Source organism: Salarias fasciatus, chromosome 9, assembly GCF_902148845.1.
Source record: "Salarias fasciatus chromosome 9, fSalaFa1.1, whole genome shotgun sequence".
Classification (NCBI taxonomy): Eukaryota; Metazoa; Chordata; class Actinopteri; order Blenniiformes; family Blenniidae; genus Salarias; species Salarias fasciatus.
Window position 1 is genome coordinate 10,408,246 of NC_043753.1, and position 279,977 is coordinate 10,688,222.

Here is a 279,977-nt window from a genome sequence, read left to right on the forward strand (position 1 = left end):
AGAGTCCTGGAATTGATGGATTAACCACAGAATTGTTGAAATTCTTTTGGGATGATATCAAGACAATTATTTTCAAAGCATTTCAGGAATGTATAATACAAGGTAGCTTATCCCCAACAATGAAAACTGGGTTAATAACCCTATTACCCAAACCCAGCAAAGATCTGTTATCTATAAACAATTGGAGGCCAATAACCTTATTATGTACTGATTATAAGCTGTTGGCCTCGTGTTATGCTAACCGTCTGAAATCAATCCTTACAAAAATAATAGCTGAATATCAATCTGCTTTTATTAAAGGGAGATACATCTCTAACCATGTTCGGCTCATTCTGGACATGGTAGACTATAAGAACTTAATTGATTCTCAGAGCTTTGTCTTATTTCTTGACTTTTTTAAAGCATTTGATACTCTAGAGCACAACTTCTTATTTAGAACCCTCATAGAACTAGGATTTGGAGAAAAATGCTGTAAGACAATTAAAATGTTCTATAACAATATTTATAGTTATGTTATACTTTCCACAGGGATTTCAGAAAGGATTGAAATTGGCCGAGGTATTAGACAAGGCTGTCCAATATCTCCAAAACTGTTTATTCTGTGTACTCAAATTTTAGCTTATTCAGTCATTAATCATTCAGAACTCAAAGGTATTAACATATTTAATTATGAATATAAAATTACCCAATTTGCTGATGACACAGTTATCTTCATAAAAAATAAGGACATTATCAGAAAAGCCCTTCAGGTAATTTCTTCATTCTCACTAGCCTCTGGACTGTCATTAAATTTGAAAAAATGCGAACTCCTGCCACTTTATTCCTGTCCAGATCTCATTATTGAAAATATTCCTGTTAAATCTCAAGTCACTTATCTGGGTATCACAATACATGCTGATGGAACCACATCAAACCAGTGTAATATTGAAGCTAAAATTATTCACATGGCAAAATCGCTTAATCACTGGTTAACTAGAGACCTTTCTATATTTGGTCGAAATCTGCTAGTTAAAGCTGAAGGCTTATCCAAATTAATTTACCCTTGTCAATCACTTTATGTCAATCAGGCTCTTATAAAAAAGGTTAATTCTATCATTTTTAAATTTATCTGGAAAAATAGAACACATTATATTAGTAAAGCACAGATTATCAAAGATTACCAAATTGGAGGTTTAAGAGCACCAGAATTTGAGTCTATAGTTGGCATGTTGAGAATAAATTGGATAAAGCAGTTTATATCTCAGCCGGAATCAATGTGGTTCCACATACCAAAATGTCTGTTTGAGAAGGTTGGTGGCCTCAACTTTTTGCTCAAATGTGATTTCTTGGTTCCAAAACTCCCCTTAACATTATCAGACTTCCATAAGCAGATGCTGCTCTTTTGGAAAATGGCATTTTCTCATAATTTTACACCACACAGCTCCACCTTGTGGAACAACAGAGTTATTACTATAAAAAATAAATCTATTTTTAAATTAGAATGGGCAAACAACGGTATTTTTTTCATTTCAGATTTGTTGGATAAGAATGGGGAATTACTAGAGTTTAATCATTTTGTTGGCAAGTTTCACCTGAAGTGCTCATATAGAGAATTTAAAACTGTTTGTAAAGCAATTCCACCCCCCCTAATGCAGCTCGTCAAAAACACTTTGGTCTATTCCAAAGTCACTATTAAACTACCTGAATTAAGAATTGAAGAAATAGAATTAAAGAAAAAACAGTGTAATAATAAAGTTATCAGGAATGCCTTCAAACGGAAACTATTTACAAACTATCACAATCCAAGAAGGGTGGGGTTGCTAAACTTTACTATCCCAAAAAACTCTCTCTACAAATACTTGAAGTGGCCAGTCTCACCCAAAGTTAAAGAGACTCAATTCAAAATAATTAATAATTATTACCCTGTTGCTGAAATTTTGAAGAAGCGGTTTAAGTTTGAAGTGGAATTGTGTGTCTTTTGTGGAAAAGGAAGCGAAACAGTAGAACACCTCTTTTTTTCTTGTCCTTTTTCTTTGAAGTTTTGGGAGGAAGTTATCACCTGGTTTAATTTTGGTCATAACTTTGTTTTGGATCTCCAGGAAACACTGCTGTATGTCGAAGCTATCCCTCAAAAATGCCATACTTTAGTGAATATTGTTTTCATTTTAGGTAAATATCATATTCATTGTAAAAAATGGAAGAACTGCTTGCCCTCTGCAGCTGGGTTCAAAAACAAACTGATGAAGTATTTCCAGTGTCTGGAATTACTGTCAGAGAGAAACTCCAAAATATCCAACCTGCTTATACTTGCTAAAGACTTTCTTATGCTCTAAATTGTTATTGTCACATCTGCCTTACAATATGGTGCTGTTGCAGTCCCCCTTTTTTTTTTTTTTTTTTTTTTTCTCTCTGTTGTTTCTCTTGTCATTGTTGCCTCGACTCTGTTGTAGTTCTATTTTGTCATTGTAAGAAAATTAATCCCCGATTGGATGTTGTATCATTGTTGTTACCAATAAAGTATTAAAAAAAAAAAAAAAAAAAAAAAAGAGAATGTTGACTGTAGTCTGTGCTACAGCGCCAGTCCTCCTGGTGGCGACTGTGTGTATTACACGCGTCCAGTAAAAATGGCGGAGGGACAGAAAAAATGAAACTGGATGTTGCGATTCAGTACTTTTCCACATCGATTGAAAATATAAAATCGAATTAATTCGATATATCGCCCAGCCCTAGGGTGAAATCAACAATAGACTTCCTTCAAGCAGCAGAAATATCTCAGTCTCTGGAATCTGCTCCTCTCCCCTTCGCCCTGAGAACATACAGGATATTAAAGAGTAAGCTGGGGGTTTAAAGTTGATTTTGGCCTTTAAAGTACTGTGAGGTTAGTTTTTTTCAGTAACGGTTATAGTTGTGGGAACAGTAACAGCAAACACAGCAGTGGCAGTAGTGTTACTCAGGCCCGCCGACAGCAGGGCACAAACGGGCCTGTTGTTGCACAGCGCTAGTAGAAGATTAACCATTGGACACCTTCACACACACTGACTCCAGCATTCCGGAGCAGAAGGGCACGCACACTCGACAGACTATAAATAACTAGCCAGACCTGACGGACAAGGCTCCGTCGCTCTACGTCTGTCAGTCTGTGTAACTATTAAACAGTGATACAAGGGAACATTACCGAGAGGATGTTTTGGGGCATCTCTCCACTGGTTTTCTTGTTGGTGAGTTTTGCAGGTGCCCCAACAAGAGGAGGTGAGTGAAGATTTTTAAACTTTGTACTTAACACTGATTACACTTCTCATTCCACCAGAGAGCTTTAAGATGGAGTGTTTGAATGTTTAGAGACACACTGTAGCCGTCATCTAAAAACAAATACACTTTTAACACACTACAGGATTTGCGATCGGAAATATTAAACGGGTTCATTATCTACGATCTCCCCTTCCGACGCCTCCCAAGAGGCTCCGACCAGAAAAAATCTCTCGGAACACACCGCACACTACACGAAAATCGGACCCGAACTCATTTGCATACTCCCGACAATCGGACCCTGTCGGCTTCGATCGGGAGGAGAAGATCGGGGCAAAATTCGGCCCGATTATCCTGTAGTGTGTGGAGGCCTTAAACAGATGACACACAGCATTTTAGCACTGCTCATGCTGCAGCTGTCAACAGTGTGTTTAAAGCGGACCTAATATGCTATTTTTAGTCACGTCATAAAGGTCACAGAAGCCCAAAAACATAGTACGAGGGGGTACCCAAAAGAAACCGGAATTTTGTCTCTTTGCTCTCTCCACAGATACTGATTGTGATTTAAGGGAGGATTGCACTCTACCGTGCAGTTTCCAGGCTGGTGACGAAGTGGTCATCCACTGGATCCAGGAGGAGCCGACAAAGGCCCCGGCTCACTCCTACTATTACAAAAAGGACCAGCTGGAGCTGCAGCACCAGCGCTTTCGGGGTCGGACTGCGCTGTTCCTGGACCAGCTCTCCAGAGGGAGCGCCTCACTCAAGCTGACCAAGGTGGTGTTTGAGGATGCGGGCAGATACAAGTGCTACACCAGCACCACGAATGGACATAACCAGCAGTTCATCCAGCTGCATGTGAACGGTATGAGAATCTCTGCTCTGCTGTGAAGTCATGTGGTTCACAACATGCACACTGTGGTCAAAAAACCCTTTTCACTACACTCAGGGGGAAAAAGGAGGGATGGCCTCTCATCATAGGATGACCAATGGAGACTCTAAACATTCTTTAAAATCTGCTCTAAAGCTGAGAACTCCAGTGTGAACAAGAGGAATGAAGGAATGAAGCTTTTCCCGTTCCAAGTTTCACACACAGAGGTGCGGCTGAACAGCTGAAAGATCGTTGTCTGTTCTAAATGTAGCGATGTATTCAACTATTAACTGCTGCAGTTCTTGTATTCACTACATTCTATAGAACTAAATCACACTTTCTTTAATCAATTTATTCTCCAGACAGATCTCTACTATCTTAACTTAAAGGGTATGTACGCTAACGGTTCATTGGTTTGTGAATTACCGTACACAATGCTTTCCTTTGCTTCCTTAGTTCACAATGTTTTACCAAAAACAAGCATTACGTGCCAAAAAGCTAAAACTGAAAGAGATCCTGGATGTGACAAAGAAGATTGTGTCCTTTATTCAAACTGGAGCTCTTGAACAACAGTTGTTTAAATGACGATCAGATGACTCATTTTGACCTGGTCATTTCTCAGAAACCACAAGGAACGGGAACCCTTGGTTGTAATAAAAACTAATCTCTGGTATCGCTGACATCGATACTTTAGTCAGACGGTGAATCATTCACTTAAGCAGCATGCACACATTCACATTTCAAAAAAGTAGATATAAATGTTTTAGAGGGTAAATTAACAATCTCCCAAATTCCATTGTGTGTTTTGCTCATTGATAAGATTTCATTCTCAGGAAGAAGTGAGTGTTTGAGCTCTCAGGCCTGATACGGAGTTATGGGAACAAGGTCACCAAACACCTGCGCAGACAAACTAATCTCAAATCCTGTGAAAAACCTGCAGCGAGGACTAAAGACACGCTGTCGGCCTTGAAGCACACAGACTGGACGCTTTGTTTCTTTAAATCACAGAAAGGCACCTTCATATAGTTTTATAAATAAAATTTTCATCAAGTCAAAGGCTGAAGTCCAAGCGTTACCACACACCTTTAGTTATACATTTTCAACTGTAATCTCTTTCATCCAACCTTTGATCAATCATACTGGCTTCCAGGAAGACAATCCTCTTCAGGTAAAGACGGCTCGATTGCACCGTATGATTCAATATGTGTAGCTGTACAGTGATAATAAAAAAGTGTGGATCAAACAAAGCGGAAGATGAGAGGTGGCTCACCGACTTGGTCCACTTTTTTTTTTTTTTTTTTGCAGCTCCTATTCTTACAGTCAGTGTTGACAGGACGGAAAACAGGTTCACCTGCAGCTCGGAGGGGATCTACCCCGAACCTCAGCTCACCTGGTCCACCGAGCCGCCGTCCGCCGTCCCCCTCCAGCCGAACACCACAGTCTGGCAGAGTCCACAGAAGCTCTATACCATCAGCAGCTCTCTAACGCTTTCCGGCGAAGACCTGAACGTCAGCTGCACCGTGCAGACGAGAAGAAACAAGAAGAAAACCACTCTGATGAAATGTGAGTGTTCTAAGAAGCTCTGGAGTCGTAATGAGGGTTCAACAAAATGTCAGAGCAACACTGAAGTCCACGTATTTCTATATTGTCAGTAGAAACAGCATCAATAATAGCCGTTCTGGACGAATCTGAGACACCAGAACTAAACTGAACTCCATTTTTATAAAATAAATGAGCAAAAGTTCCTTTGTGGTCATATTTAGAATTCTTAACATCAATTAAAGTATCTAAAAAAAAAAAAATGTCCTGTGATAGGGATCAGTTGTTTTCCTACAGTCATTTCAAGGTGTTTCAATAGAATAAATACATTTTTTTGCTGACAAAACATTGAAATTTAATTCAAGGATAATGTATTCAGACGTATTCAACCATAAATCTTTATTGAATAGACGTTCATAATTTAGCGAGTTAAATTTAGCATCAGAACAATTGCTGATGTTTTTTCTCTCTGTCCTCTGATTTCAGACTCTAATCAGGATACAGACAATGAAACAAAGCTGTCCTGCGCACTGCCAGCGACACCCCGAACAAATCTCATCTGGAGGTTCAACCAAAGTGAGATCATACTGAGCCAGGATTCAGATGGGGATCCGGTCGTCTCAGACAAGTGGAAACAGCATGTTGAGCTATCAGAGTCGGGAAGCCTCATCCTAAAGAAGTTAACAAAAGCGGAGGAAGGAATCTACACCTGTGAAGCAAGCAACTCTGAGGAGACCCTGAGATCTGACACACTTCTGAGTATAAAGCACAAATCCGCTAAGACAAATGAGGACACTTTGTGTGTGTCACAGAAAATAAAACGAGCAAAACTTTAAGATGAAGTGTGAAATGAATCAATGTTGGAGAATAATCTGTCTGATTTTGTTTCAGAAACGCCGCCACCTGGCAATCCAGGAGCAATAATTGGTGCAGTGTTTGGAGTTTTAGCAGTACTTCTGGTTGGTTCATTTGTGGGCTTTCGTGTGTGGCAAAGGTAAATGATTTCCTGAAATAATTCCTTTTCATTCACAAGACGACTGAAATAAAATTAACTCGCTTAAATCAGACATCAGTGGCACTGCAAGGGATTTTACTTTTTAGTCAACCTTAAAGTATGAATTCTGTGCCTGTTAGTGATTTATGGTGATTTAAGTGGATCACATGGTGGAAATTGAGCTGAAATACAATTACAATGCAGGATTTTCTCTGTTAAAAGACTCAGATTAAGGAAGATGAGATAGTTTGTAGACGTTTTCAGTCATGACATAAGTTCTGATTAAGAATGAGTACATTACAATAAATTAAACTACTCAGGAATCAGGGTATTCCAAAATACTAATTAATAACAGTAATAGGACTACCTATGATTTACTTCATCTAAATAAATATGCACAATTCAAATGAAGAAAGAACATCGTTACCGTTACAATATTTACCAAATAACAAATCACAACACTGTAAAAATTCAACAGGTAAAATATTTTTTTGTATTAATAACTTTTTGAGGGTGTTTAATTACATTTCAAACCAACTTAATGGCTACAAAAGGTTTGAAAATTCATTCACAGTCTGGACATAGTCTGTAGTTACTCACAGTTGTAAAACTAGGCTTCATTAGTCTAAAGTACAAAAATACAACTGGAAAAATTTACAATTCACGAAAACAGCTGAGTAAATATCTGTAATTTCTTGCTTTTGTTAATGTTTGATGTCTTAAAAAAAAATAATTTTACATGTTTCATTCTTTTTTTCCCCTAGTCAGAAGAAAAACAAAGATGTCATGGAACCAGTTGCAACTGAGGAGGCGCATTCAACAACATCAAGAGGGGTCCCGCTGCAGACCTCGACCCTCTTGACAACATCTGCTGAACCAGACCCAGAAGAAAATGCAGTGTGACACTGCAGCTCGCATGATGAGCAGAAGGAGACAGAGGAGCTGAGTGTCGGTGCTCATGACACTGCAATCCAAGAACATTGAAGGATTTATGCATTGCACTTTTGAAGAAGTATGTAAATCTGAAGCACATAAAAACAGTTGAAAACTGAAGATGGCAGCTACAGAGACAGACTCACCTTTGGTAATAGAAGCCGTTAGCTACATCTTTGTCTTACTCACTGTTGGCATTAGCAGGGGAGGCTTCTCTCTGTGCATCTTATCATGAGAGACGAGGCTGAGACTCGTGGGAGTCCAGAGGAAACTGTGCAGCCTCGAGATCAAGAAGCTGATCAAACCTGCAAGACAATGAGAGGAGGACACGGTGGATGAACTACCAAAGAGTGGACAAACCGAAATAATGGTCTTTCAAAGTGGAGAGAGATCGAATTCTGCTTTTAAAAAGTATGATCCTCTCATGCCTATATTGAAATGATCTTAAAGTACTGAAAAAAAAACACACTGAACTCAGGACTTCTGCTTGGACTGTGTAAGCCTTTTTTTTTTAAGCATGACTGTAATTGATAAGCTTGTTTTTTTTATGTAAAATTTAGAGAAGGAGACAAATTGAGCAATACCTTGATGCATGTTTTCCTGCATAAAGGCCACTCCACATGCTGTCCTTACACGAGACGCGCCACTGCAAACTAGTGTTTGTGTGTGTAGTGACTGTGGGGGTGGGGGGGCAGTGTGACTGTTTACAAGACGGGGGCGAGTAGACACAGTGGAGTGCTGCAGCGAGTGCCGTACAGGGGGAATGCACTGAACACGGAAGCGCCGCGCACGGAGTTTCTCGCCTCCCATATTAACCCATCTGACTGCCCGCACACAACGCGCAGTGGGGCGCCGCATGCGACGCTAGCCGAACCTGTCCTGGGCCCCGAGTAGGGGAGCCTCACTGCGCTCCAGCTGAGCGTCAAAAAAAAAACCAAAAAACAAACACATATGTGCTTTTAGCGGTGAAACACGGTTCATTCCTCATTATTTGCCATATTTGTCTCGGCCGAATTATCAGAAAAATCACGAGGAAAAGGCTGGTATGAGCAGGGCCCGCTCTAGGCATAGGCGAACTAGGCGGCCGCCTCGGGCGCCACGTCCGGAGGGGGGCGCCGCGGTCGTGGGGCGCCACGACGCTCTGTGTTCCGTGTGCCCCGCTGTGCAGTGGTCCGACGCACCGCGCTCCTCGGCGCTGCTTGGCACTGATCGGTATCGTTCCGGATCACTCCTCAGCCCCCCCCCCCCCCCCCCCCCCCCCCCCCCCGTGACTGAATTTAGGCTGTCTAGATAGGATGGAGTTTGAGGAAGTGAGCGCTCTTTTTTCAAACCATTTTACATCTGCTCTGCTACTGGGGTGTGTGTGTTGGGGGGCAATCTTGGTAAAGACTTGGTATTTTAAGCCATTATAAATCATATTTGATCAATTGTAAAATTATATATGTAACACACACACACATTTTGAATGGAATCGGCAGACTTCAAATGAGCCATTTTAATCGCGATTAACTACAGGATTGGGGTGCAATTAATCGTTGCCCAGCTCTAATTAGAAATGAAAAAAGAAGAACATATTATGACTGAAATTCCTTATTTGGAGTTTTTGTACGACAGCGACAACAACCGACGCGGATGTGAAACCCCCCCCCCCCCCCCCCCCCCCCCCCCCCCCCGCCCGCCCGCAAGGGGCCAATCCTAGGGGAAACACTGGAATTCATAACACTAAGAATGAAGAAGAACGAAGAATGATTTTTTTACATTTAGATATTAAATTATATTATTTATTTAATCCAATCGGGGCTTTCTTTTCTGTTAAACTTTTCACACTGTTAATTAAAGCTGAAAAACAAAACATACATGTTGTGCATGTCTTTCAGTTTTCATACATTTTATGTCATAAACTTTGTTACACTGGATACTAAAGGTAAGGTCCATTCACTGCCTTTCTGTGAGGTTGTGAGGGACTCCCCTTTTTTATTTACATCAAGTCAATTTTTTTAAGTTAAACTACAATTTTTTAAAGCTTTTCTCAGAATTTGAGAAAAAACAGCTCTGTTGCTGACACTGACGCTGTTTGTGATTAAACACTATTGTCCCACCTGAGTGCTGGATTCGAACTCACAACTCGACCGTCGAAAGTCTTCTGCGGCTAAGGAGATGAAAGAGGATGTAAATCAGGTCCACCAGGTTTCTGCTTTATATAAATATAAGATTCAATTCCTTTGCTTTTGGGGTATAAAAGTGATATTTACCAGTAACGCGCCTCCTCCCACGGTGCACGCAGGCCACGCTCAGTGAGGATCACGTGTTTGCTTTCTGAGCGGAAATGCAGACCAATCAGAAACAGCTGCTGTCAAATCAGGTGAGTTTTTAATGACAGCTTTTTTCGCCTCAACTTTATTGGCAGCCTGGCAATATGGAAACATGCAGGAGCATGTATTTTATTCATCAGTGAAAACAGATTTAAATACAAAATATATTTTAAAAAAAAAGTTTGACACTAAACATCTGACCAATCAGCAATCAGAACTGATTCAGAATTAATTAACTCCATCAAGCCAAACGAATTTATTTTGTCGATTTCTTACTTATTTTGATTTCATTAACTGGAATTATTTGTAATATGTCCCTTTTTACCAGTAAATTAATCAAACTTCATTTTTTTTCTCCTTTTGGTCAACAAATCATCTGTGTATTTTTCTTATTATTCTATGTTTGTAATGGTTTTTTGTGGTAAATTGTGTTTTCAAAGTTTCATGCACTCAATATTTATTGTGTATTTTTAATATTTGAGCATTAGTGAGCAATGTATAGCTCTGAAGTAACAATAAAGTTAGTTTTGTTGCTTTTTCTTAATTTTGGTATTTTATTCATTCGTATTTATTTGACATTTCAGAGCAGGAACCCTGCAACAGAAGGGCAAACTGAATGAGCTGTTAGCTTTGGTTTTTTTTTGTTTTGTTTTGTTTTTTCACCAAAAGCCCTTTCATAGTGGAAGGCTGTGGACTCCTGCTCCAATGTCTCATTTACCAAATCATGACAGTGACGACTAACACTGAGGGCCACACTCTCCCCCAAGAGCACCCAGCTGCAGACAAGACGGTGGCCGCCAATGACGTAATTCTATACGTCATTGGTGGCCGCCATTTGCAATCCATACCGGAAGTCCATACCGGAACCGGAACTGCAACATAGCCATGTAGATTTTAACCCGAACAAAACAAAGGCCAACACCGTGACTTTTCTTCTACATTTAAAGCGGCAGTCAAGACGCACACCGTGCGTGTCTTCATCGTGTTTTGGGGAAAAAAATAGCGTGCGTTGTCTTAATGAAATAAATACCAAAATAATCAAAAACCAATTACTGGCAAAATTATAATTCAATATTGGTCTTGCTTGCATAGTTCACAGAACATTGGTTAGACAACAGTTTTAACGTGAAATAAATGGAAATTATACTTCAGAACCGCAATTAGGTGTCAATCAGAAACTAACTTCAGCCTGCAACGTGTCTCAATTAAATAACAAAGTAATCAAAACCCAATGGCTGTCGGAATTATAATTCAATACTGGTCTGGCTTGCATGGTTCACAGAACATTACCTAGAAAACAGTTTTCAAAGAGAAATAAATGGAAATTAAATACTTCCGAACCGCAAACAGGCATCAATGACAAACCAACTTCAGCTTGCAATAAGAATAAAGAAAATAGAACTCACCAGCCTCTAAAGATAAAGGGTAAAAAAATAATCCTTATTTTTATAATATCCTTATATCACAATCAGTTTAGTAATCCTGCTGACTTGTGCTGCATGTTTTCCTGGAGAAAGATGAGCGCATCCACATTTGCTGGATGGAGACTTGCGCGCTGTCTGGTGATCAGGTGAGAGAAAAAATAACCAACGACTTTTTCACTGCGGTAAAGACATCCCTCCGTGAAAAAAACGAAGTGCCGCGGTGCGCACTTACACTAGGCATTACGGTAAGAGCGCAGGCAGGCACATGTCACTGTATAACTGGATTTGTAAATATAAAAAATCCCTCTGATATCCACAAACCCTTTCACCTCAGGCTGGCAGTAGACCTTCCCACGATGTAACTCACCAAACTTCAGAGCAATCTGATGTGGCTTTTTAAAACTAAAAGCCCTCCAAAAACACCACTTCTAGGATAATACTTACCCTCATTTCAAAAAATCACATAAAAAAATCCCTCTGATATCCACAAACCATTTCACCTCAGGATCACAGTAGACCATCCCACGATGTCACTCCACAAATTTCAGAGCAATCTGATGTTGCATTTCAAAGTAAGAGTCCTCCAAAAACATCACTTCTGGGATTATACCTACCCTCATTTCAAAAAATCATATAAAAAAATCCCTCTGATATCCACGAACCATTTCACCTCAGGCTGACAGTAGACCATCCCACGATGTCACTCACCAAACTTCAGAGCAATCTCATGTTGCATTTCAAAGTAAGAGCCCTCCAAAAACATCACTTCTGCGATTTTTTCTCACTAACTTCAAAAAATCATATAAAAAAATCCCTATGATATCCACAAACCATTTCACCTCAGGATCACAGTAGACCATCCCACGATGTCACTCCACAAATTTCAGAGCAATCTGATGTTGCATTTCAAAGTAAGAGTCCTCCAAAAACATCACTTCTGGGATAATACCTACCCTCATTTCAAAAAATCATATAAAAAAATCCCTCTGATATCCACGAACCATTTCACCTCAGGCTGACAGTAGACCATCCCACAATGTCACTCACCAAACTTCAGAGCAATCTGATGTTGCATTTCAAAGTAAGAGCCCTCCAAAAACATCACTTCTGGGATAATACTTACCCTCATTTCAAAAAATCACATAAAAAAAATCCCTCTGATATCCACAAACCATTTCACCTCAGGATGACAGTAGAACATCCCATGATGTCACTCACCAAACTTCAGAGCAATCTGATGTTGCATTTCAAAGTAAGAGCCCTCCAAAAACATCACTTCTGGGATAATACTTACCCTCATTTCAAAAAATCACATAAAAAAAATCCCTCTGATATCCACAAACCATTTCACCTCAGGATGACAGTAGAACATCCCACGATGTCACTTACCAAACTTCAGAGCAATCTCATGTTGCATTTCAAAGTAAGAGCCCTCCAAAAACATCCATTCTGAGATTCTTTTCTGACTAACTTCAAAAAATCATATAAAAAAAATCCCTCTGATATCCACAAACCATTTCACCTCAGGCTGACAGCAGACCATCCCTGGAGGTCACTCACCTATTTTCAAAACAATCTGATGTGGCATTTCAAAATAAGAGCCCCCCAAAAATGTCATACCTGGGATGAAATTTACCCTAAGTTAAAAAAATCATATAAAAAAATCCTTCTGATATCCACAAACCATTTCACCTCAGGCTGACAGTAGACCATCCCAGGATGTCACTCAACAAATTTCAGAGCAATCTGATGTGGTATTTCAAAATAAGAGCCCTCCAAAAATGTCATACCTGGGATTAAATTTACCCTAAGTTAAAAAATTCATATAAAAAAATCCTTCTGCTATCCACAAACCATTTCACCTCAGGCTGACAGTAGGCCACCCCAGGATGTCACTCAGCTAATCTCAGAGCAATCCCATGTAATATTTCAAAATAAGAGCCCTCCGAAAGTGTCATATCTGGGATTAAATTTACCCTAAATTAAAAAATTCATATAAAAAAATCCTTTTGATATCCACAAACAATTTCACCTCAAGCTGACAGTAGACCATCCCAGGAGGTCACTCACCTATTTTCAAAACAATCTGATGTGGCATTTCAAAATAAGAGCCCCCCAAAAATGTCATACCTGGGATTAAATTTACCCTAAATTAAAAAAAATTATATAAAAAAATTCTTCTGATATCCACAAACCATTTCACCTCAGGATCACAGTAGACCATCCCACGATGTCACTCAGCTAATCTCAGAGCAAACCGATGTAGTATTACAAAATAAGGGCTCTCCAAAAATAAAATTCCTTGAATTATATTTACCCTAAATTAAAAAAAATACAAAAAAATTCCTCAGATATCCACAAACCATTTCACTTCAGGCTGAGAGTAGACCTTCCCAGCATGTCACCCACCTAATATCAGAGTAATCTGATGTGGCATTTCAAAATAAGAGGCCTTCTAAAATAGCTATTCCGGGATTATACTTACCCTCATTTGAAAAATTATGAAAAAAATCCCTGTGATATCCACAAACCATTTCACTTTCAGTTGATGGTAGGCCAGCCCAGGATGTCACTCACAAATTTTCAGAACAGTCTGATGTGGCACTTCAAAATAAGAGCCCCATAAATAACACAACTTTTCATGTGTTGTCAACACAACTTCAATTTTTCAACATGTGTCAAACACAAAACCGATTACAAAAGTAATCATAAAAATTGTAGCGGAACCATCTGTCACAGGTGTCCCATTAGATCTGTATGGCAAAAGAAAGAAAATACACTCAGCGTTAGCTGCAGTACAAAAGATTTTGTGGTGGTACTCCATCCATCCATTCTATCTCTCCAGTTTATGTGTAATTGCTGCTTGACGTGCCTGAAGGACCTCCAAAGGATGTGGTCCTGTACTGTAAAATCAGTTTTGTGTTTGACACATGTTAAAAATAAAAGCTGTGTTGACAACACATTTAATTTAAATGTCACATCAGACTGTTCTGAAAATTTGTGAGTGACATCCTGGGCTGGCCTACCATCAACTGAAAGTGAAATGGTTTGTGGATATCACAGGGATTTTTTTTCATAATTTTTCAAATGAGGGTAAGTATAATCCCGGAATAGCTATTTTAGAAGGCCTCTTATTTTGAAATGCCACATCAGATTACTCTGATATTAGGTGGGTGACATGCTGGGAAGGTCTACTGTCATCCTGAGGTGAAATGGTTTGTAGATATCAAAAGGATTTTTTTTATATGAATTTTTTAATTTAGGGTAAATTTAATCCAAGATGTTCTATTTTTGGAGGGCTCTTATTTTGAAATACCACATCAGATTGCTCTAAAGTGTAGGAACTGATATCATGGGATTGTCTACTGTCATCCTGAGGTGAAATGGTTTGTGGATATCAGAGGGATTTTTTTTATGTGATTTTTTGAAATGAGGGTAAGTATTATCCCAGAAGTGATGTTTTTGGAGGGCTCTTACTTTGAAATGCAACATCAGATTGCTCTGAAGTTTGGTGAGTGACATCGTGGGATGTTCTACTGTGATCCTGAGGTGAAATGGTTTGTGGATATCAGAGGGATTTTTTTATATGATTTTTTGAAGTTAGTGAGAAAAAATCGCAGAAGTGATGTTTTTGGAGGGCTCTTACTTTGAAATGCAACATGAGATTGCTCTGAAGTTTGGTGAGTGACATCGTGGGATGGTCTACTGTCAGCCTGAGGTGAAATGGTTCGTGGATATCAGAGGGATTTTTTTATATGATTTTTTGAAATGAGGGTAGGTATAATCCCAGAAGTGATGTTTTTGGAGGACTCTTACTTTGAAATGCAACATCAGATTGCTCTGAAATTTGTGGAGTGACATCGTGGGATGGTCTACTGTGATCCTGAGGTGAAATGGTTTGTGGATATCAGAGGGATTTTTTTATGTGATTTTTTGAAATGAGGGTAAGTATTATCCTAGAAGTGGTGTTTTTGGAGGGCTTTTAGTTTTAAAAAGCCACATCAGATTGCTCTGAAGTTTGGTGAGTTACATCGTGGGAAGGTCTACTGCCAGCCTGAGGTGAAAGGGTTTGTGGATATCAGAGGGATTTTTTATATTTACAAATCCAGTTATACAGTGACATGTGCCTGCCTGCGCTCTTACCGTAATGCCTAGTGTAAGCGCGCACCGCGGCACTTCGTTTTTTTCACGGAGGGATGGCTTTACCGCAGTGACTTTTCGACTAGTCCAAATTTACGTCGACTTGTGCAGTGGAAGTCGACTAGTCGACGTTTCTGTTAATGCCCTACTACACACACAACTAAATATGAAAACAGCAGCAGACCATTTCACAGATCTGACCCAGATTCTATAAAGTCCTGTATAATTGTGTTTTCCTTTTACACATGCGGATCTTGTTCTGATAATCACAACCTAAGTGGAGATTCGTGAGTCAATGCCTCTAAATGTCAGACAGACTAAGAGACTAAAATAAAACCGCCCACACACTTACTTGAACCTTCTCCTTGGAATAGAAACTACAATGGATGATTTACAGGCTTTGTTGTTTCTGTCACACCCAGCTATGTCAAACACTTCTCTGATGACAGATTCATCATTTGATTGCAGCTGAAGTTGTTTGAGACAACAAACCAGTCCGATGAGCTTTAATATGCGACTCTCCCTCATCTGCCCAGTGTTTGGAAAAGCAGAGCCGAGACGAGTTCGAGTGCAGGCGGACGATGACTCGGATCAGACGCCTGGTGTTTCTGGAGGTCCTGACTCTCCTGTGGACCCTGGCGAGTGGAGGTGAGTGGGGTGTTTCCCGTCTGGATGATTTAACTTTGTCTTCGGGTGTTGTTTAAAGCTCTGTGACTCTGAGACACACCTCACCGACGTGCACACAGAAACTTCTTTTCTTTTCCTTTAGGCCCGCACCTGTCTGTGTAATGTTGATGTTCTGGATGTATCGTGTATTATTTTCAGTTCAATTCACTTTAATCCTCAAGAAATCACACTGAATGACACACTTAAAAGTTAAAAAAGTCCATACGTTGAACTTGGGTGCTATAAAATATTTGCTTTCTGGAAGACATCATGCTGAGAAGAGATTTGGGCATATTTTAAGTTGGATTTTACTGAATGTGTTTACAGATTTGACCACATAAAATCAAAAACAATGAATAGAAGTGCCTGTAAAATCAGAGACGACTGATGAAAATGTGTCATTATTCGTGAAGCTGTTCCAGATTGGACGAGTATAGCTGATTGACGTCTCAGTTCAGGTCAGACTAATCTATTGTTATTTTTCATAAGTTTTAAGAAAAACAAATTAGCTCGACATATTCATCATCAACATTTTCTTTAAACTTCCCAAAGTCTTTAAGCATTAAAAAAAAAAAAAAAGTGAAATGGGAGCAGATCACCATCGTTCTGAACTGTATTATCTTCAAAACTGTGATCAGTGTCTCTGGGTAAATGTTGGTTTTCTTCTTCCAGATACGGACGTCGTCTGTGTTGTCATGGAAACCTGCATGTTACCGTGCCGCTTCCGGGGCGGCTCTGACGCCATCATTCACTGGACTCAGATGAAGACGAGGCAGAGCTTCGTCCACGCTTATTACATCAACCAGACGGTGCTGGTGCACCAAGACCGGCGCTTCACAGGCCGGACGTCCATGTTCGAGGAGCAGCTCGCCGCGGGAAACGCCTCGCTCCTGCTCAGGGAGGTGCAGATCCAAGACCAGGGCAGGTACAAGTGCTTCACTGACACCTTCCACCAGAACCAGGACTCATTCGTCAACGTCAAAGTGGACGGTGAGTCCATCACAGCCACCTAGACGCAGCAGTATATCTCACTATATCCAGATTCCTGCTCAGGGTCCAATTTAGTTAAAAAAAAACACAAGAAAATCACATTCTCTCTCTTTCCAAATGAAAATCTTGATGCAGCTCCAGTCCGTGAAGTCCACATGCAGCAGGAGGGAGACCGGATCACCTGCAGCTCGGGAGGGATCTACCCGGAGCCCAACCTCACCTGGACCGCCAGCCCGCCGTCCGGCGCGATCCTGAAGAGCACCACCATCGTCCAGCTGAGCCAGCAGCAGCTCTACAACATCAGCAGCTCCCTGACGCTCTCACACAGCGACGCCGACCTGGCGTACAACTGCACCGTCAGCACAGCCAGCGGCGAGAAGACGGCCACTCTCACAAGTCCAGTAAAAGCGAGACAGCAGCAGTACCGAAGCGGTGAATGGAATTTATACAAACAGCATATTATACTGCTTTAGCAATCTGGAATCCATTCACCGGGACATCTCCAGGCCCCAGGATCAGTTTCAGGGACCAAATTTTACCATAAATAGACATTAAAAATACACTGAAATAGAATAAAAATATGCAGTTTTCCTAATGTGTGCACAGAAATGTCAATGAAACCTGATGAACCACAGCTTTGGACTGGCATGCATCACTAAGATTACAACAAATTCAAAATAAAGGCGTTGCATGAAACCATGTTTTCTCTGTGTGTGTTGCAGGTGTCGCGATAGGACAAGTGGTTGGAGTTGTTTTGGTAACAGTGTCGATGGGCCTGGTGCCATGTTTCTACCACAAATGTAAAAAGGTAAATAAGCACATGCAATGGAAACAGTTAACCTTTAAGTCATGCTCAGGAAGGCCAACTGTTTAATCAACAAAAGTGCTACTACCCTGCTTTGTTGTAGCCCTGAGAAACTCTGTGTGCAGGCTCGGTGTTCCAGGGAAACCAAAGTCGTGTGAACAACACCCCAATCTGTACATCTGGAGATCCACCCACATCTGCTCAGGAAGAGGACTCAGTCGCACCACGATACACTGATGTGATGTGCTGCTTCAGGAACACACACTTCTTTACACACTGAGGCGTCTGCAGGGCAGAGCACCGAGAAGAATATTCAAGCGTGGCAGCAAATTCCTTTTTTTTTAGGAAGGATAATACAAATGATATATATAATATACATATAGAAATGACAAAGATGGGAATAAAAAATTGTGATAAAATAATAATCTAAAGTCAGAAAAACACCAAAAATGTCAACAAAAGAAGTATATACCAGAATTCGGGAACTAAAATCAATATAAAAGAATGACTCAAACATTACATTGTGTTTTGTAATAATGTTAACACTAATAATTAGAATCATCATAATCATTATAATCCTAATAATTATAGAAGACTATATACAACTTAATTAAGAATAAATTAGAAAAACACTTTAATGAGAAACATGATATGGTGTTAAACACAATAAACATAATACTTACATTACAGTTTGAAGAAAAATAACAGGTATAAGAATACTGACATAAATGTAACCATAATATTTCCTGAAGAGGACAGTAAGCATTCAAATACACTAAATATTATATGCATGAATTAAATATAATGTGAACTGGGAATTATATGAAAATATTCAACTCTATAAATGCAAATGCAAAAAATGTACAGACTTTTTTATTTCTGAAATATTAAAACAAAGTACAGTAATTTGCCAAACGGCAATACTGTGCTGATAGATATATTTCAAAAATCAAATAATACATTTATGGAATTTTGGAGTCATTTCTTAGACAACTGTTGAGAGAAATACACTTTGCACTTTAACTTGAATCTCATCCTGAGATTCTTCCTCTACCTCATCTCTCAGAAAAAAATGTAAATAAGAATAAATTTGTGTATAAATCCAGACAGACAATTTATATCACCAGTGAAGAGAGCATGTTAATATATACTTTTACATAACCAGCTCATAGCTCAAACATGTTTTTCTGCCATCCAGATAATTTGCGAAACAAGAAGGCCTTTCTTATGACCTGGAAATCAAAATCAACTGCAATTGTCTTTTAAATGAAACAAAACTGAAAATTTAAGGCAGAAAACATAAAATGCTGGCTTTTCTAATTCAATGAGCTTAATTTACAGATAATTTCCATTCTTATTCTGTTATCATTTGGTCCTCTGGTAAAGACGGTTCCATGTCTGTTGGCCTCACTGTGATAAAAATGGAAGAACCTAGAAGCTGTGTTTCATAGAGATCTTTTGAAACATCCAGCATCCCAACATCATCTGTACGGGTTAAACACTGGAGATCCCTGCAGGATTCACAGGATCAGCACATTAATACCAATAACAAATTCCATCCATGTATCCATTAGATATGACTTGAAAGTGTATAATGATGAAGTGCATTACATTCATGTTAGACTTCAATCACTCTGAATTTGTCAACAGGCTCATCTTAGAGGCTTTCACAGGTCAGAAAATGAAGAAAAACTTGTTTAACATTGTACTAATAGTGTTCAATATCATGCAAATTCTGTTATTGACTTTTTTTATTGTATTATTTTCAATAAAATATATTTATTTTTACATATAAAAGTTGTCCTGTTTGCATTCTATGATGGGAAAAAAACTCTTATATTTTTATACCAACTGTCAACATGTATGTGATGGAGAGAAAGAGACTGAAGGGCTGGACAAATTAACAGATTGAATGACTGAACCGCGGATTTATTGACTGAGAAATGACAAAGTCAACAAATGAACGATCAAGGAGGATGACAATTTCACACTAACGTGCATGCAGTAATATCACCCAACAACTCCTTCTCCTCCCTGTGTCATCTTCATCTCACAAACTTTCTTCTCTGTCATATTAATTTATTCTTCCTCATTGTCAATCAGTAGATGTGTGGCAACAGTAAAAGTTCTCTGATGGTGTGACAGAACCTCTTCCAGGTGAATATCCATTGTACAGTCCAGGTACCTTCCTCCTCAAAACCCCAGGAAGAAATGAAGCTTCACCTGCTTTTTACATGGTTTTACACTGTTTCACACTGTTTTACACTGTCTATAAGGGATATCAGTTATTGATTGATGATTGACTGAATGAATGAGGACCTACTGATTGACTGATGGGCATTTCAACAAATGATTGATTGATGGATTGATTATGACCAAATAATCAAATGACTGGATGACAAGCATTAAAAAAGAGACTTAAGGGACTCAATGAAAATGTATGATGCATGCTTGTAAATAAGTGTCTCAGTTCCACCCTTCAAATACTTATGAGTTGAGGAGTTGGACTGCCTTAGGTATAAAGGTAGGCCGTTCTAATCTGTCCCGCATGCGGGATGAATGTCACCCAGAAGGGAGCCACTCAAATGCAGAGAAGAGAGCATGTGAGAGGTCACTGATGATCCGGTTAGTCAGTCTGCATGTTTAATATTCATACACTGCAGAGAGAGTTCTGAGAGGCAGTCCTATGATTTTAGAGCAGGCCTCATACCTGTGATGTTTGCTTTTTGCACGGTAACCTCATACCACCACACACACCAGATTGTCTCTGACGATGACTGCAGCCAAACGCACAGCGCTGCTCCTGACTTTACTGTGGATTACTGCCAGAGGAGGTGAGTGAGATGTTTATACAACTTGTCTTAAAGTTGAAAACATTAGTTCTGAAATTGTTGAGGACCTGTCATGGTAACTTTCTACTAGGCCTGCACAATATATCGTTTGAACATCGCCATCGCAATGTGCGCATGTGCAATAGTCACATTGCAGGATGTGCAATATTTTTATTATTATTATTTTTAACTTTTGTTTTGCTTCGGAAAAGCAGCAAGCTGCTCCATGCTCCGCACAGCCGCTCTCTCCCTCCCTCCTGCTCAGTACTCACCACCCCCCTCCCTCCACCACAGCAGGGGGGGGGGGAGGAGGTCGGGCTACACTCTGAACACAGGCGACATGCAGGAGGAAGCGACGGAGGATTTAGTCCCCAAAAGAAGGCCAACATGTGAAATTTGGATATATTTCGGCTATAAAAAAAAGACGATACGGAACAAAAAAACGTTCTCTGCCGACAGTGCCTCATCGAGGTTGCCTCAACACGATTTAATACGTCAAACCTGTTGGACCATTTGAAACACCATCACAAGCTCCTGTATTTCCAGTGCAAAAGCAAAGACCCCAGGTGAAACTTCATCTTCTCAAAAAACAATTACAGAAGCCTTTGCCGGTATAACACCGTATGATAGGAACTCAAAACAGCATCGACAAATCATGGATGCAATAACTTTTTACCTAGCGAAAGACATGGTGCCATTGAACACCGTGGATCGTTAAAGAGGGGTTTTAAAAAATGATCCGCATGCTCGACAAGCGGTATGAAACTCCACGTATTTCTCTCAAGTGGCCATCTCCCCAAATAGAGCTATTCAGGTCATCTGGGAAAAATTCTTCTATTTTTAATATCGCAATATATATCGCAATATATCGCAAGCCCCCAAAAAATCGCAATGTCAGTTTTTTCCAATATCGTGCAGCCCTACTTTCTACCAGTAAAGAACAACAACAACCAGGAAGTAAATGATTCTTTTCAGACTTCATTGCATCACATGAAAATATGTGCTTTCTGTTTCCATAAATACAGGCACTGATTTATACATGACACAGACCAAAGCAAGAAGTCGAGGTCATGTAATATTGTACACCTTAGATACAAAGCAGAGCCAAAAAAAACAACAACACAGAAACAGGATATGAAGTCTGTCCGAACGCCTTGACCAGCTGGGTGTGTCTACAAAACCTGTTTCGACACTAATAAGAGTTCTTCTATACCCTGTTTCCCGGTCCCTCCTGGTGTGGGGTGGGGTGAGGAACTGACTGTGGGCTGGGGGACTGCTGACTCCAGGAGGCACATGGGTGGGAGGGTAGAGAAGAGGTTGGAAGGAGGGAGAGTGGAGGTTCACTACGGGGAGGGTGGAGGGAGGGGAGGAGGGTTGGGTAGCTGCTCGTGAGGGCCAGTTCTGGGTACAGTTATGGAGATGCCCTGGTTTGGAATGGGATACCTGGATCCTCACTCATACATTCTGGTTTGTTGTCTGATGGTCTCCTGGATCTGGGTTGCAGCAACAAGGAGCACGAGGAATTGTCTTCGAACTGACATTCTGTTAAAGTAAACAAATACTTGCTGTTGGAACAATGCAGGAAACAACAACAAAGAGCAAAACAAGTGTAACTGGCTGTGGATTTCTAGCCGGTTCTCCAGTTCTCCTTCTCTTATTCCAATCAGCTCTCAGCATATGTTGACCTTAAAGTAGTTTTGATGAAGAGCTGCAGAGCTGCTGTCTCTCTCAAACCTGCACAATCAGCTTTTCTCAACAGTGACTTAAATAAAATACTGGAGCAGGAGCTCCAGTATCATTGATCTTGAACTCTGTTCTCCGGAGAAGAACAATGAAAATTAACACTGAAAGGAGCGTGAATGTGGCTGACTGTGCAGTCATGGACATTCATAAACATGATATTTGCAAACAGTAGTTATATGGAATCAGCTGGGATTTTCCTTAAACTGACCTATGTTGGCACTTGACTTCCAGATAAGGAGAAGACCTGCACTTTCAACAACAGCTGCATCTTACCATGCCATGAGGTGAACAACGCTGAAGTAATTCACTGGAAACAGGGGGAGAAAACTGTTCACTCCTACTACGATGGACAAGAACAGCTGGCAGAACAGAACCTACGTTTCAAAAGCAGGACGTCCCTGGTTGAGGATCAACGCACCAAAAGAAGAACTTCGCTCCAGCTGATGAGGGTGCAGATTCAGGACGAGGGTGAATACCTGTGTTACACTAGTAACGTCAACAGTGGACCCAGCAAGTCGTTTATGAATCTGCAGGTAATAGGTAAGAGAAATACTCGAAGATATCATACTGACAACAGCACTGGAATAATAAACAATAATTCAATTTGTGAAAAGCATGAAACGTCGTTGTGACGTTATAATCGATGCTTCACCGCTGATGTTGGCTTTTGTTTCAATAAATAATTTGAGATCAGGCTTTTGAAAATGGAGCTGAACTGTCTCTTTTTACATATATTTGTAATAAGATCGTTCCCAAACCATCTGAACATATGCTGACTACCTAACTCAACTTTTTTTTCAGCACCAGTGGTCGATGTCAAAATGAGGAAGGAAGAAAACAGGATCATCTGCAGCTCTGAGGGGATTTATCCTGATCCTGGACTCACCTGGTCCACCGATCCTCCGTCAAACCTCACCCTCCAGGGTGACGCCAGTGTGGCGAACACCACAGAAACTGAAGATCGGCGTTACAACATCCGCAGCTTTATGACGCTTTCAGACAGCGATGAAGATCGGAGCTACAGCTGTAACATCAGCACTCGCAGTAACTGGAGGAAAGTCACTCTGAAGCAGCTGCGTAAGAACAATGAAACAAACGGAACAGATTTGTGTCTTGACTTGGTATCTCTGGGAAAGCAGTTAGTCTTTTGACCAAACTCTTTTGTGCGTGTTTTTTTCCTCAATCATTCCAGATTTGAGGAACCAGACGCACGTTGAAATCCCCTGCAGCACCTCTGATGTGTCTTTGGGAGACTTCAGCTTCATCTGGAGCTTCAATCACAGTCGGATCATTGTGAACCGGAGTCTCAGCAACGTCCCCCAAGTCTCAGATGAATGGAAGCAACGTGTGAACGTATCAGAGTCAGGACACCTCTTCCTACAAGACCTCACGCCAGATCAGGGGGGGATATACACCTGTGAGATCAATCAGGCTGGAAATGGACTGAAAACTGAAAATGAGATATGGATCGCTCTGCGTGTTGTGAAAGACAGTCCAGGTGAGAGAAATTTGATGAGAGTTTCGCAATTAACCGACTTGATGCTCAGAAAAAAGTATTTAAACCATTTATTCAGCTATTTGCCAGAGCAACTCAATCAATCAATCAATCAATCAATTTATTTTTGTATAGCCCAGTATCACAACAACAGTTGCCTCAGAGGGCTTCAAGATGTTACATTTGTCGGTAAAAGTAAAAACAGTGAATAAGCATAATGGTAATATGTCAATATTTACAGTAACGAGACAGAACGAAGCAACCACCGCCTTCGACCCTCACATCCGGCAAGAAAAAACTCCAAAAACCCAGTGGGAAAAGAAGAAATCTTGGGGAGAACCACAGTATGGAGGGATCCCTCTCCCAGGGACGGACAGCTTTGGCAACAGCTAGCATGAGACAATAAGAAGTAAAGCCTAGGACTATGTTGAGGACAGTTCGTTGGACGGTCCAGCACAAGAACCACGGATCCCAGCAGTAGAACCGAAGCCAGTCCACGGGCAGGACCGACAGGGGTGTCCTCCCGGTCCGGACGGAGCTTGTTCATAGGCCTTCGTAATAGTGGAGTCAGCAACTGAAACTGGAGAAGACTCCCCCTCGAAGGGGGGGACAGCAGGTGAAAAGCAATGAACGGACTAAAGGGAATAACATTCAGACATTAGAGGACAGGGCTCAGTGCACCGTACTTCCCACAGCATTCTAGCTCCTGGGGCAGCTTTGTGGATACTTAACTGTTTAAACTAGTATTTAGTTAGTATAGTTTAGTTTAGTTTAATTTAGTTTGGTTTAGTTTAATTTTGTTTAGTGTAATTTGGTTTGGTTTAGTTTAATTTAATTTAGTTTAGTTTAGTTTAGTTTAGTTTGGTTTAGTTTGGTTTAGTTTGGTTTACTGTAGTTTGGTTTGGTTTACTTTAGTTTGGTTTGTTTTAGTTTAGTTTAGTTTAGTTTAGTTTAGTTTACTGTAGTTTGGTTTGGTTTGTTTTAGTTTAGTTTAGTTTAGTTTAGTTTGGTTTACTTTAGTTTGGTTTGGTTTGTTTTAGTTTAGTTTAGTTTAGTTTAGTTTGGTTTACTGTAGTTTGGTTTGTTTTAGTTTGGTTTAGTTTAGTTTAGTTTAGTTTGGTTTAGAGTCCCTAGCTGACCTGATCATAGGCTGCATCGAAGAGAAACGTCTTGAGCCTAACCTTAAATGTGGAGACTGTGTCTGCCTCTTTGACACCACTTGGAAGCTGGTTCCATAAAAATGGTGCCTGATAGCTAAAGGCTCTTCCACCTAGTGTCCATTTAGAGACTCTAGGAGTCACCAGTAACCCTGCATTTTGAGAGCGAAGTGCTCTGATTGGTTGATAAGGCGTTAAAGCATCTTGGAGATAGGTTGGAGCCATCCCATTTAGGATTTTGTAAGTGAGGAGAAGGATTTTAAATCTAACTCTAAACTCGACTGGAAGCCAGTGAAGAGATTTTAGAACGGGAGTAATGTGTTCACGTCTTCTAGTTCCAGTTAATAATCTGGCGGCTGCATTTTGAACCAACTGAAAGTTTTTTAATACACTTTTTTAATACACTCGCATTTAATCCCACTAGTAGTAACATATGCAAAATTCAAAACATCAGATTTTCACTTTGCGGTTCTTGGGATTGAATAATAATTGAATATTTAACCAACAACAACAAAACATTTCCCTCCCAGTTTTACTAATTAAAGACACATTACAATGAAATTAGAGAAAACACAATTTTTGTTAGAGTCTCTGTAAATGTATTAATGATGAGTGTGACATATACAATGCCACATTGATCACTAATGGCCACTTCTCTCTTCTTCTCTTTTCTGTTTTTCAGGGAGTGTTGGACTCATCGTTGTAGTAGCGTTGTTGTTGGTGTTGTTGGTGTTGTCTGTATTGATCGGCTTGATATTCTTCAGAGAAAGAAGAAGATCAAGGACCTCAGAGTAAGTACATCTTCTGTATTGAATAAAACTACTGCTGCATTTTAATTACCTCAATGGTTTATGGTGGGATTGAATCAGCATAACATCAGATTTCCCCATTTTTTCCAGACATAGCAGAGTTGAATAAATTCATTGAATTTATAGACAGTGACTGAGGTTTGGCCCTTCCTACAGCATCGCATAATTCTCTCCATTCATGTACAGTCTAAAACGTGTAACTCTCAAAACAAGCACATATTGGTTTACAAATCAGTGAATTTTGTTTTTCTCACCTTTTTCACAGCCTGGAGAAGACAGACCAACATTGTTTGAAAACATTGACAGCTTTGTTTTAGTTGGGCTGAGTTATTTAGCTTGTTACTATTAATTTTTATATATTATACATTATCTAGCCATCTTAGCTGACAACAGGACAGCACTTGAGGTAAACGTCCCTAAAAGTCACTTTTATGTCTTTGAATAAAAGCAGAGATGCAGACCATTTTCCAGTTATCAGTGTCATGTCGGACGTTTAACTGAAACATGAGATGAATTTTAAAAAGAGAAAATCTAATCTGGATGTTTGCTGAAGTTACATCAGTTAGTGGGAGGAGGATGCTCTGTATTCTGAATCCTAGCTGATCTGGAAATTTATACTTGAGGTCAGATTTGCTTGACAAGTTTTCATTAAAAACAGCACTTTTTTGCTGATGCTAAAGCTCAGAGTAGAGAGAACAGGAGGCTGACACTGTTTTAAAAACGAATGAAACATGTTGACACCATTTAAACTTGAGTCATTTTTACCAAGCAATTATTTTATTGTAGTAATCAGTTACTTCCATTTACCTGACAAAAGTAGCAGGTTCATACAAACATTTTACTTCTCATCAGTGACTTTTACAGTGAAGAAATATATTTTAGTTTCCTGTTTTATTTCAGATTTACACTTTAAAGAGATCTAAATATCAGTCTAAAAGAAGAGTCACATCTATCAACACAGCTGTACTGTTGTTTCATGATGAAGCTCCACAAAAACAGAGGATCACACTTTATTAATCAACTTGTGGAAACTCCTTTTTTCTCACAGGGCCAGCCACGAAATGTCCAGAAGGTAAGTTTCTCACTCAGTTCCACACAGCCGTGACATTCAAACCCGTGACCTCCCGATCTCAAGTCTGCTTCTCTTCCTCTCTAGGTCACAACAGCCTGAAAACGCAGTGATTTGACTGATCCAGTGAAACAACGGACATTCAACATGGTGAACTGGGATATTACTGTAACGTACAAAAAAAGAAGCTGCGGCTATGTGACACCATGAAACCTTGCATTTTTATGACTCTTTGCATTTCTTGTTCCGTCTCCGGGTTACAGTGTTCTCTGTGGGACACCACAGGATGATCTCATTCAAACAGCAGAGACAGGCAGCTTCAGGGTGCAGCTGTGTTTGTGTCATGGTGCTAATAAAATGCCACACAAGAAGCCATGAAAATGACATTTCTTCAGCCTGTCTCTCGTAAACATACCACACAAAGTTTACTAAATTCACCTATTTTATATTAATTTAGAATTATGGGTTGCTATCTTTTACTCGTTGTAACTCAACCATCAACCAGTCTTCATTTCTTTATTGTTGTTATATTTAATGTGTGTACAAACCAGAAGAAGGTATTTCAATGTAAATCGTAAGACAATCAAACAACAAACTGAATTACTAAGAACAGACAGAAGCAGTATTTGAAATTGGAAATCAAAACGCAGCATTTTCACTGAGTCATCCATGTGAATTTCAAACTTATTTTTGAAAATGAACAATGCTCCTTCATCTTTCAAATTTCTTGAACAAACATCTTTTATTCCTCCTTATATTTTGTTGCATACAATCAACAGTGAAACTGGATTTGTTTGAAACTTGACTGTTTTTGCTTGAATATGTTTACATCAACAAGTTTAACTGAGGAAGTTACAGGCATTTAAAAGGTTCTATTAGTACATTTATTTATTCACCCAAATTATCTGTAATTCTTAACCTAAATCCAACAGAATATAAACCATTTTCTGACCATTTATAGTCTGAACAGCAGGATCAGATTTATCGTCAGTATAAACTGTCGAAAATATCTGACTCTGCTAAATACACCCAAACATGATATTTAAGTTATGTCCTCGAAAGACATTGAGGATTGACTTCCTTGTTTGTTTTTTCATTAATAAAATGCAAGACGAGTTACATGAAGTCACTATTTACAATGTTTTATTTATAAAATGGTAAATTAATGTTTATAACAAAGATTTTACAATTTTTTGATTAGACGTTGAAAAAGTGTGTATTTATGTGAGGAAACCATCTAATGAGCACAAAGGAATTGGATTTACTTAACGAACACGTTGGTTTTTGAATGTTTTGTGTCTTTCTTTCCTTTTCTTGAGCAGTGATCTGCCTGCAGCCTTGATATTTTTTTTTAACTGAAAATGGACGTATTGGACAGATGACGTGCACGTCACCTGCAGGTGGACAAATTTACAAACAGCCAAGTCAGAAAAGGAGCTCATGCATGCACATATATTTATTACCAATCTTTATCTACGTGTAGCCCAGTCTAAAATTCATATTGTAGACTATCCCCATAAAACTAATGGCTCAGTGAATTAAAATGTATTTCATGAATGTGTGAACAGAGGAAAAGTGTTATAAAAATCAGAATAAATAATTTGGTTAATTCATGTAAATTCAATTGTTAAGATGTTTTGAGTCACCAAAAGGTTTTGTCTTAATATGATAAGAGTTTATTTTAAAACAAGTTTATTTGAAAAGTTTCTGTTTTGTTAACTACCAAACTTGTTATGTCAATCTTTTGATTTCTATTCTTTCATTGGATGAAGCACCTGTAGTAGCCAATTGGAAGTGAGGGCTGTAGTCTGACGTGCGTGTGTGAGCGTTCAGCACCGCAGCTCCCTGCAGGAGGGAAGCAGACGCTAACCAGGAAGTCTGATGTTAAAAATAGTCATTAAAACGGGTGGATGCCGAGTCTCCTGGGTCGTTTTGGACTGTTTTACCTGGATATCATGTGAGTATCCATGTGTTAATGTGTGCAGACGGAATGTTTTGTGCAGAAATGTGAAATGCTAATCGCGATTAGCGACGTAGCATGCTAATGCTAAGCTAGGTCTCGTGGTTCATTTCATATGCAAAGTGTGGAGATGTAACTGAGATTTTAGCACTAAAGAGAGACTCTCAAATGTACAGTGGACCAAGGATGCTCTCTTTGGACCCTGCTGTGGATGAGAAGTCGCCTCTGGTCATCTGGATTGTCTTCAGTGCTGCTGAAGTTGGTGTCTAGCTGGTCGCCACTACTTGCCAGTTGAGCTACGTATTTGTGAGTACTACTTCTGAACAGGTGCACGTGCAATTTTATTTTCTAGCTTGCGTAGCAAGTGAAGAGGCCATTTTTATGTTTGTAAGGCCACAACGCACCCAAGCAACATCAGGCCTGCAACGATCATAGAAGGTACTGAGAAATTCCAAGGAAATTGAACTGAGGACAACAAAACTGAGAAAAGGGATTCTTACAATTGAATGTAACTGTGAAAAGAAACATTTTTGGTTTTGGATATATGTTTTTGTAAATAGTTCATCTAACTAAAATCTGTTTTGCTTTCAGTTACACCGTATTGTGTCTTATTGTGTTTTATGGTGGGAAAGAGACAGGTTTAAATGGAAAAGCTTAATTACTGAATTTATATTTTTCTTAGTGGGATTAAAAAGTACAATAATCAATTTTCCTGCTAAGTGGAGGCACCGTCAACAAAACTTAATATTATTTAAGAGTCTAGGATCCATTTATTTTGTATCTCCTGTTTACCCAGATTTATTTTAGAAAGTAACAGTACCCAGGGCCCCACTCATAGTACTACCACCGGGTTAACAACGGGGTTAACTCCTGAGCTACATGGGATGGGTGTTACATACGTAAATTCCATCGATGTATCCATTAGATATGACTTGAAAGTGTATAATAATGAAGTGCATTATATTCATGTTAGACTGCTGTCACTTTGAATTTGTGAACAGGCTCATCTTAGAGGCTTTCACAGGTCAGAAAATGAAGAAAAACTCGTTTAATGTTGTTCTAATACTGTTCACTGTCATGTACATTCTATTATTGACATTTTTATTGTGTTATTTTCAATAAAACATGTTTATTTTTACATATAAAAGTTGTCCTGTTTGCATTCCATGATGGAAAAAAAAACTTTAACATTTTTATACCAACTGTCAACATGTATGTGATGGAGAGAAAGAGGCTGAAGGGCTGGACAAATTAACAGATTGAACGACCAAACAGCGGATTTATTAACTGAGAAATGAGAAAGGCAACAAATGAACGATCAAGCATGATAACAATTTCACAATGACTTGCTTGTAGTAAAATGACCCAACCATTTCTTCTCCTTCTGTCATCTCCACCTTACAAACTTTCTTGTCTGCTATATTCATTTATTCTTCCTCATTGTCGATCACTAGATGTGTGCCAACAGTAAAGGTTCTCTGATTCTTCCAGGTTAATATCCATGAAGTCCAGGTACCTTCCTCCTCAAAACTACAGGTAGAATTGAGGATTCACCTGCTTCTTATGCTGTTTCACACTGTTTTACACTGTGTGAAAAGGGTATCAGTTATTAATTGATGATTGAATGAATGAGAGCCTACTGATTGACTGAATCAACAAATGATTGATTGATTGATCGATTGATTGAGGACTGAACAAATGACCAAACAATGAAATGACTGAATGACAAGCAAAGGAACTTAATGAAAATGCTTGGTGCATGTTTGTAAATAAGTGTCTCAGTTCCACCCTTCAAATATTTCTCCACTGAGTTATTCATGGCTGCAGCTCTGCTCATCATACCTGGGATGTTTTATGCACAGTAGGCACAAACATCACACACAGCAGATTCGACCTGACCATGGCTGCGATCGAACACACAGTGCTGCTCCTGGCTTTACTGTGGACTACTGCCAGAGGAGGTGAGTGAGAGGTTTATATAACTCGTCTTTAAAGTAGAAAAAAAATCTTTTTTGAAATGGTTGAGGTGCTGTCATGGTTTCTCTCCACCATTAAAGAACAACAACAACCAGGAAGTAAATCGTTTGAGCTCTTTTCGGACTTCTCCATCGCAGTACATGAAAATATGTGATTTCTGTTTCCATAAATACAGGCACTGTTTTATACATGACACAGAGCAAAGCAGGAAGTCGAGGTCATGTAATATTGTACACCTTAGGTACAAAGCAGAGCCAAAAAAATAAAACAAAAAAATTGAAGGTCATGTGTGAACGCCTTGCCCAGTCGGTTTTGTCTGCAAAACCTGTTTCCAAAGAGTTCTTTCTACACCCCTGTTTCCCGGTCCCTCCTGGTTTTGGAGGGGTGGGGGTCGGTTGTCCAGACTGACTGTGGGTTGGAGGAGTACTGGCTCTCGGAGGCGTATGGGCGGGAGGGTAGGCAGGATGCTGTAAGGAGGGAGAGTGGAGGTTTGCCATGGGGAGGGTGGAGGGAGGGGGCGCTAACCCAGGCTGGGCAGCCAGTTCTCCTGGGTGATAAAACAAGGCCAACTAGTTGCTAACGACACTACTGAGCTGCTAACAAGTCTAACTGGCTGCTAACTTCCAGCCGGTTCTCCAGCTCTTCTTCTCTTATTCCACTCAGCTCTCAGCATATGTTGACCTTAAAGTAGTTTTGATGAAGAGCTGCAGAGCTGCTGTCTCTCTCAAACCTGCACAATCAGATTTTCTCAACAGTCACTTAAATAAAATACTGGACCAGGAGCTCATGTCATGGACATTCATAAACATGGTATTTGCAAACAGTAATTGAATGGATTCAGCTGGGATTTTCCTTAAACTGACCTATGTTGGCACTTGACTTCCAGATAATGAGAAAACCTGCATTTTCAACAACAGCTGCATCTTACCATGCCATGAGGTGAACAACGCTGAAGTAATTCACTGGAAACAGGGGGAGAAAACTGTCCACTCCTACTACGATGGACAAGACCAGCTGGCAGAACAGAACCTACGTTTCAAAAGCAGGACGTCCCTGGTTGAGGATCAACGCACCAAAAGAAGAACTTCGCTCCAGCTGATGAGGGTGCAGATTCAGGACAAGGGTGAATACCTGTGTTACACTAGTAATGTCAACAGTGGACCCAGCAAGTCCTTCATGAATCTCCAGGTAATAGGTAAGAGAAATACTCGAAGATGTCATACTGACAACAGCACTGGAATAATAAACAATAATCCAACTTGTGAACAGCATGAAACATCATGACGTTGTAATCGATGCTTCACTGCTGATGTTGGCTTTTGTTTCAATAAATAATTTGAGATCGGGCTTTTGGAAATGGAGCTGAACTGTCTCTTTTTACATATATTTATAATAAGATCGTTCCCAAACCATCTGAACATATGCTGACTACCTAACTCAACTTTTTTTTCAGCACCAGTGGTCGATGTCAAAATGAGGAAGGAAGAAAACAGGATCATCTGCAGCTCTGAGGGGATTTATCCTGAGCCTGGACTCACCTGGTCCACTGATCCTCCGTCAAACCTCACCCTCCAGGGTAACGCCATTGTGGCGAACACCACAGAAACTGAAGATCGGCGTTACAACATCCGCAGCTTTATGACGCTTTCAGACAGCTATGAAGATCGGAGCTACAGCTGTAACATCAGCACTCGCAGTAACTGGAGTAAAGTCACTCTGAAGCAGCTGCGTAAGAACAATGAAACAAACTGAACAGATTTGTGTCTTGACTCGGTATCTCTGGGAAAGCAGTTAGTCTTTTGACCAAACTCTTTTGTGTGTGTTTTTTTCCTCAATCATTCAGATTTGAGGAATCAGACACACGTTGAAATCCCCTGCAGCACCTCCGATGTGTCTTTGGGAGACTTCAGCTTCATCTGGAGCTTCAATCACAGTCGGATCATTGTGAACCGGAGTCTCAGCAACGTCTCCCAAGTCTCAGATGAATGGAAGCAACGTGTGAACGTATCGGAGTCAGGACACCTCTTCCTACAAGACCTCACGCCAGATCAGGGGGGGATATACACCTGTGAGATCAATCAGGCTGGAAATGGACTGAAAACTGAAAATGAGATATGGATCGCTCCAAGTGTCCTGTACGAACCTTCGAAAGAGACTCACAGTGAGAGAAATTTGATGAGACTTTAACAATTAACCAACTTGATGTGTTCTTACCGTGCCCAGAAAAAAAAGTATCCAAACCCCTTTATTCAGCTATTTGCCAGAGCAACTCTCATTTAATCCCACTAGTAGTAACATATGCTGGACTTTAAAATTCAAAATATCAGATTTTCACTTTGCGGTTCTTGGGATTGAATAATGATTGAATAATTAACCAACAACAATCAAACATTTCCCTCCCAGTTTTACTATTTAAAGACACATTACAATGAAATTAGCGAAAAAAAAAAAAGTTTTGTTCACGTCTCTGTGAATGTATTAATGTGGCATATACAATGCCACATTGATCATTAATGGCCACTTCTGTGTTCTTCTCTTTTTTGTTTTTCAGGGAGAGTTGGACTCATCGTTGCAGTAGCGTTGTTCATTTCTTCATTGCTATTATATTTAATCCGTGTACGAACCAGAAGAAGGTATTTAAATGTAAATCGTAAGACAATCAAACAACAAACTGAATTACTAAGAACAGACAGCGGCAGTATTTAAATTGGAAACCAAAAGGCAGTATTTTCACTGATTCATCGATATGAATTTCAAACTGTTTTTTGAAAATGAACAACACTCCTTCATCTTTCAAATTTCTTGAACAAACATCTTATACTCCTCATACAATCGATAATAAAACTTGATTTATTTTGACTGTTTTTGCGAGAATTTGTTCAGTTTGCTTGCTCGGATGAGGAAGTTACAGGCATTTATAAGGTTCTGTTAGTGTCTTTAATAAAGACTCTTTATCTTTTCACTCAAATTATTTGTAATTCTTTACCCAACTCCAGCAGAATATTGTGTCCATTTACAGTTTAGATCAGTACAAACTTTCAAAAACAGATGACTCTGCAAAATACACTCAAGCATTAAGTTATATCCTCAAAAGACATTGAGGATTAACTTCCTTGTTTGTTTTTGCATTATTAAAATGCAAGAGGAGTTACATAGTCATTATTTAAAATTTTTCATTACGAAAATAGTAAATTAATTTGTATAACAATTTTTCTTTTACTTTGGAAAAGTTGTCTTTTTTAACTAATGTAAGGAAACCATATATTGAGCACAAATGAATTGGATTTATTTAATAAATATGTTCTTGTTGAATGGCCTGTGTCTTGATATTTTGCAGCCTTGATATTTTTTAAACTGGAAATGGATGTATTGGACAGATGACGTGCACATCACTTGCACCGGTTGACGAATTTACAAATAGCCAAGTGAGAAAAGGAGCTCATGCATACACATATATTTATTACCAATCTTTATCTATGGTCGGAACTTCACGGGGTATTTGTTGGATCAAATTTTCAACAACTGAACAATGTACATATTTATATCAGTGGCAGACCGTGCATTTCACACTAAGGCCTTCAGAACAGATCCGCCTGAACCAATCCACCTCTCAATAACTATTTTATGTCTATAAAAAACGTATTATACAGATATGCATATAAAGAGTTGTTGCACAGCAGATAGATACTTGTACAGCCAAAATAAATGCCTTTGCTGAAGTGCACAAGTCTCCTACCACATCTGTATACATACAATAAGCATCAACAACTTTGTAAAACAGCAATATTGCTGAGGAAAAGAGGAACATTTTACTCAACAAAATCCTGATTATTTGTCAACAAAATCCATCCTCCTTTCCTTCCTCAAAAAGAGTTCAATTGCTCTGTCATATAGATTATTCAAGCTTGCCCTGTGGTATTTCTGGCATAAGTCTTCTCCTTCTCCTTCTTAATAGTTGCGGGTGGCGACCAACAACTGAGGTGCATACCGCCCCCTACTGTATCTCTTGGTGAATGTAGATCAGAAGGCCTGGATCCGCTGTTGTTCGGGTGCTTTCACACCTACTAGTCTGCTAGAGTGGTTTGGTTCGGACATAAATTATTCATAAATGTTGCAGCTGTCAACTAGTTCGGTTCGCATTCACACCACTTGTTTTTGCAGATGAACTATCCATTACGACCCTCCTGCCCCTTGGTGGCGCTGTTCACATAATAGTGTGTTTTGGGTGGCGGAAGTGAACCCTGATTGGCCAACATGTGTGACGTGATGCGCCGCGCTGCTTGCTACGGAAGCCTCCGCCGACCAAAAAGCCTTCTCCACAACAGAGCGGACAGGACCGAGGCTGGTCAACGTTCACACCAGCAGCGGACCGCGCCGAGACCGCACCGAGACCGCCTCCTCCAGGAGGTCTCGGTGCGGTTCTTTGTCCCGGACCAAAACTAACTGGTCTGCTTTCACACCAGCACAAACGAACCGAACCTGCAGGAGTTGGGGACGCTAGTCCGCTTCAAGCGGACCAAATGCTGTAGGTGTGAAAGCACCCTTAGTGTACGCTAGCTAGAAGGCGCTGAGTCGCCAACTCGAAATCTCATTGGTTGAAGCAACTGTCTGTTTGTCACTTCTCTTGACTTTACTCCGCCTTCAGGAATGGACAGTGAAGGCCTCAGGCAGATTTCTTTGACCCTAGCAACAGATGATGCCTGAAATCTGATTGGTTAAATGATTTAATGTGAAAAAAAAAAAACATGTCTGGAAGCAGCGCAACCACGTGTTACGGCTGCTGCCGTTGTGTGTCATGGTTTGATCCTGTTTGTCTCCCCCAGGTGTCCAGTTGTGGTGTTTTTCTTTCCTTTCCCAGCCTTCAGCCAAAACCTCACCTTTCCAGCCAGCAGCCATCCTGGACACCTGTCGCCAATCATCCCATCAGCCGATCAACCAATCAACCTCCAGTCCTGCCCCTATATATTGTTTTGCACCCTGTGTTTCTGCCCGTCTGTCTGTCTGTGAGAGAGAGATCACTGCATCTCTTGGAGAGCTTTTTGTCGCTTTGACTAAAGTTTGAGACTTCTTGTTTTTGCCCTCCTCAGCCAAAGCTACTATTTGAGGACTTATTTTTGTTAAACCCTGCCTGTCCCCACCTAGTGTGTTTTGTAGTCAACCCCATTCTCTGTATTGTCTTCTTCCCTGGAGAAGGGCTCCAGGTAAGACACCCCGGGGTCTACATTTCTGCACGTAGGTGACTTTCTGTATATACGCACTAGGTAAGTGTGGGCGGCTGCCACGATCTTCTGTAGCAGGTAGGTAAGGTTCAGGCATAGTTGGTGAGTTAGGGCTTGTCACTGTTTAAGATAATAAGGGTCATAGGGGTGAGGTGTAGGAGAAGATTAGGGTTTTTGTGTTTAGTGGCACCGCCCACAGGGCCCTTCTCCTAACGTCGTCCTGCCCTCCATTAGCTCTCCCCATTTTTGTTTCTGCCAGTGTTTTGTTTAACGCCTGCTGGCGGTGTTCTGGCATTTTTGTTGTATCTTGTGAGATTGTGTCGTTGCTTCTGTTTATATCTTTTGTTACATAAACTCCCCTTTTCCTTTGGGGAAAAGGCCACCCAAACCCTTTTGTGCTGCACCTTGTTTCGTCCGCACACCACCTGAAGCATTTACATCAGCCAGTAGGCCTGCGCGTAAGCGTTGCGTTTCCCCCCCTCGCTCCGAGCTTGGCCATCTATAACATCTAAAGGGGGGGGACGTAACACCACGGGAAATCTATGAAATGTGCTGGAACATACCGTTTGGAATGATTTAATAAGCATTCATGGACAAAATATAATTTACATCAGTCTGTAATTCAGATACTTTTTAGGCCAGCAGAGAAGGCCTTGCAGGCTCTGACGGCCCACCAATGATTTATATGAGATGCACGCAAATGAAGTGAAATATAATTAGTAGTCCACGAAACTACACAAGAATCCACCCTATCTATTCATAACCAATAAAGGCTCATGGAAACCTAATCCTGATTTGAGAAGCTTAACTCATTTATATGTTTTCCTGTCAGCTTATTACCAATTATAAGAACTTCTGTTTTCTGCTCATTAAATCTTTACAAAATAATCTGTTCCACAATGTCAGCCGGACACACTGAGATGTCCGTCAAATGAAACTGCACCACTCAGTTCTAAATAAATACAGCGACCATCTGTGTGACTGAGAGTTCGTGTCATGCTTTTCAGTCGGCTTTCCAAGTTGAAGAATGTACAATGAAAACATGCTTCCCCAAAATGTTTTACCATGAGAAACATCCGAAGTGGGCTGCAGAACAAACTGCTTAACGGATCAGCACAAACTAAAAGAACCCAACAGGACAGGAGGGTAGAAATCAGCATGATATATGAGGAAACAAATGAAGAATCAGCTGATTGAGTTACCAGAAACTGCAGCACCTATTATAAACAAATGAATGACATTTACTATAACTTGTCATGCTGAAAAACAGGTCCCTCAGCCATACCCACATTATTAAAATAATTTAAGATGTACCTGCACTTTACACTTTCACTTTCACAGTCTTTCACAATGATAAACCATGGCTGCCATCGACAGAGCAGTGCTGCTGCTGACTTTACTGTGGACTCCAGCCAGAGGAGGTGAGTGGGGCAAGTACCGCTGGTGTTATAAGGTTCAAAAATGAGTTTAGAAACACTAAAATTGTGCTGTTATGGTGGCTCTTTTGAAGTAAAAAAAGAAAAAAAACAACAACCAGGAAGTAAAACCAGAGATGAGTGACAAGAGAGGTTTCTGGTTGTGTTCTTTGCGTACATGAAAATATGTGATTCACCTGCTTCTTAAGCTGTTTCACACTGTTTTACACTGTGTGAAAGGGGTATCAGTGATTGATTGATGATTGACTGAATGAATGGGGACTTACTGATTGATTGATGGGCAATTCAGCAAATAATTGATTGATTGATTGATTGGGGACTGAACAAATGACCAAATATTCAAATGATTGGATGACAAGCATTACAAAACTGACTTACCGTTAATCAAAATGCATAATGCATGTTTTATAAATAAGTGTCTCAGTTCCACCCTTCAAATATTTCTCCACTGAGTTATTCATGGCGGCAGCTTTGCTCATCATACCTGGGATGTTTGTTTGATGCACAGTAGGCACAAACATCACATCACCAAACACGGTAGATTCGACCTGACCATGGCTGTGATCGAACACACAGCGCTGCTCCTGACTTTACTGTGGACTACTGCCAGAGGAGGTGAGTGAGATGTTTTTGTAAATCGTGTTTATGGTTGAAAAAAGAAATCAGTTTTGAAATTGCTGAGGATCTGTCATGGTAGCCCTCTACCAATGAAGAACAACAACAACCAGGAAGTAAATCTTTTGAGCTCAGACTGTGATTTCTGTTTCCATAAATACAGTGGACTGATTTAAACATGACACAGACCAAAGCAAGAAGTCGAGGTCATGTAATATTGTACACCTTAGACACAAAGCAGAGCCAAAAAAAAAAAAGAAAACAAAATCAGTAAATGAAGGTCATGTGTGAACGCCATGCCCAGCTGGGTGTGTCAACAAAACCTGTTTCGACACTAAAAAGAGTTCTTTACACCCCTGTTTCCTGGTCCCTCCTGATGTGGGGTGGGGTGAGGGACTGACTGTGGGCTGGGGGACTGCTGACTCCAGGGGGCGCATGGGTGGGAGGGTAGAGAAGAGGTTGGAAGGAGGGTGAGTGGAGGTTCATCATGGGGAGGGGAGGAGGGTTGGGTAGCCTCTCATGAGGGCCAGTTCTCCTGGGTACAGTTATGGAGATGCCCTGGTTTGGAATGTGATTCCTGGATCCTCACTCGTACATTCTGGTTTGTTCTCTGATGGTCTCCTGGATCTGGGTTGCAGCAACAAGGAGCACGAGGAATTGTCTTCAAACGGACGTTTTTATTAGAAACACTAAAATGGTGCTGTCATGGTGGGATTTCTGTTTCCATAAATGTAGAATGTTGATTTAAACATGACAAAGACGTAGACCAAATTACATTAGACATCAATGTCAGAAAGTTGATACTTTTATATCTATTTTACCAGACGAGTTTGACACATGAGATAAAGATAGTAAAAACATCATAAGGACAATACCAACAGAGGCAAACATTAAACCAGGACCGTGACGCACAAGTGGCTCTTGATGATTTACATAGTTTTTCAAATTTGATCTTATTTTCTTTTTACCTTCTTCATTTTCTTGGGAGTAATAGCCAATGATAGCTTCACTCCAAGATTGCCGTCAAATTTTTTAAAAGTTATTTAAGTATTTTAATATTATTGATGATTGGTCAGTTGTATCACTAACTCATCAAGCCATCACTGTTGTTTTATTATTTTTATTAGATTTAGATTTTTCTATTTTTTCATATTGTGACAAAGTAATCTCCTCACTCACTTGTGATTCAGCTGACAAACAGGTTTAAAAGTCACCGTCATTTTCATTTTGACGTCTTTATTGGTAACGCAAATAACAAGCTTTGTGTTAATGGTTGTTTGTCTGTTTGCTGTTCCTACAGATACTGTCATCTCTTGTGATTTAAAAAAATCTTGCATGTTACCGTGCCGTTTCCAGGCAGGTGACGAAAAAGTGATCCACTGGATCCAGGAGAAGCCAGTAAAGGCCCAGACCCATTCCTATTATTACAAAAAGAACCAGCTGGCACTTCAGAGCCAGCGCTTTAAGAGCCGGACATCACTGTTTCTGGACCAGCTGTCCACAGGAAATGCCTCACTCCAGCTGAGGGGGGTGGAGGCTCAGGATGAAGGCAGTTACAGGTGCTACACCAGCACCAGCAACGGACATGACCAATCCATTGTATCTCTGCATGTGGACGGTATGAGAAACTTTTAAGAAGTATCTTGTTTTTGTTCGTATTTCCTGTCTTATACATTTTGAAGCTTCACAAAAAAGAGGGAGTCAGAAAACACATCGGCCCTCCTTTATCAAACGGTCGTACGGCGGCATACGGGCTTACGGCCACTGCACAACCATATGAAAGACGGGATCGGCATTTATCAATATGATCGTATGGAAAGATGAAATCTCACATCAGGTCTGACATCGTGTACACAAATTTGAATCGGTGTGGATTTGCAGTGTGGCACAGAAAAACGTGGCAGAGCGTGAAAATAATTATAAAGCGAACCTCAAACATGTCATAAAGGACAAGCAGCACATATTCAGGGCAGATTAAAAAGTAAAAGGATAAAAAAATTAAATAATGTTCTTACAGAATATCTAATAAAATTCCCCCTTGTGTGATTATTAAAGGATTTTAAACTTTCAATAACTCCACTGGTCCATCCTGCCACGGAGATGAGCGCTGTTTTAACAGTGCGAAAAAATGCACATGCTGCTACAGAGCGCAGCTTCAGACACTTGGACCCAGCGGGGGAAATGTTGCTGTTTAGCTTCAAAAAGGTGTGTGACTTTGTTTTGGCCCGTGCAATATTACACAATAATGCACTGGCCGATGGAGTGATAGGCGCCACGAGTAGACTCGATGTGGGAACTAGCAGAGGCTCCACTGGAGGCTGGATGGAGGAGACAGGACGTGAAGAACCACGACTAAAATGTGAATAGACTCTAAAGTTTAGCAAATGATTTATTTCATCAGTGATGGGATGCCAGTGGCCTAGAAATAACATATTAGCTAAAGGGAGATTAAATACAGTGGACGTTTAGTCACGTTTGTTAATGCCACGTGAGCTCCGTCGTACAATGAGCTCATGTATTTACACCTGTTTGAAAGATTGTTTGATAAATGAGGGCCATTGCGTTGTTTGCGTACATTTGAGAAAGATGAAGCTATAGATATTTCATTGACTTCCTATCATGTTTCAAAGTTCCTAAATAATATTTTGACATTGTGATAACTAAAGAGCAGATTTTTCTTTTTTGGATATCTAATTTGTATCCAAAATTGTCCAAAGGTCTTGAGAAAATCTGTTAGAGTTGGAACTTGTATTAGTTATTGAATCAAGAAGATCAGTACATCATCTGCATATGGTGACAACTTTTCCATTATACTGCTCCAGTGCTACTCGACTCTGCACAGTTCAGTCGTTTTCTGTCACAATAGGGTACAATCTCTGACTATGATAATTTTTTTGTAATTTTGTTTTAAAAATGGCGGGGTTCATTGGCTTCAATAACTGTTTTGACTGTTGCTTCTTGGGGTTCCCATGGCCTGGGTAGCAATTTGTTTGACCTCATTGCATCTGGACTGTGACTGTGACTCAGAAATGTTACTGTTCCCACTTGTCTGCTGGGATGAAAATGGAAAAGAGTTTGTTTGTTTATTTGTTTGTTTGTTTGTTTTATTGAGATCCCCGGTAGCTACTGTTAAAACAGTTGCTATTCTTCCTGGGGTCTAAACTTCATCAGAAATATTTCTGCACCAACACTTAGCATCACGTCAACAACAGGATGTACAGACAACATTCATACAGACAATACAATAGCATAACTTTCAACAAAGACGACATTAACAAAAACAAAACAATATCAAAACAGACGAAACAGCTCACCATTATACAATAATAAACAACCAGTTCCATATGTTATTCCTGAGTGAATAAAAATAGTCAAATTTGTTTACAAAAATAAGTTGTGTGCATCTGTGAAATCAAAAACTGCGGCAGACGGTTCCAGGCCACCATTGCTCTACAGTGCACCGATCTTTGAATGTGACTGGATCAACAGACAGGTAACACAAAACGTCCCTCAACTGTTTGACAGGTAGAATGCTGATGCACATCACTGAAAAAGGTCAGTTTATGATAGAGTATTTCTGGTGTTCTTGTCATTATAATATTTCTAATAAATTTTGTGAGAGAATAATTTATTCTACTTTTTACTTTCAGCCACGCCAGCTGGTTATGCATGTCTTCAATGCTTGTCCTAAAAGAACAGTTTAGGACAAGCCGAGCTACTTTATTTTGTGCAACTTGAAGTTTATTGATATTAGTTTCTGTAGTGGCCGACCAAATAACGGAACAATAATCTAAATGACACAAAACTATTGAGTAACAGTGGGTGAAGCCACCAATGATGTACAAGAGATAAAGACGAAAACTGTTCACTCACATAATTCACTTTTTGTTTTTGCAGCTCAAGTCCGTGAAGTCAGTGTCAACTGGACAGGAAACAGGATGACTTGCAGCTCTGACTGGATCTATCCTGAACCTGTCCTCACCTGGTCCACTGATCCTTCATCAACCATCGCCCGTCAGTATAACACCACCGTGAAGATAACTGAGGAGCATCTTTACAACATCACTAGTTCTCTGATGCTGCCAGACAGCGATGAAGGTCTGAACTACAGCTGTAACATCAGCACTCGAAGTAGTTGGAGGAAAATCACTCTGAGACAGCAGTGTAAGTTCAATGATCCAATCTTATAACTAAACCAGAAACTAGAAACTGACCCTATAAAGAAAGCACATTTATAAAGATCTCAAGGGCTTCTTAAGCAACCCTCTTTGAATCTTGTCTTGGATAACAGAGTTCCTCCAGAACCAAAAGTACCCCTTGAGCCAGAGAGCGAGTTACTGAACTCGCTCTCTGGCTCAAGTGTTCTATCTCCCAATGAAAAGAAGTAATCAGTCTGATGAAACTGTCGTTGCCTTTTTTCATCATTTCAGCTCTTCTTAACATGGACCATGCTAAAATTCCCTGCCATGCCTCCAGTGTATCTTTTCGGGACTTCAGCCTCATCTGGAGTTTCAATCACAGTCAGATCATTGTGAACCGGAGTCGGACCAACGTCACCAAAGTCTCAGATCAATGGAAACAACGTGTGAAGGAAGTATCAGAGTCAGGCGACCTCTTTCTACAAGGCCTCAAACCAGATCAGGGGGGAATATTTACATGTGAGCTCAGACAGGCTGGGAAGGCACATTTAACGGAAACTGTTCTCAGGATAACAAAAGGTAAGATTGAGACACAATGAGAAAAATCTGCATAGAAAAGTTGTCTGACATTTCTTTATGCATTTTTAAAGGCCAAACAAATGCTCGTTAAAATAGAACTGGGTTATTTAAAAAGTAGGCATGGATTCTTCAAACTAAGCTATACCAGCGATCTGACGTACTTTATGTTTGAACTCTCTACAAACTATATCAGTGCTTTAAAGACTCCTTTAAATCAAACCCTTTATATTAAATTTTGACCCTTGCAACTAGAATTAAAATGGACAAAGTGCTAGAGTAGTCATGGACTCTTTCAATCAGGGTCACTGCTAATGCTGTCGTCTGATCTGAGTTTCTCAATCAAATGAAAGGGCTTAAAGAACACAAATTAAAATAATAAATAAATAAATAAAAGATACAGAAATGATGAAAAGATTTTGTTTATTTCCAGGCTGGTAATTATCATTAGTTGTAACCTAATCTGAGCAAACATTAGTGGGTAGATTCCAGTAGACAATCTAATTTATTGGAAAAAAAAATGTTTTATGGTGGGCAGTTCAGAATATAAGAAAAGACATTAAGATCATGGCAATTTGGATTTAAATGTTGTTTTCTTTGATTATTAAAGTCATTGACAAGCACATGCTCATCTTAGAAATGCTTCTTAATGGATTCTTACATTTGGATTTTCTAATTCACTCAAAGTGTTCTCTGAACACAGCAGGGGGGCAAAAATGTTCAACGGAAATATAACTTTGTTTAAATTGATCAAGACGTGAACATTAATGAAGTATGTTCTCCGTTTCAGATCGTCCAACTCCCAATATTGGAGGAATTATTACTGGTGTTTTGCTTGTGTGTTTGCCCTTGATTTTCATCTGGGGATACTATAAAAACCAAATATGTGCAACGGGGCAAGTAAAGAATGCCTGCCACAGGTCAAGTAAGTAAATCCTCTGAACTGAATGAGACAACACTGCTGCACTTTCAGCCTCTTAACAATGTTTGATAGGATCCACTCTTAATGTCAAATTAGCTTTAATTTAAAATTACCTAAAGTAATTCAAGTGATTGCTTTCGAGAATGTCGCTGTAGTGTTGTTGTATATAGTACATATTCATGTTTACTATTTATTTGATTTTTTTTTCTCTGCCCTATTTGAAAATTAGAAACATTATATTCTATTTATTCTATTCGGTGTAGAGCGGAATAATAAAATATTGTCTCTATTCTATTTTTGACTCTTTGTATGAGTGTTGCTACAGCCGTGATGTTGTTTCATGGTAAAATCAGACAGAAATAAACTGAACTTTATTCTATTTCTATATCTAGAAAAGGTGTGTATGGACTGCCTGACATGACGGACAGTCAACATGGAGTCAGCCATCGGACAGATCTGCTGAAAAATGGGACCTTTTTGAAGTTTGACATGAAAAATGTCACAGTTCTCCTGGGCGGTGGAGAAACTACCGACCCAGCTTGGAGTGACATCATACACTTACAACAACTGTTCCTCTGAGGGTGCTGTTGTCCAAAACAAACACTAAGCAGACAGGAAGTAAAGCCTTGTGAAGAAGAAACGCGCCTCATTGACTGGTCTGCTCTGAATAGGTTCTTGTGTGCAGCCACAAGCAACCACGATATGAAGCCGTCTGACCAGATCAGCACCTGCACTTTCTCACCACTTGTTTGATCCGGATCAGAGTTCCGGAGAGCGCTCACACTAGCCCAAATGAAGCAGACTTTTCCAGAAAGTCCCTGAAGTGAACTTGTGTGAATCAAACAGGGCTTGTGTGAAGACATGCACCCTTTGTCGTTAATCTAAATTAATTTCTGTTAATTCCATTCTCTATTCTTTTACCAGCCACTCTTTATCTCTTTATACCTGCACAGATTAACATTTATTATTATTTATCTCATGTCTATCTGGTGTTGTTGATATTTTAACTGTATTTATAATGTGTTCTTTGTGTGTGGACAAATGGTAGAGAATCCAGGGATAAATGAAGTCTTTTGATTATATCCAGTTCTATTTATATCACAGGTTTATTTTTATCGCTGACGTGAAGTAAAACAATGAAGCGGCTCCTCCTGGTGCTGGAAAACATCTCTCATCATTATCATCTCATATTTGAATTATGAAATGAATAACCCAATAAAAAATCCAGAATTCCATAAATCCAGGTATTTTTTCTGATCTGAATCCTATTCTTGACATATACTCGTATGACGTGAAGATTCTTCTGTGCACATGATAATGTGAGTATCTGAATACAGAGACATTGACTTCGAGTTTGGAGTCGTGATTTCACCCACAATAGAGTATATCATGATGTAAATGAACATCAAATTAACATAAAGCCATTAAATGAGTGGGATATCACGACATTAATTCTGTGTATGTGTGTGTATGTGTGTGTGTGTGTGTGTGTGTGTGTGTGTGTGTGTGTGTGTGTGTGTGTGCGCATAAGAAGCTGTAGGCACTAAGGAGTTAACGCCTATGTGGCGGTTATTGAAATGATTTTTCGGATAAAGGCCTCGGGCTCCCACGCCCACGTCGACCTGAATGAACTGAGTCGTGCAGCCGGTGCGTTCGAGGCAGAGCCGCTCGGAGCAGTCAGAAGCATGGCTGGGACGTGGAGCGTCGCTCTGCTGGAGGTCTTCACGCTCCTGTGGACTCTGTCCAGGGCAGGTGAGTGTTTAAACATCAAACTTTGTGTCAGAAAGAGAGAGGGAAACTGTTTGTTCAACATTTCTGGTGTTGTGGAAGCAAGAAACTTAAGGAGCATTGCTCTATTCCTTAAATCAGAGGAATAGAAAACAATATTGTTCCTGCAGTCAGATCGTCTTAACCACTTTCAGGGGCGCTTGGAGGGGATTTTTGAGTGTAGCGCCCTGCTACTTCCTCCCACCTGAGCACATGTGGGCGTGTTAGTCCAGAAACGGGGTGTGGTCAGACACTGCCTGTCTTCTTAAAGTGAAATGAAACACCTTGACTGACCTAAATTCAGAGGACACCCTGATTCAGCGATTTTTTTTTTATAAAGATTCTCATCCCTGGGGAGGAAAATGCCTAAATGGCTTAAACAGCTGAAAATTGCCCAAAAAGATGAAAAGAACTAAATGAGCTTCACTAAATTTCAAGGAAAACAAACAGCCAAACATTTTCAAATGGTTAAATCAGGTAAAAGTTAAAAAATAGATGCAGGGTTCATTCATTGGTTTCTATGTTTCTGCAGACATCAGGAAGATTCCAACTGTTTCACAAGAGTTCTTTCTTCTTCTTTCATGTTTTTGATTTACAGAGAAATTGTTTTTATTGTGATTTATTTTCATCATATGTTTCTCTTTCTTGAACATACCCTATCAAGAAATGTAATCATTTTTGCTGTTTTTACTTTTATTGTGTAGTTTGATTGTCTCTTTATTTCTTTACAAAAAGCCTTTTACTTTTAATTTAAATTTTTACTTTAATAGCTTCGTAAATATTTGAATGTGCGAATTCTATTTATTTTTTTTACCTGTTTAACAATAAAGAACTTAAAGTTTTGTTTTGAGGATTTAAGTTATTTTCCACTTGTTAAGAATTATCATGAAAATCAATGTTTTTCATAAATAGCTTTGAATGATTTGTGTTCCATTATGTCAGATGCCATCGATGAGGCAAACGCCACCACGATTTGGCCCTTCACCACTCTGAACGTCACTGTTTCCGGTGTGGAGAGTTCGTCCAGCGCGTGGGCCGTCGTCGGGAGGGTGGCCGTCGCTTTGTGTGTGGCGGGAGCAGTCGGCGTAATCCTGTACTGCCTGAAGAAAAAATGTGAGATCTCCCCTTGCTTTTGCTTCTCTTTCTCATTAAAAAAAATGCTCTTTTTGCTCTACTTGAACTGACATTGGAAGTGTCTGGATTCTCAGGTCCGAGAGGATCCCGTGATGGTGAACGTCAACTGTGAGTTCATCTAAAACCAATATCAAATTCTTCTCCAAGATGTCTGTATAGGACGCTGCCACTCAGTCATGTAGTACCACTTTACACCACAAGGGGGTGTTGTGAGCTGTTGCAATGAATAAGATAACAATGAATTAGCCAAGAATTACAAATTTTCCTGTTTTCCTTTTGAAATTGCTCTACTTTCCAGTAGCTCTTGTGATATTACAAGTAGAAAAGTTGATTTATATGGAGTAACTTTTCCATAAATGACACAGTTTACCTAAAAAAATATTCAAGCCATGGTTCAGAATCAAAAATCTAATATTAAGACAAAAAAAATAAAAAGGACATAGAACTTTATTGACTTGATTTTTCAATGAGGTCGGGTATCTTTGAAGCCATATTACTGGCGGTGACAGTTTTGTGCCCCGCCCCTGCCGTACGTCACTTTAGGCTCAGTGTTCAAACTACAGCAGGATTAGGTGGAGAAAGGAACTGGGTCACCTCCACCCAGACGCACAATGCAGAGGAGGGAAAGGAAAACAGAGAGATACAATAAACACACATCGAAAAGTAAGATGTCAGCTGCAGTAATTTCTATGTTCATAATAAAGTCACTCACTATTTCCGTTTAATCACTTACACCTGCTCAAATACTTCATAAGTGCAAGAAAATTGCTGATGTCAGTTTAAAATCTGTCTCGTTCACTTTGTTGGCAGGGTTGTGTCGCGTCGGCGTGCGAACAGAGAGTCCCGTCCTTTGAACGGAGACATGAGGTCAAACACCAGCCAGTCATCTCTGAGCACCCCCACCTCGGATTGAGCTGCACCACCCGGACACTGAGCTGTCCTGAGGTCTGATCTGTTACAGTACTGTAAATACGGAGGAATGTTTGCTGGAAGAGCTGGAGGAAAGGGATCTCAGTGACCGAGTGATGGGAACTGAAGTTAAACCAGCCAATCAGCTGATTCAGTAGATTTTGTCAATATAATATTTATTTATATGAATAAATTATATGAGTCACTTGTTCAGATGAACTCATGTCTTCAACTGTTGTTATTTTCCTAATTTCTCTTTTATTCTCCTGGGTACGTGGCGACTCTTCTGGAGACTCATCAGTGCCTCTTTCTCTGTTTTGGGACATTTTTGCAAAGTTGAGGTTTTGGGTTTGTCATATCTTGGTATAAAACAGTCTACAGGCCAGTGAATGGGGCCGTGTGTTAGAATACGGCGCTGATAAAAAAGGTCATTTCCCCTTTCACAATAAGGAAGACTGAAAAAATGTGGTTTTGGTCAAACCTGTTTTTGTGAAGACATGATTTTTGACTTCCTACAGTTGTATCCACACTCTGCGGTCTCTTCCCACCTCTCTGGTTTCTCTCCAGCTATCGTTACTTTTGTTCATTCAATTTCCAGAAAGATTTGCAGGTTTAGAAGCATTCAGATTGTGTTTCGCTTCAAAGTAGGAACTTTCCCTCTTTCCACTTCCTTGTGTATGTGCAATTAAGCCGATTTATCTTAATGAGATTGAATAATATAACTGAGAGAGCGTGTTTTGTTATTTGGAGAGCTGTTTACATTTCACAGATTATTGTATTTGAATGAAATATCACTCAACAGGGAAGAAGGTCACTCTAATAAAGAACAAAGCAAAGAAATTCACTGTGGATTTGAGTTGTACATCTTTGGATTTCTATTCCTCTATGAAAAATAAAGCAAAATATTTATTTGAAAGCGTTGATCTTTGATGTCTGTTGTTGTGTGAAGGTATCTGACCCCCGTCCGGCCTCCTCCCTGCTTCCCGGACCGGCTGCTCCGTCGGTTTTCTATTTTCTGCCCTCTGTTTCTGCAGCTGCCGCCCGTCACTCAGCCGGCGGCTCCGGCCTCCAGGCAGAAGGTCGCTGGGTGAGACGCCTCGGGATCAGTCGGCCATGGAGCTCCATCGGACGGCACTGTGCTCCGTCTTCCTGCTCGCTCTGCTCGCAGCAGGTAAGTTAGTGCAAGTGTGACCGGTTTATCTCATGCTGTAAATTCAGATTTACTGAGAACTAAACTAATAGGTATGAAAATGGGATTCCTTGAAGTCTGTTTTGGTGTTGCAGCAGCCTGTGTTTTGGTTTTAGTTGAAAATATCTCAACTTTAAAAGTATAATGATGGCAAGATCTGCAATATTCTGTTACTGATTACTATTTGGTCAATAGTGGAAACAGATCCAGATTCAAACTTCTGTGTGGAAGCTACTTATCTATAAGAATGAGCTGAAACATGATATGTTTGTGTTCCATTTGCCCTTTGAACTCGGAATTCCACGTTGTGTTCAGAATAATGAAATGTTCAGTTGTACCTTTGAGGTCAACATGTTCAAAAAGTCACTGCTTTGGTGTCAGAGCAGCCAAAATAAGAGTGCCAGTGAGAAATATCTCAGTTTTTTTCTTGTCAGGCTGTTATTTGGAGTAAATTCCATAGTTTTTGAAAGTAAATTGAGAGCAGTTTATAAGAAGATGACATCAAGTTTTCTAATTGTTGTCTCAAAAAAATATGTGCCTTTTTCAATGCCTCATTTGTCAAAATTAAGGAGTTTTCACTTTTTTGTTACAACAATTTGGGACATAATGAAAAAAAAAATCAGGTATTCACCTTGAACAAAAATGGTATTCTTTTTAAAGTTTAGTGAAACAGTGTTTGCTTTTGTTGATTGTCTTAAATAATAGAACACCTCAAATACAAACAGAATATCATCAGAAATAAACAGGAAACTGGAAATATTTGGATTTAAGTGATAATGAACTGACTCGTAGTACATATTACTGTTCCAGTTGTCCTTCAAACTCAGAATTTCAATTTTTTGAAACTTTTTGAACCCATTGGTGTTATAACAGCCTGCACACTGGTTTTGGTTGTAAATATCTCCAATATTTTCATTTACATGATTTGTTTGAAGTAGATGTTGCTCGATTTTCCTGATGTTATCATTTCACTAACAGGGTCACTTGGAATTTCAAGTTATTTCCAAGTTGGGAAGCAAAACTTTGAAATGCCTCTCTAGCTTCAAGGTCAAAACTTTTAGAAAGTCTGTTTTGTTTTTACAGCAGTGATTCTTGGTGTTAGTTATCAATATCGATTATTTTCAATTTCAAATGATCTGTCAGATCATATTGTAAAATTGACAGCAGAGCCTGTGTGTGTGTGTGTGTGTGTGTGTGTGTGTGTGTGTGTGTGTGTGTCCGCGTTCACGTCCAAATTTATTGAAGTTTGTTTCACATTCATCAGGAAGTTGTACTTTTAAGTCAGTGGTTAGTACACCTTTCAGTGCTAAACTAACTTCAAGACCAAACTTAGTGAATTAATCATGAATAAGCAAGAACTTAATCATTCTGTATTGTAATTTTTCACAATTTCATAAAATAAATATGTCTATGTATTGATTTCTGTACCAAACTAACTTAAAAAATGAATAGGCTACTGAGAACTTTTTGTATGCATGTAAAACAGGCCATACAGCCCACATGCAATACCGCATCCGACCACCAGGGGGAAACACGACACATAATATCAAGTTACACATGTTTCACATATTTCAGCGTGTCCCGTAAAGGGTTTCACAGCATCATTCTTGTGTTAGTAATGAAATCAGTCTTTGTACATCTAAAACTGATTCAATAAACGATCAGATATAGTTTGAGTCAATGGAAGATCACAAAACAAAAACAACAGGCGTTTGGCTTGACCTTGTATGAGGGCCTGTGGAATAAAGTCAATCATGTATGTGTGTCTTTAAGTGTAGAGGTGTGTTGAGGTGTGTGTGTGTGTGTGTGTGTGTGTGTGTGTGTGTGTGTGTGTGTGTGTGTGTGTGTGTGTGTGTGTGTGTGTGTGTGTGTGTGTCTGCAGTGAAGGAAGCAGCTGAGCAGCTGCCACGCGCTGAAATACGATCAGACCCTGATCTGATCCGGTTTGTGTGCGTTCCAGGGTGCTTTGTTCTTACTGTATTAAGGTCATTAAAACTTTTTCAGTCATGAAATTCAGATATCAAAGTTATGTTTTCGTGTGCGAACATGAAATAAAATCAATCATGACTGAAAATGTAGCTTAAAATTCTACTACAGCGTTATCAGAATCAATGTTTTTAGTCCTAATAGAATGAAAACTTGCATTTTCATGTTATCTTCCTTTAACTGTGCAGACTCGGTCTTTGTAAAAAAAAAAAAAAAAAAACTCCTGTCATCTTCAGAGTGAACTGGTGAATGTTACCTCATCTTACAAGACATCATCGCCACCTTCTGTTAAAGAATGAGAATAGAATTTGGCTCATTGATTTTTATCTGTCAGATTTTTATTGATTTCCCACAACTAGGCAGAAAACCTGACTTGTAGTTTGTTTGCTTGAAAACACTCTGGAAATATGAAACAAATGTGCATGGTTTTCACATGAATGTAAATTTGTGTGTGTGTGTGTGTGTGTGTGTGTGTGTGTGTGTGTGTGTGTGTGTGTGTGTGTGTGTGTGTGTGTGTGTGTTAGAGTGCTGGGGCCGCAATGAGGAGGAGCGCCTCATCAAATACCTTTTTAAAGAGAAAGGATATAAGAAAGACCTGCGACCTGTGGAGAGGCAGCAGGATGTCGTTGACGTTTACCTCTCTCTCACTCTCTCCAACCTCATCTCCCTGGTAGGAAGCTTTTTTTTTTTTTTTGCTGTTGTCTTGGGATAATTTAACAATGAAAACACTAAAGAAATGATCCAAATATGTGCTGTGATGTTAGAAATGTTGTGTAATTCCAGTATGGAGCACAAGGCGGTGTGTTGAGTCATATTAGTTTTCTCCAACAAGAAAGCAACACGTGTTGACTTTCTGTGATCGTTTCTTACCGTCCAGCACAAGACGAGAGATTTTACGCCAGATATTGTAACGATTGCCCATCATCATCTTTTTTAAATGTCAAAAATTTCCATTAGAAGCAATAACAACACAGGCAATTCAAATTGAAACAGTCTGACTGCTGCTTCTAATTTGTGTCTTTGTTTTGCGTCTTCTGCAGAAAGAAGTTGATGAGACGCTGTTGACGAACGTGTGGATAGAACACGTACGTAAAAGCTGGCTGTCTTTCTCACATTGCACCTTGAAAACACGTGCGTGTTCTTGCTCCTGACGTGTCTCTGCTTGAGCAGATGTGGACGGACTACCGGCTGTCGTGGAACTCGTCGGAGTTCGACGGCATCAGCGTCCTCCGCCTGCCGTCCGACATGCTGTGGCTGCCGCAGATCGTGCTGGAGAACAAGTGAGCGAATGAGTCGGCTCTTGTTTACGGCAGTGAACACGCAGTGCAGTGACAGTTTCATGCCCTCTGTCTCCCTCAGCAATGACGCCCAGTTTGAAGTGGCCCTGTACTGCAACGTGCTGGTGTATGACAGTGGTTTCTGCTCCTGGCAGCCGCCGGCCATATTCCGCTCCTCCTGCTCCATCAACGTCAACTACTTCCCCTTCGACTGGCAGAACTGCACGCTCAAATTTGTGTAGGCCAGAAGTACACACAGTCTGTTTTCAGGACATTCAGAACAGTTAAAGAGAGAAAATGCTAAGGGAATGCAAGAAAGTATGACGGGAGGTTCAAACCTGATCATGTCTTTTTGCAATAATTGATTCAGGCCGCATTTCATTTGCAGCTCTCTGACCTACAATGCAAAAGAGGTCAGGATCCTGCTGAAGGAAGACGAGGAGGAAACAGAGAAATGGACAGTGGAGTGGATCGTTATCGATCCGCAAAGCTTCACAGGTGACTGCTGAGACTTTCACCACAGTGGAACAGAAGGGTGGCTTCAAACCTCTGATCGGTTTGTCCTTCACAGAAAACGGCGAGTGGGAGATCATCCACCTCCCGGCCAAGAGAAACACCCACAAGCACATTCCCATGGAGAGCAACAAGCACCAGGACGTCACCTTCTACCTGATCATCAAGCGCAAGCCTCTCTTCTACATCGTCAACATCATCATCCCCTGCGTGCTCATCTCCTTTCTGGCCGCGCTCGTCTACTACCTGCCTGCAGACAGTCAGTGCACGTTCCCTCCTTGGATTTAAGGATCATTTCAAATAATTTAAGAAAAGAAACAATGCTAAGAAATGAGTTTTGGGATTATTTGTGATTGGTGGATTATGGGGCTGATCGTGTGTAGGTGGTGAGAAGATGACGCTGTCCATCTCGGTGCTGCTGGCTCAGTCTGTCTTCCTGCTTCTGATCTCTCAAAGACTGCCGGAGACCTCCATGTCCGTTCCTCTCATAGTCAAGTGCGTAACAGCGAAACACTCAACACTTCTCAAATTGATCACAGTGCAAACAGACAAAATCCCAAAAGGAAGGGATAACCATGGTCCTACCTGCAGTGTGTACATGTGCGTGTGTGTGTGTGTGTTTCAGGTACTTGATGTTCATCATGGTTCTGGTTACTGTGGTGGTGCTGAACTGTGTGGTCGTCCTCAACCTGCACTTCAGGACGCCGAGCACGCACGTCATGTCCGAGTGGACCAAGAGGGTAATGCAACACGCCGAGGCTCTTTGGTCGTGTCAAAGCCAGAATTCTGCCCGCCAGAGAAAGTCAGAATAACACTTTTTATACCAGACATGGAGAACTGTAGGCCACTGCAGGATGTAGCTAATATCACCAATGCTTCCTTTTCCTTGAGTCATTTTCTAAAATTTAATATACGATCAGTTTGCCAGACAATGCGAAAAGAAAATTTTTTAAAAGATAAATTACTATTCGGTAGTTTAATTTAGATTTTATCCTTGTAGTCGAAGTGCTCGATAAGGTAGTTTGTGTCCCTCACAATGATCAAAGTTGACTCTCCCTGTCCCTGGTGGTCCTTGGTGGTATTGCAGGTATTTGGTATTAAAATCAACAACTCATTTTCTAGATCCGTTCAAACATTTTAACCTTGGATCTGTCCTCCTTCCGTTCAGACTTTTCTCGAGCGTTTGCCTCGGATCCTGCGCATGTCGCGTCCCGAGGAGGCGGAGCCGCTCTGGGATGGAGCGTTGCCACGGCGATCCAGCTCAGTGGGCTACATCGCCGCGGCGGATGAGTATTACAGCGTGAAGTCCCGCAGCGAGCTGATGTTCGAGAAGCAGTCGGGGAGACACGGGCTGACGGCGCGGCCCACCCACGCTGCGGGTGAGTTGGCGTGGGACAAACTTCTCATTGGATTTATGCCAAATGTTGCACAACATCGTCTGCGCCTTTACTCACTATTAACCTGCAAATTATTTTTACTGTGATTTTTATGTGTAGTGGTGAAGCCGCAGGATGACGGAGGCGTGACGGACCAGCTGTACGCAGAGATGAAGCCGGCTGTGGATGGAGCCAACTACATCATCAAGCACATGCGCAACAAGAACGACTACAACGAGGTCAAAAGCAGCAAACAGTTTGAAAGAAGAGAGAAAAATCAGAAATCACGTGTCAGGCGTGTTCAGTGAAACCAGACTGTTCCTGCTGTCCTCACAGGAGAAGGACAACTGGAGCGGGATCGCCCGTACGGTGGACCGCCTCTGCCTCTTCCTGGTGACCCCGGTGATGATGTTCGGCACCGTCATCATCTTCCTGATGGGAATCTGCAACCACCCGCCACACCTGCCCTTCAGTGGAGACCCGCACGACTACACGGAGGCCAACAGACGCCTGCTGTAGCGCCGCACAGCACACACAGATTGTGTTCTCATCCAGAGGTGTGTGGAGGTGTGTTGTGTTTATTTAATGACATTTTCAAGTTGCAGCTGTGTTTTATTAGCATGTGGTGGGTAAATAAACCAGGAAATCATTGTTGTATTTAAAGTTTGTGTGTTTTGAATAAACGTTTTCTTTCTTAACTGAACTTTTATTGATTTTTTGTTTCTTTTATCTACATGGCAGAAGGAGAAACCACTGTTTTAAAAAAAATTATTGGTAACACTTTACTTTAAGCACCCGGTGTAACACATTATAAGTAGTTATAAACACTCATACATGATCACAATGCTTTATAACTCACTGTACAGCACTATACAGCATAGGGTTAGGGTTAGGGTTAGGTCCTGGCATTGTGATCATCTATGAATGTTTATAACTATAGCTACACGTGTTATAATGGTATTATAAAGCTTTATAAATGTACTTATAATGTGTTATACAGGGGGGCTTCAAATAAAGTGTTACCAAATTATTTTACATTTCTTCGTGAATCAGTTCACGCTGCTTGACCATGCGAAGACACTTGAGTGTCGTGTTATAATCCAGGTCATACGTGGGTGGCAAGAGGTCCCAGGTTCAATTCCCGGACAAGCCCCCAGTCCAAGGGACTCATGTTCATCATCTTCTTCCATAGCCAACCAATCAGATGTCCTCATGCAGCTCCTCAGCAGCTTTAAGGGGAACACTTCCTCTTTATCTGACCTCACACACTTCAGATTGTCGTGTGGACGAGATCAAGCAGCTGCTTCACGTCTGAATCCTGCAGGTAGTTTTCACTCAGGTCCAGATGTATCATGTGGGAGTGGTTGGATCCCAGAGCTGACTGCAGAGACGTGCAGCTGATCTCCGACAGACTGCAGCCCCTCATTCTGCAAGAAGAAACAAAGATGCAAATTCATGAGAAGTTGACACAAGTGTGTCTGTTTTCTGTTTAGAGGTGAAGAACTAAACAATGTACAAGTTTAGAGAAACTTATCTCTAAATAATCAGCCCGACTCAAATTCCCACAGTCAAACATAACAGGTAAGGAAGGGGGAAATCTGACCAACAACCTGCTGCAGATTGACATGCAGGGACTTCAGCTGTTGAGGGGTGCGGGTTCATCAACTCTACAAAACTGCAACGGATTTTTCCATAAAAATCCTCAAGTTTCCAAAAGTTCAGAAAATGTACAGTCAGATTCGACATGAAGATGCTGCTTGGTGATAATTCATGAAACGTCGACATCACATGACCACAACTGAGTCTTGGAACAAGAAAAAGATGATGCTAACTGTGTAGTTTAGTCCCATAACAATGCTTCACATTGTTTCCTTCTACAGACAGAACTAAAGAATGGGGAACTCACCTCACAGTTTCCAGTCTGCAGAGTGGATTCTGCAGGAAACGACACAGCAGTTTCACTCCCGAATCCAGAAGCTGGTTGTGACTCAAGTCTAGATGTTTCAGAATGGAGGGGTTATACTGTAGAGATGAGACCAGAGAACCACAGTTGGTCTCTGACAAACCGCAGTTCCTCAGTCTGGATGAAGAATGAGAAAAATGGAGATAACTTAATTAGTAAGAAATCCTCAAAAACATGTAAAACTAAATTATGCTGCAGCTTATGTAGCAACTTCAGCTCTGCAGCTCCAGCATTTGACCAAACCTTCTTTCGTGTGTTTACTATATGTGGGGTGTGCAAATACTGGAGTGAACCACATCTTTACAAACTGGGCTCGTTGTTAATGGTTGTTAATCGGTCCTGAACCAGCAGCTCATGATCAATAATCTCTACTTTCTATGACGACGGTGGCTTTGTGCTCCTGCTACTGCAGATCATCATTATATCAGGCTTCTGACATGAACTCACAGTCGGTGAACTGACCTGAGACTCTTCAGTCTGCAGAGTGGACTCTGAAGAAAACCACACAGCCGCTCCACTCCCGAGTCCCGCAGCTCCACGTTGAGACTCAGGTCCAGATGTTGCAGGTGAGAGGGGCTGAACTTCAGAGCCAAGGCCAGATACTGACAGCTGACGTCCGACAAACCGCAGCGCCTCAATCTGAGTGAAAAACAAGATGAGCTTTCAGGAGACGGAGTTACTGGAGGCGGTTCAAGATGTTTACTGCCGCAAAGCATTGTTACAACATATCAAACACACATTTTGTTTTTCTACATGGTATTTTTTTAAAAAAAAGATTAAAGTTAACTCACATCAGAGTCTCCAGTCTGCAGTTTGAACTCTCCAGTCCAGCACACAGAATCATCACTGCAGAATCTTGCAGGCTGTTGAGACTCAGATCCAGATGAGTCAGATGGGAGAGGCTGGACTTCAGGGCCGACGCCACAACCTGACAGTGAGTCTCTGCAAGTCCACACTCGGTAATTCTGCCAGCAAAGAAAGCACACCATATAATGTTGATCAGAGAGACGACACACATGCATACACATTAATTTACTGGAAAAAGATTGTTCTCCTTCTGTTGTTTCATGTTCCTAAAAATCTGGTTTTGTTTTGACAGTGTTGCATTGCTTTTTCGAACGATTGTTGTGAAATGTTTGGACAGCTAGGATTTAATATTTTCTAATGTTGCACTGGTGATATCTGGTGGAAATAAACATATAACTCACCGAGCCTTCCTGCAGTTCCTCACAGCTGGAATCAGCCTCAGCAGACCCTCCGTGGACGCATTATACGTCTTCAGGTCGAACTCCTCCAGAACCTCCTCCGACATCTGCAGCATGTGTGCCAGAGCTGAGCAGTGGATCCCAGAGAGCTCCTTCTCTGATCTGTTCTCTGACTTCAGGAACTCTTGGATCTCCTGCTGCACTGAGAGGTCCTTCATCTCCATCAGACAGTGGAAGATGTTGATGCTTCTGTCCGGTGACATTTCAGATGTTTTCATCTCTTTAAGGTTCTGGAGGACTGTTTTGAAAGTTTCTGGACTAATTTTGGGCTGACCGAGCAGATCTCTTAAGAATTTCTGGTTGGTCTCTGAAGTAAGGCCATGAAGGAAACGGACAAACAGATCCAGGTGACCATGATGACTTTCAAGAGATCTTTTTAAAGTTTTCTTGATGAAATCTTCCACAGATAAATCGGTGACGTCTTCCCTCAGGAAAACCTGCAGCACGTCGGTCTTCTTGTTGGAGTAACAGTGGAACATGTAAACTGCAGCCAGAAACTCTTGAATGCTCAGATGAATGAAGGAGTAGACTGGTTTCTGGAAGATCACACACTCTCTTCTGAAGATCTCGGTAAAAACTCCAGAGTACACCGAGGCCTCTGCCACATCCAGACCGCACTGCTTCAGGTCTTCTTGGTAGAAAACGATGTTTCCTATCTGAAGATGTTCAAAAGCCATCCTCCCCAGATTTAGAAGAACCTCCCTGTCAGCCTCACTCAGTTCCTCTGGACATGTCTCTGGTCCCTCATGGTACTTCTGCCTCTTCCTTGTTTTCTGAACCATTATAAAGTGGGAGTACATGTCAGTCAGAATCTTGGGCAGCTCTCCTCTCTGCTCTGTGCTCAACATGTGCTCCAGAACTGTAGCAGTGATCCAGCAGAAGACTGGGATTCTGCACATGATGTGGAGGCTCCTGGAGGTCTGGATGTGGGAGATGATTCTGCTGCACAGCTCCTCATCGCTCAGTCTCCTCCTGAAGTACTCCTCCTTCTGGGCGTCAGCGAAGCCTCGCACTTCTGTCAGCCTGTCCACACATGATGGAGGGATCTGATTGGCTGCTGCCGGTCTGGAAGTGATCCAGACCCGAGCTGAAGGAAGCAGATTCCCCTGAATGAGGTTTATGAGAAGCAAGTCGATCGATGACTCCTGTGTGACGTCAGAAACATTCGGTCCACTATGGAAGTCCAGAGAAAGTCTGCTTTCATCCAGACCGTCAAGGATGAACAAGAGTCTGCAAACGGCCAGCTCCTCTGCCGTCACCTCCTGTAAGGCTGGGTGGAAAACCTGGAGCAGTCTGAGAAGACTGTACTGCTGATGTCGGACCAGGTTCAGCTCCCTGAAGGACAGGACGACCAGCGCACCGACATCCTGGTTCTCCAGGCCCTCGGCCCAGTCCAGGGTGAACTTGTGCACCGAGAAGGTTTTTCCCACACCGGCCACGCCGTTGGTCAGAACCACTCGGATGGGTCTCTGCTGCTCGGCTGAGGTTTTGAAGATGTCCTGACACCTGATGGCAGTGTCGTGGTGCTTCTCCGTCCTGCAAAATGTCTCCAGCTGCATCACTTCATGTTCCCACTGGACCTCCTCACTCTGTCCCTCTGTGATGTGGAGCTCAGTGTAGATCCTGTTGAGGAGGATTCCTCCTCCGGATTCATCACTTCCTTCAGTCACACGTTCACATCTCTTCCTCACACTCCTCTTGTGTTCATCTAAAACCTTCTGCAGACCTTCTGCTCAAAGACAAACAACAATCAAAATAAACACTGAGAACAACACAACTCCAATGTTTAGTCACAAATGCATCAGCAGACAGATGGCCAGTCTTACTTTGGACAGAGCTGCTCTGAGTGTCTGTCTGCAGACCAGCTCTGGATCTTTTTCCACACTGAGGACAGAAACAAGTTCCTGATGAAGAACCCTGGTCCTGATATGAGTTGATGCATTGTCTGCAGAACCGGTGTCCACAGATGCTGGAGACTGGGTCCTTCAGGAGATCTTCACACAAACCACAACTGGAGAACTGCTTCTCCTCCCCAACAGCACTGCTCTTCCTCTCTCTGGGGATAAAAATCAAGAATTAAATGGAATCATTACTGAGGTTCTCTGTTGATATTAACAGCAACATAATCAGTTTAACCAGATCCACATGGAACTTATTCATGCCTGAAGCGCTGAGCAGATTTACAATCTATCCAAGTTTCTCCATTGGCAAAATAATGAAAAGATGACCTGAGGCTGATATAACAGACAAAATAACATCTCACTTTGTGTTTGGAGGTTCAGGTTCATTGCCGAAGGTTGGAGGTTCATGTTTAGAAATTTCACTTCTCAAATACAAGTGGCTGGATGTTGAAAAGTTGTCTCTGTGTCTGTGAAAGCAAACATATAAACAAAAAAATGCCACTGTTGTTAATTCATGTTGTTAAAAACAAACATCTTTTGTAACAAGGGTCAGATTGGAGCTCAGGATGTTTTCAGAAGAAGTCTGAGGCAGTGCTTTAAGTGACCCAAAAAAGGTGCCGGTACTCTCCTTTTCATGAGTCGATCTTAAAAAAAATAAAATAAAATTTCCATGCGCACATATGATTCTTTCCTAAACAAACTTGCCTCTTGATACAATCACAGCTTGTTCAAAGCTTTGCCACAAATTCATTTTTCTCCATTCGGTTGCAACAATGTTTGTTGCGCTGGCAACAGCGCATGCGCACTTCTCACATAAAGCCCAGGGCATTATGGGTAATCAAGTCTCTGCAAAATGAAGTAGTAAACTTTTGCTCGGTACTGTGAAGACTGATGTGTGCTGATAAGCAGCGGGAACAGAGAAATGAAGGATCAAAACTGGGATGACAGATCCCCACATATGAGACAAAGACTTGTGTGGGACGAAGGGGGACAATGTGCCAATGCATTCTTGATGTATTGAGTCCAAGATAACATAAAAAAAAAAAAAAAAAAAAAAAAAAAACTATGCTGTCCCTCAACTTGTAACATTCCAATGCTTTGCTGTGATCGGGAGTGTTGCCAGTGGCAGCTGGTGGTAAATTTGTTAGGTGGGGAACCTCATCATTCTTCAATTTCTGTCAATATTGTGAGTGTTAACCTAAATACAGTACATTTTTAAACCACATAGTGATTGGTAATCCAAAAGGAGCCTCGAGCCGCAGCCATCAAACAGGTTGGTTTAATTTTGTCCTTCATTTAAATTGTTCAGCAATTGGTGAAATCCATCCACATTCACTTTGTTGCACTTAAAAACATATTGTACATATTTGTATATATTATAGTTCCTGTTACATTTTAAGATTAATGTTGTACATACAGTTAGATCTTCCTTGTTTTAATTTTTCTATTATCATCCTTACTATGATTTGCACAATTACTTGTTATTTATTTGCGCCTTCATTACTTTTTGCACCCCCCTGTGTGTTCTCCGAGCCTCTTGCACCTGTAAATTTCTCCACTGTGAGATTAATAAAGTCTATTCTATTCTATTCTTTTCTATTCTAAATCACTTCTAAAAAGTGCCTCAAACATCTGCTCATTTGTGGCAGATTATTTAGACAAACCGAGGCAAATACATTATTAGTTCATTACTATTTATAATTTTTTATATTTGTGGGTGCAAGGCCAGGGGAGGGGGGTCGCTCTTTGTCACTGGGTGACCTCTTTTGTCTTGCCGCAACTGCGTGTTGCAGCACAGTGTGGTAACCTGTTTATTGCAGCTGCAGTTATTTAGTCCTCCACATTGAATTTTCGGGTTCGAGCAGCACGTATATAGAACAGAAAGCCTCCTTCTGTGTTTCTTTTGTGGGTCTCACGTCCTCTGTGCAATTTTACCTCGGTGTGAAACAGAAAACTGACATCTGCAAACTAACCTTAAACCTTCAGTGTTCACAGCAGTCACTCATGCGGTCAAGCCAGCCTACGCTCTGACCAACAGGCAAGTCAGCTGTGCGCACATATTCTGTGCATTATGCCACGGATACAACTCACCTTATTTCATGTTGATAAATAAAACAAACTGAACAACAAAGTAAAGTCAGGAGAGCTTGTGCTAATGCTGATTTTCAGTCAATAGATCAAATGAACTGGGAACTACTGAGCTAAAATACTCATAAAATACTCATAATACTAATAAAAATTTCTTTTACAAATATTAATATAATTTTTTTCTACAACATTTGAAGCTAAAACAAAGAAGTGGGTCTGAACCAGACAGCGTAGTAATGGGATTCACACGTGATTTGAGATCAATAGCTCAAACAACCTGGGAGCCATTGAGCTAAAATGTTGCATTGTTCATAAAAATATGAATAAAACTTATTGAAATTATTAAAAGCTAAAACAAAGAAGCGTGTCTGAATCCGACAGTGTAGTGATTCACAAGTGATTTGAAGTCAATAGGTCAAATAACCTGGGGGCAATTGAGCTAAAATATTGTATTTTTCATAAAAATATCAATACAAATTATTAGAAACAGTGAGGTTAAATCCTTCTCAACATACACTGCCCCCCTGATCAAAAGAGAAGTAAAAGTGAAAAGACTTGCTGATAGTTTCACTTTCACTATACGTACATCCATTTGTGATATGCAGATTGACTGTATGACAACTCTGTTTTCATTTTCAATAGTTTCCAGTAAAAACAGTTTTTACTTTGTGTCTGAGAATCCACGTTCATCATGTAACCTTGCTGGACGATCCTGACACAGATCACTCTCCGTGGATGAAGTCTCTGCTTTGTCCTCTTGATCATCTTTCTCACTCATCTTCAGTCAGTCTGAGAGGAAAAACAGCAGCATTGGCTTCAAGTACAGGACAGAAGAATAAAAAAGCATCAGTGTTAGTGTCGCATTGACAGTGATGGCCGCACCTCTCTCAGATGGACAGGAAGGATGACTTCCACACAAAAAAACGTACAATGTAAAACCAAGACACACTCCGAGATTCAATTTATAATTATTGTATTCTGTCCACAGAGATTACAGATTACCAATTTTAAATAGCAGAATATTATATAGCACAATAAAGTATATCAGAACTTACCTGACTGCATCTCCAACTGTCGTCAAAGGAAACTACTTTTAGTTTTACTTGCCCTTGCTTCTATATGCTCTCCTCTCTCTCTCTCTCTCTCTCTCTCTCTCTCTCTCTCTCTCTCTCTCTCTCTCTCTCTCTCTCTCTCTCTCTCCTGAGTCTCGCTGCTTCTTCTCGCGAGATTTGGCAGTCCTTACGGGAAAATCGGGAGTTTACAAGAAATGTGATAGCAGCAGCGGTGGGCAGGGTAAGTCTAATCTCAACTTTATTGTTTTGTGGAAGCCATGTCACCTCTGGGGAACGCCGGGTCTTACACAGTTTGTGGTTTTAGTTTCGATATTTCCGTCACGATATGAGAAGAAGAAGCGAGCAGAACGAACGGGAGCAGGGTGGGCTGTTTTCGCAGGAACCAGACGGCGACGCCGCTCCCTGGAGGTCATGGGAGTTTATCACCACCCCCCTCTGAACCCCACAAGATTAAACCTCAGTATACCTGGAAAAGTGAAAGTACGCAAACTGAACGTCTCTGAGCTTTACTGAGATTACTGCAATATTTCCCATAACAGTCCAAACCTGGAAAGTCAGATTCCACAGAGCGGCTGCTGTTAAAATGCCCGGATTCTACACTATGTCAAAGACTATTACCTGACATTTTATTACATTGCCCATAAGACACGTTTTACCTACTCAGGCACACAAGACTGCTACAGTTTGTACATTTTCCTGCATGTGTTTGTTCTTAGCTGTATTTCATATTTATTGATTTCTTCAGTCATTCCTGGAATCAGGAATTCGGAGGAAGCTGACTGTGATTATTCCTTCTGAATGTCCCTGCTTCCCCTCTCAGACTGACTGAAGTCCAGGAGATGAGTGTCAGCATGGATGAAGAGGAGGATTCTGACCTTCTGTCTCTGAGGAGCGACTGGTCCAAAGAGAGATCTCCATTCTTTAATGGTGACCCTAAACCCTCAGACATAAGGTGAGAGAAGTGATCATAGAACTCCTATTTCATTACTTTTACTGTGTTTATTTTCTTCATAATTTTATTTCTGTATTTGTTTGTCATGGAATCACAAAAAATATCACTACAAATCAAATTTCTCATGGATCTTGTGGATCTACAACCCTCAGACACCAGGTCAGATAAGTGATCTAAATTATGTTTAACTTAGTGTGTTAGTTTCTGACAACTCAGGTTTGCAGACATGCAAAAAACACACCAAACTTGTCAAACGGCTTCAGTCTGCGTGTGAGATGTTAACCAGGGTGCACTTTCACAATGCCACAGTGACACAAACGCAGCATTGGTACCCGGGTTTAACAGTGTGAAGTAACACACTCGACTGGGACAAAGCCTACACTCAGATTTAGTGAAATGCATATACTGCTATTTTTACAGTAAACTGAATGTAATTTGTTCTTTTTTCATCTGGAACAGCTGCCAGTCATTTGGAAAAGCTGCTGTAGTTTTTAAGAGAAGTGTCTGAATCATTAAAGCATGAAAATTATTTGCTCTTAGCAAGATGTGTGTGTGTGTGTGAAGCTCTCCTGAACAGTAATGTTTTTGTGTGTATTTTCACCGCAGACGGAGCTCAAACTCTGCAGGATCTGACCTTCTGTCTCTGAGGAGCGACTGGTCCAAAGAGAGACCTCCATTCTTTAATGGTGACCCTAAACCCTCAGACACCAGGTGAGAGAAGTGATCATAGAACTCTTATTTTGATAGTTTTACTGCGTTTATTTTCTTCATAATTGTATTTCTGTATTTGTTTGTCACAAAAAAATCACTATAAATCAAACTTCTTTTGGATCTTATGGACCCTCTGTCTGTCGAAAGTTTTAGAACACCCCGATTTTTCCAGTTTTTTTATTTCAGTTCAAGTCAAAAGATGACCAGAGGATTCTATATAAAATTATTGTTCATTTCAGAATTTCACAAAAAGGCTTTAAAAAAAAAAATGAGCTCACAACTTAAAGCTGTTCTGCAGCAATGGAGGTCGCTCACGCTGTGAAAGTTACTCATTCCGACAGGTGTGCCAGCTGCTGTAGATTACTGACGTCCTCTATCAGCAGCAAAGCAGTGTTGGAACACACTGTTTTGTCTTTGTTGAATGAGAGAGAGAGAGAGAGAGAGAGAGAGTCATAAGTCAGTAGTGTGTGCTGTAAACTGTCAAATATGGAGGAGGATGTGTTATGGCCTGGGGCTGTTCGGTGATTTGTATGATGGTAAATTTGAAAACATTGAGCGGCCAACACAACCTTCACACATCAACCCCATCGAGATGAACGGAACTGAACAGTGAAAGCAAAGAAACAAATGTCACACAGTCATGGGCGCTTCTGCAACCGTGAAACCCATGAGGATGTTCAGCTGTTTTAGCCAATAAAGTGGATACTTTGATGAGTCAAAAGCTTAGAATGCATTTTGGTTCATAAATTGATTTTAAATGTCACTGTTTCCCCTCTGAGACTGACTGACGTCCAGGAGATGAGTATGGATGAAGAGGAAGAAGGAGCCGAGTCTGAAGGATCCGACCTTCTGTCTCTGAGGAGCGACTGGTCTAAAGAGAGACCTCCGTTCTTTAACGGTGACCCTAAACCTTCAGGCTCAAGGTGAGAGGTCATTCTTTCACGCTAACTCAGATTTGACAGGAGAATTATTTCCAGCAGAATGAAAATAACCAGAGCTGTTGTTCGGCTGATGCTCAATCTCAATCACAGAAACATCTCATTTAAAAAAACAGCTGGTGGAAAGAAACCACTATTAATTCAGTAAATCACTCAGCTGTATATTTTATCACCTTTATTTATTACTTGATTTAGTTGTCATTACATTTTTTTTATTTATATAAAAAAAGATTTAGATTGTTTTTTACATTATTGTTATTGCCTTTTTTATCTTTGCTTTTTTTTTTTTTTACTGTAATCTTTTATTGCCTGAATCCTATTGTTCCTTATAAATATCACTGCTTCCCCTCTCAGACTTCCTGAAGTCCAGGAGATGAGCGTCAGCATGGATGAAGAGGAGGATTCTGACCTTCTGTCTCTGAGGAGCGACTGGTCCAAAGAGAGACCTCCATTCTTTAACGGTGACCCTAAAATCTCAGACATAAGGTCAGAGACATGATGAGAAAACTCTTGTTCCATTACTTTCCCAGTCTTGTTACATTTCCTGCTGTTGATGCTTGATTTTCTCTGCATTTTTTGTTTTGAAGTTGTAAATTATCCATAGTAGCTGTATTCATGGATCAGCCGTAACCTGGAAAATAAAGTACTTTTTTAGAACTATTTCCAGGAAAAGAATCAGAATAAAGCTCTGCTCATGGGTTTTACACTCTTAGCTAAATTGTTCTGTGATTAAAATGTTTTGCTAAATATGAATTTGGTGTGTAAAAATGCTCAGCACTGTTAATGAAATGTAATTCTGAGCATTCTGACTTTTTTGAATCAATGTTTTTACAGAAAGAGGAAGAGGAGCATTACTGCAGAGGAGCAGCAGCAGCCCAGCCCTACGTGGCGTCAGGACGCTCGGAAGGATCAAGTCTACAGCAGCTTTGGCTTGGAGAAGGTTTTAGATGAACACAAGAGGAGTGTGAGGAGGAGATGTGAACGTGTGACTGAAGGAAGTGATGAATCCGGAGGAGGAATCCTCCTCAACAGGATCTACACTGAGCTCCACATCACAGAGGGACAGAGTGGGGAGGTCCAGTGGGAACACGAAGTGATGCAGCTGGAGACAGCTTCCAGGACGGAGAAGCACCACGACACTGCCATCAGGTGTCAGGACATCTTCAAAACCTCAGCCGCGCAGCAGAGACCCATCCGAGTGGTTCTGACCAACGGCGTGGCCGGTGTGGGAAAAACCTTCTCGGTGCACAAGTTCACCCTGGACTGGGCCGAGGGCCTGGAGAACCAGGATGTCGGTGCGCTGGTCGTCCTGTCCTTCAGGGAGCTGAACCTGGTCCGACATCAGCAGTACAGTCTTCTCAGACTGCTCCAGGTTTTCCACCCAGCCTTACAGGAGGTGACGGCAGAGAAGCTGGCCGTCTGCAGACTGTTGTTCATCCTTGACGGTCTGGATGAAAGCAGACTTTCTCTGGACTTCCATAGTGGACCGAATGTTTCTGACGTCACACAGGAGTCATCGATTGACTTGCTCCTCACTAACCTCATTCAGGGTAATCTGCTTCCTTCAGCTCGGGTCTGGATCACTTCCAGACCGGCAGCAGCCAATCAGATCCCTCCATCATGTGTGGACAGGCTGACAGAAGTGCGAGGCTTCACTGACGCCCAGAAGGAGGAGTACTTCAGGAGGAGACTGAGCGATGAGGAGCTGTGCAGCAGGATCATCTCCCACATCCAGACCTCCAGGAGCCTCCACATCATGTGCAGAATCCCAGTCTTCTGCTGGATCACTGCTACAGTTCTGGAGCACATGTTGAGCACAGAGCAGAGAGGAGAGCTGCCCAAGACCATGACTGACATGTACTCCCACTTTATAATGGTTCAGAAAATAAGGAAGAGGCAGAAGTACCATGAGGGACCAGAGACATGTCCAGAGGAACTGAGTGAGGCTGACAGGGAGGTTCTTCTAAATCTGGGGAGGATGGCTTTTGAACATCTTGAGAGAGGAAACATCGTTTTCTACCAAGACGACCTGAAGCAGTGTGGTCTGGATGTGTCAGAGGCCTCGGTGTACTCTGGAGTTTTTACCGAGATCTTCAGAAGAGAGTGTGTGATCTTCCAGAAACCAGTCTACTCCTTCATTCATCTGAGCATTCAGGAGTTTCTGGCTGCAGTTTACGTGTTCCACTGTTACTCCAACAAGAAGACCGACGTGCTCGAGAAGTTTCTGGAGAATGACTGGGAAACTCGCTTCTTCCCCTGTCTGTCAGACTTCATGGAGAAAGTCACTAAGAAATGTCACAGGAGTCAAACTGGTCACCTGGATCTGTTTGTCCGTTTCCTCCACGGCCTCACCTTGGAGTCCAACAGGAAAATCTTAGGAGACGTCCTCGGTCAGATACAGATCTGTACATTTACCATCCCGGCAATCATCAAAAACCTGAAGTCGATGAAAATGTTTGAAAACTCTTATTTCAGAAGTGCATTGATGGGCCCCGATCTGAAGAAGATGAATATGACTCCGGACAGAAGCATCAACATCTTCCATTGTCTGATGGAGATGAAGGACCTCTCAGTGCAGCAGGAGATCCAGGAGTTCCTGAAGTCAGAGAACAGATCAGAGAAGGAGCTCTCTGGGATCCACTGCTCAGCTCTGGCACACATGCTGCAGATGTCGGAGGAGGTTCTGGAGGAGTTCGACCTGAAGACGTATAATGCGTCCACGGAGGGTCTGCTGAGGCTGATTCCAGCTGTGAGGAACTGCAGGAAGGCTCGGTGAGTCCAGATTTGACCAGTCAAAGTTACTAGCTACTGTAAATACCATCTGATGTCCACCGTCTGCCTACTCGAGGGCTGATTGGTCTGTTTGTCCACAGACTGAGTGCCTGTGGACTGACGGGGGCTCACTGTGAAATCGTGGCCTCGGCGCTGAAGTCCAACCCGTCACATCTGACCGAGCTCGCATTTAGGATTCACGACTCCCCGGCGGCCGCGGCGGGGGTGCCGTTCCTGTGTGCCGGACTGACGAGTCCACATTGTAAACTGGAGACTTTAAGGTCGGTTAATAGATGGACGCTGTATTTGAAACCCGAACACACGTGATCAGTCAATCTGAAGTGATGGTAGATGGTAATTATTGATAAAATCTAAATTTTTTACAGATTTTTTTTCACAGTTTTAGCATTAATAAAGTACTTTACATTGTCGGTCACATTCAGTCATTCACACGAGGAGGTTGTGGTTGCCATGTGAAGCGCTGACCGTCTCTTGAGCAGTTTGGGGTTTTGAGTCTTTCTCAGGGGTACTTCATCAATGGAGGACAAGGCCTCAAGTGAGGATTGAAGCTGCAACCTGCTCGACCAGCTGACAGCAGCTTTGATTACTTTGACCATAAGTGATCAGATAAAATGCCGGCCGTTATGGAGCCTTGCTGTCCCAGTACACGTCTGTGAATGGTTGAATAAACAGTGAACAGTGTTAAAGTTAGTAAAAATACTTATGTGTCGTCTGCATCTTTTACTCTTCACTCAGGTTTGAACGCAGCACAGTGCCAAGCGACGCCTTAGCGTCTCTGTTCTCCGCCCTTCAGTCCAACCCCTCCCGTCTGAAACATCTGGACCTGAGGTACAACATGCTGGGGGAGGCGGGAATGAAGCAGCTCTGTGAATTTCTGGAGAGTCCTCACTGCAAACTGGAGACTCTGGGGTGTGTTCACCGACTTGAGGACGAGCCCGTTCAAACCTGAACTCGTGCGACTGATATGTAATCGCCATCTTTTCTCTGTTCCTCAGATTGAAGCGCTGCAATATATATTGTGAGTTCAGCCCGTCTCTGTACTCGGCTCTGAAGTCCAACCCCTCCCATCTGAAACACCTCAGCCTGAGTTCCAACTTCATTTACGACTCAGGGCTGCGGCAGCTGTGTGGGTTTCTGGAGAGTCCACAGTGCCGACTGGAGAGCCTCAGGTCTGCTCTCATCACTCACCTTTATTGAAGCAGCTCATTCTAATCACAGCTAATGTGGCCGGTGCAACTCCTTCAGCATTTATGTTTTCTAACGTTGGACGACTTTGTGAACGATCTTCAGCAGCATCCTTCATCTCTGAACTGTAATCTTCGTGTTTCTTTACTCAGACTTTCAAACAGCTGGTTGACAGGTGACGGCTGTTGTTCCCTGGCCTCGACCCTGAAGTCCATCCCGTCTTCTCTGAAGTATCTGAAACTATCAGGAAATCACGAAATCCTCGATTCGGGCGTGCAACACCTGTGTGGTTACCTGGAGAGTCCACTCTGCAGACTGGAGACTCTGAGGTAGACTGTCACCTTATAAAGCTTCTGGTATTGTAACACAATTTCCTTTTTCTGAGGGCATGCTTCTTGTACATTTCCAGCTCTTATATAAGATATTGAAAAAAAAATCAAACACTGACAGATTTCACTCTTCAACAATGCCTTCTAATTTTTTTTTCTTTTTCTTTTTTCAGATTGAGATATTGCGGTATGTCCCCAGCCAGCTGTGGATTTCTGGTCTCTGCTCTGAAGTTGAACCCCTCCCATCTGAAACATCTGGATGTGACAAAGAACAAGTTGCAGGAGTCAGATGTGCAGCAGCTGCTTGAGCTTGTGGAGAATCCAGCCTATAGTCTGCAGACTGTGAGGTCAGTACGGCTTTAGAAGCCCGTTCATCGTGTTCACAGCAGTTCTGTCCTGATCTCATGAACACAGTGATGTCTTTTGTGGAAAAACTTCACTGAGAAAAAAAAAAAAATGCATCCAGTTGATATCATATATCGCCATTTTCAGAAAAAAATATCAAGATATGAATTTTGGGTTGTATCGCTGAGCCAGAATCCAGTTGTTGGAGCCGATCTTCACTGACTGTACGCCATCGCACTGTTTTAGATATGTGAGGAATTCAGGAAAAACCCAGGCATGTGCAGGGGAGAGCATGCATACTCAGCACTGGGGGGGGCCAAGCCTGGACCTGAACTGAGGGTTTTATTAGTTTTGGCTGTTCTATTTGTCCGTTACTGTTTTGATCACCTCTATTGTCTCTTTTCTCCTCAGCTGGGAAAAGCCTGACACTGTGTGATCTGAGACAGGAGGCTGTCTGTCCTGAAGATTGACAGGGGCTGGAGGGTTGTGAGAATACGTCACTGAAAGCCAGTTAACCAACTGCTATTGGTAGGGAACTTATTATGATATACAATGCAACACAAAGTGCCTCATGTATTGAAAACGGACTTCAAATCAGCTTCACAGCATTCCCCCCCCCCCCCCCCCCCCCAAAAAAAAAAAACAAAACAAAACAAACAAACAAAAAACCCTGTGGAAATTAATGAATGAATAAATATATAATTTAAGATTAATGAAGTAGAAGACAATGTAAAAACAACAAGAAATCTTTTTTGGACAACTTTATTACCAGCAAAAAAAAACAAACATAACAAAGAACATTAGTAATAGTGGATATGAGGTATAAGACGGTTGAAAAGGATTACATAAAAGATAAAGCACTGACGTTAAAAAAATGTCGGTGCTTTCTGCAGCCCTCGGTTCCTCTGGCAGGCTGTTACATAAACATGGTGCATAATTATGGAAGGCTGTCTCACCGTGAGGACAACCAGGGCAACACTTCATTCTGGTCCGGGTTGAGCGGTTTAAGGTCCTCTTCCATCCAGAATTCATCGAGGTCCAGGATACATTTGAAAAAGGGCATCAGTTTCCCCTGTGTCACCTGTAGATGTGGTTATATGCAACTGTGAAAGTTGATGCCAGGCCTGACACTCTGAATGTATAAAATTATAAAGCAAAGAGGCCCAGGGTTGACTCCTGGGGCAGTCCACATTTAATTTTTATAAATTCCTGAAACCAGCTGTTTCAGTCTCTTTAACAGTTTGTAGCGATCTACGTTTTAAACGGAGCTTTAAGATCTACGACTAAACTTGCACCTGAGATCATTTCTGACCTTTGTCAACACTGCAGTTCAGCCTGAAACCAGACACTCTGTTTCTCAAAACTGTAAAAAAAACTGTAAACTGTAAAAAAAAAAAAACATTTCTACAAAATTTTGATCAAAAATTGGATCCTGGTTTACAGTTATTTAAATGATCAGGATTTAAATTGCTCCTCTCCATGAGGGTTTCAGGGTTCAGAAATTTTCCTTTCTGGAGATATGAAGATGGGACAAGAAGAGGATCTGCAACACCTAACCAGTCCCTGATGTGCGTCTGAACGCCACGGCCCACTGGACTGTCGAGGCTGGAAACAAAGCGCAAAGATACACCGAAATACCAAGTTCCTGAAATGTGGTGTCCGTCTCTTTCAAATGGACCCAAAGGGAACTGCTTCCTGAGGGTCCAAGCAGAACAGCACTTTCTTACATCAGTAAAGATGAAATCTGTTGTGTTGCAATGTTGAATGAAACCTTTTGTTAGTCTGCTATGTACTCCTATATAATACTAATTTATTCACAGTGTCTTTTACATTTACAATGTATTCATTTTTTGTCACAGTGTCTCATGAAATTTGTGTTGTTTTTTGGAAATAAAGATTTTTGTAATTCATTTCTTGTGTGTGTATGTTTATGTTAAAGCCTCACAAGGAACAAGCTGTTAAAATATGACAATGTTCTGAATAATTATTCAGTTTCAATGTTTTGTCCTGCGTTATTTCATCAGGATGTATCTGAATGTACATGTTGTATTTTACTTATTTTAACTATGTTAGTCAGTAGTAGGTACTTTATTATTTCTACTGAATTGTTCTTGAGTCATTTTAGGGACTCGACCTTCCTCTGGTGAGTGATGCAGGTTCTGAGGACAGGAAGATGAAGGTGAGGGGGCCTTCAGGGACACATGGATCCAGTAGAGGGTCAGCTCTGAGTTCCTCCTTGTTTGCAGTGGCGACATGTTGGATTAGAAGAGGTCCGGCACGAGGATCCGCGGATTGTGTTTGCAGATGAACCTGATGTGAGAGTGGAGAGCAGGCGGAAAAGAACCGGGAGAAGAGAGGAGTGAAGGTACGACAGAAAGCGTGGGAATGAGAGGGAGGCGAGGATAAACGGAGTTTAGAATGAATGCAGTCCAGGCTCAGAGAGTGAGCATGTACTGAAGAAACCGTGGACGTGTTGGACAGAAGACGCTGGGAAATGAAGACCTCTGAGCAACCGTGAATCTGCATTTTCTGTCATTTAACAGCCTCTATTAATTGTTATGCTTTACAATTTTCAACACACTTCTGTCCATTTTCAGTCACATTTTAGATCGATGTTTTTAATGGAGTGAAAAATGATTTTATTGCTTTTGCTTTGTTTTTTTGATTTATAAAATATGAGTGATAAATGATAAATGATTTATTCACACAAAAATAAAGAATGCAATTTCTAACCAATTTTAGACCATACATTTCTACATTTATATTTGAAAACAGATGATTTGGTTGTTATTTTTGCTTGAGCTTCATCTCAAGGATGGACACATGTCCGTGTAAATTATCCGTTCATTTCCATTTATTCAACTCTGGGTCGTGGGGCAGTTGTTCTGGTTCAGGTTGAGATTTTTTTCTTGTTTCTTTGAAAAGTGTCTGATTACAGTCCTGCGGGTGTAAATTAATTAACTTCATCTGACAAGAGTAAGTAAAGATTTGTGATGTGTTTGGATTAAGAGACACAGAAGAGACGGCTGTGGTGTGAGCTTAGTTGCTCAGACACACACACACACACACACACACTCACACACTTCACTGCATTTCTCCATGGCAACTGTCAAACTCTTTGCACTGGCCCTTCACTTCCTGGTTTCGTGCACCGCTGCAGGTTGTGAGTCTGTGTTTCTGCAGCAGCGACTCGGACCTGAACAGCAGCGGTGAGTCGTCGCCACTCAGCTCTGCAGAAATCTCTGCAGATCTGCAGTATTTTACCTGTAATATATGTCTTAGAAAGAGCAGGTACTGATAAAGAAGTCATAGAACATTTAATAGGAATATTTAAAGTGACTTTTGTTATCAGTAATCTGCAGTTCGAGATTAGCCGATGAACATATTGAGGGTTGGACACCAAAGATTAAGGGAAAATAGTGGAGATTCATTTAAATTTACAGAGGTGTCGATGACCTCTGTACCTTTGCCGTCTGACGGACAAATGCTGCTGCTGATTTGAATGTGTTGTAACTCAGATGGCAGATCCAGACTCTCAGGCTCCAGAACAGCAGGAACAGGCCCCGGTTGCCCCCCGATCTCGCAGCTCCGACACTCCGTCCTCGGGCCTGGAGTTCCCGGCGGGAGGTCAGGAAACGCTGTCTGCCACGGAGCCGGGTCTCCACCCTGGGTCAGAGAGCCATGCTGGCCCTGGAGGAGAAGATGAGGAGGAGGAGGAGGAAGGAGATGTGGGGATGATAACTCACCCCAGACCTCCTCAGGTCCCCCTTCAGAGAGGTACAGACTCCAAAACCAGGATCAATTCAAGCAATGAAAAATACACACATGGATATTATTGGAATGAACGGTTAGAGAAAGATCTGTGCGTATCGATAATACTATTTAAAGGTGAATAGTTGAATACGTGCAGAGCTGAGTCTTTCTAACACTCTTGCTGTTTTATTTTTGTATTTATGTTCTGTCCCCTCACGTATCCAGACGCCATGGCCAGAGGCCGCCGGCGAATAGGAGGCCAGAACCCGAGATCCACGAATCACATCACGTCTCCGGTGGCGGCTCCCTCTCCGACTGCTGGCACCGCAGTAAGTGAACCTGCAGCAGGAGCTGCTGTGGTTATATATCCTGTCCGATTTAAAATCATTTAGAAGAAAGAAGAGTCAAAAATGTGAAGATGAAGCTAAAAATTAGTGACTGAGGCTTTTGACAGCCGTTCTTGTCTGCAGGCGTCTGGGAGGAGGACGGTGCTGCTGTCCAACGAGGCGAGGAGGGAGCTGGCCAAACAGGCCCGGGCCATGAGGGACGAGAGGCGGGCGGCGCTGGACGCCCGACACAAATACCTGATCACCCGGCTGGCGGACGCCAGCAGTCTGGGAGAGCCGGAGGTGGAAGACGCCCTCGTCTCTGATGACAAAGTATTTTCACTTTTTGATTTATGTGTTCAGCCTTTTATTCGTCCCATGGTTTTTGCATCAAACTGACCCTTCTTGAACAATTTTCTCTCTTTGAATATTTTACTTCTGATTCCTCCAGTTCAGCCTGATCGATGATTTCTTCATTGCCAACGGCTCCAAGAAGCTCATTTTCTTCTACCAGCCCTTCAACCAGGTGACTTCTCCCTCATTCAGACTGATCTCTATTGAAAACAACTCTTGTTCAGTGTCCTGCTCTTTTCAATATCTTGCATTTCCCGTCTTTCTCTAACTCACTTCTCTCTTCCTTTAACTCTCTCTCTCCAGAATCTGCTGCCCAGTCGTTCTTCCTTCTCGGACGTGGCGAACTCTGTCGTTCCTCAGAGGAAACTCTTCCTCAGCACAGGAACCTCAGAGGTAGACTTCACTTGCTTCATCACACTATAAGATCAGATTATGTTCTGTTTGTGAGAATTTGCTTCCCAAGACGGGATCAAGTTAAACAACACTTTACGTCTGTATAGATGTCAGTGTGAGAGCAGAACAATGGCTGAACCGGCCTCTTACTGCCCACCATTGTTCAGCTTCAGGAGGTGAAACGAATCAGAAAGAGTGTGTGTTGTGTTTCTATGGATGAAAATCCCATTTGCAAGGTGATTAGACCAATCTACAACAAACAGCTCTCACACTGTGCTAGTGAGGATGTTATTTGAATGCAACTCTGTGTTTTATGTCCATATGTGACTTTTCATAGCATAAAAATTCTAAATATAGTACCTACAAATATACATTAAACATTGTCCAAATAAACCCATATACATTTTCTCCTTCTCCTTTTCTTCCATTATCCAGATTGTTGTCTTTGAGACTTTCTCTGAAGGTTTTCAGGTTAATGTTTTAATTAGTGGTCAGGAAGCAAAACACAGGCCTGGGTTAATAATTTAAAACGCTGCAGCGTTTCTTCGCCAGTGCCTGCATCTGAAGCTGAACATTTACTGCCACTTCACACCAGTCACTGCACCCTGATGTGTGAAGACCCTCTAAACTACTCCAGCCACAATTCCTGCTTCAAATGATTAAATGCACATGGCGACCACAGCCAACTTACTGTAATTAAACTTTTAATCACCCTTTCACTCACTGTCTTTTTGTGTTTTCCAGGCTTTAGTGGGGAAATGTTTCTTCTTCCTGAGAACCACAGAGAAAGCCATCACCACTGCCAACGTGCAGCAGGTCGGTCCCTTGTGATTTGTGTTCAGTGTGAAGATGTGGCGGCTCTGGGAGGATTTGGACGACGTCCCTTGTGTCTCCTCCCAGGAGGTGAACTTCAGCGTGCTGGACAGCGGCGACGGCGGCGTTCTGAGCAGCCTGGAGAGTCTGCTGGCTGACGTCATGTTACCGGCTCTCAGGTCCCAGCAGGTATGGGACAAATTTTAATTATGGAATAAATTTAAATTAAACTGTGATCTTTGTGTTGGTGTTTGTGTGAGGGATGATCGATTCGATGCTGATCTGTGTTCATTCTCCTGATCCTGGACTCTGCAGACGTGGGGCTGTGTGCAGGAGGGAGCATCCTGTCCACACGTCCAGTCCTTCCTGTCCTCGGTGGACCAGTTCGTCAGTAACCTGGGCTCAATCAGAGTCAGCATGGAGAGAAAGTTCCGGCTGCAGCACGTGGAGCTGCCCGACGCCATCCGGCAGCTGAGCACGCCCGCAGACTACACCGCCGCAGGTGACGATCAGAAATTCAGACAGAATGCAAAAAAAACCTGAGGATTTCTCACAGAGTCGCTCACAGCTGTTCTACAGATATGAAGACAATAATTGGGTTCTGCTTTTTTCCCCTCAGCCAATAACAGCGAGCTGGTGGAGCATCTGGAGGGCGTGGTCACCGCGTGGACCAGTCAGATCAAGACGGTGCTGACGGAGAGCGAGCAGCTGAGGAGGGAGGCCGACGACGTGGGGCCGTCCGCCGAGCTGGAGCACTGGAAGAGGCGCATGGTCACGTTCAACAGGTGGAGAAACACTTCTGTTTGGCGTTCGTCACATCGTCCTTAGATTTATATCGCCCAGTCTGATCAGTTTTTTAATTTACATTTTGTTTAGTCAGACCTGTTTTTATCACAGTTTGCCTCAGCTGGATGTCCGAAATAAATCATCAGTATATTTAAATTCTGTTTCATCAGAACTTTTGAGTTTCTTTCCAGCTGTTCTTATTATGTAAAGTTTGATTTTTTTTTCAAGACTTAGTTGATTCTGTTTCTTTTTTAATCACAGTTTGTTTTCATTTATGTCGTCTGTTGTGTTTTTCAGTCTGATGGAGGAAGTGAAGCGTCCTCAGGTGAAAAGGACTCTGGGAGTTCTGCAGGTCGCCAGGTCTCGTATCCTCCGCGCCTGGAGGGAACTGGTCAGCAAAACCTTTAAAAACTCACAAAACTGCTGTACTGCACTCTGAAACCGAGAGTGTTTAAAAAAAAATCAATCATCATGTGAACATATTTGAAATGAGCCATGATCCTGTAGAAATGAGTATTTTTTTTCTGCATCAAGCAATTTCTGTCTGCTTGAATTTTAGCTAAAACTTTTAGTTTGAACCGTAGTTCCCTTTTCCACAGTGTTCCAGGTTTTGTGGAATTGTTCTGTTAGTTAAATGTTTGGTGTGTTTTGCTGTAAGTGGCTGACGTTTTGATCGTGCCAGGACGGAGACATCACTGTGGTGGCGAACGAGGCGAAGGACAACGTGAAGTATCTTTACACCTTGGAGAAGTTCTTCACGCCTCTGGGAAAATGCACTCCGGTGAAACATTTTTTCGCGTTTGTTTTGCCGCCCGACTGAGAGCGCCACGTTTTCAGACGTCGATCTGTGACTTTCCGACAGACGGGCATGCTGGAACACATTCCCAGTCTGATGAGCAGCATCCGGATGATCCACACCGTCTCTCAGTACTACAACACCTCCGAGAGGATGACCTCCCTGCTCCTCAAGGTCACCAACCAGATGATCACCACCTGCAGGCGCTACCTGCTGCAGGGGGTTGCTCGCATCTGGGACCACAGACGGTACTAGAAAACACAGCGAACCCTCACTCAGACCAGAGAACAGATTGTTAAAGAATAAAATGAAATGCGTGAGTGTGTTTCAGGCCGGTTCTGCTGCAGCGGATCTCCGAGTGCTGTAACCTGAATGTGGAGTATCAGAAGAGCTTTCAGAGCGTTCGAGATAAACTGAGAGAAAACCCTGAAAACAGACAGCTTGACTTCAGGTAACCAGCCACAGCTGCTGATCCTCAAATACTCAACTCATCTGTATGTTAGCATCAAACACTTTTTATGTTCTCTTTTCTCTTTCTTTGGTGTCTTTGTTAGTGAAAACTACATCTTTGGGAAGTTTGATGCTTTCTGCAGGCGTCTGGAGAAGATTGCCGACATGGCGTCTACGCTGGAGAGTCTGGATGCTCTGCAGAACATGAGGGTCTGTTAAGAAGGGGCTAAAACTCCGGGAACCTTCTTGAGAATTCTGCGTGACCTTGCGCACAGAATTCATGGAGATCGGTTGAAATTAAATTAATTGCTGAAACTGCAGCATCACAGCTTCCTGGCGGGACAGAGTAATGCTAATGTGTGAAGGCTTGTCGAACTTTTTCCCAGGTGGAGGGTGTGGAGAAGATCTTTGTCCGCTACCAGACCATCGTCTCCACGACCAAATCGAAGACCTACGACATCCTGGACCATCGCAAGCTGGAGGTCACATAAAATGTTATGTTACATAAAAATGCTGCAGAAAAATAGGATTTACCATCTCAGGAAATGGCTGTTAATTCAAGTATTTGCCTGTGGAATTATTCACGGATATATTTTGGTTAATCTATTGCTTCATAAAATACGTCACATGACCTGTCATACAGCTAATAGAAAGTTCAACTTGTTCTCCACAAAATACTGCAGTTGTTATGATTGTCTACAAACTGACGTGAACTTGACGTGTGTTTCAGTTTGACAGCGACTATTCAGACTTCCAGCTCCAGGTTGAGGGTTTGTTCCAGTCTCTCCGGTCTCTGCTGGACTTCTGGTTCTCTCAGTCATTCTCTGTGAGTCCAACTCGGCCACAATGGAAATCCTTCTACGAAAGTCAAACTCTGAGTCTCAAATTCAGGTCAAACCTGAACCTGATAACATTCACGCCTGGTAATATCATGTTTCCAAGGATGTGCATGAGAGCGAGACGCTTCAGTCTTTTTTGTGTCGTAATTGTGTGTAACCATGTCTATGCAGCTGATAATTGCAGCTGAGGTTCGGAGACGTGGCTGTAGTTTAATGAGGTTATTAGCCTTTTTTGAAAACACCAGTCGACCTTTTGACCTTGGATTGTATTTGTTTATTTCAGTATTTCATCTTGTGTTCGTCCGTTGATCCAGCCCTCCACGGGGGTGTGTGTTTCAGACGGAGCGGATGCTGGAGCTGCTCTCGGTGTTTGAGTCTGGCCCGGCGGCTCGTCTGGATTTGAAGCAGCACTACCTGCTGCTGCTGCAGCGTTACGGCAAAGAGCTGGAGGCCATGAGGAAGACTTACCAGAAGCAGAGAGAAACGCCACCGATTGGACGCGACCTGCCTCCGGTAGGTTTCACCCCAACTCAATGCCTCAGTGTTCATGCGAGGCTGTTATTGTTCTCGAGAACATTAAACCTAATAAAACACTATTTTTCAAGAAAAGCTTCCTCACCTGAGTGTGTTGCAGGTGGCGGGCCGAGTCCTGTGGAGTCGTCAGCTCTTCAGGAAGGTTGAAGCTCCCATGTTGATCCTGAAGAAAAAGCTGGATGTTCTTAAGGTCCAATTCCCTTATTTACCTTCCCGGTTATGTGAAAGTCTCCGACTGGTTGGATTTGATCGCTCTGAACTTGTGTGTCCACTCAGGGACCAGAAATGACCAAAGTGATCCACAGCTACAACAGGATGGCCGTGGTGCTGCTGCACTACGAGCTGCTGCACATTCAGGCGTGGAGTCAGGCGGCAGAGAGCGTCCCGCAGTGCCTGAGCGCCGCCCTGCTGGTCCGACATGAAAACAGCAAGGTACCAGGACGACCTGCGATCTACATCTTCTTCTAAAGGCTAACAATTAAAAAACTTTTAGGCAATCACTTCGGTTGCTTCTAAACTGTAAGAGATATTTAACCACTTCAGTAGCAATTAATAATTTTAGCATTTTTTTAAGGTCTCCCAGAACTTTTTTTAAGGGCATTTTATACATTTCAGTTGTGAGTTTAGTTTGTCTGAATGAATGTTCTGATTCTCAGTGGTTCACCAGTCTGCTTGGACCTCCTGAGATAAGGAAGTAATTTGGAAAAAATCTGTGTGTTTTCCAGGAGCTCTTCATAAATCTGGATCCAGTTGTGCTGGAAGTCCTGCAGGAAGCCCGCTGGATGGCCAAACTGGGGGTGATGGTGCCAAATGTGGTCCAGAAGATGACGTCCAGAGAGGCTCACATCAAGGCCTTACACAGGCGGTGAGAACGGCTTCCTTTACTGTCACCCAGTGTGTTTGACAGTCAGTGTTGAGCCTCCCCTGCTGGTCCAGGTTGCTGGAGCTCCTCCAGGACTTCAGCTCAGTGGTCTCCAGGATCCCGCCGCTGCTCCGCCCCCTCATGCAGCCTTTCATTGGCCGTGTGGAGGCGTCGCTGTCTCCTGGACTCACCTCTCTGTCCTGGACGGCCCTCAACATTGATGGATGTACGGATGGCTGCACAAAAACACTTGTTGTTTGATGTGTTAGGAATTCTAAAGTTGGTGACTAAAGCCTCCGCCCTCTGTTTTCCACAGTCATAAACTCAGTCTACGTAGCTTTGAAGGAACTGGACCAGGTGGGCAAAGTGGTCACCGACCTGCTGGACTGCCGCATCGGCCGGCAGCTGCAGGCCACGTCGTCCTGTCGTCTCCTGGTCCTTCCAGAGGACTCGCCAACGTCCCCTCAGGACCTCCTGCTGCAGACCGACAGCTCTGTCCAAGCAGCTGCTGTCTCCCTGAAGTGGTGAGATCGATCAGATCAGATCAGAGTCTGGCAATATCTTTTGAGACTGAGTTCTTCTCAGGAAAAATCCAAATAGGATCCTTCAGAAAAACAAAATTGTGCTAAATTATAATGCCATTGACATTGTATTTTTATTATCTAAATAGCCTTGACTGTCCAAAACAGGATAAATCCCTGCTGACTGTTAGCAGGATGCAGACTGGCTTTGACCAGAAAATGGCTTCAAATGAACGAAGTTATGAATGTTATGTTCAAAGATAATGAATAAAAAGTACCTTACTCACAAATATGACAGCGAAACAGTCAAAACTATATTCAAGAGATGTTATAGTGACAATAAAAGTTTAGTTTCAGTTAAATCCTGTGCTGTGGTTGATGTGTCCAGGCAGAGTCAGCAGGTGGAGAAATTCACGTTTGAGCTGATCGAGGAGCTGAAGAGGAAGATGAAAACCACAGAGACCGTTAATCTGGAGGTGGGAAAAGTTCAAATGCCCAATACGACTCTGGCAAAATACGATCTGAATTCCTAACGTAGTTCACAAAATATCTCAAAACTGTCGGAGGGCCAGGCAAATGTCTGCTTTTTGCTCAGTAGTTTCAGAAGTAGTTGATGTTGCCAACCTGTCTTGAACTCCTTCTGATTTAGTTTCCCTGAATTAGAAAGAGCAAGAATGAAGTTTTAAGCTTGTTGGACTGGTGCAAAAACTCAGCATTAAATAGGAAAAAAAATCATTATTTGGGATAAATCTGTGTATTGACAATTTTTTTTTCCACTACCTGTGCAAAAAAATGCAATGTAAATGAGTGGGTCATTCACCTCCTCTTCCTCCTCCTCCTCCTCCTCCTCCTCAGGGATCTTTCCAGTGTCTCCATCCAGACTCCAAGCAGAAGACTCGCTGTCAGTCTTGTCTTCCGTGTCGTTTCTACAACCTGATCGGTCAGCTGTGTCATCGCAACACTGAAGCTATGGTGACAGGTCAGTTATTCTCTTTTCTTTCTGTCTGTCCCTGCCGGCAGGAGACGGCCACGACAGGACAGTTTCCAGTTCATCCAAAATTTAGTTTGTTCAAACATTGGAGAGCATGACAAGGAACTCTTAGTAAGCAAAAGCAGCTCTGTGTAACACTCCTTTTGATTGTTCCACTAACTTTCACAATCTTTAAATTCATCTTGTGCAATACTAGTTAACCTTCCAGGATTTTGATCCTGCAAATCGCTGCAAATATATAAACGTGTGTAAAGACTGGATGTCACAGAATTACTGCACATATAAGAATCCTGTCTTCTCTCCTTTTTTCCAGAGCTAAAATGTCAAGATACTGTATACTGGAACGAGCTGAAACAAGGACTTTATTAGATGTTGTTTCATCTCTTTCTCTCACAGCCACTAAATTCTCTCTGGATGCCCTGCGGAGACGACTTCATGTCGTCAGACATCAGCTGCCCTCCTCTTCCTCCTCCCACAGCAGCAACCTGTCAGATCCTCCTGCTCTCTTCAGAGCCTCGATCCAGCTCGCCATCCCAAACATCGTCCTCAAACCCAGTCTGGAGGACATCCAGGTGCTTTTCCAACCCACTGTATCTTACTGAACTGTACAAACTGCTGTAGATTATTATAGTAAACTGAATGATGGAACTGAGTCTGTGACGTCTGTGTTTCAGAGCACAGTGAATAAGATGGTGAATTCTGTGCTGTCTGCTACTAAAGACGTCCCCCTGTGGACCTACGCACATCTGCAGTACAAACAGCTGCAGGTACAGTCCTCCTCCCGTGGGGTCACATGACGGCCAGCGGCCAATCACACTCCTGCATTCTCTCGCTGTCTGTCTCAGGTGGAGCAGGCGGCGGTCCGTGATGCAGGCGACGACACCCCGGTGAAGCCTCTGGTGCTGCGTCCTCTAGACCGACAGCTGGCCGAACACAAAGACATCGCCAAGTCAGTCTCGTCCCACCAAACCTTCACTCACTCATCTGTGAAAGCACGAATGAACAAACATCTGTAACCGACCACATCAGATCAGAGCGTTTAAAACGTTGATATTTGAAGAGAAGTGTGACCTACGAGGCAACTCAGGTTCTGTTTGCACAGCGTTTCAGTGAAAATGTAATGAAACATGCATTTACTTCGGCCTTGTTGTTCATGCACTGTAGCGGCGTCTCAGAAAATGAGCATTTTCCTCCGTCTACACAGAGACAGAGTCAGAGCTTTCTGAAAGTTCTGGTTTCATTGGATACGGACATCCAAAAAAAGCATCAAAACTTTTCCGTTTTCATTTTGGACTTTATGTAAATGGGACCTGAACTAAAAAACGTTTAATTCAAATTCATATGCGATTTACTTTTTGATGACAAAGTCTGCCGTTCAACCTATCAAACCACGAGAAAGAGCAGCATTGCTTAAACAGATATGAAGTTGGTTGATAAACGAAGCTTGAGTCGTCTTTGTTTTGAGAGCTGCTCACGCTGCAGACTATGGAGACAGAGGATGTTGTGGAGAGGAGCCACGTTTGACCTCTATTGTCTCGGAGCAGGTTGACCATCCAGCTCGGCTCGATCGTCTCGTCCCTGAAATCTCAGGCTGTCGACACTCTGAACCAACTCGCTCACTTCTCTGCTCTGTGGAACCAGGTCTCTGGGAACCTACCTTTGTTGTTGTTGTTGTTGTTGTTGTTGTTGTTTTTGAGCTGCGCTAACATCTGGATGTGTTCAGGATCCAGAGGAGCAGGTTCAGGCCTTCCTGCAGTCCGACCCGTCGCTGACTGAGTTCAGCGCTCAGATCTCTTTTTATTCTGTAAGCCGTGTTAAATTAACCTCTCCTCTGTATCTGCACCTGTTCACCAGTCTTCTGACAGTTTGTAGTGTATTTAGTGGCTTCTATTTAGTGAAATTTGTGTTTGCATCATTGTTTTATTGCCTTCTACCTAAGTCTGGAAATGTCACATTCTGTCGTCCTGTGATGACAGAGCCAAAGCTAATTTGGTGTTCACTGTGCTTTCTAGACAATAGATTTAAACTGTCAAAAAAATGCATCAAAAAAAGGAAAAAAACACAAGAATTCTATTTGTTTTCATGCAGCTTCTATGTCTGTTTGGCCTCCTTTACCCACGATGCTTTGCTGTCCCTTGCAGAAGCTGGAGGAGCAGATTTCGGAGCTGCCGGCCTTTTACGCCGTGGGCTCCATCGTGTTTGAAACCGACGAGCTGAAGCTGTCGCTCACTCAGGAGTGTCGCCTGTGGAAACGAGCGTTCGGCGCCGCTCTGAACCGCCGCGCCTCCACCGACATGAACGACATCCTGGCGTTCATGGACGGGCTGACCAAGCGTCTGCAGCGTCCAATCACAGACCTGGAAGACGTCAGGTCGGCCATGGCAGCGCTCAGAGAGGTCAGCTGTTAACACATTCATTCATTCATTCGTTCACTTTCTTCACTCCTTCACCATGCTCTGCTTGTTGCTTGAGGTTCGGGAGGCGGAGGTTCGTATTGACGCCACCATCGGTCCGGTGGAGGAATCCTTCGCCCTGCTCAACAGACACGAGCTGATCTTCAATGACGGGAACGCCGAGCGTGTCGACGGCCTGTCGTACGGATGGAAAACCCTCAGCGCTCTGGTAAGACCCGGGAGACTCGCGGTGCGCCGCCGCCACCGCCGCAGCTGCTCGCCGGTCGGACTCGGGAGACGCAGACGTTTGTGTCGTGCTGTGGCTTCAGGTGGTGCAGAACCAGAACACGCTGGTGAAGATTCAGCCCGTCATGAAGGCCGACCTGCTGTCCGCTGTGCGGAGCTTCCAGACTCACGTTCAGAACTTCTACACCAACTACGACCTCAGGTGAGAGAGGAAGAAGACAACGTTACACAACAACACAAACATGCATTCAACGGAGAGGTCAGGCTGTAAACATGGAGGTTTTTAAAGGAGCTTAATTGGTTCATTTGGACAGCACTGCGAAGGAGATATAGGCTGATCCGAAACATTAGAAATGTTCAAGTCCTTCATTTAAACAAAGCACAATAATGATTGAAGGGAAAGAGCTGCGGAATTCTGTTTTTCAATACGATGGGTTCAGTATGACAACGTAAAAAGCCGTCCAGTCAAAATACTGCAGAACTACATTCAGACCGTTTGTGTTGAAGTGGAAGCAGTGGAAAACGAGTTCCTGGTGCTTTGGATGAGATCTGGCTGTGTGTGCGTGAACACCCCCATGTGTGTCTCCAGAGGTCCTGGTGTGGAAGGCGTAGCTCCGGCCGAAGCCAGTGAGCGGCTGCAGAGCTTCCAGGCTGAGTTCGATCAGCTGTGGAGGAACTACATCACCTACTCTGGAGGGGAGGAGCTGTTCGGACTTACAGTTAACGGTATGACTGAGTGATTCACCTCCACTGTGGTCCGTATCTTATTAAACACACCAATCCATGCAGTCTTTCTTTTTTACTCAAATCTGCTGCTTTAATCCGGAACATTTGTCCTTCCTGCAGAATATCCGGAGCTGCAAAGGATCAAGCGGGAGCTCTCTCTGCTCTCGAAGCTCTACAGCCTCTATAACTCGGTCATCGACAGCGTGACGGGGTACTACGACATCCTGTGGGCTGATCTCAACATCGAGAAGATCAACACGGAGCTGCAGGACTTCCAGAACAGGTAGAACATGGAGGATCGCTCACAGTTTGATCTGTGCTTTGCTTCTGTGAGGCGGAGAGGACAGATGTAGAGAAAAGGATGCTGAGAATGAAGCTGCGAGACGAGATGAGGAAAAATCAGTGATCGGGTTCATGGATGCAGTGAGGGAAGACATGCAGGTGATTTGTGTGCGGGAGCAGGATTTGCGGCCAAGTACTGAGCCCTGGAGGACACCAAAAGCATGAGGAAGTGTAGTTTCTCTACTTCTCTCTCCTTTTCACCCAGTGCAAAACTATCCTCGAGTTCATGTTGTTCAGACATACCATATCTTTCCTTTCCATTTTGTGTTTTCAGGATCAGGAAACTCCCGAAGGCGCTGAAAGAGTGGCAGGCCTTCAGAGATCTGAAGAAGACCATTGACGACTTCACAGAAACCTGTCCTCTCCTCTACATGATGGCCAACAAGGTACCAAACAATAAACCTTTTTAACGGAGGTTTGTGTAGTTTTTATACATCCACAGCTGTCTTAACATCCTGTCTCCCTCAGGCCATGCTGAAAAGACACTGGACTCGTCTCAGTGACCTGACGGGTCACAGCTTCCAGGTGGAATCGGACAGTTTCTCCCTCAGAAACATCATGGAGGCTCCTCTGCTGAAGAACAAAGAAGACATCGAGGTTCTCACACCGGATAAACACTGTAGTCCCACAGCTTTGAGACGAATTATGAATTATAGTTAATTGTGTACCTACAAAATACTGCTTTTGACTTTTCCTTTGGATTTTTCAAAAAACACTTCCTTTCTTTCTTTCTTTCTTATTCAGGTGGTGTAGTTGCATTAAAAATAGTTTTCATCAAGCTTCTTTAACGTCCAGAATTTGTCACTGCACATACAATATTTACACATAAAACTGAAGCATTTTTGCCCTTTTTCAGCTTCCATCATGGCAGTAGGACTGAAGTGTCTGTGACTGACTGCCACTCATTTTAAATGTGTAATTTTTAAGTGAAGCAGCAACAGCATACCGTGTTTTTCTCTCATCAAAATTTCAATATGAAACATTTCAGACACATTTTCTTTAGTAATCTGATGACGAGTTTCTCCTAATTATATATTTCCACTTTGTTTTTGAATAGTCAGTATTTGTTTGAGCCTCTTCTGACTCTTGATGACCTCTCCTGGTCTCCATTTATAAATGTTTTAATAATTATTAACCCAATTCTCTCATTACTATCTCAAAAGAAATACTCTGGTACTCTTTTATTTGACTGTAATTTTCAATATTTGAGAAAAAAGAAATCAAACAAGATGTTTTATGTCTCAGTGTCTCAGAATTAGCTCTGGTTTGAATGCTTCAGGACGTCTGCATCAGCGCGGTGAAGGAGCGCGACATCGAGGCCAAGCTGAAGGACGTGGTGGCCGAGTGGAGCGGCCAGACGCTCAGCTTCGCCTCCTTCAGGACCCGAGGGGAGCTGCTGCTGAGAGGAGCCGAGACGGCCGAGAAAATCTCCGCCATGGAGGACAGCCTGATGGTCCTGACGTCACTGCTGAGCAACAGGTGAGGGAGGGAGGAAATGAACCATTAAAGCTTCTTAAATAAGTTTAAAGAGGAAAGAAAACAAGGAGGGAAGAAAGAAAGAAAAAGAAAAACAGGATTGAAAGTATAGCAAGAGGGAAGAAAGTGATTGAAAATGGGAAAATACAGAGAAATAAAGGAACATAGAAGAAAACTAGTGAACAGAAAGACAGAAGCAACAAAGAATTAGAAGGTGAAAAGAAGGAACAAACTGAAAGGGAAAAAGCTCAGGAAGAAAGAAGAAAGACGAGAGGAAAATATGCTTTTTTTCCATTCTTTTCCCAGAACAAACAATAAAGGAAGTTAGAAAACAAAACACCAAAGAAACAACCAAAATCTGGGATAAAAGATTGTTGGAGATGAGACTGTTATGAAAAGCAAGAAAGAAATTAAAGTATATACGAACCTCCTGCTGCAGGTACAACGCTCCGTTCAAGCCCTCCATCCAGCTGTGGGTGCAGAAACTCTCCAACACCTCAGAGATCATCGAGAAGTGGCTGTCGGTGCAGAACCTGTGGATCTACCTGGAGGCCGTGTTCGTGGGCGGAGACATCGCCAAGCAGCTGCCGCAGGTCGACCAGCGCTGGACGCCGCCGACCGTTCGTTCCTGTTGTCTTTTACGTGCCGTTTGAACTTCGCCCCTCTCCCGCAGGAGGCCAAACGTTTCCAGAACATCGACAAGTCGTGGCAGAGGATCATGCAGCGAGCGCACGAGATTCCCAACGTGGTGCAGTGCTGCGTGGGAGACGAGACGCTCAGCCAGGTGCTGCTCAAACACTTGAAAACACTTCAGTGTATCAAACAACATCCTTCTGACAGATTTCCTCACACTGCTCGATTTATTCACAGGAGACAGACTGACTTTTCCTTTTTTATGCAGTGAGGTTCGACCTTTTTTTCTTAGCTGTAATGGCTGCTTGCCGTCTCTGCAGCTGCTGCCTCACCTGCTGGAGCAGCTGGAGCTCTGCCAGAAGTCTCTGTCCGGTTACCTGGAGAAGAAACGCCTGGTGTTCCCTCGTTTCTTCTTCGTGTCCGACCCCGCGCTGCTGGAGATCCTGGGCCAGGCCTCAGACTCACACACCATACAGGTATCTGAAGTCAGAGAGTGAGTGTGTGTGTAATGAGTTTCTGTGGGCAGAATCTGATTTATTTGTGTGTATAATATTTGTGAGTATAGAATCAGATTTGCACGGGGCAGTGCAGCACATTAATATAAAAACATAAATTTATATCATCATCCAGATTCAGAATTAACAGAGATACTACATTTACATCAGGTTGGAACAAATAACATGAATTAATGTAACAATAAACAAAATCACATCCAGCAGGGAATTATTCCATCTATCTGAATTCATTTGTCCTGTTTCATTCCCGTCTTGCTGTTACTTCCTGTTTGTTTTGGTTGATGAAATCTTTAAGGAGTCTTCGTCTGTCAGGCTCATCTCCTCAGCCTGTTCGACAACGTCAACCGGGTCGTTTTCAATGAGAAAGTCTACGACCAGATGATGAGTTTTCAGTCTCAGGAAGGAGAAACAGTGGCGCTCAGCCAGCCAGTCATGGCACAGGTAAACACACCAACACTGACTTTGACACTCATTCTAACTTTAAAGTGTATATTAAGTAGATTTTTTAAAAATCAGACATGCTTTCCTAAGGTAGAGGAACAGCGTGTAACAGATACTGTTGCGTCTTTCAGGGGAACGTGGAGGTGTGGTTGGGCCAGCTGCTGGCCGGAGTGAGGCAGACGCTCCACTCCATCATCCGTCAGGCCTACTTGGCCATCAGCGACCCCGGCATGAAGCTGCTGGAGTTCCAGTCGGCCTTTCCGGCTCAGGTCGGCCTGCTGGGAATCCAGATGATCTGGACCAGAGATGCAGAGGACGCCTTGGTCCTCAGCAAGTCTGACAAGAAGGTGCAACAAACACAGGGACGTAACCGCAGGTGGAGACGGATCGCGTCGGGGCCCTCCGTTCACCGCTTCTGTTCCGGTGGCTGACAGATCATGCAGACGACCAATCAGAAGTTCCTGGATCTCCTCAACGAGCTGATCGACATGACGACCAGGGAGCTGAGCAGGAACGAGAGGACCAAGTACGAGACGCTCATCACCATCCACGTCCACCAGAGGGACATCTTCGACGACCTGGTGGGTGGACTCAAGGACTGGTACAGTTGAAAAATACTGTTCATATTGAACACTCTGTCACGTTGTTGCTGCCAGGTGCGTCTCAACGTGCGATCGGCCTCAGACTTTGAGTGGCAGAAGCAGTCGAGGTTCTACTTCCTGGAGGACGCGGACAGGTGCGTCATCCAGATCACAGACGTGGAGTTCGGCTACTGCAACGAGTACCTGGGCTGCACCGACAGGCTGGTCATCACGCCGCTCACAGACAGGTAGGCCAGCAGCTCGTGGGAGCGACGCCTTCACCGCCCAGCGGGGATTTGAAGATGTTCAAACGTCTGTGCAGGTGTTACATCACCCTGTCGCAGGCTCTGGGGATGAGTATGGGCGGAGCTCCGGCCGGTCCTGCAGGAACAGGTGACGCGGCGTGAGATTTCAGAGGCAGCTCGGTGAGAATGTTGTTATCCTGACTTTCGAGCGTGTTTCCAGGTAAAACAGAGACCACCAAAGACATGGGCCGCTGTCTGGGGAAGTATGTGGTCGTGTTCAATTGTTCGGACCAGATGGACTACAGAGGACTCGGGCGCATTTATAAAGGTCGGTAACGCCAACTGTCTTTATCCTGTCGTCAGAGACGTGTTCCGTCACACAGCAGTGTCCGTCTCGGCTGCGTGTTTCCTGCAGGTTTGGCTCAGTCCGGCGCCTGGGGCTGCTTCGATGAGTTCAACCGCATCGAGCTGCCGGTGCTCTCTGTCGCCGCCCAGCAGATTTACATCGTCCTGCAGTGTAAGAAGAACAAGAAGAAGCAGTTCATCTTCACCGACGGAGACGTGGTCGACATGGACCCCGAGTTCGGCATCTTCCTCACCATGGTACCTGACCTCTGACCCCGTGAATTACTGCTGCGGGAGTTCGGTTAAACGCCACTTAAAACATCACTTAGACAGGAGTTCTAGAACTGCACAACCTCAGAAACGTTCCTTACAAGCCTTTGATCCGACGTACAGCTGAGACCTTACCTTAGTCCCCTCTCTCCCCCAGAACCCCGGGTACGCCGGCCGACAGGAGCTGCCCGAGAACCTGAAGATTCAGTTCCGCACGGTGGCCATGATGGTCCCGGACCGAGCCATCATCATGAGGGTCAAACTGGCCAGCGCGGGTTTCCGTGACAACCAGGTCCTCAGCAGGAAGTTCTACACGCTCTATAAGCTCTGCGAGGAGCAGCTTTCCAAACAGGTGCGAGAAAAAAAACGCCGATATTAGCTACTCTGTGTGTGTCTATATCAAAGTCCTGAATGTGCCTTTTTCTAATTAATATTCCTCTCCATAATGTCTTTACTTCAGGTCCATTATGATTTTGGTTTGAGGAACATTTTGTCCGTCTTGAGGACGCTGGGAGCTGTGAAGAGATCGAACCCGTCTGAACCGGAGAAGACGGTGGTGATGAGAGTCCTGAGGGACATGAACCTCTCCAAACTGGTGCGTCTGGTAGTTCTCTGACAGGAAAAAAAAGTACCTTTTTAATCCCAAACTGTGTCAGTCCCCCTGATTGTTAGAAACACAAGTCCCCTCATCCAGTAACTAGTTGCTTTTTTATTTGCAGCAAACTGCTCCATTATCTTCTAAAGAAGAACTTGTGATAAATACAGATCTTTGAGTCACCACAGTGCAGAATGCATGTTGCTTCTGTTTCTTTGTGCAGGTGGACGAGGACGAGCCTCTCTTCATGAGTCTCATCAACGATCTGTTTCCAGGCATCGGTACGTTTCTCTCTCACAACAGTTTCGCAAATGATCAGGAATGATGTCCTAAATTGTCTCTTCGATCTTTGTAGTTCTGGATAAAGCCGGGTATCCAGACTTGGAGGCGTCCATCTCCAGTCAGGCTCAGCAAGCCGGCCTCATTCCTCACCCGCCCTGGATCCTCAAACTGGTTCAACTCTACGAGACACAGAGAGTCCGACATGGTCGGGAACAGTCTGTCTTTAATCTCTTAATGGAAAAATTTAAATTAGTGGATCTTTATAAGCAGCAACTTCAAACTGCTTTTAGTCATCCTTCAGTCTAAAATGCTGCTGTTCTGCTTCAGCTTAATCATGATAACAACGCCCTCTGCTCTTGCAGGCATGATGACGTTGGGCCCCAGCGGCGCCGGGAAGACGGCCTGCATCCACACGCTGATGAAGGCCATGACGGAGTGCGGCTCGCCCCACCGGGAGATGAGGATGAACCCCAAAGCCATCACGGCCTCGCAGATGTTCGGCACGCTGGACGTCACCACCAACGACTGGACGGACGGCGTCTTCTCCACGCTGTGGAGGAAAACGCTCAAGGCCAAGAAGGTGAACGGATGTGCTTAGATTTTTCTGCAGTTTTGCTTATTTTAGCTCTTCCAGCACAAATGCAAAGCATCACTTACTTTTATTTAAAAACGACCTCTTTACAGATTCATCCTTGGGGCCTGACTTTGCACTCAGTCCACACGTTTTACTATGTTTTTGTATCTACATGTCAGGGGGAATTCATCTGGATCGTGCTGGACGGCCCAGTCGACGCCATCTGGATCGAGAACCTGAACTCTGTTTTAGACGACAATAAGACTCTGACTCTGGCGAATGGAGATCGGATCCCCATGGCGCCCTGCTGCAAGGTGTTGTCAATACCACAAGAAATGTGGTAAAGCTCCTAAACGGAGGCGGTATTGAACTGACGATTAGGGGGTCTGGCTTTTTTCCCTCAGACTGATGATATAACAGTAAAATTAGCAGCTTTTCGAATTACAAATGATCAGTGCCGTGAGTTAGATGGTGTCAGACACTTTTTTTTTAAAATAAAGTAATAATAACCAGAGGACAGAGACGATTTAAACTGAAGAATTCTTCATTCTGCCCCTCAGATTGTCTTTGAGCCTCACAACATCGACAACGCCTCCCCGGCCACGGTGTCCAGGAACGGGATGGTGTTCATGAGCTCCTCGGTGCTCAGCTGGAGCCCCGTCCTGCAGGCCTGGCTCCAGACACTCCCCGAGCAGCAGGCCCACGCCCTCAGGCGCTGCTTCGACTGCTGCTACCAGGTCGAATAGTGACTTCAGGGACCTGATTTACTAAAATCCAATCGCCCGCTCACACAAATGGATTATGATTTCAGTTTGTGTACTGACTCAGAATAACAACTAACAGGCGTATTCAATCTTCTGTGTGATTTAGACCCTGTTTACACTGTTTGTTCTGCACAAATGTTTAGTTGATCACATCTTTAATACAGATGTGAGTGTGATTGTTTCTCTTGTTCTGCAACCTGCTTTTACCATTATTCAGGGATGGTTTGTGGCCTTTGATATTTAATATTTAATGCCATTTAGATTAATTCTTTTGATTCACTGGTGCAATCAACAGTCATAAGCAGATGGGATGTGGTTGAGACCTGAAGCAGAGCTAACAATTAGTCATTACTGCACTAAAGATCTCGTCACTATTCAGCTCACCTAAAGTATGTTTATAGCTTTTTTCCTCTGCTTTAAGATTTTGTGATAAAACAAACAAGCAGACAGAATGCAGATGTAATGATGCATTTTAATTTTCATGCTTTGCAGGATTTGCTGGACTTTGTCTCCACCGCTGTCTCTCCGAAGATGCAGGTGCTGGAGTGTATGTACATCAGACAGACTATCGACCTGCTGCAGGTAAGAAGCACAAACAATTTAAACACAGTAAATAAATAAACTACTGCAAACTCTTGAATTGTCCATATTAATGTGACCGTCTGCAAAGTGGTCTTTAGGTCATTTTTCTCAACATGATCACATTTAGTGAGCGCAAAGATTGAAATACTGTCAAAATGACACTCTACCAATTTACAGCTGGCCCCCCATGACTTCTATTAGGAGATATATCATTTATCAACTTCCTCAACAGACAAATGTAATTTCAAATTAACCAATCGTCTAAAGCGTGCAAAACTCTCGTGTGAATCTTCGTGTTTTCAGACGATGTCACTCGTGGTGTCATCCTCCGTAAATCACCAGAAAAAAACACAAGAACCGAACGTCCAGTCTATATTTTAAGCCTCGCCTACAGCTCGTCTCCATGTTCTTAGGGTTTGCTGCCGGCGGCGGAGGAGAAGCAGGGTTGCCATGGCGACGTGGGTCGACTGTTTGTGTTTGCCGTCATGTGGTCGCTGGGCGCCCTGCTGGAGCTGGACGACAGAGCGAAGATGGAGGCCTTCCTGAAGGTAAGGGTCTCACTCTTGCTTTTTCTTCCTTCTCTTATGTTTACATTGTTCTTCTCTTGAAGGCCCACAGTTCGTCTCTGGACCTGCCGCATACTCAGGACGACCAGACCATCTTTGAGTTCACCGTCAGTGAGCAGGGCGAGTGGGAGCACTGGTCCAAAAAGGTCTGTAACGCCCAAACTCGTCCCCCTGGTCTCACATCTGTGAGAACCAACTCGTGATGCTCCCCGTTGCCCTGTTTCAGGTCCCAGAGTACGTCTACCCCAAAGACCAGATCCCCGACTACTCGTCCATCCTGGTCCCCAACGTGGACAACGTGCGGACGGACTTCCTGATGCAGACCATCGTGAAGCAGAGGAAGGCAGTGCTGCTGATCGGAGAGCAGGGAACCGCCAAGACCGTCATGATCAAAGTGAGGCCAGCAGCGTGAGGTCAACCGAGGGGACCAGAGCAGTCAGAAAGGCGGTGGTTCATGTTTAAAAGGCACACAAGTTTTTTCGAGTGCGTGCGCGTTTCTGCAGGGCTACACCGGGAAGCTGGACCCAGAGCTCCACCTCAGCAAGACGGTGAACTTCTCCTCGGCCACGCTGCCCGGCATGTTCCAGAGGACCATCGAGAGCTACATCGACAAGCGGATGGGCAACACCTACGGGCCGCCGGCCGGACGCAGGATGACCGTGTTCGTGGACGACATCAACATGCCCGTCATCAATGAGTGGGGGGACCAGGTGTGCTCCGGTCGCTCTTTCATCGGCTCTCATACTAAGAAGAAATTTTATTTCATGTTGCAAGAAATGTAAAAAAACCAAAGTCTTTTTCTTAAGATTTCCTCATAAGATCGATCCTTACGTCCATTCCACCAGTGAGATTAACTGTGTCCTCCTGTCCCCGCCCCTTCATCCACTCAGATAACCAATGAGATTGTGCGTCAGCTGATGGAGCAGGGAGGTTTCTACAGTCTGGATCGACCAGGAGAGTTCATCTCCGTCGTGGACGTTCAGGTGACACTATTTATTTGTCTCGTGCTGATAACCATGACAGTGTCCTCCTATGTATATCTGTGAATTAATTCCGCTTTGATCAACGCCCTTAACCAGCTGGTGGCGGCCATGATCCACCCCGGCGGCGGTCGGAACGACATCCCACAGCGTCTCAAGAGGCAGTTCTCCATCTTTAACTGCACGCTGCCCTCCAACTCCTCCATCGATAAGATCTTCGGCACCGTGGCTCAGGGCTACTTCTGCCCGGAGAGAGGCTTCCCCCCCGACGTGGTCCACCTCGCCGCCGCCCTCGTGCCGACCACCAGGAGGGTGTGGCAGGCTGTGAAGGCCAAGGTAAAATCCCAGTAAAGATCAATGAAATGCAGCCGATTACCTTTGTTACTCACATCACTGTATGTGTGTGTGCTGCTTGAATTGTTTTCTTCCACGTTTCTCCTCAGATGTTACCGTCACCTGCGAAGTTTCACTACATCTTCAACCTGAGGGACCTCAGCAGAATCTGGCAGGTAAAAAAATGTGCTTAAAGGACTTAAAGGTGTTTCCCTTTGTTTGTTTTCATCAGAATGCTGTTTTTCACCATAGTTATCAGTTTGTGGCTATAATAGATGTGAATATAGGTTATTGTCAGTAAATGTAAATTATCCACATTCAAAATCACAAAACAGAAAATCATAATTAATAGAAAATGATCTGAACGCAATGAAATCCAGATAATGAATGTCCTTCAAATGTCCTCTCGTCTGCTGTGAGGCTGTTAAAGTTAGATCTGAGAAAAGGTCCACAGTCCCTGCTGTAAGTCACTGTGTGTTTGTTTTCCTCACAGCTGCTGGGGTTGTGTGTTGTGTGTTGTGTGTTTCAGGGAATCCTGACGGTGAAGTCTGAGGTGTGCCAGAGCCCCGAGCTCCTCTCCGCTCTCTTCCATCACGAGTGTTGCAGAGTGATCGCCGACCGGTTTATCGACGGCAGCGACAGGCAAACGTTCGGCAGCATCATGGAGAAGGTGCTTCTCTGCCTTCTGAATTAATCAACATTAATGCTGAGTCACAAATATGGAAATATCTGAAGTTTGTTTTTTCACAATGATCTAAAATACATGAAAGATATTGTGAAATAAGAAATTAGTGTGACCCAGACCTGTAATGGTTTCCAGTCGATGAACCTTACCCTTCTTTCAGATCGTAGTGGAGGATCATGGGAAAACTCTGACTGAGCACGCTCAGTGGGACAGCTGCTTCGTGGACTTCCTGCGAGACGCTCCGGAGGCGACGGGTGACGAGCCGGAGGACGCTGAGCTGGAGGCTCCGAAGGTCACAGAAACGGGCCCAACACAGCGAACTGTGTTTCATTAATGTTTCGATTTGAAAATCTCCCGCTCAGCATTCGTCAGTCAGAATGTTGATATTTGGATGAAAATCTCTCGTGTGTGTAAAGTGTTCACTTGACTGACAGGTGTACGAGCCGATCCCGTCGCTGGACGCTCTGGCGGAGCGACTGTCGGTTTTCCAGCAGCAGTACAACGAGGCCATGAGGGGTGGAGCCATGGACCTGGTCTTCTTCAAGGTAACGCTGACATCTGTCATGTGTGAAGCATCCACACACTTTTCTCAGATTAATCGAGCTCAGGTGTCCAGTGACAAAATGCTACATGATGAATTTGTATGGAACCTTGGAATTTGACACCAGCCTCATTCCTGGTTTGATATACTGTATGTTTTGCTTGTTCTTTGCTTCAATATTGAGAATTCTAATACAGAATAGAAATCATTGATAACAGGCCGAGCACAACAGCTGTAATATCCGTCTCTCCTGGCTGCTGCTCTGTTGTTGCTCCTTTGACAGGACGCCATGACGCACCTGATGCGGATCTCGCGGATCCTGAGGACTCCGCAGGGGAACGCCCTGCTGGTCGGGGTCGGCGGGTCGGGCAAGCAGAGTCTGACCAGGCTGGCCTCATTTATCGCCGGATACCAAACGTTCCAGATCACGCTGACCAGGTCCGCACTGCGCACACACAAGGGGCATCTACTGAGGGGTGCTTTAAAATATTCTCTTCCAACCTTCATCATTTTTTTCTACTGTATATAAACTGAACTAAAATCAGCCCAAACTAGTTTAAAATCAGGCTAAAAGCTGGCCAGTAACTTAAACTTAAACTTAAACTATGCCCAAAGCTAGTTTAACTAGTTTAAAATCAAGCAGAATGAGTTTGAAACTGGTTTGAAAATTAAATGGAAAGCTAATTTAAAATTAATTAAAAACTAGCCTAAAACCCGTCCTAAATTAAGTGAAATGTGGTCGACAATTAAAGTCTCATCCTAATTAGTGTCACCGATGGGCTGTACGATGATCTCACCTCATTATCCCACATATGATTTATGATTTACACTATAAAACCAGCAGAAGCCTGAAACCAGTTTAAAATGAAACTATAAGCTCATTATAAACTCAGAAACTAACCCGAAGCTGTTTTTTCTCATTTTTTTGCCCTGCAGGTCGTACAGCAGCAGTAACCTTCTGGAGGATCTGAAGACGTTGTATCGTATCGCCGGTCAGCAGGGGAAAGGAGTCACCTTCCTCTTCACCGACAATGACATCAAAGAAGAAGCTTTCCTTGGTAGCGCGAGCCGCTTTCGAGCCATGAGAGTCAAACAGAAAACCTCCATGCCTCCAGTTTCTGGTTCCCCGGTCCTGATCCGTCTCCTGTCCTGCAGAATACATGAACAACGTCCTGGCGAGCGGCGAAGTTTCCAACCTGTTCGCTCGTGACGAACTGGACGACATCACCCAGGAACTGATCCCCGTCATGAAGCGTCAGCACCCCCGCCGACCCCCGACCCCCGAGAACCTGTACGACTTCTTCCTGTCCAGGGTGCGGAGCAACCTCCACGTGGTGCTCTGCTTCTCCCCTGTCGGGGAGAAGTTTCGGACTCGGGCCCTGAAGGTGAGGCCGCGCGATCGAATGCAGCGATCAGATACAACCAGAGAAACGTCTGTGACCTTCTGACCTTTGACCCGAGCAGTTCCCCGGCCTGATCTCGGGCTGCACCGTGGACTGGTTCCAGCGCTGGCCTCGGGACGCCCTCATCGCCGTGTCACACCACTTCCTGTCCCAGTACCAGGACCTCCGCTGCTCCGAGGACGTCAAGCAGAGCGTGGTGGTTACCATGGGAACCTTCCAGGTAGCGCTAACGCAGCGATTCGGCGTGTGTTTCCATCACTACCAGGCCTCCTCTGATCGCGTGACCGTTGTTCCGTCAGGATCTGGTGGCGGAGAAGTGCGCCGAGTATTTCGAGCGTTTCCGCCGTCAGACGTTCGTGACGCCCAAATCCTACCTGTCCTTCATCGACGGCTACAAGATCATCTACAGCGAGAAGATCGCACACGTGGGCACGCTGGCCGAACGCATGAAGACAGGTCAGAAGTGAAGGAGGCCGAACAGACGTCTGACTTGATGAGTCTTTACAGTAAAGGACGACACACAGGAGAGATTCTGAAGTTGATGATGAAACGAGAGGCCAAGTCCATCTTTTTGGTCTATTTGTGTGTGTGTAGTTGTTGATTGCTCAGATTCATTGTCAGTCCTCTTGCTCAGGTCTGTGTAAGCTGATGGAGGCGGAACAGTCCGTTTCTCAGCTGTCGGAGGAGCTGGTGGTGAAGGAGAAGGAACTCGCCGTCGCCTCCCAGAAGGCGAACGAAGTCCTGCAGGAGGTCACCGTCAAAGCTCAGGCTGCGGAGAAGGTCAGAAAGAGACATGGAGGGACTGTCTTTTTCTTAATCTAATGTATGTTTAAACTCATAATACAAAGAAGTAATAGAGAAGAAGTGTGACATATCGTTTGTATAGTGTGTTCAGACCAGATATGCTGCAGCTTTTATAGGAAATAGTGTCTCTGATTCTGAAGTTCCGTGTCAGCAGTGTTTTTTTTATTTATTACAGAAAGCTGAAAGCCAAAGAACAGAAATTAACCATTTTAACGGTCTCTGTCTGTTTCAGGTGAAGCAGCAGGTGCAGAAAGTGAAGGATAAAGCTCAGCTCATCGTGGACGAGATAGAGGCCGATAAAACGGTGGCAGAGTCCAAACTGGAAGCTGCGAAGCCAGCGCTGGAGGCAGCCGAGGCCGCGCTGCAGGTGAGACACACAAATCCATCATCTAAATAACAAACTGAAGGCTGCTGCCACCAGCAGGGGGCGTGCTGTGACTTTAATTCAGGAAGTCAGCAGGGCGTTTATCTTCCTCACACTCAGAGATCCTGCTGCATGTGGATGGAATAAAGTATTCGAGAAAAATCCACCATGAAGTTAAAATCCAATTGTTTTGGTTTTGGGATCTGTAAATGTAACTTTTCCATGTGATTGTAATCATTTGAATTGTTTTTATTTAGAGATTGCCTGTCTTAAGTACTGTAAATAACACACTGCTGTGTGTTTGTCTTATCGTTGTCTTTCCTGTGACTGTAGACCATTAAACCGGCCGACATCGCCACTGTGAGGAAGCTGCAGAAGCCTCCACATCTCATCATGAGGATCATGGACGCCGTGCTGCTGCTCTTCCAGAGGAAGGTCGGCAGTTTAAGTTAGATCTACACATTGAAAGGGTTGCTGCCACACAAAGCTTTGAAATATGATGTGTTTGATGGAGTTGAACACAATTTCAGGCAAACAACAATTGTTATGAAGATAAGATGAGATTAGATGTTACGGAGACTGAGGAATAAATGGGTACAATCACTTGAGATGAGTTAAAAATCCAAAATGAGATGATAGAATACTGTATATCAGGGCTGAGATCAGATCAGGTAAACAGTTAACTTACCATATATTAGATAGAATGAGCTCAGATGACATAAAGTGAGACTAGAAAGGATGAGATGAGATGAAATACTAAGAGAAGGGATGATTTCGGGTGACGGGAGATTAAACAGAATGTGACTGAATGACCAAAGATGAGACAGAATGAGCTGAGATAAGATGTTATCAGAGGAGATGAGACAGAAATAGATCAGGTAGGATGACACAAGATGAAATGGTATATGAACAGATGACATAGAATGAACTGAATTGAATTGAAGACACTACAAGATGACAGGATGACATTGGATTAGATGGAACCAGATAATGCAGGATGATACTAGATGAGATGATAAATGATCAGATCAGATGAGATATGGCAAACTGGAGACTAGAATAACAGAAAAGAGATGAAGTGGGATAAAGGATGACAGAAGAGAAAATTAGATGATATTGAATGAGATTTGATCAGATGAGAATAGCTATAATGTGACAGGATAGAAGTGCAAATGTTCATAATTAAGAAATATATTTAAGATAAATTGATGCGTTGGGGTGTGTGGCTACTAAAGTGAGCATGCTGACCGGCTCGCCTCACTGTGTCCAGTCATGTGAATCGAAACTAACCTGTCCTGCAAATGGAAATTAATTAAAGACAGACTGACTCACTACTGCCACCTGACACACAAAGATAGCATTACGCAACCTTGAAGCAAATTGCACATACAACTGTGATCACCTCTTTATCGTCACTTCAGGACATCTCTGACTTTGAGTCTTCTTACCAAAATGTATTGTGTATATGGGATTTCATCTGCTCTTTCTTTTTCCTTTGGTTTTTTTTTTTTTTTTTTTTTTTTTTGCTTCTCTCAGGTCGACCCGATGACGGCCGACCCTGAACGACCTTGCCCACGGCCTTCGTGGGGAGAAGCCATGAAGCTGATGCAGAACTCTTCCTTCCTGAACATGCTGCTCAACTTCAGCAAGGTGACGATCACATCATCTTCAGCTCTCTTTATGTCCCGCTACAGACGGACAATGTGACAGCATGACGTGTTTTTATTGCAAAATATTTTGTATGAAAGATCACTAAAAACATGTGTCAAAATCTTTGTAAAGCAGTGCATAGTAGCTTTACAGAAAGTGCTAAAGCTCCAGTATATGTCCACAGTTCAGAAGTTAATCTGCGTAATGGTTAAAAATTTGCCTCTATTGATTGTGTGTCAAGATGATTTGGCAAATGAGCGACAAAACAAAACCTAATCTTTAATTGAGTAGGAGATTTAAAGCACCAGTTTTGATGAACCTCTGTTTTTTGATTACTGGACATAATGTGCTCACAGTCGAGGTCTCAAATTCAGCAGTACAAAAACACACCTCTGTGTGTGGAGGGAGGGAAACTCCCTTCTCATCTTTTCCCCGAGCAGCCGTCACCTGCTCGCTCGCCGCTGTCTGCATGTGTGTCACATACCTGCTAAGCTGTGGATTAGAGGAGCTGGATCTGCTCGCCTGGAAAAAACCCTGAACCCCCCCGAGAGCGCGTCAGCAGATCTCCGCCTCTCACTGGAGAGTCCGGCTTTTTAAATGTGGCGTCGATAAGATGTCTCATAAATATCTCGGTGTTCAACACATCGCTCTGTCTCCTGCAGCCTCCTAAAATCATAGCCAAAAGGTCTCGGCGTGACAGATTAGAGCAGAGTCAGACCAGGTCCATACAGCTCGTCTGAGATCACAGCTTCAAAACTACAGCAGCCAAAAGGACACGAGTCCATAGGAGCCAAGTTTCAAAAGGTTTCTGGGTTTCATGTCTCAGTAAAGTTAAAGTTGGAGCTGCAAAACCCCCATTACTGCAACAGCTGAAGCTGCATCAGCGGGAGGACGATGCTCTGTAATCTGGATGTTCGGACTTTGTGAAACAAGCAGATTTATGAATTAACAGCTCTTAGAAATAGACGTTAGCCTTTATTTAATGCCAAGGCTAATCAAAGCTACTGCGACGACATGTTGCAGTCACTAGGACTGAGTTAATTCAATGTTTTTGAGGCTCTTCTTTGAGCAAACAGAAGTTTAGGGAAATAATAACAGCTACTAAAGAAAATGTCATTGGATGGAGTACCGTGGGCAGAGGAGGGAGCACGGAGAGGGATGAATTTCATGTAATTTACATGTCTTCTTTCTCCCCAGTCATTGACTGATTGTTTGGTTTTGGCAGCAACATTCTGTTCAGGTTGTTATAAACCTGTAGGTGATCTGATCTGGTCTGTTTGGGCTGCAGGACTCCATCACTGGGGAGGTGGTGGAGCTGCTCGCTCCGTACCTGGACATGGACGACTACAACATGGAGTCGGCTAAGAGGATCTGCGGTAACGTGGCAGGCCTCTGCTCCTGGACTCAGGCCATGGTCGACTTCTACGCCATCAATAAGGAGGTGCTGCCTCTGAAGGTACGTAGTGTTCAGTAATGCACTGGATTTTGAGTTGTTGAGGTTATTGTGGGTGTTAAAGCAAATTCTGTGGAGTCAAGAAGACTGGGGATTGTTCAGTGTGTGTGCACGTGCGTGTGTGTGTGTGTGTGTGTGTAGGCTAACCTGGCTCTGCAGGAAGCCCGTCTGGTCGTCGCTCAGGCTGAACTCGCTAAAGCTCAGGAACAGCTGGACGCCAAACAGCAGGAGCTGGACGCCGTGCAGGTGAACAGAGACTCTGACTCCAGAGTGCACCGTCGTCACCCCGTCCCACCTTTACTTTCAGTCAGCTGAGTCAGGAGAAGTTAGCACCGACTTTGAACCAGGAGAAGAATATGAAGTTTTCAATAAAGAGCCTGAATGGGTCAGGCGTATCCGCTGTGGGTCTTTGAGAGCTTTTATTTGTTCTAGTTTACTGCTTCAGTCTCAAAGATTACCAAAGAGACATTGGGAACATTTTTGAGGAACGGTTACTTGCGTGAACTTCAGGCGCTGTACGACGCTGCCATGAAAGAGAAGCAGGACCTGGAGGACGACGCTCAGGCCTGCCGCCGCAAGATGTCCAACGCCACGGCTCTGATCGATGGGCTTGGAGGCGAGAAGGTCCGATTGAATCTTTCACTTGTCTGTCAAGACTTTAATTTGCATTGAGTCATCTGCAGCCTCCCTGACGGTCTTGTGTTCTCCGCAGGTTCGCTGGACTGAAAGCAGCGCCGGCTTCCAGACTCAGATCAAACACCTGGTGGGAGACGTCCTCCTGTCCACGGGCTTCCTGTCCTACGCCGGGCCCTTTAACCAGGAGTACCGCAGCCTGCTGCTGCGGCTGTGGAAGAAAGAGATGGAGGAGAAGCTCATCCCGTTCAGTCCGGTAAGACGTCACGGCGCTTTGACCTGTTCAGATCGTAGTGGTTGACTTCCAGTGGATCGATAAAGTGTCGGATCAGATTTATCCAATGGAACCAAACCTTCTCCGTCTCTCGCCGCAGGATTTGAATGTGATCGGCCTGCTGGTGGACAACGCCACCGTGAGTGAGTGGAACCTGCAGGGTTTACCCAGCGACGATCTGTCCATCCAGAACGGCATCGTGGTGACCAAAGCATCTCGCTACCCGCTGCTCATCGACCCTCAGGGCCAGGGCAAGACCTGGATCCAGAACCGAGAGCGAGACCAGCAGCTCCAGGTGAGTCCTCAGCCCCCCATCAGACGGAGATGTTAAATGATCGGTGGATTTTCTGATCCAGTGCGTTGGTTTTCAGTGTCTCGCCCAAAAACACTTGATTCCAGGATTCTGATCTTCTTTTGCATCTCAGGTGACATCTTTAAATCATAAGTATTTTCGGTCCCACCTGGAGGACAGTCTGTCTCTGGGGCGCCCCCTGCTGCTGGAGGACGTAGGGGAGGAGCTGGACCCCGTCCTGGACAACATACTGGACAAGAACTACATCAAGTCTGGATCCACTTTTAAGGTAAAACGTTATTCTTTTGACATAGAAACAAAGAATCCTGAGAAAATCCAGTGCCGCTGCTCCATCTCCTCCTCATGCAGGTGAAAGTTGGAGATAAAGAGGTGGATGTGATGAAGGGCTTCACTCTCTACATCACCACTAAGCTTGCCAACCCGGCGTACAGCCCCGAGATCAGTGCCAGGACCGCCGTGGTGGACTTCACCGTCACTCAGCGAGGCCTGGAGGACCAGCTGCTGGGACGAGTCATCCTGCTGGAGAAGCAGGTCAGAGACTGGCGTGTGCGCCACTTCCTGAACATTTCCAGTGACATAACCTCAGTTTCTGTGAGGGACTCTCCTGAATCCTGGATCTTGATATGCGGTCCTCACCTTGGGTGCTTCCAGGAGCTGGAGGCAGAGAGAGTGAAGCTCCTGGAGGAGGTGACGTCCAACAAGAGGAAGATGCAGGAGCTGGAGGACAGTCTGCTCTTCAGGCTGACCAGCACTGAGGGGTCCCTGGTGGAGGACCAGTCTCTGATCGAGGTCCTGAGGATCACCAAGACCACTGCTCAGGAGGTACAGCTCTCTGTCTGGTTGGGACTGTTGTACTGATTTTCTAAAAGTTGTAAAAGTCTGAGTTTTTGTCTCCCAGGTGAGCGAGAAGCTGTCGGTCGCCGCTGAGACAGAGGTGAAGATCAACCAGGCCAGGGAGGAGTACCGTCCGGTGGCCACCAGGGGCAGCATCCTCTACTTCCTGATCGTGGAGATGTCCCTGGTGAACGTCATGTACCAGACGTCGCTGCGACAGTTCCTGGGGCTTTTCGACTCGTCCATGCAGAATTCAGCCAAGTCGCAGCTCACATCCAAACGTATCGGCAACATCATCGCCTTCCTCACCTACCAGGTGCTGCTTTAGTTTTAGCTCTGAAGACCTGACTTCCTTCAAGAGATGAACTGGAGCTCTGAGTGTCTTGCTGGTTCCTCCCTCAGGTGTTCTGCTACACGGCCCGAGGTCTGTACGAGGAGCACAAGCTGCTGTTCACGCTGCTGTTAGGGCTGAAGATCGACCTGCAGGCCCGGAACATCTCGCACTCCGAGGTGCTCACCTTCATCAAAGGTTACTCATCTATTTATTTATTTATCCTCTTTGGTTTTTTTTCCTCCTTCCTTCATCATCTTGAATCATCTTGAATACCTAAGGAGTGCGCTCTCTCGCTCTCTCTCTCTATCGCTCTCTCTTTATCTCGCGGTAGGCGGTGCCTCTCTGGATTTGAACTCGGTGGAGTCCAAACCGCGGCGCTGGATCCTGGATCAGACCTGGCTGAACCTGGTGCAGCTGTCAGCTCTGCCTCCGTTCTCTCAGATCCTCACGCAGGTTAAATAACGTGCATGTGAGCCGAGCTTAGAGCCTCCGGGGGCGCACGATTCACGTTTCACGCATGTCCAGGTGAACCAGAACGAGCGAGCCTGGAGGTCCTGGTTTGATCACCCCGCCCCGGAAGACGCCCCACTGCCTGATGGGTACGAAGAGAAGCTGGACACCTTCCGGAAGCTTCTGCTCATTCGCAGCTGGTGTCCAGACCGAACTATCGCTCAGGTAGGCAGAGCCTTTAGATTTAGCGAGGTAATCAAGACATCAAGGTAAATGACTTTAATCACAAGTGATTTACCTTGATGATCGCAATCACTTTAGATAAATGCTGAAGCTGATTACATGACAGTTTTTATGTTGCTGTTAAGAAGATCACACCAAACAGGACTTCAGTGAAATAAATAACTTTAAGATAACAGCTCTGGGAAAAGCTAAGAGGCTACAGTTGGTACAAAACATGACGGAGAGACAGCAGCTCTACAACTATCATGTGTCGTAAAGTTAGCGTTGAAGCAGAAAGGAGGTGGTTACTGCTGAAATCGGCGGGCTCGCCGTCACACCTTAACCGTTGACCTAAAATTTTCTGAAGCGTATCGTGTGTGTCTGTGTCTACTGAGCAGGCGCGGCGCTACATCTCAGAGTCTCTGGGGCAGCAGTATGCCGAAGGCTTGGTTTTGGACTTGGACGCCATGCTGGCCGAGAGTGACAGCAGGACGCCGATGGTCTGCCTGCTGTCGATGGGCTCTGACCCGACGGAGAACATCGAGAGACTGGCGAAGAGCAAAGTCGGTTCATGCGGTGAACGTCAATTCTGTTTTCAGTCCACCCAACAGGTGGTGTAGCAATAAAGCTTGTGTGCCTGCAGGGGGCGCCGTGTCGCCCCATCTCCATGGGGCAGGGCCAGGAGGTGCACGCTCGCCGCCTGTTGGCCAACAGCATGACGGACGGCGGCTGGCTCCTCCTGCAGAACTGCCACCTGGGGCTGAACTTCCTGGACGAGCTGCTGGACACCGTCACCACGGCAACAGAGGAGAGCGTACACAGAGGTTTCCGAGTGTGGCTGACCACCGACGTGCACCCGAGGTACCCGGTGCAGCAGAGTGAGATCTGTAGTCCTGACAGCGCCCTCTGGAGGCTGCAATGCGCATTACACCTGCAGATAGTGAAAACACTGACGAAGATCATCTGTTTGTGTTTTTGTCAGATTTCCCATCACATTCCTTCAGTCCTCCATCAAGTTCACGAATGAACCTCCTCTGGGTAGAACACAGCTCTAACAGTCTAATTCCTCCTCCGTCTTGATCACTTTCTTATCTTTCCCCTCTTTTGTTTTGCTGGTTTGTGTTTCGTTATTTTCCACTAATTGATCGTCATCAGGGATGAAAGCCGGTCTGAAGAGGACGTTCAGCGGCGTCACGCAGGACCAGTTAGAGATCAGCAACCTGCCTCAGTGGAAGCCGCTGCTGTACGCCGTGGCCTTCCTTCACACCACAGTCCAGGTCTCCATCATCCCCCGTCTGTTCAGATCCAGTCAATTGTCCCTCCATTTCACTCCTCCTTCTGTTCCCACCTTCAGGAGCGTCGTAAGTTCGGTCCCCTCGGCTGGAACATCCCCTACGAGTTCAACCAGGCGGATTTCACCTCCAGCACGCAGTTTGTCCAGAACCACCTGGACAGCCTGGACGCCAAGAGAGGAGTGAACTGGAGCTGCCTGCGCTACATGCTGGGTCAGACCTGCTCTCAGGCTTTATATCAGCAGGGAAACACCTCATCCTCTTTCTATTCAACTGTGGACTCCAAAAAACGACTATCATCACATCAGCTTGAAGCTGAAGATAATAGTTTCCAATAAACAGCATCAAAAGCACCACAGTTTATTTGAATGCTCCTGTTTCCAGCTCCTGTGTGTGAGAGTGCAAATTAGCATGCTCTCTACAAGATCTTTGTAAAATATATGTGAAACACTAGAAATCTATTTGGCTTTTGATGAAGGTAGATTCTTTTTAGACAGCAAACAAGCAATCGTCGAATTCCTCATAACTGAAACAGCCCGTCCCGGTCCAGGTGAGGTCCAGTATGGCGGCCGGGTGACGGACGACTTGGACAAACGTCTCCTCAACACCTTCACCCACGTGTGGTTCAGCGAGAACACCTTCAGCGACAAGTTCTGCTTCTACAAAGGCTACAGCATCCCGGCCAGGGCCAAGACCGTCCAGGAGGTCCTGCAGCACGTGGAAGCGCTGCCGCTGGTCGACACGCCCGAGGTTGGAGAACGCTCGACCCGACGGGCCGCAGATTGACGACATAAAGTCGTAATAAGTCATTTTCACCTTTCCAGGTTTTTGGGCTGCACCCCAACGCCGACATCACCTACCAGACCAACCTGGCCAATGAGACGCTGAGCACCATCATCAACATCCAGCCCAAGGACAGCGGGGGCGGGGCAGGAGAGACCAGGGAGGCCAGCGTTCAGAGGCTGGCCAATGAGATGCTAGAGAAACTGCCGCCGGACTACGTGCCGCATGAGGTGAGAGCTCGGCAGTGTGCCGGTTCAGAATGAGATATTTCACAGTTTGAAGAGCTGTTGCCCAGCAGCCAGCAGCAACCACCATGCAACACGTTGTTTACTAGTTTTAATAAAACGCCATCAAAGGGAAATATTACTTTTATGAAGCTTCAACAAGAGACAGTTACTAACCAGCCAATCGAGATAAAATCGAAGTACAAATTGAAAAAGTTTGAAGGAAAGCATTTGTCTGAATTTTTCTGAAAGTGACTGAAAAAACCAGTCAGGGACCAATTTAACGAGTAGTCAAAAAAAACAAAAAGAAAAAGAAAGAAGAAAAAACAGCACAACGGAAACAAGTTGAAACATAGTTTGGACACTAATTAGATAAACCATTTTTGAAAATATAATTTAAGCCCATGATAAACTACAGAAACCAATGTGAAAGTCATCAGACACTCAACCAGTGTGAGCACAATATGAATAGAATCCGAAAGTAGTCAGAATTTATTGTAAAAATAGCAAGGAAACTGGTCTGAAAATTTCCATCAAAAATGAGTCTAAAGCCAACACATAATCTTTGAAAGGTCAAAGGTCAGCTACAGAAGATGGGTCCACTTCAGCCAATGAACATCTTCCTTCGTCAAGAAGTGGACCGCATGCAGCGAGTCATCAGCATCGTACGGAGCACGCTCACCGACCTCAAACTGGCCATCGACGGTCAGTCCAGTGCACACACATACATACACACACACATACACACATACTCTCACACACACCGATCCACACTCATCCCACAGAGCGCCTTTCGTCCTCTTCTCTTCAGGAACCATCATCATGTCGGAGGACCTGCGGGACGCCCTGGACTGCATGTTCGATGCGCGGATCCCTCGCCTGTGGCTGCGGCTCAGCTGGCCGTCGGCCACGCTGGGCTTCTGGTTCAGCGAGCTGCTGGAGAGGAACCAGCAGCTCAGCGTCTGGATCGGCGCCGGCCGGCCCAACCAGTTCTGGCTCACCGGCTTCTTCAACCCGCAGGTCGGCGCGCGGAGACGGGACGAAGAAACTCTTCAGTGAAGAGAATTTTTTTGAAGATGAACGTTTGGTGTTTTTCTCTCAGGGTTTTTTAACCGCCATGCGTCAGGAGACCACCCGCTGCAACCTGTCGAAAGGCTGGGCGCTGGACACCGTCGCCCTGAGCAACGACGTCACCAAGATGATGAGGGAGGACGTGTCAGCCCCGCCCCCTGAGGATGTGGGCGGAGTCTATATCTACGGCCTCTTCCTGGATGGAGCCGGATGGGACCGACGAGGAGCCCGGCTCACTGAGGCCCCGCCAAAGGTCAGAGTGTGTGTGTGTGTGTGTGTGTGTGTGTGTGTGTGTCTACTGTGTACTGATAGTAATAATAGTAAAGATTAGTAAAACAATAGTAGCCTACTCAATAAATTCTTGAAATTTAGAAAATTTGATATTCAAATTGATTGAGTCAAAATACTTGAAAAAGATAACGGTCTCTCTGTGGTGGGCTCAGGCGCTCTTCACCCCTCTCCCGGTAGTCCACGTGTACGCCGTCAGCTCGGCCGGGGGTGGTGACAGTAAGCGGCCCGGCGGCGGCGGCGGCGGCGGCGGGGCGCTCAGCCTGTACTCGTGTCCGGTTTACAAGAAGCCGCGGCGCACCGACCTGAACTTCATCTTCTCGCTGCAGCTGCGCAGCGTCCAGCCGGCCGAGCACTGGACGCTGAGGGGGGCGGCGCTGCTCTGTGACTGCAAGTAACCAAACCACCACTGTGAGCGAGGGGCTTCGAGCTCAGAGAGAAGTCATCAGAATGCTTTATTCATTCAAACATCACGTGATATCCAAGATTATTCCAAAGTTTGTTTAGCACAATAATAATATGTGTGATTCTCATCAGTTTATCATCATTCGATGTTCAGAAATTCCGTAGTGCTTTTGGGGATCAGTTTACACGACAGTGGTGCCTGGAGCCAATGAGAATGCAGCTCTTTGAAAATGCTCTGACTCCGCCTCTGTCTCTGAAATGCTGCTACTGCAGATGTGGACTAAATAGTTTTTCAGCACACGTGTAAGTAGATGAAATGCAATAACAATGGCAGCTTCTAAAGTCATGTGACTCCCAGTCCATATTCTCCTGGGACTTGGTGGTTTTATAGCTGAGAGTCACCTGTAATGAAACTTCGAGCTCGGTCGTCTGTCCATACAAATGTCCGTGTTTTTGTTTGTTTTCTGGCCTGGCATGCTAAATGCATAATTTTCAGCATTTCATTCCTGCATAAAAGGGCATTGTTTTCTGTAAGACTGGTGTGTTTTTACTGTTACTTGTGTTGATACCTCTTGTTATCTTTGAACTGTTGATTTATCTTTTGTCTTATCTATTCACTTGTTGTCTTCTAACCAAGTTTCATCTCAAATAGCTCAATCACAGATTATATTTAGCTACGTTTTATATTTTTAATGAATGGATTTATCCAGATGATTAATGTGTTAGCGTCAGACTTAAAAAAAAAAAAAACTCTATAGTTGTTGCTTTCCTGACTACATTTAATAAAGAGCCAACGTCGCTTTGGTTACACAAATGGTTCAAGGAAACGTTTATTTCCTCAATATGACAAACACAAACTACTTTTATGTGACAAACTGCAGTCATGCAATCACTCGCTAACAAAGAGCTAAAAAAAAGAAGCCACAAAAAACCCTGAGTGGAGAGAGATCCACAGAGTGATTTTCACCATCACACTGCCTGAGTGTCGTGAGCCTATAGAAGTTTAACCATCACCAATGTGTCCTCATGTAGTTTAAAAGCCATCTCCCCCCTTTTTTTTTCCTCAAACCCTTTTTAACCTCATTCGTTTCTGTCTGAAACATCACACACATATTTTGAATCACAGTGGATGCAGTTTGCTAGATATTCTGGCGATCAGGTTTTATTTTTACCCATACTTAAGTACTTCTGGTGTTTAGTGGGTATCAACAAATCATTAACATTTAAGGCCTTTACTTCCAGGTTGTAATCCTTGTTTTAGTCATTTCCTTTTGGCAAACTGAGCATGAACATTAAAAAAAAAAAATAAAAAAAAAATTGCTATCTTGCGTTCATGTTGCTGAAAATTCACTGAACAAAAGCTGTGCAAAAATTGTGTGGGGTGCACTCAATTCCCACGTACTCAGTCAAATTCTCTTCTCTTTTTGGCTGTTCGGTGACCAACAGGTTAGACGTCTACTATTTAAGTGTCCTGGTGGGTTTCTCTTTCTTGAGCTTTGGCATGCTTAAATAGCTGTCATTTCTATTAGCTATTATCTACAGTATGTCTGCTTGATGCTTGTCCCTCTGTTTTGTTGCTGCTTCTTCATAAAGACCATTACGAATGACATCGAATGACATGTCATCACTACTGAAAGTGGAAAGAAAAAGAAGCGCCGCCGTCTTGGAAGACAAATGCCGGGCAAGGGGGAGAGTGTGTGTCTTCAGCAGCTGCTTCTTCAGTGATATAGATATTTTAAATGGGTTGTTTCTGAGCTTGGTATCATTTACATAAGAACCATCAAACCCTGCTGAAAGGTATGCACCGCAGCGCTGGGCCATGGAGTCTGACCTCCCTGCAGCCCTGGTGACAGTCTGGTTACCCAACCACGTGGGCAGGATTACTCAATGACCAACAGCACCTCCTCAAGGCCCCCCCCCCCCCCCAAATCCACCCGGGGACCCAGTCTCCCCGACTCCCCAAGGTTTCCCACCTGCACTCTGCCCCGATATGAACAAGTCCACATCGACTGGGCGCGGCCGCCGGTGAACTGTGCAAGTCTCAGAGCTGCCCGTGTTACATATGCACCTTGACTCTCCTTGGGGTGGGGGTAGCAGTAAGGACAACAGGAGCCCGGCGGGTTGCTGCCGATGTACCGCCAGGGCCTCCCATGAGCTTTTGACAATCCGTTCCCTCTATCTCTTTGTTCTGAGCTCTTTTCATTTGTCTTTCTGGTTGGTTAAAACAGGGAATCCAGTTGAAGGATTTCTTGTCATCATGCTCCGCCCTGTTTGAGCAGATTACGACTGCACAAAAGTGAACCATAATTACAATTATAGGACAATCTCCATGACGTCCTCCTCTTTCTCTCTCATGGTTTGTCTTCCAATATGGCGGCATGAACATGGATCACGTGACCTCTGACTTCAGTTGGTAGCGGTCTGTTGCATTTAGAGCATCTTCTTCTCAGCGTTAGCTGACCCGCACAGTGCTGATGGCTCAGCTAATGTATCACAGCAACCTTTCAATAAACATTCACATGGCTGATCAGCTTTAGCCTTTCCTTTAATATGTTGTTATTTCACTAAAATCCTGTTACTCAGAGGAAAAATTCATTGAGGCCTAACTAATACAGTCGTCCTGACATCAACGAAAAACATGTCCCACCCTACCTGGTAGCATTAGCCCCCTGCTGGCACCGACCGGCATTCACAGCAATGCATGCATTATTAAGACAGGATAAAGTGAGGGAAACCTTTTAAAGGAACCCAGCAGGTGTTTTCCCATGAAGAAGGTTTCTGTCTGCATTAACTAGTGAAGTGATGTGAGTTGCAGACGTTCAGTGACTTGCACCAACACTGGATATAAATATATTCATGCTCTTCTTGCATTTTAAAGGCCTTTAATGAGGTTGACTCACATGTATTTTGGCGATTTCTCAACAGAGTTGATGACGTTCAAGTAGAAAACACAAACTGAAGATATTCATGGGCCTTCTTCTTATCTGTGACGGTTACAGATCAATGCTGGATCCTTCACTTGTCTGAGACTGTTTCCTTCAAACACAAAGTCCATTTCAATCTCCTGATCTTCAGCGACTCCTCTGACATAAACCTTTTTATTATTTCACCTTTCTCTTATTTTCCAGCGTTTTACAGAAACCAAACGTACCTTAAAGCCATCACAGCCGATTCGTCTGACATTTCAATCTCAATGCATGCAAACGTGTGAACAGCAGCAGTATGAGGCGAGAAGCTTGGTGGAGACTTTCTGAACTCTGTTCATCTGTCAGTGTTTATTGAACACAAAACGAGAAAAAAAAAAGACTTCACATATAAATATGTGGCTGATCGGATAGTAAGTGTTCAGGACCGTACGTGTCTGTTAGAAATACAAAGGATCTTAGGAATCTGGTGGTTGTTATCGTCTTGATGCTGAGTCAGATTGGCTCCACATGGCAGCTCCAACCCGGACTCTTCCTTCCTTCCTTCGCTCTGTGAGGTCTCAGAAGTCCAAAGAAACCGGCCCCGGTCTCATTTCCCTCTGCTGACTTACGATAGCTGCTTCATGTCGTACATCGGCACCTCGGACTCCTCCGCCTTGCCCTCGTCGCCGGCTCCCCTGGCGGCGAGCGGGCTGCTCTTGCGCCCCTTCGGTGGCGGTACGGGCACGCCTCCCTCGGCGCCGCCCTCTGCTCCCTCCTGGCCCTCTGCCACAGTCCTCTCCTTCTTCAGGTTGAGCTTGGCCGGGACGCTCTTGGTGATGGTCTCTTTCAGCCGCTCGCCCGACTGCTTCAGCCTCTCGCCGGACTGGCGAATCTTCTCCCGTCTCTCGGCCGTCACGATGCGCTCTCCGAACTTGTTGACCTTGGAGCCCAGGTTCTCGCGGGTCTTGGTCATGTTCTCCTTGGAGAAGGTGGCCTTGAAGCTCTCGATGCGCGTCAGCCCCGACTTCTTCATGCGGCCGGCCGCCGAGGAGTCCGCCTCCTCCACCACCATGTACTCCTCGTCCGACTCTGGAGGGAGCTCGAACTTATCCGGCTCCACGTCGGCCCGGGCTCCGGCGCCGCCGCCAGACTCTGCTGGCTCGTTCCCTGGTGTGACGGACTTCACTTCCTGGTCACCCTGTGAGAGAACAGAGAGTCAACCAGACATGCAATGGAATAACGCTTTTCAAAATAACCACTGTTACCATGGTTACTTGGTAAAATTTGCTACAAATGTTTAAAATGTATTGATACTGCTGATGATACTGATTCAGAAATTTCTTGAAGTAAAATCTGCGACCACTCTACTTTTTATTCTTTAGGTATTTTGTTGAAACAAACTTCATCCTGCGCGTGTGCAGTGAAAAAGGTGAAATTATATCACATTTAGAGCTTTACTCTTTTATATGGAACACCATTAATACATGGGAATTGAACATTCCACAAATGTCAGAATTCCCAAACCTCCAATCTCAATGTTTTGGACCACATGTGGTCAAATATTAACCCTGTGAAGGGTTTAAAAACATTGTCAGTTCAAATGGAGGTGCCAACTGTCAAAATGTTCTTGTTCCCCATTCAAGAGGGATCAGTTTCGTCCTGGGCGTAGACATGAAAAACCATCCTGAGTTTACGTGATCATAAACACTCTGAGCTGGAAAAACTTCACACTCCAATTAAAGTTTTTCCTCTTGATGGAATCGACCAGGTTTGATTGTGACGTCGGATTTAAACGTGTCTCCGGTCCAATTGTGTCGTGCAGACTTTGGTGCGCAGGCCTTGATCCTCCCATCCAGAAATAACATGCAGCACCTGTTTCTGCAGCTCAGCGCTCTGCTGCAGGAAGCTAAACATATCGGCGAACAGCGGCGGCGTACCGAGCGAAGCTGGATCACTTTCAGCTTGGGGCTGCATCGTGGCGTGGTGCGCCTGTGAGTCCCGGGTCGGGTTGCACTCGGCACAAAACTGAGCAGAAATGTAGAGGCCGACTGTGCGTGTGGGCTCAGATCCTTGCAGACATAACTCCCTCAGACAGGGTTGACCCTGATCAGATGTGCTCCTATGCTGCTGTACTTGTACGACCTACAGACTTCATGAAACAGAGTGAAGACTGTGGTCTTAAATTCTCTACAGTGTCTTCTGGCAAGCAAAAGCTAAGCTTAGCATTGCTGCTTTTTTTTTTGTGAACTATGCTGATATACTTTGCAAAGCACGAAAATGGAACATGTAAACCTGCTGCAACATTTAAATTCTGAGCTGAAAAGTCCAACAAGAACTCAACAATGTTTTCCGGGTCAGTCAAAACCTTCCTGCTCACGAACCATCTGCTATCCATGCTAATAGGTGCGTCAGAATCTTTGAGTAAATGCATCGTGGCCACTTTATGACAGCCCAAAGAGAGGCTGACATTTCCACAGCTTTGACAGATTACGTAACGTCATAACTGAGCGACTCGGCAGAAGCAGCAGCGTGTAGCACGGTATGCTAACAAGCTGAAACCAGGCAGAGGTCAAGTCTCACAGCGTCACATGTTTGATCTGGAAACACGTCTCTGACACTGAGGTGTTCAGGTGTTTGTCGGTAAGGGAAGTTATTTTATGGAGCTGTGTTCAAAGACAAAACCTCTTTCAAGCAGTAATAAGTGGAAGAATGGTAACGACAAAGTGTTTAGAAATAACAAAACTACAGATATTTATATAGATCGACATAGCAAGGTCAGTCGTTTGCTGTTTTTAGATCTACTTTGAGTCATCATAACATGTAAATGAGCTTGTTCCACAAAACGACCTGATCCTGGTGAGTGCATAGCTCACATGAATTTTCTGATTCAAATCTTTTTGAGCAGCTGAAAAGTTTGATTTGCCTCCGGTGTCATTCACGAGTCTTTTTTTCAAAACTTTTGTACATATATGTACAATATGTCTGCAGAAGTGACTTGGCTCAAGGTCTGTGGTCGTCACTGCTCATCATCTCATCCTGCAATCTATCTGGGCACATACGATTAATAGATATGAATGACTGTAGTTCCTTATCCCAGGTCATTTCAGCACATTTTTAACTGATGCTGTAGTACTTTGTAGCTAAATGACAGTGCAGTGCAAGCAGAAATGAAAAGGCAGTCCAAAAGACTTATTTCCATCCATACCTTTTCCATGGATAAGAGGAGAAAAGAGTGTTCTGCTTCAATCAATGACTTGGTTCCTATGTTATTGTTTTTTTCTTTTTATTTTGAGAGAGATATGCACAGCTGAATGTCTTTGCTTCTGTGCAATGCAACAATTGCTTGCAGTGTGCATTAGAAAGTAGGCGAATGATAATATAGAGAGTAGTCAGTGAACGGTACAGACGAAAGAGGGGATAAATTGAGCTGTAGTTGGTTGTAAATGAATGCTGCAGCTTACTGAGTTCTGAATTTTGCCTCATGACTCAGGTGTTTGTTGAGGAGACTGATATGAGCTTTAAAGTTGTTTTAGTCAGAAGTAGTCTGTTGAAACGATCAAGAGAATTAAAGGTGCAGTGGCGCGACGACATGCCTGCGCCAGCTTTAAGTCGAACCTGACATCACGGCAGGTAGCAGGACGATTTATAACCCGCGCGCAGGAGAATCTCCTCGGCTAATCCAGAGGGAAAGAGCGAGAGGAAGGGAGAGAGCAGACAGCTATATTAGGAGATGGTGGAGGTTCGGACTCAGAATAACCTGGTCTGTCAGCGCTCAGCTGGCTCAGTCATTTACAGTACAGCAGCAGCACTGAGAACTCAACACACTTCTATCAGTTTCATTGGAGGATTATAGAGTAAGAATCCCTGCACTACAGAGGCATGCATGTTCATGATGGCTCAATGCATTTGTAAAAGCAATCACTCTGATATAAACGCCTTTTTTAAAATGAGATACTTTCAAGAAAACGTCTTCAGTTTGTTCTCATTCTCCACCTTTGGCCTGCTCCACATTCAGCTTCACATATCATCATATAGACAGACAGTCCAAAATACCAGAGGAAAAATAACGAGACTCTGAAAGGATCCAGTCATACCAATGTCTCTGCCAATCTGAATTAAATGAAATGCAACGAAGCTGAAAATGTCATTTTAAGCCTTCAAGTCACTCAATTCACTCCAAAGTAGTCTCAAAGTTAAACGATCCAGTGCTCCTCAATGGGGACATGTATAGATTATCTGTAATTAAGACATGCTTTAGTTTCAGAACAGGAAATTCATCATTGTGACTTTTAATGACCAGAAACATCTAATAAAGACAAATGACACATCAGAGAGGATTTCCTTTACCATTGGTCAGGCAGTATTAACCAGAAATACAACAGACGATAACAGCATTATCAGTTCAATTAGGCAAAGGTTAAGTGTTAAAATGAAACAGCTGTTCATTTGATTTAAGAATTTTAAGATTTATTCATCTTCAATTCAACAGAAATGAATATGTTTAATGAATTTCTCTCTGGGATTTATCAAATAATTCTATTCTTTTCTATCCTATGTTAGTTTCAAGGATTTGTCTGAATGCTCTTAATAATTGATTAGTTACACCTTGGAAAAAAATATATATCTTTACTCAAATAATTACTGCAAATGAAAGGTAACTAGTTGCTTGAGGAGCATTTTCTTGCATTACTTTTAATTTGGTTTTTCTCGCCATTGTCCGCCTAATGTTGTAGTGTGGCTGTAATCACACCGACTTTGAATACAAACTATTGCCACCAACACTGTGACATCTTTCATGTTGCTGTCATGAGAAATAAATTAGTTGAGGATTAATGAAGTTCTCAAGAATTTAGTGGAATGGTTAACGTCAACCCATCGGACAGTGCTTGTGCCAGAGGTAACACTGGGCTTGGTGTGTTTTTTAATAGTAATGGTCCTTAGAGTGGGAAATGTTTCATGCTGATATCAAGAAGACTGAGTTACTTCAGGATCAACGTGGTTCCCTCTCCAGATAGATGACACTAATATGGACGCTGATGCTCAAGAGTGAGCAGGACATTTGGTTCAGCTTCTACGAAAGTAACAATCAATACAGTAAATGCTACTGAGTTTCTAATAATCTTACAGTAATCAGTTACTACAAAGGTAAAAAAATGATTTAAAGTAACAGAGACGCTCTTTACAGACAACAGCTTGTGATGCTCATGCTAAATGTAAAACTGTTTTCCAACATCGACATTTCCGCATTTCCACATTAAAGGATTCAGTTGAAACAACCTTTTCTTTGTGAGTGAAAGTCTCCGTTCACTCGCTTTGTGGGGCAACCTTTAAACGCGGTGACGTATATCAAGGCTAAAATAACCAGGTCACCGTCGTGTTGGCAGCTGCTAACCGTGAAGGCCAAAGAAGTAAAATGAAGCTGTGTGCGTGTGTGTGTGTGTGTGTGTGTGTCTGCGCACATGAGTGTGTTGCTATTTCAACCTTCTTAACCAACATTTGTTGTCTAATACTAACGTTGAAAGAATGTGGAACAACAGAACGAGGTGGTCGTCGTCTCCTCGAGTCAGACTTGAAGCTCCATGAATACAGACTATCTGTAATCTTTATGAGTTGGACTCCACAAGAAATGTGACCATGCTCAAATTTAGTTCATACTGTGGTAAACCATAGTACATACCATAGTATGCTATAGTGATACGTCAGATATCACCACTGACAGTACTGTGATAGTTTTGATTGTACAGTCGAATATTAGTCAGACGTATGTTGGTCTTGATGGTAATATAATCTATATTAATTTGAATTTTACCATTATATCTTTCATGTAATGTGTTCCATGCTGTACCGTACTTATTGTATTGACGACATGATTTGAGATAAAAACAAACACAGTAAGTTTGAAGTTTTAGTGATTTGAGATCTGTTCTCCCTAATAACAGTGCTCGTTCTCTTGCCCCTGATTTAAACAGGCTGTAACTGGACCTGCTGCTGTTTCTGAAGAGAATAGGTTTTCTGACTTTATTAATTTTAATCAATTTTGTGCCTTTGAGTGCACCTGTCTTATGTCCTATGCCCAATTTTTTTGTCTTTTTTTTAGGCAGTTTTACTAACTTATTTGCATAATTATTTTGATTTATTCAAAGTTACTTGCACTCATTCATTTGATAAGATTCTAATATTTTGAAAGAAATGCATAGTTCACAGGACACTCTTTGACTAATTGATACATTTTTTTTTAAGCCATGATTTTTTGGAGGGTTTAAAAACTGAACCTTGTCAAAACCGATGTGACCGATAGTGTCTCTTAACAGTTTACCTGTACTGACGGGGCTGCATGCGGGCTATTTTAAACCTCGCTCAACTCCATAAACCAGCCTCGTCCACCTTTTGCACCCATCCAGCTCCAGCGGACACTTCCTGCCCTCCTTAGAATAAGAATATCACCCTGAAACAAACCGAAGCTCCATTTCCTAATCGGACAGAATCTGAGCGCACTGGTGCTTTGGAGGTCTTTGGAGACTTTATGCTCTTGGTTTGGAGTTTTTGGTTTTGGGTTTTGAGGATCTCTTCTTGGGTTTACTGGTTTGTTTGATTAGACTTTTCAGGAGTGGGGATGTTAGAGGATGGAGATGCCTCCAAAGCATTCATTTTCTAACTCGTTGTTTCGTATAGTGAAATGTCTGGAGGAATTACCTGGTAAATGACCACTCTGAACTTGTTCTTGGCGAGGAGGTCTCCCTGGGTGGCCTCCACCTTCTTGACCCTGACGTTCTGGTTCTCCACGCGCACCCTGACATCCTTGATGTGACGGCTGACCTTGCGCGTCTTCTCCAGCAGCCGGTCGACGGTGGAGCTGGTGTTGGCATGCTCGCTGGTCAGCTTGACGATATCCGCCTGGATGGTCTTCACCGTGCCCTCCAGCTCCAGCTGCCGCTCCTCCATGCGCTGCTGCGTGGCCTGGACGGTGTCCATGAGGCCCGCCACGCGGTCCAGCAGCGCCATGATGCCGCCCGCGTCGTCGCCGCCGCCGCCCGCCGACATGCCGTGCTTATCTGTCATGCTTTCGCTCGTCGACTCGATCAACCGTTTCAACCTGGCGGTCCCAACGTGGAAGGGAAGGAGGGGCGAGGATGACGAGGAGACACAAAATCCTGCTTCAGCTGAGGGTGAAATTGTGTAGTTTTGAAGTAAAATGGACGTTGAAGGGTAGAAATTGAGACATTTAGGAGATTTGAAGGAAGAGAGGGCAGGGTCTGGGAAGGAGGAGGACAGACGGACCGGACCACCCCGACGACTGGAGGGCGACCCTCACACTGTCCAGATCAACTGATAGACTCCACCCTGCCGGGCGACGGAGGGAGGGATGACAGGAGGCAAAACTGGGGAGGTATGGGGGGGGAGGCTAAATAGAGACGGGGTTACATGTAGAGGGAGCTTTGAGAGGAAGGTTCATCAGTGATCCTCAACAATATGAAGGCGGATTCTTCAACCATGATCAGACTGTAAATGAACATTTTACTCAAACTTGACCTCTTCCTGACGAGGGTTTAACTTTGATCCCCGAAGGTCATGAGAAACACTGAATTTGCCATCAATGAGAGGATTTTAAAGTGTAAACGGATCCCACAGGATGTTAACGAGCGAGCCGGGTAAAGCGTGACATGCACACCCCAGCGTTTCTCTGTGTTCTGTGCTGCTAAAAATACAGTGACGGTAAAGTGACTCCCTGTGCTTCTTTGGGAGATGAGTGTATTAAAAGGAATGGAAACCCCCCCCCACCCCCCATCTATCCCTCCATCCTCCATCTATCAACCATCACCTTTTCACTTGTTCTCTCCTAATCCCTCCCTCCAGGTTTAGACTCCTCTGGCCTCAGAATGAAAGGCTTGGTTTTCAGAAAGCGTTCTCAACTCGAACGCTCGCCATCGCTGCCATCTTTGATGGTCACCGGAGCCAAGTGGTCCAAGTTTGGGGGGAAGGGGAGGAGTCTGGAGCGGGAGGTGCAAACGACACAGCTGAAGATCGGTCATAAAGATCAACCGACTTCTGTTTATATTAATCATGTGATCGCTGTTAAACGGGATTCGGATTCAAGTAATGAAAAATAGGAATTATATTTGGAAGTTACTTCACTGTGTACTGTTACTTAATTCACGCATTAGGTTCAGCTACAGTCGCATCAGATAGTGGGATGAAAATGCTTTATAACTGGGAGGAAGATGCTCTGCAACCTGATAGCGAGCTAGCCTCTTTTCATACATGCTAATGACCAAACGATCATCGCAATGTTTCTAAAAACAGTTTAGCAGGTTGAGTTAAAGTTTAAGAAGGATTATCGGTATTGGCCTGATTGGATGGCCGAAGGAAGGAAGGAAGGAAGAAGGTGTGAGGACGAGGAGAGAATGAGTAGAGGTGAGAATGGAGGGATGGAGTCAGATGAAGAGAGAAGAGGGGACTCCCCACCATCTAAACCCCTCCACCAGCTGCTACCTATAATTATCCTGCCGTCACCGCTATATTTAACTCCACCTCGGCTTCAGCAGCCACTTTTCACCTTCCTTTACTCCGGCAGTCGGGTGGAATCCAAAATTTCACATGTTGATAGGTTCACTTTCATTGAAAAGAAAGTAAAACCCACCAAACTACTGTGGAAAATGCAGATATACACTGTTTTACTGTCAAAATTACCATAGTAAACATATTGCAAGATACATATTGCAAAAGACTGACTGAACTGCAAAAAGTTGTTTGCATGCATTCTTGTTCTGCAAGTTCAAAATGATGCATTTTAAGAATGAAAAAAATGCAGTAAATGGTGAAAGATTGAGAGACGATTTGCTGACTGTCCAGGTAGATGCAAACAACTGAAAAACGACCAAAGCAAAAATGTCAACGATGTCTTCTTAAATAATGCTGATGGTGGGAAATGCCCACACACAGGTGATAGGAAAAACAAGTACAGGGGAAAGAATAGTGGTGCTTGGGGAGATTTAATTCAAAATAAATTAAAGTAATTCAAAACGAGTTGTTTCATTTGCATTTTAAATGACAGACCAAACACACACCAATGTGGTTCTGAGTGGAAAAAAAAACAAAAACTGTAAAATAAGTGGTAAACTATGTTGTTAAAAGCTCTGCCTAAAAATATGAAAATGTACGAGCAAATGTGAGCATAAGTACCATCATCCATCTGGAAGAGACTTTATCTGTTTGTTGATTGAAAGTCCTCAGTTCGGTATTTCAGAATGAGGAAAAACATGTTTTACAATGCACCAAGTTTTTATTTTTTTTAACTTGCTTTCTTTATATGTTGATAACAATTTGTCAGATTTTGAAAATCAGGAGCTCGCTGTGGGAGTGAGTGGCAGTTTAGTCCATATTTGAGACATGTGAAGCAGGAGCATCATGCTTTGTGTTCAGTTTGTCATAAACATGAAGAAATGAGGGGGAAAGTTTCAGTGAATTGAGATCAGACCTGGAGGCCGATCCTCTGAGCTCTCTGAACAGCGACGTCTCTGTAGTGACATCTGGTGACTTGATGAGAAACTCCCATCTCTCCACCGACTGACACTGTTCTCTGGAGGCTGCTTCATGTTTCTGTTGTTTCCTATTCATGCTTTTTCCTCCTGTGTAAATCAAAGTTTGGCCAAAGAGCCGCCGCTCTGTAGATTGCGCTGCATTGCTCTTCAAACAAAATGCTGACTTGCAAAAACTGCAAACACTCATCTAATGTGAAACCAGAAAACAAGAAGCGACACGAGGACACAGTGGTTCAAACGTCATAATTTAATTGTAGTTCATCTACAGCACAGTCTAAACAACAACTTCACTGGTTTCATGCATTATGCAACATCTACAGTAAAACCGGCCGGATCCATTCAGGCGCCGCACGGACCATCACTTACAAAGAAAAGAAGAAAAAAAACAAACAAACAAACAAAACAACCTGATCCGATTTTGCAACGCTTGAATTGACCTCGGCCTCAGCTTATCAATCTACTCCTTCTACCACGAGAAAACATCCAACACGGACAATTCGTACCATCGTCACAAATTATACTTTAAAAAAAAAAAAAAAAAAGAAGAAGAAGAAGAAGAGAACCCCACAAAGTCATTTAAATTAGCGAGTCTGTCAAAAAACACACACACAAAGAAACCCCCCAGTTGGAGTCCATTTCCGGAATGGCGTCATCTGAAAATTAGGCAATAAAATAATTCTAACAACAAGCTGTACATGTTGGTTTGTACCGTTATTATTCTTTTAAGCAGTAGAAAAAACAGCATTTTGGTTCTTCGGGCGCGTCCCATCATCACGATACAAAACAGTTCAAATAATCTAGCTTAACATGTCATCTTCGACCCTGTGAGACGCTACAAAACGAAAAAAAAAAATAACAAAGCCAGCGGAGAGCCAACACAAAAACACAACAGGCCGCTTCAGTGGTCCCTGATAATCCTGTACTCCCAGTGCAGAGCGCCCCCCGGAGAATTAAGGCGTTATGACACGTTTGTGGCAGTTAATCAAACACGCTAAAGAAAAGAGGATGTTCAACCTTCAAAACGGCCATAAAAAAACCAACCGAATGTCTAGAAAACTCCCAAAATGTAAAAGTTACATGAATCTCATGAAGTAGTTAAATTCCTGCATGTGGCGAATGCGCTGCTGAATAATTTTAGCTGCATTTTAAGTACCGCCGGAACGATCTGTGGAATGAACAAACCAACTCGCCACTTCGTACCAGAAGATGGTGAAGTGAGTCACTCTGAAAGAAGCAGCAGATTCAGAGCGAAAAAGAGAATTTTAAGTGTTTTTTGGCAAAAACTAACAGCGAATGGTGACAGAGTGACTCACTGCTGCCACCCAGCGCACAAATGTGATATTAACGGAATCATACATACTGTACCTTTAACATCCACTCTTTGAAATTATGTGGCTTAAATTAAAAGATATATATAAAAATACTAAATTATAAAGAAAAAAAAGTAACGCAGGATATGTTATTTTTCTCAGAATTAATAAAAGATTTATTTGTTGCTTAAATTCAGTTAATTAAATTCTAAGGTAAAAAAATGGAATATCACTTTATATGTAATTATTTTTTTTAAGTTTTCTTCATATAAGAAGTTTTATCTACTTTATCAAGAAGTTAATGACATGTATTCACATTTTGTTACATCCGCTAACTGGAAATCCAACAAATCATCACTATTTGTTGAGAATATAACCCTGAAATAGCTTGTTTTTATGACTTTGCATTAGCATTAAAAACACATCCTCAATCATTCAGACCCTCAAAGATGAACATCCTCTTATCACACTGTTTTACTTGGTATCTGAACACCTCCCAAAATGACCGAATATCGAAATTTTTCTGTTCATTTCAGGCTAGAAGAAACTGAAAAATTAAAGGAAAAACTTGTATTCCAGCCACATATTAAATGTTCTTCATGCGTTGAGTCTCGTCTACTTTTTGGACTCAGCTATAATGTTAAGTAACGATTCAAATCGAATGATTTTAGAGGTACACAGGAAGTGTTCAGCAGCTTTAGGATCATTTCAAACAGCTAAATGTAAAAGACAAAGCACAAAAAAAAAAAAAAAACTGTCGGCGTGCGTCCCACAGGATGAAAATAAAAAGACACAATCTGAGTTTTCCCACTTGTGGACGGTCCAGAGTGACGATACAATCAGATAAATAAGGTTTTCGTCTGTTGTCGGAGGATCCACAGTGTTTCAGAGTCTGAGAGGACGGCAGCAGCGCGACGAGCCGGACCCCGGAAAATAAAAGAGTCGTCTGCGCTGAGGGGGGGAAAAAAAAAAAACAAGATCGTAGAGGGGAAAGAAGCAGAATAATAAGGCCCCTTAAGAAGAAATCCATAACATCAGGAAAAAAAAAAAAAAAAAAGGCGGGGAAACCAAGAGGCACCAAAAAGTGGAGATATAAAAAACCGCAGTCTGTTGGTGTGGTACGAAAAATTGGACTTGGTTAGATTTATATAAAAAACATGAGAAAAGGGGGGCGAGGGCAGCTACATCATCCTGGAGGACGTTCCTGAAGGGAAGTGACCCAGGTGCTGCTTCTGTCGGCGGCCGCGCTTCGTTTTGTTGCATCTCCTGCAGGACAAAAGCAAAGCGGCGCGTCAGCGCCCAGTGCGGTAAAACACATTGTTTCTGTAAATCGTTTTTCAGAAAACCTCATATGTCTTGAACATTTCTTAGTTCCAGAGGAGGAAATCTAAAGCAGCTGCGGCTGCGAGCGCCACCTGGTGAAGCACATGACCACGGCCACGATGACGGCGATCTGCACGGCTCCGATGATGGCGGCGATGAGGACGTAGTGCAGCTTCTGGCCGCTGGGCACCACGTACAGGATGTTGAAGTCCAGCAGCTGGTCGCACTGAGGACCGCCGTAAGCCGCCTCACACCTGACGCACACAAGAAGACACACTTAGCGGTCTCGTTTTTGTAAGACGGCATCATTCTATAAGAGGCGCTACGACGAAGAGGATCTCAGGATCTAAAACCTCTTAAAAATAAAGTCGTTGGTGTCTGAAGGATTTTACCTGCAGGTGGGCAGGTTGTGTCTCATCTCACACTGGCCGTGTTCACAGAACTGGGCGTAGTCCTCGGGGCAGGGGGCGGGGCTGTCGGCAAAGCCCTCCCCCTCTCCGGGTTTGGACACAGCTGGAAGCAGGGAAAAAAAGATGGTTTATGATTGGCTGCAGAGAGAGTGAGAAAGAGAGAGGGCGGGCGAGCGAGACGCCTCACCGTAAATGTCTGGTTTGTTCTTCATGCCGTCGTCCTTCCGGCTTTTATCTGGAAGCAAAGGAAAGATGTGTTTGTTCACTTTGCTTTAGAAAGAGGATCTTTCTAGATCTTCAGCATCAACATGATCGTCAACATCAGTTCAAAAAGAAACTAAAAAAAACACCGAGCCAGCTCGAAATTAGCCTCGATTCAGTCCGAAACACTGTCTGAAGAAACAAACAGAAAATCATCTCCAGATCAATTCAGAATGAGCTGAAGTATGTCCAAAACTGTACAGTTTAAACAACTACAGTGTCTGTTATTGAATTAGTACAAAAAAAGATGTTTAATATGGCAAAAACATTCTGAAATATTGCAATGTTAGTCTGCTGCAAATCCAAAAAATAGTCAAAAAAATCCTCCCAAACCAGATGAAACCCCGTCTGAAGCACAGCCTGAACACCGCTCTGAATTCACTATGAAATGAGGTTGAAAATCAAACTTGTAAAACTCGTCTGAAGCTGAAAGTCAAGCACATAACATCCAATCCAGCTGCTATCAGTAAGTCCTCTCAAGTGAACCAGGGAGGGTTTTTTTTTTCTGCGCTTCTCCTTTGAAATGAAACGTGTGGACTCCTGTCGACCCTGCTGAAGAGACGACTTGAGAATAAATTTGAATAAAATCTAGAGAACGTGAAGGAGAAGAGGACAGAACAAACATGGATGTGAAAAAAGAAAACAACAACAGCAAGGAGAGCAGGAGGTCATCGTGTTAAAATGTGACCAGCTGGAGGTTCAGTCAGCCGTGTTAATCCCACAACCCCCTCCGTGTGTGTGTGTGTGTGTGTGTGTGTGTGTGTGTGTGCGTGTGTGTGCGTGTGTGTGTTTGGCTTTTAAAAGGTTGTTTCAGGGTTACAGTTGGGGATTGAATCCGCCATCGAGGGTCCTCACAGCTCCACAGAAACAGGCGTGTGTTCAGATTGGGGTCAGGTCGTCATTCAATATAAATGAACTGAAACCCTTCTGATCCCTTTCTCCCCTCCGCGCTCACGGCATCCCTTCTTTCTCTGCCTCTTTTCTGCTTTATGCCCCCACACCTCCATCGCTTACCCCCCCTGAAACCCCGCCCCCCCTCCTCCCAGTCCACTCACCTTGGCACCGCCCCACGTGTTTGATGTCGATCTTGAGCTGCTTGAGGCAGGACGCCTCCCGGACGTGACACGGCGTGTCGTAGGTGACGCCGTTGCTGCCGCACACCGGGTTGTCGTTGTGACCGTTACACACGATGTTGCACATGCAGCTGAACACACACACACACACACACACACACACACACACACACACACACACACACACACACACACACACACACAAAATTAGAACAATTAAAATCCCCTCATCAGGCTGCAGCTGTGTGGTCATCTATATGAGGGTAATTGTTGTGGTTTATTACAGATGTGCGTTCTCGTGGGGTTTTAATTTAAATGACATGCTTGATGAAGACAGATCCGGCACTGGCGACTTTAAATGTGCAGCCCGTGCTTTATGTTTCCATGGTGACGCAGGCCCGTACGTTCAAAAAGAGACCCGTCTTTGGACACAAAGTTAAAAGACGTCCACGTGACTGCCGAGACATGAGGAACTCACAGCATGTCCTCAGAGTCTTCGTCGCACTCGGCTCCAAACTTGCAGTTTCCACATTTGGAGGTTTTCTTCCCACGACCGGAGCCTTCATCGTCTGCAGAGAGCATCAGAACATCGTCAACACGTCAATCAATAACCTATATAAGGCAACACAGATTTTAGTATGAAGGGTTAATTTATCAGGAAGGAGATGAGCTTGTGTCATGGTATGACATCATACCATACTGTAAAATCATGACATCACACTAACATAACTTTCTAATGACATAATGCTGTTCTGTAACGGAACTCGACTGTGAGTTCATTGCATTAATTTCAATGATTTACTGCTGGAAAAACAACAAAAGGTAAACTGAAAAACAGTTCCTTTCAGTTTTTTGCATACTGATGCTTCAAACAACCTGTACAAGTCGACATCGTGTTGATTTTGGTGACACAGATGTGTGCATGTGGTGGAGCGACTCACCTCCGTCTCCTGAACCTGAACCAGTGTCTGGAAAAGAAAGGGAGAAGTTCATGTAACAGCAGGAATTCTTTCTATTGCATATCTCGACCCGAAAAACCATCCGACGATCAGTGAGCCACTTGTGTATGCATGTGTTACCGTGGTAACAGGGTCCTTCAGACACGAGGCTGATGGCTCTCTGCTTCTTGCAGGCGGCTCTTCTCAAGAAACACTCGTTCTGGTACGTGTCTCCGTTCGACCCACACACAGGGATATACTTCTTATGGCACTGAAGGACAGAAAACACAACATTTAAAACGGTTGCGAAAACCAAATGCAAATAGATTAATAATTATAGCAGCAAAAAATGACAGAAAATAGACACAAAATACAAATGATCACAAAAGGACACGAGTCAAAAAGACTAGGTAAATCAAAAAGTTTTCTAAAACACACAGAAAATATGTAAATCCAACTATAAATATAAATGATGAAACCATAAAACACAACCCCACACGACACAACAACAACAAAAACAAAACTCCACAGACAGAAGAACTCACAAAGGGCAGGACATAACTGGAAACGACAAAATGAGGAAAAGACTCAAACAAAACGACCAGTGTGTGACTCACGTGAAACTGGCAGACACACTTGATATCGGCGCCGTTCTCTCGACAGGTTCCTCCAAAGCGACACGTCCCGGCGTCGCACACGCGCAGGTCGCTCTTCTTTTCAGACAGATCTGAAAACGAACATCGAAAAAGCACAAGCACCCCCAAGAATTTATTTCTGAGGTCTGTTTTTTCTTTTGTTTTCATTAAACTTGCCCGACGTACTGCAACGTACCACTTGAGACATTTGAAACTTACAAGCAAGCTAGCATACTGAAAGCAACACATTTATTTATCTACTATTATAGATAATTCAAGATACTTTCAGATGCATTTAATGTCAAAAAAACAAATTAGGGCAATAGAGAGGCCTTGCGATGAATGAACTCTTCACAAGTCAAGAATACCAAACAGCTGAAACACCCACGCACACACACACACTATTATCCAGGGTAGTAATTTCCTGATAGCAGCTGATTGGCCAACGGCCTGCAGGCTAGCCAATTAGAGCTTGTAATTACAGAGGCCGTGACCCCCGCCTCCTCTGTAATTAGTAAATACCTCCGTGTGCTGAGCCAGCCGCATCGACCTGCTGACACACACACATGCACGAGCCAGCATCTCCCGTTGCCACGGTAACAGCAACGCTTGTTTACGGAGCGAGCGGGGTCTGCGGGGATGTCGCGGAAGCTCTGCGGGGAGTTACGGCGGGTAAACCTGACACCTACACACCGACAACAGTAAGACACAACCTGCACCAGGCTGTTTGACAGGTGTGCGTTACGAACAGGAACATGTCTGCTAATCCTCATCCTTCACTCAACGAATCACATATAAGTGACCGAAGACACAAGAACATAGAGTAGCCACATTGTTTCAGCCTTTTTGTTTAAGAAAGGTTTTAATAAGGCTGTAGTTCTTACGCCAGGCCACTAGTGGGTGCTGTGTATTTTCAATGCAACCATTCCAGATCAATATAACTATCCAAGCTCCCTTAAACTCTTCAGTATCTGCCGGGTGGAAGAAATGTCTCCATGTATGCAGATGACAGTGTTGTAAATGTTAGTAAATCATTTTTAGAAAATGGCTGTTAAATTTGTAAGAGTAACGCATGTCGCACTCTAAAAGCCATTTTCAATGTCTCCCAACACAGGTGTTCTATAAAATCCGGTCCTATTGTAGCTGACTGTGGTGAAGCCTTCACCTACTATTACTATTACTATTACTTCACCTAGCAACATTACTATTGCAACAACACATCACCAGTAGGGTAAAGCTAACCTGTCTCACGACGGTCTAAACCCAGCTCATGTTCCCTATTATTGGGTGAACAATCCAACGCTTGGTGAATTCTGCTTCACAATGATAGGAAGAGCCGACATCGGACAATCTAAAAGCGACGTCGCTATGAACGCTTGGCCGCCACAGGCCAGTTGTCCCTGTGGTAACTTTTCTGACACCTCCTGCTTAAAACTCAAAAAGTCAATGGAAAAGGACAAGTCGCACAAAAGGATCCAAAGTGGAACATTGCGACAAGAAAACTGAATTTATACCCGGAGAAGCTGCAGGCAGCACAACACTCAGTTTGAGCTGTGGTTTAGTTAATGATCAAAACTCAGTCCAGAATGAAATAAATTTATAAAAGCATTCCAAAAATTGTTCCCAAATATTGAAATTAGTACTCTGTAAGGGCAAAACCTAACTATGTGTACTATGTAAAAGAGCCACAGCACTGTAGAAAACAACCATTAACAACAACAACAAAACCTATAAATGATTTCCACAGTGATGCACAGATGTAAAAATGTAAAAACTACCAACATTTACAAAACAAAACAACCAAAAAAGAGACATAAAAGAATAATGATGCTGCACAAAGGCAAATGATCAGCATTCAAGAGTGTTTTGGACTGAGGAAAAAATGACATCTGATGCACTAAAAGTGTTTTCAGTCATGAATAATGATGAATAAAACTCAAAGAATATCAAATCAGTTAGAGTACATCTAAAGCCAGGTCCTCAGCCAGATTAATTATAGAAAAATATATAGTTATTGTAATTTTATTCAACCATCACATCATCTACACTATTTTTGATGATAGTACAAATACAAATCACAGGAAGTAGAAGTCTCATGAGATTAGAAATGACTTTCAGATAAAACTGTTACTGAACTAAAGTGTGTCGCTGAGATGTGAACTGGGTTTCAGACGGCGATTAAAACTTTGCGACGCCAACGAGTCAGTGAACTGTGAAGACGGCGGCTTCATCTGAGAGCGAGAGAAAGGAAACGCCGCGTTCAACAACAGCCACCAGCAGCACGCCGAGGACACGGCGGCAGCACCAGGCCCGATGAAGTGAGTGAAGGACGACACATTTAATACACCGTCGTGAACAGGAAATGTAAAATACGTTAAATCTCTATCATTTCTGAGGTTCTTTAAGATGCGTGGAATAGCTGAAGTACTGCAGAGAGCATCCAGGGATCAGCTCAGAAGAAAGAGTTTTCTGGTGTTATCAGAGCCGTGGAGCAGCGATCTGTGCTGAGGGGGGGAGCCACACTCACAAAGGTCAGCGCGCAAAGCCCATCAACCTCCAGCTGAAGCGAAAGAGCACTTTCATCCTCTGAGGACGAGTCGAGTCTCCTCACGCTCCGGCGGCTTCATCATCTCCCTACTTCTCGCATCGCCTCGTCCTCAACTTTCTCCCTCCTCGGCGTGGAGAGGCCAGATTATCCCCCGATAAACAGGCCTAGCGCACTCAAACCCTCATTTCAACGCTCCAGTTTGCACACGATGACATTCATTATGTTATTCTTATTAAATCACCCACTGAATTTGTGAATTTCGTATTTACATGAGCATGCAGTTTGATGAATTTATCAATATTTCGAATATTGTATATTATTAAAGTTGTAATTTACAATGATATATCAACATAATCTGGAATTTTTCAGTTTTTCTAGAGATTTAACAAGTGGAAGTAGCAGAAATAGTAAAGCAAACAATTAAATTATGTAATCCCCCAAAAGATTGGGTGATTTCTTTTTACTCTTTATTGAGCACTCACAAATATAAATGCATCATTTTAACCCTGTGGTGTTTGAATATTTCTATACTCAAAGACTTTAGAGTCAGTTAGATAATACTCTTATTATATACAAAATATATATTCAATCCTCTCTTGGATTCAAACTGAAGTTACAGAAAGTAGTACAGAAATCTGTGTTTGGATTTTGACACTTATTACACATATTACTGGACTTTTTCTGTGTATGCTTCAATCTAGATACAGAAAAGCTCATGTTCAACACCATTTCCTGTTCAGGCTGCATGGGTCGGAAGACCACCAGTGTTCAGCAGGAATCAAACTCCAAAATCAGGATCCCTCCACCCCGAGATTGCAGGAGGAAGGAGGAGAAGCTCTCGCGGTTTGTCTGATCGACAAACACACACAACACGTGTCTCAGAAAAGACAAACTCACAGCTCCCGTGTTTAATTCGGGTTTGTTTCAGCCGTCTGAACGACAAAAGTGCTGCGGAGCGGGGGAAAGAAAGGAGGGCAGAGCGCCGCGTCGTCCCGGGAGAACATCTGCGAGCGAGCTGAGGCCGGTGAGTTGAAAGGAAAAAGTTCTGAGCTTCTGGAAATAGAAAATCAAACATCTCTCCTCCTTCAGATCCCCCCCCAAAAAACACAAGAAGCCGCACCATCAAACGCACTGAGGGGACTTATTTTAGCTGCCACATCTGGAAGTTTAGATGAAGAATGCCAAAAGTTCAAGTGGCACGGTGGAGCAGTGGTTGGCACTGTCATCTCACAGCAAGAAATACAAGTTTGATGCTGGATGTAGAAGTTACGGTTATGCCAGGAAGTTTTTGACTGTGATTTGAACTGTGAGCAGGTAAGTGGCACGGTGCGGCAGCGGTTAGCACTGTCGCCTCTGAAGAAATGCACAAGTTTGATTCCAAATCCATGTTCTTCCTGCTTCAAAATTATATTTTAGTGGTGAAATCATCATAAACCAGAGTCTTGTTGTTCCTTTACTGTCATTATGTGGTGAAGCACAAAGAAATATGTTAAAAGTTGCCATCTGGCAGCCAGAACACCAGGTCTGAGTCCGGGTTTATCTTTGATCTGGTGAACAACCTCAGTTCCAGTCCAGCTTTCTTCTTATATATTGTGAGTTTTAAGGTGGACTCCAGTCTCGCAGGGGATTAAATGGTTGATTCGAACCTAAATACAGCATGGGTGTATGGTGGAGAGCTTTTCATTTACCACAAGAAGAAACAGGTTTGATTCCAGGAACTTTGAAAAGTGTGCATGTTCTCCCTGTGAGCTTCTGACATTAGATCATTAAAACTATAAAGCTAGACAAGGGGGAACATGCAAACTCCAAACAGAAAGGTCTAAATGTCAGAGTTAAACCCAATTTATCTCTCGCTGTGAGTGCAAACCACTGCCGCACCGTGCCAGAGACAGCAGCAGCGCTCATCCAAATCAGAAACCCACCAGAGAATAACATGGATGACACACTAATAAGCCCTCAGCTTCCAGGCTATTTAAAGGGCCGGTTCACAAAAAAAATCAGTTGGAAATGTTGCCCTGAGGTGGCAGGTGACTTATTCTGCCCCGGAGCCTTCAGGACTGACTGATTCTGCCCCGGAGCCTTCAGGAGGGGATTCAGAGCGGCGCAGATGGAACATATGCTGAGCAGCTCCACATATGCTCCTACACACAGTCCAAGCCACCGCCTTCTCCTCCCTGTAATTAACCCTGAAAATAGAGCCTGGTTAAAGTGAGGAGTGGTCAGGACGCAAGCACACACACACACACACACACACACACACACACACACACACACACACACACACACACACAGGTGAAACATCTGTTCCTCTTCCATCAGGGCTCACAGGTGTTATTAACTTCCTGTTGCCGTGACCGGACGTCAGGTAGCCTCCATCCATCTGGATCACGTGGTGTGATCCGTGCACGTTCGGGTGGCCTTTGACCTGCACGCACCTGCAGCCTACACACACACACATCGTATCTCTCCCTCCTGGAGCGCATCTCACCTGGGCAGTCGGCGGCCTTCCCGGGGCCGCAGTCCGCCGATCCGCCGCGGGGGAAGGAGCTCCGAGCGGCGGGGAGGAGCAGCAGGAGCAGCAGGCAGGAGAACCGGCACACCGGAGCCATGATGGAGGAGGAGGGAGGGAGGAAGAGGGGCAGAGGGACTGGAAGGTCAGACGGATGGTAAAGGAGGTTTAAAGGGGGCAGATATGTTCACGCAGAGGTAGATAGATGTTGTTTTTATGGGAGGTGGAGGAGGATGAAAAGCCAAAAAGAAGACAAAGGAATAATAAAAAAAAAAAAAGGTTTTTCAGGAGTCCAGTATGAATCCACCCCAGAGGAATAAAAACCAGAGGAACTGATTGAATGTTGCAGCCAATTAAAGAGCGTAAATCCTGCGCTGCTCCATGTGTCGGAACAAACTCCGTCCAGCGCCTCTCAGGAGAAAGGCTCCATGCTGGAGAAAGGCGAGCAAATAGGCTAGAAAACACGCGGAGAAAGCCGGGAGGAGGGCTGCGAGACGAAGCCCCCCGATAACAAAGCAAAAAAAAAAAAAAAAAAAGCAGGGCCTGGGGCTTCGGCGCAGCGACCCCCCCGCGCCTCCGCCACCCCCTTAAAGCGGTCTGCTCACAGCCCGGACGGAGCCTCCATCCCCCAGCCCCCAGCCCCCGCTGCTCCCGCTCCTGCCCCTGCTGCCGAGCTCCCCGACCGGCCGGGAACAACCAAGGGGCGCCGCCGAGACGAAGATCCAGGTGGAGGTCCGGAGCGGCTCTCTGCGTGCCTCCAGGCCGGAGCGGAGCGACTGTGCGCCGGGGAAGGAGGACGGCTGAGGTCGGTCTGTGGGACCGGGACTTCCTTTTTTTTTTTTTTTTTTTTTTTTTGTCCTCCTGCTCCTTCTCCCCTGAATCACATCAACAAAGGCCCGGACCACGTGACCCACCGGAGACCACTCCCACACACGCACACACTGGGAGACAATCACATATCCCTGCATGCTTTGCTGCTGACCTAATCTCACTGCCCCATTTACTCACACTGGCATCACAAATAATAATAATAATAATAATAATTAAAAAAGCACCTGCACACGTGAGGTAAATAAAAACAGCAGCTAAGGGCTGATGGGAAACTCTCACACTCTGCAGGCATCTGCTCTCGTGTTGGCCTGATGGTGGCGCTACAGGACGCACTGTCAGTTTACCAGAGGCTTCAAAGTGTGCAGGGATTAGAAGATTACATTAGTTTTGGAGCTTTAATGCGAACAAACAAGGTAATTACCTGGTGATACCACCTATTATAACAGTAATCTGAAACATTATTCTGCCTTATTCCCCATTAATAAATGTGGATTACATGATTAGGACCAGTGGTTTTCACAATCTGAGGAAATTAGAGTTTTGGCAGAGCTTCAGCCACATTGAATTCCCCCAACTTTAACACATGCCTGACTCCAAGTGGTAAACAGTAACTTTAAATTGCCTGTGAGTGTCTTCTTGTTGTTCTACCAAACCTGCCTTCACCCAGAGTCAGCTGAGACTGAATTTGATAGAGCAGTACAGATTATTTTTTTGTAAAAGCCTCATTGTTCATGAAGAAACTCCTTCTTTCCTCGTGCCTTTAGACTGAATAACACGGATATGTAATCAGTGTGGTATTTTTGCACTTTCTTGCACACAATGCACATCAGTGCATCCAGTATTGTGGAAATGCTGATGTTTTTCTCCACTTGGCCATGTTTTAGAAAGGTAGCTTGTGTTTCTTATGTATTAGCTTTGCTGCTGCAAGGACATAAAGTTTCTCAACATGCATCAATAAAGTATCTGTCTAGATGTCCTGATGAATGCATTAAAATGAAAATGCAGGAATTAATTTTTGTTATTTTTTTTTTAGACTTTCTGACAGACAAACACAAAGAACAGCCATGTCTTTGTTCTGGTGTCGAGATCCATCAAAGCTCCTCCACATGTCACTCCAAACACAAATATGTTCACGCCTCGGCAGCATTCACGGGGCTGTGTGCTCTGAAAAGGTCAAAATGTGAAGCTAAATATAATGTTAAAAGTTACAATGACAGTAATTCCTAAACAAATAGCTGAGCCAGTTGTTGCTGGCAGCACTATATTTTAACCCCCTGGAAAGAGAATATATTTTAAAGTGGACGATGATTTCCTTAGATTAAAATCTAAATTAAATTTACATTAAAATTTAAATCTTTGCAAAAAAAATACTCTGACATTTATTGAAATGAGAACTTAAATATTATTCATTTTAATTCAGAGGAAAACATTTTTTTTTTTAAACAAATAACTGCAGATTGTCACTGGCGGCCTGCAGCCAGCAGAGGGCGCGCTCAGTCTGCAGGAACCAGAGATTTTCAATTTACAAACACAAACATGTTTGGAAATTGAACAAGTCAGTCTTTCTTTTAAAATAACCTTTTGTTGTTACATCCACCATGAAACACAACAATTTGTGCGTGTCAAATGTTAAGAAGCCATGCTGCCACGTCCTACACATCACTACTCCGCAGTTTAGGGTTCGAGGCCCGTTTGAGCTGAGATAAAACAAAGCCGAGGTGCTCTGGATGTCATGCAGCCCTCAGCTCTTCATTAGAGCTTGTTAATACCATTTTATAGGATGCAAATAAAACATCTGGAAATGGAATATTCCATTACTGTTACTGAATGATTCTTCAAGAATGAGTTGCTTTTGGACTTTTTGGAGTCTAAATTTAAACCACTATGTGCATTTTAGGTAATATTAACATATAACAGACATGAATCTCTGTTTTACCTGCTTTCTGTGCAGAATAGATATGATCGGAAGTGGTGTCAGAATGAGGCAAAATACAAGAGTTTTAGCTTTTAAAAGTAAAGCGTTGTCGTAACTTAAAAAATTCTTGAAGTTGAACACCGATATCATCAGTAGTTCTGTAAAACACAACCACTGAATCATTTTGACTGTCAGACGTTTGCTGTCATTGATTTGAATGAAACAGGAAGAAATAAGGAAGTTATCAGATAATGTTTCACCGAATGAAGGGCTGACACTGGGCATGCATTCTTTGGAATTGAACATTCAGAATCAGAATAACTTCATTGTCATTGTACACGTACAATGAAATTAAAACGCATCCCTGGGTGCTGTTCAGGATATTTCAGTTTATGACACATTCTTAAGATGTGGATCCACCTAGAAATACAAAACTCTCTCAGAATATTGAAGCTTTCAGATCTATAACACATTCCAAAATATTCTAGAACTGTGACATGTTAAGGCTCTTGTAGAATTCCAGAACTCTTGCATACCTGCACATATTGCAGCATCTAGACAATCGGTGTATGTTCTCACTTTAAAATTAAAGCTGTCGTGTGAATGATTTCAATCTGAGATTACACAGTCATATTGGATTCGCACAACAGTAATCATACTTAAAGTCTCCACTCTCAAAGTTAAAACTGAACTGACAACCTGAACGTTTACAAATAGAGTCCTGTAATTTTGAACATTCTTGGAGTTTTGCTGTCTTTTTACATCCGTTTATAATCTTATATCATTTTAATTGCATTCATCCACTCATTCAGTGCTGTGATCCAGCAGGTCTGTTGGATCTCTGCTGTGTTGCTGCTGCTCCTTTCCGTGTGTTTAAAGCCTTCGTACAAATCAAGTTAATATTGAGGGATAAGAGAAAAAAAAGCCTGAATTGATTTGTTGACTGTTATCAGAACAAAGTGCAGATTTTCTCTGAGCGTGAGGACACAGCGTCGCCCGAGGACATTTTCACTTAAAATGTTGGCTGGATATTGATTTTTACAAAACACACACACACACACGCACACGCACACGCACACACACACACACACGCACACCGGAATCCTGCCCGGTGTTTTCCTTTAAGCCATCTGGGCTAATTAGTTTAGTCTCCTCTCTTCTCCTTCACTCCTCTTCTCCTCTCCTCTTCCTTTGTTTTCCCATTCCTCATCCTCCTCTTCCTCCTCATCCTCCTCTTCATCTCTCTGGGTATTGAGGTTAAACTCTCCTTGAACTGAGGGATTGTTGATGTTATTTCTTTGGGATTAAAGTCAGAAACTTTAGGTCAACGCTGAGAGGTCGACAGTGTTTATATAAGGGTTTAACTTCTGACTTTATGTTTTCTCTCATCCTTTCTGAGTTTTGACAGTATCAATGTGGCTACTCTGAGATTCTCTCTCTTCTGATAAAGTATTTCATTCTGTGTCTGTATTTGGTTTTATCATGTATAAAGAGGTATTCCCTCAGTATAACTGAATAGATGTGTCATGTAGAGGGAATATGCTGTCAGTTGCATTAATTTTATGTGCACAGTGTACGTTATCATACAGTTTTTTTTTTTTTTTGTATTTTATAAACATACATTTTTCAATCAGGTGCAGCTAGGGGTCAATAATGTAATAATTAATTGTAAATGTAACAAAGGCAACAACTTGACAATAATGTTTTAAAATAGTTTTAACTGATGAGCGAGAGTGCTGTTTGGTCCCTTAATGAATAAATAATGGCTGTACCATTCACTCCGCTTTTATTTGACAAGCAAACTGTACAAAAAAAAAAAAAAGAAAATCAGCAAAAAAAGTTTTTTTTCTTTGAAAAATGCAGATCTGTTTTTATTCCTACTTTGTTTTTACATTTTAAAAAGGTTTTTGTTTGAATGTTACTATGTAAAATATAGTATTTTAAATGATTGGTAAAATGTTACAAAGTTTCAAATATTGTATATTGTGACAAGTTTATAGTTTCGTGAAGTAACTGAACCCAAACATTTCCTAATGTTTCTGTCCTTTAATATCAAAAGAGGTAGAAAGAAGTGAAGTCTATTCCACCTCCATCCTCCACCTGCATCATAGACAAGAAACTCACCGTCTGTAAGCTCAACATAAAATGAATATATTATGAGACTTATGAGATTTTAATGCTAGAACGCCTAACACCACATCACAGCTCACTGTTTTCCCACTTCTCTTTTCTTTTATTTCCCTTTTCTGCTCATTCATCACACCCACTAACCTCCATTATTCTCCACTGAAAGCTCTCAGTCCATTAACCTGATTTCACCTGCAAACACCACACACACACACACACACACATACATGCACGCACAAGGAGAGGGAGGGCGGGAGGGAGATTACAGTACTTCCTTACCATGAAACCAAACTAAAACTACATAAAAATGACAAAACAGGGTTTAATGCAAATCAGAAGTTGATTTTTACAGCAGTTGCAGACTATATGAAGAGACTCAACTATTTGTGTGTACGAGTGTTTTCTTAATACCCATGGATACAAAAATTTAACAATCATGTGTTACAGAGTGAAAACATCCAAATTCCTTTTGTCTGGCTTCCCTGGGCTTCATGTGTGACCCACATGGAGCTGAGCTGAGTCGTTTCTGCCCGGCGATACGCTGTCAAACCCTGTTTCACACCAAGAGCCACAAAATCCATTAAGATGCCTTTTTCATGTGTTTACAGCCTCCTCAGATGCTTTGTTGGCAAGAAATGAGCGGAAGACTTTAAACCACACACACACACACACACACACACACACACACACACACACACACACACACACACACAGTAGTATTAATTATGAATGCAAAAAATATTGCATGTTGGGTGAAATCAGTGACCCATTAATATCAAAAACAAATGTTTCAAGATTTGCAAAGCTGGAAGAGACACACTCCATCTTTATTAAGGGAATAAAACAAAACAAAAACCTACATACATACTTTCTGATGAGCTTTCCTGTTATGTATTTCTATTTTTACTGGATATTTTAAGAGTAAACGGATCAAATATGCTTCTCAGATGTAAAAAAAAAATAAATGATGAACTTATTCCTTCCAGAAAATTCTATAACTTAAATGGACAACTGAAAAGAAATCTACGTTTTTGAATGAACATGAGCCTGAGCAGAATGACTGCTTGGTGCTCAGGTGCCACTAGGGGGCGTCCGAGGGAGAAAACCACAAACTTGCTAATATAATATTAAAAGAAAAATCTGTGTTATTTCAATATGAAAGTTATATTTAAATTACCTTTTGCCTTTTTTTGGGTAAATGAACTTACTACAACAGCTTTAAAACTCTAAATATTGGAAAAAAAAGAATATTTTGAGCAATCAATTTAAACAATTATGGACATCTGTGTTTTTTTATTCATTGAAAGAATGTTCCTCAGGTTAATAAGAAAAACAATATGAGTTTGTGATTTAAAAAAAAACCCAATGTAACTAATTGGAATTGTTTAATATGTGCAAAAAGCGCATCATAAATGAAAAAAAAAATGAAACAAAAGTTGAAAAATGGTTCAAAAGTATGTCAACGTGGAAAAAGAGGAAGTGGAGGAGTCTGGATTGTTTTTTTCAACAAGTTTGCGTTTTTATTTGGGAACACGCTGTAGTGTTGTTCTGCTGAGAGAGAGAGAGAGAGAGAGAGAGAGAGAGAGAGAGAGAGAGAGAGAGAGAGAGAGAGAGAGAGAGAGAGAGAGAGAGAGAGAGAGAGAGAGAGAGAGAGAGAGGAGTGCACTGCCTCACTCCTGCGCTCGGATCATTCCAGCTCCACTCCCGCTGCGGCGCATGGAGGACTGTAAGCAGACCCCCGCACAGCCCCGCACAGCCCCGCAGACATGAAGGCTTTCTCCGGAGGAGGTGGAGGAGTTTCCCCGCTGCTGCCGCCGCTGCTGCTGCTGCTGCTCGGCCGCTGCTGGAGCACCAGCCCCGGCAGGAAAGGTAGGACTGCGCCCGCGGTGCGCGCTCCGGGACGGGAGGGACGCACGGGGTGTCCGCCACTCACCTCCACAACTTCACTTTCACTACTCACCAGTCGATTAATCGATCAGTCTCACTAGATCAAAGAACAAACATGTTATTCATTTTAAAAAATTCTCTCACATTTCTTTTTCCCAATTTGATAAACTTTGGTACTTTTATCTGAAAACACCATAACATCCAATTTAAATCTCCAAACTCCAGATGTCTATCGATTTGAGCCCAATTTTCAGATTCTACACTGCAAATATCTCCAAAATACAAGAAAAGCTTTCTGAATAAACGTGGAATCAACGCGAATTTCACATCCTTCTGTGATTAATCTCTGGAATAAATCAAGAATAATAATGACAAACTCAATGAAATCACCCTAAAAATATAATAAGCATGTGTTAAATTGTGGGTATAGTTAAATCTGTCATAATTCGGTGAGAATGTGTTGGGTTCGCCAAAAGAGGCTTTACTTTCACTTCAGTCACATACTGTTCATTCAGTCTGCATCACAAGAAATGACCTAAATACAGCTTAAACCTACATTACTAACTGATCTAAACCGACATTACTGACTTACCCACATTTAAAAATTCCACTGTTCCACACAAATCACACACAAAATCATTAGAAAAGCTAAAATTTGTGACTAAATTTTATTAATTGTGGAAAAAAATGTCTTTAACTGGGGAATCCTAAAGCTTTAAAAGACTTTAATATCCAAAACTGATGCTTCACTCTCATCCAAATTTTGTTTTCTGTTTTCTTTCACCAAGTTTCCCAAGTTCAGACTGTAAATACCATGAAAAATATAAGATATCTGTAAATCCTTTATCATAACACTTAATTCAGATTGATTTTTCGCCTTATAGTGGAAACTGAACTAAGTCAAAGAAATGAAGCAAACTCATTTTCTACTTTGAAAATCCAAAAACGTTCAAGCAATTCTGATATATGAGACACAAAAAGCATCTATAAATTATAAAACTAATATTTGATACAGAACATATCACAGTAAGCAAAAACAATATTTATTTAACTGCAGTATTTCAGGTTTTTGGGGAAAACTCATCGTCAAACCAAATCCCATCATCTTCAGAGGCTCCACTTGAGTGTCTCTAAACTCATGTTTTACTGGTTTTTGAATGAAAACATCACCAAAACACAAAAAACATACAATAAGAAAATAATAACTAAGTTACCATTTTCCTGTGTTTTGACTCGACAAACATTAGATATGAATTATATGAAAAAAATCAAATGTTGAGTTAACTCCTAAATTTATTTTATAATAGTTAAATATCTTTTGCTTTTGTATTTTCTCTCAGATTTAATATTATTCAGTTAAAAAAAATATTGTATATACATAAATGCAACACCATGATTCCCAAAAGCTTTAATTTCATTTTATTTGCTGCTTTCTGGGTCTTTTTTGTCACATTCGTTTTTTTTTTAGACTGTAAATATCACGAAAAACCCTACTTTTTGGCATATCCATAGCTATTTTTTTTATATGAATTGTCCCTGTTTGATGAATGAATAATGAATAACTATGTTGAAATCTAAAAAGTAAAACATGCCTGAGATGTTCTTCTGAACAGCAGCTGGGACATGTTTCAGGACAGAAAACTCAACAGACAGCTTCAAAAGAGCTTTCAAAAGATCTCTTCAAAGTTTTAATTGTTTCCAATTAAATCTTAATTTCCTCTTTTTGTTTGTTTCTACATTTGAGTCAAAGTTCAACCTTCGTGTGTCATCGACCCCGATGGGAAAACTTTTTTCTCTGAAGGAGAGCTGTACCGCTGAAATATGACTTCTTTCTCCACTATTTGAAGTTGTTAACCCATTCTTCACCTCTTCATATCTCTAGAAAAGCTGTGAATACTTAGATCTCTTACTTACTGAAACAGACTAGTGACTTTATGAAGTCTGAAAATAAAGATTCTGACAAGCGACGATGCGCAAGTAACTAAACAAATATATGAGTAATTCCATTTACAAGGTGATCTTTTTACAGGTCAAATTTACATTGCTACCTACTGAAAATATAGATGAACATTATTGTAAGTAATTAGTTACTCTAAAAAAGTCGCTCTTGTGTTTTGATGCTCTGTAATCCAGATGTTCGATGAAGTTACTTCAGGTTGGAGGAAGATACAAGCCCATTCCTTCCCACTGAAAATTACATCTCAATGCAACATTGTAGCAACGGAATAACAAATAACTCCGCAGGGCTGCTGCTATAAGCTCAGAGCATAAAGCACTAAGCAGATTAAAATGTTTCTTATGTTTATTTATCCTTCTGTGTTTTAAGAGAAGAAGCTGAGCGTATATTAGCAAGCAAGTCGATCCAGTTTTTTTTTTTTTTTTCTTGGTAGACAAAAGAACACGGGTTGTTTTATTAGCTTCTGGTCATACATGGTAAAGAAAGCAGGAAATCTTGTGAGAAAATCAAGAAAAGTAACTGAAAGCAATCAATCTGATGCTCTAAGCTAAGGGCAGATTAAAAAAAAAAAAGCATGAAAAACTCATATTTGGGGTAGTTAGGTGGAAGAGTAATGTTCGAGATGCTTTTCATCTAGATTGAAGGATCCTTGGGATAAACTGTATTATCTTCACTCCACTGCCGGGCATGATTTGCATGTTTGATCTGTGTTTTACAAATCCACCGTCTCTTTAGAGCATTTGCAGTTATTGATCTTGTTTAAACATCCCTATGAGAAACTCGTGATGTTGAATGGAGAAATGATGCAGGAGGAGTCCCAGAGGGAGGAGGAACCTCAGGAGGAGCCTTCAGACGTGGCGGAGCTGATTAAGATGAAGAACCATCTGTAGATGGTTTGCATCAGATTATTTGGGGGTGTTAGATACACTGTGGGTCTAGACATTTTTAGAATGATTAGCGCTCTCGCCTCCTGTTGTTTCAGTGTACTGCGGTTTCCTCCCAAAAACATGTGTGTTTGAGGTCAGTCGGTGACTGGAAGGGTCCTGATTGTGTGACCGTGAGTGTGTGTGAGTTCTTCTGGGATTAAATCATTTTGACAGTTTTAAATTTAATAAAGCTATTCATTTATTAACTCCGACGTAATGTTTTAAAATAGTCATGAAAACAAATGACATTGTAATTGAGGGTTATGTTTATGTATTATTGCATTATATGCTGCAGTTATTGCATCTTTAATGTATTGTCATAACTTATTTAATAGTTTAATTATGACAAATGCGTTATTTGGATATTGGTTCTGCCATTTTATTACAACATTACATTGTTGGTTGCCAGAACTGATGTAACTTCAGCTAATATCTGGATTATCTTCTTTCTACGAACTGAAAAATTTTACTTTATGATAGTTAACTAAGTATTTTATTCTTTAACATAATTAAAACATTTTGTACCAAATTCAACGTTATATCCTAGATAAAACGGTGGAATCGATCAGCCGATGTCTTCCCTCTGACATGCTGGAACTTCTGAAATGAGACAAAACAGCTTAGACAATATTTTCGTCATCCAGGTTCTTCATATCCGCTCTCCTTGATGGTATCGATGGTGGTGTTGGGCTCCAGGATCTCTGTTGTGATTCGGGTTTTAGAGTTAGTGGATTATTTCAGTTAGTTTGAGAGAAGTGTGAGTCATATTTTGCTTGGTCCATGGTACACTTCAGATACAAACAATCATCATCTCAGCCAATGCAAACTAGTTGCTGACCGACTCTCCACCGATACGCACATCTGGGAGTCAGTGGGCCAATGTTTCACCAGCGTGAAACACACGCTGGCGCTGTAAAGCGCTCTCTCTGCTGACGCGCCGATGGTGCTGGAGTGAAGACGCCATGCTGTATGGATCGCTGAGTGTGTGCGCATGTGTCACCTCTATGTGCGTGTCTCAGGGCTGTGAAGTCTGGACAGTGGAGAAAAGCCGCAGCCAGGGTATTGATCAGGGCTGATTTCCATCACTCAGCTCATTAGCATTTAAAGCTGCACACACAGAAACAGACTGTATCACTGAGATCAGGATGCTGGAGTTTGATGTCCTGAAATAATAAGTAAATCAGTGACTGACCGATGAAAAGAAATGCTGAGCTCAACTCTATGAGTGTGTGTGTGTGTGTGTGTGTGTGTGTGTGTGTGTGGGTTAAGTGAAAACAGCTGACTGCACTCTCTTTGTCTCCAAGATTTGATTAGGAGAAGAATTTGTTGAACTCTCATTGTGTTGGTGCGTCTTGTTTTGTGTTGTGACACTGCAGCAGGCAGCCAGCGGATCCAGGTCACTTGTTATTTAAAGTGTTCAGTTCACAACAGATCGGAATGACGACAAATCAATCGCCCCAATGTGAAGTTTCAGTTGTAAAACAATTATCCTTGCATGGACAGCAATTGAGTTTAGGGAAAAAGAGAAAAAAAAATTGTTAGAAAAGTTTTGGGATTGTTGATTCAGGTGTTCAGGTCCCTGGTTAAATGAAATGGGTTCAGTGTTGCTTGCATTGTTTCCCGAGACGTATTTCAGAGGTCTAATGGAATGGAAGCACAACCGAAGTTCATCCAGTTAGTTTTGTTTTGGTTTTTTTGTTTTAAGTTGGGCTCCAACGGTCGGAGGAAGAGTTTGATTCTCTGCTCAGATGTTGTGTTTCAAGCTTCAGCTGCAGCAAACACGGAAACTCCGTGATTGTTGTGACTGCTGAGAGATTCAAGGCTCCAAACAAATCGACAGTGTGTGTGTGTGTGTGTGTGTGTGTGTGTGTGTGTGTGTGTGAGCGATTCGCCCTCGTTCCCATTGACTTTTTGAAGGACCTTGGCCGGCTGCATGTTTGTGTGTGTTTCTTTGGAAGCAGCTAACCGAAACTCAGCACCGACAATAAAGAACACGCTGGAGTCCCGTGGTAACCATGGCGACGCCGTTCAGCGTACCGAGCCGGACCCTACTGAGTGAAAAACTACGGCAACAATCAAACTGATTGAAAATGCACATAAGCTGATGAGGGTCGGTGCCACCATGTTTTAGGAGACCAGACTGTTTGTTAATCACGAACTAAAATAAAAATCTAATTTGGGTTTTTAGTTGAGGTTTTTTCATATTTCGGTTTTAAACGTTGGTGGCTTTTGTTTTATTATTATGAACTGTTGCATTCATTCTTTTTAAAGTTATTTTTTTTCCTTTTGGCGGTTGTTTTACATTTGTTCGTAGTTGTTTTGTGTTTGTCTTTCTATTTTTGTGTTGTTTCGTGTCTCTTTGTACTTGTTTCGCTGCTTGATATATATTTTTGTTACTTTTTATGGATACTGCTTTTGAGTTTCTCAATCGATTCTCTCTTTTTTCATCCGTTTTTGTAGGTTTTTTTGTCTTTTTTTGTTGCTTTTTTGTGTTTTTCCTTTTTTTTTTGCATCTTTTTGCTCAAAAGTCTAACTTTTTGTCGCCTATGTGTATATTTGTTTTGTAGCCTTTTGCAGTTGTTTTTGCCATTATATTCATTTTCCTTCTCTTTGTGGTTGATCTGTAACTACAAGAGGCTGTTTTGTGAGTATTTGTGGCTGAGTTGTAAATTGTGTTGTTGTTTTGAGTTGTTATGCCACATCCCGTGTAGGCAGTGATCTATTAACTTCTTGTGGTTATTCTTCTGTGATCCTTTGCGGTAATTTTCATCACACAAGTACACGTTTGCTTACAAGTCACAACAACTAAAAGCGAAACCGAACAGATATTAAATGTCTCAGCTTTAAGGGTCTTTGTTCTGTTTTGGCTCAGATGCGCAGAGGTATCACTTTCACACAGATTGGAGAGTAAAATGTGGATGGGGCTCTGTTCGGTGTCTTTCCATGAGCAGTTGAGCTTCAGTGTTGGAGGGGAGAGACGGACCGGGAAGCATGAGCGGAGACAGTGAGCAGCCGTCAGATGCAACCTCGTCGCTGCAGCTTGTGGGATTTTCAGAGCAGGAATGTGAAGAATGTCAATAATGGAGCTCAGAAACTGTGCGCAGGATTATACAGGCCGTACAGCCTACCTGCTCGCCGACTCGTTCCCTCTCTCTGGACCGTAACACGGAAACTCTGCATCTGACGCAGGGGAATGAAAACTCGTTTAACCTACTTCTGACCCTCTAATGCCAAGCCACTCTCGCTAGGTCAATCCCTGGAGGTCAGAGTTCATGCTGCATGTCATTCATCTGTTTTTTACACCTGTAACCTGCAGCATAAATCCACTCCATGACCTGAAAGCCATTATAATGGTGAAAGTTATTTATTATTAGGGATGTCCCGATGCAACTTTTTCACTTCCAATACGATACCGATATTGCAACCTTGAGTTTTGGCCGATACCGATATTGGTCCGATACGATATCAGCGCGAATCATACATACTTTCATTACTTATTTTGTAGTGTGGAATGTTGGAAAAGGCTTGATCAAATGATGTTACACAGAGAATAAAAGTCAGCAACAGTAGGTATCAGAAAAACTGACCCGTTTATTATTAACCGATTGATTACAGAAATTTTAACCTTCAACATAATACCTGCAGTGTTCTACAGCTGAATAAAATAAAAAAAGGAAATAAATTAGAAGACGCTTAAAAATAACCTAAATAACTCCAATTAATACAAATTATACTTTTAAAGTGCAAATATTTCAAGTCCACTTCAGTTATTTTTTACTGTCAGAAGTGCTGGAGCGGAAAATGGACTGCTTAACGGAACGCTTATATCGGAGATTTTAGATGCAATCCTATAAAATCCGATACTCGTTTTTTGGCTAATATTGGACCAATATCCGATATCAATATCGGATCGGGACTAAACCACTAAACCAGCTTTGCGGTGTTCCACAGGGCTCCAACTTTGAGCCACTTCATTTTTAATGCTACAAAATAATTTTCCATTCTTTTACTGATGATACATTCCTGTATTTCCTGTTTGAATCAATTGGTTGTGATAATTTTTCCTAAAGACATTCAGTGTAATTTGCCTGTTATGACATGTCATGTAATCTGCAGCACAGATGAAACTTTAGATCTTATCATAGTTTTGTTATAGTTATGATTACTGGTTGGCGATGTTCAGTAGTTGTGGTTTGTTGTCAGTTACTTGAAACCTGGAGCTATTTTTAGTTTCTTTGTTGCAAGAATAGGTTGGCACTTTCAACTGAAGGCCACTAAACCAGCTTTTTGGTGTTCCACAGGGCTCAGCTTTTGAGTCACTGTTTATAAAACAATATAGTTTTCTGTTATTTTACTGATGGCAGTCTTCTAGATTTCACAATTTAGCTAAGTTGGCTTTGTTAATTCTGTTGCTGTTATTTAATGTCTTGTGTATTTTTCACACCTTTAACCTGCAGCATGGATCAAACCATAGTCCTTATCACAGTTTTATTGTAGTTATGATTACATTTTAGCAATTTCAGATAGCTATGGGTGGGCATAATTGCTTATTTAAGCCTTGACATTTGGTTTAAGTTACTCTACTGCATGAACGGGTTGGCATTAACAGTTAAACACCAGTGGAACTGGCCCTGCGGTGTTCTGCAAGGCTTAACCTTTGAGCTACTGAATTTATAGCATTACAAAATACATTTCTGTTATTGAGCTGATGGTGCTCTGCTGCTTTGAAGCTCTATTTTGTGACTGTTCTTATGTTTCATAACTATAACCTACAGCCGAGACCTTCTTTTTGACTTCATAATAGTTTTGTAATAATCACAGCCAGTTTATGAAAGTTATGGAGCGTTACTAATGGGTATTGAAGCCCTGAAGCTATCTTTAAAGGACCATGCTGCAGTGAAAGGTAGGCTTTTTGTAATTTAACGTTATTTAAACCAGTCCTCTGTATTTTTTAACTTTACAAATTACCTTTCTGCTGAAACCTGCATTACAGATCGACTGTCAGGTCTTAAATCAGTTTGAGTTATTGGCCAACCTACGCTGCCTTTGAACTTCGAATGAATGTCTTTCTCAAGTGACTAGTTGCATTTTTCCAGCTGCTGGTGAAGTAAGTCCACCCCCTTTCAAAGAAGGTATTCCAGTCAGTTGATAATCTTAATTAAATTGCACAAACCTCTCTGTTAGTACCTCAGATGTGGGGCAACAGGCTCCACCACACTTAAAAATTGCAGACTTCTGTTAGGTGTATTTCATTTTGCCTGATATTACAGAAAAATGAAAACATGCCGGAGAATTAGGACAATTTTCAATGCATAAGTCAGACTGAGCTTCACTACTCAGCTGTGATCAGCAGGTTCCAGTTGGAACAAAAAAACTCTCAATCACCAGATCTGTTGAGTTCACTCAGTGACCCCTGAGATGTAGCTAATAATTAATTTCTAATTAATTATTACATCGATTTGTGACGCAGAACCTGGTATCAGGCTGCATGTAACCTCTAGTGACCTTTCAGCAATGATTAAGCCCCTAAACTCAGCTACTCTGGGTTTTCATCCACAGTCGAGAGCCATCAGCTGGATAACATTTGCATTCAGTCGTTTCAAAAGAAGGAACTTTTCTCTTCCTTGTGGAATTTTCCCTCAACGGCAACGAGAGTGTGTGTGCAGCAGCTTGATTCTGAGACAAGCACAGTCTCGCTCTGACCTGCGAACAGCGCTGCAGGCAGGACACACACACACACACACACACGATTTGACACACATGGACGAACAAACACACACACATACACACACACACTGCGCTGATTTCCTGATTAGCTATCGAGAATATGTTTGTTTTGGACTGAATTTACCTGATGTTTTCTGGGAAAAAACACAAGTTTGGACTGATAAATAAAGGGCGATCATTCCTCCCCTGTAACATGCGCTCTTCATTCACTCGCTGCGTGCACGGTCAGTAAGCGTCGCCGAGCCTTCGGGAAGTCATTTCTCGCGCCTTGCTCCAAAGCGCAAATCCGTGGGCCGTTCAGGTTAGTCGGAAACTTCTCCCAGTTGCACGTGGTTGCACCATTACGTGATGGAGCCGGTTCACTCGCAAAGTTTACCAACCGGTTTGACAGATGGGACGCACTCTCGCTGCCTCGGTTCACACTTTGTGTGATTTTTTTCTCAGCCGAGCTCCAACCTGCTGAGGTTGTGTTTACTGGGATGACCGATCCTCAGCTGGTTGAGACATTCCTGTGTGTGTGTGTGTGTGTGAGAGTGTCTGTGTGATATACAAGGTCACTGTGTTCATGTTTACCTCAAGACAACATCATGGCTGCCCCCTCTCGGCCTCAGCTTCATTTCCGGACGTGTTCATACAAAAAAACCGGATCAGCTCAATGTCCACCCGCAGTATTCGCCCTCGTTACTCCACGGTTCTGATAATAGACGGTGAACGCCTCACAGTTTAGTGTCACTGCACTACTAATTAAAGTAGGTGAGCACATCACAGATGAATGTTGGTTTAGTGCTTCTGAAAGCAAAACTAATTATGCTTTCATAGGAAAGTAAGTGATCACAGTTCAGTGCTTTGAAAGTGTAGTAAGTGAATTCATCACGGGTTTAAACCACTTAAGTACATTTAAATAACATAGCATTGAATAAATACTAGGTTAAGAGCAGGTAATGTGTCATAAAAGGTAAAAAAATGCATCAGTTTGATTATGGTTAGAATCATACATTATAGAGGTCCGTGAACACATCACAGTTCAAATCCTCCCCAATACAGTGTATATGAAGGTCATTGAATACGTCATGGTTTCATCATATTTTAATAGTTAAAGAAGCCAGTGAACTCACCGCAGTTGAAATACTCTCTTGTATATAAAAAGGTCAATGAATTAATCACAGTTCAAATATCATTTAGTATATGTAGAAGTCATTGAATGCAGCTCTGTGCAAATACAGTTTATTTAGCGGTTCCAGCCTCGCTGCTCGTCGTGTTCCCTCCTGCACTTTAAGGACATCAATAAAAACACTTAATGACTTGAAGCGCTTCATTGAGCGGTTTCAGAGCTCAGCGATCTGATGCTGTCATCGATTTGATTTTATTCAGAGAGCGCTGGGATTCCCGCTGCACGGCAGAGCTGCAGGCAAGGTGACGGCAGGTTCAACACTGACCCCGTCAATAGCTTTCGGTGCAAAGCATTTATGAATTCATATCTTTAGTGTTTGGTCCATTTGTGACCTGAAAAGGCTGCCAATTGATTGATCTGCATGTTGGACAGATGGTGTGGAAACAAAATGAAGAACTAACTGAAGTTATAATGATACTGACAGTCTCACTTAAACACATCCCTCCTCAGTAACATTTGACCTCCGTATCTCATCTTTTCCTTTATATCAACAAGAGTCCATTTTAAATTTAGCTGTTTATATCAGAACAAATTTAACAGTAGTAAAAGGGCAACGTTATATAAGTCTATACATACCTTCCATAAGTTTTCCTGCTCAGATCATGCTGATAAACAACCACATGCAGTTTGAATACATTAAACCACTACATTAATTCACCGTCATTACTGAAAAAGCTTTCTTTTCCCCAAAATTGGTGAAAGAAATAATATAAAATACAGTTGAATGGTGTCTGTTACTGGTAAAATTCAAACTATATGTTTGGCTTTAATGAAAATGTTATAGTATTTTTATGGAATTTTATTTTGAAACTTTAATGTATTATCTTTTAGTTTATTATATTATTTTCTTTTTCAGTTTTTTTTTTGTAATTTTCTTAAAATCATATTTATTAATAATTAGTCACAGCCAGTAAGTAAATAATATACCTTGTATTATAATTTCAATGAATTTAGTTGTTTTCTCGTTCTAATTTCAATACTTACTTAGTAATTTTTCTCTTTTTTCTGTTTCCTGCCCTCCCTCATTGCTAACTAGAATTGATTCCAGCGCACAGATTAAAGCAGTCAAGAAGATGGCTGGATGGATGTTTGATGTAGTAATTTAAAATGTTTATAGTTCAGCCTAGATTTCGCTTTTTGACTTAGACTCTGCCAGTCGCCGATTACCAGCTGTGAGGAGAGAAGATCCCACCTTCATCTTCACCACGTCTGTCCAACCAATAAACACATTTCTGTTGTTATTATATCCTTCTGTCCTCTTCTTCTCATCATCATCATCATCATCACTGAACTATCAGACCATCTCCTCCTCTTGCTGATCAGCTCAGTTGATATTTTTCACCCACGTCCTCACTCATCGGGACTCACACTTCTAGGTTTGCATTATAATAGTGATTTGTTGCTATGGTGACAACAACACAGATGCTTGTGTTTTGATTGGTGCAAGTGCCAAAAATGGAGTGGTTCGGATAAAAGAAAACATTGTAACTGAAGCTTTATTGGATTTATTGCATTGAATAAAATCATACTTCCTGGTTCCAGTCGGGCCTGATGGGCCCTGAAACCTCAAAGCTATGGGAGCTGAAATCTGCCGAGTCACACTGCTCGTCTCTGCTCGCTTGTCTCGTTCCCGTAGTTAAGGGTCAGTAAGGGTCAGACCCGAGCCTCGGTTGTGTAGCTGTCATGAGGTTCCATCGGTTTACTGTTCAGGCAGTTGATTGGATGCCTCGGTCTGTCAACAAGCAGACAGACCGGCTCAGTGTGGAGGGACAACGTGTGGACTGACCGGGTGACGGCGTGAAGGAGCAGTCAGCAGCTCCTCGCTCATTAGGGCTAATTCAATACTGACACACACACACTCTCAGTTTTGTCTGCTCTCGTAACATTCGTGTTTTCGTGTGTGTGTGTGTGTGTGTGTGTGTGTTATCTCTCCCTCGATCTCTGGCATGTTGTGAAACAGATAATCAGCTGCGATTGGCTGCTGCTCTGATTGCGATCTGAACGGATTCCAGCTCATCTTTCGTGTGAGCGGCTAACCGCTAACAGCCGTAAAATACATCAAACTGAAGCCACACTATTTACCTCTTTTATTGGATGTTTTATGATCAATTCTGGACATATTAAAGCAACCATGAAGCATATTTTCAACACCAGCATGCCAGTATTATTATGAATACAGTTTGACAGCAGCAGTAATGAACCCACTGAGCTGAGGCCGGCTTTGCAGTTTCACTGATCTGCTTCATTTACTTTCAGGAACCTTGGCTGTGAAGCAGCAGTGCGAATCAGTTCATAGTTTTTTTTTTAAATTTAGAGTCAATTGCTAACCTCAAACACTTGATTTTGGTTTTGTGGAGGGAAACGTAAACTGGACACAGAATTTCTGAGATCGGTGCAGATAGAAGGGATCGCTCACATTTAGATTTTCCATGTGAGTTTCAGAAGATATTTGCCCCGCAACTCTTTGTCGTCGAAGAAATGTCAAGACAAAATAAATGTGGTTCCAAAGTTTATTCCACAGATTTCCATGTTTGTGTTCTGTTCACCCACCATTCCGGTCATTGCAGTTCAACTCAGCGTTACTCACCGTCCTGACTCGAAACAAAACCACCACGGTCGGCCAGACATGGTTTCCTCGCCACACTTCACAGCTTCTGCACTTCAGCTGAGACTCACCTGTCTGGACTTCATTCTCTCATGACTCCACCCTCGCGTTCGCTCCCAAATCACTCAATGGATTTTACAAACAAGTAAAAAAAAAAACCACAACAGAAATTACAAGTAATTCCAGGCCCCTCAAACAGAAACTTGATTTTTAATCGAACGTAAACATTTTATTGAAAGTTGTTTGATAACAAGGAAGGAAAAGATCACAGTTCACACGAAAAGCTAAAAAAAAAGTGATGAGTTTTCAAATTTTAATGAGTTTGCTGAAGTCTCAATAACCAAGAGGCTAAAAGACGTAAGGCTGTTAACTGGAATTACAGTTGATGATCAATAAGAAAAACATTCCTAAAACCTGAGGCTTTGACGTATGGAGTGATCGATGGTGTAGTCTGTGGTTGTGGCAGGCAGCCAAGTTGTTCAAAACGTATCTGGATATGATCAGTTCAACAAAAAACAGCAAAAAGATGGAGATAACCTTCCTGATGATCCCATCTGCTGAATAACCCTCACACTATGTTCTCAGAGTTAATGCTAAAAGTTTGGCAATAACTGGGTCGGAACATTTTCAGACCTGCAGCCCTCGTGGAGTTTTCCTGGTCTGCAGTTTTCATTATCTTAGAAAAGGAGCACAAGAATGTAAAAGTTCTAAAGTGGAGAAACTTCGGTCATTGACGGTCTTGTTGTTGCAGGTGGGAAGTGTTTGGTGGATCGGACCCATGCGGTCCGATCCAGCTGAACAGCGACTGCAGCGCAAACTGGGATATTTTCTAACGTGTCAGACTGCAGCACAGTCTGTTAAGTAGAGATTTTCACAGAGAAAACTGTTCAAAAAGGAACTGGAAAAGGAGTCCTTGTGTAAAAGTCCGTCGCGCTGATCTCCTGCAGCCGACTGTAGTTGTTGGGCTTCGTCACTGTCGCCTCCGTGTTTGTCAAACCTTGAAAAAAAGGTCAAACTCCAAAGCTGAGGTACATTTCCAGTCAGGCACCGTCTCCTATTGCACACAAACAAAAACAGATCTTCCGGGAAAATGAGAGTTGACCTTTATTTTCCATTTATAATGTCACACATTCTAACGAGAAGCCAGACCAGCGAGTTTTAAAAAGAAAAAAGTTTGAAAAGTAAGCTAAAAAAAAGGGATTTTTAGTAATTTAAAGTTTACTCGTCTATCTAAATGGGTCAAGTTTAGTGAATAAAATTTCATCAATGCCTAGATTTGCTGTTCTTTTTACCTGTTTTTGCCCTCACCTGTACTGAATTGAAACTGATCGGTACTGGTCGTGTTTTTTTGTTAGACTTTGGCTGCACATAAAACAAACTGGTGAACAACAGTTGGGACTTTTGTTGGTCTTTGCCTGATTCCCATTGAAACCGTCAATCAGTTGACTCCTGTTAACCTCTATCTGTTTCTGAAGCTTTTAAGTGTATCTGGCTGCAACTTGCCTATAATTAAGTTGACTCTTATCGGTCTTTGTCAGCAAATGATTGAACGTGACAGATAACTATCTCAACTGTGTTGAAAAAAACCCAGAGAGCATCAAGGAAAACTATTTGCTTAAGAGAAAACATGAAAACCCCACACATAAGGGCACCTGCCCGGACTCAGGCAGTGCTAACCACTTCACCAACTTGTTGTAAATTGTTCTTATTTGTTCTTATCAGATCCAGGTACTGTTCTGTTCTCGTCCACATGATACGGAACGTCTCAACTTCTCTGTAAGCGGGGTTGTGAAATATTGCAAAAGCAATACTCCGATGCGTTTAGGCTTCAAAGCGAAATGGACATGTCATTGTATTGCGCAAATATGCACACACACACACACACACACACACACACACACACACACACACACACACACACACACACACACACATAGACACACACAGGTCCATTCATGTGCAGTGTGCCATTTGGCAGATGAAGATGACAGATCATACCAGTTCCTGTACAAACAGCAGTGTGTGTGTGTGTGTGTTCATTTGTTCGTGCGAGATTAGCCTGACGACTCATCCTGTCAGCGCTCAAACACTCACCCACATGTACGCCTTCTTCTTTTAACTCAGGCAGCATCATTACCATCTCAGTGTTCACATTAACAGTGTTGATGTTGCCACGGCTCATTGGTGTCACAATTTAACTGTTCGCATTTACCTTTAATGAACTGCAGAGCCACACAATGCCACAGCATCCGGTCTGACGGGATATTAAAGAACATTTACAGCTCAGTTACAGAAGTATAGATGCTATGCAAGGCAATATTTGGAGAATCACACATGAAATTCTGTTGATCTTTGATTTAAAATGACCTGTCGTCACATTTAGGCCCCTAGCTGTCACCTTTTTCTCTTTTTATCCAGTTTATAACACAATAATCCAGTGATATTTTTATGTGTCTATGATTCAGTGAAACCAGGAGCTGCTAATGGATGCTTTATTGCATGCAATTTGAAGTGTGAACACCTATTAGCCAGCAGTGCTTATAAAATATCTACTAACATTTCCAGACTCTGAAATGTGGACTCAGGAACGCATCCTACTTAGAGACACAAGTTTTTGCAGCAGTTCTGTTGTTGGCCCTCAGCTGTAGAGCTAAAAGAATTAAATCCAGGAGAAAGTAGAAGAATGAAAGAATGTTGGGGTACGGAGGAAGGATGGAGCACCGAGGGAGGGATGGGGAGTAAATGAGTGGGCGAGGACGGACGGCAGGGGAGGAAGACGGAGACTTCAGGGACGAATGAGTGGGAGGAGGCCGGATGGACGTACAGAAACAAAAAGCAGAGTTTTATGGGCTTTAATATGTGTGAAAATGAATGTTATCAGTTTGTTTTAACATGTCACGGCGGTTGTTTATGACATGCAGGCTCCATGTGTGTCCGTCCAGATGTGGAAAGCTCCCTCCCTCCCGACGCTCCAGCTGACAGGCTTCCCCCAGTTCGGGTTTCCTCCAGCCGATCAGAGCAAAGAGACAAGCAGCTGTGTTGACTTTGTGACATGACAGTGGGAATCTGGCCAATAGGATTGCAGTTATTGAAACACAGAAAGCAGCTTTTCTTGTTTCTGACCTGTGTGTGTCATCTGTGTCCCGTGTAGTTTGTCCATTGTCTATTCCAGAGTCGACCTCAGAGGACAGATTGTGTTCTCAATGAGGCAGCTTGGATCATAAAAGCCTGGACTAGACTGTAAGAAAGAGAAAACAAGCAGGAAAAAGATGATTTTTTTTTTCTTTTTTGACATTACTGTCATATTTTGCCAGGTAATTATTGACAAGAAGTTATTCATAAAAGTTAAACGTCATGCGAGTTCATCTGAACTCTAATCTGGATGTTAGGAAACTTTAATGAAGTAATGACAGCAAGAAAAGCCAGAGAAAAGGAAGCTAGCCACTGATGCTAATCACACTTACTGGGATACAGATTAAGAGATCACAGTTTTGGTTACTTTCAGTGACGTGGTTACTCTGTTCTTTGGTGTAAACTGTCAAGGAGTTGCGGAGTCACGATCTCTCTTTGTCCCGCTCAATGACAACACTGTTAGCATTAGCATTATCCAAAGCTATTGTTCTCCGTCAGTTACCAAATCACTAAATCCTGTGTACTGGAGGAGGAGCAGTAACCATTAATCCCATTCTCATCTCTTCTGACAGCCAACATGAATCACTGACTTTAGCCTATTTACACAGTATCCGTGATTACCTTCAGCTGCCTCATATGAAGGTTACCATCAGTAAGGAAAGTTACTCTACCAGTTGATTGAAGAAACCGTGACATTATTGTGATGATGATGATGATAACCGTAAGTGTTTTCTTATATTTCAGAAAACTGTTTTTGTTTCTTTTTCAAGCTGTCTCTTAAAAGAAACAGTTGTCACCAAATCTGCTCCTGTGAATCAGACCCGACCTGTCAGGCAGGTGAGAAACGGCCTCGGGCTGTCGTTTCGGGCTCGCGCTGATGTGATGGGAAGAAAGATCCCTCTCAGAAAACTGTCAGCGTCACCCGTCACATCGCTCTGGTTATGAGTCCAGTGAGCCTGTAGGGCTTCATTCCTCTCTCTCACCGGTCCTGCCGCTGCAGATGGACCCGTCCACGTCACCCGTCTTTCTTTTTAACAGTTTAAAGTGTTGCCACACCCTCCTGCTCCGCCCACAGAGTTATTTTAAATACTCAGAGTGACACAATGATTGCTATGTGAAAACACGGCTGTGTTCAATCTACCTGAACTACACCTGGCAGCACGTTGCCGTGGGAACTAGTTTGAAAGTTAAACATTAACTAAACAGCCACAAACCAAAGTAGCAGAATTTAACATGAGCAGGTATTTGATTCCACTACTGTGTTGACAGCATCATTCAGGCACTTAATGACTGTATATTTAAACAATCACGTTTCCACAGATACAAACACTCATCCATAAGTAGTTTGATTGCAGCAGATGGGTGGGCGCTCGGTACGGAGTGCGGTTTTTTGAGCGTCCTCACCCTGACCACCTGTTGAATGGCGTCCGGCTCAGTTCTGATGTTGGCGCTCGCTCTCCTCACCGGTTCCATTCATGAGCGTCTCTCTCTCCGTGTCTCAGTGTGCCAGGGCATGAGCAACCAGCTGACCTTGTTGGGGACCCGTGAGAATCACTATGAAAACATGCGGAAGATATATTCCAACTGCTCCGTCGTCCTGGAGAACCTGGAGGTCACCTACACCCTGGAGCACCATGACCTGTCCTTCCTCCAGGTCGGTCCAGAACGCTTCGTTTCCGTCTTTTAACCTCTTTCTTTTCTTTCACACTATGCAATTATGCTCATTAGTCACATAGAGGTAGGGTAGTTTGACCCACTTCCTTCGGAGCAGTTTGCAATTAAACACATGTAAAAAGTTCAGACGTTACACGCTGTAATGGGACTCTTGGTAAAACTTCTTTATTCATGTGGTATTAAAAGCTGTCTAAACATTGAGGAACTGCTCTGAAACACTTGTCACAACAAAGGTGCAGCGAGACTGCGGATCAGGCCGCAGCACCTGACAGAAAATGTGGCAACACCTGTTATCTGGTCACGATTGAGCAGCAAGTCAAATGTCTGAGTTCCTCGCTGTTACGGTTTTCCACCTGCAGTGGTGCAACTTTAGAAAACTGTTAGCACGCCGTGGCGCATTCAAGGACCCTTAGCTCTGTGTGAGATTGTTTTTTAGGCATTCATTGATTCATTCCGTGCCTCTTCGGTTCTTCAGTCCATCCAGGAAGTTGGCGGTTACGTCCTGATCGCCATGAACGAGGCGGCGGTCATCCCGCTGTTCAACCTGCGGCTCATCCGAGGACAGAACCTCTACGAGGGCAAGTACGCTCTGCTGGTGATGTCCAACTACAACAAGAACCCCTCGTCTGCCACTCTGAACTACACCAGTGGGCTGAGAGAGCTGCAGCTCAGCAGTCTGAGCGGTAAGTCCGCCAACATCCGTCCCAGGAAGCTGGCAGGGGAGGTTTTCCAGCTAATAAACACAATGGACAATCCCAGAACAGAACTGAACGGAGCATTTATCGTTATGATTCACTGTTGATTAAAATGATATATAGAAGCAAAAAAAAAAGTTGTCTGAATAATTCAGCTGAACAATGAGCCTACCTGTGGAAATATACCTACAGACTGGCTTAAAAACAGAGAAAATCCAGATCCCAGAGCTGAATTCAGCACAGGTGCCGAGGAATGAGCTGATTAAAGTTGCTTCAGGTTTCTTTAGCCAAAGGGTTCAAACCAGTTATTAAATACATTATGTGGCTGTGCAGACCTGAGCCACCTTAATTGTTTGTGTGGTAATAGGTTAGGCACATTGTGTTTGTCTATACATGATGAAATCTGGTTTCTCATGCAGAAAATTAGAGTTTACAGACTTCGCCTGCTGAACAGACTCGGGGAGTCTTAAATGTTAGCAGTTAAAGTGCCGGGTTGTCATGTGGAGTGTTATTTAGGTGAAGAGTTCATGAAGAAAAGCTAACTTAGTGTTTTAACCCATAGAGATGAACATTTTCTTCTGGACCAGGGCTGGTCGGGTTGTTTTGTGCAGCGTCCAGACTTTAACTTTCAAGAGTCAAAGTCGAGGATGAAGCTGCACAGAGGAGAGTGTCCCATTAATCACAGTCTTCAGTCCTGCGTGTGTGTGTGTGATGAGAATATATAGACTAAATAGATAGATGTGCATCTATGTGGCGTGCACACTTTATAACTCCTCTAAGCTGCTGATAAAATGCAGTTTTGGGGTTTTATTCCATTTCCTGCTCACTGTGAAGCTCATTGTTTCACTCGTTCTCTCATGACTCCAATTAGCCGCTCATTGTTTTCCCGCTTGGTTGACTTTACGAGCCGCCTCGTTCGCTCGCTCGCCGGCTGAGCTTGGCAGCGGGCCGTCCGGGGTGGAGTCAGCACGTCGTTTTAAAACCCTTCAGTCAACAACATGCTGAGCTCTGGCAGTAGGAAACGGGCCACACCTGAGCGATCCGCGGCTCGTGACGTTGACGGTTCAGCTGAGCCGCTCAGCCCACAGCCATTAAAGGCTGCTCTGAATTAGCTTCGTTTGGAGGGCGTGCACACACTTGAACTTTGACAGATGAGGAGTTATGTCATTCAATAATGGTTTAACTGCAGAAATGAAATCCGGCATACAATATTTTCCATTAGATTCTTTGATTTTGATAGTCTTTAACGTTTACCAGGATGACTTTTTCAACACCAGAGCTGTTTGTCGTTATCTAATATGAGGCAGTCTGGCCCAACTGCCCAGACAAGTCGGACCAAGCTGAATTCACACTTGAGTCACATAACCAGCTTTATTTTTCTTCTAAATTCAATCCATAGTTTTTAGTTTTTATAATTGGCCGACCTCAAGTGATGTGAGTTCCAAGTCTACACACAAAGTTATAACAGCAGACGCCAAGTTTACGCAACAGCTTTTCCAAGTGAAGACGGAAAAACTCCATTGTGTTTCGGGTGTCTGTTCACACAGCAAGGGTGCTTGGAGCTACTGAAAACGCAACCGGAACGGTTTAAACATGCTCCGGCTCTGTCTCTGCGCAAACTTTTTTTGAAACGCTGCTACTGTGCGTGAGCACAACTTTAATTCTGATAATCCGCTGCAAAAAACATGAACATTCAGGACAAATTGACACTGTGCACCATTTTTACAGATGGTTCCTTTTCAATCGTCTCCTTACAGAAATTCTTGATGGCGGCGTGAGGATGACCCACAATCCTTTGCTGTGTAATGCAGAGAGCATCAAGTGGTGGGACATCCTGGACAAAGACAGCAACCCCAGCATGTTTTTCATGCCGGACAACTACTCTCAGGACTGTACGTAGACGTCTGAGGGTGGAGTCTGTGCTGCCAATCCCAGAGTCCCGTAGCGAACGCCGCTGTGTTTCTTTGCAGGTCAGAAGTGCGACGCCAGCTGTGTTAACGGCTCGTGTTGGGCGCCGGGACCGGATCACTGCCAGAAATGTAAACATTTTTCTGTAGTAAAACCTAAATCGGTGACACAATGTTTATTTCATTCCTGAAGAGGAGCATTTTATTTAATCCTCAGCCTCTTTTTCTTAACCTTCCTTCCCAGCCCACCTGTTTGATTTCTTCTCCAACTGATAAGTCACAGTCATAAATGCCTTGTCATGAAACGAAGCGGCGGTCTGTCTCTTCCAGTCACCAAGCTGCTGTGTGCAGAGCAGTGCAGCAAAAGGTGTCGAGGTCCCAAACCCATCGACTGCTGCAACGAACACTGTGCGGCCGGATGCTCCGGACCTCGAGCCACCGAGTGCCTGGTCAGTGTGGAGGCTGCAGCAGAACGTTCGCTTATTTCCACTTTCAAGTGAACCTTAAGATCTCATTTTGAGGACGATGAGCATAAAATCATGTCATGACAGTTTAGATGTGCTTGCTTCTTACATAGAAAGAGGTTTTTTTTATTTTCTTTGCTTTTCTGTCTGGGCCTCCCTTCATGTCTCTGCACACTTCTCCAGGCCTGCAGGGCTTTTAACGACGATGGGACCTGTAAGGACACCTGTCCTCCCCTGAAGCTGTACGACCCCAAAACCCACCAGGTGGTCGACAACCCCAACGCCAAGTTCACCTTCGGGGCGACCTGTGTCAAGGCCTGCCCACGTAAGAAGTTCAAACCCTGCTGGCATCATCCGCAGACTGACTTCTAGAATTTCTTTTAAACCTTTTTTTACGGATGTTTGCTGCCCGTAATTCTTGAGTTTAATATCAGTGAAAACACTGAACGGAAGGAGCAAATGTTCATCTTAACTTTGGTCTGTAGATAACTACGTGGTGACCGACGGCTCGTGTGTCCGGACCTGCAGCGCTGGGATGTACGAGGTGGAGGAGAAAGGAGTCCAGCGGTGTAAAGCTTGTGATGGACCCTGTCCGAAAGGTAGAAGCTACAAAGAGCAGCGTGCTTAGCCAACTGTCACAATTTAACAAATTCCATTTAGAGCACCTTTATGTTTAAAAGCAGTGATTTAAAATCACTGCTATAATTAAACGCCCTATGTTCACTACTGTATTCAATAGATAGGAAGAAACATGAACCCTGAGTACTGACCTGGATGAGTCTTGTTTTTCGTCCCCTTCAGCCTGTGACGGAGTCAACATCGGCTCTCTGGCCAACACGATCGCCGTCAACGCCTCCAACATCGAGTCGTTCCGGGACTGCACCAAAATCAACGGTGACATTGTCCTAATCGAAACCTCCTTCACCGGGTAGGATGCCTGTTCACCGCCAGTGGAAATTAAAGCAAGACTTTGGGAAGAAACAGAGTATTTTTACATTTACGCTCAGATTTGTTTGTGATTAGAAATGGAGCGTATTTTATATTGTACTTTTCAACCGCTTGAGCAGCTCCAAAACACTTTACATATGAGACTGAGGTTTGTTCTGGTTGGTTCTTTCAGCGACCTGCACTATAACATCCCACCCATGGACCCCGAGAAGCTGAAGTACTTCGAGACAGTGAAGGAAATCACAGGTGAGGCAACAGAGCTGCAACTTGATACTTCAGCAAGTTAAAACATTTGGAGCCACATGAGTGCAATAATAAAATATAAATCTGTAAAAAAGTAAGGAAATAAATGTGTAAATATAAAGAGAAATAAATACATTTTGTCTTTGCTTTTCCCTTTGTTTTTTCATTTTGTTTTTCCATTCCCATTTTGCTTTTGCTTTTACTGGACCGAGCTGTCAATCAAATGGCTTTGGGCGGGGCTTTCCGCGCAGGGCGAGTAGTCAGTACCTGATGGCAGGATCCCTGCTTGGCGTGAACGCACAGCTAAAATGAAGCGATATCACCTGTGCGCTGAGAGGAGCTACACACCTCGCAGTTTGAGAGTATAAAGCCTCTGACAGCATAGCTCCTGGGTTCAAGGACGCAGTTCTGGGGGAAATAGGAAAGGAAAAAGAAAAGGCAAAAGGAAAATGAAAAAAAAAATAAAAAAACAAAAAAGCAAAGACAAAATGTATTTATTTATGTATTTATCTTTATATTTATACATTTATTCCCTTATTTTATGACTGATTTATTTATTTATGTGTTTATTCCTGTTTGTATTTACACATTAATTTCCTGATTTTTTAGCAGATTTATATTTTATTTTGGCACTTCTGTGACTCCATGAAAACAAAGTCAGTAAAAACATGAACATTGCATTGTGCAGATTCTGCAGTGTAAAAGTTGAAATCGTATCTTAGACCACATTAAAAAAAAACAGTTTTACTTCTAATGAGAAGGGTTTTGCTACGTCCTCACGCATGTCGCTGAAGCGGTGCAGATGGTTTTGCTTCACTGACTGCTTCGTGTCGATCAGGTTTCCTGCTGATCCAGTCGTGGCCGAAGAACATGACGTCTCTGTCAGTGTTCGAGAACCTGCAGATCATCCGGGGAAGAACGACACACTCGTGAGTTCAAGATAACAAAGAGCTCAGGGTGTGTGAGAAACCGGAGAAAAGCAGAGAAACTCTTAACAATGATGAAGAGAAGAGAGCTAAAAACGCATGGGTCAAAGCTGAGGAAGAAATTCACAGAAGATTCTGCTGCAGTTACGTCTCGACATGGAAAAATAATTGTTTTATGAACCGGTCCTACTTTCATGTCTACAGCAGTTCACACTCATTACTGTGGAGAAAGTTAAAAATACTACTTAAAAAGGGACTTTCAATAAGTTTTAGTTCATCTCAGATGGACAGATTAACGTAAGGATTCATTGATGCTGTCTCCAGGCAGCACAGTCTGGCCGTGGTGAGGCTGAAGCACCTCCGCTGGCTCGGCCTGCGCTCTCTGAAGGAGGTGAGCGCCGGGAAGGTTTTGCTGAAGGACAACCCCGAGCTGTGCTACACCCAGTCCCAGCAGTGGTCCCGCCTCTTCAGGTCCAAGGACCAAACCATCGGCATGCGCAACAATGCTCTGCCCACCACCTGCAGTGAGTCCTCCAGCGGAGCTGGCTTCCAGACTGAAGGGTCATGGGTAAAAAGATTAGACGGTGACTGTTCTTTCTGTGTCACACAGAGCAGCAGAATCTAACCTGCGATGAGGAATGCTCAGAGGACGGCTGCTGGGGTCCCGGGCCCACCATGTGTATGTCATGTCTCCACTTTGACCGCAGGGGGCGCTGTGTGCCGGTCTGCAACCTGCTGCAGGGGTGAGACAGTGTTTCTTTTTAAGTTAAATCCCAACATTTAAACATCCGGAAGCTATGTTGAACCTAATTAGAAACCCCAAGCACCAGCCTCCGCTCATAAAACATGAAGATAATGCCGAAGTGTAAAAAATCTGTAATTCCAGAGAAATTCCAGCAGGGGGCGATGATGCTGGTTTAAAAAAGAGCCCTGGTCTCATTGGAACCCATTCAAAAATGCCGATTTTCAGAGTTCAAATAAGCATGGCCGGTCCGAGCCCGGCACGACCGCCCCGTGCTGCCGAGAGTTGTCAAGCGGGGAGGGGGGGCGAGCGATCCGAGCGATGCCGAGAAGTGCGCTGCTCACACGGACTGTGAGAGTGGCGCAGAGCGGTGCTCACCACACGGAGCGTCGGTGCGCCCCTTGTACGGCCACGGCGCCCCCCCCCCAGTACGTGCCGCCCCAGGCAGGAAACTGCTCCGCCTGCAGGACGGACCGGCCCTGCAAATAAGCATATAAAGCACCTGGTTTCAGAACATGTTTTGGTCTCTATCACTAGTTTCTACAGCCGTGCTGGCTTCACCAGACTCTGATTTTCACATAAATCATCTGTTGATTTTATATTACGGTGCCTGCCTACAGCACCTTTAAATGTGCTGTAGGCAGGATTTTGCTAGTCAATGATAATTTTTCTGTGTTTTCTTTGGAATAAATGTTAGAGTATCCATTGATAATCCTTTAGGAGTGTAGTATAATTGCACTACTGTGAGGGCGCAGCGTTTCCATCTGTCTCTGTTCTGAGCTGAAAAGCAATCTCAAACAGCTCCAGGTATCTTTGACCAATCAGAAGAGCCCCTGAGGCTCTAACCGCGATTGGTCGAGGGGCGTTCGTCGCACGTTCTTGTGGGAGGGGCTTAACTTGCGTAAGGGCGTGATGTCAGAGAAAACAGGACCGGATTGGCTGTGCTGGGTTTCAAATCGCCATCTTAGATAGGTCAAATCGCCATCTTGCTTAGGTAACCCTAAGCAAGATGGCGGAGATGCCGAATCCTGCCTACAGCAAGTTCAGCATAAATCGCCCTATCACAGCACCTCCTCTGTCCACATGATGCGGTCACGTGATGGGTGGGACCAATCACATTTACATCCGGTTTCAAATATTCAATGTGGAGACGTCCTGCTGGACTCGCTGAAGTCTTCAGGACGGCATTTGGGAACGCAATGGGTGACGTCACGAAGGGTCTATCCGTTTATTTACAATCTGTGTTAGAAACAGAATGTGATATTTGAAGATTTCATTAATGCATATTTTTATTGTTATTCAAACATGAACAAAGCTACGGGGCCCCTAAAGGGACATCAATTTTTCTATTTTTTATTTTTTTTTTTTAAGGGAGTTTTACGTGCTCCCTTAAAACCTTTAAGGGAGCACGTAAACAACTTTACGTGCGCACGTAAAACTTTTACGCAAGCACGTGAAGCTTTTAAGGGAGCACGTAAAACTCCACTCCCGTCTGTAACGCTCTCGTCCGCGCGGGCCGCTCCGCAGACATCCGCGCACAGCCCAAATTTTGAGGCCGCGTTGCGTGTACACCGGTTGCACCGCTATGCGCATGCGCCAGAGCGCTCCAGCAAACATCGCCGTGATGACGGCTGGTCTTGATTCAGCTGCACCGCCAGCGGATGGCAGGGCTATATCCATGGTTCAGAAGCCCCGCAATTTTGGCAAGAAAGAAACCTTTCCGAGCTGGATATCGATCCTCTCATCTGAAGTGGAAGTAAATAAGGAGGAGCTCTGAGGAAGACTAAAAACTGGAATTAAAGGAGGATAGAAAAACGTTGTCTGGAGGAAGATCATGGCTGCAATGAGCGGCGTCGCCGTGGATGAACGGACACCGGCTGAGGTTTGAACAGATTATAGGTCCGTTAACATAAACCTGATATAACAAATAATGAGACTGACACACTCACACAGCTCATATTTTTATTGTTTCATTTATTTACAGTATAGTCTCAGACAGCAGCTGCACCGCGGCCAGGTCCGCCGCCCCCCCAACACACACACCCAGTACCTGACCGGTGAGCAGGACATGGACCGAGCAGGTGCTGCTGGACCCAGAGCAGCCGTCGTCATCTGCCGTTCATTTACCGCAATAGTGACCAGGCTGGAGGGAACCAATAATCAACAATACAATGAACAAAATGACAATGTATTGAAGTCTGAATAAAATGTTTAACTAAACTTCCACTGTCTGTATTTAATTGTCCTTCAGCTAATATGTTATACCTGTTATATCTTTTTAACATTGTGGGGCCTTCCCTCCGTGTGTGTTGTGTTTTATGACATGTTTGAGGTTCGCTCTATAATTATTTTCTCGCTCCGCCAGGTTTTTCTGTGCTGCACCGCAAATCCACACTGACTCAAACTTGTGCACGCGATGTCACACCTGATTTCATCTTTCCATACCATCATCATATTGATGAATAGAACATAATAGAATAGAATAGACTTTATTTATATCACGGAGAAATTTAAAGTTGCAGAGGCTAGAACACACATGGGGGTGCAAAAAAGCAATGAAATGTGCAAATAAAGAATAAGAATGAGTGTGAATCTTAATAAGAATAATAGCAGAAATCTAAAAGAAGATCTAACTTTATATATAACATGAAAATATAAAAGGAGCTATGCACAAATGCCGATCTTGTCTTTCATATGGTCGCGCACCCTGATGCCTGATGATTTTTTTTCCATGTCCCTCTAGGGCAGGGGTGGGGAACCCTGGTCCTGGAGGGCCAAACCTGCATGTTTTCCATGTCTCCCTGCTTCAACACAGCTGATTGTAATGAGGCTCGTTATCTGGCTTTCTGCTGGACTTGGCCATGAATCTTGATTCGATTCAGGTGTGTTGAAGCAGGGAGACATGGAAAACATGCAGGTTTGCGGCCCTCCAGGACCAGGGTTCCCCACCCCTGCTCTAGGGGCTCCGTACAAAGCAACAGATGTGATTACACATTAGAAACATTGGTATCTTCCAAGTCTTTGCAATTTCAGTTTCAGGAAATGATTTGATGATCTGAAAGGCTGTGCCTCTAAAACACTGCCTTTACATCCAGTCATGTTCTTCATGTTTAAACTAACTCGTTGCCAAATGCAACTAGTTATTTTTGATGTCTGCCAGTCACCTTTTCAACCTGATGTTGCCTCTTTCCCAACTTTCTTGAAATGTGTTGCTGCTATTGAGTTCAAAATAAGAACATGTTTTGACAGAAATAGACACATTTTACAGATTCAGCATCTGTTGGGAAATAAATGATGATTATCAAGAAAGCATTTTTTTTTTTCTAACATGTGTATGCATGTATGTGTGTTATCTCCTGCAGTGAGCCCAGAGAGGTGGAGGTGAACGGCAGCTGTGTGGAGTGCCACCCGGAGTGTCTGCTGCTGAACGAGACTCCGACCTGCCGCGCACCGGTCAGTCCCCCTCTGCATCCAGCACCTCTGTAGGAGCAAAACACGAAGAACCACATTCTGTCTTATTCTTCATTCTTGCTTTACCCATTTTAATGACTTTTACATCAAGCTTTGCTGCAATGTTTCCTTTCATGCTGGGCACTTTTCAGGCCGGTGGAGTAAAATTTAAAAACTGGAAAAGTTTGAAGACCCACCTGCTCCTCTTTCTCCACCCGCAGGGCCCGGACCAGTGCTCCCAGTGTGCCCACTTCAAAGATGGCCCCCACTGCGTGGCACGCTGCCCACACGGCGTGCAAGGAGACGGAGACACGCTGATCTGGAAATACCCCGACAGCTCGGGCCAGTGTCAGTCCTGCCACCAGAACTGCACCCAGGGGTGAGGCTTGTGTGAGCCTGGTTCTGCAGGTTTTCTTCCTGTTCAACCGCAGTTTCTCCTCTCCGCCGTCTCCTGCGTTTTTCTCTGTAACACTGCTTTGAGATGACTGTGTTGTTCTTGACACTATATCAGTAAAATGAAATGGAATTTATGTCTGCAGAGCAAATGTCAGACATGAAGCTGACATGTATGTGTGTGTGTCTGCAGGTGTTCAGGTCCTGGTCTCTCCGGATGCTCGGGGTAAAGCTGCATCCTTGCTCACACACACACACACACACACACACACACTCTTAACATACTAAACTTTACCAGCAGACGCTGACAAAAAAACAGGATTGTTTTTCTAAATCTGAATTCAGAGGGAGGTAGTGGTTGTTTTCCACCCCACATATGAACTGAATCTGTGGGGATTATCATATGAAACTCTTGAACTGTGTGTCCCCACAGCGCTGCAGCACAGTCCACGCTGGCGCTGAGTGTGGTGGGCGGGCTCCTGGCCGCCGTCATCCTGTCAGTGTGCATCTTCGTGTTTGTACGGCGAAAACGAATCAAGAAGAAGAGGACGATGCGCCGCCTCCTACAGGAGAGAGAGGTAGGACAAACATCAATATTGTCATCATTATGAGTTTGTGGATTTGTGGGAACCGGATCCAAATGTAACACCGTGTGTGTTGCAGCTGGTGGAGCCGCTGACTCCAAGCGGTCAGGCTCCCAACCAGGCGCTGCTGAGGATCCTGAAGGAGACGGAGTTTAAGAAGGTCAGGGTGCTCGGCTCCGGGGCCTTTGGGACCGTCTTCAAGGTAACAAACAACCATTTCATGATGAATGCCAGAAATTAATACTATTTAACACTATTTTTGTGCGGCGTTCACATTCTGAGGACGGGACAGATTGTCACAAAATGCTCTTTTAAATAACTAACCAGTAACTGTAACAGTACTGTTCATGATACTCTAACAGTCACTGTAAAGATGCTAAGTGTTGCAACGTTTACTACTTTGATGCAGACTTTTTGTGTGTGTGTGTGTGTGTTTTCAGGGTTTGTGGATCCCTGAAGGTGAGAATGTGAAGATCCCAGTGGCCATCAAAGTTCTCAGAGAAGCCACGTCGCCCAAAGCCAACAAAGAAATCCTGGATGTAAGAAAACGTTGGCTTGTTACGTTCTAATTGTTGTGTTTCTTCTTTGTCACCATTTCACTTAAAAGTCTCATGACTCACTTGTGAATTCACAATGACAAACATAACCTGGAGAAAACCCACGCACGCACAGGGAGAACATGCAATCTCCACACCAGAGAGGGCCCATCATTTGCTGCAAAGTTCAAGTGTTAACAGCCACACCAACTCTAACATTTAACTCTGTTTACTTGGGAAGTTTTTCTCCCAAAGAGCTTCATTATATCCAACTTGAAGAAAGGATTTGTGTATTCCATCCCTCTGAATGAGAACAAAATGATCAATTCTCACCCTCTGAGGATGGTGAAAGCTTTAAGTCACAGATTAAAGGAGCTTGTAAGGCTGTAAAAAGTGAATCCCAGACATGTTTTCTGACCTTACCGCTGATCTGGCTGATCAAGCTATACCCATGGTGCCCTGCTATATTTACATATAGCACGAGCAATAGTTATCTATTTATGTAGATGTTTACATTACTTCCTAAATATATTGCTTGATTATTTATCTGGTTTGTTTGTATATTTCCTTTTATTTTCATGCCCTGATTAAAGGATTCCACAGTATTTCTGTCCAAATAAAAAAAGCTGCAGAATGTAACTGATAACGAAAGAGCCTGACCTGTGACTCTGACCCGCCGTGCAGGAGGCGTACGTGATGGCGAGCGTGGATCACCCCCACGTGTGCCGGCTGCTGGGCATCTGCCTGACGTCCTCGGTGCAGCTGGTGACCCAGCTGATGCCGTACGGCTGCCTGCTGGACTACGTCCGGCACCACCGGGACCACGTGGGCGCTCAGTGGCTGCTCAACTGGTGCGTGCAGATCGCCAAGGTGAGGAAAACCTTCGTCCGTCGAGGCGACCGCCCCGAGGCAGCGGCCTCACCACCCGGCTCTCCGTTTAAGCCCGATGAGGCCATTAACACAAACACAGTGCGCGCATTAATCTGTCCAGGCTGTTTTAAGTCTCGCTTGGTTTTCTGAGTGGTGGGAAAATCACGAACAAGGTCGGCGGTAAGCTGTTGGCGGACTGTTTACTCTCAAAGATTAGACATCTAAATACAAAAACAAGACTTATGTGCACCTCTATCTCAATATGAGGGGTGGTGCTCAGCAGTGTTTCTGTCAAAATCAGAACAAATAGGTTTAAAGTGACCTTGTGTTCTTTTCCATTTTAATTCAGAATGAATATATTGTCACAGAAACACAGGATTAGTGACAAAACTAGATTTTTAATTTAAAAGAAATATCAGATTTAAAATAAAAAATAAACAAGTAATAATTCATCATCTACAGAGATAAATTAAACTGAACAAGATGTAAAACCACAAGAGTCAGCATGATTTTGTAGCTGGTATTAACAGGGTAACTGACTGGTATCTGTACATCAAATCAGAGTTTTAACTCATATGTGTGGTTTAAGTAATGCCATTTTTATGCACTGGGGGGCAGCAGCGAGTCACTGTCCTTCAGAGCTGTGCAGGTTGCTGGTAGTTGTTTCTACAAGCTTTAAATGTGTTTTTATACAATCTAAGTGAGAAACTGTTGTTTTTATTAGTCTTGCTGAGTTCAGGAAGAGAGAGACAGTTACTGACCGCCCCATCTAGTGGTTCTAAGTGGTATTACAAGATCACAACCTCCAGATAATGAATCTTCTAGGGAGACTGAAGAAAGGGACACAGCTGAGTGGATTGTTGCTGTTCTGATCCTGATATCTGAAATATGTGTGTGTTCTTGTGTGCGTCTGCAGGGGATGAATTATCTGGAAGAGCGTCATCTGGTGCATCGAGATCTGGCGGCGAGAAACGTTCTCCTAAAACACCCTAACCACGTAAAAATCACAGATTTTGGCTTGGCTAAGCTGCTGACAGCCGACGAGAAGGAATACCACGCTGACGGAGGAAAGGTGAGTGTCTGAAGTGATGGATTTAATGATGATGTCCTTTGAAAAAATCAGTTAAAGCCACATTTTCTCTTCAGTGTTGATATCTAAAGTCAGCAGCTGGGAATGTTTGAACCCTAAACTTCCCACAGGTCAGTCTCATGATTCTGTCTTCAGCGCTGTGTTTCTCTCCTCCTGTTCTGTTCAGGTTCCCATCAAGTGGATGGCGCTGGAGTCCATCCTGCAGTGGACCTACACTCATCAGAGCGACGTCTGGAGCTACGGTCAGTCCACCTCTTTATTTACATCGTACTTATTCTTTCAATTTTAACCCACTGTTAAGATGTTTTTCTGTATATTATCTGTTTCATAATATCTGCTTTAGTCTCAAGTTCCCTCTTTTTTCACATTAAATCTTTGCTGGTCCACAGGAGTGACGGTGTGGGAGCTGATGACGTTCGGCTCCAAGCCGTACGACGGCATCCCGGCCAGCGAGATCGCCTTGGTGCTGGAGAGAGGCGAGCGGCTGCCTCAGCCTCCCATCTGCACCATCGACGTCTACATGATCATGGTCAAATGTAAGAGGCACACACCTGCAGGTGGCAGCAGAGAGTCGCTGTGTGAACCTGTGGCTGCTTGATCTTCATGAGTACAGCTGATTCTCTGCTCTGTGTGCTCAGGCTGGATGATCGACCCCTCCAGCCGCCCTCGGTTCAGAGAGCTGATCGGGGAATTCTCTCGGATGGCCAGCGATCCGTCCAGATACCTGGTTATACAGGTACACCCATCTCTTATCCCAGTCCCAACTATGATGAAGTGAAATAATAAAAATATAAATTTTAAACTGTGGCCTCCTCCACTGGGAGTAGGGTTAACTCAGGATGAAGCCCAATCATTTATTTATCTCTTTTTTTTTTCGTTTTATTGACTTTCTAAATCTAGAAATACTGATATGATGTTGCAGTCCTAGTAACACTCGTGCAAGGACTTTAAAGTGCTTCTGTCTCCTGCCTTGTCCCAGGGAGACCTGCCCAGCCCCTCAGACAGCAGGTTCTACTCCCGCCTGCTCAGCACCGAGGACACAGACGGCATGGTGGACGCCGAAGAATATCTGCTGCCTTACAAAGGCCTGAATAACCACGACGGCCGGGCCTGCAGTGCCACGGTATCAAAACTCACCTCTTACAGTCTCGCGCTTAGCAACTGATTTTTTTTTCTGTAGTACTGTAGCAGCATTCTTGTGGTCCCAACCGATATTTTATGTACTGATATAATAAAGAGGAATAATGAGGAAGTAAATGAACAAAGTAGCCAGGAATAGAGTGCACAAATGCAGTTTGTATTATACCTGTCCTTTTTCTTTTGGACAGAACGGTCATCCGGTCCGAGAGAACAGCATCGCCATGCGGTACATCACCGACCCGACTCAAGGCGCTCTGGATAAAGAAGACTTCAACGACCACGGTACCCATCGCCGCTATCAGCACGCTTCCAACGACAAGTCAATCGACAGTCTTATGTATTTGAATCACCGAGCGCAACAAAAGGAGGCCTGCTGCAAATGCAAAAACAATAAAGCGCCTTTTTTTCTTTATTTTTAGCTCATAATTCATGAAGCTTGAAGCTTTTACTTTACATGTCGAAGTCTAGAAATAATGGAGTCAATATTATCTTCTCTTTTTTCCCTCTTTTCCAGAGTACATGAACCAGAGCATGAGTGAAACCAGCCAGAGCAGCAGGCAGTCGGAGGTTTTGAATCCCAACTACGAGGACTTGACAGAGGGCTGGGGCGCCACCTCGCCCCCGTCCGGTCCCGAGTACCTGAACACGACGCAGAGCTCGCTCCCTCCGCTGACCAGAGACTGTCTGGACAACCCGGACTACCAGGCGGACTTCGTGCCGCAGACGTCCAGCGACGCTCTGAACGGGAACGGCCTGTTCCTCCCCGCGGCGGAGAACCTGGAGTACCTGGGCCTGAGCGCGGCGCTGCACGCTCCCGTCCGCTAGGGGGCGTGGTGGGCATCACAATCCAGGCTGCAGACAGAGTTGGACTGATTTTCTAGCATCTGGATTTATTTCAAACCGTTCAAGGACAAAATTTTAACCCACAACTGAGAAAGACTCCATGTTCGTGGAGCGACGGACTCGTGGGACTGCCTGCCACCGACTTCACTGAAGTTCATTTTTCAAAATGATTTTTTATTGTTTGTTTGTCTCTTCCTCCGTCAGCATCAATATTTCGCCCCCCGATAACAGATAACACCAGGCACACTGATCTGACTGCTATCTTTAAAATTAGAAATACCCAAAAGCTGTTGATTGGAGTAAAGAGCATCTCTGTCGCTATTTAATTGAACTCCTGTTTACCACAGCAGCACCAAGTTACCTTGAACCAAGACGAGATATGCAAAAAAGGTCAATCTTGGTCTTTCCAAATATTTGTTTCATTTATTGTAAAAGTAGATTGAAGATGTGCAGCGTCTCTCTCGTGCTTTCCGAGTCGACTTTTGGCATCATTATTCTGGCGATCGTCTCCAACCAGAGGAGCTCTGTTACTGTTTAAAGGAATACTCCACCCAAAAAACGATTTGGCCTCATTTTCTACTCACCCTCATGCTGAGAAACACTCTGGAGCACTTTTTTGACGTTTCAAATGCAGTTGGAGATGTTTGGGGATTTTCGTTGTCAACAAACAGAGCCCGACAGAAAAAATGGTCCATAAAATCCACAAAACGTTCCCATTTTCCTTCATACTGCTCGTCCGCTGTAATCCAAGTGTCCTGAGTGCGTAACGTCCATAATTAATTCTTAACGAGGTCATTTAGTACATTTTAAGAGCCCAAACAGTGCGCTCTGTACAGCTCCATTGCATGTCTGCACGCGCACCCTGAACTACGGAAGCCGCGGCAGACCAAGCAACACGCTTGTGCCCTTTCAGCAGGACACCGAATTCAAAGCTTTAAAACAGTAGTCAATCACTTTTGTGATTGTCCACAGCTCGGTTACTCACAGCAGAATATATACAGCGGAACTTCTTCTACGCTTGCAATTTAGAAAAGTAGTCGCTGAAAGCGCGCAAGCGTCTGGCTTGGTCTGCCGCGGCTTCCGTAGTTCAGGGTGCGCGCGCAGACATGCAATGGAGCTGTGTGAGAGCGCCCTGTTTGGGCTCTTAAAATGTACTAAATGACCTCGTTAAGAATTAATTATGGACGTTACGCGCTCAGGACACTTGGATTACAGCGGACGAGCAGTATGAAGGAAAATGGAAACGTTTTGTGGATTTTATGGACCATTTTTTCTGTCGGGCTCTGTCGGTCCCTGTTTGTTGACAACGAAAATCCCCAAACATCTCCAATTGCATTTGAAACGTCAAAAAAGTGCTCCAGAGTGTTTCTCAGCATGAGGGTGAGTAGAAAATGAGGCCAAATCGTTTTTTGGGTGGAGTATTCCTTTAACTTAACTAGTATTTAGTGGAGGAGAAGCGCCTCTGGGATTCTGGACCAACTCAAACACGTCTGTAAATATGATCATCACGATGGTCCCCTGTCCAGAGTAGCTGTGGTGCTTTAGTAGTATAGAAAACACAGACGACCTTTGAAGCTCCTCGTGTTTACCTGTGTGGACCAGTGAAAAATATGGAGGCATCGCATCAATCCGCTGCATGTTGGAACCGTTACCACTGGATCTACGCAAGAATTTGACGTTCTCAATGAAAAGTGGCGCAGGACCAGAGAGGATTCAGGGAGAGACAACGAACTGGAGGTGTCTTAATGGGTCACTGTTGGTTGTCTGGAGCTCCTGCTGCACACTCAGAACCTCCCAGTTCTCCTGATGAACCGACCGTTGATCACTGTCTCTCCGACCAGCCTTCTGTTTGTTTTGCCAAATGTAGCAGCTTCCGTGTTTTTTTTTTTTTGTTTCTCAGGAGGTGTAAATAGCTGTTGAATGTCTGACGATACTTGACAAGAATGAGCCAAACCTTGTTTATTATCACTGTCAATGCCACTTTTAGCTCTTAATGCCTGTTTGTCACTGATGTTGGCAGCTGGAGGGAACTGTCTTAGGTTTCTTGTCAGTGTGCAAAAATAACAAAAATCATTAAAACTTTAAAGTGTTTCGTGTTCTTTTTGTTCTTATCTTGCCATTTATACATGTTTTGGCCACAGTCTTTACCTTCTCTTTTTTATTTGTGGCTCATCATCAACTTTTTTTCTTCACACCAGGACATTAAACTTTCAATTAGGCTTGTTTGTTTTTTTTAATCACTGAATGAATTCCATTAATACAGCTTTACTATAAAAAACTTTTTTCAAGCATTCATACAATAGCAAAAAAAAAAAAAAAAAAAATCGAGACAATGTGTTGCCCATGAAATTACCACAAAATGGAAAAAACCCACTTCAACAAAGAAATGCAGATTAAAGTAATTCAAATGCACAAATAAAATATCAAGCTATGAATTATGTGTCTGTATATCCTCTACTGATCAGAACCAGTTCATCTCTACAACACTGAAAAACGCTGTGATCCCCCAAACAACAGATTTCACTACATGAATGACAAACATGTCTTTAGACATTATAAGAAAGAATAAACCACATCACTGATAATGGATTTAACATCTCGTTCTCCTTGTGGCTCAAGAGGCTCGACTCTCCTTCACTGTGTTGACATAGTCTGCTTCTTGTGAGTCCTGTGTGGAAATGAAACAACACAGAGAGCCTTCAGAGCTCTGCTGTCAGGTTGAACAGCTGCACTGATCTTCCCTCTGCTCTGCTGGAAATATGACTCACACACACTATAGAATCTTGCATCATAATCAGATTAAACACAAAGTATTTTCCTCCCGAATGAGATGCAGGTTTATGCACAAGCTTCAAAGTTAGACGATGAAACAGAAATGAGTTTCAATAAATATTAGATTCATATGAAATGAAAACATCTCATTTTAAATAAAGATGTTCTTTTTCTACATTTGAGTGTTATAACATTATAGCATCGAGAACAGCTTGTTTACCTTCACTGGTTTCTGGTGAAATCTCCTTCTGAACCAGCTGTCAAGAAAGCATAAACATGTTGAACTGTAGCATTTAATAATGATCAACGTCTCTACAAATGGAAAAGTTAGTCTCACCACTCAAAGATGATGATTGAACTGCAGAGAGCTACGATTCCCACAATCTTCAGTGTAATGAGGACGCCGAGTCCAAACCTCTGACCATCTGCAGAGACACAACTTATCTTACAGTTTTCTGTTAGTGAGACAATAGTTTTCTGTCTTTATTGAATTCACCAGAACATAAACTGAAGGTAACTTCATGGAGTCAAAGAAGTAATAGTTACTAAACGCAACTCCAGTTCTATGAGTGTATGCATGCCCGCCTACGGGCTTCGCTATTGGTAATCCTATTGGCGCCAGCCAATCCACTGAGACCAAACTGAAACCTGCGCAACAATCCTGCCCGTGTGCTGGCACAGCACCACACCCCTCTCAGAGGGTATAAAACCGGACTCTGCCGCTTACTCTTCCATCTTCTGAATCAGCGAGGGAGAAAGCAGACAGCTGGGCCAGCAGGTAGGCGGGCACGCATACACTCGTAGAACTGGAGTTGCGTTTAGTAACTACTAATCCTACATCGTGATATGCTTAGCCCGCCTACGGGCTTCGCTATTGGTATAAACCAAGGCGGAGGCCGTAGGGGATGACATGCATGACAGCTGGCATGCTTGAAAGATTGGTGCAGAAAAGCGAAAGTAAACAAACTTTTCACCAGAACGGTCGAATAACTTCCAGAGAAATGGGGCAAGCAGCCTGACCGAGGTGCTGCCCAAAAGTGCATAAGTATCGCCAAGCGACACACACACACACACACACACACGCTGACTGGGGCGAAGCCACAGCGGCAGGCGGGGGCAAACTCTGGCTCGTAAGCTGGGCCAAGAAGACCAGCACAGTTAGATGACAGAACCCCTGTTCTTGCCGAGAACCGACATGGCCGCAGTGTCTGTGCACATATCCATCAGATATGAACGCACAAAAGCGGACATGGATGCCCAGGAGGCAGCCTGGCAGATGTCACCCACCGTGACACTTCTGCACAGGGCCGCGGAAGCAGCCATGCTCCGTGTGGAATGAGCACGAATCACCGCCGGCGGCGGAAGATTCTGCGCCTCATAAGCAGCTGCAATAGCGCCCCCCACCCAGTGGGTGAGATGCTGGTAAGACAGAGGGGCTCCACGCCCCCTGGGCCCGTATCGCACAAACAGCTGATCCGTAGAGCGAAACCCAGCTGTACGCTCAACGTAGAGACGCAGAGCCCTGACAGGGCAAAGCAACCACAGCCACGGGTCGTCACCGGACGGACCAGGCAGGGAGCAAAGCGTCCTTATCTGGGTCACTCGCAACCGAAAGTCCGAGGTGATCACCTTGGGATGAAAGGCCGGATTAGGCCAAAGGTGCACGAGACCCCCATCCGGGCTGAACACCATGCAGGATGGGTGGACCGACAGAGCGCAGAGATCCCCAACTCTCTTGGTGGATGCTAACGCTAACAAGATGGTGGCCTTAAAGGAGAGAAAGCAGTCCACTGCCTGCTTCAAAGGCTCAAAGGGGAGTCCCTTAAGACCCTCCAACACCGTGTGGAGGTTCCACGGGGAGACCATATGTCTGGGGGGTGGCCGTAGCCGACACGCCCCATGGAGAAACCGCTTCACCAGCAGACTGCGTGCAGAGAAGCGGCTGAAACCGCCATGACCCGCTGAAATGACCGATGCAAACACCGCCAGGGTGGATGCAGCGTGGCCACTGTCCAACAGGACCTGGAGAAACTCCAGAACTCCACCAATAGCGCAGGAGACCGGGCCCAAACTGCTCTCCAAGCACCACGTGGTGAAGAGCCGCCACCAAGACCTGTAAGCCTTAACAGTGGAGAGGGCCCTGGCGCTCTGGATGGTGGAAACCACTGCCGGGGGGAGATCTAGTTCCACTAATCTCACCCTCTCAGCCTCCAAGCCAGGAGCCTTCTGCCCAGGAGAGGGCGGGACCGAAGGGCGCCCCCTGCCTGCAGCAGCGCGTCGGACCCGTCGGGGACCAGCCACGGGTCTCCGACCGCCAACTGGACCAGGTCCGGGAACCATCATGCACTCGGGGAGTCCGGAGCCACCACGATCACATGGAGGTTCTGCATCCTCACCCTGCGCAGCCACAGGGTCAAGAGGCGGGCTGGACGGAATTCGATCTGACGATTTGTTCTGACCGGACACTAGGGAACTCCAGGGGACTGGTCTGCGCTGCTCCGCTGGACGCCGATGCTGCAGAGTCTCACAGCGGGGTTGCAGATGCTGCGCAAGCTGTCTGGAACCCCGTGCGGCAGTCTCCAGGCGCTCCATGATGGCCTGGATATCCGGACCGAAGAGGGAGGAGGTGGACAGAGGGAGCCCCAGAACTCCCCGCTGGTCCCGCTCAGAGAGAGAGGAGAGGCCAAGCCACAGGTGCCTCATGGCGAGCTGTGCGTTGGCCATGATGCAGCCCCCATTGATGGCAGAGGCGCGGCACGTATGCATCAGGGCCTCGGCTGCATTCTGGATCTCCTCGATGTCTTCGTGAGATAACTGGACCTTCTGGTGGCAGATCTTGTCGATGGAGCCCAGAAGAAAAGTCATGTTGTTCGCTAGGGCAAATGATTGATTGCCACTAGCGTATGCTCTGTCCAGGAAGCCCGCCATGTGCCTGTCCCTCTCAGACGGCAGCATGGGCTTCCCGCCGGGCCAGGCGGAGGATTTCGGGAGGAGGCACAGTCTCACGGAGTCCTCAATCGCACGCACTCCGGTGAGCGGCGGCCAGCCGTCCATGCAGAAATATCCCCGGTAGCCTTTCACCGCCCCCTTGGCGGTGACCGGCGTACACCAGTCCCGCTGCACGTTCGCTTGGAAAGATGCCACGGCAGGACAAAGCATCGCAGTTTGGGACTGAGTCTATGACTGGGTTGCCAGCCTGAGTGCAAAATCGAGCTGAACCGGCTCCGGAGGCTGCGGCGGCAGCGCGAGGCCGGCGCGCTCAGCAGCGGATGGGAAGAGCCCCACAAGGTGCTCCACCAGCTCGGCGGGAGTGCTCTGGCGGCTGGCCCGGGAGAAAGTGGAGAGGGAGTCCTGCTGGGTTGAACTCCCCGACACCGAGATGCTGCTGCTGCTGCTGCTGCTGATGCCCCGGTCTCGGCCCAGTCGTACAACGCGGGAGCAGGAGCCTCCTCGGCGGCGCCGTCATTCCCGGAGGGCGAGGACGCAGCGTCCAGGAAAGCCGCTCGCCGCTGGGATTCCTCTAACGGCAGGGCGGGTGATGCTGCCAGCCGAGGCAGATGAAGCAGCGCTCGTGGTGATCGTTCTCCTTGAGAACGGCGCCGCAGGAGCAGCAGGTGAGAGCCCGACGCCCGATGGCGATCCGTCACGGGCCAGCTTGTCCATCCTGATCTTGATCCGAAGGTCTTGATTGCAAAGGTCTTGCAGGCTTCTCAAGGCTCAAGAGCTGAGTCAGAAGAAGGAAGAGTAAGCGGCAGAGCTCGATTTTATACCCTCTGAGAGGGGCGTGGTGCTGTGCCAGCACACGGGCGCAGGTTTCAGTTTGGTCTCAGTGGATTGGCTGGCGCCAAGAGGATTACCAATAGCGAAATCCGTAGGCGGGCTAAGCATATCACGATGTAGAACTGATTTTTTTCTGTTTAATCCAGAACATCATGATAATTAATAATAGTAATATGAATATGAAAATATCTTTCAGTTTATAAGATTACCAAAAGCAGTTTTGGACACACAGTAAAAATTTGCCACATCATGCCATATCACATAAAAAGCAGAAACATGAAAATAAAGGACAGAAATCAGAAGGAAAGTAACTGAAATACAAAACTAACAGACAGATTTTTGAACATAAAGGACAGATATATGACAAAATCATACAGAAGTATGAAAGTACAGGACAGAAAAATATGGAAAATAGGAGAAATATTTGTTCTTTTTTCATCTGCCCTTTACTTTCACTTTGTTCATTCATGTTTCTGTTCTTTACATTGCATTTCTGCTTTTTTTTCTGAGAAAATAAAGAACTGAAATCAAAGTAAAGGGCCGAAATCAGAAGGAAAGTAAGTGAAATATGAAACGAACAGACATGTTTTTGAACATGAAGGACAGAAATATGACAGAAACGTACAGAAATTATAAAGGATACAAATATGAATGTAATTACACACTCCTTTACTGTCCACTTTCTGGTCTGTTCCTTCACTTTTTTGCCCTTTACTTTTTTCTGTCCTTTACTTTATGTGAGTGTTGTCTTTAGAGTTTGACCACCGAGGAAATAATGATCTTCACAATCTCATAAGGCGTAATGTAGCGAGGTGCCAGCTTATGGGACCACAAGGGGCAGGTCACCTGGACGGGGAGAAAGGGAGGCCGACAGCCCAGTGACACCATGAGAGGTGAAATTCGTGTTGCTGAATTTCTGAGGGAGTTGTGGGCATATTCAACTGTGAAATCCAGGAGGTGGGATGGCGAGCTGTGATGGACCGTAGAGCTGTCCTGAGGGCCTGATTGGTCAGACCGCTTAGTCTGAACATTGGTCTGGGGGAGGTAACCGGAGGAGAGGCTGCATCAGGTTCCCAGAGCTTTGTGGACTCGGCTAGACACAATGCCGTGAGGGATGCCATGGAGCCGGTACATGTGCTGAAGCATCAGGTCTGCTGTCTCTGTAGAGGAACGAAGCTTGAGGAGCGATACAAAGTGCACAGCTTTGGAAAAACATTACCTGCAACAGTCATAAGAATCTGTTCTGAAGCCTGATTTCCCAGATGATTTGCAGCCACGCAGTAATAAGCTCCTCCTTCCGTCACATTAAAGCTGTAAAAGTCTCCTTCAGACACTCTGACTGCTCCATGATCACTGATCTTGAACCAGGTGTAGCTGACAGCAGGTCTGGCTCTGCTGGAGCAGCTCAGCTTCACCCAGCTCCCTGCAGACACCAAACCTGATGGACTGATGGAGGCTGACGTGTCTTTAGGAGCATCTGAGGGAGGAAAAAGTGACTCTTGATCACTTGATTGATCAGAAACATCTGAGCTGTGATGTGCTGACAGGATCACTTACAAGAAACATTGAGAGAGAACTCTGCCACAGCTGTTTTCAGAAGTTCTCCTCCATCAACAGGATACACAGCAGAGCAGTTGATCTTGAATCCATCATGTTGGTCTGACAGAGTGATGTTCTGCTGGATCTTAGTGGTTAAAGTTCCATCAGTGTTTTCCTCTGTTTGGCTGTGAGCGTCTTGTTGGAGGCTCCAGGTGAGTCGAGGAGGGAGGTGTGGACAGGGAGTGGGAGCTGAGCAGGTTATAGTGACAGACTCCTTCTCCTTCAGGTCATTCTGATCACCTGAGACATTTAATGTGGGCCTCGGAGGAGAATCTGCAGTTTCACACCAAACACACATTTTATATCAACAAATCCAAAAACAGTAAAATAGTGCTGACAGAAAGGTGGCAGCTGTTCAAACCACCAGAGGATAATAGATTTCTACCACTTGCTGAATTTCACAGGAATTTAAAAGCACTTTGAAACTTTGGAAACTGGTAACAGTGCAATTACTTAATTATTATCAATAGACACTTTTAAAAAGTCACTGAAAACAAACAAAAAACAAACAAACAAACAAACAAACAAAAAACATCTATATTTGACTTTGCTTTTTAATTCATTTCAAAGTCCTTAGAATTTTTACCAAACAGAATTTAATTGTCTAGAAGATTTGTTAATCTATGTACCAAAAAAACATTCTTACCTTTAACTGTGATCTCAAGAGGATCACAAGCAGCTGATGATTGAAAAGGCAGGTTGATGACCCTGAAGTAGTATGTGTGTGTGTAATCTGTGGTTAGATTAAAAAACTCAGTGGTGCAGTTTTTCTCATGCAGGTTTCCTGTAACATTCATTACATATTTGTTGTCTGGATATCTACTGTCATAAACCACATAAACCTCAGCTTTAGTATGCCCATAAGGAAGATCTCTGATCCACATTGCAGAAGTTTCTCTTGTGCCGTCAAACTTCTCTGGATTGTCAAAGCTACATGGGATTTTTAAACAAGATCCACTCAGAGCCTCCATCTTCTGTGGTGTTTTAACATCCAGCTCTGAATGATAATCACAAGCATCCGCAGCACCTGTAGAATGAAAACATACTTCAGCCACAATGTGATGCACTATGTTCACTTTTCACTGATGAGCAACAAGCAGATCTCAAGCTCCCGTTCACTTCACTCCTGCACAAACAGTCAGTGACCAAAAGCCACATGCACTGAAGAAAACATCCCCAAATAATGACTCAGTCTGCATTACAGACACACACTGATCAGCCCAGACACAAGCCCTCATATTCTGAACAGCTTTCAAAACTGCAGCTGTTCCTGATTCCAGCTCACCTGAGAGGAAGAAGAGACTCAGAAACAAGTTGACTGTCATCATGTTCACACACAGAGCCCACATGAAGCTCAGCACCGGCATCTGGAAACACACAACATGGCACTTCCTCTTCACATTCACTTCTCTCACAGATTTTATTCATCAGACATCAAATGATAAAGTCTGATAATCTGAGCACAACAATATATACCATGATATTGAGCAGAAAAATGTTTGTAAGCTTTTTGGTCAAAGTTATTGATAAGAAAAGAACTAAATTCAATGTAAGTGGAACACAATCTAATTCTGTTTCAGCTTCATTTCTGAGTGTTTGTGACAAACAGAGATGATGTGATTTGATCTGTAAGAAAGAATTACACTAATCTGTTGTTGGTGATCACTTCAAATCAAAAAGGAGAAATTATGTAAATTCAATCCAACAGTCTGATGCTGTGAGCAAGAGCAATGGTTCCAAAACTGTGGCCCAGGACCCATATTGATCCACATGAGGAATCATAAAAAACTATTTTTTTAATGTGGTTCATTAAAAACAACAACAACTTTCAATGTTGACATATTGATAACTGAAATGGAAAAACAGAGTCTTACCAAACGCGCTCACAGCTCTCTTGTGTTTTGTCGCCACAATAATGTAGTTTAATACGTCAATTCAGAACTTCTCTTTTCTCGTGTTGTTTCTTCCCCTTTTCTCTTACATGAAGTAAAGTAGCCTCCTCATTATAGAGGATGTTTCATCATCATTGTGTGAGCACACATGAAAACTAGCATCATCACACTGACGACATGAGTGTAAAGATAAGTTTTTCTCTCTATTTCTATTTAAGTTACGGCAATGTTTCTACAGAAGATCAGTTGTAACTTCACAGAAAATAGTTTTAACAGAAAAAAGTCTGCACCTTTTGTAGACTTGATCACATATTCAATAACAGAAATCTATCAGAGACACTGTTTTGAAAAGTGTAAAACTGACCAAAAAGGCAGGTATTGAATTTTTCTTACTGATGAAAATAGATATTTCACAGTCATGAAATGTTGATACGTCTTAATCATTCATTCTCTCGTACATTCAGTGTGTTCTGTTACTTGAAACAAGAGTTGCTGAACATGCTCCTAATCTGTGTTTTGCCTCTGGACTCTGACCTGTGGAAGACAGTTGATGTGTGTCACAGACTGTTTTTTTTTTTAACGGACAGAGCTTTTGCTCTTAAACTAATTATATTTGTCCACAATTACTCTTGTGTGCATTAAATAGCAATTTCTGTTTTGATTTTCCAAATAATATTAATGTATCATTTGTTTTTGATTCAGTAGTGTATTCATACTGCTGGAACAGTTTTGTTCCTCTTCCTGTCTGTCTATCTGTCTGCATTTATATCATATATCACAAAATTAAGATCATGCCTTTTCAGATGTTTTATCTGGATTTCTGAAGTATTGTTGTAACAACAACAACAACAACAACAACAACAACAACAAGAACAACAACAAGAACAACAACAAATGAAATAAAGGATGATACATCAATTATTTTAAAAAAAATCAACTGAAAGTACTGTAGCCCTCACAGTTCACAATTTATACAGTTTGTATTGAATTATTGAATGTGGAGTGTATGTGTGTGTGTGTGTGTGTGTGTGTGTGTGTGTGTGTGTGTGTGTGCATGTACGCGTGTGTGTGTGTGTGTGTGCGCGCGCGTGTGTGTGTGTGTGTGGTAAATGGTAAATGGACTACACTTGTATAGCGCTTTTTACCCTGCTTGACAGAGCCCAAAGCGCTTCACACTGCAATATCACATCACCCTTTCACTCCATACTGGGTGGTGGTAAGCTACTATTGTAGCCACAGCTGCCCTGGGGCAGACTGACGGAAGCGAGGCTGCCAATCTGCGCCATCGGCCCCTCCGACCACCACCAACCATTCACTCTCACAACTTTCATACTAGGCAAGGTGGGTGAAGTGTCTTGCCCAAGGACACAACGCCAGTTTTACGCCTGCGGGAGCGGGGATCGAACCGCCAACCTTCCGGTTATGAGACGACCCGCTCTACCAACTGAGCTACTGTCGCCCCAACTGTCGTGTGTGCGTGTGTGTGAGCGTGTGTGTGTGTGTGTGTGCATGTAATTCCACCGGATTCAAATTTTATAGCTTTCAGAGGCCTCACAGTTCAAGTTTAGGTCTATATCTGCTGTGGAGGTCAAATGAGAGCAAAAGAGCAACAGAGGTCAAAGGTCACAGGAGGTTTCATGTCTCAGCTCGGTCTCAGAGGGTCAACTGACCTTCTGGAACGTCTCTAAAGGACTGTCTGACACGAGTCTTCTTCCACGCCTCGGTGCATGACGAAGAAAAGAGAGGATTTGTGTTGTGGAATATTTTTATCAAGACCACAATACAAGAGGTTCCTATAGGGTTGAACACACACACACACACACACACACACACACACACACACACACACACACACACACACACACACACACGCACACAGCCTCCATTCTGCAATGTTTCCTCGTTCGTTATATGAGGTGAGCGTCCTCACATCCTCCCACTGTGTGATGGTTTCTGGAGGATTGAATTCCAGACGTGAGAGGCTGAAAGACGACACTCTGAGGAAGACTGCAGATGTTCTTGAAACATGTTAGAGATGTTACAACAAAAACAAACACATCTTTCCTGACTCCTTTGTATTATGGAACCACAATATCAACATGCAAACCTTCACCATCATGTCACAACAAAACAAACATGAAATGTTTAAAAAAATATAAACCTTTTTTTGTCATCATCAGTGTTTAATTCCACAGTTTATTCTGATCTCATTTGCATCGTAACATGGCCTTCTGTGAGTCAAGCATTCTGACGGACGACCGGAAAGAAGGGCAAAGAGGTCAGATGGTTACAGATCAGCAGGTAATAAATAAATGCTTTGAAGATTTTTATCGTAACTTTTAAAGCTGAAAGAATACCAAACAGGATGTGATTAATGAGTTTCTGGAAAAGTGTCATCTGCCTAAACTGAGTCATGACGATGCAGCAGAGTTCAGATACTGAGGTCACTTCAGATGAAGTTCAAGCAGCAATAACCCAGTTCTCAATTAACGAGGCCTCTGGTCCTGATGGTTTGAGGCAGAATTTCATAAGGCACCTTTAATCCTTCATATGTTTTATCACTCTGGGGAAGTTTGCTCTTTAATTAACACACAATATCAGGACAGCATTGTTCTGCTGCTAAAAAAAAGAGCAGGACCCCTTGAAGGTCTCCTCATAAAGACCAGTGTCTCTTCTCCTGCTGGAAACCCAACTACTGAGTAAAATTCTAGCCAATTGTGTCAACAATAATATCCAAAATCATTCACCCAGACCAGACTGGGTTTATCCCTGATCGGCATATATTCAGTACTTTGACACGTGGAGGATACGGTTATAATATCTCTAGCTGTCAAAAGGGTTTGGACCAGGTATAATGGCCATATATGATGTCTGTCAATTATTTGGGAGCTCTTTTAGTAGATGTATCAAGATATTATTCCAGGAACTGGCAATCAAAAATCTGTAATCAAAAATCTAAATCACTCAGGACCTTTTCAGCTGTATAGAGGGCCGCACCAGGAAGATCTTCTCTCTCCTTCAACTGCATTTGAACTCTGGAACCATCAGCCTCTTCTACAGCCCTGAAATACACCCTATATCACACACAGGTGTCCAACAGAAGATAGGCCTATGCTGACGATACTATATTGTTCATTTCAGATCTCAAAACCTTGATATCTCCATGACTGCATTTAAAGGTGCTGTAGGCAGGATTACCTTCGCAAGATGGCGATTTGAAACCCGGAGTCGTGCCCACTGCTCCGGCGGGTTGATTCACCTGTGACCTTTTCACGGCGGGCCTGGGGTCAAAGCCTTTTTTTTAAGAATTACAGTAGAAACAGACAGTGTCCTCCATGGTGTTTTGATGATAGAAGCTAAAAGTTCTTTTGAAAGACAGAAGAGGTGAGAGTAAAGTTACCTCGACTAGTTTCGGTCACATCCGGTGACCTTCCTCAGGAGGCACGTCACGTGATCGGAAGTGACGTGTCAAATAGGCTGCTGGCTCTTCTTCTGATGTTTTCCAGGCAGTAGGGGGAAATTACGCCCCCTACTGTCTGAGGCCTTCTCCAGGACTGCGTCCCACGTGCGTGACAAGGTGTATGCCCCCTCGTCACGGTTCATGCTCCTTGGACCTCGCTTGCGGATCTCAATGGCTTCTCTGATCCAGCGTTGGTACTTGTCGCTTTCAGCACGGATGAACCTGGCATTATTCCAGTCCATGATGTGGTTTTGTCTTTTGCAGTGGATCCTTTCACCAATAAAGAGCGGATTTTTCATGGAACACTTGGAACAGGAAGCAATCAGAACACGAGGCAGGTAAATATGCGGGCCTGGACTTCCTCATGCGCATTCACGAGAAGTAAAGCTTTGAAGCGCTGCCCCTCAACCAATCAGGATAGAGCCTCAGGGGCTCTTCTGATTGGTCAAAAGAACAGAGACAGATGGAAACGCTGCGCCCTCGCGGTAGTGCAATTATACTACACTCCTAAAAGATTATCAATGGATACTCTAACATTTAATCCAAAGAAAACACAGAAAAATTAGCACTGACTAGCAAAATCCTGCCTACAGCACCTTTAATAAATAAGCTTGACTCGTTTTCTAGATTCAAGATAAATCGGTGGAAAAGTGAACTGATGCAATTGTTAAGTTCAGTTGATGATATTCATTAAAAACTCCATTTAGAATCGGACCAGATAAATTCACAGCTGGAGTTCTTACCAAGGTTCCTATATGTTTCAATCTATCCCAGCATGCATCCCTAAAAACCACTTAAAAAAAAAATAAAAGCTGGATTTAGTTATATCATCTTCTATTTGGTCTTGTGAAACACCCAGGATATTGAAGTAGCATCTAATTAAAAACTGGGCTGAGGGAGATTTGGCAGTCTCATTTTAAGCTCTGTTATTGGTCGACAGTATTTCTTTATTTTTGGGTGGGTTGTTTATCAGGGAGGAGATTATGTCGCGCCCTGTGCCCCTGCGGCCATGTGGGGGCGCTCGGGCCCAGTTTTGTGTTTGTCTGCTCTCATGTTCTCCTGCCTGCCTCCTAATGTGCCTCACCTGTGTCAACCCTACTTCAGCCCTGCTCTCCTGGTGTGTCGTGTCAGCTCCTTGTGGGTTCGTCTGCGTGCTTCTGTGACCCTGCCTGCACCTCGGCCCGTCCTGTATTCCTGGAAATGAAGGACTTTTGAACTCCACCTGGCTGCCTGCGCATGGGTCCTTCCACCTCGCACTCGTGACAGATGACACCTCTCCTGTCACTGAACCTCTCTTCCAGTGCTCATTAATAGCCCAGTAAAGACTAGAAGCACTTGTATGGTAATAACCCAATAATTTCAAACTCCTGGAAGACATGGAAGCAGGTAATAACAACCCCGAAGGCACCCAAAGTTTATCCTTTCTGCTGGAGCCATACATTCAAACCTGCACTGGATGATGCAATTTTCTCAAACTGGAGAGAAATGTTGAGAAATATCTTCAGTGAAGGTCATTTGACCTCTCTCAGTAGTTGCAACAGACTTTCCTGCTTCTAACTTCCCTTTTCTTACTTTTATTCCAGTTGAGACATTTTATGTTCCACAAGGTGAACGCAAACCTCAGCATGCAGTTTTGGATGGTTTCAATCAGGTAAAACCACACACGAGAGGTTTGTATTAAAATATTCATCATAGTTCAGTCACCAGTACACAGACTACATGATTCTCCAATTGCAGAAAATATTTGAAGCATCATTCCAACGTGTTAAGTGAAGAAGGAACACTATCCCTCCTGTTCTTGGAATGTCAGAAGCTGCAGTCATTCTGAGTCTCCTTGTTTCAGTTTTTCACCAAACCTCATAGATGGAACCTGGATGGTGTGATAAGTAGTTAAGAGGTGAGGGCGATTTCCCTTTCAACACCGTTGTAATGAAAACTAATTTTATGATCCTGGAAATCTGCAAGAGCTCCGACATTCAAAATGTGGCTGAGGGAGCTGGGGATTGTTCTATATGTGGAGAAAATCTGGTGCATTTTGTCTGTCAAAGAAGAAGTGTTTTTTAAAAAATAGATAGATAGATAGATCTTTACTGTGAGGTTCCTCAGAGAAAATGTGACTCTAAAAGGAACACAGCACTGACAGAGAACAGGAAGGAAAATTCTCTGCAAAGCTATAATTGAACTTGTTCTGTGAAAAACCGTGTAACAGCATTAATAGAAAGGAGGAACTTGTCTTTACACTTAAGTCATCAGTGTGATGAAACGAGTTGGGATTTTCTTTTGTGCTCAAACACTGATGATCAAAAGATAAGTACATCCTGTTCTGTTCAGTTCTTGTGGTGAATTCAGAAGATCTGCTGCTTGTCAGAGCGATCGGTTGTTTTGCACTTTGTGTGACCTTTTTAGATTTTAGATAGAAAGCGTGAAGAAAAGAGAAGTTTTGAGTTGACGCATGAAACTACATTATTGTGAGGACGAAACACAGGACTGTGAGTGTGTTCGGTAAGACTCCGTGTTTTTCCATTTCACTTCTTGACATCTGAACGTAGAAAGTTGTTTTCATTCAATCAGACAGAAAAAAAATGTAATTTTATGATTCTTCATGTTCTTTTATGATTGTAGTGAATATTATACTGAAGAAGTGAGACAACTTTAGCATTTGTGTGATCAGTGCAAGGTTTTGTTGAGGAATGTTGTTCCTTTTTTTGAAATTTTGTTTTTGTCATTTTACTAATCAAACACCAACCAGGTAAGTTGCATGGTCTGGATTCATTTAGGGTTTCATTTTTGACAGTTTACAGAGCCAAATGCATCTAAACTTTACTATACTGTAATTTGAATTGAAAATATATTTACATCAAGTTCAGAGCAAATCTGATGTTGTTGTTCGGGAGTCATACAGAGAAAGTGATGTTCTGAACTGTGACTGTGGCTTAAACTGTCAGTAATTTCAAGTTGTTTTTTTATCTTGACATTGCAGGATATCACAGTATTGAATGTATTAATAGTAATTATAATGATAGAGATGTGTTGCTCTGTGCATCATGATTAAAGCAATAATGTAAAGGGGTAGGATGACACAAGTTTCCTTCATTCCTGCTCCTTTTTGTTCATGTGAAAGCCATATGGTGACAGCTCTTTCATAATGTGTATTTAATTGGATGCCTGTTCTCTTTTTTTCCTTTTTCTGATTGGTCACTTATTTTTTTACATGTTTGAAATAAAATTTTCAAATCACATCACATTTCCGTACATGAACATAAGACTACACCAGTGGCTTCCATCCTTTGACCCTCAATCAGCTGATCTAATTTCAACAACCTCAGAACAGACATAACCTCGATGCCCTGGTAACCCAGAGGGGTCCTGGACCACAGGTTGGGAACCACTGCTCCTGTTCACAGCATCAGATTAATTGAATTTACAGAATGAAAATAAGTTAGGATTTGAAATAACCACCCACGAAATGATTTTCACAAATTTAGATTACTGTAATCTTCTTTCCTACAGTTCAAAACAAAGCATCTCTGATTCACAACAAATACTCTGAGATTAAGTTAAATTAGAATTAGAAAGGCTCTCAATTGAGTTCGCTATTCAGTTCTAGCTTCTTTTTCTAACATAGAGGAACAGCCTGGAACAAGAGATTCTAATTCTGATATGTTTCTGTTACCTTTACACTGAAATTACTTCGATACTCACTGATACCAATAATTTTCACCAAAAAGTTGACAAACATATTCCTGCTGCAGAGACTCTTGGTGCCATGAAGTGGACATCAGCTCCACACTTTGAAAACACTCCTCAATATCATACAATATGTTGTTTTGCTCAGAGTTAGACTTTATCATTTGATGTCTGATGAATTAAAGCTGTGACAGAGTGAATGTGAAGAGGAAGTGCCATGTTGTGTGTTTCCAGATGCCGGTGCTGAGCTTCATGTGGGCTCTGTGTGTGAACATGATGACAGTCAACATGTTTCTGAGTCTCTTCTTCCTCTCAGGTGAGCTTGAATCATGAACAGCTCCATTTTTCCCCCCAGTTTTCCAGGCTTTTGCTCACTGACTGTGCAGGAGTGAAGTGAACGGGAGCTTGAGATCTGCTTGTTGCTCATCAGTGAAAAGTGAACATAGTGCATCACATTGTGGCTGAAGTATGTTTTCATTCTACAGGTGCTGCGGATGCTTGTCATTTCTATTCAGCTCTGGATGTTAAAACACCACAGAAGATGGAGGCTCTGAGTGGATCTTGTTTAAGAATCCCATGTAACTTTGACAATCCAGAGGAGTTTGACGGCACAAGAGAAACTTCTGCAAAGTGGATCACATGTTGTTCTTTTTTGTTTTACAACCCTTCCCATGTACTTTACGACAGTACAAAGGCAGACAATGAATATTCAATGAAGATTACAGGAAACCTGCGTGAGAAAAACTGCACCACTGAGTTTTTTAATTTAACCACAGGTTACTCACACAATTACCACTTCAGGATCATCAACAAGCCTTTTGAAGCAACAGCTGTTTGCAATCCTCTTGAGATCATAGTTAAAGGTAAGAATGTTTTTCTCACTTTACAGATCAATAAATGTTGTAGGCAAAGAAAATCCACATCAGTCAAAAAAAAAATCTCTCAGGGTATTAAGATGAAGAAACAGCAAAGGTTATATAGATGATGATTATTTTTGTTATTTCACTGACATCATAAATGTAGCTAATGACAGAGGAGGACTGAGTCATTGGTTTGCAAGTCACAAGTCAAGTCGCAAATCCTGTATTTCGATCTTCAAGACCTTTCAATTCATTTTAATAAAGTATGATTATTTGAATTTACACAGTTTATATATATGCTTTTAACCTATACATTTATGAGAACAAATTTGATAAACAATTGTATGGAACAGCAGTTTCTCATCTTGTATTTACCTCAGTCCTCACTTTGTCGGTGGTACATGTTGTTTAGGGGTTTGTCTTTCCATGATCCCACCTCTGGCTCCTCTTTCTCACGGGGATTCACTTGTCTGAGGCATTCACTGAGCAGGTTGTCATTGGAGGCCATTTTAGGTGGGGGTCAGGTGTGTGTGCTGTGGTCTTACTGCCCTGCCATTTAGAACATGCCTTTGCAGGATTGTTGGACAATGTTGTGTTTGTGTTCTCCTGCCTTCCACTTCTCTTGTATATCTCTTTAGGCGGGTAGCTTGGGCTGTGAGTTTTTGCTTTGCAGGCTCCTGGGCCTTCGCTGTGGACAGCTTGGTATATTTCTTTCCACCTCTTTTTAGTTATGTCTGTGAACGCTTGGCCGCCACAAGCAAGTTATCCCTGTGGCAACTCTCTGGCATCCCTCTAATGATAAAAAATGAAGTATAATTAACACACAAATATGTTACGTGATAATAGATTTCCACCACTTGCTGAATTTCAGAGGAATTTAAAAGCACTTTGTAATTCAGAAACTGGTATCACTGTTTGGATTTGATGATATAAAATGTGTTTTTGTTGTCAAACTGCAGATTCTCCTCCGAGGCCCACATTACAAGTCTCAGGTGATCTGAATGACCTGAAGGAGAAGGAGTCTGTCACTATAACCTGCTCAGCTCCCACTCCCTGTCCACACCTCCCTCCTCGACTCACCTGGAGCCTCCAACAAGACGCTCACAGCCAAACAGAGGAAAACACAGATGGAACTTTAACCACTAAGATCCAGCAGACCATCACTCTGTCAGACCAACACGATGGATTCAAGCTCAGCTGCTCTGCTGTGTATCCTGTTGATGGAGGACAACATGTGAAAACAGCTGTGGCAGAGTTCACTCTCAGTGTTTCTTGTAAGTGATCCTGTCAGCACATCACAGTTCAGATGTTTCTGATCAATCAGGTGAACAAGAGTCACTTTTTCCTCCCTCAGATGCTCCTAAAGACACGTCAGCCTCCATCAGTCCATCAGGTTTGGTGTCTGCAGGGAGCTGGGTGAACCTGAGCTGCTCCAGCAGAGCCAGACCTGCTGTCAGCTACACCTGGTTCAAGATCAGTGATCGTGGAGCAGTCAGAGTGTCTGAAGGAGACTTTTACAGCTTTAATGTGACGGAAGGAGGAGCTTATTACTGTGTGGCTGCAAATCATCTGGGAAGTGAGATGTCAGAGCAGATTCTTCTGACTACTGAAGGTAATGAGAGCTGTTTTCTTCACTGAGTGCTCCATCTATAGGAGTAAAGTGGTAATAGGTATGGTTGTGCTGTTACTAATACCTGATTTATTATCAGCGATCATGGAGCAGTCAAAGTGTTCGAAGGAGACTTTTACATGTTTATGATTAAAAACAAAACAGATACTGCACATTTTTCTTCAATCAAAAAAATTAATCTAATTACAGGATTTGTAATTAATTAATCTAATTAATCACATTTTAATCTCATATCTATTTTAGGTCCCCAAGTGAAGTATTCGAATTCTAAAACGTTACAGAATTGTAGTGCATGACTCATCAAATGAATACACTGAGAAGAAACGATTTGAAATCCACATTTTAATTGATGATGAATGAAAGCTCAGTCAGGACGTCTTGTCCAAAATAAATTCTGAGCCCAATCAGGCAACTCAAATGACACTTTCAGTGTGTTTCATTAAAGAAATTCAAAAGAAGAAAAAGGTTAAGTACATCCCAGCAAACCAATTCGGCCTGGTGCACTATTTAAAAATGCAGTACAAATATTGATTAAAAAAATTCTGAAATAAAATAAGGCTGAGTCTCAAATAGTCACTAAAGCAAACTCAATTCAAAATGAATACGAGAAGTATAACATGCCTCTAAATGAGACAACAATTCCATTCACATCGAATTGCCACTCGAGTGTGCTATAATTAATCTGAGATTAATTTTTAATTGGTTAATTTGCAGTGTAATTAATTGATTTATTTTATTAAAGTGACAGCCCTAATTTTTCTGTCTGACTGAAAATGTTCTCTTGAATTAGATGTCATTTTACATTTATGTGAAAATGCAGGTTGATGAACCAAAAAATAACATAACAATCATCATCATTGTTATTCATATAATTTAGAGAGTCCATTCACTCAGTCCTGCCTAAATTATTTTTTGCTGATAAGGAATAACAGCTACTATATTACGGTCAACTGAAACCTGAGGAGAAACTGCACCACTCTGTTTTCTAGTATCGTCTTTCCTATTAAAAACATAAAATTCTTCAGTTTTCAGAATGAATCAGTCAGGGGAACATCTGCTTCTGATCCTCATCTTTTAAAACTGAAAGATACTGTTTTTTATGTTCATCATAATATCAATAATTAACATGACATTCTGGGTTCAACAGTGAAAATCAGCTGTTCGAATCCATCAAGTTACCTTCACTGACAAATTACTAAAATAACTGCCTATTGGAAGATTATCAGTGCTGTTGAAACAGTTTTCTATTAATTGTTTTTACTTTACGTTATTGTTGATAAAAAGAGAAAAGTATTCTCTCACTACCAAAAAAAACTGTAAGACAACTTGTGTCTCTGCAGATGATCAGCGGTTTGGATTCGGAGTCCTCCTTACTCTGAGGATTGTGGGAATCGTAGCTCTCTGCAGTTCAGTCGTCATCTTTGAGTGGTGAGACTAACTTTGCTATTTGTAGAGACTTTGATCGTTATTAAATGCTACAGTTCAACATGTTCATGTTTTCTTTACAGCTGGTTCAGAAGGTTTCGCCAAAACCAATGAAGGTAAACAAGCTGTTCTCAATGTTATGGTGTTATAAAGAAAAAGAACATCGTTCTTCAAAATGAGCACAGAAGAGCAGGAGGCGGTAGAATGGGGGAGGGGGGGAGGGAGGATGATGTGTGCTGAGTGTGGATTTAGTTCATGCGTTCAGAGTGTCTGCAGTAGGCCCGTCTTTCGTCTTTGGTGTTCCAGTCACTGTGTCCCAGTTTGCATTTGGCCGTTGCCGTGGAGACGCCATTGACAGAGGCAGTCCAGAGGTGAGGCAGGTAGCATTGGGAAGGAGAGAGAGAGGGAGGATATAGATCAGCAATCCTTTGGCTCTGAATCCTTCAGGGGATTGTTTTGAATTCCAGGGGGCGCCAAATGCAATCGCTTGGTGTCTTGTTTTGATGTGGAAGGAGCCGTTTGACCTTCCTTTGCTTGGTTCTAACCTTTTCAGACAGCAGCTGCATTAACCCTCTCGATGATGACATCCAACTTGCATCTCAAATTAACCACAACCCCCGGCTTATTGTCTGTCTCACGACTGAGGTTGCCAAAAACGGTCAAGCGCTGCTTTTGCCTGTTTGTTTGTAAAGACCATCATCCTTTGGGCGTCTCTTATAGCAGCGGTCTTCTTAATTCTCCAGAAGCTCAGGTCGCAGCACGAGCCGATCAGCAGCTGGCCTGTCATCATAAATCCGAATATATAAACATTTTCTACATCCTCCACGGACAGGGGCGCCGGGCGCCACTTCCTCCAGCATCGGTCACATACGATAGTATCAATTGCCTTGAGAAACCGGCTGATCAATTCCATGATTAGTGTGTTGATATATTTGAAAAATCCAAAGCCAAGCGATCGCTCAAGTCAAACAGATGACACAAAGTTTAGCAGCAAGCAGAGCAAAGTCATCAGGGATGGAAATAACATGTCATATGTCATGAAATAACAAATCACAGTAATGCCATTAGTCTTGAAAACGAGTGATTTCAAGTAGATTATTATGATTTCAGAAAGAATCTAAATCACTTTCAATTACCGAAGTTTCTGTAGGTTTCAAACTCAGTGTTTCTTAATAGTTGAAATAAAGGCTGTAGAGCTGCAGAGCATTAACCAGAGCTGCTTTCAGGTTACTGTCTCACTAAACTCCTGTTTGTCGTGTCAGTAATCCTGAAGTAAGTCAGTCCAGCTGACGGCAACATGACAGACTGTCAGTATCGACATGAACTGGAATCCACTGTGATTCTACTGGCAGCCTTCAATGAAAGCTCGCTGGTCTTCATAAGAGCTGTCTGCTGCTGTCTGCATGTTGGTGGTTTATCTCAGCTGTTGTGAGAGTCTCCCCCTTCAGATGTGGGACAACACTCATGTCTTATTGCTTTATTGCAAGACTCTGTAGTGTGTGTGAGTCATATTTCCAGCAGAGCAGAGGGAAGATCAGTGCAGCTGTTCAACCTGACAGCAGAGCTCTGAAGGCTCTCTGTGTCGTTTCATTTCCACACAGGACTCACAAGAAGCAGACTATGTCAACACAGTGGAGGAGAGTCGAGCCTCTTGAGCCACGAGGAGAAGAAGAAGGTTTTAAATCCATCATTAGTGACGTGGTTTATTCTTTCTTATAATGTCTAACGGCATGTTTGCCATTCCATCCATCCATCCATCTTCCACCGCTTATCCGGGACCGGGTCTGTCATTCCTGTAGTGAAATCTGTTGTTTGGTGGATCACAGCGTTTTCCAGTGTTGTAAAGATGAACTGGTTCTGATCAGTAGAGGATAAACAGACATGATTTGTAGCTTGATATTTTCTTTGTGCATTTAAATTAGTTTGATCTACATTTGAAGTATTAAATTCCATGTCGTGTTCATTTCATGAGCAACACACACCTTCAATGTATTCTTGTTTGTGCTTATTGTTATTGTTTCAGTTGTTTATCGACAGGAGTGTTTTCCTTTCCAGTAAAATTGTGTCTTCATGGAATTTTGCTGTTATCAAATTGTAAAACATTAAATAACTGATGGAACCAAAAAAGTGTTTTCATCTCTAATTGAGGGTTAAATGTGAAGCCATGTTAGTAGTTCAGAGGGATTCTCTGACATCTGTAAATGTGTCTGAAGCTGCAAGACATTTTAAAAGACTTCAAAAGTCAAACAGGTTTGAACCCTTTGGTTTAATTGCTAAAAATAATTCAAATCAATGTCTGAAACCTTCCACTGAAAAACCAACTGCAGCGACTCAATAACTGTAGCCTGGTGAATCATTTCCCTTGGAAATGGAAAGAAGTGCAGGAAGAAGAGGAAGAGCATGAAGCCAGGAACATTACCGCGAGAAGTGGGGGTGCTGGGGGGTGCTGCAGCACCTGGTGTTTTGTCACGCAGTCACGCCACATATTGTATTTGTCACGATGAAAAACAAATCCTGGTAAACTCGTCTGGTGCGCCGTTGGTGCGCCACTGGTACCCGTTGGATGAGGGCGTCCGCGCCACGCTCGTATTTTGAGATCCCTACATGAATTAATTTAAATGGACATGATTAAAACTCACAGCCTTGGTTGTGTTGCATTTAGTCTGACCTTCTGAACCCCGCTCCGGTTCAGAAATGGGGCAGAGGAAAGCCCCGGCCGGGGACCCCGGCGGTCCCGGGGCCCGGGCCCTGCGGAAACAGCGAAAAAGACCATTGTTTTCTCCTTTAATTGAGCAATTTGAAGAGAGTCATTAACAAGTTGCGGCCTCTTTTTCATATTTCTGTTACTGAATATCGGATTGAACCTGCAAAATGGTGCAAACTTCAATCTGCAAAAACTATTTTCAGTAAAGTGACAACTGATCTTCTCCTAATCCTAATTCTGCATTTAATAATGATTTTAAAAATTATCTTTTGAGATCCCTACAATAATTAATCTAAATTAACACAATTAAAAATCACAGCCTTAGTTGTGTTGTATTTAGTCTGAACTTTATGGATTCATATAAAAATGAGTTGGACTAACGTTCTCTATAATAAGAAGTCGACTTTGTTTCAAGTGAAAAAAAAAGGGAAGAAACAACAGAAGAGAAAAGAGAAGTTCTGAGTCGACTCTTGAAACGGAGAAGCTGTGATCACTAAACACCAGACTGCTGTGAACGTGTTCGGTAAGACTGTTTTTCTGTTTCACTTCATGACATGTTAACACAGAAAGTTGTACGATATTTTACTTTAATGAAACCAGACAGATAAATGTGTAACTTCATGATTTTGAGCTGGTTTCACGATGTGTTTGGGCCTCATGCTCCTCAGAGATTCATGAAATCAGATGTGGCTCCCGCTCCGCCTCAAGGCTCCATTTGAAGCCCGGAGCTTTAAAGTTCTTCCTGGTCTGGTGTCTTCTGATCCTTCAGATTTACTTTTATGTTTTGAACCATCAAGAACCATCAGGTTCTCCGGCAGAGTCTGTTTCATCATTGAAACAAGAACCTGCTGTGAGGCTGATTTGCAGTTTTACAACCTGCTGAGGAACCTGATGCTGCAGAGAATGTTCATGTTTAGAAGCAGACTCAAGATCTTACCTTTTAAAAGACTTTAAACTAATGTCCCTTTTATGTTTTTTGTTTACATTTCATTTTTATTTGACTGTTTTGCTCATATCTGTACTTTAATTGAACAGAATTGCTACACTTACAGGAGGCGTCTTCAGGTCCTGGTCCACGGCCCACTTCTGGTCTGCACTGCCTTCATTTATTTTTTATACTTGTGCCCTTTAAATATGTAATTTTATTTTGTCTGTGCATCTTCCACCTGAACTAATCCAAGTTTGAGCTACTGTACCAGGCAATAAACATGATTCTTATTGTAAATTAATGGAGAAAATGATCCACGGTTTCTGCAGTTTTATAATATCAGATGAGTATACGTGTATTTGAAAGAAATGTATTTTGAAAAACAAAGTTTTTTAAAAAAAATGTAAAATTAGACAAATTCATTTGACATTTCATTTCTGGATATTTCACTTCATTTTTCGGCTGCCGAGACTCCATTCTGAGACACAAGACGTTATTTTAAGTGTGATCTCTTTCGCCCTTTAAAACACTTATCTTAAAACAAAGTTGTGACAGAGTGAATGTGAAGAGGAAGTGCCATGTTGTGTGTTTCCAGATGCCGGTGCTGAGCTTCATGTGGGCTCTGTGTGTGAACATGATGACAGTCAACATGTTTCTGAGTCTCTTCTTTCTCTCAGGTGAGCTGGAATCATGAACAGCTGCAGTTTTGAAAGCTGTTCAGAATATGAGGGCTTGTGTCCGGGCTGATCAGTGCGTGTCTGTAATGCAGACTGAGTCATTATTTGGGGATGTTTTCTTCAGTGCATGTGGCTTTTGCTCACTAACTGTTTGTGCAGGAGTGAAGTGAACGGGAGAATAGAATAGAGAATAGAATAGAATAGAATAGACTTTATTGTCATTGCACGGGGGGGTACAACGAAATTACATGGGAGCTCATATAAAGCTACAATTCACCTCGATTAAAAAGTCAAGGACAAGAAAACTTAGGAAAGACATCAGAGACAGGTAGGTAACAACAGAAAAAAATACAAGGGCAGATATAATTTGCATAACGCATCCACAAGATGCAAGAGTAATAAATAACAGTGTAACAGAGTGGTGATCATGCTACATGAGGCACAAACTCTTAAAGTTCGAGGAGATAGTTGGGTGATTTAGTCCATGGGGGGGGGGGGGGGGGGGGGGGGGGGGGGGGGTTATGGGAGACTGTTCATAAGTGAGTGTGTGTTTCTGTGTCCGTGGGTGTTTGCAATGCGTATGGCCCAGGGGAAGAAGCTGTTTGTCAGTCTGCTGGTGTGTGATTTTATTGACCTGTAGCGTCTGCCAGAGGGCAGAAGATCAAACAGGGAGTGGGCAGGGTGTGCAGGGTCTCCTGTGATGGCTTTAGTCCTCCTGAGGCAGCAGGATGTGGAGATGTGCTCCAGCGTGGGCAGGGTGCAGCCGATGATCTTTTGGGCAGTGTTTATGACCCTCTGCACCGCCTTCCTGTCCCCAACTGTGGAGCCTGCATACCACACACTCAGACAGTACGTTAGTACGCTCTCCACAGAGGAGTGATAGAAGGCCAGCAGCAGCTTTGTGCTCAGGTTGTTCTTCCTGAGCACACGGAGGAAATGTAGCCGCTGCTGTGCCTTTTTGACCATGGCTCTGATGTTGTCAGACCAGGAGTGGTCTGCGGAGATGTGGGTGCCCAGAAACCTGAAGGTGGTGACAGTCTCCACCTGTTCTCCATTTATGAGGAGGGGTGTGTGGACCTGTCTCGTCCTCCTGAAGTCCATGATCAGTTCTTTAGTTTTTAGGACATTCAGGGTCAGGTTATTTACTGAGCACCAGCGTGAGAGCTCCTCCACCTCGGCCCTGGACGCTGTCTCGTCCTCGCCTCGGATGAGTCCGACCACAGTGGTGTCATCCGCATACTTGATGATGCGGTTGGTTGGGTGGGTGGGAGAGCAGTCGTGGGTGTACAGGGCGTACAGAAGAGGGCTCAGAACACAGCCTTGGGGGGAACCAGTGCTGAGTGTGATTGTGGATGAGTGGTGGGGACCGAGTCTCACAGACTGTGGGCGTCCAGTCAGGAAGTTTTTAATCCAGTGACAGGTGAGGAGGGGGACTTGTAGTTTGAGCAGTTTGGTGGTGAGGATGTCTGGGATGATGGTGTGAAATGCTGAGCTATAGTCCACGAAGAGCATCCTCACGTAGCTGTTCTTGTTCTCCAGGTGGCTCAGCGCTGTGTGGAGTGTGATGGCGATGGCATCCTCAGTAGACCTGTTTGGCCTGTAGGCAAACTGGTGAGGGTCGAGCGAGGGGGGGAGGCAGTCTCTAATATGCTGGGAGACTGATCGCTCGAAGCACTTCATGACTACAGACGTCAGAGCGATGGGTCTGTAATCATTTAGGTTGGCTATGACCGGTTTTTTGGGGATGGGGACAATAATGGAGGCCTTCAGACATGTGGGGACAGTGGCATGTGTCAGAGAGAGATTGAAAAGTCTGGTGAGTACCTCTGTCAGTTGGTCTGCACATGCCTTGATCACTGCCCCAGGGATCCCATCAGGACCAGCAGCTTTTCTGGGGTTCACCGCTCTCAGGTTATTCCTCACCTCATGCTCCTGGAGAGAGAGAGGAGGATTGCTGGAGCTTGAGATCTGCTTGTTGCTCATCAGTGAAAAGTGAACATAGTGCATCACATTGTGGCTGAAGTATGTTTTCATTCTACAGGTGCTGCGGATGCTTGTGATTATCCATCAAAACTGGATGTTAAAACACCACAGGAGATGGAGGCTCTGAGTGGATCCTGTTTAAAAATCCCATGTAGCTTTGAGAATGCAAAAGAATTTAACAGAACAAGAGAAACTTCTGCAATGTGGATCAGAGATCATCCTTTTCAGTTTAACAACCCTGACTCAGTGGTTTATGACAGTGGAAAGACCGACAATAAATATCCAATGAATGTTACAGGAAACCTGCATGAGAAAAACTGCACCACTGAGTTTTTTAATCTAACCACAAATAACACACACTCATACTACTTCAGGATCATCAACTTGCTTTTTAAAGCAACAGCTGCTTGTGATCCTCTTCAGATCACAGTTAAAGGTAAAACTGTTTCTATTATTTTAGAAGTTAACAAATAAAAATATCTCAGGGTCTTGAGACAAGAAAAGAAGCAAAATTAAATGTAGGTTATTAAATTTAGGAATTTGGTGACAATTTAAATGTATCTAATGATAATAATGAATTATATTTAACAAGCATGAATGTTCTCTGCAGTAATAACACTGTTATCAGTTTCCAAAGTTATAAAGTGCTTTTAAATTCTTGATCAGTTTCTTGTTAAGCTTCACACCTCTTTTCAGTTCTTGAGAGTGTTGCCTTGATTTTTACCTCTAGCCTTGTTTTTCATTGAGTTTCTGGCTACTCATGCTGTTCATCTTGTAGCCAAGCATCTCTATTTATACTGATGTGCAGATCAGCTGGTTGGTCTCCTTGATGTTCTGGGCAGGGACACTTAGCAGTGCTTTGTTTACATCCTCTGTCCAGTATGTTTCAGATGTTTTCCCTGTCCAAAACTTGATGAGCAGCAAGTCGTTTTGAGTTGAAGTATAGGTGAAACTAACTGATTTAACTGTCTAATCCCAGCTCATGTTCCCTATTAGTGGATCAACAATCCAACGCTTGGTCAGTTCTGCTTCACAATGATAGGAAGAGCTGACATCGAAGGACAAAAATTGACATTGCTATGAACGCTTGGCCGCCACAAGCAAGTTGTGGAGGGTTATTATCACTTGGTTTGAACAGCTGCCACCTTTCTGTCAGCAATATTTTAGTCTTTTTGGATTTGTTGATATAAATTGTGTGTTTCTTGTGAAACTGCAGATTCTCCTCCGAGGCCCACATTACAAGTCTCAGGTGATCAGAATGAGCTGAAGGAGAAGGAGTCTGTCACTATAACCTGCTCAGCTCCCACTCCCTGTCCACACCTCCCTCCTCGACTCACCTGGAGCCTCCAACAAGACGCTCACAGGCAAACAGAGGAAAACACTGATGGAACTTTAACCACTAAGATCCAGCAGACCATCACTCTGTCAGACCAACATGATGGATTCAAGCTCAGCTGCTCTGCTGTGTATCCTGTTGATGGAGGACAACATGTGAAAACAGCTGTGGCAGAGTTCACTCTCAGAGTTTCTTGTAAGTGATCCTGTCAGCACATCACAGTTCAGATGTTTCTGATCAATCAGGTGAACAAGAGTCACTTTTTCCTCCCTCAGATGCTCCTAAAGACACGTCAGCCTCCATCAGTCCATCAGGTTTGGTGTCTGCAGGGAGCTGGGTGAACCTGAGCTGCTCCAGCAGAGCCAGACCTGCTGTCAACTACACCTGGTTCAAGATCAGTGATCATGGAGCAGTCAGAGTGTCTGAAGGAGACTTTTACAGCTTTAATGTGACGGAAGGAGGAGAATATTACTGTGTGGCTGCAAATCATCTGGGAAATCAGACTTCAGAAGAGATTCTTCTGACTGTTGAAGGTAATGAGAGCAAAATTACAAAAATTCTATTGGTCTCTGCTGACATGCTGTCATGAATCAATCCTGAAGAATTAAAGTCAGAACAAACTTTACCTACTTAACTGATAGTGACAACAGATTTCACTGTTTCTCTCAGATCCTTCTCTGCATCTGAACACCATGACTGGAGTAGTTGTTGGGATCATCGTGTTCATCTGCCTGCTGCTCGGTGTTTAGTGAGTATCTTTATTCAACAGAATCGATCTTACTTGATGAACAGCCTACTGGAACAACAAGATGAACTCTCAAACAGATTGTTCCACTTTCTGTTTTGGAGAAATCATTGCTGGAAGGAGAAATATGTCCTGTTCGAAAAGTTACACCTGAAATGGATACATATGTATGCATACATAGCAAGACACATGAAACAAACTGCTTCAGACCAACAGATCAGTGGTTGCAGCTCCGTCATCAGCGAAACACGTCATCACCACTGGTCTTCAGCAGAAAAGTGTGGTGGAGACGTTGAGAGTGGGGGAGGGAGTGTGTGTGGCATGTACATGGCATCTCAGTTCATCAGTCCATGTACGTGTGTGTGGTTTGGCCCGCCTCCCCTTTGCGCTCCAGCTCGGATGGTAGTTGCCGGGACGGCCTTGAACGAAGCAGTCCAAAGGTGATTTGAGTTGCAGCTGGGAGTGAGAGAGAGAGAAGATAGAGAAAGCAATCAATCTGTCCTTCAATCTTCAGGAGATGTTTAGTCTTCCAGGGGTGCCAGACACAATCAGAAGGTATCTTGTTTTGGTGGAAGGAGCCGTTTGACCTTCCTTTGCTCGGTTTCTCCACTTTTCAGACAGAAGCTGGGTTTAACCCTCTCGGTGCTGGTGACATCCAACTTGCGTCTCAATCGTTCATAACCCAAATTGTCCACCTTTCAAAAGAGTTCGCACAAACGGTCAGCCTCAGCTTTTGCCCGTTGATTTGAAAAGACCGTCATCCCTTGGATGTTTTTGGTGGTGGCGGTCTTCTTAATCCTTCAGAGGATCAGGCCGCAGCACAAGCCAATCAGCAGCAGGATGATCACCATAAATCCGAAAATGTAAACAACCACAATGACCTTGTCGGACAGGGGTGCCAGGCATGTGACACCCCTTCCATCACATACCCAGCATCCCGAGTCCCGTCCGGACAGGCAGGATCCCCCGCTCCTGCCGCTCCTGTGCTCTTCATTGAAAGAAATCGTATCAATTGCGTAGAGAGACCAGCTGATCAATTCCATGGTTGATATTTGGTTTGTTCGAAAAACCAAGTCAAGTGATTCCTCCAGTCAAACAGACGAGACAAGAGTGCAGCAAGCAGAGACAATAGGGAGGGAGAAGCAAAGAAGGGAGCGATACAAAAAGCATCCGCCTCCTCCGAGAGCCAGCAAAAGACAAGGAGGAAGCGATGATGGGATTCAGGTTAGAAGTGACGTGCTTTTAAGAACTAAACTCATTTAAGAGAAGGGATTAATTAGCTTCTTTAAAATGTTGGAAGAAAATACCGAAGCAAAGATGTGACAAAAATATAGACAGAGCGGGAATAAACAGATTCTCCATACTGAACAAACACATCAGCTTTGATTTCAGACTAGAAATTAATGTCACCGTCAGCCTTTCTGTAGAGCTCAGATTTTGATTTTGAAGATTATTATTTGACTTGTTTTACAGCATCTTCATGTGTTGGAGGAGAAGAAAGAACAGAAATTTAACTGTACAAGTGGGTCAGGTGAGAAAATATTCAAATTTGTTCTCGTGCAACTCAGTGAAAAACAAAAAGTGTTACAAATGTGTTTGAGTTAATTCACTGAACAGTTTGTGACCTGAAGCAGTTTATTGCAAATCTCTCATTCAATCAAAGCTGAATATCTATTCTGATGTCTTTTAATTGTTGAAATCTGGCTTTCTTCATCATCTTTTCTGTTTTCACAGAGTCAGACAGGTGAAGAGCTGGCTGCTGAAGAGCCTGCAGAAAAACCTCAGGAAGAGGGAGAAAACGTCCACTATGGAAAGATCCACTTCTCCAAGTAGAAACCTGAACCGTCCTCCAAGTCTGAGATCAGAAGCAAGCAGGAGGACACTGTGTACGCAGAGGTCAGAGGCTCTCAGCCGGGAAACAGCTCCACACACACTGCTGACCACCCCAGGGATCTCAACTGTCTTTACGCTGAAGTGAAGAAGAAATGAGAATATTCTGTTGGATTTACTGAGGTGTGAAGTCATGAAGTACAGATACTTTACTTCTGTACTTGAGGAGATTGCAGTACTTCATTTGAGTGATCATTTTTGAGTCTTTCCTGCTCTCAAACACAAATATCTGTACTTTCTACTCCTCACATTGTCAGAATTTGCTTGTGACTTTTTTTAAACTGTTGCCAAATAAACCTGGAATAATTTGAATTAACAACATTTAAAGTGAACTATGGAGAAAAGGCATCAACAGGGTTTATCAGTCTGAGAGACAAAATAAAATCCAATTCATGTCAGTTTTGACCAAGAAAAACTCTGGCAGCTGCATAGAAGAACTTCCTGTGTTCAGAAGGACACACTTTCCTTTAAACTGGGTGTGAAGGCGTTAAGGTGACCTGCACAACGTACTTAGATCCACCACCTACTGTATCTCCACTCTAACCCTGAAATTTATGCTTTTTCACTTTTTTCCACAAGTCAGAACCAATAGTTCTCACAGACTTAAATAAGTGTCTTTATGTTTCCTATTTTTTAAATCCTGGATCTGTACCTCTGCTGAAGTAGTGGCTGTCAGCGCTCTTCCTCCTTTGCAGTGATAAAATATGCTCATCAGAATGACACAGTATCTCTCATGTCATTTAAATAAAGAGGAACTTGATACTTTCCATATGTCCTTCATTAATTCAGTGTCATTTGTGTTGATTTGTTGATGCAATTTACAGTTTCTTATTTGCATGTGAGAAAGAACTACATCTTCCTATTTAAGTTTTTGAGACATGGAAAACCTGTTACCAGGTCCAGTGTTTGAGGTTTTGATATTGGTAAATGGACTACAGTTATATGCGCTTTTTACACTGCTAGTGCAGAGCCCGAGGCGCTTCAGACTGCAATTTATTTCACCCATTCACACACCAGTGGAGTCGTTGCCATGCGAGGTGCTCAGTCCATCCACTGGGAGCAGTTAGAGGTTCAGTGCCTTGCCCAAGGACACTTTCGCAAATGGACAGCGGAGCTGGAGAATCAAACCAACAACATCCCGATTGTGATGTTGCCACAGCTGCCCCAAGCTTACTGAGCTTCTTCACTGTCCCTCCTCAAGTTTTGTGTTTTTCTTTAAAGTTAAATATTCTGTAAACTTGACAATATCTACTGTTGTTTTGTTATTTTGTAAAAATCTGCACATTTATTCCCAATAAACTCTCCCTACAACTCAGAGCAGAAGATCCTGCGGCTTTTCTCTCTGTTTACATGTTCTCCATGTGTTCAAGAGGCTTTCTGTTCCTTGTCTGCTATTTTTCTCTTTGCTATTTTTAGCAGTCATCTCCCGACTGTCCTCTCCCCAGCTTGCTCCTCCTCTCTCCCTCTGCCATGCATCCAGGCTCCGCCACGCCCCACCGCCACATTGAAGTTTATATTTGAATTGAATTACTTGATGCCTGCTTGACAAAACAAACACATTTAAGGGGAAATATTTAACTACAGTGTAATTTAGGGATATGAAACACACGCGCATGCATCTCATACCCACACCGGTGTTTTTATCACATTATGAAGCACAAAAAGTATTTCAGATTTAGACTGTCCTCCCTGAGAAAACGAGCACAGTGGTCATTAATTCATGCCTCTAACTACACCATGGGTTACATTTTTACATCAAGTTACTTCTAGTGGCCATGTAAATAATATCACGGACACTATGGACTGATAGGGTGTTTTTTTTCTTCTTTTTTTAGCGGAGCAAGTTGCACTTAGTAGTTACATTTGACCACAAAAACAATTCTCTGAATTAAATAATAATGACTTCAGTTTGAATTTCAAAACAAAACAAAATCTTTGAAATCATTTCTGAAACAGATCAAAGGAAGAACCACAATAAAAACTACAGAATGGAGAAATCCCCGTATTACAACTTGCTAAATGCTTCTCTAGAGACAAATATACACTTTATCTTCATAGTTTCCACTTAGTTTATGGATGTGCGGTTGAATAATGAGTGTGTGCACATCTTTAGAATGTATCACAAGAACTAAACAGAACAGGGTGTATTTATCTTTCCATCATCAGTGTTTGAGCACACACATGAACATCTGCATTGACCTCTTCACACTGATGACTGAAGTGTAAAGACAAGCTTCAGCACTTAATACTTTTTTTATTTAGACTTGAACAAAGTTTCCAGAGGAGAAGGTCAAGTGTAACTTTACTGAAAATATTTATTGCTGAATGAAATTTGCACCATTTTGTAGGATTGATCATATTCAATAACAGAAATATGTTGGAAAATGAGGCCCCCACTTGTTAATCAAAGTCTGAATAGCTCAATTAAAGGAAAAAACAGTTGTCTTTTACTGTTTTCATTCACCTATTTGCTGTTTGCAGACGTGCACAAAACCAGAAAAATTGCACAAGTAGAAATTAGTTTTTAAAAGATAGATGTAAATTAATTTAATATTTCCTCCTGTCTCCATGTTCTTCCTCTTCTTGTACTTATTTCCATTCCAAAAGAAAATGATTCACAGGGTTAGTTATTGAGCCGCTACAGGTGGTTTTTCGATGGAAGGATTCAGACAATAATTTGAATTTAGGTGAGTGAGGTGGTGCAGCAGGGGCTTTTATTGACAGTGTTAAATGTGGATCCAGTTTACCATCAAGTTCAACAGCTGACCACTCTCAACTCCCTCCATGTATTGGCAGAGGATGGATGTCAGGACCGCTGGTCTGGAGCCCTTCACGTCTGTCACTGTTTTTTTGGTGGTGGTGGTGGTGGTGGTGGTGGTGGTGGTGGTGGTGGTGGTGGGGGGGGGGGGGGGGGGATTGGAATGATGGTTGATTCCCCCGACTGTTTGGGAACATGTGAGGCTGCTACAGTATTATTCTAACCTGCTGTTCGCTGTAATTATGAATCCGAAGGCAACAAGCTCAAAGATCAGAATAAACTGTGCTGAATTAACCACTGATGTCAAATTTTAAATATTTTGTGCTGTTTTTTTTTCTAACATAATGATGAAGGTTTGCATATGTTCATATTATGATGAAACAAAAGAGGCAGAAAAGATGTTTGTCTTGTAACATCTCTAAAACGCTTTGTGTGTGTGTGTGTGTGTGTGTGTGTGTGTGTGTGTGTGTGTGTGTGTGTGTGTGTGTGGTGATGAGCTTAAAATCTCCCATCTTCTACTTGTGGCTCATCATCACCATATTTTCTTCACACCGGGATGTTAAACCCTTACTGAGTGATGAAAACATTTCTTTGGTTGCATCAGTTATTATTTAATGTTTTACAATTTGATAATGCCAAAAATTCCATGAGTACAGTTTTATTAAAAAGGAAAACACTTCTGTTGATAAAATATTCAAACAATAACAATACCAACGAACAAGAATACAGTAAAGACACGTGTTGCTCATGAAATGAACATGAAATGGAACAAAATACTTCAAATAAGAAATGCATATTAAGCTAGTTTAAATGCTGTTTCAATGCACAAAGAAAATATCAAGCTATGAATTATGTGTCTGTTTATCCTCTACTGATCAGAACCAGTTCATCTCTACAACACTGAAAAACTCTGTGATCCACCAAACAACAGAATTCACTACATGAATGACAAACATGTCGTTAGACATTATTAGAAAGAATAAACCACGTCACTGATGATGGATTTAACATCTTCTTCTTCTCCTCGTGGCTCAAGAGGCTCGACTCTCCTCCACTGTGTTGACATAGTCTGCTTCTTGTGAGTCCTGAGTGGAAATGAAACAACACAGAGAGCCTTCAGAGCTCTGCTGTCAGGTTGAACAGCTGCACTGATCTTCCCTCTGCTCTGCTGGAAATATGACTCACACACACTACAGAGTCTTGCATCATAATCAGATGAAACACAAAGTATTTTCCTCCTGAATGAGATGCAGGTTGATGTGCAAACTTCAAAGTTAGAGAATGAAACAGAAACGGGTTTCAGTAAATATTAGATTGATATGAAGTGAAAACATCCCATTTTGAAGAAGAATGTTCTTTTTCTACATTTGAGTGTTATAACATTATAACATTGAGAACAGCTTGTTTACCTTCACTGGTTTGTGGCGAAATCTCCTTCTGAACCAGCTGTAAAGAAAACATGAACATGTTGAACATTTCATAATGATCAACATCTCTACAAATGGAAAAGTTATTCTCACCACTCAAAGATGATGACTGAACTGCAGAGAGCTACGATTCCCACAATCTTCAGAGTAACGAGGACTCCGAGTCCAAACCTCTGATCATCTGCAGAGACACAAGTTATCTTACAGTTTTCTGTTGGTGAGACAATAGCTTTCTCTTTTTATCGACTTCAGCAAGAACGGAAAGTAAAAACAAGTAAAAATAAGTTATCAAAAACTGCTTCAACATCACTGATAACCTTCTAATAAACACTAATTTTAACTTGTTAATAAAGGTAACTTCACAGAGTCAAACAGCTGATTTTCACAGTTGAACCCAGGACATGTAAATTATTGATATTATGAACATACAAAATCTTTCAGCTTTATAAGATTAACAAGAGACTTTTGGCACAGTAAAAAAATTGCCTCGTTTGTTGTATTGATCACCCTGAACATGTAAAAGTCTGTTTTGTTTCTGTTTTCTTTTAATCATAAACATATAACAGTCTCCTTCGAACACTTTGACTGCTCCATGATGACTGAACTTGAATCAGGAGTTAGTAACAGTACGGCCACACCTATTACATCTTGACTCCTATAGATGGAGCCCTCAGTGAAGGAAACAGCTCTCATTACCTGCAACAATCACAAGAATCTCTTCTGAAGTCTGATTTCCCAGATCATTTTCAGCCACACAGTAATAAGCTCCTCCTTCCATCACATTAAAGCTGTAAAAGTCTCCTTCAGACACTCTGACTGCTCCATGATCACTGATCTTGAACCAGGTGTAGTTGACAGCAGGTCTGGCTCTGCTGGAGCAGGTCAGGTTCACCCAGCTCCCTGCAGACACCAAACCTGATGGACTGATGGAGGCTGACATGTCTTTAGGAGCATCTGAGGGAGGAAAAAGTGACTCTTGTTCACTTGATTGATCAGAAACATCTGAACTGTGATGTGCTGACAGGATCACTTACAAGAAACTCTGAGAGTGAGCTCTGCCACAGCTGTTTTCACATGTTGTCCTCCATCAACAGGATACACAGCAGAGCAGCTGAGCTTGAATCCATCATGTTGGTCTGACAGAGTGATGTTCTGCTGGATCTTAGTGGTTAAAGTTCCATCAGTGTTTTCCTCTGTTTGGCTGTGAGCGTCTTGTTGGAGGCTCCAGGTGAGTCGAGGAGGGAGGTGTGGACAGGGAGTGGGAGCTGAGCAGGTTATAGTGACAGACTCCTTCTCCTTCAGCTCATTCTGATCACCTGAGACTTGTAATGTGGGCCTCGGAGGAGAATCTGCAGTTTCACAAGAAACACACAATTTATATCAACAAATCCAAAAAGACTAAAATATTGCTGACAGAAAGGTGGCAGCTGTTCAAACCAAGTGATAATAACCCTCCACAACTTGCTTGTGGCGGCCAAGCGTTCATAGCAATGTCAATTTTTGTCCTTCGATGTCAGCTCTTCCTATCATTGTGAAGCAGAACTGACCAAGCGTTGGATTGTTGATCCACTAATAGGGAACATGAGTTGGGTTTACCACAGTGAGATCAATTAGTTTTACCTATACTTCAACTCCAAACGACTTGCTGCTGATCAAGCTTTGGACAGGGAAAACATCTGAAACATGCTGGACAGAGGATGTAAACAAAGCACTGCTAAGTGTCCCTGCCCAGAACATCATGGAGACCAACCAGCTGATCTGCACATCAGTATAAATAGAGATGCTTGGCTACAAGATGAACAGCATGAGTAGCCAGAAACTCAATGAAAAACAAGGCTAGAGGTAAAAATCAAGGCAACACTCTCAAGAACTGACAAGAGGTGTGAAGCTTAACAAGAAACTGCCCAAGAATTTAAAAGCACTTTATAACTTTGGAAACTGATAACAGTGTTATTACTGCAGAGAACATTCATGCTTGTTAAATATACTTCATTATTAACATTAGATACATTTAAATTGTCACCAAATTCCTAAATTTAATAACCTTTATTTAATTTTGCTTCTTTTCTTGTCTCAAGACCCTGAGATATTTTTATTTGTTAACTTCTAAAATAATAGAAACAGTTTTACCTTTAACTGTGATCTGAAGAGGATCACAAGCAGCTGTTGCTATAAAATGCAAGTTGATGATCCTGAAGTAGTATGAGTGTGTGTTATTTGTGGTTAGATTAAAAAACTCAGTGGTGCAGTTTTTCTCATGCAGGTTTCCTGTAACATTCATTGGATATTTATTGTCTGTCTTTCCACTGTCATAAACCACTGAGTCAGGGTTATTAAACTGAAAAGGATGATCTCTGATCCACATTGCAGAAGTCTCTCTTGTTCCATTCAATTCTTTTGCATTCCTAAAGCTACATGGGATTTTTAAACAGGATCCACTCAGAGCCTCCATCTTCTGTGGTGTTTTAACATCCAGCTCTGAATGGTAACCACAAGCATCCGCAGCACCTGTAGAATAAAAACATACTTCAGCCACAATGTGATGCACTATGTTCACTTTTCACTGATGAGCAACAAGCAGATCTCAAGCTCCCGTTCACTTCACTCCTGCACAAACAGTCAGTGAGCAAAAGCCACATGCACTGAAGAAAACATCCCCAAATAATGACTCGGTCTGCATTACAGACACACACTGATCAGCCCGGACACAAGCCCTCATATTCTGAACAGCTTTCAAAACTGCAGCTGTTCATGATTCCAGCTCACCTGAGAGGAAGAAGAGACTCAGAAACATGTTGACTGTCATCATGTTCACACACAGAGCCCACATGAAGCTCAGCACCGGCATCTATAAAGATATGAGCAAAACAGCAACAAACAAATGAACTACAAATAAATAAATAAATAAATAAATAAATAAGTAAATAAGTCAAAATATTAAGAATATAAAATCAGGATCAACATCAAATCAAACTGAAAATCCTACAACAGATTAAAGGGACATAAGTTTAAAGTTTTTTAAAAAGTAAGATCTTGAGTCTGCTTCTAAACATGAACGTTCTCTGCAGCATCAGGTTCCTCAGCAGGTTGTAAAGCTGCAAATCAGCCTCACAGCAGCTTCTTGTTTCAACCATTAAACAGACTCTGCAGGAGAACCTGATGGTTCTTGATGGTTCAAAACATAAAAGTAAATCTGCAGGATCAGAAGACACCAGATCAGGGAGAACTTTAAAGCTCCGTACTTCAAATGGAGCCTTGAGGCGGAGCGGGAGCAACATTTGATTTCATGAATCTCCGAGGAGCATGAGTCCCAAACACAACGTGAAACCAGCTCAAAATCATGAAGTTACACATTTATCTGTCTGGTTTGATGAAAGTAAAATATCGTACAACTTTCTGTGTTAACATATCATGAGGTGAAACAGAAAAACAGTCTTACCGAACACGTTCACAGCAGTCTGGTGTTTAGTGATCACAGCTTCTCCGTTTCAAGAGTTGACTCAGAACTTCTCTTTTCTCCTCTGTTGTTTCTTCCCTTTTTCTTTCATTTGAAATAAAATCGACTCCTTATTATAGAGAGCGTTAGTCCAACTCATTTTTGTATGAATCCATAAAGTTCAGACTAAATGCAACACAACTAAGGCTGTGAGTTTTAATTGTGTTAATTTAGATTAATTATTGTAGGGATCTCAAAAGATAATTTTTAAAATCATTATTAAATGCAGAATTAGCATTAGGAGAAGATCAGTTGTCACTTTACTGAAAATAGTTTTTGCAGATTGAAGTTTGCACCATTTTGTAGGTTCAATCCGATATTCAGTAACAGAAATATGTAAAAGAGGCCGCGACTTGTTAATGACTCTCTTCAAATTGTTCAATTTAAGGAGAAAACAATGGTCTTTTCGCTGTTTCCGCAGGGCCCGGGCCCCGGGACCGCCGGGGTCCCCGGCCGGGGCTTTCCTCTGCCCCATTTCTGAACCGGAGCGTGGGCGTCTGGCCCGGAGGAGCGGCTTGGATCCGGGCTCTGGGATGACCGCCGGCTGTCTGGGCTCTGAGGGCCTCTCTGGCCTGCTTCTGGCCTTCTCAGGGGTCAGAGGTCATATATGCATGTTCACTATCACCATCACATTTGCATGATCACGCTGATCTTTAATCACTCTTCACATACTGGGTTACCTTGTCTTCTTGTGGTGGTTAGACTAATGGTGATCTGTAGTAGACCTCTCTTGTTGCACGCCCCGAGTTTACTACTCGTTACTGCTGGCTCTATTCTCACAAAAAAAAAAAAAAAAAAAGGTTTGTGGTGTCTTTGCATTTCCTTCCTTCCCTACACCTCTTTTTATTTTTGTGGCCTGGTCTGTTCACTAATATGGTTCGTCAGGGTGGGATAAAAAAAAAATATATATACATATATGTATGGTTCTGTCAGTTTTTGCGTTGGTTGTCGGCTCTGTTTTGGTGTTGTCTAGATTGTTGTTGGTGATGACGATTGTTGGTGATGATGATTCTTGGTTATGTGTGGTGCGTCGACAACACTGTTTTACATCGTGAATGTGTACATGGGTTGTGCGCCCCCCCCCCCCGTTCTCCCTCTCTTTATCTTTCTCTCTTTTCTGTCTCTCGCTCTCTGAGCGTTTCCGTCCCGGTCCTGTCTGGCAGCCATGAATCCGTAAAGTTCAGACTAGATGCTACACAACTAAGGCTGTGAGTTTTAATCATGTTCATTTATATTAATTCATGTAGGGATCTCAAAAGATATTTTTTTTTAAATCCTGATTAAATGCAGAATTAGGATTAGGGTTATGAGTAGACTCAAAGAAACATGAGAGAAAACTAAAAACTCAGTTCTGAATCTTCTGTCTCATGAGTGCAGGGTTTTTTTCTTCTTCATCTTACTGTCACTGGGACAATGGACACTGATAAGGTTTAGATTCTTCATTTGAAACTTGAAAATGTTGAAAATGTCAAAAAAAAAAAAGAGCAGTGAAACCAGAGAAAGAACAATATGTCGCCTTCTGACACAGAGGCTGGTGAAGAATCCTCTCTGGACCGCTTCAAGTCACGATCCAAACCTGGTATGGATCAATGTCCCTGACAGTGGAGAACACCAAGAAACTCTCAGACAAAATGTATCGAGTGACAAAGATAAAAACAGCCTGTCTTTCTGACAATGAATTTTGAATTTACATGAAACTTGACTCTGCATTATAGAGGACCAACTGATTTTTATATGAATCTCAAAAGTTCAGACTCAAAGTAACACAACCGATCACTGCAGCAGCAGATCTTTAGAATTTATCACAAGATCTTAACAGAACAGGATGCATTTATCTTTTCATCATCATTGTTTGAGCACACACATGAACATCCGCACTAACATCGTCACACGACTGAAGTGTGAAGACAAGCTTCAGGACTTCCTCTGTTTTTATTTATATTTCAGCAAAGTTTCCACAGGAGAAGATCAGTTGTAACTTTACTGAAAACAGTTTTTACTGATTGAAGTTTGCACCATTTTGTAGGTTCAGTCCGATATTCAATAACAGAAAAGTGTGTGAGCAATGAGGCCTTGACTTGCCAATCACTCTCCAAATTGCTAAATTAAAGGAGAAAAAATGAGCTTTTTTTTGTTTTGTTTTTTTTGTTTTTTACTGTTTTCATTCACCTACTGGTATTTGCTATTTGCAGACGTGCACAAACCATAAATAGTGCAAGAGTTTTAGAAAGATAGATGTAATTTACTTCCTGGCTTCATGTTCTTCCTCTTCTTGTACTTCTTTCCATTTCAAAGGTAAACGATTCCCCAGGCTATTGAGCCGCTACTCTTGTCGTCCATGAACTCTGTTGATCTTGATCCACCTGCTGGCGGTCTGTGGCAGGTCTGTCATGTTTAAAATGTGGACACTTTGAGGACTTGACACATTATGAAAAAAATTGTGGATGTAAGTGGCTTAATTTATTGGAATAACAGCCACATAATCGGTATTTAAAGGCACCTTTTAGAAATCAAATGGAGCAATGCACAGGGAATGTTTTCCTGGCGCTGTCAAAGGTGCTGAAAGTGTTCAGTATGCAACATGAGACAGGACCCACTGTGCCTGCTGCTTCAGAGGAGTTGAAAGATAAATACTAAAACCGAATTCTATATAAATGAATGAGTTAATGAACAAATAAGAACTAAACTAAATAAGAACTAAATCCCATTTGGATTTTCCAATTTATCTGAAGTCATGGCATTCTACTTGCATGACACATTTTTGCTCCAAAACAGTTCATACACTCTCTTTGTCTGAACATTTATAGCTTTGTGTAGTTTCACAAAGAAATGCAGTGGTTCACACTCTCCCCTCATAGTGACAAATCCTTTGTTTGAGTCTTATCTTGGGGCCTTTCTGTGTAGAGTTTGCATGTTCTTATTATTGAATTGAATTGAAAGTCCTTCATTTGTCCAACAGGGGGAATTTGCAGTGTTACAGCAGAGAAAAGAAATATAAATAGAATAAAAATGTGAATTGTGAAATTTACAAAGCCAGTCATGCATAGAAAAAATTAAATATAATCTAAAAATAAATTTAGGACAGATATGAACTAACAGATGTAAATTAAATATAATTTAAATATAACTTTTGTGTTTGTGTTATTCATCCTGCGACTTTGGCTCCCTCCCATTATGCACAATCAAGAGAGATGCAGTTGAGGTTATTTGGTCACAACTGACCACAGGTGTGGAAGTGTGCCGCCTTTCCTGGACTGGCAACCTGTACACACTACGAGCAGCCATGATATACGTGGCAATGAAGCTCGAGACTGTTTTGAATTAAGCACTGATGATGACAAAAAAGGAATGACACTTGAAAGGTTTCATTTCATTTTTGTTCTTACATAACGGCGAAGGTTTGGATATGTTGACTTTGTGGTTTCATTAAAAACAAAGGAGTCAGGAAAAATTTGGTTTTTTGGAACATCTCTAACATGCTGTGTGTGGGTGTAAAACCTGTCACGGATGATGAACTTAACATCTCTCATATTCTCTTTGTGGCTCATCATCATCATCGTTATCATCATCATCATCACCATCATCATCATCTTATTTTCTTCACACCAGGACATTATACCCTCAATTAGTGATGAAAACACTTCTTGAATTTCGCCAGTTGTTATTTAATGTTTCACAATTTGACAACTGCAAAAATTCCGTTAATACTGTTTTATTTGAAAGGAAAACACTTCTGCTGATAAGGAATTCAAACAATAACGATAACAACAAACAAGAATACAGTGAAAGCATGTGTTCCTCATGAGACGAACACAACATGGAATACTTACTGTACTCACTAAATATAGTAAAGTATACACTAGATACTTACTAAAGTAATAAATGTTGATCAAAGTAATTTAAATGCACAAAGAAAATATCAAGCTGTGAATCACGTGTCTGTTTATCCTCTACTGATCAGAACCAGTTCATCTCTATAACACTGAAAAACACTGTGATCCAGCAAACAACAGATTTCACTACATGAATGACAAACATGTCGTGAGACATTATTAGAAAGAATAAACCACGTCACTGATGATGGATTTAACATCTTCTTCTTCTCCTCGTGGCTCAAGAGGCTCGACTCTCCTCCACTGTGTTGACATAGTCTGCTTCTTGTGAGTCCTGTGTGGAAATGAAACGACACAGAGAGCCTTCAGAGCTCTGCTGTCAGGTTGAACAGCTGCACTGATCTTCCCTCTGCTCTGCTGGAAATATGACTCACACACACTACAGAGTCTTGCATCATAATCAGATTAAACACAAAGTATTTTCCTCCCGAATGAGATGCAGGTTGATGCACAGGCTTCAAAGTTAGACAATGAAACAGAAATGAGCTTCAATAAATATTAGATTCATATGAAATGGAAACATCTCATTTTAAATAAAGATGTTTTTTTTCTACATTTGAGTGTTATAACATTATAACATCGAGAACAGCTTGTTTACCTTCACTGGTTTGTGGTGAAATCTCCTTCTGAACCAGCTGTAAAGAAAACATAAACATGTTGAACTGTAGCATTTAATCATGATCAACGTCTCGACAAATGGAAAAGTTAGTCTCACCACTCAAAGATGATGATTGAACTGCAGAGAGCTACGATTCCCACGATCTTCAGAGTAACGAGGACTCCGAGTCCAAACCTCTGACCATCTGCAGAGACACAACTTATCTTACAGTTTTCTGTTAGTGAGACAATAGTTTTCTCTTTCTATGATTTCAATAAGAACGTAAAATATTAAACAATTAGAAACAATTATAAAAACTGCTTTGACATCACTGATAATCCTACAATAAGCACTAAGCTTAACTTCTTAGTCTCATTTAGACAAACAGCTGATATTCACTGTTAAACCCAGAGCGTCATGTTAATTATTGATATTATTATGAACATAGAAAATAGTATTTTTCAGTTTTATAAGATTACCACGAGAGGTTTGGACACACAATAAAAATTTGCTTCATGTCACCAGCACATGTAAAAGTCTGTTTTGTTTTTAATCATGAACATGTGAAAGTGTCCTTCAAACACTTTGACTGCTCCATGATCACTGATAATTAATCAGGAGTTAGTATAGCCATACCTATTACTACTTTACTCCCACAGATGGAGCACTCAGTGAAGTAAACAGCTCTCATTACCTCCAACAGTCAGAAGAATCTGTTCTGAAGTCTGATTTCCCAGATGATTTGCAGCCACACAGTAATAAACTCCTCCTTCCATCACATTAAAGCTGTAAAAGTCTCCTTCAGACACTCTGACTGCTCCATGATCACTGATCTTGAACCAGGTGTAGCTGACAGCAGGTCTGGCTCTGCTGGAGCAGGTCAGGTTCACCCAGCTCCCTGCAGACACCAAACCTGATGGACTGATGGAGGCTGACGTGTCTTTAGGAGCATCTGAGGGAGGAAAAAGTGACTCTTGTTCACCTGATTGATCAGAAACATCTGAACTGTGATGTGCTGACAGGATCACTTACAAGAAACTCTGAGAGTTAACGCTTTCACAGCTGTTTTTACATATTTTCCTCCATCAACAGGATACACAGCAGAGCAGCTGATCTTGAATCCATCATGTTGGTCTGACAGAGTGATGGTCTGCTGGATCTTAGTGGTTAAAGTTCCATCAGTGTTTTCCTCTGTTTGGCTGTGAGTGTCTTGTTGGAGGCTCCAGGTGAGTTGAGGAGGGAGGTGTGGACAGGGAGTGGGAGCTGAGCAGGTTATAGTGACAGACTCCTTCCTCAGCTCATTCTGATCACCTGAGACTTGTAATGTGGGCCTCGGAGGAGAATCTGCAGTTTCACACCAAACACACATTTTATATCAACAAATCCAAAAAGACTAAAGTAGTGCTGACAGAAAGGTGGCAGCTGTTCAAACCACCAGAGGATAATAGATTTCCACCACTTGCTGAATTTCAGAGGAATTTAAAAGCACTTTGTCAGTTTAGAAAGTGGTAACAGTGTAATGACTTCAGGAAACCTTCATGGTTCCTAAATATACTTCATTAATATCATTAGACACATTTAAAAAGTCAGCAAAACCCAAAATTATTAATCTAAAATTTACTTTTCTTCTTTGTTCATTTGAATGCCCTGAGATTTTCACCAAACACAGAATGTAACTGTCTGCAAGAGTTGTTCATCTGGAAAATAATAAAAATATTCTTACCTTTAACTGTGATCTCAAGAGGATCACAAGGAGCTGATGATTTAAAAGGCAAGTTGATGATCCTGAAGTAGTATGTGTGTGTGTAATCGGTGGTTAGATTAAAAAACTCAGTGGTGCAGTTTTTCTCATGGAGGTTTCCTGTAACCTTCATTGGATATTTGCTGTCTGCCTTTGCACTGTCATAAACCACATAGTCAGGGTTACTATGCCCATAAGGATGATCTCTCAACCACATTGCAGAAGTTTCTCTTGTGCCGTCAAACTCCTCCATATTCTCAAAGCTACATGGGATTTTTAAACAGGATCCACTCAGAGCCTCCATCTTCTGTGGAGTTTTAACATCCAGCTCTGAATGATATTCACAAGCATCCGCAGCACCTGTGGAATGAAAACATACTTCAGCCACAATGTGATGCACTATGTTCACTTTTCACTGATGAGCAACAAGCAGATCTCAAGCTCCCGTTCACTTCACTCCTGCACAAACAGTTACTGAGCAAAAGCCACATGCACTGAAGAAAACATCCCCAAATAATGACTCAGTCTGCGTTACAGACACACACTGATCAGCCTGGACACAAGCCCTCATATTCTGAACAGCTTTCAAAACTGCAGCTGTTGATGATTCCAGCTCACCTGAGAGAAAGAAGAGACTCAGAAACATGTTGACTGTCATCATGTTCACACACAGAGCCCACATGAAGCTCAGCACCGGCATCTGGAAACACACAACATGGCACTTCCTCTTTACATTCACTCTGTCACAGCTTTTATTCATCAGACATCAAATGATAAAGTATGCTGGTTTGAGCACAACAATATAGTGTATGTCTGTATGATATTGCAACCCTGGATATTGAGGAGTGCTTTCAAAGTGTGGAGCATCTCCACTTGGGGGCGTTAAAGAGTCTGCAGAAGCAAAATTTAAACCTGTTGGTAAAGATTATTAGTATCAGTGAGTACAGAAGTAATTTCAGTGTAAAAGTAACAGAAACATTTCATGATATTAAAATCTCTGTTTCCATGCTGTTTCTCTATGTTGGTAAAAGTAGCTAGAACTGAATAGTGAACTCATTTGAGAGTTTTTGTAATTCTAATTCAGCTTCATTTCAGAGTATTTGTGGTGAATCAAAGATGATTTGTTAAGAACTGCAAGGAAAAAGATTAGATGATTCTAAATTTGTAGAAACTATTTTATGGGTGGTTATTTCAAGTCCTATGTTATTTTCACCATATAAATTCAGTTCAACAATCTGATGCCGTGAACAGGAGCAGTGGTTCCCAACCTGTGGTCCAGGACCCCTCTAGATTACCGGGGCATCGCAGTTATGTCTGTTCTGAGGTTTGGAATTAGATCAACTGGTTAAGGGTTAAAGGATGGAAGCCACTCATCTGTAATCTTATTTTCATGAAAATTACTGATAGTTTAAGCCATAGTCACAGCTCAGAACATCACTTCCTCTTTATAACTTTTGAATAAAATCAAATCTGCACTGAACTTGATGTAAATATATTTTCAATTCAAATTACAGTATGATAAAGTTTAGATGCATTTGGTTATGTAAACTAAAATTAAATAAAACCCTAAATGAATCCAGACCATGCCACATACCTGGTTGGTGTTTGATGTGTGATGTGTATAAATGACAGAAACAAAATTTTTAAAAAAGGAACAACATTCCTCAACAAAACCTTTCACTGATCACACAAATGTTAAAACAGTTTTTTCACTTCTTCAGTGTAATATTCCCTACAATCGTAAAAGAACATGAAGAATCATAAAATTAAATTTTTTTGTCTGAGTCAATAAAAACAACTTTCTACGTTTGGATGTCAAGAAGTGAAATGGAAAAACACGGAGTCTTACCAAACACGCTCACAGTCCTGTGATTCGTCTTCTAATGCAGTTTCATGCGTCAACCCAAGACTTCCCTTTTCTCAAGTGTTGTTTCTTCACGCTTTCTATCTAAAATCTAAAAAGGTCACACAAAGTGCAAAACAACCGATCGCTCTGACAAGCAGCAGATCTTCTGAATTCACCACAAGAACTGAACAGAACAGGATGTACTTATCTTTTAATCATCAGTGTTTGAGCACAAAAGAAAATCCCAACTAGTTTCATCACACTGATGACTTAAGTGTAAAGACAAGTTCCTCCTTTCTATTCATGCTGTTGCACGGTATTTCACAGAACAAGTTCAATTATAGCTTTGCAGAGAATTTTCCTTCCTGTTGACCACTTCAGAACTAAAATCATGGACATCAGGTCCAGCCTTTTACCTCAACAAGTATTATCAGTGAACACAGCTGAACCGTTGTCCATGCCTGAGGAAACACTGGACAGTTTTGACCTGGTTGATGCGAGGACTCTTGGTCGAGTTCTCTCCCAAGTAAAATCAACAACCTGCCTTTTAGATCCCATCCCCACACCACTTTTTAAATCACTTTATGGATTCCTTGAGGAACAGATTTTAAATATCATGAATTGCTCTCTTCAGATGGGTGTCTTCCCCACTGCCTTTAAAACGGCGGTGGTGAAGCCCCTTCTGAAGAAGAGCAATTTAGACCCCAATGTTTTTAATAATTACAGATTAGTATCCATCTTACCGTTTTTAAGTAAAGTTTTAGAAAGACTGGTTTTTAACCAAGTCAATGACTTTTTAATGATTAATAACATTTTAGAAAGACATCAGTCTGGTTTTAGAGTGAGCCACAGTACGGAGACGGCCCTTTTAAAGATTTTAAATGATATCAGGTGGAATTTAGATAGTAAAAAGCTCACAGTGTTGGTTCTACTGGACCTGAGTGCTGCATTTGATACAGTAGACCACCACATTTTAATAAATAGATTGAGTCACCTGGTGGGCCTCTCTGGTACTGTTCTTAAAGTTAGGGTAGACAATGTTGTCCAAAAGCATTTTTTGTCATACTGAGTGAAATGCTCCTTGCTCCCTGGGAGAAGTCAATACATTATGTGGACGGAAAAAGGTGCAGAAAAAAATCTGACCACTGTAGCGGCCAAAGGACAGTAAAAACGTCGACCAATCGTATCGCACGGACCGCTCTTCAGGAACCAATCAAATCCCTTCGCCGTTCTGCCAGGCCCCTGCGCGTACATTTCAATGGCGTACACTGGCCCTGGTTCAGAGTGCGCGCGCGGTGCCAAGGCGCTCGCGGCTCACGTGAAAAATAGAAGGAAGCGGAGCGGGTGTGCTGCTCTCCTATGTGCATTGTGTGCGGGCAGTCAGAAAGGTTAATAACATTGGAGGCGATCACAAACTCCCTGCGCGTGGCGCTTCCGCGCGCGCGTGCGCGACACTTCCGCGTCCAGTGCGTTCGCTCCCAACGGGAGCTCCTCCAATGGGGTGGGAGCTGGGCGGAGCCTTGGGGAGATGCTACATTTGTGCTACATGCTAGTTTTCCAAGATCGTCGACCCTAGCTTTAACTGGTTCAGTTCTTATCTCACAGATCGATGTTTTTATGTAAGTTTGGATACTTGTTCCTCAGGAACCGATTAAATTAGGTGTGGGGTTCCCCAAGGTTCAATTTTAGGCCCCATGCTTTTTAATCTCTACATGCTTCCACTTGGGGACGTCATCAGGAGACACGGCATCAGTTTCCATAGTTACGCTGACGATACTCAGCTGTGCATCGCCGTGTCTCCCGATGACTCAGGGCCAATAGAAACCCTTTTTAACTGTATTTCAGACATCAAGTCATGGATGGCAGTGAATTTCCTACAGCTCAACCAGGACAAGACTGAGGTTTTAGTTATTGGTCCCGAAGGTCAGAGAGAGAAAATCTTACCCAAATTATTAGATTTTAAACCAGCACAATCAGTTAAGAACCTGGGCGTGATTTTTGACTCTGAGCTAAATTTTATTCCACACATAAAAAACATAACTAAGATTGGATTTTATCATCTTAAGAATATAGCCAGAGTCCGCCCGTTTCTCTCTCAGGCAAGTACAGAGGTGCTAATGCATGCTTTTATCCCCTGTAGATTAGACTAGCGTAATGCCTTGCTCTCTGGTCTTCCCAAAACAAATATTTCAAGCCTCCAGTTATTACAAAACTCAGCCGCTCGCGTGCTGACGAGGACCAGGGGGCGGGCCCACATTACACCGGTTTTACAGTCGCTGCATTGGCTCCCTGTCCGCTTCAGGATCGATTTTAAAGTCCTCTTATTAGTTTTAAAATGTCTTAATGGCCTTGCGCCTTCTTATTTAACTGATCTGTTTTTACCGTATCAACCCTCGCGGGCCCTGAGGTTCCTCTGGCAGTGCCTTATTGTGTGTTCCCAAAGCCAGAACCAAGACGCATGGAGAGGCGGCCTTCAGCCATTACGGCCCCCACCTGTGGAACAGCCTGCCGGAGAACCTCAGGACCGCAGAGACTGTTGATATTTTCAAAGGGAGGTTAAAAACACACCGTTTTAATCTGGCTTTTAATGAACCTTTTATAGTTCTTATCTCCATCATTTTTATTTTTTATTATCATTTTTATTTTAATCTATTTATCCTATTTATTCGTTCTATTTTTATTATGTACTTCTGACTTATTTTAATTTTTTACTTTATAATCTTATCTTACTTTGAACTTTGTATTATGTCTTTTTATGTCTTTAGCTGTTTTAACTCCAGTGTTTCCTTCAGGGGGGTCCTCCACACCGGGAGTTGGTGCTGGTCCTCTGCTGGGGTCACTGCGCTCGAGTCCTCTGGTCCTGGCTGGCCTGGGGGTCTCCACACTTCAGTGTGTGGGTTCCCCTTGGTCTGGCGGGGTCGGGGATCGAGCGCTGGGGCCCCAATATTGATGACCTTCACCTTCTCCTGGTGTGAACGGCCCCACTGGTAGTGTTTTCCCATGATGCTTGGTGCCATGCCATGTCTCCTCTGCTGTGTGCAAATAATTCAGAGTGTGTGTGTGTGTGTGTGTGTGTGTGTGTGTGTGTGTGTGTGTGTGTGTGTGTGTGTGTGTGTGTGTGTGTGTGTTGTATATTTATTGATGGTGTGGTTTTTATTCTTTTGTTTTTATGACTGTTTTTACTGTTCAGCACTTTGCGTTGTTTTTATAAATATGAAAAAGTGCTCTACAAATAAAGTTTGATTTGATTTGATTTGTCTGTCAGTACCTCATCAAAGGGATTAATAAAGACCTACCTATCCATTTTTCTCTCTCTCTCTCTCTCTCTCTCTCTCTTTATCTAGGTTTTAAAAAACACTTTTTGACAGATAAAATGCACCCTTTTTTCTCCATATGTAGAACAATCCCCAGCTCCCTCAGCCACATTTTGAATGTCGGAGCTCTTGCAGATTTCCAGGACCATTAAATTAGCTTTCACTACAACAGTGTTGAAAGGGAAATCTCTCTCATCTCACAATCACACCATCCAGGTTCCATGGATGAGATTTGGTGAAAAACTGAAACAAGGAGACTCAGAGTGATTGCAGCTTCTGACATTCCAAGAATAGGAGAGATAGTGTTAATTCTTCACTTAAACATTTAAGACATTGGAATGATACTTCAAAAATGTTCTGCAATTTAGAGGGGAGAATCATGCAGCCTGTGCTGAACAGGTGGCTGAACAATCATGATTTTTTTTAATATAATCTTCTCATATGTGGTTTGATTTGATTAAAACTATCCAGTTTGCATTCACTTTTTGGAACATAATTTCACACAAAATGTCTCAAATGAAGTAAACAGAAAAAATGGAACGCTGGAGAGCCTGTTGAAACTCCTGAAAGAGGCCAAGAGACCCTCTCTAACGATAGTCCTGTCACAGGTGCAGGTTGGAAGGACCCATGAGCAGGCAGCCAAGTGGAGTTCAAACTCATTTATTTTCAGGAACAGAAATTCAGGAATACAGGAACGCAGGAAACAGGAACACTGAGCTGAGCCGACATGCAGACAGACCCACAAGGAGCCGACAAGACACACCAGGGGAGCAGGACTTGAATAGGGGCAGACACAGGTGTGGCACATTAGGTGGTAACGAGGCAGTTGGCTTGGCAGGAGAACTTGAGGGCAGACAAACACCAAACAGGACCTGAGCGCCCCCACATGGCCGCTGGGACACAGGTCATGACAATTCCTCAACATTTCTCTCCAGTTTGAGAAAACTGCATCATCCAGTGCAGGTTTGGATGCATGGCTCCAGCAGAAACGATAAACTTTAGTGCTCTCAGGGTTGTTATTACCTGCTTCCATGTCTTCCAGGAGTTTGAAATTATTGGGTTATTGCCATAAAAGTGCTTCTAGTCTTTATTGGGCTACAAATGAGCACTGGAAGAGAGGTACAATGACAGGAGAGGTGTCATCTCCTCCAGGTTATTGCCTGATAAACACCCCACCCAAAAAGAAAGAAATACTGTGTGGACCAATAACAGGGCTTAAAATGAGGTTGTGCAAATCTCACTCAGCCCAGTTTTTAATTAGATGCTACTTTGATATCCTCGGTGTTTCACCAGACCAATAGAAGACGATATAAGTAAATCCAACTTTCTCCAGTGGCTTTGAAGGATGCATGCTGGGATAGACTGAAACATGTAAGAACCTTGGTAAGACCAACATTTTGATGATTTTTGATTCGTGCTATTTTTGAGATAGGAAAGGTTTTCCAGAATTATATGTTACTCTCCAACTGATCTATTTTCTCATCCCAGTTTTGACTTAGTAAGTGATTAAACTTCCTTGTGACTGTAACACCTCCAGTTGTACATTTTTCTGGTGTGATTCTAAATGGAGTTTTAAATGAATATCATGTCGACTACACTTGACAATTGCATCAGTTCACTTTTCCCCCAATTTATCTTGAATCCAGAAAACGAGTCAAACTTATTTATTAAATGCAGTCATGGAGATATCAAGGTTTTGAGATCTGAAAAAAACAATATAACATCGTCAGCATAGGCCAAGATCTTATGTTGAACACCTGTGTGTGATATAGGGTGTATTTCTTGATAACAGGTTTTAGCAATGGTGTGTGTGTGTGTGTGTGTGTGTGTGTGTGTGTGTGTGTGTGTGTGTGTGTGTGCAATTGCTAAAACCTGTGAGAAAGCCGTCAATACGCTGTTTCAAATGAACTGGTTTCCTTTCTAACTGGTGACTGACTTCCTTTAGCACTTCCTACTGCTGCTGCTGCTAGGAGCAGCGGATGTTGAAATCAGACTTATTAAAGGTCGGACGCGGCTTTTTGTCTGGTTTTTAACATCTATCAGCAACAAGGGACGTGAAAGAAACCCAGTCGCCAGTTAATAGGGAAACCAGTTCTTCCAAAACAGCGGCCACTCTCCGGTTTCTGGACACTTCTCCTCAGCTAGTTAGCTGCTGCGTTCAGGTAAATAAATAAATAAATAGTCTACACTTATATTTATTTATTTTCAGGTGACTGGAGCGAGCTGCGGAAAACTGAAACTCCGTCATTCACATGAAGGCAACGGTGACAGCTTGACTCAGGAGACACGAGAAGGAAGCGTGGACTATTTGCACAAAAGAACGGCTCTCAGACAGCAGTGATCTGGCTCTCATCATTCACTTAAAAGAACGCGTTCAAACGAACGGCTCGTTCAATGAACGCCACAGCACTTCAAGCGAGACCATTTCTCTTTTTTTCGCGATAAATGTGAGATTACTGCGGGAGTTATGCGCCCTTTTGGAAAATATGTGCCCCCTGCATAATCAGCGGCAAAAGGGTGATTTATGCGTGAATTCATGTGATCGCATAATCGCATTTGGGTCCTCAAATACAAATCTTGAAGGTCCACATTTGTTTTTCATATACAAGCATGGGTCCGGGCTTCAGCGCCCTGTGGGAGCCGGGGGGGGCGATACCGAGGGATGCCGGGCAGTGCGGTGCAACAGAGCGCGGTGCAACAGAGCGCGCTGCATAGCGGCGATTACACCACGCGCAGAGCAGGGTGGCACAGAACGGTGCTCACACGGAACACGGAGCGTTTAAAGAAAGATTTTTTTTCTTTTTTTTTTTTCCATACATTTGCCCTGGGTCCACAGCGAGTTGTGCCGACCGGACCACGGTCCGCTAACCCGGGTCTATACTGAGGTCACTTCAGATGAAGTTGAAACAGCAATAACCCAGTTCTCAATTAATGAGGCCTCTGGTCCTGATGGTTTGGGGCAGAATTTCATAAGGCACCTTTCATCACTCTGGGGAAGTTTGCTGTTACTTAGGGCCCGGTCACACCGCCCGAACTTTGCCGGAGCGTTCCTTGAACGGTAGGGAGGGGGGCCGAACGCTCGTCACCGCGCACAAAATGGGAAAAAAAATCGATAACACAGGCGTTGGCTTAGCGGTGCACCGCTGAAGCCAGCGTTGCTTTAGCGTTGGTTTTGCGGTATACCGCAAAACCATGTCCATGTCGCATGATGAACTTCAACTATCCACTACTATCAAAAATCGATCAGAACTTGTATCAAAACGGTCCGTCTGTAGTCTGTAGTCACAGAATGGGATTGGGATTTGGTTGATATTTTTGGACGTCCGTCTGATTGTCTGATGTCAGAGCGAGCTCCCTGTTCAGATGCGCGCATATGAACCAAAACAAATCAATCACAGAAAAAAAGCAACGTGAAGTGCGTCTTCTTTATCTTTTGGAGGTATAAATGCTTTGTAATATTATGTGTGTCATTGTTAGGACCTTATTTGCTTCAGAAACCTTATTTGCTTCAGAAAAACATACAAGACACATATTTAGGAAAACTCAAAGAATTAGAGGACAGGGGAATTATTTTAACAGATTTATTTGAATTATAAAAACCCAAACGGTCTGTCAGACCGTCTTGGCTGTTCTGGTGTTAAAGGTGCTGTAGGCAGGATTACCTAAGCAAGATGGCGATTTGAAACCCAGCACAGCCAATCCGGTCCTGTTTTCTCGGACATAACGCCCCTATGCAAGTTAAGCCCCTCCCACAAGAACGTGCAACGAATGCCCCTCAATCAATCACGGTTAGAGCCTCATGGGCTCTTCTGATTGGTCAAAGATACCTGGAGCTGTCGAGATTCCTTTACAGCTCAAAACACGCCCTCGCAATAGTGCAATTATGCTACACTCCTAAAGGATTATCAGTGGATACTCTAACATTTCATCCAAAGAAAACACAGAAAAATTAGCATTGACTAGCAAAATCCTGCCTACAGCACCTTTAACAACTGTGAAAAATACTGTATTACTTCAACCTTTTTCATTTATTATTCCATTCCACCGTTCCACCAACCCCATGTCCGCTCGTAAAATGCTTACCACCGCTCCACCGACGTTTGTGCAACGTTTAATCGCCGCCCGGGCAATGCAGCGAAGCAGCGGTGGTCCAGCGTTGAAGACTGCGTTGGCCTGGCGGACCCCAGCATCCACGAACTTGCGTCTGGCGGTGCCAAACTTGGACTGGGCGTTGGTGGAGCGGGGGTGAACGTTGCCGGGGCGGAAAATTCAACGCTCCTCACCGCTCGGAATATTTTGTGCAGCTCAAATCTGTCGGAGCGGTAGAAGGGCCCCTCCGGTAACACCAGCTGTGGCCGAGCCAATACGGCATTGCTTTAACGGAGGCCAACTTCTGTTAAACGGTGGTGAGCAGTTACGAGCAGTGATGGATTTTTTTCACTGCTCCAGGGACGCTCCAGCAAAGTTCGGGCGGTGTGACCGGGGCTTAAAACACACAACATGGCACTTCCTCACCACATTCACTTCTGTCACAGCTTTATTTTAAGATAAGCATTTTAAAGGGCGGAAGAGATCACACTTAAAATAACTTCTTGTGGTTCAGAATGGAGACTCAGCAGCAGAAACATGAAGTGAAAAAATATCAGGAAATAATGTCAAATAAATTTGTCTCATTTTACTTGAGCCTGGCGCAAATTAATTTAAAAAACAAGAAGTTCCTTTGTTTTTAAAAATACATTTCTGTCAGATGTACAAATAATTATCTGAAATTATAAAATCGCAGAAACCGTGCATCATTTTCTCCATTAATTTACAATCAGAATCATGTTTATTGCCTGGTAGCCCATACTTGGAATTAGTTTAGGTGGAAGGTGCAGAGATAAAATAAAATTACATATTTAAAGGGCAGAAGTATAAAATATATGTGAGGCTATAGACCTCTTTTACTGTGTTTTTAAATTTGTTTTATTTTCATGCTTTTTGCTGTGATTTTATTGGTTGCTGTGGACATTTTAATTGAGTGAGGCCATTCCCACTACCTGCAGTCTTCAGAGGTGAACATGAGCACAGCTGAAACTGATCTCACTAATCAGGGCTGCAGTGTGAGAGCGAGGGAGGAAGGATTTAATGAGCAGCACGGGGGAGCACAGCAGAGGAGACGAGGCCAGTTCACGATACACAGGAGTAGCGAGGCAGTGGAGCGGGACGACACAGAGAGGGCCACCGACACGACCCAACGGAGGCCGCCAGCAGCCCGCACGCAGCTCCAACAGCGGCAGGGTCTGATCCCTGCCTTGCCTGTGAGTAGCCGCTGTTGAGAGTGGGGTGCTACAGGGGCGGTGCAGTCTCGGCTGTGGCGGATCGATAGCCGTGGGCTCTTTTCTGGCCGTGTTGAGTGTGCCTGCAGGGGTCGCTGTCGGTGCGACCGGACCGGCGGAGGTCCACACGAGGTCTAACCAACGCGGCGATCAGAAGACTTGGAGCGGGTTCCTCAGGAACCGACGACAGCTGTGGTTGTTTTATTTTTATTTCTTTTGGAAGGACTAATCCTATTTTTAATTGAATTTTATTTGTAATTTTTTTTTTCTTGGAATAAATACACTGCAAATTCTTAAACTTTGTTGTTGCACTGCTCACCCCTGGGTCAGAGCCTTGGTTAAATGGGTCCTAGTCCCTCCACTAGGTGGCGTTGTCAAACAACTTTAAATTAACTCATTTGTAACCCCCTCAGCCACATATAAATAAAGGCAGCGCAGACTAAAACAGCTAACCAGAAGTGGGTCATGGACTAGGACCTGAAGACGCCTCCTTTAAGTGTAGCAATTGTGTTCAATTTACATAAAGATATGAGCAAAACAGTCAAATAGAAATGAAATATGAATAAAAGTTGATGGGTCAAATAAGTCAGTCAAAACAATATATTAGGATCAACATCAAATTGACCTGAAAATCCTACAACAGATGAAAGGGACATTACTTTGAAGTCTTTTAAAAAGTGAGATCTTGAGTCTGCTTCTAAAACATGAACATTCTCTGCAGCATCAGGTTCCTCAGCAGGTTGTAAAGCTGCAAATCAGCCTCACAGCAGGTTCTTGTTGCAATGATGAAACAGACTCTGGTGGAGAACCTGATGGTTCTTGATGGTTCAAAACATAAAAGTAAATCTGTAGGATCAGAAGACACCAGACCAGGAAGAACTTTAAAGCTCTGGGCTTCAAATGGAGCCTTGAGGCGGAGCGGGAGCCACATTTGATTTTACGCGTGCACTGAACCAGGGTCAGTGCGCACGTACATGTACGCGCAGGTATCCATTGATAATCCTTTAGCAGTGTAGCATAATTGCACTACCGCGAGGGCGCAGCATTTCCATCTGTCTCTGTTCTGAGCTGAAAAGGAATCTCGACCGCTCCCGGTATCTTTGACCAATCAGAAGAGCCCTTGAGGCTCTAACCGTGATTGGTCGAGGGGCGTTCGTCACACGTTCTTGTGGGAGGGGCTTAACTTGCGTAAGGTCATGATGTCAGAGAAAACAGGACAGGATTGGCTGTGCTGGGTTTCAAATTGCCATAGATAGGTCAAATCGCCATCTTGCTTAAGTAACCCTAAGCAAGATGGCAGAGATGCCAAATCCTGCCTACAGCACCTTTAATATAGAGGACTTTAGTTCAACTCATTACCGTCATTGGGACAATGGGCAATGATAAGGTTTAGATTCTTCATGTGAAACTTGAAAATGTTGAAAATATCAACAACAACAGAGCAGTGAAACCAGAGGCTGGTGAAGAATCCTCTCTGGACCGCTTCAAATCACGATCCAAAGCTGATATGGATAAATGTCCATGACAGTGGAGAACACCAAGAAACTCTCAGACCCTCAACTTCAAATGATTTACATATAAATATGTGTCAGCAGCTAAACCAGTGACCCCTGTGGAAGACAGAATAAGACACTGTTTCCACATCGTTCAGAGACAGAGAGCAGCTCTCTGCTCCTGCTGTGCTGAGACTCACAGCTGGTTGGATGTAAATGAAGAAGAGCAATTTCTCTCTCAGAATGTTGGAACTGTGTTCAAGCTTCAAATGTTGATATTTCAGTGGAGCACCGTGAATTTTCTGAACTCAACATGAATGTATTGGTGTTGCATTTTTCTTGGTTGATTAAGTTATTTCATTTAATTTAATGATGGTTTTTGTCATAATAAATACACAGACTGACCTTTCCTTAAGTGTCTCAACTTTTAAATGTCGGATGGTTCAAAATCCCACATTTGTCACTGTTTTTTGATGTGAAACTCTTTCCAGGTAAAATACATATTGTATTTAAGTTAAAAGATTCAGAATCAACTATTTTTTTGCATTCAATTGGTGCATTTGTGTGTTGACGCTCCCAGCAGTCCTTCAGAGCATGTTTGGGTCTGCCAAGTCTGTTGGGTTCAGGCTTGGCAGACTCTGTCAGCCAGAGCTCTGTCCAGCACCCCTCCCAGGGACTCCAAGAAGGCCGGGTACTCTGCACTGCTGTTCGACCCAGAAGCCGAGTCAACAGTGAGGCACCTGAGCCCGACCTGAAGGCGGAGGGACGCCACCCTCTGGTTCACTGGGGTGAACTCCTCCAACACATGGCGGCTGAGCTGTGGGGCTAAAAGCAAACCCACACCAGCCCGCCGCTTCTCTAAAAAACACACCTGATTTAAGACCTCTGTGATAAATTCCTCTAAAGATTTCTTCTGAAGTTTACCTTTACGTTTCACAAAGTCATAAAACACAGGAAGCTATAACATCTTAATCAGGTTGTTTGGAGGAAAGCTGAAAATGTGACTTTCCCACAAAGAGGAAGAGAGAAGTAGTAAGCTGTTAGGTAAAACATTAATACAGGAAGAAGTTCACCTCAGTGTATTTTCACAAATTCCATGATCGACTGCTCCTTCTATTTCTCTTCACTGTACTGTTTTGGTAAGAGAATGATTTACTGATCTTTAATTTAGCTCAGCTAGAAAATTAGAAATCAATTCACATTTACTTTCAAGATTATGTTTTGTGTCGTGTTGTGTTACATTATGATTTCTTACAGGTGACGAGTTTGAAGACAGTCATGTCTCTGAATATCATGATGAGGAACATTTTACTGAGTTTCCTCTTTGTTTCAAGTGAGTGTTCAGTTTTAATCCAATCCAGTCTGACAGACCAGTACAGACAGAAACATTCAGAAAAGACCAGCAACCAACACATGGCTTTTGAAGTTACTTTTATATGAAATGAATTTTCTTTTCTTTGAGATTTGTCACTATTTGGTGGTAATTCTGAGTTTGATTTTACAGGGACTTTGGCTTGTTCTGATGACGCAGAACTGTTCATCACTGCACCGGAAAAGTTGGAAGCCCTGAGTGGATCTTGTCTCCTAATCCCTTGTAATTTCAGGACTGCAGGAGAAACTCAGTTTGACAGCAGCAGAACCACTTTTGGAGTGTGGATTAAAAATGATAAGAATTTTGGCCCCCATCCAGAGAATGTGATTTTCAACAGTAGTCGGCAGGATAGCGGATACCCGATGGAGATCACTGGAGACCTGTCTAAAAAGAACTGCACCACACTGTTTCATCATCTAACGACAAGTTACTCACACAATTATTTCTTTAGAGTAGAGAACTGGCCATACAAGGCAACAGCTATTTGTGAACGTCTTCAAATCAACATTGAAGGTGAGTTTGTTTGTTTTTAACTATTATGTTCTTTGCACTTTCGCCTGATTAGTTTGTAATATGACATTAACAGAGAATTAACATTATAGTTGAATAAACAGAGCTGCAAATTCTTCTCTGCAGCTTATTTCTTTGGCTTTTTAGAAGTGACATTTAAAATTGATATATCTTCATAACTGTTGCTACAGTGCTGGTTTATCATTTAAGAACTGTTCATTGATTTATCTGAGAGATGATTGGTGGGGAGAAAAAATGAGAACTTCTTTGGAGAACTGAAGAGTTTCCGTCAAACTTTGTGATTTGAATATTTTAAAAGAAGAAAAAACAACTTCTTTGTTTTTAATGAAACAACTTGCGTTATTTTAAAGAAAAACACAGGGTCACCAGCATTCAACCAATGGAACCAGGAGGACACATATTTTCATTTCAGAAATGTTACTTGATAATTGCTGCTCAACACACAAGAATGCAGGACATCTTCAAACATATGTAGTTAGTCTGTGTAGCCAGCAGGTGGTGGTGTTTCTCATGTGACTACAGTTGAAATTAAGATAAAAAAAAAATAGAGCACGTCTTCCACGTCTCTTCTGTGAATTTCACCAGAAACCTGCACATGAAGGAAATACGCATTTCCGGTTACACAATATACCCTTTGTTATGAAACTGCAGATTCTCCTCCGAGGCCCACATTACAAGTCTCAGGTGATCAGAATGAGCTGAAGGAGAAGGAGTCTGTCACTATAACCTGCTCAGCTCCCACTCCCTGTCCACACCTCCCTCCTCGACTCACCTGGAGCCTCCAACAAGACGCTCACAGCCAAACAGAGGAAAACACAGATGGAACTTTAACCACTAAGATCCAGCAGACCATCACTCTGTCAGACCAACATGATGGATTCAAGCTCAGCTGCTCTGCTGTGTATCCTGTTGATGGAGGAGAACTTGTGAAAACAGCTGTGGCAGAGTTCACTCTCAGAGTTTCTTGTAAGTGATCCTGTCAGCACATCACAGTTCAGATGTTTCTGATCAATCAGGTGAACAAGAGTCACTTTTTCTCCCTCAGATGCTCCTAAAGACACGTCAGCCTCCATCAGTCCATCAGGTTTGGTGTCTGCAGGGAGCTGGGTGAACCTGACCTGCTCCAGCAGAGCCAGACCTGCTGTCAGCTACACCTGGTTCAAGATCAGTGATCATGGAGCAGTCAGAGTGTCTGAAGGAGACTTTTACAGCTTTAATGTGACGGAAGGAGGAGCTTATTACTGTGTGGCTGCAAATGATCTGGGACGTCAGACTTCAGAGCAGATTCATCTTTTGAGAGAAGCAGGTAATGAGAGCTGTTTTCTTCACTGAGTGCTCCATCTGTGGGAGTAAATTGTTAATTGGTGTGGCTGGACAGTAACTAATGTCTTGTGATTCAGTTAATAATAATAATAATGCATTGGTTTTATATAGTGCTTTTCAGGACACTCAAAGACGCTTTACATTGTATTATTCATTCACACCATACTGGGTGGTGGTAAGCTACTGCTGTAGCCACAGCTGCCCTGGGGCAGACTGACGGAAGCGAGGCTGCCAATCTGCGCCATCGGCCCCTCCGACCACCACCAACCATTCACTCTCACAACTTTCATACTAGGCAAGGTCCAGTTGATGGAAACATTTAAATCTAATTCCAGTCACAGCTACAAAGGGCAGGATTAACATATCAAAATATTTTAGGATGACTTCTCTTACCTATATTTAAGTTATTTTCACATTTTTTGTTGATTAAATTAGTTGATGGAGACAAATTTAGGATTTTTTTTTTCTATAGGAAGCTGTAACGTATTACACCTGTATTCATCATCTCTGGATGAACAGTAACTGTTGCACCATGTACACCTGGACTCCATCAGACTCAACCTTTTTCCATCTTTTACGCCACACAAGACCAAAAAATAAAACTGATTGAAATTCAGAGACATTGAAGTTTTTTTTGAGCTGTCAGTTTGCAGAGATGTAGGATGTGATGTTTGTCTGCAAAAGACCTGTATATATATATATATATATATATATATATATATATATATATATATATATATATATATATATACATATATATATTAAAAAAAAAAAAAAACAATGAACGCGGCATCACAGTTTACTAGTGGTTTGGTCTGTCTTCACACAGTGAGAAGAACAGTGATTACTTTCCGGCCGGGAATTCCTATGTTGAGTTTGCATGTTCTTTCTGTGTCTATTGGCTTTTTTTTTCTGGCTTCTTCACTCATTCAGACATTCTCAAATAGCTAAATAGTTAAATGGTGATTGTACAAATATTTAGTTGTTCATGTGGACCTTGTGACAAACAAGGAATCTGTTTCAACTCCTCTAATCGGTTTAATTCAAACCAAGAGAGGTCACATAACTGATCCTGTCTGCACATCGGAGGTCAGACGGTTTAATGAATAAACTCAATATGAGGCATCTTTTCAGTTTTCATCCATTCATAAAATATGACCAAAAGAGAGAAAGAACACCTTCAGATCTGAAAAAAAGAAGAAACTCTTGTCAAAACTTTGTGTCAGTGCATGGTGAATATCTGGTTAAGAATTCCAAAATAAAAGCTGCTTCACCTTTTTTACATGCTTCTTCACAGAAACATGAAGCAGCAGCAGCAGATCTCAAAGTGTCAAAGCAGAACTGAACTAATTAGATCTCCAGTTTGTTTGTTCTGCTTTCAGTTTAAAGCACTTTGTTGATTTTGGTATCGTGTAAAACACCTTCTTAGAAGTAAAAAAACTTAATTCAAAGTTTGGACACTTTGTAGAAGTCTCTGCAATGACGGTTCGAATGATTCAATAGAATTATCAAAAATTTAAATAGTCTTTGTTGCACTTTTCAGTTTGGTTAACCTCTGTGATGAAGGATGAAGATTTACAACTGAAAACAGAATCAGTAGAAGCAGTGAGATTACAAATGTTCCTCCAGTGGAGACAATCATTGTTGGATCCTTTAGAGACAGAAAACTGTAAGATAACTTGTGTCTCTGCAGACGATCAGAGGTTTGGACTCGGAGTCCTCGTTATTCTGAAGATCGTGGGAATCATAGCTCTCTGCAGTTCAGTCGTCATCGTTGAGTGGTGAGAAAACTGCTTCATAAGCAAAATTTTTCTTTAATAAATGTTACTTTTCAAAATGTTCACATGTTGTTTTTCTAATCCAGCTGGCTCAGAATGAGATTTCGCGACAAACCGGTGAAGGTAAGCAAACAATGTTTTAATGTGAAAACACTCAACTGTTGAAAAAGAAACTCCCAATTTGAAATAAGCTGCTTTTATTTCATGTCAGTCATACACAGATCCTGTGATTTTTTTTTCTTTTATTTTGTATGCAGTTTGTACATGAACCTGCATATTATTCAGGAGGAAAACACTTTGGATCAAATGTGATTATGATCACAAAAAGAAACTATTTCCATTTACTGAAATTGCACTTCAGTGTCTTATTGCTTTATTGCAAGACTCTGTAGTGTGTGTGAGTCATATTTCCAGCAGAGCAGAGGGAAGATCAGTGCAGCTGTTCAACCTGACAGCAGAGCTCTGAAGGCTCTCTGTGTTGCTTCATTTCCACACAGGACTCACAAGAAGCAGACTATGTCAACACAGTGGAGGAGAGTCGAGCCTCTTGAGGAGAAGAAGAAGATGTTAAATCCATCATCAGTGATGTGATTTATTCTTTCGAATTATGTCGAACGACATGTTTGTCATTCACGTAGTGAAATCTGTTGTTTGGTGGATCACAGAGTTTTTCAGTGTTGTAGAGATGAACTGGTTCTGATCAGTAGAGGATAAACAGACACGTGATTCACAGCTTGATATTTTCTTTGTGCATTTAAATTACTTTAATCTGCATTTCTTAATTGATGTTGTTCAAGTTTATGTTGATTTCATGAGTAAAATGTATCTTCACTGTATTCTTGTTTGTTCTTGTTGTAGTTGTTTGAATGTTTTATCAACAGAAGTGTTTTCCTTTTGATTAAAACTGGATTCATGGAATTTTTGCTGTTATCAAATCATAAAACATTAAAGCTCGTGTCCGGAGTTTCCGTTCGTTTCCAACGTATGTATCATTTTTCAACAGAGCTTAAATGTGTCAGTCTGGTTCATACTACAATATAATATTAGCATAAAGTAATATAAAAATTTATTTATGAGCCCCGCCTTCATCTCATAGACCCCCATGTTATCCGAAAAAGCGCCGGTCAGCTTCAGCCAATAGATTTCGAGCTTCCGCATTCTCGTGTTGTCAATCAAAGTGTGCACACAGCCAGAGAGCACGGCCACTCGCCCAGGCCGAGGTGAGTTAGCTACGCAGCAGCCGGCCCGCTTACCTCGGATATAGCCACTGTCTGCTAACATCCACCGTAAACCGCTAAACATGTGGGATGCTGTAGGACTCGGAGGCTCTCATTTTCCCGTTCTCAATTAATGAGGCCTCTGGTCCTGACGGTTTGGGGCAGAATTTCATAAGGCACCTTTCATCCTTCAAATGTTTCATCACTCTAGGGAAGTTTGCTGTTACTCAGGGCCGTTTCAAGGAATTTGGGGGCCCCAGGCAAGATGGACATTGAGCTTCCCCCCCCACCCAAAAAAAAACATTTAAAAAATAGGGTTACGGTTTCAGTTCACTCACACTTTATAACAAAAACAACTTCAAGAGCCTAACGTTTGCACCACCATCATAACAACAATAACAACAATCAACTGTAACCATAAAATTCCAATAAGTACAGTAGTTTTGAAACTAAATACAAAATTTTTTGGTTCACAAAAAGTGCAAATCTCTACATTTGGAATAAAACACTGCTAAGGACACATTATTCAAAAACAGCGTGTGAAGAGTGCAGGTAAAAAATAAAATTACACACACATACTACAGTAAGGTTAAGATTTCAACCAAGCCTATAACAGAGAGTTATTGCAATGTCATGTCACTGAATGCAATAAACAGAGATTCTAGAACAGATCTGCATCTTTCTTATGCTGTTAATAAATACATGTAGCCATACTCAACTCATTCGAAAAATAGTTGCACATTCTACAAACTGTTGTAGTTCGTTTAGCATTCCGTCACACAGGTAGCTAACATAAACATTGGACAAAGTTACCTGCAGCAACTTATTACCCCAAGCCCCCCTACTAATGTGATTTATCACTTACCGCTATCTTGTTTTTTTTTATCTTCCTCCTCTTTTCTCTTTTCTTTTCTGGCTGCCAAATGGATAGATTCGCTTCATCCTTGGATTTGTTTTATATTATGCCGGCTACAGGGCTCATGAAACCGGCTGGCTGCTGCGTTCTGTCAGCTACTACTGAGAGGGGCCCCCTGAGGGGGGATCCCGACTTCCGATAACAGTGTCATTGCACCTTGGCTGCCAAGGGGCGCTCACACGGTTTGTCGTTGCATTTTATTCATAACAGTCGTTGTCTTGGGGCCCCAGGCCAGCAGGGGGCCCCAGGCAATTGCCTGGTTTGCCTGCCTTATAGCTACGGCTCTGGCTGTTACCTTAGGGCCCGGTCACACCGCCCGAACTTTGCCGGAGCGTTCCTTGAACGGTAGGGAGGAGGGCCGAATGCTCGTCACCGCGCACAAAATTGGAAAAAAAATCGATAACACGGGCGTTGGCTTAGCGGTGCACCGCTGAAGCCAGCGTTGCTTTAGCGTTGGTTTTGCGGTAGCGAGCGTTGGTATAGCGGCGTTCTGTGACTACGGAGCAGAACGGACCGTTTTGATACAAGTTCTGATCGATTTTTGATAGAAGTGGATAGTTGAAGTTCATCATGCGACATGGACAAAAGAAGAGGAAGGCTGTAGAAGGAAAGGCAGCAGCCTCCAAGAAGATCATTCATTACTGAGCAGGCAGCTGAAGCAATGGAGTCAGGTAAATAGATGTGGCCCACTGGTTGTGTCAAGAAATATTCTTACACCCCCTCCAAAGGCTGCAACGGTCAGCCAGACCATCATACATTTTTTAGTGTTTTTGCGCAGGAGCACACCAGCAGGTTGGTTTTCTGTAATCTAATATATTAGAAATTAACATAAATAAACAAAATATTAAGTCAAGAGGATCAGCAAACCTTTTAATGCCTCATGTCTGCTGTATTAATGCCTCAAATCAGGTTTTAAAATGTGACTTTTTACGGTGCGCATTTGCGCAGCGTCACCTCTCACTCACACTCCGCACACTCGTTTCCTTGATAAACACGCACACACACACCAACACACACAAAACAGTTGTGTTATTAACCGTCAATAATAATCAAGAACACATTAAAATTAGTAAAATAAGTCTATCCGGCTGCGCACCAGGATGGATTTTTTTGGGGGGGGGGTTTGGTTGATATTTTTGGACGTCTGTCTGATTGTCTGCTGTCAGAGCTAGCTCCCTGTTCAGATGCGCGCATATGAACCAAAACAAATCAATCACAGAAAAAAAGCAACGCGAAGTGCGTCTTCTTTATCTTTTGGAGGTATAAATGCTTTGTAATATTATGTGTGTTATTGTTAGGTCCTTATTTGCTTCAGAAAAACATACAAGACACATATTTAGGAAAACTCAAAGAATAAGAGGACTGGGGAATTATTTTAACAGATTTATTTGAATTATAAAAACCCAAACGGTCTGTTAGACCGTCTTGGATGTTCTGGTGTTAAAGATGCTGTAGGCAGGATTCCGCATCTCCGCCATCTTGCTTAGGTTTACCTAAGCAAGATGGCGATTTGACCCATCTAAGATGGCGATTTGAAACCCAGCACAGCCAATCCGGTCCTGTTTTCTCTCACATCACACCCTTACGCAAGTTAAGCCCCTCCCACAAGAACCCGCGACGAACGCCCCTCGACCAATCACAGTTAGAGCCTCATGGGCTCTTCTGATTGGTCAAAGATACCTGGAGCTGTCGAGATTCCTTTTCAGCTCAAAACACGCCCTCGCGGTAGTGCAATTATGCTACGCTCCTAAAGGATTATCAGTGGATACTCTAACATTTCATCCAAAGAAAACACAGAAAAATTAGCATTGACTAGCAAAATCCTGCCTACAGCACCTTTAACAACTGTGAAAAAAATACTGTATTACTTCAACCTTTTTCATTTATTATTCCATTCCACCGTTCCACCAACCCCATGTCCGCTCATAAAATGCTTACCACCGCTCCACCGACGTTTGTGCAACGTTTAATCGCCGCCCGGGCAACGCAGCGAAGCAGCGGTGGTCCAGCGTTGAAGACTGCGTTGGCCTGGCGGACCCGAGCGTCCACCAACTTGCGTCTGGCGGTGCCAAACTTGGACTGGGCGTTGGTGGAGCGGGGGTGAACGTTGCCGGGGCGGAAAATTCAACGCTCCTCACTGCTCGGAATATTTTGTGCAGCTCAAAACTTTCGGAGCGGTAGAAGGGCCCCTCCGGTAACACCAGCTGTGGCCGAGCGTATACGGCGTTGCTTTAACGGAGGCCAACTTCTGTTAAACGGTGGTGAGCGGTTACGAGCGGCGATGGATTTTTTTCACTGCTCCAGGGACGCTCCAGCAAAGTTCGGGCGGTGTGACCGGGGCTTAAAACACACAACATGGCACTTCCTCACCACATTCACTTCTGTCACAGCTTTATTTTAAGATAAGCATTTCAAAGGGCGGAAGAGATCACACTTAAAATAACTTCTTGTGGTTCAGAATGGAGACTCAGCAGCAGAAAAATGAAGTGAAAAAATATCAGGAAATAATATGTCAAAATAAATTTGTCTCATTTTACTTGAGCCTGGCGCAAATTAATTTAAAAAACAAGAAGTTCCTTTGTTTTTCAAAATATATTTCTGTCAGATGTACAAATAATTATCTGAAATTATAAAATCGCAGAAACCGTGCATCATTTTCTCCATTAATTTACAATCAGAATCATGTTTATTGCCTGGTAGCCCATACTTGGAATTAGTTTAGGTGGAAGGTGCAGAGATAAAATAAAATTACATATTTAAAGGGCAGAAGTATAAAATATATGTGGGGCTATGGACCTCTTTTACTGTGTTTTTATATTTGTTTTATTTTCATGCTTTTTGCTGTGATTTTATTGGTTGCCGTGGACATTTTAATTGAGTGAGGCCATTCCCACTACCTGCAGTCTTCAGAGGTGAACATGAGCACAGCTGAAGCTGATCTCACTAATCAGGGCTGCGGTGTGAGAGCGAGGGAGGAAGGATTTAATGAGCAGCACGGGGGAGCACAGCAGAGGAGACGAGGCCAGTCCACGATACACAGGTGTAGCGAGGCAGTGGAGCGGGACGACACAGAGAGGGCCACCGACACGACCCAACAGAGGCTGCCAGCACCCCGCAAGCAGCTCCAACAGCGGCAGGGTCTGATCCTTGCCTTGCCTGTGAGTAGCCGCTGTTGAGAGTGGGGTGCTACAGGGGCGGTGCAGTCTCGGATCGATAGCCGTGGGCTCTTTTCTGGCCGTGTTGCGTGTGCCTGTGTTACACCCCTGTGAAGGGGATAATAAAGTGAACACACAGACACGCTGTTTCCTCAGTCACATACCGTGTATTAATGAATTCCTCAAAATTATACATTGCCAGAAAAATAACATTGTACTGTTAACAGAAAATATCATTTATAAACACATGAAACACATTTTCCTATCAATCATCTATTATTCAAATGCTTAACATTGCACAGTAAAACTACAAATATGGCTCAGAAATAATGCTATTTACGTCACCATGCAGTCGAAAGGAACAACAATGAGTGTCACATCCACTTTCATTTAACTTTTCCTTCACTCCTAAAGTTACTACAGACATCAGTGTTTTACTCCACATGTCTTTCTTAACAAACAGAAAACACATATGATCTGACAAATGCATCATCATTATCATTTCTCACCTGTGAAGGGGATAATAAAGTAAACAGACACGCTGTTTCCTCAGTCACATCCCGTGTATTAATGGATGGACGGAAGCAGCGCGTTTCCCTCCACAGGGCTCAGGCATGAGCAATCAAAACCTGATCATAAACAATTCTCAAAGAAATAAGCTTGTAGGAGCAAAAACACTGCAGAAAACATTGTCAAGTAAGACCCAAATACATATTTCAAAACAATATCAGAAATTAATTGTTTAACACACAGATTAACCATCTTTGGCTCAACACTGGGTGTCTGCCTGGGAGACCAAAGCAATGGATAACAGATAATTTGATCAACTACTATGAATTTCACTTTAGATCTTTTTTAACCTTTCATGGATTGTTATTTTTAACCAAATACTTTCATGAATTAAAACATTCTGTCCCTTAGTATTTTAACATATTCACAGCATTTTAACAGAACTTATATGACATTACACAAATTCACATTTGTTTTTAACAGCATTTTAACATAACTTATAACACCATTACACACTCCCCGACAACATAAATGTCGTCCTCGACATTGAACGATTAAGACAGTTGTATAGCATACAGTCCAGATATACCAAAAATGATGTACAAAGACAATCAGCAGATTCAAAGTCCTTGAGTGTGTGCAATGTGATGTGTATAACAGTTCCAAGTTGCTTCAACAGTCCATCATGAGTGTGTATTAACACTTTGCTTTTCAAAAGTCCATGAGTGTATGAGTGTGTGTTTGTATTTACAAGCTGTTTTCCAAGAGTCCATGAAGAAAGTTCAAAAATGTGTGTAAGTATGAATGTGCACTCAGCTCCACAACAGTCCATATGAGTGTGAGTGTGTGTGTCAAAGAGTCCATGAAATGTGTGTGGTTACCTGTACAGGAGCACAGGTTGGTACGTGGGGAACTGAGCATAACTTGACCACATAGTCTCTGGTTGGTGGGCTCTGTAGTGTTGCATAGGGCCACAACTATACATGAATCTGGCTGGAAGTGCCATGTTGTAGCAAACTGGATTGCCAAACTCATTATCGGTGAAAACTTTTGGTGGTCTTCGTTCTCTTCTTGGTCGCTCTTGTATTTGGTCGTTGTCACTGTGATGTTCGCATGGTTGAGGTGACAGAGGCGGTGGCACAGGCTCGTTTTCAGGAATTTCCATTACATCTGGTGCCTCATCCCATGTCCAGAAACTCAATCCTGCCTTGATCCTCGATTAGCTGTGGCAGTTTATCCTGTTCCTCTTGCTGCTTGTCATGTGCTCCAGTGGGTTCAGAGTCTGTTGACTGGACAACATGTTCCTCTTCATTACATGCATTTGGTTGTGTATCCTGAGGTGGCACTTGAGGCAGGTAAAAAGGCCAGTCATCCTCGAGGTCCTCATCACTGTCATCCTCTTGCTGAGTATTGGTTGTCTCTTCAGTAGTCTGTTTTACATTTTCTTTGGTGATCTGGCAACTTTTAGGGGAACTTCCAAAGGCAGATGATCACACGGAAGCAAGAGATTGCGATGTAATATCCTGCTATCTCTCCCTTTTCCTTGTTCTGGTACAACTTCATAAATTGGAGCATCTTTGTTCACTCTGCGAACAACCTTGTGGATCGTTTCCTCCCAATGACTGCGTAGCTTGCCAGTTCCTCCTCTTGGGGTCAAGTTCCTAACCAGAACGCGATCTCCTGGTTCCAACTCTGAGCTTCTCACTTTGCAATCATGGTTCCTTTTGCCTCTTTCAGTTGACTTTCTTGCATTGTTCTTTGTGATTTCATAGGCTTCTTGCATCCCTTCTCGCCATCGTCGCATATACTCTCTGTGATCAGGTGTACCTGTTTCTGGTGTCAAACGGAAGAGTATGTCGACAGGCAGCCTTGGAGTTCTTCCAAAAAGAAGATAAAAGGGAGAAAAACCGGTGACTTCACATCTTGTACAGTTGTACGCAAAAATCAACTTGTTCAATGAATCTTTCCAGTTTGATTTTTCTTTCTCTGTCAGTGTTCTCAGCATCTGTATGAGTGTACGATTGAAGCGCTCAACTTGTCCATTTCCTTCAGGGTGGTATGGCGTTGTTCGTGAGCCTAACATTCCAGAGGTCTTCTTCAGTTGTGCAAGAAGCTGATTTTGAAATTCACCTCCTTGATCATGATGAATGCGTTGAGGGAATCCAAATTTCAAAGCATAATCATTAAAGAGCTTGTCTGCTACTGTTTTGGCTGACTTATTGGTTGTGGCGTAGGCTTGGGCAAATCTTGAAAAATGATCAATAACAACCAATATGTACTCATACCCGCCTGCACACTTGTCAACATGTAGAAAATCAATGGATACTAGTTCAAAAGGCTGAGTTGTGACAATGTTGGTTAGGGGTGCTCTCACCTCTCGGCTGGGCTTCTTTTGTTTCAAACACGAACAGCTTCTGGTCACATAGTGTTCAATGTCCTGTTGCATATAGGGCCAAAAGAAGCGTTCTCTTACCAGCGAGGTGGTTCAGTCAACTCCTTGGTGTCCCATCTCATCATGCAACTCCTTCAAAATGGTTGCCTTGTACTTTTCTGGCAGAACAAGTTGTGTTCATGTGGCTGTTTTTCGACGCAGGATGCCATCATCATCTAAGGTAAGTTTTTCCCATTCAGTTATCAGTCTTTTACTCTGCAGACTGAATGATTTCAACTGGTTTTTATCAGGTCTCTTATTCAACTGACGACACTCAATCACTGGGCTGATATTTTTATCTTCCTTTTGAGCCCGACAAATCTCTGCAGGTAAGAGAGGCTGATGTTCTGCCTTGTGAATGTGTTTACACTGAGCAGACAGAACCATGGACCACGCTGGATTCGGGTTTTGGTCCTCAACTGACTGTATTACTGCTTGTACTGAGCGGGATGACATTTCTTCAGTACAGTCTTTCAACAAAGTGTCGATACAGAGAGGCATTCTTGAGAGACAATCGGCATCAATGTTTTCCTTTCCTGGTCGGTATCGGATGGTGAGGTGAAAATCAGCTAATTCAGCAACCCACCGGCTTCCAGTTGCATTCAATTTTGCTGTGGACAGGACATAGGTGAGTGGATTGTTGTCCGTATACACAGTGCATGATGAGCCAATCAAATAATCCCTGAACTTTTCGCAAACGGCCCATTTAAGAGCGAGGAACTCCAATTTTCCAGAATGAAGATGGTAGTTCTTCTCGGATGCAGTGAGGGTTCGGGACGCGTATGCTATTACACGCAGTTTTCCTTCTTGTTCTTGATACAATACTGCCCCCAGGCCCAGGTTGGAAGCATCTGTGTGTAGAACAAACGGTTTTTCGAAGTCAGGAAAGGCAAGTATTGGCGGTTCCACTAGATGGTCCAAGAGTTCCTCAAGCAAACGCTGATGCTGTTCTGTCCATACAATGGGCTGGTTGGAGGGTACGCCACTGTGCTTTCTTTTGACTGGTTTCTTTCTTGTATCATGTTTGTCACTCTTTTGCACATCAGCAGGAGCTCTCATGAGGTCGTAGAGAGGGGCAGCGATTCGAGAGAAATCCTGAATGTATTGGCGATAATAGCTCAGGAGGCCCATGATGGCTCTTAATTCTCCCACAGTGGTTGGCTGCTTGTCTTTTAGGGCTCTGACAGCTATGGTGTCAGCAGGGTCAATTTTGCTGCCCTCTGATGAAATAACCCGTCCAAGATAGCGAACCTCTCGTCGAAACATCTCACACTTTGCTGGCTTCAGCTTGATGCCATACTCTCTTAGTCGCCTCAGCACAGTTCGGACATTTTCAAAATGGTTTTCAAATGACTGACTGAACACAAGTGTGTCGTCCAGATATGGAATGCAGATCTCGTCTCGGATCCCCTCCAGGCATTCTTCCATACATCGCTGGAAGGCGGCTGGTGCGTTCATCAGACCAAAAGGGATTCGAATCCATTCATATAAACCCCAGGGGGTTATGAAAGCAGTGAGGGGACGACTCTTTTCCGCCATGAACCCCTGATGGTAAGCCTTTCCCTGGTCCAAGAGCGAAAACCATGAGTTGCCACCCAGACCATCCATGATGTCTTGCACTCTGGGAATGGGCTGACGGTCTGGTACAGTTTTACGGTTTAGCTCACGGTAGTCGATACACAGGCATAGACTTCCATCTTTTTTCCGAACACACACAACTGGAGATGCGTAGGGGGAGTTAGATTTGCGTACCCAGCCTTGTGCGATGAGATCATGTAAGTAGCTCTTCATCTCTTGATACAATGGTTTCGGTACAGACAGGTATGTTTTGGCCACAGGTTCAGTATCTGTCAATGATATGGAGAGCTGCAGGTTCTCGATACAGCCAATGTCATCATCTGAAGTAGAGAAAGAGCCTGACTCTTCTCTCAACATTTGTTTAACTTTTTCTTTCTCAGGTGGGTTAAGATGACTCAAATCGACTGGGGGATCCCATTCATCACCAGAGGTTTGTTCTTTCCTTGCTTCCACATTACTCACTGTTACTGGAGGGGAGGGGCAGGGCCTTCCAAAGATCTCTGATGGGTAGACTGCTTGAACGTGCTGCACTGTCCCAATAACAGTTCTGCCTCTGAGCGTTATGTCATGGTCTGTTGAGTTTCGCACATCCACCATTATGAATGGTTTTGCCCCTTTTTTCAGTGATACAAGAGTATCGGTGAACTCGAGGCCCTGTGGCCACTGTGGGTCAACATTAGGCTCAAAGATCAGTGTTGTGTCCTCCTGTAAAGGTGCTGTCAAAACACGGCACTCTACTTTTAAAGCTGTGTGTTTGGGGACGAGCACTCGCTCTCTGGTTGTCTTGGCTACATACTCATGGGATCGCCTTTCAGCAGTAACTTGCTTTACAAAAACTTCAGCACGATCCATTCCAAAGCCAGGAAAAGCCGCTTGGACAGTTTTGATAAGCTGTTCTTTATCAGTGGCGTTATTCTGCTGCAGTTCAATATCAACAATCAGTTCAATAACATTTGAGCCAATAATAGGTTGAGCAAGACTGTTACCTTTAATCACCAGAGTGGGAACAACGACCTCTGTTGTGGGAAGTCCGTTTGCAGCTAATTTAAATGTCACTTCTATCCATCCTGAATATGGTAGCTCTTCCCCATTCACTGCAGTGAGGTTTAATGTGTCATCAGCATCAATGACTTCAAAAATGTCCCTCAATGTTGCATGTGGTAAGTGTTCTCTTTTCCAATGTTCACTCACTGCAGTCACTTGTGAGCCGGAGTCCCATAAGGCTCTAACATGCTGGTCTTGAATCTGGCAGTCAATAAGATATTTCTTTCCGACAAGTGGAGCAACTTTGACTTGTTTTCTTTGTCGTGTTTTGGCTCTGACTGCATTACTTGTGGTTGTTGAGCACTGATCCTTATGAATTATCCAGTGTTCATGTTGACATGCCTTAGAACAGTATAACACACCTTTACATGCTGCGCATTGTTTAAGTTTCACATTTTTTCCATTTACAGCACAGTGTGCACAAAGTTGGGGCGCTTTTGATGAAGCGGTCACTCCCTGCCCCGCTGGGGTAACCCTTGCTCGTTTAAAGCGCTGCCTCTGACTTGATCTGCTCTTCCCATCCTGCAACCGACTGCAAAGTGTTCACTACTGCCACACCTGAAGCAGTTTTCTGTATTTTCCTGCTGGCAAGCATAACATCTCCTTCTGAGGCGTGGAGCAGGTGTGTGAAAAGAGCGTTGGTTGCCAAACCTTTGGTTGAATTGAGGATAGCTGTGTTGGACTCCAGGGGGTGGAGCAATCCAGTGTCTGGGTGGTGGGCCATGATGGGCTGGTGCTCGCTGAGGTGGAGTACAGTCTGGTGCAGCTGCTGCATCTGGATACTGCCGTGGTAGGTAGGAGGGCTGCTGCATGGACTCTTTGATGGAAGACACTTCAGCTTTAAGATCCTTTAAGAGACACATGTTAGCTCTCATCTCCTGCAGTTCAGAAAGAATATCACTTTGATTCTTACTGTGACTCGGCTGACTCTTTTTCTCCTTTTCAGCAGGCGCGTGGTCAGACTGAGCGGAGTGGACGGCTACAGGTCGCTGTGGTGTTGTCATTTTTTTCTTGTTTTGTCTCTCACTTTCATAGGCACATGCAGTATTCAGTTTTTCAAACAAGAGTTCATCAGAAACATCAGCTTGTTCCAAATATGGCTGGAGATCCCGCTTGATATTGTCGTTCTGCAAACCAGTCATAACTGAGTGTAGGAACATGTTCTGTACTAACACACGATCGTATCTCAGGCCTGACTCTGACTCTTGTGAAGCACATAGAATCTTCTGCCTCAGGTCGAGAACACGGATAAGGAAGTTTTGCGGCGTCTCTTTTATGCCCTGAACCTCAGATGACAGCTGCTTGTATAATTCTGTTGCGCTCTTTTCTTGATAATGACAACAGAGCATCCTCCTAAGTGTTGGTAGTGTGAGGTCACTTTTCCCCTCTAAATAACTGCGCAGCTGCATTCCCGGGACAATGGCTCTTATGACAGCATCAACAATCTCAGTCTCAGGAAAACCCTTGAGGAGGCCGTGCTCAATCTGCCGGGCTAAGCTGGAAAATGTGAGGCGATCTTTTTGTCCTGGTTCTCCAATTTGTCCTGCAATTTTGAATTCTTTGTGCCAGGGGGGTGGGACCTGACCTGCACCTAAGGCTGACGATCTGTGGATGACTGTGGTGACCTGAGCCTTATGTTCACTTCCCGTGTGAGTGCTTCCTGCAAAAGGCAGTGTCTGTAACTGAGGGGAGCTGCTTTCTTGTGGTTTAATGACCTGTGCCATGTCCTCTCCATTTTTGTCTTCATTTTGGGGTGTTTGAGGTTCAGTTGAGTGGTCAGCCATGGTTATCTCAGCTATTTTGTCCTTAAAGAAGAGGAGCTCTGACAGTCCCATATCCTCAAGTTCTTGCAACTCTTCCCTTTGTAGGTGGCTACTTATTATGGTGATTAATGATGCTTTGCTCTTTCCTGTCACATGCTCAAAATCCAATCCGGCAATATTGAGGAAATTACATAATCTCTTTAGATGTTCTGCTGATAGTGTACACAAAAGTCCAAGTATGTCCATCTGTACTGTCTCGACCTCAGTTGATTCCATTGTCCTTGCAGCAAAAACTCAGTGCCAGTCTCAGTAGTAGTTTGTGTGCCTAACGTTGGCAATAGCGCTCCTGGTACTTTAAGTTCACCTCAGATTGCTGATGCTCTTTGTCTTTCACATTTAAACACCACCGTACTTGCCACTTGATGCTGCCTGCCTGGGTAAGTTGAAGGGGACTGGATGAGAGTTGGGGACGTCTGTTGCTGGCAGAAGTCAGACCCTGTCTCACCAGATCCCAGCAGTGCCTCCAAGAAAATGTTACACCCCTGTGAAGGGGATAATAAAGTGAACACACAGACACGCTGTTTCCTCAGTCACATACCGTGTATTAATGAATTCCTCAAAATTATACATTGCCAGAAAAATAACATTGTACTGTTAACAGAAAATATCATTTATAAACACATGAAACACATTTTCCTATCAATCATCTATTATTCAAATGCTTAACATTGCACAGTAAAACTACAAATATGGCTCAGAAATAATGCTATTTACGTCACCATGCAGTCGAAAGGAACAACAATGAGTGTCACATCCACTTTCATTTAACTTTTCCTTCACTCCTAAAGTTACTACAGACATCAGTGTTTTACTCCACATGTCTCTCTTAACAAACAGAAAACACATATGATCTGACAAATGCATCATCATTATCATTTCTCACCTGTGAAGGGGATAATAAAGTAAACACACAGACACGCTGTTTCCTCAGTCACATCCCGTGTATTAATGGATGGACGGAAGCAGCGCGTTTCCCTCCACAGGGCTCAGGCATGAGCAATCAAAACCTGATCATAAACAATTCTCAAAGAAATAAGCTTGTAGGAGCAAAAACACTGCAGAAAACATTGTCAAGTAAGACCCAAATACATATTTCAAAACAATATCAGAAATTAATTGTTTAACACACAGATTAACCATCTTTGGCTCAACACTGGGTGTCTGCCTGGGAGACCAAAGCAATGGATAACAGATAATTTGATCAACTACTATGAATTTCACTTTAGATCTTTTTTAACCTTTCATGGATTGTTATTTTTAACCAAATACTTTCATGAATTAAAACATTCTGTCCCTTAGTATTTTAACATATTCACAGCATTTTAACAGAACTTATATGACATTACACAAATTCACATTTGTTTTTAACAGCATTTTAACATAACTTATAACACCATTACACACTCCCCGACAACATAAATGTCGTCCTCGACATTGAACGATTAAGACAGTTGTATAGCATACAGTCCAGATATACCAAAAATGATGTACAAAGACAATCACAAATTCACATTTGTTTTTAACAGCATTTTAACATAACTTATAACACCATTACACCTGCAGGGGTCGCTGCCGGTGTGACCGGACCAGGCGCAGAGGAAGCGGAAGCAGGAGCCACTGGTTGCGTGATTCAGAGTGGGCTCAAACCAACATCCCGGGCGGAGGTCCACACGAGGTCTAACCAACGCGGCGATCAGAAGACTTGGAGCGGGTTCCTCAGGAACCGACGACAGCTGTGGTTTTTTTATTTTTATTTCTTTTGGAGGGACTAATCCTATTTTTAATTGAATTTTATTTGTAAAATGTTTTTTTTTCTTGGAATAAATACACTGCAAATTCTTAAGCTTTGTTGTTGCACTGCTCACCCCTGGGTCAGAGCCTTGGTTAAATGGGTCCTAGTCCCTCCACTAGGTGGCGTTGTCAAACAACTTTAAATTAAGTTATTTGTAACCCCCTCAGCCACATATAAATAAAGGCAGCGCAGACAAAATGGCTAACTAGAAGTGGGTCATGGACCAGGACTTGAAGACGCTTCCTGTAAGTGAAGCAATTGTGTTCAATTTACATAAAGATATGAGCAAAACAGTCAAATAGAAATGAAATATGAATAAAAGTTGATGGATCAAATAAGTCAGTCAAAACAGAATATATTAGGATCAACATCAAATTGACTTGAAAATCCTACAACAGATAAAAGGGACATAAGTTTAAAGTTTATTAAAAAGTGAGATCTTGAGTCTGCTTCTAAAACATGAACATTCTCTGCAGCATCAGGTTCCTCAGCAGGTTTTAAAGCTGCAAATCGGCCTCACAGCAGGTTCTTGTTGCAATGATGAAACAGACTCTGGTGGAGAACCTAATGGTTCTTGATGGTTCAAAACATAAAAGTAAATCTGTAGGATCAGAAGACACCAGACCAGGAAGAACTTTAAAGCTCTGGGCTTCAAATGGAGCCTTGAGCCGGAGCCACATTTGATTCTGCATGTGCACTGAACCAGGGTCAGTGCGCGCATACATGTATGCGCAGGTATCCATTGATAATCCTTTAGGAGCAGGGCCGGCTCTAGGCATAGGCGAACTAGGCGGCCGCCTAGGGCGCCACGTCCCGAGGGGGGCGCCGCGGTCGTACAAGGGGCGCCACGACGCTCTGTGTTCCGTGTGCCCCGCTGTGCAGCGGTCCGACGCACCGCGCTCCTCGTCCTCGGCGCTGCCCGGCACTGATCGGTATTGTTCGGCATCGCTCCTCAGCCCCCCCCCCCCCCCCCCCCCCCCCCCCCCCCCGCTCAACAAATGTCGGGACCGCTCGAAAAACACGCTCCCAAGGGGCGCTCGTCTCGGGCTCGCCTAGGGCGCCTCTGAAGCCCGGGCCGGCCCTTTTTAGGAGTGTAGCATAATTGCACTACCGCGAGGGCGCAGCGTTTCCATCTGCCTCTGTTCTGAGCTGAAAAGGAATCTCGACCGCTCCCGGTATCTTTGACCAATCAGAAGAGCCCCTGAGGCTCTAACTGTGATTGATCGAGGGGCGTTCGTCACACGTTCTTGTGGGAGGGGCTTAACTTGCGTAAGGTCGTGATGTCAGAGAAAACAGGACAGGATTGGCTGTGCTGGGTTTCAAATCGCCATCTTGCTTAAGTATCCCTAAGCAAGATGGCGGAGATGCCGAATCCTGCCTACAGCACCTTTAATATAGAGGACTTTAGTCCAACTCATTACCGTCATTGGGACAATGGGCAATGATAAGGTTTAGATTCTTCATTTGAAACTTGAAAATGTTGAAAATATCAACAACAACAGAGCAGTGAAACCAGAGAAAGTACAATATGTCACCTTCTGACAGAGGCTGGTGAAGAATCCTCTCTGGACCGCTTCAAATCACGATCCAAAGCTGATGTGGATCAATGTCCATGACAGTGGAGAACACCAAGAAACTCTCAGACCCTCAACTTCAAATGATTTGCATATAAATATGTGTCGGCAGCTAAACCAGTGAACCCTGTGGAAGACAGAAGAAGACACTGTTTCCACATCGTTCAGAGACAGAGAGCAGCTCTCTGCTCCTGCGGTGCTGAGACTCACAGCTGGTTGGATGTAAATGAAGAAGAGCAATTTCTCTCTCAGAATGTTGGAACCGTGTTCAAGCTTCAAATGTTGATATTTCAGTGGAGCACCGTGAATTTTCTGAACTCAACATGAATGTATTGGTGTTGCATTTTTCTTGGTTGATTAAGTTATTTCATTTAATTTAATGATGGTTTTTGTCATAATAAATACACAGACTGACCTTTCCTTAAGTGTCTCAACTTTTAAATGTCGGATGGTTCAAAATCCCACATTTGTCACTGTTTTTTGATGTGAAACTCTTTCCAGGTAAAATACATATTGTATTTAAGTTAAAAGATTCAGAATCAACTATTTTTTTGCATTCAATTGGTGCATTTGTGTGTTGACGCTCCCAGCAGTCCTTCAGAGCATGTTTGGGTCTGCCAAGTCTGTTGGGTTCAGACTTGGCAGACACTGTCGGCCAGAGCTCTGTCCAGCACCCCTCCCAAGGACTCCAAGAAGGCCGGGTACTCTGCACTGCTGTTCGACCCAGAAGCCAAAACAACAGTGAGGCACCTGAGCCCGACCTGAAGGCGGAGGGACGCCACCCTCTGGTTCACTGGGGTGAACTCCAACACATGGCGGCTGAGCTGTGGGGCTGAAAGCAAACCCACACCAGCCCGCCGCTTCTCTAAAAAACACACCTGATTTAAGACCTCTGTGATAAATTCCTCTAAAGATTACTTCTGAAGTTTACCTTTATGTTTCACAAAGTCATAAAACACAGGAAGCTATAACATCTTAATCAGGTTGTTTGGAGGAAGGTGAAAATGTGACTTTCCCACAAAGAGGAAGAGAGAAGCAGTAAGCTGTTAGGTAAAACATTAATACAGGAAGAAGTTCACCTCGGTGTATTTTCACAAATCTCATGATCAACTGCTCCTTCTATTTCTCTTCACTGTACTCTTTTGGTAAGAGAATGATTTACTGAGCTTTAATTTAGCTCAGCTAGAAAATTAGAAATCAATTCACATTTACTTTCAAGATTATGTTTTGTGTCGTGTTGTGTTACATTGTGATTTCTTACAGGTGACGAGTTTGAAGACAGTCATGTCTCTGAATATCATGATGAGGAACATTTTACTGAGTTTCCTCTTTGTTTCAAGTGAGTGTTCAGTTTTAATCAATTCCAGTCTGACAGACCAGTACAGACAGAAACATTCAGAAAAAAAACAGTAACCAACACATGGCTGTTGAAGTTACTTTTATATGAAATTAATTTTCTTTTCTTTGAGAGTTGTCACTATTTCACTATTTTCGTTGAGATTTGTCACTATTTGGTGGTAATTCTGAATTTGATTTTACAGGGACTTTGGCTTGTTCTGATGACGCAGAACTGTTCATCACTGCACCGGAAAAGTTGGAAGCCCTGAGTGGATCTTGTCTCATAATCCCTTGTAATTTCAGGACTGCAGGAGAAACTGAGTTTGACAGCAGCAGAGCCCCTTTTGGAGTGTGGATTAAAAATGATAAGAATTTTGGCCCCTATCCAGAGAATGTGATTTTCAACAGTAGTCGGCAGGATAGCGGATACCCGATGGAGATCATTGGAGACCTGTCTGAAAAGAACTGCACCACACTGTTTCATAATCTAACCACTAGTTACTCACAGGATTATTTCTTTAGAATGGAGAACAGGCCATATGTGGCAACAGCTATTTGTGAACATCTCCAAATCAACATTGAAGGTGAGTTTGTTTGTTTTTAACTATTATGTTCTTTGCACTTTCGCCTGATTAGTTGGTATTGTGACATTAACAGAGAATTAACATTATAGTTGAATAAACAGAGCTGCAAACTCTTCTCTGCAGCTTGTTTCTTTGGCTTTTTAGAAGTGACATTTAAAATTTATATATCTTCATAACTGTTGCTACAGTGCTGGTTCATTATTTAAGAACTATTCATTGATTTATCTCAGAGATGATTGTTGGGGAGAAAAAATGAGAACTTCTTTGGAGAACTGAAGAGTTTCCATCAAACTTTTTGACTTTAATATTTTAAAAGAAGAAAAAACAACTTCTTTGTTTTTAATGAAACAACTTGTGTTATTTTAAATAAAAACACAAGATCACAAGCATTCAACCAATACAACCAGGAGGACACATATTTTCATTTCAGAAATGTTACTTGATAATTGCTGCTCCCAGGGCCGGCCCGGGCTTCAGAGGCGCCCTAGGCGAGCCCGAGACGAGCGCCCCTTGGGAGCGTGTTTTTCGAGCGGTCCCGACATTTTGAGGAGCGATGCCGAACAATACCGATCAGTGCCGGGCAGCGCCGAGGACGAGGAGCGCGGTGCGTCGGACCGCTGCACAGCGGGGCACACGGAACACAGAGCGTCGTGGCGCCCCTTGTACGACCGCGGCGCCCCCCTCGGGACGTGGCGCCCTAGGCGGCCGCCGAGTTCGCCTATGCCTAGAGCCGGCCCTGGCTGCTCCACACAAGAATGCAGTACATCTTCAAACATCTGTAGTTAGTCTGTGTGGCCAGCAGGTGGTGGTGTTTCTCCTCATGTGACTACAGCTGAAATTAAAATTAAAAAAATAAATAAATAAATAATGGAACACGTCTTCCATGTCTCTTCTGTGAATTTCACCAGAAACTTGCACATGAATGAAATACGTATTTCTGGTCACATTATGTACCCTTTGTTATGAAACTACAGATTCTCCTCCGAGGCCCATAATGAGCGTCTCTGGTGAGCTGAAGGAGAAGGAGTCTGTCACTATAACCTGCTCAGCTCCCACTCCCTGTCCACACCTCCCTCCTCGACTCACCTGGAGCTTCCAACAAGACACTCACAGCCAAACAGAGGAAAACACAGATGGAACTTTAACCACTAAGATCCAGCAGAACATCACTCTGTCAGACCAACATGATGGATTCAAGCTCAACTGCTCTGCTGTGTATCCTGTTGATGGAGGAGAACTTGTGAAAACAGCTGTGGCAGAGTTCACTCTCAGTGTTTCTTGTAAGTGATCCTGTCAGCACATCACAGTTCAGATGTTTCTGATCAATCAGGTGAACAAGAGTCACTTTTTCTCCCTCAGATGCTCCTAAAGACACGTCAGCCTCCATCAGTCCATCAGGTTTGGTGTCTGCAGGGAGCTGGGTCAACCTGACCTGCTCCAGCAGAGCCAGACCTGCTGTCAGCTACACCTGGTTCAAGATCAGTGATCATGGAGCAGTCAGAGTGTCTGAAGGAGACTTTTACAGCTTTAATGTGATGGAAGGAGGAGTTTATTACTGTGTGGCTGCAAATGATCTGGGAAGTCAGACTTCAGATCCGATTCTTCTGACTTTTGCAGGTAATGAGAGCTGTTTTCTTCACTGAGTGCTCCATCTATATGAGTAAATTGTTAATTGGTGTGGCTGGACAGTAACTAATGTCTTGTGATTCAGTTGATGGAAACATTTAAATCTAATTCCAGTCACAGCTACAAAGGGCAGGATTAACATATCAAAATATTTTAGGATGACTTCTCTTACCTATATTTAAGTTATTTTCACATTTTTTTGTTGATTAAATTAGTTGATGGAGACAAATTTAGGAGTTTTTTTTCTATAAGAAGCTGTAACGTATTACACCTGTATTCATCATCTCTGGATGAACAGTAACTGTTGCACCATGTACATCTGGACTCCATCAGATTCAACCTTTTTCCAGCTTTTACGCCACACAAAACCAAAAAATAAATCTGATTGAAATTCAGAGACATTGAAGTTTTTTTTTTTGAGCTGTCAGTTTGCAGAGATGTAGGATGTGATGTTTGTCTGCAAAAGACCTGTATATCTAAAAAAAAAAAAAAAACACACCCAATGAACACGCCATCACAGTTTACTAGTGGTTTGGTCTGTCTTCACACAGTGAGAAGAACAGTGATTACTTTCCTGCCGGGAATTCCTATGTTGAATTTGCATGTTCTTTCTGTGTCTATTGGCTTTTTTTCTGGCTTCTTCACTCATTCAGACATTCTCAAATAGCTAAATAGTTAAATGGTGACTGTAAAAATATTTAGTTGTTCATGTGGACCTTGTGACAAACAAGGAATCTGTTTCAACTCCTCTAATCGGCTGAATTCAAACCAAGAGAGGTCACATAACTGATCCTGTCTGCACATCGGAGGTCAGACGGTTTAATGAATAAACTCAATATGAGGCATCTTTTCAGTTTTCATCCATTCATAAAATATGACCAAAAGAGAGAAAGAACACCTTCAGATCTGGAAAAAAAGAAGAAACTCTTGTCAAAACTTTGTGTCAGTGCATGGTGAATATCTGGTTAAGAATTCCAAAATAAAAGCTGCTTCACCTTTTTTACATGCTTCTTCACAGAAACATGAAGCAGCAGCAGCAGATCTCAAAGTGTCAAAGCAGAACTGAACTAATTAGATCTCCAGTTTGTTTGTTCTGCTTTCAGTTTAAAGCACTTTGTTGATTTTGGTATCGTGTAAAACACCTTCTTAGAAGTAAAGAACTTAATTCAAAGTTTGGACACTTTGTAGAAGTCTCAGCAATGACGGTTCGTATGATTCAATAGAATTATCAAAAATTTAAATAGTCTTTGTTGCACTTTTCAGTTTGGTTAACCTCTGTGATGAAGGATGAAGATTTACAACTGAAAACAGAATCAGTAGAAGCAGTGAGATTACAAATGTTCCTCCAGTGGAGACGATCATTGTTGAATCCTTTCGAGACAGAAAACTGTAAGATAACTTGTGTCTCTGCAGACGATCAGAGGTTTGGACTCGGAGTCCTCGTTATTCTGAAGATCGTGGGAATCGTAGCTCTCTGCAGTTCAGTCGTCATCGTTGAGTGGTGAGAAAACTGCTTCATAAGCAAAATTTTTCTTTAATAAATGTTACTTTTCAAAATGTTCACATGTTGTTTTTCTAATACAGCTGGCTCAGAATGAGATTTCACCACAAACCAGTTAAGGTAAGCAAACAATGTTTTAATGTGAAAACACTCAACTGTTGAAAAAGAAACTCCCAATTTGAAATAAGATGCTTTTATTTCATGCCAGTCTTACATAGATCCTGTGATTTTTTTTTTCTTTTATTTTGTATGCAGTTTGTACATGAACCTGCATCTTATTCGGGAGGAAAACACTTTGGATCAAATTTGATTATGATCACAAAAAGAAACTATTTCCATTTACTGAAATTGCACTTCAGTGTCTTAATGCTTTATTGCAAGACTCTGTAGTGTGTGTGAGTCATATTTCCAGCAGAGCAGAGGGAAGATCAGTGCAGCTGTTCAACCTGACAGCAGAGCTCTGAAGGCTCTCTGTGTCGTTTCATTTCCACACAGGACTCACAAGAAGCAGACTATGTCAACACAGTGGAGGAGAGTCGAGCCTCTTGAGCCACGAGGAGAAGAAGAAGATGTTAAATCCATCATCAGTGACGTGGTTTATTCTTTCTAATTATGTCTAACAACATGTTTGTCATTCATGTGATTCACAGCTTGATATTTTCTTTGTACATTTAAATTAGTTTGATCTAGATTTATCATTTGGAGTTATTTTTTTTCCTTTTGTGCCTTTTTGTGATCATTTATGAGCAACTCATATCCTCAGCATTTGCTTTTTTTTCTTTTGGTTATTATATTAAAATTCAATTATTCAAAGTCTTTCTCTGTCATAAAACTGTAAAACAAACAACAAAGCATTTGTACAGCAATCAAATGATAAAAGATTAAATAAAAACTGCTGAAACCAAAGAAGTGTTTTCATAACTGATTGATAGTTTAATCTCCTGGTCTGAAGAAAATGAGTTGATGCAGGAGATATGCTCTTTCTCAGCTGGTCCTTTTTGGCTCATTTCCTGTTATTGAAGTCACAAACCACAACAAGTCAAGAGAAAACAGGCACTGGAGACAACACTTTTAGTCTTATTGTTATGTTCATGTCTTTTTTCATCTTATCAGTCCTTGCTTTTCTATTGACTTCCTCCTTCTATTGACAACTTGTTGCTATGAATGTTCCTAGATGTTTGAGTTTTCTTAAATTGCTGTCAGAGCAGGAAAGAGGAGGCCTCTTCCTCCTCCTCCTCTTCCTCCTCCTCCTCCTAAATCAAGGCCGATGAAGTTTCAGCCTACATATAATGAATGGAGCAGTGCCTTGGATGGAGAAATGTGGCTCAAGAGGCGAACACAAAAAGAGTCTGACAAAAGCAAACAGTCAAGAGATCGTTTTTTATTTTCTAGACATTGACAGGAGAGGGAACGATGACAGAATGAAAGAACATAACGGGAGCCGTCATTCAGCTGAAGCCACAGGAAGTTTCCAGAGAACTCGACGTCCCTGATACTGAGTTTAAAACCCGCTGATGGAGAAGATTCACGTAGCAGACTGTCTTTACGGAGAAGAACAGTTGTGGCCCAGCCTGAACTCAGAATAGTTTAATTTCTTTTTTTTTTCTTTCTTTCTTTTTTTTCGAGTTTCGCTTAGTTCAGTTAATTTCAGTCATTTTAAAAAGAAAAAAAAAAACCAATTCATTACAATACAGAAAAAAAAGATTTCAAATTCTTGAAGCACAAAGAAGAATAAACTTAAATCATCTGGCTGTTTATCTCAATCCTTTTCACTGAACAACAACCAAACAAAATGACAGTGAAGTCTGAGAGTCCTGCACAGCCGCTCTCACTTCTATCAGTGTTACTTCATCACATCACAGTGATTCTCCCTCATCATTTCTTTGTATTTTAATAATACCCTCATTTTAATCAAGTTTTGCTTCCTTAGATTATTCCATAGCTGGTCCCCTTTTTACCAAAATGCAACTTTCCCTCACTTTGGTCCAGATTTTGGTTTTATGAAGATCTCGGTTCCTCTAAAGTTAGAGTTACTTTCACTTATTGCAATCTGCTCTGAACATTGGGGAGTAAAGTTTCTTTCAGAGCTTTATACAAAATCCACAGCAAACTATACTAAGTCGTGAAATTTCAATAATTTTAAGTGCTGAATAATGGGTTTCTTCAAACTCTGCTTTATTATTTTTTTACGGATCATTCCTTTGTCTCTGTTCTGAAACACTGACTGGATCTTTGTTTCAGTGGCATTTCTCCAAATTTCAACACAGTCGGTCAGATATGGAACAATCAGAGAATTGTATACCATCCACAGTGATTTGTCATCTAGCAACTGTTTTTGATATTTTTACTTTTGTACAGTCTGTGTGAGAAACTTCTGATTTTACAGGCAAATGTCATCAGTCTTAGGAAAAACAGCCAGACGGCCTGAATCACAGGTAAAAGCACCCAGACCCCCTGAATCATGCCAGCTGTTCACGCATTACTGCCAGGAAACTGTTCAAAGACACTCAAACATATGGTCAGGGTGCGATCACCACAGGACCAGAGGATAAACTGACAAAAGGTTTTTTTTTTTTTTTTTTTATAAAAGTAATAGACTTTGGTCAGAGAAAAAGTACTAATTCTATATTTTTTTTAAATTATTATTATTATTATTAGTATTATTAGTACTGAAGTAAAAGTAAGAAAGTACAGTTCCTGAAATATGTACAAAAATATTTTCTTTACACAATATAGCTTTTGTTATTGCAATAGTACATTTGTCAGCATTGATACATGAGTTGAATCTTCTGCAATAACTCAACTTGTATTACAATTTTGATATTGAAACATCTTTTTCTTCCAAAGTTAAAAAAAAAAAAAAAAAAAAAAAAAAAGGAGCCACCTGGACTTTATATATAACACAGCCAGTCAATTCTATTTGATTTGAAACTTCCTGCTGCAACTCCACTGTGAATTCATGTAACAAGCTTTAATCATTTCACTGTAACCTCGTAGAGGTGAAAGCAAGCAAAGAACCACCTCGAACAACTGTAAGAAGGAAACGAGTACAGAGGTTTTTTTTCAAATGCCGGGCGAGAATATCAACTTTTTTCCATCTGTGTGACTACTAATCTGTTTTTTTTTTCTTTTCTGGTTGCTTCATTCTTTGATTGGAAGTTTTCCTTCCCATTTGTTTTCTGATCCTGCATTATTGTTTTTTTCTTTAAATAGAGGTTCATCTTTTTGTGATATATTGGAAAATTCAAATTGTTCTCCTGGCTGTTTTCCCTTATTTTGTCCTCAAGATGGAAAAAAAAACTTCAGTGAATCTTCACTTGAGCGTAGACCTGCTGGGGGTCCTCGGCGGTCTGAGCTGAGCTGTCAGACGTGTTGACCTCCTGGTTGTTGATTTTGACCTCTGCGTACACCGCTGTCTGAGACTGTTGGTGATCCTGAGCCGAGCCAGAAGCCGGGCCAGGCCTCAAGTGGGAGAAATCGATCTCGCCGTAGTGGATGTTTTCTTCGGCATTAGTTGTTGGGTTTTCACCGACCATCTCATCCCTTGGTTGGCTCTAGAAATGCATCAATGGGGAAGGTTGAAAAAGGATCTCAAACACATAACCAAAGACATTTGAACTCGACTGTTCTGCTTTGTGTTTTCTTACCTGCTGCTGCTGTCGATACATCGACTTTGACCACCTGAAAGACAACATATGCTGTTTTTCCAAGCATGTCGGGAATGACAGTCAAACTGGACACAACCGCATGGTTGCTAAGCAACCCATTTACACCATGAAGCTACGTTCACACCGCCAAGTGCTGTCTGCGATTTTGCGTCAAAGACAAGTGAAAACAAATGGGAACGCGCGTTCCAGCTGCGATGAGATGCAACGCGTCGGGGCGTTGGCGCTACGTGTCGCGATTTTGCGTCCGACGCTGAAGTTGGGAAATCTGAACTTTGGCGCGTCGCGATTTTGCGGCAAACCAATCATAGAGCGTGTCCATGGTGACGTCGGCCAGGGAGCTGGAACCGGTCCGAAGAGAAGCACTACGACCATGGAGGAGCGTGTTAAGGCTCGTCCATGCTTCACTTGTACGCATTTCCGCGTCCGCTTTGGAAGGTCCGCGCACCACCGATGCGGACGCGCTTTCTCCCATGCTGCATTTTGAGCTCAGCTGTGTGCGTCTCATGCAGGCGCGGTGATCCACGCAGCCTCGAGAAGCTTTTCGGGCTCTACAGACTGTTTATCTGCTCCTTTATTACGGTTTATTTAGAGAAAATTAAGCACATACATTGTCAGTCCATTATCTTTAAGTATTAAAGTTTATTTAGCCTTTTTTTTCTGTTTCTGAATCGCGGGGCAGCGCCGGAGCGATCAGTTACTTTTTCACTTCTGTCTGCAGACCTTCTCCTCCTTCGAGACAGTCTCTCTCTCTTTCCACGAGTTTTTCACTCTTTCGGTGTCTTTAAGTGGAGCCATCAGGCTGGAGCTCCGTCTACTTTCACTTTTACCGTCATGTTTTGTTTGCTATGGCGCTCTGGCGCAGGCGCACACTTCCGCGACCTGCGCGCAATGCGCAACGCGGTCTCAATTTCTGGCTGCTGCGCGGACGTCCGCGGATCGGTCCGCGCGGACCCTAGCGGACAGGAATTCATGACGATTTTTACGTCACGCGGACCAACGCGCACCCACGCGGACATGTGAAGCATGGACGGGCCTTTATAATGGCCGTTTACGTTTGCCTAGAGCTCTGGGACAAAACTTCTTCATTTTACAAGGAGCCCCGCCTCCCCACCAGACACGACGCGTCGCGTCTGGTGGGGAGGCGACTTTTGGCCCCGCGTTGTTCAGCGTCGGACCTCAGAATTGACACGCGTTCAGCTTCTCGCGTTGACGCGCTTTTTGACGCAAAATCGCGTTCGGTGTGAACGTAGCTTGAAGCTACGTTTATGCTTTACGTCACACATGCAGAGAAGTGGATGAGCAGGAATTTGTGTGTGTGTGCGCAGCGGAGTCACGTTTGCTGCTTACCAAACAAAGATGATCAAGCATATGAGGCCGATGATCCCAACGATGCCTCCTAGAATGGCCTTCCACTGGAAGGAGGGACATGGGCCCTCTCCTGATGGGAGCAAGAATGACAAAATCAGAGCAAAGTCTCTTCTTGCTGTGTGAAAACAAACCGAACGACCACACCGCCATGATGGGAATTTTAATTGAACACAAACATCTCAGTAATCGGACAGCTCAAAAAGGCACACTAATAGAAATAAAATACAATTCCATTTATTTTTTCGTGCTCATGAACGTTGGAAAAGGCTGAATCTGACGGAGTCCAGGGGTCCGTTTCACGAAGCAGGTTTTTGTGAAAACTCGACATCTGTTAACCATGAAATGAGGGAAACTTTGGAGATTTCAGTTTCACGGAGGGAGGGAACTTAACCCAGAGATTAAGGAGTCACTCTAACCTGTTTCACAGAGGGAGGTAACTTAACCTCTCAGTCAGTTACTACAGTAACAGACTCTCTGGAACTAAACTGGTCCAGAGCAGGTTTTCCCTCAAGACCTGAAGTTTCTGTCTGACTCCGCCGACTTTCAGCCACACATGGAGTTTCATTTCCTCATTCATCCATTCAGTGATCTGGAGAGTTCAGAATGTATTTCAGTGGTCTGTCATTTATAAAGTGCTACCAACAAAAATTGTAAAAAGGAGATACATAAAACAAAAAATGCATGGAAACAAAGTAGAGGAAGAAAATGCAAGACTGAAAATAATGAAGATATAAAAGTGTCAATTTGATAGATAAATAAATAAAATTTCAGATGAAAATAAAATACAGAAAACTATATAATTTGGGGAAAAGAAAATGTAAAAGCAAAAATGATACATAAATAGTTACAGGCATTAAAAATTAATGAGAAAAAAAAATTAAAAGAATAAACTGAAGTGAAAATAACAAAATAAATATATATTTTTAGTCACATTTTATAGGCTTTTACATGAAAAAATATATATTCTTTTTGTATTATTAATTTATTTTTTAATTTCTATATTCCTTTTTTTTATTATGTTAGTTTCGGTCCTCCATATGGAGAAAGTTGTCAGACCGCAGCATTCCCAGACAATTATATTTAGTCCATCATCTACGTAAACAACCTAATCAGACCTTTGTTGCAAATAACAGAGTTTGATGCAGTTTTAGAGACGCAGTATAAATAACTATGTGTCTATAGATGAGAAGACAAAGCAGAACGATGCACCATCAAACATCATGGTTCTCCAATGAGATTATTCTGAGGTGTCACCTGTTTCAACAATGCTTTTATATTTCATTTTAAACTGCTACCAAGTGTGCTTCTTCCGATTGCACCTAAACTAAATAAATCAATATTTTACAATTTAAGCAGTTTCCCCTTGTAACATTGTGATTGCAAAGGACTACATATTACCTGATGCAGTGACCCGAGCAGCAATGACCCCCCTTTTTTTTGCAGCTCCAACGTGTTACAGTATTTTCTAAAAATATAATCAAATACGACGCATGAGCACATTAAAATGAAAACCCCTCCCTCTGCTTCCTCGTTGCGATAGTGACTCAACAAAAAGGGATCGATTCATGCTGTCTTTTAAAAGTTGTGGCTCACGCGGTTCACTCCAAGTGAAACTATTCAGAGTTGATCGAACTAATTCAAATCAGCTTTTCTGATTCCGAAAAATCAGAGACTCCTGCCGCAGAGTAGATCAACTGACAGGTCAGATTGACACTCAGCGTTTGTTGAACCTGCTTTGTGAAACGAACCCCAGGTGAACATGGTGCAGCAGGTTACATAAATATTCTACATTGATGATGAATTTAGATGTGACACATAACAGCCTCTTTGAAAAAACCTTCAAAATTTGGGTCATTGAAATTTAAAGGAGCACAGCGCAGTTTTAAATATTAAATCAATTATTCACACCCACACACGTTTTCACCTTTGCCTGCTGGGCAGCAAGAGCTATTTCTGCAAGATCGCAGTCGCTCCTATTTTCCTGTACAGGGCACTGAAGGCACAGCAGTACTCTGAGCCTGACGTAATGCACGCTGCTGCTGGTCTGGTATCCTTAAGTTTCGCTATCTTCAATATACAGTCGTTATTTATTTCATATACAATTGTTTGTCTCTATGCCTATTTTTTCAATAAAGATTTTGGGGGAAAAAAATCCTTAAGTTTCGCTTTGTCCGCCATTACTCCGCCAGATACTTAGCAGCAACAACTGAGCAGTACTGAGTACTGATGGAGCTTCCATAAAGTAAGAAAAGACTTCTACTCCGGCTTCTAGCACTGCCACAACTCCAGCACAGACCCCACCAGGCAAAAGAAACTTACATTTTACTCGGGCGCTACTAAAAGAGCGAGGAAGAAGTTCCCCTCTTCTGTGCAGACACGAGCATTTCACTAAGCTGAAGTTACGCCCAAGGCCTGCAGGGGTCGGTGTTTTGCAGAAAACGAGCAAACTGCGCTGTGCTCCTTAAGCAACATAAAATAATCTAAAAAAAACTTCTGTCATACGCTACTGAACAGCCATGCCTATTAGCGCTTTACTCCCACAGATGGAGCCCTCAGTGAAGGAAACAGCTCTCATTACCTGCAACAATCACAAGAATCTTTTCTGAAGTCTGATTTCCCAGATCATTTGCAGCCACACAGTAATATTCTCCTCCTTCCGTCACATTAAAGCTGTAAAAGTCTCCTTCAGACACTCTGACTGCTCCATGTTCACTGATCTTGAACCAGGTGTAGCTGACAGCAGGTCTGGCTCTGCTGGAGCAGGTCAGGTTCACCCAGCTCCCTGCAGACACCAAACCTGATGGACTGATGGAGGCTGACATGTCTTTAGGAGCATCTGAGGGAGGAAAAAGTGACTCTTGTTCACTTGATTGATCAGAAACATCTGAACTGTGATGTGCTGACAGGATCACTTACAAGAAACACTGAGAGTGAACGCTTCCACAGCTGTTTTCACAGCTTCTCCTCCATCAACAGGATACACAGCAGAGCAGCTGAGGTTGAATCCATCATGTTGGTCTGACAGAGTGATGGTCTGCTGGATCTTAGTGGTTAAAATTCTATCTGTGTTTTCCTCTGTTTGGCTGTGAGCGTCTTGTTGGAGGCTCCAGGTGAGTCGAGGAGGGAGGTGTGGACAGGGAGTGGGAGCTGAGCAGGTTATAGTGACAGACTCCTCCTCCTTCAGGTCATTCAGATCACCTGAGACATTTAATGTGGGCCTCGGAGGAGAATCTGCAGTTTGACAAACAAATCGTCAACTTAAATTAGGATCTGACAATTTCTTCATATATCAATATTCAGATCAACACAATGTTAAGAAACACATGGAATCAGAGCTGTGGACGTAACATCAAACAAACAACCATTCACAGTCACTATACTCCTTTAAAAAGTTCAAAAACAGGGTTAGAAGTTTCTTAGCTCCATACATATTGTATTCTTGCTGTGGTGTATCTGTCGAGCTATGTGTGGGCTGGTCTGATCACTGATGCGCTTCCGTGTTAAGGTCAGTAAAAAAAAAAGATAACCCAACATATAAGTCTACTAAATCTAAAGCCGACATCATTTGCAGTGCACAGATCTACAGGTATCCTGTTCTCATATAGTGACTAGTGTAATGAGTGATATATTCATTTTCTCTCCAGCAATTCTCACTAAGTACCACCATTCGTCACAAGCAGGAATCACTGCTGAAAAGGCACGTTTTTTGTCACAAACAGACATGGTGGTCCCCAAAAGTACAAAAGGCCAAAGAAAAATAGATATCATGGCATGAGACAGCAGGCAGGGTGTTTTCAGTCTGAGCCAGACAAAGCATTTGGCTTTAAACTGGTTCTGTCATGCTGAGCTGTTGCTTTTAGGCCCTCATTCATTTTGTTTTGTTGAAAAGGCCTCCCAGACGACTATGTTTCAGAAAGGACCTCTTCCCTCTGAATTCCACTGCGTTGGTCACTCTTCTCTAACAGCACTTCTCCAACAAAGTGTAGCAGGACAGATGTATTTCATAGCGTTAGCTCGTGTGCTAGTCTGCAGTGTTGCTTTAAAACCGATACGTTGTTGCCAACTCGATCCTCAGTCAGGAACGTTCTGAATGACATCATCAGCTAATTTGCATAGCAGCTCATTTGCATATCTAGGTCAAATTGGGCTTTATCATTAAGACCAGTAATGGCATTTAAAAAAGTAAAAAATGACACCACTATTTTTTTGTTACGAGCGGTGTAACTAACTTCTTTTTCCAGCATCACAACCATTACAGTTACTGAGGCACAGTTCCGTTACTAGAATTCACAGCTTTCAGCTTGGTTTTCCAGAGAGCCCTGATCATTCAAAGGCTGTGTTTAAATGGAAGGACAGGCATCTATTGACACATGTATTGTGTTTTATTATTCCTTTACAAATATAGAAATGCTATCTGCAGTTACAAATCAAATTTGATTGTCTTGTCTCATCACACTGCAACATTTCACAAATTTAGATTAATGTAGTGTTTCCTGTTTGTAATTTATTCTGTCAAGTGTCCATTTATTTCGTTAATTGTGCATTCAGTTTCGTAATGAATAATTAAACATGCATTTTAAAGTTTCTTTAAAAGGGGATCTAAATTCTTTGACATTTTTTGAAGAAACACAAGAATTACTTTAGCAAGTAATTACTTTTAAAATATTTTAACGAAGTCAGTTACTTTTTGATGAAGTAACTACAACTAATCTCTTTTAAAAGTGACTTTGCCAACACTGAACAGACGTGATATGTGAAACATCTTTCGTTTTTTTCATCTGAATTTCACCTGAAGTCACATCAGGATAAACACCACCACCTAGCGGCCAGAAAAGCAAACTACAGATTCTTTAACACGTCCTGCATTCCTGTGTCTATAGCGACTATTTTCAAATTTATACATGTAACTTTTCTGATATGAAAATGTATTGCTTTGGTTGCATGCTGGTGATTCCGTGTTTAATTATAAATCAATTCAAAGTACTTTGTTCAACCAAGCTGGAGTAAAGAGTTATTAAACTAAAATGTTCATTCTAGGGTAGTATCACAAAGACCACCCAATCAGGTTCAAGTGCAAAGCACTGCACCACTGTACCTTCCCCAGATAACAATCGATTCTAAAAGAACACAAAAAATTAATAATGAATATTTTCTTGCACAGAAATTGGACAGTTTTTGTAATAATCAATCACAAATATTGATTGACAGAATTGTTTTTTTCATCCATTTTTACAAATAATAAACATATAAACAACATTTTTGTAAAAACTCACCTTTAATGTTGAATTGAAGACGTTCACAAATAGCTGTTGCCTTGTATGGTATGTTCTCTACTCTAAAGAAATAATCGTGTGAGTAACTAGTGGTTAGATTATGAAACAGTGTGGTGCAGTTCTTTTTAGACAGGTCTCCAGTGATCTCCATCGGGTAGTTGTCATTCTGCCGACTACTATTGAAAATCACATTCTCTGGATGGGGGCCAAAATTATGGTCATTTTTAATCCACACTCCAGAAGTGGTTCTGCTGCTGTCAAACTCAGTTTCTCCTGCAGTCCTGAAATTACAAGGGATTAGGAGACAAGATCCACTCAGGGCTTCCAACTTTTCCGGTGCAGTGATGAACAGGTCTGCGTCATCAGAACAAGCCAAAGTCCCTGTAAAATCAAATTCAGAATTAGTGAAATCAATAGTGACAAATCTCAGTGAAAATAGTGAAATACTGACAACTTTCAATGAAAAGAAAATTCATTTCATATAAAACTAAATTCAACAGCCATGTGTTGGTTGCTGGTCTTTTCTGAATGTTTCTGTCTGTACTGGTCTGTCAGACTGGAATGGATTAAAACTGAACACTCACTTGAAACAAAGAGGAAACTCAGTAAAATGTTCCTCATCATGATATTCACAGACATCACTGTCTTCAAACTCGTCACCTGTAAGAAATCATAATGTAACACTGAAGCACCGACATCCACTATGAGCAGTTTGATTACACTAAACATTATCTTGAAAGTAAATGTGAATTGATTTCTAATTTTCCAGTTGAGCTAAATTAAAGATCAGTAAATCATTCTCTTACCAAAAGAGTACAGTGAAGAGAAAGAGAAGGAGTAGTCGAGCGTGCGATTTGTGAAAAAACACAGAACTTCTTCCTGTGTTGATGTTTTAACGTAACTTACTGTTCCTCTCTTCCTCTTTGTGGGAAAGTCACATTTTCAGCTTTCCATCAAACAAACCTGATGAAGATCTTACAGCTCCCTGTGTTTTATGACTTTGGGAAATGTAAAGATAATCTTCATGGATCACACTGAGAGATCTTTCATCAGATGTATTTTTTTATTTTCAATAACTTGTTGAGTTATTAATGAATGAGTGTTTGAGTTATATTCTGAGATTTTTTTTTCTCCACAATTAAAAAAGTACTTATCAGAGTCGTCAGCCATGTCTCTACCCGTAACACCCTATAGATGCAAAACACTGCTCTGCAGCTTCCCCAGAGGCATGATGGCATCCCACAAGGTTCCGTATTGGGCCCCACGGTTTTTGCAATATGTATAATAACCTTTGATAAATGTCTACACTCTGCTCTTCATTTATATGCTAATGATGTTTTTATCAACAGCAACCGTGTCTTCTTCTCCTTCAGCAGCCTTTGTGCGACCGCAGCAAGCATTCAGTGTTATAAGAATCCATCCATCCTCTGTGCTGCTTTACTGTTTGGGTGCGGCAGTCAATCCCAGCTGACTGGTGGCAAAATGAGATATCACCCACCCTCACAGGAATATGACATGAACATGCAATCTCCTCACAGAGACTGATTTTGAGGAGCAGGAAACACTTTCCCACTGCCAGTATGAAAGCTTTTCAAGGACATTACTGTAAATGTATGCTTTTATTCATAACTATTTCAGGAGCATATTTTTGAAGGTGTCTGTGTTGAAGTGAGAGAGCATGTCAGTTCAAGATAAACACAGATCTCACAGTAGATTTTTAGAAAAGGATCCACTTATTTAAAACAGTTTCTGCTTTTTTATTCCCTCCGAAAGCGAGCCAGACATGTAAACATTCCCTCTTTTTTTGATTAAAGAACAGAAACAGATGACCCATAATTCCAAATGGCACAAAGGAAGTTTCCAAACCAAAAATTAGCATTTGAAAGTGAAACTATGTAAAAATCTGATATGATGTAAGTTTGGAGTCTATTTTTATTGTTGTCTCTTTTCCCCTGGCTGACTCATTCTGACATACAGTCCAACATTTACACACATTAAATTACATGTTGCTAACTATTGTAGACAAAAACACAGTTCAGGAACAGATAAAAAAACAAATCATGAATGCATTATGAAATATTGATATTTCAAGTGATTTTTTTATTTTTTTTTAAATTTTACAAAGCATTCCAAAACATTTCACGGAGTTAAGTGAGAAAACAACTGCACATACATTGGGAAAATAAAAGGCAAATAAATCAAAGCTTTGAACTTCTAGCCAGGTTTTAAGATAGATAAGGTTCCTATTCACATTGACCTTCAACCGTCCTTCACAGGACAGATTTAGAACAATCCCCCTTTGGCCAAACCAGCACTCATTAACTTGCTCATGGAGGGAAGCGGCGACTCTTCGGTGCCGCTGATGCTTCATAAAAACGCTCCAGTGTTTGTGTTGTGTTGCTTACCTCTCAGTTTGAATCCAGTTCTGCAGTGTTCCTTTCAGGTGGCGCTCATCTCGACCTCCAGCGACCTTGCGCTCACATCCTGAGTTCCCCTGCAGAAGGATGCACGTCAAAGACACGGGTGGCTCCCGACTTCACGGCTCAGTTCCAGACTTCAGCAAGCAGAAGATATGCAGAACTCCTGCGGTCACGCGTAGAAACAGAACAGTCCCTCATTGATGTTTTTTAGGAAAAGCTTTGCCCGCAGCAGTTCGGCCCTCTCTGATAGTGAAACAGGCGGGTTTAACCAAATATAGAGGAAATGCGGTGAGAGAAGGTTCAAAGTCCAGGGAAGCAGAAAACAAATAGATGAGCAGATCAGTGAGGCTCATTCACCCAGTGGTTTAGTGGAGCTCATCAATATTCAGTTTATTTGTGTTGGACATGCGCCCAGAGGCAATATTACACCTTATTATTCTATGTCATGTCACACATTTCAGATCCGTCACCTCTCATGTTTCAAACTGTTGCTGTTTTGAATGTATTGAAAGCAGCAGCAGTGTGTGTTCAATAATATACACCAAGGCCAAGGTGTGTTAGAATCCCAAAAAACAACCTGCTGAGTGTGAAAACTTCAACATGAAACAGAACAGGGCCTGCCGCTGAAAATCAGTGATACAGAATTAATGTTTGCACTGCAGTTGTGAATATCTTCGTCTGTTTCCAGCGAATCTGTCTGCTTTGTTCTCCTCCAGTGCATGAAAGCAGATGTGAAGCAAATGAATCAAGAATAAAATGAAGCCTCAGAAGAAGGGCTGATTACAAGATTTGAGAAATTCATTTAAACTCCGTCTATGAATTTCTTTTGGCCAACTATTCAGTTTCCTGTCTTGATCACATCCTCTTCAAGACACTTTGAAATTTCCCTGATCCATTCCAAAATGTTGCTTCTGCTTTCACGGTCACTTCCTTTTATCATTTGTTCCTAATGATTTTTCCTAAAACAAACACTTTCTGCTCTTCAAATCCCCTCCTCCTCATCTTACAGGCTGATGAAGACGTCTTTCCCACCTTCTGAACTCACTTCCTCAGTTATCGTGACTCCGTCAGAACAGTTTCTCTTAAACTGAAAGTAGAGGAATGTATTTTCAGAGTTCTCTCCAATGTTGCGAAAGTAACAACAAAGGCAAACAACTCAGATTAAGTCCAGGATAGAGGACAATGTTAGGCTTAGAGTAAAGATTAAGAGTAATAAGCTGAAAACAATGGCTGGTTGGTTAGGATGTGTTTTTAGAGAGAGGTAGAGCGAGAGTGCGAGGAAGTCAGAGCCAAATTACTGTTGCAAATTATTCATTTGAGAACTCACACCCAGAAATTGCAATTGTTTTTGTTTTTGCTTTGTTTTTTCTGTGTAATCTCTTATCCTCCTGTGGATCAGCTTCTTCTTTTAATTAAATTTATATCATATATTCAAACTTCATTTCTTTCCTTTCACATCGTGATTCCTGGTATAGAAGAGTGAAAACAGACAAGCTGTTTGACACTATAATGCTCTGTAAATAATCATTATCAGGATTAAAGCCAGTTGGCACATGTTGAAAGCTGCAAACTGATTAAAATATACAGAAATGTAGAGCAGAAATAAACAGCACGCCCTGATTTTCATCTGTGTCAAACTGTGTTCGATCACGGTTTCCTTTCAGGTGCAATTAAAGATAGCATCAAACAGCATTGATCAGAGTTACAATCTGATTAAAATGTTTATTTGTGATACATTATATGGTACAAGAATGATGCTCAGTGATCAAAACAATATTTCCAATTAATATAAAGAAATGTTAAAATGTGTGTGACTCAGTCCATTTCTTCCTTTCTAACATGTTTCACAAGGTTGAATTAAACGTTTAAATTCAACCATTTCAACAACTTGACAGGACATAAAGGGTTTGATTAAGTTTCAGTCTCTGGTTACTGTCTCAGATTCAAATACTATTCACATCTGTGTATCAGTACTGTGTAAGTCAAAGTTTAATTATTAGTTAACTAATAAAGGTCAAGCAATCATCTGAGCAATAACATATAAAGAATCCCTCAGAAATGGCATGCTAAAAAACATAGTGTCAATAAAAAAATATTAAATAAAAAAGTCCCTCTATGTGTAATGCAACAGTAAATCTACATTATGAAATTTGATGTAATACAGTTCTCTTCTTAATGAGTATCATTCAGGTATTCCTGTTAAAAACAGACCCAAAATGGTAAAATATCTTCTTATAGCATAATAAAACAGCCTACTCTTGTTAATGAAGGAAAGCTGGATGATAGAAGTTTCTGTGTTGAAATGTCAAAAAGTAAATCTCATAAAGTCTCAAGAGAAGAATGTCACAAGAGAAGAGGCAGCAGTCCTGTAGGAATAGAAAAATTGGTTCATTTATAAATATCAGGACTTACTTTCAGGTCCAGAGCAGCAGTTATCATGACTTCCTCTGATCCAACCCTACAGTCCAACTTCAGCTTCTATTTTTCTCGACCACAATGTTAACATACGAACAAATTCATTGCTTGTAAACTAAGATGGCCTTCCGTTACATGACTGGCTATTATTCCACTCGCTGTAAATCAGGCTACAATTTAAATGAAATGAAAGATTCATGCAGAGATGCAGTTACCGGCAGGACAGTGGACAATCTGGACTTCATGAGACAAACTCTGAAGTTGGTGAAGTCTCATTGGTGAGAGTCAGGGAACTTTACTGTGACATTAAACTACATTTACCCAACAAGTTTTATTTTATTGATTTATTTTTTTTCCATTTTAATTTTTAAAACAGTATCATGACATGCAAAGAAACAATTTACATGTCTTCCTTCATAATATCTAGGTTTACCTTTTTATCACGTCTTTGATTAGTTAATAATAAAAATATTAATTTGGTTTTCAGTTGTGTTCAATAAGTGGGGATTTCTCTTTTCTTAGATTACATGTGTAAATCAATAAAGAATACAAGCGAAGGGCCAAACTTGTAAGTAGTTCATTACAGCATTTTTTAAAAGAGCGATTTGAAAGTAGATAAAGGACTGTTTGAAATAAAGCAGGGTTTGTTTTGAAACCCATATGTGTCACTGATCCAGCCAATATCAAGCTGTTCATGTGCCGCATCAGCCATCAACCGTATGTTTTAATGTGAAAAACATGATGAATTCTAGCATTTAAACACAAATACAGTGGAAGAGTCATGTGTTTCCAAGATTCTAGGAGAAGTAGCTGTAGCTAATACGTCATAAAAATTAAGAATGTATCATTTTGGAAGCTCAGATCTTTTTTTTTATTATTTTTTTCCAAATGGAGGCCACAACTGTAACAATTAAAACATTAAGAATGCATGAAGTAAAAGAGGTTGATCTGTGTTTAATGAACATACAGTAAACTGACATTGCAGACAATAAAATAACAGTGGAAAATACCAGTGAAAAGTCCTTCAGAGACAGGCGGAGCAGTGAAGCGTGAGAGACGAACACGTAAAAGTGTGAGAAACATTTCTCGACCTGTAGATTGTGTAAAGTTGCCAACAGTCGTGACTCACGACAGTGACTGACTTCCCCCTTCTGAGTGTTGTAATTTGAAACCACAATGACTTCCCGTGTTTCAAGACAGGCGGTGCAGGTTGTCGGTATTCTGCTCTGTGGCAACAGTCGTCTGGGTGACAAGCTGTCAAAACGTCTCACGTTTGATTCCTCAAGAGGAAGTTGGTACAATTTGTTTACACTGAATTCTGATGGAGAACTTATTCTAATTTTTCAAACAAATAAAACATCAATTAATACACACACACACACACATTATTAAAGAGGAAAACCAAAGAGGCAAAGCATACAATGAGGATCAAATCCGTACTTCCTCAATACCCGTCTGGCAAATGTCATGTTCAGCCCTCAGCTAGGTAATCCTATTTGCACCATTTATCTTCAGTCACAGGAGACATGGAACAATAGTTGAGATGCACATTCAAGCTTGTTCTGTTTGAGTACGACTTTTAACATTTGAACAGGTGATGAAGCAGCACGACACTTCTGCTCTGGACTTCTCATTTATTCTCAGAAGGACTGATGTGTTTTGTCCCTTTGCCTTCGAATAACACCTCTTACATCCAGCTAGAGCACAAGGTCTCCCTCTGATTAATGCTTTCAATCTGAAAAAGTTACAGCACACGAGCGATTATGGCAGCACAGTTTGTCACGATATAAACTTCAACAAAGTGGCAAAAAACAGTTTAGAAGCTTATTCGGCAAAAAACATCCCACTGCAGGAGGCTGATTAAGATGTAACAGCAAAAATACAACGGTGAAACGTGTCCATTTTAAGCACATTATCTTAAAAACAAAGAATGAAATAAATGTGATTTTGGTCAGTTTTACACTTTTCAGACTGATTTTTTTCAATAAGGCATATTATGGTGTTATTTTCATCTTTTGTGACTTGGAGAAAAGATGATGTTGATAAACCCTTAAAGAGTCTCTACGGTTCTACTGGACATTCTTACCCAACAGTGAGAGTGTTGGGTCATCCCATTTTAACAAGCATGTGTGAACAAAGATGCATGCAGACATGCAAAGTAGAATAGCCACGTGTACTGACAGAACTACCGCTGTGGTTTCCCAGCGCTCTCTGTGGGCGACGAGACAGGGAAGCGGCTCTGTGGGTTTCAAAGAATAATTAAAATGCACTCAGGGGAGGGTGTGAATGAACTGTTAAAAGAAGAAGAACATGTGTTTTTAACATGAGGACACCAGAAAAAACACCAAGAAACAGTGTAAAATTAATGTAAATTTAAATGAAATGTCAAGCACAAAATAAAAAATTAAAAAATTAAAAATAAAAGATGATTAAGACGTTCCAGACGGGTCAGTTCTCCATGACTGTTCAAAAATGCATTGAATCTTGGGTTCAACCAAATTTTAAGTTTGAATATCAATGCATGAAAGGTGGTGATTCTGGTTTAAACAGATTTATCCGATGTGTTTCATCTGCATTGCAGATGAAGGCGCTGTCATCATACGTGACTGTAAGTGTGTGTGACTGTGTGCCCAGGCTGCGCTCTTTTCTCTGGCTATGAAGATACTGAAGTGAAGCCATGTTCGCAGTTCACAAGAATTCACTGGCATCTATGTGTCTGCAGCTACAAGACATTTCATAAGACATCACAAGTCAAACATGCTGGAAAACTTTGGTTAATTGCTGAAGACAATTCAGTCCAGTGTATGAAACCTTTTATCTGAAAATCACCCACAGCTGCTAAATAACTGGTGAATCATTTCCCTTTGAAACGGAAAGCATTACACAAACAGCAGCAAGAACATTCAGCCATGTGGAAATGTTCAAGTAAATGACATTGGTCTTTGTAAAGCTAATTTTTTTGTGGTGTGACACATCTTCAATAGGCAGGTCAGTTCATTCATTTTCACTCTGAATAACAAGTCGAGGCTTCATTTCCTGTTATTTATTGATTGATTATCTGATCAAACCTACAAAGAGGTGCAAACTTCAGTGAAAACTTGTGAAACTATTGTATTGAAATTTTAGTACCAATAAAAACAGGAAGTAGCGAAGCTGGCCTCTACACTTATGTCATCAGTGTGATGACGCTAGTAGGGATTTGCATGTGTGTGTTCAAACACTGATGATGAAAAGATAAATATATCCTGTCCTGTTTCAATTCAAAATATCTGCTGCTTGTCAAAATGAGACCGTTGTGTTACCTTTAGTCTGAAGTTTATGGATTTCTATAAAAATCGAGTGTACTTACACTAAAAATCCCCGACAATGAGGAATCTACGTTGTTTCACATGAAAGAAAAAGGAAGTTTTGAGTTGAGATTTCAAAGTGCGAAGTCATAAAACACCAGACTGCTGTGAACGTGCTTGGTAAGACTGTTTTTTCATTTCACTTGTTCACTTGTTAACACAGAAAGTGGGCCGTCCACATTCCTATGGTGCAGATTTGTGTTGAACTATCAAAAACCATCAGGTTATCCAGTAAAGTCTGTTGAAACAAGAACCTGCTGTCAGGCTGATTTCCAGCTCGACAACCTGCTGAGGAACCTGATGCTGCAGAGAATATTCATTTAGAAGCAGGCTCAAGATCTCTCTTTTTAAAAAGACTTTAAATGAATGTCCCTTTTATCTGTTGTAGGGTTTTCAGTTTGATTTGATGCCGGTAGCGTTTTGCCTCACAATCATTGAAGAACTGTGGAGCAGTAAAATGAGACACGGTTATGCGTGTGTGACCGCTGAAAGCGCCATTTTAATTCTGCCACTTCCGTTATAAAAACACATTTCAAACAAATTCAAATTGAAATCCATCAAAGCACATCAAACATTCAACATAACATAGACACTCCATTTGCAATTAACAGGTTAACATCAAAACTCATCTTCTTACCAGAAATCAAACAGAAATAGGAACATCTCATCAGTGTAATATCATGAGGCGGCTGCCTTCATACACTACAGTAACACAAAAATAACAGTACTTTACATTTTACATCCAACTCAACACAAATGAAACAGGTGCTTATGCATTCCCCAAAGTTCTTTTAGAGTTAATATGTATACAGTTTAGTTCACAGCACTCATTAAACATTCAAAGATTCCCACATGTTGCCACATCGTGGTCACTTGAAGCTAACAGCTAATATGGGAAAAACACGAGACACGAGTCATGCTCAAACTCTGCAATTCAACAATCATTCTGTACACCAGCGACATCAACAGCAACACAAGACTACAACAAACTTGTGAGCTTAAGGTTAAATGATAAAACATCATGTTCAACATACCTGTGGAGCAGTAAAATGAGACACGGTTATGCGTGTGTGACCGCTGAAAGCGCCATTTTAATTCTGCCACTTCCTGGATGGCGCACTTCAGAAGCGGGTTTCCTTACTGATCCATGGTAGCTGAGTGACACCTCCTGTCACAAAGGGGTAATGACAATGACATTTGGAACATGATATAATACTAGAAACCATCAACCTAACAACTTATTATTGTGTTTTATTTTTTTGGGTTTCTTGTTTTAAATGTGGGGGGGGTGTCAGTTTTTCTATTTACTTTTTATTTAAGGCTTTTCCCATCCTCTACATCTGCACCTTCCACCTAAAACAATTCCTAGTATGGGCTACTGTACTAGCTAATAAAATGATCCACGATTTCTGCAGTTTTATATTTTAGACAATTATATGTACAGCTGACAGAAATGTAATTTCGAAAACAAAGGTCGATTTTTTATTATTGATTTGGTAAAGTAAATTGAGAAAAAAATCAATTGACATTTTATTTCTGGATATTTTTCACATAATTTTTCTGCTGCTGAGTCTCCATTCTGAACAACAAGAAGATTTATTTTAAGTGTGATCTCTTCTGCCCTTTAAAACACCTATCTTAAAATGAAGTTGTGACAGAAGTGAATGTGAAGAGGAAGTCCCATGTTGTGTGTTTCCAGATGCCGGTGCTGAGCTTCATGTGGGCTCTGTGTGTGAACATGATGACAGTCAACATGTTTCTGAGTCTCTTCTTCCTCTCAGGTGAGCTGGAATCATCAACAGCTGCAGTTTTGAAAGCTGTTCAGAATATGAGGGCTTGTGTTCGGGCTGATCAGTGTGTGTCTGTAACGCAGATTGACTCATTATTTGGGGATGTTTTCTTCAGTGCATGTGGCTTTTGCTCACTAACTGTTTGTGCAGGAGTGAAGTGAACGGGAGCTTGAGATCTGCTTGTTGCTCATCAGTGAAAAGTGAACATAGTGCATCACATTGTGGCTGAAGTATGTTTTCATTCTACAGGTGCTGCGGATGCTTGTCGTTACCGTTCAGAACTGGATGTTAAAACACCACAGAAGATGGAGGCTCTGAGTGGATCCTGTTTAAAAATCCCATGTAGCTTTGACAATCCAAAGAGGTTTGACGGCACAAGAGAAACTTCTGCAATGTGGATCCGAGATAGTCCTTCAAGACCTCGCAACATAGTTTACGACAGTGGAAGGACAAAAAACAAATATCCAATGAATATTACAGGCAACCTGCGTGAGAAAAATTGCACCACTGAGTTTTTTAATTTAACCACAGATTACACACACTCATACTACTTCAGGCTCATCAATTTGCCTTTTAAAGCAACAGCTCCTTGTAATCCTCTTGAGATCACAGTTAAAGGTAAGATTTTTTTTTTTATTACTTTACAGATTATCAAATCATTTCGACAGTTACATTTGGTGTTTGGTGAAAATCTCAGGGCATTCAGATGATGAACAAAGAAGAAAAGTTCATTTTAGATTACTACATTTTGGGTTTTACTTACTTTCTAAATGTGTCTCATGATAATATTGAAGTATATTTAACAAGCAAGAAGGTGCCCTACTGTAATGACACTGTTATCAGTTTTTAAAGTTGCAAAGTGCTTTTAAATTCCTCTAAAATTCAGCAAGTGGTGGAAATGTATAATCATTTGGTGGTTTGAACAGCTGCCATCTTTCTTCCGAAACTATTTTAGTCTTATTGGCTTTGTTGGCATAGGCATTGTGATAAGGTATGTAAGAGCCAACAAAATTTACATTGAGGAGGAACAAACACCAGCACACACTTCTGCTCTGTTTGACTGACATGCTCACATACACACAGGAACAAGACAGGGACATTTATTGATTTATTGATTACTATATCTATTTGCAGGAAGTGACATCAGTGTAGGAACACACTTTAAAAAAAAAGCTGAACTGAAGCTGAATTCAAAATAAAATCCAATAGGGTTTTGTTGATATTAAATGAAAGTTACAAATGTAACTATGGTTCTACGAATCCTGGATGACCGCCATACAGCTGTGCTGAAAGCACTGTTCCCCTTCATGCCTGCGTAGTTTGAGTATGTATCACTCCATTGTCACTTGTGACCCATCGGTGACCCGAGAACGGCAATAAGTTCCGGTGTCAAACTCCAGGTTAATTTCCTAAAGAATCTTCTTGCATGATCATGAGGGTTCTTAGTGACAGAACATTCTGGTGGTCATCCAGGATTCATAGAACTGCAGTTGCATTCGTAACTTTCATTCTACGTCATTCCTCCCGACCGCTAGACGGCGGTGCTGAAAGCACTGAATGATATATCCCAACTTAAGGCCGTTGTATGCTTCTGCATCGCAGCAGAATCCGTCCAATCACCTTCTTCGGGAGAGTAATAATGGTAGGCCCAGGTACATCAGTTTCTGCCCTTTCAGCCACTAGGGGCGCTGTCCATAGCTCGGCGTCGCCTCAGTGGTAAGCGGGCAGGGGTGCAAAGGACAGGGACAGCCTTTGCAGAGATTGCTAGGGACTGCAACCCCAAATAGGGTGAAAAAATGAGGAGTTAGTCAGGGACATGGTGGAAGGCCCTCACAGGGAGTGACTGAGATGGTTGCGCCGCCCCCAACTGCAGACGTTCTAAGGCTGCGCACATAACAACCTTCACTGAGCACTGCCTCAATCAGCAAGCGCCGATCTGCTGATAAGGACCATGGTTCTGACACCATGGAGGTCCAACCATCCTCATCATCCTGGAGGACGGCACCACAGCTAGCACAACAGAGAGAATCTTCCATTGTGCCCGATATGCCACCTCTTATGTGCAATAAGCCCAGGGAAGGGGTGTGGTCGCACCCAACATAGCAGATGCAGGGCCACAGGGCCAGAAAGCTTGGCTGCTGGACCTGGGGTTTGACACCTTTGGGGTGCTTTTTTCCTGAATAATATTGCAATTTTATGAAGTTACTGTAGACGGAGACTTGTGCACTGTTAGATTTTTCCTTCAGTAAAGTCATTTATTTTGGCCACCCAGATTTGCTGTGATGCAACAGCTGGCAATGCTGCATATAAGATGGTTTTTATAGCCGTAAATCAGTTATTGAGGGGTGGATTGAAACAGATGCATAACTTCTGAAGGCCTTGGTATGAAATGCATGGGCTGTAACTGCGTTCTAGGGTCATCCAGGGGTCACAAGTGACGTTGTTGGTATACATACTCGAACTGCAAATCCGCGAGGGGAACATTGGTGGTCTGGTGGTTAGGAGAGATGAAATAGAATGTGTTTTTTGTGAAACTGCAGATTCTCCTCCAAGGCCAACATTACAAGTCTCAGGTGATCTGAATGACCTGAAGGAGAAGGAGTCTGTCACTATAACCTGCTCAGCTCCCACTCCCTGTCCACACCTCCCTCCTCGACTCACCTGGAGCCTCCAACAAGACGCTCACAGCCAAACAGAGGAAAACACTGATGGAACTTTAACCACTAAGATCCAGCAGAACATCACTCTGTCAGACCAACATGATGGATTCAACCTCAGCTGCTCTGCTGTGTATCCTGTTGATGGAGGAAAACATGTGAAAACAGCTGTGGCAGAGCTCTCTCTCAATGTTTCTTGTAAGTGATCCTGTCAGCACATCACAGTTCAGATGTTTCTGATCAATCAGGTGAACAAGAGTCACTTTTTCTCCCTCAGATGCTCCTAAAAACACGTCAGCCTCCATCAGTCCATCAGGTTTGGTGTCTGCAGGGAGCTGGGTGAACCTGAGCTGCTCCAGCAGAGCCAGACCTGCTGTCAGCTACACCTGGTTCAAGATCAGTGATCATGGAGCAGTCAGAGTGTCTGAAGGAGACTTTTACAGCTTTAATGTGACGGAAGGAGGAGTTTATTACTGTGTGGCTGCAAATCATCTGGGAAATCAGACTTCAGAACAGATTCTTCTGATTGTTGCAGGTAATGAGAGCTTCTGCTTTGTTACAAAATTCTAATATATGGGAATTGGCTAAAAATATGGTCTTTGTTGAGATGGTGTCATAAATCTATTCTAAAAAAATAAAGTTAAAACAAACTGTACCTACTTCACTGATATTGACACCATATTTTACTGTTTCTGTCAGATCTTTCTCTGCATCTGAACACCATGATTGGAGTAGTTATTGGGATCATTGTGTTCATCTGCCTGCTGCTCGGTATTTAGTGAGTATCTTTAATCAAAAGAGTCGATCTATTGATGAACAGCCTACTGGAACAACATTCAAGATGAACTCTAAAACAAATTTAAGAGAAGGGATAAATTATCTTCTTTAAAATATTTGGAAAAAATTCCGAAACAAAGATGTGACAATAATATAGACAGAGCTAGAATAAACAGATTCTCCACACTGAACAAACATGTCAACTTTAATTTTCAGACTAGAAATTAATGTTACCATCAGTCTTTCTGTAGGACTCAAATTTTGATCTTGAAGATTATTATTTCACTTGTTTTACAGCATCTTCATGTGTTGGATTAGAAAAAAGAACACAAATTCAACTGTGCAAGTGGGTCAGGTGAGAAAATTTTCAAATCTGTTCTCCTGCAAGTCAGTGAAAATCACAAGTGTTCAAAATGTGTTTGAATAAATTCACTGAACAGTTTGTGACCTGAAGCAGTATATTGCAAATCTCTTCTTCAACTCATCTAAATCTTTTCAGCTGAAAATCTATTCAATGTCTGGTAATTGTTGAAATCTGACTTTCGTCATCATCTTTTCTGTTTTTACAGAGTCAGACAGGTGAAGAGCTGGCTGCTGAAGAGCCTGCAGAAAAACCTCAGGAAGAGGGAGAAAACATCCACTATGGAGAGATTGACTTCTCCAAGCAGAAACCTGAACCGTTCTCCAAGTCTGAGATCAGAAGCAAGCAGGAGGACACTGTGTACGCAGAGGTCAGAGGCTCTCAGCCGGGAAACAGCTCCACACACACTGCTGACCACCCCGAGGATCTCAACGCTCTTTACGCTGAAATGAAGGAGAAATCAGAATATTCTGTTGGATTTACTGAAGTGTGAAGTCATGAAGAACTTTACTTCTGTACTTAAGTAGATTGCAGTACTTCATTTGAACTATTATTTTTTCCATCTTTCCTGCTTTCAAACACAAATATCTGTACTTTCTGCTCCTCACATTGAAAATGAAATTGGCTTGTGATTTCTTTAAACTGATGCCAAATCAACATGGAGTAATTTGAATTAACAACACTTAAGTGAGCTATGGAGAGAAGGCATCAACAGGGTTGATCGGTTTGAGAGACAAAATCAAACGAACACTTTAAAAAAAAAGCCCAAAGCCATCCTCCAACCACACACTCTGCCTGCTATTTAATCTCTTCTTCTTTTTGTCATTGTTTTTGTGTATTCCCTCTTATACTTTGCCAACCGAACAGAAGTCAGAGCTTCTTGTATGTTACTCATAGACAGTATAAAAGATGAACCTGGCACCTGGCTCCAAAAATTAAGCCTGCCCAAAGTGTCAAAAACTTTTCAATTTAAATGGGACACCAATAAAACAGGGTCAGCTGCTTTTCTTCTGAGAGTGCGAGGCCGGTAACGGTTCCTATAGTGCAGAACCCAGTCAAACACAGAAACTCAACTGCAACTGTGGATAGTGCAGTACACACACACACACACACACACACACACACACACACACATCAAACATTTTACTACTTCCTCGTTCAGTTGAGGGTGCACACTTGGCACCCCTACTCCTAGACATCGGCTCTCATACATTTAAATATGCACATGCACTCTGATATATTCATTTTTCAACCTGGTTAATATTTAAAAATTTGTATTTGATATGGAATTCCTCATTCATACTGTTCCATGGTTTGCTAAATACACAGATTTTTTTTTCAGTTGTCATTTTTCTACAAACTTATTTTGACAGTGGGATTCTTGTTTCTCAAGAAGTGTGAAGACAAGGGAAAAGAACATTTTCTTGGGAATGTGAAGATCTGCTGTTTGTTGTATAAATAAAGTTCAATTCAGTAGTCTGTCCTTGTATGCTCTGTGTGTGTCCACTGTTTCTGGGTCATCATATTTTAACAAGCATGTAGGAACAAAGAATTTTTTTTTTTTCAAGACAGATGCAGACATGTAAAGTAGATAAGTCCCATGTATTGACAGAACAACTTTGTCGCGCTCATCTTGCATAATTTCCCAGCACTCACTGTGGGTGATGATAAGAAGGGGAAGTGGAAAAGCATTGCAAAAAGAGAGCAGTGCTTTTCAAAATAGCAATTGAAATGCACTCAGAGCAGGGTGTAAATTAAACAGTTTAAAGCAGAAGGACTGGTATTTTTAAAATGAGAACATCTAGTAAAATACCAACAGATGGCTTGAGATCAATGGAAATTTTGTTGAAATGTCCAGCACAAAAAAATTACATAAGAAAATCAAACACGATAGCAGACATTCCAGACGGGTCAGTTGACAAAGATTCACGATTTTTTGATTTCAAAGTGAAACTCTTTAAGCTGCATAAGTGATTCAGATGAGGTACACTTTCAATAAATCTAAATTGTTGTTGTTCGGGATTTTTACCAGATTTTTTTAGCATCCTGACCACACCAAGTGTCCTATTTATGGAAATCAAAATAACTTTACCACGCTATTTATGCTTCATAAGATGGAACACTTGTGAAAGCACTTTTAAGCTGTGCAGTTAATCCTAATCTGAAACAATTATTTCTGTATTGCTACAAGGACCCTGCGATGGTGTGGTGACCAACGGGTGGTTTACTGCCTGAAACGTGCACTGCAGAACACAACAGAAAACCCAGAACCAGACGGCTGAGGCTCCAGCCACAAGCAGCTCCTGCCAGAGAGTCCCCCGCTGGACTGGAGGAGAGGGCGATTAAATGCAGCTGTGCCTCTGACGGCAGGTGTAGCTCGGCTCTGGACTGGGAACACATGCTGTTGAAGTTGAGGGCCGTCACAGTATTATGAAAACAGGTTAGGAAACGAT

General features: G+C 42.5%; 18 protein-coding genes and 1 long non-coding RNA gene across 36 annotated transcripts in view; 12 read left to right on the forward strand and 7 right to left on the reverse strand.

The window, feature by feature from the left end:
- LOC115394807 (uncharacterized) overlaps window positions 1-4,676 on the reverse strand; it is a 14,116-nt gene extending 9,440 nt beyond the window's left edge. The window contains exons 1-2 of the long non-coding RNA XR_003932164.1: window positions 4,662-4,676; window positions 3,004-3,014 (exon numbers count right to left, since the gene is read on the reverse strand). This is a non-coding gene — a long non-coding RNA (uncharacterized LOC115394807). The remainder of the gene's footprint in view (window positions 1-3,003; window positions 3,015-4,661) is intronic.
- Window positions 4,677-20,574: 15,898 nt separating this feature from the next.
- Window positions 20,575-30,302, forward strand: LOC115394745 (uncharacterized). Of its 2 annotated transcripts, XR_003932152.1 has the most exons (8): window positions 20,575-20,730; window positions 22,702-23,010; window positions 23,272-23,547; window positions 23,663-23,968; window positions 25,805-25,913; window positions 26,980-27,003; window positions 27,088-28,957; window positions 29,137-30,301. XR_003932152.1 is itself a non-coding variant. In XM_030100095.1 (7 exons), the coding sequence occupies exons 1-7, from the start codon at window positions 20,670-20,672 to the stop codon at window positions 27,116-27,118; spliced, it is 1,116 nt and encodes a 371-aa protein (XP_029955955.1). In that variant the 5' UTR covers window positions 20,575-20,669; the 3' UTR covers window positions 27,119-30,302. The 2 variants fall into 2 exon arrangements, 1 of the variants encoding a protein (XP_029955955.1); XM_030100095.1 differs by having other exon boundaries at window positions 27,088-30,302.
- Window positions 30,303-30,596: 294 nt separating this feature from the next.
- Window positions 30,597-34,201, forward strand: LOC115394494 (uncharacterized). 2 transcript variants are annotated; one of them, XM_030099816.1, is made up of 5 exons: window positions 30,597-30,921; window positions 31,824-32,132; window positions 32,391-32,666; window positions 32,781-33,098; window positions 33,489-34,201. In XM_030099816.1, exons 1-5 carry the CDS (start codon window positions 30,861-30,863, stop codon window positions 33,641-33,643), a joined length of 1,119 nt encoding a protein of 372 aa, XP_029955676.1. In that variant the 5' UTR covers window positions 30,597-30,860; the 3' UTR covers window positions 33,644-34,201. The 2 variants fall into 2 exon arrangements, with proteins under 2 accessions (XP_029955676.1, XP_029955677.1); XM_030099817.1 differs by having other exon boundaries at window positions 32,781-34,201.
- Window positions 34,202-37,510: 3,309 nt separating this feature from the next.
- On the forward strand, window positions 37,511-45,083 carry LOC115394646 (V-set domain-containing T-cell activation inhibitor 1-like). The gene is made up of 7 exons (XM_030100004.1): window positions 37,511-37,577; window positions 38,101-38,207; window positions 39,508-39,825; window positions 42,105-42,371; window positions 42,638-42,925; window positions 43,713-43,847; window positions 44,237-45,083. The coding sequence occupies exons 2-7, from the start codon at window positions 38,147-38,149 to the stop codon at window positions 44,263-44,265; spliced, it is 1,098 nt and encodes a 365-aa protein (XP_029955864.1). The 5' UTR covers window positions 37,511-37,577; window positions 38,101-38,146; the 3' UTR covers window positions 44,266-45,083.
- Window positions 45,084-45,474: 391 nt separating this feature from the next.
- Window positions 45,475-54,698, forward strand: chrnd (cholinergic receptor, nicotinic, delta (muscle)). Of its 2 annotated transcripts, XM_030099157.1 has the most exons (16): window positions 45,475-45,596; window positions 46,554-46,724; window positions 46,820-46,853; window positions 47,556-47,690; window positions 48,689-48,825; window positions 51,354-51,499; window positions 51,870-51,914; window positions 52,000-52,109; window positions 52,189-52,344; window positions 52,495-52,604; window positions 52,678-52,878; window positions 53,003-53,114; window positions 53,245-53,359; window positions 53,788-53,998; window positions 54,116-54,234; window positions 54,332-54,514. In XM_030099157.1, the coding sequence occupies exons 5-16, from the start codon at window positions 48,768-48,770 to the stop codon at window positions 54,512-54,514; spliced, it is 1,566 nt and encodes a 521-aa protein (XP_029955017.1). In that variant the 5' UTR covers window positions 45,475-45,596; window positions 46,554-46,724; window positions 46,820-46,853; window positions 47,556-47,690; window positions 48,689-48,767. The 2 variants fall into 2 exon arrangements, with proteins under 2 accessions (XP_029955017.1, XP_029955018.1); XM_030099158.1 differs by having other exon boundaries at window positions 47,556-48,825; window positions 54,332-54,698.
- A 224-nt stretch (window positions 54,699-54,922) lies between these two features.
- On the reverse strand, window positions 54,923-62,338 carry LOC115394034 (NLR family CARD domain-containing protein 3-like). Of its 3 annotated transcripts, none has more exons than XM_030099153.1 (9): window positions 62,268-62,338; window positions 61,878-62,026; window positions 59,487-59,591; window positions 59,050-59,279; window positions 57,167-58,952; window positions 56,750-56,923; window positions 56,421-56,597; window positions 55,902-56,075; window positions 54,923-55,422 (listed from the first exon to the last, which is right to left on the reverse strand). In XM_030099153.1, exons 2-9 carry the CDS (start codon window positions 61,988-61,990, stop codon window positions 55,266-55,268), a joined length of 2,916 nt encoding a protein of 971 aa, XP_029955013.1. In that variant the 5' UTR covers window positions 61,991-62,026; window positions 62,268-62,338; the 3' UTR covers window positions 54,923-55,265. The 3 variants fall into 3 exon arrangements, with proteins under 3 accessions (XP_029955013.1, XP_029955014.1, XP_029955015.1); XM_030099154.1 differs by having other exon boundaries at window positions 61,878-62,001; window positions 62,268-62,325; XM_030099155.1 differs by lacking the exon at window positions 62,268-62,338 and adding an exon at window positions 62,095-62,236 and having other exon boundaries at window positions 61,878-62,001.
- A 118-nt stretch (window positions 62,339-62,456) lies between these two features.
- On the forward strand, window positions 62,457-71,442 carry LOC115394032 (NACHT, LRR and PYD domains-containing protein 12-like). Of its 5 annotated transcripts, none has more exons than XR_003932001.1 (13): window positions 62,457-62,505; window positions 63,106-63,237; window positions 63,844-63,948; window positions 64,728-64,871; window positions 65,241-65,372; window positions 65,721-67,658; window positions 67,760-67,939; window positions 68,415-68,588; window positions 68,675-68,848; window positions 69,017-69,193; window positions 69,367-69,540; window positions 69,950-70,066; window positions 71,031-71,442. XR_003932001.1 is itself a non-coding variant. In XM_030099151.1 (13 exons), the coding sequence occupies exons 2-13, from the start codon at window positions 63,125-63,127 to the stop codon at window positions 69,972-69,974; spliced, it is 3,243 nt and encodes a 1,080-aa protein (XP_029955011.1). In that variant the 5' UTR covers window positions 62,457-62,505; window positions 63,106-63,124; the 3' UTR covers window positions 69,975-70,937. The 5 variants fall into 5 exon arrangements, 4 of the variants coding, with proteins under 4 accessions (XP_029955011.1, XP_029955009.1, XP_029955012.1 ...); XM_030099151.1 differs by lacking the exon at window positions 71,031-71,442 and having other exon boundaries at window positions 68,675-68,697; window positions 68,791-68,848; window positions 69,950-70,937; XM_030099149.1 differs by lacking the exon at window positions 71,031-71,442 and having other exon boundaries at window positions 69,950-70,937.
- A 1,614-nt stretch (window positions 71,443-73,056) lies between these two features.
- dnah5l (dynein, axonemal, heavy chain 5 like) lies at window positions 73,057-107,874 on the forward strand. Its single transcript, XM_030100063.1, has 97 exons — window positions 73,057-73,315; window positions 73,517-73,620; window positions 73,762-73,950; window positions 74,069-74,143; window positions 74,275-74,364; window positions 75,109-75,180; window positions 75,265-75,366; window positions 75,493-75,679; window positions 75,797-75,962; window positions 76,261-76,354; window positions 76,646-76,744; window positions 76,826-77,007; window positions 77,091-77,210; window positions 77,314-77,419; window positions 77,596-77,691; window positions 77,940-78,035; window positions 78,388-78,561; window positions 78,683-78,772; window positions 78,859-79,014; window positions 79,308-79,447; window positions 79,519-79,670; window positions 79,761-79,968; window positions 80,354-80,450; window positions 80,833-80,944; window positions 81,353-81,528; window positions 81,631-81,723; window positions 81,802-81,914; window positions 82,501-82,597; window positions 82,680-82,760; window positions 83,098-83,352; window positions 83,429-83,578; window positions 83,679-83,797; window positions 84,185-84,321; window positions 84,442-84,604; window positions 84,938-85,049; window positions 85,132-85,260; window positions 85,943-86,142; window positions 86,579-86,732; window positions 86,813-86,923; window positions 87,093-87,248; window positions 87,600-87,728; window positions 87,860-88,075; window positions 88,163-88,309; window positions 88,385-88,557; window positions 88,632-88,702; window positions 88,775-88,882; window positions 88,970-89,157; window positions 89,327-89,521; window positions 89,630-89,764; window positions 89,988-90,045; window positions 90,120-90,251; window positions 90,409-90,626; window positions 90,800-90,934; window positions 91,181-91,357; window positions 91,877-91,966; window positions 92,380-92,514; window positions 92,577-92,678; window positions 92,759-92,926; window positions 93,036-93,242; window positions 93,423-93,515; window positions 93,612-93,848; window positions 93,956-94,021; window positions 94,375-94,515; window positions 94,691-94,822; window positions 94,965-95,075; window positions 95,355-95,509; window positions 96,008-96,129; window positions 96,227-96,456; window positions 96,536-96,694; window positions 96,774-96,930; window positions 97,109-97,254; window positions 97,511-97,645; window positions 97,976-98,077; window positions 99,179-99,292; window positions 100,581-100,748; window positions 100,887-100,991; window positions 101,256-101,369; window positions 101,458-101,634; window positions 101,753-101,947; window positions 102,078-102,233; window positions 102,314-102,496; window positions 102,617-102,787; window positions 102,864-103,115; window positions 103,202-103,328; window positions 103,465-103,586; window positions 103,659-103,808; window positions 104,204-104,368; window positions 104,449-104,666; window positions 104,788-104,843; window positions 104,961-105,082; window positions 105,160-105,310; window positions 105,648-105,847; window positions 105,922-106,110; window positions 106,677-106,809; window positions 106,916-107,124; window positions 107,207-107,428; window positions 107,619-107,874. Exons 1-97 carry the CDS (start codon window positions 73,057-73,059, stop codon window positions 107,859-107,861), a joined length of 14,124 nt encoding a protein of 4,707 aa, XP_029955923.1. The 3' UTR covers window positions 107,862-107,874.
- Window positions 107,875-109,883: 2,009 nt separating this feature from the next.
- On the reverse strand, window positions 109,884-118,068 carry cavin4b (caveolae associated protein 4b). The gene is made up of 2 exons (XM_030099160.1): window positions 117,468-118,068; window positions 109,884-111,972 (listed from the first exon to the last, which is right to left on the reverse strand). The coding sequence occupies exons 1-2, from the start codon at window positions 117,831-117,833 to the stop codon at window positions 111,400-111,402; spliced, it is 939 nt and encodes a 312-aa protein (XP_029955020.1). The 5' UTR covers window positions 117,834-118,068; the 3' UTR covers window positions 109,884-111,399.
- A 3,833-nt stretch (window positions 118,069-121,901) lies between these two features.
- Window positions 121,902-131,834, reverse strand: LOC115394036 (tomoregulin-1-like). The gene is made up of 10 exons (XM_030099159.1): window positions 131,300-131,834; window positions 126,246-126,355; window positions 125,770-125,899; window positions 125,632-125,658; window positions 125,169-125,259; window positions 124,673-124,821; window positions 123,544-123,591; window positions 123,339-123,459; window positions 123,039-123,200; window positions 121,902-122,889 (listed from the first exon to the last, which is right to left on the reverse strand). Exons 1-10 carry the CDS (start codon window positions 131,418-131,420, stop codon window positions 122,805-122,807), a joined length of 1,044 nt encoding a protein of 347 aa, XP_029955019.1. The 5' UTR covers window positions 131,421-131,834; the 3' UTR covers window positions 121,902-122,804.
- A 6,029-nt stretch (window positions 131,835-137,863) lies between these two features.
- LOC115394004 (melanoma receptor tyrosine-protein kinase-like) lies at window positions 137,864-170,761 on the forward strand. Its single transcript, XM_030099110.1, has 27 exons — window positions 137,864-138,062; window positions 155,101-155,252; window positions 155,748-155,955; window positions 157,725-157,859; window positions 157,938-158,006; window positions 158,205-158,323; window positions 158,522-158,663; window positions 158,824-158,937; window positions 159,140-159,266; window positions 159,459-159,532; window positions 160,368-160,458; window positions 160,780-160,979; window positions 161,066-161,198; window positions 164,560-164,650; window positions 164,869-165,026; window positions 165,234-165,266; window positions 165,474-165,618; window positions 165,704-165,826; window positions 166,065-166,163; window positions 166,845-167,030; window positions 167,947-168,102; window positions 168,287-168,362; window positions 168,510-168,656; window positions 168,759-168,856; window positions 169,100-169,243; window positions 169,449-169,542; window positions 169,775-170,761. Exons 1-27 carry the CDS (start codon window positions 137,960-137,962, stop codon window positions 170,083-170,085), a joined length of 3,528 nt encoding a protein of 1,175 aa, XP_029954970.1. The 5' UTR covers window positions 137,864-137,959; the 3' UTR covers window positions 170,086-170,761.
- A 1,566-nt stretch (window positions 170,762-172,327) lies between these two features.
- LOC115394016 (Schwann cell myelin protein-like) lies at window positions 172,328-180,194 on the reverse strand. The gene is made up of 8 exons (XM_030099130.1): window positions 180,129-180,194; window positions 179,540-179,621; window positions 178,901-179,281; window positions 178,213-178,527; window positions 177,875-178,132; window positions 173,213-173,300; window positions 173,096-173,132; window positions 172,328-172,771 (listed from the first exon to the last, which is right to left on the reverse strand). Exons 2-8 carry the CDS (start codon window positions 179,619-179,621, stop codon window positions 172,718-172,720), a joined length of 1,215 nt encoding a protein of 404 aa, XP_029954990.1. The 5' UTR covers window positions 180,129-180,194; the 3' UTR covers window positions 172,328-172,717.
- A 5,761-nt stretch (window positions 180,195-185,955) lies between these two features.
- Window positions 185,956-193,318, forward strand: LOC115394019 (sialoadhesin-like). The gene is made up of 8 exons (XM_030099134.1): window positions 185,956-186,108; window positions 187,528-187,609; window positions 187,779-188,156; window positions 189,113-189,427; window positions 189,508-189,765; window positions 191,124-191,211; window positions 191,292-191,324; window positions 192,810-193,318. The coding sequence occupies exons 2-7, from the start codon at window positions 187,528-187,530 to the stop codon at window positions 191,320-191,322; spliced, it is 1,152 nt and encodes a 383-aa protein (XP_029954994.1). The 5' UTR covers window positions 185,956-186,108; the 3' UTR covers window positions 191,323-191,324; window positions 192,810-193,318.
- A 1,076-nt stretch (window positions 193,319-194,394) lies between these two features.
- LOC115394009 (B-cell receptor CD22-like) lies at window positions 194,395-202,770 on the forward strand. Of its 5 annotated transcripts, XM_030099117.1 has the most exons (9): window positions 194,395-194,435; window positions 194,965-195,001; window positions 195,436-195,517; window positions 197,559-197,936; window positions 198,717-199,031; window positions 199,112-199,369; window positions 199,506-199,584; window positions 201,055-201,112; window positions 201,316-202,770. In XM_030099117.1, exons 3-9 carry the CDS (start codon window positions 195,436-195,438, stop codon window positions 201,412-201,414), a joined length of 1,269 nt encoding a protein of 422 aa, XP_029954977.1. In that variant the 5' UTR covers window positions 194,395-194,435; window positions 194,965-195,001; the 3' UTR covers window positions 201,415-202,770. The 5 variants fall into 5 exon arrangements, with proteins under 5 accessions (XP_029954977.1, XP_029954980.1, XP_029954978.1 ...); XM_030099120.1 differs by lacking the exon at window positions 197,559-197,936; XM_030099118.1 differs by lacking the exon at window positions 194,965-195,001 and having other exon boundaries at window positions 194,396-194,435.
- Window positions 202,771-204,888: 2,118 nt separating this feature from the next.
- Window positions 204,889-217,391, reverse strand: LOC115394013 (sialoadhesin-like). 3 transcript variants are annotated; one of them, XM_030099125.1, is made up of 8 exons: window positions 209,096-209,113; window positions 208,423-208,504; window positions 207,787-208,164; window positions 206,691-207,005; window positions 206,353-206,610; window positions 205,750-205,837; window positions 205,639-205,675; window positions 204,889-205,495 (listed from the first exon to the last, which is right to left on the reverse strand). In XM_030099125.1, the coding sequence occupies exons 2-8, from the start codon at window positions 208,502-208,504 to the stop codon at window positions 205,346-205,348; spliced, it is 1,308 nt and encodes a 435-aa protein (XP_029954985.1). In that variant the 5' UTR covers window positions 209,096-209,113; the 3' UTR covers window positions 204,889-205,345. The 3 variants fall into 3 exon arrangements, with proteins under 3 accessions (XP_029954985.1, XP_029954986.1, XP_029954987.1); XM_030099126.1 differs by lacking the exons at window positions 207,787-208,164; window positions 208,423-208,504; window positions 209,096-209,113 and adding exons at window positions 215,367-215,744; window positions 216,003-216,084; window positions 217,234-217,391 and having other exon boundaries at window positions 204,892-205,314; XM_030099127.1 differs by lacking the exons at window positions 204,889-205,495; window positions 205,639-205,675; window positions 205,750-205,837; ... (3 more) ...; window positions 208,423-208,504; window positions 209,096-209,113 and adding exons at window positions 212,855-213,319; window positions 213,644-213,680; window positions 213,761-213,848; ... (3 more) ...; window positions 216,003-216,084; window positions 217,234-217,384.
- Window positions 217,392-228,463: 11,072 nt separating this feature from the next.
- LOC115394017 (sialic acid-binding Ig-like lectin 7) lies at window positions 228,464-233,264 on the forward strand. Its single transcript, XM_030099131.1, has 8 exons — window positions 228,464-228,494; window positions 228,613-228,688; window positions 228,860-229,240; window positions 229,910-230,224; window positions 230,304-230,564; window positions 232,275-232,362; window positions 232,446-232,482; window positions 232,857-233,264. Exons 2-8 carry the CDS (start codon window positions 228,634-228,636, stop codon window positions 232,908-232,910), a joined length of 1,191 nt encoding a protein of 396 aa, XP_029954991.1. The 5' UTR covers window positions 228,464-228,494; window positions 228,613-228,633; the 3' UTR covers window positions 232,911-233,264.
- A 16,202-nt stretch (window positions 233,265-249,466) lies between these two features.
- Window positions 249,467-254,129, forward strand: LOC115394018 (myelin-associated glycoprotein-like). Its single transcript, XM_030099132.1, has 8 exons — window positions 249,467-249,544; window positions 249,663-249,738; window positions 249,941-250,321; window positions 251,296-251,601; window positions 251,681-251,938; window positions 253,361-253,448; window positions 253,532-253,568; window positions 253,944-254,129. The coding sequence occupies exons 2-8, from the start codon at window positions 249,684-249,686 to the stop codon at window positions 253,995-253,997; spliced, it is 1,179 nt and encodes a 392-aa protein (XP_029954992.1). The 5' UTR covers window positions 249,467-249,544; window positions 249,663-249,683; the 3' UTR covers window positions 253,998-254,129.
- Window positions 254,130-255,981: 1,852 nt separating this feature from the next.
- Window positions 255,982-268,635, reverse strand: LOC115394011 (sialic acid-binding Ig-like lectin 14). Of its 2 annotated transcripts, XM_030099121.1 has the most exons (9): window positions 268,590-268,635; window positions 266,163-266,340; window positions 264,342-264,417; window positions 263,758-264,138; window positions 261,401-261,715; window positions 261,063-261,320; window positions 258,464-258,554; window positions 257,096-257,129; window positions 255,982-257,002 (listed from the first exon to the last, which is right to left on the reverse strand). In XM_030099121.1, the coding sequence occupies exons 3-9, from the start codon at window positions 264,394-264,396 to the stop codon at window positions 256,751-256,753; spliced, it is 1,386 nt and encodes a 461-aa protein (XP_029954981.1). In that variant the 5' UTR covers window positions 264,397-264,417; window positions 266,163-266,340; window positions 268,590-268,635; the 3' UTR covers window positions 255,982-256,750. The 2 variants fall into 2 exon arrangements, with proteins under 2 accessions (XP_029954981.1, XP_029954982.1); XM_030099122.1 differs by lacking the exons at window positions 266,163-266,340; window positions 268,590-268,635 and adding an exon at window positions 264,564-264,605.
- A 3,249-nt stretch (window positions 268,636-271,884) lies between these two features.
- LOC115394005 (sialic acid-binding Ig-like lectin 13) lies at window positions 271,885-279,003 on the forward strand. Of its 2 annotated transcripts, XM_030099112.1 has the most exons (8): window positions 271,885-272,059; window positions 273,639-273,720; window positions 273,979-274,347; window positions 276,270-276,584; window positions 276,664-276,921; window positions 277,086-277,164; window positions 277,461-277,518; window positions 277,733-279,003. In XM_030099112.1, exons 2-8 carry the CDS (start codon window positions 273,639-273,641, stop codon window positions 278,015-278,017), a joined length of 1,446 nt encoding a protein of 481 aa, XP_029954972.1. In that variant the 5' UTR covers window positions 271,885-272,059; the 3' UTR covers window positions 278,018-279,003. The 2 variants fall into 2 exon arrangements, with proteins under 2 accessions (XP_029954972.1, XP_029954973.1); XM_030099113.1 differs by lacking the exon at window positions 277,086-277,164.
- The last annotated feature ends 974 nt before the right edge of the window (window positions 279,004-279,977 follow it).

Excerpts from the sequence above, each read along its gene's own strand:
- LOC115394745 (XM_030100095.1), top strand. The coding sequence starts at position 20,670 with ATGACTGCAGCCAAACGCACAGCGCTGCTCCTGACTTTACTGTGGATT. Across the intron at positions 20,731-22,701 it reads GTGGATTACTGCCAGAGGAG|ATAAGGAGAAGACCTGCACT; the intron begins GTGAGTGAGATG and ends CTTGACTTCCAG. Across the intron at positions 23,969-25,804 it reads TGTTGTGAAAGACAGTCCAG|GGAGTGTTGGACTCATCGTT; the intron begins GTGAGAGAAATT and ends TCTGTTTTTCAG.
- LOC115394494 (XM_030099816.1), top strand. The coding sequence starts at position 30,861 with ATGGCTGCGATCGAACACACAGTGCTGCTCCTGGCTTTACTGTGGACT. Across the intron at positions 30,922-31,823 it reads GTGGACTACTGCCAGAGGAG|ATAATGAGAAAACCTGCATT; the intron begins GTGAGTGAGAGG and ends CTTGACTTCCAG. Across the intron at positions 33,099-33,488 it reads ACCTTCGAAAGAGACTCACA|GGAGAGTTGGACTCATCGTT; the intron begins GTGAGAGAAATT and ends TTTGTTTTTCAG.
- LOC115394646 (XM_030100004.1), top strand. The coding sequence starts at position 38,147 with ATGGCTGTGATCGAACACACAGCGCTGCTCCTGACTTTACTGTGGACT. Across the intron at positions 38,208-39,507 it reads GTGGACTACTGCCAGAGGAG|ATACTGTCATCTCTTGTGAT; the intron begins GTGAGTGAGATG and ends CTGTTCCTACAG. Across the intron at positions 39,826-42,104 it reads TGTATCTCTGCATGTGGACG|CTCAAGTCCGTGAAGTCAGT; the intron begins GTATGAGAAACT and ends TTGTTTTTGCAG.
- chrnd (XM_030099158.1), top strand. The coding sequence starts at position 48,768 with ATGGAGCTCCATCGGACGGCACTGTGCTCCGTCTTCCTGCTCGCTCTG. Across the intron at positions 53,115-53,244 it reads TCCGTTCCTCTCATAGTCAA|GTACTTGATGTTCATCATGG; the intron begins GTGCGTAACAGC and ends TGTGTGTTTCAG. Across the intron at positions 54,235-54,331 it reads ACAAGAACGACTACAACGAG|GAGAAGGACAACTGGAGCGG; the intron begins GTCAAAAGCAGC and ends CTGTCCTCACAG.
- LOC115394034 (XM_030099153.1), bottom strand. The coding sequence starts at position 61,990 with ATGAGTGAGAAAGATGATCAAGAGGACAAAGCAGAGACTTCATCCACG. Across the intron at positions 56,924-57,166 it reads AGGAACTGCAGGAAGGCTCG|AATTACCGAGTGTGGACTTG; the intron begins GTGAGTTATATG and ends CTTTGCTGGCAG. Across the intron at positions 55,423-55,901 it reads TGCAGACTGGAAACTGTGAG|AATGAGGGGCTGCAGTCTGT; the intron begins GTGAGTTCCCCA and ends TTCTTCTTGCAG.
- LOC115394032 (XM_030099149.1), top strand. The coding sequence starts at position 63,125 with ATGAGTGTCAGCATGGATGAAGAGGAGGATTCTGACCTTCTGTCTCTG. Across the intron at positions 63,238-63,843 it reads CCTAAACCCTCAGACATAAG|ACGGAGCTCAAACTCTGCAG; the intron begins GTGAGAGAAGTG and ends TTTTCACCGCAG. Across the intron at positions 68,849-69,016 it reads TGCCGACTGGAGAGCCTCAG|ACTTTCAAACAGCTGGTTGA; the intron begins GTCTGCTCTCAT and ends TTCTTTACTCAG.
- dnah5l (XM_030100063.1), top strand. The coding sequence starts at position 73,057 with ATGGCAGATCCAGACTCTCAGGCTCCAGAACAGCAGGAACAGGCCCCG. Across the intron at positions 79,015-79,307 it reads TCCGACATGAAAACAGCAAG|GAGCTCTTCATAAATCTGGA; the intron begins GTACCAGGACGA and ends TGTGTTTTCCAG. Across the intron at positions 79,969-80,353 it reads GCTGCTGTCTCCCTGAAGTG|GCAGAGTCAGCAGGTGGAGA; the intron begins GTGAGATCGATC and ends TGATGTGTCCAG.
- cavin4b (XM_030099160.1), bottom strand. The coding sequence starts at position 117,833 with ATGACAGATAAGCACGGCATGTCGGCGGGCGGCGGCGGCGACGACGCG. Across the intron at positions 111,973-117,467 it reads TCAGAGTGGTCATTTACCAG|GGTGACCAGGAAGTGAAGTC; the intron begins GTAATTCCTCCA and ends GTTCTCTCACAG.
- LOC115394036 (XM_030099159.1), bottom strand. The coding sequence starts at position 131,420 with ATGGCTCCGGTGTGCCGGTTCTCCTGCCTGCTGCTCCTGCTGCTCCTC. Across the intron at positions 123,460-123,543 it reads GAACAAACCAGACATTTACG|CTGTGTCCAAACCCGGAGAG; the intron begins GTGAGGCGTCTC and ends CCCTGCTTCCAG. Across the intron at positions 123,201-123,338 it reads CACAACCTGCCCACCTGCAG|GTGTGAGGCGGCTTACGGCG; the intron begins GTAAAATCCTTC and ends TGTGTGCGTCAG.
- LOC115394004 (XM_030099110.1), top strand. The coding sequence starts at position 137,960 with ATGAAGGCTTTCTCCGGAGGAGGTGGAGGAGTTTCCCCGCTGCTGCCG. Across the intron at positions 158,938-159,139 it reads TGATGGACCCTGTCCGAAAG|CCTGTGACGGAGTCAACATC; the intron begins GTAGAAGCTACA and ends CGTCCCCTTCAG. Across the intron at positions 159,533-160,367 it reads GACAGTGAAGGAAATCACAG|GTTTCCTGCTGATCCAGTCG; the intron begins GTGAGGCAACAG and ends CGTGTCGATCAG.
- LOC115394016 (XM_030099130.1), bottom strand. The coding sequence starts at position 179,621 with ATGCCGGTGCTGAGCTTCATGTGGGCTCTGTGTGTGAACATGATGACA. Across the intron at positions 178,528-178,900 it reads TCTTGAGATCACAGTTAAAG|ATTCTCCTCCGAGGCCCACA; the intron begins GTAAGAATGTTT and ends GTGAAACTGCAG. Across the intron at positions 172,772-173,095 it reads TTCACCAGAAACCAGTGAAG|GACTCACAAGAAGCAGACTA; the intron begins GTAAACAAGCTG and ends ATTTCCACACAG.
- LOC115394019 (XM_030099134.1), top strand. The coding sequence starts at position 187,528 with ATGCCGGTGCTGAGCTTCATGTGGGCTCTGTGTGTGAACATGATGACA. Across the intron at positions 188,157-189,112 it reads TCTTGAGATCATAGTTAAAG|ATTCTCCTCCGAGGCCCACA; the intron begins GTAAGAATGTTT and ends GTCAAACTGCAG. Across the intron at positions 191,212-191,291 it reads TCAGTCGTCATCTTTGAGTG|CTGGTTCAGAAGGTTTCGCC; the intron begins GTGAGACTAACT and ends TTTTCTTTACAG.
- LOC115394009 (XM_030099116.1), top strand. The coding sequence starts at position 194,882 with ATGTTTTTTGTTTACATTTCATTTTTATTTGACTGTTTTGCTCATATC. Across the intron at positions 195,002-195,435 it reads TGGTCCACGGCCCACTTCTG|ATGCCGGTGCTGAGCTTCAT; the intron begins GTCTGCACTGCC and ends GTGTGTTTCCAG. Across the intron at positions 199,585-201,054 it reads TGCCTGCTGCTCGGTGTTTA|CATCTTCATGTGTTGGAGGA; the intron begins GTGAGTATCTTT and ends CTTGTTTTACAG.
- LOC115394013 (XM_030099125.1), bottom strand. The coding sequence starts at position 208,504 with ATGCCGGTGCTGAGCTTCATGTGGGCTCTGTGTGTGAACATGATGACA. Across the intron at positions 205,676-205,749 it reads TCAGTCATCATCTTTGAGTG|CTGGTTCAGAAGGAGATTTC; the intron begins GTGAGAATAACT and ends TTTTCTTTACAG. Across the intron at positions 205,496-205,638 it reads TTCGCCACAAACCAGTGAAG|TTTGCACATCAACCTGCATC; the intron begins GTAAACAAGCTG and ends CTAACTTTGAAG.
- LOC115394017 (XM_030099131.1), top strand. The coding sequence starts at position 228,634 with ATGTCTCTGAATATCATGATGAGGAACATTTTACTGAGTTTCCTCTTT. Across the intron at positions 232,363-232,445 it reads TCAGTCGTCATCGTTGAGTG|CTGGCTCAGAATGAGATTTC; the intron begins GTGAGAAAACTG and ends TTTCTAATCCAG. Across the intron at positions 232,483-232,856 it reads TTCGCGACAAACCGGTGAAG|GACTCACAAGAAGCAGACTA; the intron begins GTAAGCAAACAA and ends ATTTCCACACAG.
- LOC115394018 (XM_030099132.1), top strand. The coding sequence starts at position 249,684 with ATGTCTCTGAATATCATGATGAGGAACATTTTACTGAGTTTCCTCTTT. Across the intron at positions 250,322-251,295 it reads TCTCCAAATCAACATTGAAG|ATTCTCCTCCGAGGCCCATA; the intron begins GTGAGTTTGTTT and ends ATGAAACTACAG. Across the intron at positions 251,602-251,680 it reads GTTCACTCTCAGTGTTTCTT|ATGCTCCTAAAGACACGTCA; the intron begins GTAAGTGATCCT and ends TTTCTCCCTCAG.
- LOC115394011 (XM_030099121.1), bottom strand. The coding sequence starts at position 264,396 with ATGTCTGTGAATATCATGATGAGGAACATTTTACTGAGTTTCCTCTTT. Across the intron at positions 264,139-264,341 it reads GAGTTTCCTCTTTGTTTCAA|GGACTTTGGCTTGTTCTGAT; the intron begins GTGAGTGTTCAG and ends TTGATTTTACAG. Across the intron at positions 261,321-261,400 it reads GTTCACTCTCAGTGTTTCTT|ATGCTCCTAAAGACATGTCA; the intron begins GTAAGTGATCCT and ends TTCCTCCCTCAG.
- LOC115394005 (XM_030099112.1), top strand. The coding sequence starts at position 273,639 with ATGCCGGTGCTGAGCTTCATGTGGGCTCTGTGTGTGAACATGATGACA. Across the intron at positions 277,165-277,460 it reads TGCCTGCTGCTCGGTATTTA|CATCTTCATGTGTTGGATTA; the intron begins GTGAGTATCTTT and ends CTTGTTTTACAG. Across the intron at positions 277,519-277,732 it reads CAACTGTGCAAGTGGGTCAG|AGTCAGACAGGTGAAGAGCT; the intron begins GTGAGAAAATTT and ends CTGTTTTTACAG.